Genomic DNA, 243,793 nt, shown 5'->3' with positions numbered 1-243,793 from the left:
GTCTGGGCACAGCGGGGTGTGCCCGGGTGGAGGTGTGTCCAGGAGACTGGGGCTCCGGGTGGGAGGGGCGGCGGGCGGGGGCTTCAGCTTGTGTGCGCGGCAGCACGTGCCCCGGGCGGCGGGGACGGGCACGGGCGCAGCTCGCAGGCTCGGAGCCGCCGCCGGTGTGTGCGCTGGCTCTTTGTGTGCCTGGCAGGGTGGCTGGGTCTGGCTTTGAAAGTCTCTGCCCACCCCCTCCCCCATCTCCGTCTGTGCCGCTCTACCCGCTTCCCTGTCTGTCACTCTGCCCATGCTTGTCCTGGGGGAGGGGGATGCTGCTTCCAGCTGGGGTGACAGTAAACTCAGTGGGGAGGAGACCCAGTTCCTCTATCCCCTGCAGCCCAGACCTTCCCCTACACCTCCCACTCCCCATCCCTCAGCCCTTGCTACCACTGTTTAGGGGTGCACACTGCAGCAGTTAAAGGGAACTGGGGCGACCCTTGGGGACCCACAGATCCACCAGAAGCCAGGCTCTGGCTGGGTAGCACTTGGAGGAACTCATTCCTTGCCTGTCCAGCCTCCCATCCGTTCTGGCCCCCAAGGGCGCATGAAGGGGGGTCCCCCCTGCGGAAGGGGGGGCGGGGAGTTTCTTGGCAGGAAGGGAAATGGAAGGAAAAGCTGGGCTCCACCCGGGCGGGCGGGCAGGCGGCCCCAGGGCCCCCGGGGCAGGCGGCAGTAACCCGAGCCCACTGGTGTGTGGTGCTGGTGTACGCGTGGGTGGGGCTGACCCCCGGCTACTCCTGGGGGGCAGTGGGGTCTCCCCCAGGGGCAAATCTGGGAGCCCAGGGACGCGAGGGGTCCCCCGCAGCGGGACGCGTGCCCCACCAGGGTCCTGATCCCACCCCCTGGAGGTCTGGCCCTGGCCCCCAGGCCCCGCCCCCCGGGCCCTCCTTCCCACCCCAGGGCCAGATGTTCAGCTGGCGGAGGCATCGGCTGGGGGAGGGGTGCTGAGGCCGCAGCCGGCACTACTTCCCTGCCAGCAGCTTCATTGTGTGCGCGAGGAGCGAGCGGCGGCGGAGAGCGGGCGAGCGAGCGGCAGCCCGAGCGCGGCGGGGAGAGCGAGCGCGCCGGAGAGGGTGCGAGGCGGCGCCCGCGGCTGCGCTCCGCCCGCCTCCCGGCAACTCTGCCCAGCGCCGCGCGCCGTGCGCGCCGTCCCGCCGCCGCCGCCGCCGCCGCCGGGGCCCCGGCGGGCTGCCGTCGCGGCAGGGGTCTGCTTGGGACACGGGTCCCCGCCCGGGGACTGGGGCATCCCCGGCGCAGCCGAGAGCCGCAGAACCCTGGGGGGCGCAGATTACGCTGCAGCGGCCGACCGCTGAACGGCGTGGGCAGGTGGGCGGTGGGGTTCCAGGGCGCCCCGAGGACCGGGGACCGCGACTTAAGGGGAACCCCAACCCTGAAGGGCGTACGTAGCAATCGCGCCCCAACCGCACCGGACCTTGCGCTCATCCCTTGCGTCCCCCACTTCTGCACAAACTTTTCTGACGCCCTGGCTCTTGGGGGTCGCGGAGAGCGCTGGGGCTGCCCGGTGGGCTCCCACCCCGCCGGACCCTAGCCACGCTGACCTCCTGCCTCTCCTAACCTCAGTGGCGACCTCTCCAGGCCCGGCCAGGCTAGGCACTCGGAGCGAGTGCAGCAACCACTGTCGCTCTCCGAAAGCTCCCGCGCCCCCCCCGGGGCAGCTGGGCGGGGTAATGCCCTCGGTGATGGAGAAGCCGAGCGCGGGCTCCGGGATCCTGTCCCGCAGCCGGGCCAAGACGGTGCCCAACGGCGGACAGCCCCACTCGGAGGATGACAGCAGCGAGGAGGAGCACTCGCACGGTGAGCCCGGTGGCCTAGGGTTAAAAGCGCGCCGGCCTTGGGGGAGCGGAGTGGGGCGGGAGGGGGAAGAGTTGCAGACCACGAGCGTGTTACACTGATGGATCCTGCCTCTCCTGGATTGGAGCCTCTGCTTTGCTTCTCCCCCAAGCCCAGGCTGCCGGCACAGCCAATCTGGAACCTGGGCCCCTAGCTGCTGTGGAGGCGTCCTGTCGGCCCCTCCCCTGCCCTCAGCTCCTCAGGGACTGAGACATCCTTCCCTTGCATAGAGTGGATCTCTCATACCTTGCCATCTTGCAGGGGACTGAGGTCTGGCTGGAGCAGGGGCTGGAGAGACACCTCCACACAGAGCTGTGAGGCTCCTGTGGTGGGGAGGAGCCTTGGGTTCCTTGCAGGGCTGTGGTCCAGGTCTAGGGGCTGCCCTCCAACCCGGCTCCCCTCCCCCCAGCCGGAACAAAGCACTGTGCTTGGCCTGGGCTCTAAAACCGTCTCCTTGTCCACCCTCCAGCCCCAATGGCCATGGCTGGACAGGGTCTTTTCCTCTTCCAGTCCCTTCTGTGGCTGCAGGTAACTGAGGGGGACAATCAGGGAAAAGTGAGCCTCCTGGAAGGTGGGGGCCCTGGGTGGTCAGGAAGGAGAACTCCAGGCCAGCCACCTCCCCCGCCACATCCTCTCTCCCGTCCGCCCTCCCTGGAGTCCTGACTACCTCCCCCTTGCTCCACAGACAGCATGATCCGCGTTGGAACCAATTACCAGGCCGTAATTCCAGAGTGCAAGCCTGGTGAGTGGCAGGACAGGCTGTGAAGTGGGGTGGGGGTGGAGGCCCCGGGCTTAGCCTGCAGCCCCACCTGGGGTGCCCTTGGCTGGCTCCCCCTGGGAGGACAGGCTGGCAGGGGTGGGTGGCCCTGCGGCATGGTTAGCTTTCCTGCCCTGCCTTCCTGTCTGGGTCTCTGCCCCTCCTTCCCTTCTGGGCCTCAACCTCCCTGGCTCCACTCCTCTGCTGCCCTCTGGCCATGGGTCCAGCCAGGCTTGTGCCACCAGGCTGATCTGAGTGTCTTCCCTCCTGCTCCTCGGCCTTTCAGAGAGCCCTGCACGCTACAGCAACAAGGAGCTGAAGGGGATGCTGGTGTGGTCACCCAACCACTGTGTGTCAGATGCCAAGCGTGAGTGGGGCACAGCCCTGGGAGGTGGGGGCTTGGGTTCATCCCAGCTCCAAGCCAACTCTTCTCAGAAGGGGGCTGGAAGCTGAGGTGTGTGTGGGTCCAACCCTTGCCCTGGGGCTCGTGTTCAGGGGCCTGGCCGCTGGGGGGTGGTCCCTTTCTGGACAGGCCTGGGTTAGGAGTTATAAGCCCCTTCACCAAGACCCTGCCCCTCCTGCCCCTGCAGTTGACAAGTACATTGCAATGGCCAAGGAGAAGCATGGCTACAACATTGAGCAGGTGAGCCTTGGCCCCCAGGGACTTGGGAATGGGGTGGAACAGTGCTGGGGGCAGCTGAGCCTGAGCTGCCCCTTGCCCCGGGCCAGGCGCTGGGCATGCTCCTGTGGCATAAGCACGATGTGGAGAAGTCGCTGGCTGACCTGGCCAACTTCACCCCATTCCCTGACGAGTGGACAGTAGAGGACAAGGTGCTGTTTGAACAGGCCTTTGGCTTCCACGGCAAGTGCTTCCAGCGTATCCAGCAGATGGTAAAGCCCTTCCACCCCCACTCCCTGGCGCTCCTCTGCCCCTCCTTTCTGAAGAGCTTACCTGGGGCCCAGAGTCTTGAGTGGGCCCCAGCTTCTGGCGTTGCCTCCTCCAGCTGCCCGACAAGTTGATTCCCAGCCTGGTGAAATATTACTACTCTTGGAAGAAGACCCGCAGCCGAACTAGCGTGATGGACAGACAGGCCCGACGGCTGGGGGGCCGCAAGGACAAAGAAGACAGGTGGGGGCAGGAGCAGGCACTGGGCATGGGGGTAGGTAGAGCTCCTGGCACCTGCCTCATTCCCTCCCTGGCCCCTGTGTCAGCAGTGATGAGCTCGAAGAGGGTCGAGGAGGCGTGAGTGAGGGAGAGCCTGACCCTGGAGACCCTAAGAGAGAGGTGAGCTCCCAGAGCCTCTGGGCTCCGCCTGCCTGTCCTCTTGCCTCTCTCAGGCTCTGCACCACCTACCCGCCTCTCCTTTCACTGGCAGCCTCTGCCCTCTCGGCCCCTGAATGCACGCCCAGGCCCTGGAAAAAAGGAGGTCCAGGTATCTCAGTACCGCCACCATCCCTTGCGAACCCGGCGTCGCCCACCCAAGGGCATGTACCTGAGCCCTGAGGGCCTCACGGCAGTGTCAGGAAGCCCGGACCTTGCCAACCTCACGCTCCGAGGTCTTGACTCTCAGCTCATCTCCCTCAAGCGCCAGGTGGGGCCCTGGGAAATGACGGGGCTATGCAAAGGGGGCACTCAGCACCTGGGAACTGAAGTCTGGGGGGAGCTGAGGTGTAAGCGAGATGGTTCAGGGGCCGAGCCCCATCCTCTAGGACTCTGGGCAATGCGGTGTTCTTTTTGGGCCTTCTTTTAAAAACTGGTCTATAGGCTGGGTGCGGTGACTCACGCCTGTAATCCAGGCACTCTGGGGGACTGAGGCGAGCGGATCACCTGAGGTCCCGGGTTCAAGACCATCCTGGCCAACATGGTGAAACCCCATCTCTACTAAAAATACAAAAATTAGCTGGGCATGGTGGCACACGCCTGTAATCCCAGCTACTTAGGAGGCTGAGGCAGGAGAATCCCTTGAACCTGGGAGGCAGAGGTTGTAGTGAGTGGAGACTGCACTACTGCACTCCAGCATGGGCAACAGAGTGAGATTCTGTCTCAAAAAAAAAATAGGCTGGGCACGGTGGCTCATGCCTGTAATCCCAGCACTTTGGGAGGCCGAGGTGGGTGGATCACGTGAGGATGGGAGTTCGAGACCAGCCTGACCAACATGGAGAAACCCTGTCTCTACTAAAAAAAATACAAAATTAGGCCAGGCGCGGTGGCTCAAGCCTGTAATCCCAGCACTTTGGGAGGCCGAGACGGGTGGATCACAAGGTCAGGAGATCGAGACCATCCTGGCTAACCCGGTGAAACCTCATCTCTACTAAAAAATACAAAAAACTAGCCGGGCGAGGTGGCAGGCGCCTGTAGTCCCAGCTACTCGGGAGGCTGAGACAGGAGAATGGCGTAAACCCAAAAGGCGGAGCTTGCAGTGAGCTGAGATCCGGCCACTGCACTCCAGTTTGGGCGACAAAGCGAGACTCCATCTCTAAAAAAAAAAAAAAAAAAAAAAAAAAAAACATAAAAAAATACAAAATTAGCCAGGCGGAGTGGCAGGCGCTTGTAATCACAGCTACTCGGGAGGCTGAGGCAGGAGAATCGCTTGAACCTGGGAGGCGGATGTTTTGGTGAGCTGAGATTGTGCCATTGCACTCCAACCTGGGTAACGAGTGAAACTCCGTCTCAAAATATATATATATGTGTGTGTATGTGTGTGTGTGTGTGTGTATATATATATATAAAATAAAAATAAAAACTGGTCTACAGAAAGGGGAGAACCCCAGCGGCTCCCCTACTGAGTAGTGCAGGGGGAACAAGCCAGATGGTGGACGGCAGAGAGCTTTGCCGGGGCAGTGGTGCTGGTGTCTATGCAGAAGTAGGGTCCTGTGAGGGGCATGGTGGTCTGCCTGAGATGGGAGTCTGATGTTCCTCCACTTCCTGGCCTTCCCAGGTACAGAGCATGAAGCAGACAAACAGCAGCCTGCGCCAAGCCCTGGAGGGCGGCATTGATCCACTCCGCCCCCCGGAGGTATGGCGCTCTTTAAGCTAGGGTGCAAAAGGGGATTTCTCTCTGGAGGTAGAGCAGAAAGAGTACTACTTGGGGTGCAGGGCTGCCATTTGCATGGTTTTGAGTCTAAAGGATATGTGTGTTCCTTGCTTTCCAGGCCAACACAAAGTTCAACTCGCGCTGGACCACAGATGAGCAGCTTTTGGCTGTCCAAGGTGGGTTAAACTGTGGTGAGAAGAGAGGACCCCAGGAATCTATCTCCCCACCCTCCAAGGAGTGCGGGGGGCAGAGGGGAAGGGTCAGGGAAGTAACTAGTTCTGAGGGGTATTGACGCTGCTGCCCTTTTGACCCTTGCAGCCATCCGTAGGTATGGCAAAGACTTTGGGGCTATTGCAGAGGTGATTGGGAACAAGACTCTGACCCAGGTGAAGACTTTCTTTGTGAGCTACCGGCGCCGCTTCAATCTGGAGGAGGTGCTGCAGGAATGGGAGGCTGAGCAGGATGGGGCCCCTGGAGCCCCGGTCCCCATGGAGGAGGCTAGGAGAGGGGCTCCATTGCCAGCCCCAGCCCTAGAGGAAGATGATGAGGTGAGAAGGGGGTGAGAGAAACCCCTCAGAGAGAAGAGGTGAGGCGAGGCGAGGCAAGGCGCTGCCTCGGTCCTTAGACTGGGCTGAGGGCGGGAAGAGCCTGGCTTCTCACTCTTTTCTCTCCCCTCAGGTCCAGATTACAGCGGTCTCCACGTCTGTGCCCCGATCAGTGCCCCCTGCGCCACCACCCCCTCCACCTCCCACCTCGCTGTCCCAGCCGCCCCCACTGCTGAGGCCACCTTTGCCCACGGCTCCCACTCTGCTCCGACAGCCACCCCCACTGCAGCAGGGCCGCTTCCTCCAGCCCCGGCTGGCCCCCAACCAGCCCCCACCACCTCTCATCCGCCCCGCTCTGGCTGCCTCCCGCCACAGTGCCCGTCCTGGCCCTCAGCCCCCACCCACCCTGATTGGAGCCCCTCTGGAGCCCCCGGCACCCTCACTCTGAGCCCTGTGGCCCTCCACCAACCACAGGCTCCAGGATCCCTTTGCTGGCCATCCCCAGGCATCTCTGGTATCACCGAGGACAGAAGGGACTAGGGATCTGGCGGGGTCTTTGGAAGACCAGAGCTGCGCACAGCCCAGCCCCGCCCTGTGGGTTCTGCATGTGTTCCTGGCAGCTGGGCCTGTCTCCTGGGGCCATGGCCAGGCTCAGGGGCCTTTGAGCTGGCCTGAGGGCACTTTCGCTTCCTGGCTGGGACTGGGATGGCTGCCTCCTAGTCTGCTGGGGCTTGGCCTCTGGGCTCTGCCCTTTATGTGTCGGGGGTAGTGACCTTAGCATGGGGTGGGGAGAGGGCAGTTGGGTGTACTGGCTGTTCTCATTCCTCTTTCCCTTATTTTAGCAATAAGTCTGGGGTGAGGTGGGGAGGGAGGCTGCAGAGGGGGAGGTGGGCAGAGGAGCCTTACAGCAGCAGAGGCTGGAAGAGAAGCTCTGTCTTCAGGGGCCAGCTGGGAAATGCTAAGGAGCTGAGGGTGCCCACCAAACCCACCTTCCAGAAACTTGGAGAAATGGGGGTTGGGAATTTATGCAGACATGGATTTATTTTTCAACATTTTTTAAAAATTAAAAAAAAAAATAAAACCTAAGCTTACTGAGTTTTCTTTCCCTTTTGGTGCAAGGGGCCTGGGCTTTGCTTCCTGTCTGTGCCCTGTGGGTGGGTGGGGAGCTGGGCCCACCCAGCACTGGCCCCAGACAGGAATCAAGTCTCTCCTGCAAGGCAGGCAGGCTGGGCCACATCTTGCCCACAGGGGACTGGGTCCCTGCCTGGCTGGGAGAAGAAACAGGAGGAGGCAGCTCAGATTCCAAACATTCTCTTTATTATGTGTTTGATCCAGAGGAGAAACTAAGTGCAGGGTTGGGGAGGAGGGGGCTAGCCGGGGAGGGGCCACCTTGCCTGGGTGCCCCGGGCCCCTACCCCCTTTGGGAGCCAAGCCATGCCCTCCCGGCCCCCTCAGAGCACCCGGGCTGTTCCATAGGGCAGGAGGGGAGAAGGGAGGGAGGGGGAGCCCTTGGTCTGAGCCGCAGTAGGAGTGTGGGGCAGGAGGGCTGAGGTTGGCGAGGCCCCTTCCTAGGACGCAAGGGCTCGACTTAATCGCTGAGCCTGGCCTGGGAGCGGGGTGATGAAGAGGGGTGGAGTCATCATAAATCAAAAAAAAAAAAAAAAAATAAAATAATAAAATAAAAAATAAAACCCATCACAAAAAAATGTACAACTCAGGTGAGGGTAGGGGCAGCCTCTGTGTAAGACTCCCTCCCCCAATTTCTCAAGAACAGAAACAGTAGAGAAATAAATTAAGGGATGCAGTGGCCACCACCAGCCAAGCGCCCAAAACCGCCCATGCCCACACTGGCCACTGAGGGCAGCAAGCTGGGAGTCGCTTTGCCTATCTGTCCCCCACCCTGTGGAGGGCAGATGCTCCCAGCCCTGCTGCCTAACCCAGCCTTCTGCCAGGTGGCCCTGGAGGCCCTGGGCAGTGTCTCCTGAGAGGAGGGGGCGACAGTGTCAGGAAGAAAAGGCAAGGCTGAGAGATGAGAGTGGTGAGGGAAGTCACTGCTATGGAGAGAGCTGGTGCCCAGATTAATGCCAATGAAGGGAAAGCCATGGGGAGAGGAAGGGCGAGGGGGCTGTGCTTTCAGACAAAGGCTCCCCCATCACAGAGTGCCCAGTGGCCCTGCTCTGGAGACCAACAGCCCAAGCGGCCCCCCTGGGGACCGAGGAGCCAATTTGCCCTGCAGTCCCCTCCCCTCTCCCAGCCCTGGGGTCAGCCCCTCCTTCTATCCGGGAGGGGTGGGAGAAGATGGCACAGACTTTGAGGAGGGAACACACGTCCCCACAGCAGCTTGTGGAAGGAAATGCCCAGCTCTGGGAAGGAGGGGCAGAGGGTACAGTGTGGAGGGGGGCGGAGCCTTGGGCCGGCCCTCCAGCCTCGGCAGCCCCCGAGCAGCCCCCAGTCCCACCCACTGCAGGGCTGCGCAGCACCCCCGCCCCCTGCCCCGCCACCCAGGCCTCCAGCCCAGGGGCCTGAGGTCAGGGGAAGGCCACCTCTGGTGGTTTGCTTGGAGGGGAAGGAGGGAGGAGAGGGAAGAAGCCCACAGCGGGCCTGGCGGAGGGCCTGACGGGAGCTCCACCACTCTTGCCTGAGAGTGTTCCAGCCCTGAGCCACCCTCCCGGGAAACCCCACAGATCCAGTCTCGACTGTCCCAATGGGGCAGGGAGGAAAGGTGGCCGCTGGGATTTTTTTTTTTTTCTTTTTTCTTTTTGGTAATAAAAAATTTCTTGGTTTAGGCGAAATACTCTGTGCAACCGCAGTACCGAGGGGGAGCCCTGCCCCCCCCTTCCACCCTCCCCTTCCTTTGCCTCCAGTGGGGGAGAGGGGAAGGGGGAATCTCTGGGCAGGGGTGAATGTGGGGGGCGGGAGAACAATCTCCCACCCCCCACAAACATGTAAGAGAAAACTGAGAAGGGCCAGGGAGGGGAGAAGTGCCAGCAGGGGAGACACACCAATCCATCGCTGCAGTCTCGCCCAGGTGGGGCGGCGCGGCGGCCCGGCGGCCCGGCAGCCCGTCCAGCTTGCCCGCCCCCGCCGCCCCCGCTCCTGGCAGCCTGTTAAAGCTTCAGCTCGTTGGCTATTTTGGAGGCAATGTTTTTGAAGGCCATGGAGGTGCCCGATATCCGCTTAAATCGAACCCCATTGAGAGAGAGCCGCGGCAGTTTGCACACCTCCATCTCCCACTGCACGAAGTCCTCGTGGCCCGGCGTGCCGTGCATGCACAGCAGCATGTATTTCTCATGCAGCTCGCTCTGGCAGCTGTTCGCGTCCAGCACCTTGCGGATCTCCCGCATCATCTCGTTGGGCTCCATGGAGCTCGTGGTCTTCATACTCCACGTGAAGCGGAGGGAGCGGGGTTTGGCCTCCCGAAATTCTTCCTTTTCTTTGTCGTTGACGCCACTGCCCACCACGTGAGGTCTGTGGAGAGGGCAGAGGCGGGCGTCACGGGGGGCTGAGGCACCCCACCCCAGGAGGGCCACCCTGGCAGACAGCCCTCGAGCCCAGAGAGGAGAGCGGGAGGGAGCAGGAGCAGCCAGGCGCGGCCCCTAGCTGCGGGGGCGGAGGGAGGCAGTCCTCCAACCCCTATGTTTCAGGACAGTGAAGGGGAGAAGCCAGCCTTGGGGTAGGCGGGGTGGGGTCAGGGAAGACACCGGTGCCCTCAATAGCACGAGCATAGACTCTATCTCCAGAAAGAAGCCTCGCAGCACAGGGAGGTGGGATAGTCCAGGGGTAGGAATCTGTAGCCCCGACCACCCGACCCAGAACTCCGACATCCGGAATATACCAGACCTGAAGAGAAGGGCCCATTAACTCCTGCAATTGGGTTTGGGAAGGGGAAACTCTCTGAGGAAAGGGAAGCCCCAGAGGGTAGGGACAGGGCAGAACCACGGGAGGAAGAGCCAAGTGGCAGAAGGAAGAGAGGAGCAGGAGGCTTGTGGCAAGCCCGGTGGCCCGGGCAGGGCCAGTGCTGGCTCCAGCCCTCTCACCTGAGCGTCTCCACTCGGTCTTTGCTTTCAGGTTCATTCAGGTTCCTCAAAAAACAGAGCGAGGGAGAGTTTAGTGCTGGGATCTCTCGCTCCTTCCGCCGCCACAGACCCAGATGAGAGTGGGTCTGGGGAAGTGCCACCAGTGGGTGGGCAGGACCCAAGCCCAGGGCCCTCTGCCCATCACCTGGCAAGCCAACAGGGCTCTGCAGCACCTCACACTGGCGGCTCAACCATTTCTTTCCAGCAGGGAGCCCAGCACATGGGGCCTGTCCCTCCCCACACTCCCAGATCTGTGTCTGTGCCGGGGAGAAGCCTCCGCTCTGGGGGAGGAGGGGGAGTGGCTGTGCACGCACTTCACTGAGCACACCGAGCACACAGCCCGGCACGAGGCTGCTCCCCCACAACCAGGGCTCACGCGCTCTTCTGGGGGTTGCGGGTGTGAGTTTTTGGAGCCACACGCTAGGGTCTCAGGACTGCAGTCCTTTTGGAGGAAAGGGGCTGCAATGCTTTGGGTCTCTGTAGGAGGAGGGGCTGTGGCTACCCAAGGGTCTCTGTCAGGAGGCTCAAAGTGCCAAGGCCTGGGTCTGCATGGTAGGCACCTGGGGATGGGTGCCTGCTGCTGAGTGGAAAAGGCCGCCTCCTCCGACCTTTCCCAACTCCCCTACCTGCTGGCCTGCCAGGCCATCTGCTCATACACAGGGAGGACGAGGGCGGGGCGGGGCAGACACCTTGGGTGGGTGGGTGGGGAAGAGGTCTGGCCCCGCTGAGCGGCTTCTCCAGCTCCTGGCTGGAAGATGGGTGTCTGGAGCTAGGAAATTGGGGATTGCAGAGGGAGGATGTGAGAGGAAGGAGAAAGAGCAGCAGCACATAGAAATAAACAGGAAGACACAACCAACACAGGGGTGCACACAAGCGCACTGTGAGCAGGGAGCCCGGCTGTGCGAGGAAGGCACCCCCCCGCTCTCTCTAGATGCCCTGTGGTGCAGCCCCCTGCTGGGGCCCCTTGAGGCAGCAGCCAGCCAGGCAGTCAAGAGCTGGGTGAGAGGAGGAGGGAATGGGGAAAGCCTGAAGACCCTGTCTGGATGTTCCTCCATCAGCTGTGGCACCAATGTGCCTGCCAGGCATCCCAGTTCCAATGCAGGGCCTGAGCAGACAGCCCTGGGGAACAAGCACTCTTAACCTGGCCCTTGGTCTTCAGCTTGGTATTTGGCCCCCGAGGCCTGCAGAGAGGATGAGCATAAGGCCAGGGGTGAAACAGCCAGGAAGGGGCCCATGAAGGGAGACCCCTGAGCAAGGGTGCAGAGATCTGTTGTTTTGCTAGGGCTTGGGGTAGAACGGCCCTTGCCCTGGAATGTCCCAGCTCCCAGCACTTTGGAAGGGACAGGCCATATCTGGAGAAAACAGCCTAGAGGAGAAGAGGCTTGATTTATCCAGATGCTGCTGGCGGCAGGGGTGCTAGGGCAGGGGTGCGGGTGGGTGGGGCTAGTTCTGCAGGAGCTGCCAGGAGGGGGTGCTGTGCTCCATTTGTGAGACGAAAGCTCCTAAGGTGTGGAGGATCTAGACTGAAACCTTGGGGCCCCAGGGTCCCTGTAGTGTCTCCAAAGTCGTGCCATCCCATAGGCCAAGGGGAAGAGGTCACACAGCTCTGAAGTTCAGGAAGCCCAGGAGACAGACAAGATACCATCCCAGATGCACTTGTAACCCTGGAGCTTCCTCACAGCGCATGCACATGACAGGGGAAAGGGCCAGGAAAGGATCCCAACACTTGTGACCAAAACCTGGAGTGAGGGGGAGTGGGGATGGGGTGGGGTGGGTGAGAGGAGACAATCTTAAAGGGAGGCTTCCCTCAGACAGTCTCCCCTTACTTGAGGACAGGCGTAACTGTGGGCCCAAGGAAGGCCCCTCATTTTTAAAGCCATTTGCCCTGAGTGGGCCAATGTGGCCTCTTAGCCCTGCCTGTTCGTACTGGGGGCACTGAAGGCAGGCCCTGTGCCGTTGCCCAATCAGAGGCAGTCTTCATCCCTTTAAGATGGCAGAGAGAGGAGGGCCACACAGACTTGGTTAAGCAGATGGAGGAGAGTAAGAGCCAGAAAAGGGGAGTTAGTGATGGAGGCAGGACACAGGACACAGGACACGGACACACGGACACACACACACACACACACACACACACACAGCGGGCTCAACGCCTACCTTCTGGCAAACCTGAAAGACAGATTTCTAAAAAAACAAACAAAAAAAAAGACAAAATAAAAAAAGAAATAAAAAAAACCAACAAGACGGTATGTGGATAAGCAGGTGGGGAGTGGCTTTACAGGTTCAAGGGTCATCCCGTTTTCGGAAGAGCCGCTCAGCGAGACTAGAGTCCCAGGCTTTCAGACCTGCCCACCCTCTCTGCAGGCTGCATTCTGGGGCTCAGATGGGGCAGTGGCTTTGGCTCCTCCAGCAGAGTGGAGTGAAACGTAGAGGAAGGGCAGGCGAGCCTGCTCTCTCAAAGCCCCTGCTGCTTCCTGAGCTGCTACTCCAAGGCAGGGAGAGGAATGGGCAGGACAGGGACGCGGAGCATCCCAGGAGGCCAGCCAGTTGGCTGGATGCACTTCAAGCTGCCCCTCTGTGGTGGCTGGGGGCTCAGGTGTGAGAAACCCCATGAAGAGATCCCCACCCTGGGTCCAACACAGGAAAGCTTTGGCACAACCTTTGGCACACAGGAACGCTTTGGCACAACCTCTGGTTAGGTTAGGGAGGAGGCCACTGTGGGCCCTCGCCAGTGATTTCATTTATAGGTTTCGCCCTAAGAACCCCTGGGCGGAAGGGCATGGCTGTGGCTGCAGCCAGAAACAGAACCAGCTAAGGGGAGAGGCAGTCTAAGGGACAAGAGACCAGGACAAAATTTTCCTTGCTGGCCCCAGCCTGGCTCATGCCTCATGACTTTGCAGCTGCGTCACCAAATATAAGTTTCCATGGGAACCCAGGAGAGAAGGGGGGGCTTTTATTTTAGCATCTGAGTTCACACTCTCCTAGAGAGGAGGCGGCATCGGCCATCTGCTTGGGGCCAGAGAATGAGGGGTGCTTGTAAGGAGTTGGGGAGAAGCCTAAGAGGGGTGGGCCTGGGCACATAAGGTGTTGACAAAGACCCAATTTCTGGTGCTTCCCGAAGCCTCTTCTAACCCCAAGACCCAATACCGGTACAGTGTCCCAAATCCCAACCCCCAACCCCCAACCCACTCCCAGTCAAGTAGGAAGGCCTGGCCTAAGCCTCTCTGCCACCCAAAGCTCCTTGCTTACCTGCGTACAAACTTGGAGGTGAACTTGCTGAAGATGCTCCCAGAGGCCCCCCGCCGGCCCTGGCTGTGGCCAGAGGGAGAGGCTGGGGTCACACCATAGGGCAAATTCTGCTGGTCCCGCACCTGTCGGAGCTGCCCAGCATGGAAGGTGCTTCGGCTGGACACACCCCGGGGGAAATTAGTTCGGTCTGGGGCTCCACCACTGCTGCTGATGTTGTGGGCGGATGGGGAGGCGACAGGGACACGTTGGGGGGCTGTGCTGTGAGAAGAGAAGTGGGGTTGAGGGGGACGAATTAGGGTACAGGACAGCCATCATCACTGGGCACCTGGACACCCTGTGGTGGGGACAGGGAGGGGATGCCAGGGCAGAGGCAGCCATCACGAGGACACAGAAGGAAGGGCGTGACTATTGAGGACAGTGGTGAGAAGGAAGTCTTGTGGAAGTGGAAGGAGATGGTTTGGGAAGGGAGGGAGGGAGGCAAGGAAGGACCCGTGTGTGGAGTGTGGTTTAGGCTGGACAGAGCGGCCTCCCTGGGAGCCGGGCAGACTGGACCCTCAAGCGGGCAATGGGGACCAACCCTCGAAGATTGAGTCCCTGTGAGGCCGACTATCCCCGGGGTCCCTAAGGAAACCCAGGAAGGTTCAGAACAAAAAGGTTTCCCTTTGGAGCCTTAGGACAGCTTCCTGCATACCTGTTCTGAGAGGGAGAACTGGAAAAGAGGGGCATTAACGCTCTTTTTTGTTCCCTCCACTTCCTGGCCGCAGGGGACAGACCCATTTCTTGTGGCTAAGATGACAAGAACAGAGCAGGACCCCCAAGTGGGAGGAAGAAATTGCTGGGGCAAGGGGGTAGGGTGGGCTGAGGGCAGCAGGTGCAGCAGCTGCCCCAGCACACTTGCCTGGGCCGCGGCACCTCACAGTTACTCTCCGTGGGGGGCAGCCCAGAGGCCTTGTTGGGGTGCACGGAGGCCGACATGGATTTCTGGTGCTGGCGGGGCCGGGCCGCAGAGACTGCGGCAGAAGCAGAAGCCGTGGAGGCCCGGGACCCTGGCATGGTTAGGCTAGGAGACAAAAGCAGCGGAGAGGCCCGTGTTAGGGGTGAGTGAGGGCAGGAGGCCTGGATTAGGAAGCAAGGGCAGGGGAAGGGCCAGAGCTGGGGAGCTCCAGCAGGGTAGAGGTCAGGCCTGGGCAGCAGCGGGATGCAAGTCAGAACTGAGGAATGCGGGGCTGGGAGTGGAGGTGAGTGAGGTCGGGAAGCAACGAGGTGGGTCAGAGCCTGGGAAGAGGAAACCAGAAATGAAGGAGAGCAGACAAGGGGCTGCTGCCTCCAGGCTGCACTGGCCTCCTAAGAATTCTAAGAACAAGAGAGTTTCTTCTACAGAAAGAGTGGGGTGTTGCTGAGGGGAAGCTTTCAGAAACTCTGAAGAGATAGAGCCAGGAATGCAACACTAAGAAATGCGGCCAGTGAAGGCTGGGGAGCTCTGGTCTCATGGGGATGGCTGGAGTCGCCCTCTATGTGTACACCCCTCAAGATGGGCATCTCTTGGTTCTGCCCTGAGCTGGGACCCCCAACACAAGGCCTTAGGTGCTCATGTCTAGAGGAGGGCAGCTGCCATGCCCTGGCCGTGGTCGAGAAGCGAGCATGCAGCTGAGATGGCCACAGTCAGCCCCACACCTGGCAAACTGCAAGAAGCAGTCAGAGGAAGATGGGGAGGAGGCAATGGCGTGGAATAGGGGAGGGGAAAGCTGGACTGGACACAGCCAGGATGGAACTCCAGGGAGCAGGGAGCAATGCGCTGGCAGGGACAGGAGACGGTGCTGCTGACAGACATCACCCTGTGAGACGTGGCTCCTAGGGAGCGAGGCAGGCAGGGCCCGGGTCTCTCACCTGTCTTTGCCATTCTGGATAGAGGCCTGGCCGAGGCTGGCCCTCTCCAAAAGTGGGGAATTCCTGCTTCGATTTGTGCTGGTGGAGAGGACGCTGTTCTGTGGGGAATAAAGGGCAAGCGTTCTATCAGAAAGCCAAAGTGGTCTACAGCCAGGTTCTCCCCCCAGGTTCATGGAACAAGCTTCCCCTCCCTTCCACCTGAAGCAGACAGTGGTAGGTTAAGGAAAGGATTCTGCTTTTACTCCTGGGAGCGAGGCTTCCTACTGCAAGCAGAAGTGGCAGCCAAAGGGAACAGTCTGAATTAAGAGAAGAGCTGCCTCAGAGGGCAGGCCCCACCGCAGGAAGGAAGGAGAGGGCGGGGGCTGCGGCTCACCGTGGAAGGGGTTGGGGTGGTCTTCTTCCTCTCCAGGCCGGGCAGGGGGCTGGCAGGCACCTTGGCTGTGCTGCTGGCTTTCCGCCCCGACTCCCGGTCTTCCTCGGGCCGCTTATTTTCTGCATTGTTACTCTGAGTCTTCTTAGAGTAAGAATTAGAGGTGGGAATGGCAGGACCAGCTGTTGGGCCAGAGGGAGGGTGGGAATGGGTAAGGCCAAGGGGTCCACTGAGTACCAGCCCCATGCATGCTCATCTCCTACAGGGCTGGCCAACAACCCAGCAAGCCCCCATTCCACAGAGGTGAGGGAAGGGAAGTGGCTTGCCCATAGCCGTGCTACTAATAACTGGCTGAACAAGGACTGAAACTTAGCTCTATTACCCAAGTCCCCACAGAACCTGTGACCTCTCTGGAGAGGGGTGACTCCCTACCTACAACTCCCAAAAGCATTTACCCTGGTCGCTGAAGCGCCGCTGCTTGGGATTGGCCGACACGCTGCGCTGTACCTTGTGGGATGGGGATGGGGCGCTGCTATTGGTCAGATCAGCTGAAGGCCGGGGCTTCAGGGTGATGGTGTCACCTTCCAGCTAAAAGAAACAGAAAACAGCTTCAAGGGAGGGCAGAAGTCACATGGAAATCCCTACAGATGGACACACTTACACATACCACCCTCTCCCAACACTCAAACACCCAGGATCATACCAGACATCCACCTGTAAGACCAATAAATCCCCCCTTCACCCTGGAGACACACATGCTCTGACACAGACACTGACAGACAAAGCCTCAGAGAGGAATACATAAGCCACACACCCAGACACAAACATCCACAAGAACACATGTCCAGATTCAAGACCACTCCCCTCAACACAGAGCAATATGGGCCTACACCAAGTGGCAGCAGGTGCCTCTTTTTTTTTTTTTTTGAGACAGAGTCTCGCTTTGTCACCCAGGCTGGAGTGCAGTGGCACGATCTCAGCTCACTGCAAGCTCCGCCTCCCGGGTTCACGCCATTCTCCTGCCTCAGCCTCCAAGTAGCTGGGACTACAGGCGCACACCACCATGCCCCGCTAATTTTTTGTATTTTTAGTATAGACGGGGTTTCACCGTGTTAGCCAGGATGGTCTCGATCTCCTGACCTCGTGATCCGCCCGCCTTGGCCTCCCAAAGTGCTGGGATTACAGGCGTGAGCCACCGCGCCTGGCAAGCAGGTGCCTCTTAAGGATCCCACCACCAGAGGGACAGCAGGGCAGGGAGGCTGGGAGTTCACGTGGGGGGACACAGATGATGAACAAAACCCAAATGGGCAGAAGAACAATCACAAAGTCTCCAGATCCACAGACGGGAAGACGGACACATACACACACACACACAGATACACAACCCAAACATAAAGCACTAGACAGAAGCAACAGACTCAAAATAGCCGGGTGTGGTGGCGCACGCCTGTAATCCCAGCTACTTGGGAGGCAGAGGCAGGAAATCACTTAAACCCGCGAGGCAGAGGTTGCAGTGAGCCAAGATCCTGCCATTGCACTCCAGCCCGGGCAACAAGAGCGAAACTCCGTCTCAAAAAAAAAAACAAAAAAAAACCAACAGACTCAATCTTCTGATCAGATACACACACAGACCCCCCTGCCCCACACCCACCCACCCACCCACCCACGCAGAAATATACACTTCCAGATACAGACACAAAGATATCTAGATCAACACAGAAGTGCTAGCCGATGACCTAGACACATCTAATCAATGCAGACTAACCTAGATCAACTACTCACCCGTATTGAAACTCTGACCCAGTCTCACACCGACCCTAACAGCTTTCTATTAATTCAGTCATGGAGATCAGTGAATGGGCCAGAGGACCTTAGACACCAAAGCTGAGGCTTAAAATTGGTGAGCAGAGAGCACACCTACTCAGAGATGAGCTTCTGCCCTCAACAGGTGTTAGAAGCATGGGTGCTACTGACAGTGAGGCTGGCCAGGTCAGAGAATGGAGCGGGGAGCACACACCTCGGAGCTCTTGTAGCCCAGGAGCAGATAGGTGGCCATCACCTCGTTGTATCTCTGGCCCACCAGCGAGTCCTGGATCTCTTCCCGTGTATAACCCATGGACACCATCAGCTCTGCACAGGGGGACATATAGTTAAGACTGGCCTCAACTCCTAGGCAAGCTTAACCTCACAGCCCGGCACAGCCTCACCTGTCCGCCGGGGGTCCTTGTAGTCAGGGAGTGGCTCCACGTAAGGCTTTAGTTCATCATCTTCGTGACCCACATTCATCCATCGATCTTTCATGATTTGCTGGGGAGCACAGAGAAGGAAAAGGGCAGGGGGAAGAAAGTCAGCTGGAAAGTTTCCATGGGGACCCCAGGCCCTTCCACCAGTTAGGCTCCACCGCTCACCTCTAAAGTGCCTCTCTTGCTGGGATTAAGAATGAGAAATTTCTTAAGCAAGTTTTCACAGTCCGTGGACATGTAGAACGGAATACGGTATTTTCCCCTCAGTACCCGTTCCCGCAGCTCCTGTAGGAGGATCCAGGGTTAGAAAATTGAAATTATCCCAAGGCCAAAGGAAGAAACATAATATCCAAGATCCTGAGAGCCTAGGCCTGGCCAGACATAAATGAAATATGGAAGAAGGCAGAGAGCCTGGGACAAGACACCTCACCAGAGAGGCAAGTGAAGTCAAATACCCTCGTACCCTCTAACTTGACCAGTGCGAGGCCTGCAATCCGGAGTGCCTTGGGGGATGAACACACACACAGTTTATCCCATCTTTCGAGAAAGGAACTGAGGTTATTCATTCCCAGGTGCAGAAGGCCTTTGACTGCTGCTACCTCAGCAAGCCCTTCTCTGAAGCTTTGGCTTGGGACAAATGTAGACAGGTGGCAAAGGCGGGAGGTCAGGGCTAAGACCAGAGGCCGAGAGGAAATGAGAAGCAATAAAAAGCTTGCACTTCACTCCACCTTGAGATTCTGTCCATCAAAAGGCAGGGATCCGCTGACCAGTGTATAGAGGATAACTCCTAGGCTCCACACATCCACCTCGGGTCCATCGTATTTTTTGCCCTGGAAGAGTTCTGGGGCAGCATAAGGGGGACTGCCACAGAAGGTGTCCAGCTTGTTCCCAAAGGTGAATTCATTGCTGAAGCCAAAGTCTGCAATCTTGATGTTCATATCAGCATCCAAGAGCAGGTTTTCTGCCTGGGAGGTAAGATGGAAAACATCAGGGAACCAAGTGAACCAGACTAAGGAAAGGCCCTGGGCAGGAAGGAGCTGAGGGGAATGGGAGAACAAATGGAAAGTCATCTTCAGTCTCAGAACTTTCTCCACCAACGTCAGGGTAGGGCTTCAATCGGCGTGAATAGGCTGGGCAGGAGGAAGGCAGTGCAGGCCACTCCTCACACGGGCAGCCATGGGAGAGATGGGAACTGAAGGCCCAGAGACCCTGTGAGCTGTGCAAAGCTACAGCATCAGGCCCAGGTTAATCAAATCATGTCTGTGAGGACTCAGCAACCAAGAGACTCACAGGTGTCCTCAAACTTGAGCATCGTGGTAATAGAGATGGTATATGCGTGCCTGCCTGAAAAGCAGCTGGGATACAGCTGTGGAACTTTCAGCACTCTTCCCTGGGTCGGCTACCAGGTTGCCTGAAAGACCAAGAAAGCCAAGACCAAGGAGTGCGCCTGCCTCTCTTGGCAGCACTGAAAGGTGATGTGCCAAGAGGTGAAATGGCAGAGGCCCCCTGCTCAAGGGCTGGAATGGAACCCGAGGTCCAGCCACAAGGTCTCTATCAGAGGCAGCCCTAGGGGCTTTCTGGTCATCTCAAAAAAAAAAAAAAAAAGAAAGGCTGGAGTTTCCTGAACACTCAGGGCCTGATGGTTATTGATGGTTTTATCATGGAGAACCAAGGGGAACAACCTGGCCCCCAATCAAAGGCACAAGGAGAAGTGCATGCCTTACCTTTAAGTCTCTATGGACAATGAACTTCTGGTGACAGTACTGTACAGCAGACACTATCTGAAAGGAAGGAAGAAGGGTTAACCCAGGGGTGCCTGAGGGTGGGCCACAGGGGCTGGCAGAGCAGTGATCCTGTGACCTAGTGCTAAGCTGCCACACAGATAAGCAGAGCCCAAAGTACCCTCCAAGGGCCACTTACAGACAGGCAGCTTATCCTTACATGTCAAACCCCAAAAGGCAGAGGTCAGGTCCAGATCCTATGGAGGGAGTCACACCTACCTGGCGGAATTTGGCTCGAGCCTCTTTTTCTTTCATCCTGCCATGAGCCACTAGGTAATCAAATACCTCTCCTGTAAGAGACCAGGCAGGGATCTCAGTCAGAGCTGGCTGGAGGTGGAAGAAGTGGGGGCACAATAGGAAGAGGCGTTCCACACCTACCGCCACTAGCGTACTCCATGACAAGGTAGAGCGTTTTCTCAGTCTCAATCACTTCAAATAATTTAACTACAAGAGAAAAGGCCAAGCCTTAAGTCAAGAAGCAGCAGGGGCCACATACTGCTCTAAAACATGTCCAGGAGCATCCTAGGGATGAAAGTCTCCCCTCCTTTCATGATCCCCCACTCCCAAGAACAAGTTCCTCTCATGCCAGCCAAACTGCTAAGGACAGCCCAGTGTGCCAGAAGGGGAAACGGATTTTGAGCTGAGCTTCCCCAGGGGCATCCTTGAAGACCGCAGACTCCAGAAGGCAGTGTGCCTCGGGGAGAAGATGACATGCTGGAAAGCAGAGCCTTGCTGTTGGGGAAGAAGAGAGAAATGACAACTTGTGCTCACCTATGTTGGGATGATTCAAAACCTTCATTATTCTTACTTCGCGGAATAGCTGGAAGATAAAATACCAGGGGTCATGCTTGCTCAACTTGCTCCCCTCAGGTCCCTCCAAACAGAGCCCCTGCTAGGATTATTTTTTTCCCAAAAAAAACAAAACCAGGCAGGGAAAAGAAAATAGGGTGGTTGTCTAGCTCATGCGCGGCCTTCCCCGTGGCTGGAAAGTCGGGGAAGCTGGAGGAGGGCTGGCTGTGGGGACGTGCTACCCGGGATGGCATCGGGATGAGCCAGCCGTGCCCTCTGCTGCGTCTACCAAATCCAGCCCCAAAACAGCAGGCAATTTGGCTGGGTGCCTCTGCTGGAGGGAGTGTGAGCCCATGTGCGTGAATATTCAGAACCCGAGCTGCTGCCTTGGTTCAGTGACAGTACACACCCCAGCTTGGTCTGTGTAAAGGGGTGGTGGAGCACCAGAGGGGGACCCCATCATTTTCTGACTTACAGTAGTCAGAGGGCTCTGTTCCAGGGGATAGGCCTTTCCTTCCTGGGCCTCCAGGGTGGTGACAGAAGAAGCCACTCCTATATATAGCTGATGCCAATTTTAATCAAATCCACCTCCACACACTCACGCTCTCTTTGTGAAACAAAACCAGGGGCTCCAAACCATGTATTTTCACAAAGAAAGATGACAGAAATGAACTCCTTCCCTCTGCGGGGGCCAGAGAACTGGAGGTGGGGCTTTTTGTAATTCCAGGCCTCATCACTTGCACAAAGAGCAGAACTAGTTTTTGTTGTTGTTGTTGTTGTTTTTTGTATTTTTAGTAGAGACGGGGTTTCACCGTGTTAGCCAGGATGGTCTCGATCTCCTGACCTCGTGATCCGCCCGTCTCGGCCTCCCAAAGTGCCGGGATTACAGGCTTGAGCCACCGCGCCCGGCCTTTTGTTGTTGTTTTTGTTGGGGGGTGTAGGGGAAGCCCTAATTCGAGATATGGTTTATGGAATAAAGTGAATACATTTGTTTCCCCTTTAATGATGCCCCAGAGCTTTCCTGAGCTAGAACGGAAAAGAAGAAAAAGGCTTTCCAATCTTCAGGAACCCAATGCTGACCTTACCCTTTATTAGAGCCTAGGTTTTTCTTACTTTTTTCCCTGGCCCAACAGATATTTTGGAAGAAGAGGCAAAAAGCCTCGATACCACCCTCTGGGGTGGTAATGGGGAGCAGCACTGAAATGGGGCCAGAGGCAACTGCCAAGGCTTCTTCCCCTAAGGCTGCTCACCTGGCATGGAAGTGGCATTCTTCTGGGAGAACTTGGGGTTTTCTGGGCTCGTCTAGACCCCTGAGGGGGCTAGCTTCTTCAATGTTCATTTTTTAGGGATTATTGCTGAGATCACATTTTTGGCCAGAATCAGACTGGCTTTAGTAACAGAGTCTCAAAAGGTTTTGAAAATGGCTCTGTTTGTCCGGTGTCGGTGCCTTCCACAGAGCCAGGAAGAATCAGGGAGAAAAACAAGGTAGGGAGTTAAGATGGCTTGGTGGACTGGCGATTATTACGATGGCAGGCTAGACTGCTCCCAAGGCCAAATGGCCCATCCCACGCTGACTTCTTCTTCTGTGGGGCTGGAGCCCGTATGTCAGGAGCAGCCCTTTTTCCCTTCCTCCTGGAAAGCTCCAAGCAAGGACACCCTGGTGATGACAGCAATGATTCCACTGAACTGAAGAACCCTTGAAGGGATTCCAGGGGTAACAATTAATAGGAAACACCTTGGTTCTGGCTATTTGCATGTCAGGGGAACAACTCATCCACTCTAATTCCATGAGCATTGCCCTCAACAACAATCCTCAACTCCTACTCCTAAGGTTCCCAGTATCACTGTATCTGACTCTAATGTTAGCACGAATCATGCCTTCTCCTAACTCAACTACCACAATATGCTTATGGAGAAAATATCTGATTTGCCACAAGATGAACAGAACTAGGTTTTGTTCAGAAAATTTGAGCTGGAGCTCATTCTCTACAATGTAGCTGGCACAGAACCCAGCTGCAGGTTCCCTGTTTCCTCTTATTCTTGTATTTCTAAAGCCATTCCCCTGGATCATTCCAGATCTTGAAGTAGCTGCATGTGTTTCTAGTAGTGGCTACAAACATGTGTTTTTGCATAGGGCTGGCCGCAAGCCAGAAGATAACAAGATGCAGGAAGTAGGTCAGACAGGTAGGCCAAGTGGCTGGGAATGAACAGAGCCAGTGCCTGTGGCCAGGAAACCCACTCAAGAGGAGTCACCACAGAGGATTCAACTAAAACCCCTAAGGTAGCAGAGCCATGTGGGGTGGTGAGTGAAATGGCCAGAAAATTTAAACTAGGAATTCAAGAGAAGGTCTGAATGGGGTGAGTAGATCATTGACCCCAGAAGAGAGATTTAGAAAGGGACAGGAGGGCCGAGCGCGGTGGTTCACGCCTGTAATCTTAGCACTTTGGGAGGCCAAGACAAGCGGGTGACTTGAGGTCAGGAATTTGAGACCAGCCTGGCTAACATGGTGAAACCCCATCTCTACTAAAAATACAAAACTTAGCCAGGCATGGTGGTGGGCGCCCGTAATCCCAGCTACTTGGGAGGCTGGGGTGGGAGAATCACTTGAAACCAAGAGGCAGAGGTTGCAGTGAGCTGAGATCACGCCATTGCACTCCAGCCTGGGTGACAATAATGAGACTCCGACTCAAACAAAACAAAACAAAACAAAACAAAAACAAACGGACAGGAGGTGCCATGTGCTTACCTTCTGGAGGCTGGAGGAGTTCAGTTGAGTCTTGTCAATGATCTTCACAGCTACCTGAGGATGAGACAAAAAAGCCCCAAATCACTTCTCTGACTAGGCAAAATCCAGGATTCCAATCTACTTCCTCCTTTATATTTCGCACTCCTTTTCATCCCACAGCTTTTTGCACCCCTATATCTCAGATCTCATTTCTGCCAGATAAACAAGAGGTTGGCTGCAGTAGTAGTCCCATCACCACCTGCTGGAGTGTCAACAGGGCTGGGAGGTGCTGCCATGTCCCTAGTCCCAGTGCTCACCTCTTTCCCAGTCAGGATGTGTCGGGCCAACTTCACCTTGGCAAAGTTACCCTTGCCAATGGTCTTGAGGAGCCGGTAGTTTCCAATGTGGGGCTGCTCATCAGCAGAGGTGGCTGAGTTGCGGCCCCGAATCATGTTGGACTTACTGCTGGGCTTGGAGTCAAGGTGTCCCAAGGTGGGCTGCAGGGTAGAAACAGAGATACCATTACAAGCTACACTTCCAGTCCTCTAAACACTCTCTGCAAAATATATAAGGGAGGAGGGTGCAGGGGCAGACTCCAGGGGGCTGGTAGGCATGTGAAGAATCACAGGACAGGAGAAGAAAGGAGAGGGGGCTGAGATGACAGCCAGTCTTCACTCCAAAGGAGCACATCATAAGGTCCAGTGCCCAGATCCTGTGGGTGGCAAAGCTCAGGAGCAGAGCTGTCCCATCACTGGCTCCCTGAACCTCCACTGGCAACACAACAGCTCATCTGGCTCAGGAGGGAGAGCCGGTACCCCACTTCCCACTATGCTGCCTGTGCACACTGCGAGAAGACTGCATCTCAAAGTCATGGTAGCAACATGGTCATAACTGCTTCAATGCCCTCATTGCCACCCGAAACTTACATGAACCTTTATTATTTATTTATTTATTTATTATTTTGAGACAGAGCTTTGCTCTTGTTGCCCAGGCTGCAGTGCAACGGTGCAATCTCAGCTCGCCGCAACCTCCGCCTCCTGGGTTTAAGCAATTCTCCCACCTCAGCATCCCGAGTAGCTGGGATTACAGTCACACACCACCACGCCCGGCTAATTTTGTATTTTTAGTAGAGACGGGGTTTCTCCATGTTTCTCAGGCTGGTCTCAGACTCTCGACCTCAGGTGATCCGCCCGCCTTGGCCTCCCAAAGTGCTGGGATTACAGGTGTGAGCCACCGCGCCTGGCCATAATAACCTTGTTAGGTAGAAATGTAGTAGCCCTCCCTGTATGGAAGGACTGCGTGGCCTGAAGTTAAACCCGAGTCTCCTGCGTGGGAGACGAAATTCTGCCGCTGAACTACCAATGCCCCACCGAACCTTTATTATTTATCACTTTACATTTATTTGCTGTCTCTCCCAGTAAGAATGGAAGCACATGAAAGCAGGCATATATTCTTTATTCACTGATAGATCCCAGCACTTAAAGAGAGACTGGCTTATGTTTGCTGCTCAATGAGTACTTGTACAATGAAATAACTGAATGACTACGTCTGAGCAAGGCAGCAGTCTGCCCTGCTCTGCCCTCCTAGATCAAATGAGGGGATGAGGATGCAGAAGCTACAATGACCAGCACTGAACAGGCATATAAACATAATACAGGTTGAATATCCTTTATCCAAAATGCTTAGGAACAGAAACGTGTCAGATTTTTGATCGTTTTGAATTTTGGAATATTTGCATATACATAATCAGATATCTCAGGGATGGGACCCAAGTCTAAACGTTTATTTTTCACGTATACATTATATGCATGGCCTGAAGGTAATTTCATATTTTAAAATAATTTTGTTCAGGAAACAAAGTGATTGAATTTTGATTATAACCTGTCATATGGGGTTACGTGTAGAAGTTTCCACTTGTGGCATCATGCTGGCACTCAAAAAGTTTAGAGTTTGGAGCATTTTTGCTTCTGGATTACGGATGTTCAACCTGTACAAAAAGGGTATGGTCTAGACAAAAAACATGTATCTACGTGAAGACGTGTACATTCCTCAAAGTGCTAAACACAGACTATGTGAGCCAGCAATTCCGCTCCTCAGTATATACAAAAGATAAATGAAAACATAAATCCACAAAAAACCTGTAACCAAGGTTCATAGCACCATAATCCATAATAGTCAAAAAGTGGAAACAATTCAAATGCCCATCAGCTGGATGAACAGATAAACAAACGTAGCATCTCCATACTGGGGAGTATTGGTTGGCAGTAAAAAAGAATATATGCTACAACACAGAAGAAACTTGAAAATGATGTTGAGTAAACAAAGCTGGTCATAAAGAACCACATATTGTATGATTCCATTTATATAAAATGCCCAGAACAGGCAAATCTATAGAGACAGAAAGTAGGTTAGTGGTTACTGAGAAGGATGGGGGAAATTTAAGGGTGACAACTAAGGAGTGTGGGGTTTCTTTTTGGGGTAATGAAAATATTCTAAAATTGATTGTGGTGATGGATACACAACTGTGAATTTAATAAAAGTCACTAATTTAAATTTCAAATGGATAAACTTATGGTATGTGAATTATCTCTCACAAAACTGTTCAGAGTCTGAGCCAGGCAAGGTGGCTCATGCCTAATAATCCCAGCACTTTAGAAGGCTAAGGCAGGAGGATCACTTGAGGTCAGGAACTCAAGACCAGCCTGGGCAACACAGGGAGACTCTGTCTCTAAAAAAAATTAAGAAATCTTGGGAGATTGAGGCCGGTTGATTGCTTGAGGTCAGGAGTTCGAGACCAGCCTGGCCAACATAGTAAAACCCTGTCTCTACTAAAAATACAAAAAATTAGCTGGGCGTGGTGGTAGGCGCCTGTCATCCCAGCTACTAGGGAGGCTGAGGCAGGAGAATCGCTTGAACCCGGGAGGAGGAGGTTACAGTGAGCTGAGATTGCACCACTGCACTCCAGCCTGGGCAGCAAGAGTGAAACTCTGTTTCAAAAAAATAAAATAAAATAAATTAAATTAAATTAAATTAAATTAAAAACAAATAAAGAAATCAACTGGGTGTGGTGGCACGCACCTATAGTCCCAGCTGCTCTGGAGGATGAGGCGGGAAGATCGCTTGAACCCAGGAGGAGTTCAAGGCTACAGTGACCCATGATCATGCCATTGTACTCCAGCCTGGGTGACAGAGTGAGACCCTGTCTCAAAACAAAAAACAAAAAACAAAACAAAAAAACCCCAACAAAACAAAAATGCAGAATCTGGTCTAACTCCTGATTAGAGCCCTGGTTTACAACTCACAAAGAACATCTGGTACGATCGCTCCAGCATACTGCAACGAAGCATATGAGGCCACAGCCTCATCCCAGAACCATCCAGAGCTGCCTTGGAAACTTCACGAAACAGTTTGGAGGGCAGCAGGGTGACCAGAGGAGTGTGAGTCAAAGTTCTTCCTTTCATGGCCCCTGTTGGCTCTAAGTGAAACACTCAAAAACCACAGAGAAAAAGAATGACTTGCTACTACTGCCCAAGGAACTGTCCAGCATTCCTAGGCAAGAACCTTGCTAGCCCAGCCAGATGCTTTTCAGGCAGAAATGACAGCAGCAAGTAAATTCAGTATCCTGATTCTGACATTTCCCCTTCTTCACTGTGCCCATGCAGGGCCTTTGCATAGTAGCTGCAGGGTGTCTTTTGGTGAGTTGTTTGACCAGATCCCAGAAACACATGGGGCTGAACCTTGGAGGAGAAAGATCCCATATATTTGGTAGATGTTTGAAGGGGGAGGCTCCTCACATCCCAGAAGAGGCCCTTTTAACTTCCTTCTTTCTGTCTTCCTCACCAACCATTGCATCTCCATGAAGCCCCCCAGCCCTTACTGTCTGCTCATTCCAGCCCACAGAGCTCTCTGGTGCTCTGTTCTCCATGCACCCTGTAGCTCACCTAAGACTGGTTGGTTCTCAAACAGTGTTTGCTAGACAAGTGAATTTTTAAATATCTGCTTTTTTCCCTTCCAAAGGATCTCTAGGGTTCACACCCCTTGGAGAGAAGGGCATTGCTGGCACCTGACTGGGCCAGTCTCCTGAAGGGTGCCCCAGCCCTATCCAGCAGGGTACTGAAAGCCTGGCCTCCTCAGGCTACCTTTTTCTCAGCCCCAGCTTCCCTTTCTGTGCTGCTAGACTGCTTCCCACTTTACTCAGTCTGCCTAAGGGGCAATGAACAGGAAAAACCTTCCTTCTGCCCCAACTCCTACGAGAGGAAGATGGGTGGGAAAGTTTCCTTGGCAACCTCTAGTTCACCTTCTAAGTTTGTTGTCACTCCCCTTTTCTCTGATGATGTAAGTCCAAGGCAGCAGGAAGCGTGACGGTCTCTAAGTTCTCAAAATCCAGACCAGGGATTTAGCATCTACCTGGGGACTTGGGCCTTTTGCCAGTTGAGACCAAATCTGGGCATCCCATGCCCATCCTGAGCTCTGCTCTGCCCATCCCTCTTGGTGAACCGAGGGGCCGGTCTGTGTGGCACAGGTCAGCATTCCCTGCCTGGCCCTGCTGCACACTGGGCCTCAAGGAGCTTAACAACCACAAGCAAGATTCTGCCACTCATTCTCCTCCTTTCTGGTTAAGACTGTAGATGTCGGAGATAACCTGCCAGGTTTCAAATCCTAAATCTGCCACCTATTCAGCACATACTAACTTTATTATTATTATCATCAACATCATCAAGTCAAGCACAGTGGCTCATGCCTTTACAGGCAGCACTTAGGGAAGCAGAGGCAGGAGGATAGCTTGAGCCCAAGAGTTCAAGACCTGCCATTCACAAAAAGGAAAAAAAAAAAAAGAATATATTTAAAAAGGCAATATAGCGAGACCCTCATTCACAAAAAGGAAACACACACACACACACACACAAAACCCCAAAACAGAACAACTGTAACATCAACATTGTCAAGAAGGAGGTGAGATTATTACAAATAGGGAAGAGAAGTACCCAAAAAACGACCGGTGGCCAATATTGCCAGACATCTGTGCCAGGCAGCGATCTTGAGGAACTCTGCAGTCCAACAGAACCAGGTTCAAGTCCTGTCTCCCCCACCTACAAGCTTTAATTTCCTTATCTGTAAAGTGGCAATAAACGTTCCCTACTTTACAAAAGTAGATGAGAGAACACATGTAAAACACCTTATCCAGTGTTCAGTAAGAGCAACCACTGTGTCCCCAAATACTACTGTCTGCCAATCCAGAAGTCTCACTATCAAAACAACCTTCCAAATCAAAGTTGAGCCCGCTAAGCCGGCTACAGCCCAGCTGGAGGCTGACAAGAGATGCTAGGGGCCTTTCCGCAAAAGGGGCCAGGTTGAGTGCCTGCTCTCCTCCAGACCTGGTGGACTGCCACACTCCCTCAACCTGTTGCTAGCTGACACCAGCACCTCTAGCCTTCAAAAGAGGGAAGAAGGGGAGTTAGGAACTCAAGACAGGGTCGCTGTGAAGGGCTGGTCCCACATTGGGTATCCAGGACAGGGAAAGAGAGGAGGTTCTGCTTGTTCAGGAGCCAGAGAAGCAATAAGCACTGATGCTTGCTCTTTGATCCCTTGCTCCAAAGTCACCAACCCACTTTTCAGGACTGAACCATCCAACTCACAGGACTCCAAGTGCTCAATCCTTCCCTTACTTACCCCTGCACTCCCTCTTCTATGCTGTAATATGTTTCCCACAGCAGGGATGTGAGCCAGGGTAAGGAGGCAAGCCACTGGGAGGAAGCAGACAAAAGAGAACGGGAAAAGAGGAGAAAGTCTCCAACAGAAATGCTTCTTGGGGTAAGGCCCCAAGTGAGGCAACTTCCTCACCTAGCTGCTTCCCTGAAGGATAAAGTGGTAAGAGTATGCAGTGGCTAATATGGAAAGAGAGTTTCCCTTTTTGGGTTCTGGCTGCACCACTCAGCTTGGCCCTGGGTCTCACCAACAGGATGGCAGGCTGAGGATTAGCTACCCTACTAGGCCAACTCAACAGGACCTGGCGAAAACCATGTTCTCCCCTCCACCACCTCCTCCCTGCTTATAGTAAGATGTGGCACACCAGGCACTCCCAAAGCTCTGGCCTATATCATACTCCAGGCAGGCCCTAAAGGATGGAGGAGGTCTGTCGAGAGGAGCCCCTATGGCTCTCAAGTAGCCTTTAGGAAGAATAAGGGGTCACCCTGCAAGGCAGTTATCTGGAACCAAAAGGCAAACCAAGCAGTTACTAAGCAGGCCTGATTCAGAAGTAGGGCTGAAACAGCTTTGGGGTCTGCTACTGAGAGGAAGAGAAGGCAGGACATGGAGGAGAAAATAAAAAGACAGTTTGGCATCCACTGGGCCTGTCAGGCCCTTTCCGCCTGGGATCTCAGACTTGGCCTAGGTGTGTTGTCAGGCTTGCCCGGAAGACAGCCGCCACCCCGAGAGGCCTGGCGCTGACTCAGGTAGGCAAGGCCCCTGCCCTAATGCTGGAGGCTCCTACCAACAGTTGTCCCGTGGAGAAGCTCATGCTTTGGGACTCTGCCTTCAGGGCTGGCCTCAAGTGTCCTTTGGCTTCCCGAGGGCTGAGAAGGGGCCAAACCAGGAGAGGTGATACTCCCTGGCCAGAAGCAGAGTAAGCCGGGTCCTACAGAGTGGGGAGAGAAGAGTATCCCTTGGGCACCGGCCCTGGGTGACAGCCCTAGATCCTAGGCTCCCCCTCAATGTAGCACCAGAACATCCTCTCTGAGGCCTCGGGACTCTGCCTCCCACCAGTCCCTCCTCACCCACTTGTCAAGCCGCTTGTTCCCAGAGGAGACTCTTCTGGTATGTGCCCCCTCTTCCTTTCCTAGTCAATGCCACTTCCACATCTGGACAGCCTTCCCATGAATATTACTATGCTGGACTCAGGCAGGGCGCCACTTAGCAACTCTCTAAAGATCCTATGTTTGAGGTGAGAAGGAAGAAAGAGGAGGAGGCAATCCTAGAGTAAAAAGGGGGACAACATACCAGACTGGAGAAAGGGAAAAGGACTACCAGCGACTTCCATTCAGCAGAGCCCACAGCAGAACCTGTCAGGCAGCGAGGGCAAAGTACAGAGGCCGGGAAGAGCCAGGCCCAGGGCGGGGGCTGCAGGCTCAGCCAGCCACCCTTACTCAGCCGGAGCAGGCGACACCTTCCACCACCTCCTCAGTGAAAAGTAGCTAAGCAGCCAGGCCGAGCGGTTCCTGCCTGGGAACCTGGACGGTGTCGCAACCGAAACCACCACTAGCAGAGAGAGACTGAGTTTGGCAAGGAGAGCAACAGGGACAAAGCCCCGCTGGCTTCTCAAGGGCCAGAAGCCTGGTGGTAAGGAAGTGCGTGCAATTCCAGTACAGTACACCAGAAGCAAGGTGGGAGGGAAGGGGCAGGAGGGGAATAGGGCAGGAAAGGAGACAGAGAGAGAAAGAGGCGGGTTTAGATCAACTTCCTTCTCCCCTCCCCCTCCCTACCTCCCCGGAAGTGGGCAGCCCCACCCTCCCCAAGGTGCTTTGCTGGGTAACAGCTGGTGAGAGGGTGAGGAGACTCACTGCAGCCACGGCTGTCATAAAACCCTAGCTCACCTGTAGCAGGTGGGACCTGGGTAGGGGCAGATGACTTTAACAAAGCCTCCAATAGGGCTGGGGAGGAATATGTGTGACTCAGATGTGCTGACCCAGAGTGGCGGCCCTGCCAAAGACCAGCAAACTACCCCCTCAAGAACGAAGTAGGGAGGAGGGTAAGCAGAAACCAGCAAGCTGACAGTGGCGGATGGACCTCCTACTTCCTAAAAAAGCAGTGCTTAACCTTAGAACCATGCACATTCCACTTAGACACAAAATATTTTGGGCATAATTTCAGGGAGTTTGGGGACTCTATATAAAGCCCCCTAGAGGTAGGTCTGTTTTCTAGATTAAGAGCCTTTATCACTGATAGAGCATTCTATCAATGAAAAAATCATGTTTAATCCTAGATTTTGCCCAAAAGCTAGAAACAATCCAAATGTCTCTTCTAAGGGCCTTCCAGGCCTGCTTCTGAAAATTCATCCATCCCTAGGTTCTCACTCACCCAAGTCTCCAGTCTCCAGTTTCACCTTACCTTCAAAACAACACTGCTTTCTCAAGGAATTCCAAAGGCCTGGGATTCCTCACACTTTCCTCCTGCTAAGCCCCCACTATCTGGGCACATGGTGAGCACGGGGCAAGCTGGTTGTCTCTCATCTGGAGAAGACTCCCCTTCCAGACCAACGACCCCTGTCTATGTGCTGGTTGCAGCCTTGCCTCTGGTTCTCAGAACGATTTCTCATTCATCCCTGATTCTAGGCTAGGCTCTTTCTCATTAAGGAACTCTGTGACCTTTTCATGTTGGTAACCATTAACCCTCTAGGGAAGGGCAAAGCTTCCTCTGTGCTCTCACAGCACTTAAGCATATATCCCTGCAAGACGATGCTACTCAGGAATGGCCAAGAAATGTTTGCCTTACACATGAGCCCTGGCCAACAGATTCACATTTCTGATACTACTGTATGTCCACTTTGTTTTCTCCAAACACAGACCTACAGGGTAGGTAGTCTCCCCGTTTTCCATTGAGAAATTGGCATTCAGAGGTTATGAGACTTGCCCAAAATCTCACAGCTTCTCAGTACAGAGCTGGGGCCAGAGCCCAGAGCTTTTGTCACCATTTCAGCACTCTGCTGTTCCTGACAGTCAGTCCCCCTTACCAGTTTCTCATCAGCCCTTCTTTGATGCCTAGTTGTGCTCTCATTTCCCCCAAAAGATAAGCCTCTGGCTCCTCCTCCATAAGCTAGGAGGCAGAAGGTATGAAGGCTCAGGAAAGGCACTCGGGACAATGGGAATGACAATGTTTGATTCAGGCCAATGGTGGAGGGCTGTTTAAAGGCCTCTCCCTGGCCGGGCGCGGTGGCTCAAGCCTGTAATCCCAGCACTTTGGGAGGCCGAGACGGGCGGATCACGAGGTCAGGAGATCGAGACCATCCTGGCTAACATGGTGAAACCCCGTCTCTACTAAAAATACAAAAAACTAGCCGGGCGACGTGGCGGGCGCCTGTAGTCCCAGCTACTTGGGAGGCTGAGGCAGGAGAATGGCGTGAACCCGGGAGGCGGAGCTTGCAGTGAGCTGAGATCGGGCCACTGCACTCCAGCCTGGGCGGCAGAGCGAGACTCCGTCTCAAAAAAAAAAAAAAAAAAAAAAAAAAAAAAAAAAAAATAAAGGCCTCTCCCAGTGGTCCCACAGCAACCCTTTCCTTTTCCCAGCCCCTGAAAAGTAGGCCCTGACTTCACTGGTAGACTGAGAACCAGAGCAGGATCAAACAGCTTCATTTTTCCAGTCCCTTCAGTTTTCTAGGGCTTTGCAATGTGACAGAAGGACTGTTTCCTCAATCCTATTTGTGGGAGACAGTAAGGGGTTTTGCAAACGGAGGAAATACAAAGCACTGACCTCAAACAGAAAGGCTGGGAAGAGATAGGGTAGGATTTAGATAAAAAGTCACATGGGGGCCAGGCACGGTGGCTCACGCCTGTAATCCCAGCACTTTGAGAGGCCGAGGAGGGTGGATCACTTGAGGTCAGGAGTTCGAGACCAGCCTGGGCAACATGGCAAAACCCCATCTCCACTAAAAATATAAAAATTTGCCGAGTATTGTGGCATGCTCCTGTAATCCCAGTTACTCAGAGGCTGAGGCATGAGAATTGCTTGCGCCTGGGAGGCGGAGGCTGCAGTGAGCACAGATTGCGCCACTGCACTCCAGCCTGGGCGACAGAGTGAGACTCTGTCTCAAAAAAAAAAAAAAAAGCCACATGGGGCTGAGCACTGTTGCTCGTGCCTTAATCCCAGCACTTTGGGAGGCCATGGTGGGAGGATGACTTGCACCTGGGAATTCGAGACAAGCCTGGGCAACATAGTGAGACCCTCTCTCTCCAAATTCAAAAATTAGCCAGGCATGGTGCCATGGGCCTGTAGTCTCAGCTACTCGGGAGGCTAAAGCAGGGTGACTGTTTCAGTCCAGGAGGTGGAGGTAACAGTGAGCTATGATCGTGCCACTGCACTCCAGCTTGGGTGACAGAATGACTCTTGTGACTCTTATTATTTTTTTTTGAGATGGAGTCTCACTCTGTTGCCCAGGCTAGAGTGCAGTGGTGTGATCTCGGCTCAGTGCAACCTCCACTTTCTGGGTTCAAGTGACTCTCCTGCCTCAGCCTTCCGAGTAGCTGGGATTACAGGAGCCTGCCACCACACTCAGCTAATTTTTAAATATTTTTAGTAGAGATGTAGGTTTCACCATGTTGGCCAGGATGGTCTCAATCTCCTGGCCCTGTGAACCGCCCACCTTGGCCTCCCAAAGTGCTGGGATTACAGGTCTGAGTCACCGCACCTGGCCTTTTTTTTTTTTTTTTTTTTGAGATGGAGTCTCGCTTTGTCACCCAGGCTGGAGTGCAGTGGCGTGATCTTGGCTCACTGCAACATCCGTCTCCTGGGTTCAAGTGATTCTTCTGCCTCAGCCTCCCAAGTAGCTGGGATTACAAGTACATGCCACCACATCCAGATAACTTTTGTATTTTTAGTAAGACGAGGTTTCACCACCTTGGCCAGGCTAGTCTTGAACTCCTGGCCTCAAGTAATCCACCCACCTCAGCCTCCCAAAGTGCTGGGATTACAGACATGAGCCACTAAGCCCAGTCTCCTTTTTTTTTTTTTTTTTTGAGACAAGGTATGACTCTATCGCCCGGGCTAGAGTGCAGCAGCATGATCTTGGCTCACTATAACCTCTGCCTCCTGGGCTCAATTCATCCTCCCACCTCAGCCTCCCAAGTAGCTGCAACTATAGGGCCACAGCAATATGCCCGGCTAATTTTTGTATTTTTTGTAGAGATAGGGTTTTGCCAGCTTGCCCAGGCTGGTACTGAACTCAACAATTCAAGCGATCTGCCCATCTTGGCCTCCCAAAGTGCGGGGATTATAGACATGAGCTACCACTCCCAGCATAAGACTGTCTCTTAAAAAAAGTCATGTGCCTGTGGCAAGTCCCTATTTATTAATTTATTTTTAGACAGGGTCTTATTCTGTTGCCTAGGCTGGAGTGCAGTGGTATGATCTTGGCTCACTGCAGTCTTCGTCTCCTGGGCTCAAGTGATCTTCCTCTTGAGCACCTGGGACTACAGGCATGTGCCACCAACCCCACTAATTTTTGTATATTTTGTACAGACAGGATATCACCATGTTGCCCAGGCTGGTCTCGAACTCCTTGGGCTCAAGCAATCCTCCCACCTTGGCCTCCTAAAGTGCTGGGATCACAGGAGTGAGCCATTGCGCATGGCCATATGGGACATTTGGTAACTGGGAGTTGGAGTCCCTTGTTTTTTAACCCTTCCTCCCTCACTGTATCCAGAAACCGTCTTTGCATCCTTTGATTCTGAGCAACTATGGTTATCAACTGCCAAGAGTCAATAAACCAGAGGAGCATTCAGTGTTGGAGAGCTTGTAATACTGGCAGGCATTCACCAGTGGAGAGCCTGGATGCTCCCACCCCCAAAATTAACTGTGACTGCTCCACTTGAGAAACAGCCACATTCCTTTACCATCCCACTGTAGATGGGAGGCAGGGGCTGCTCCCTCTTCCCAGCCAGGGTAGGAGGCTCCCTCACAAAGGATAACCAGAAAGCCTGCAACTTAAGTACAAAGCCAAAACCAAGGTGGTTTACTGCCCTTTAGCTCTCTGAGCTACAATCCTCAACACAAGGCAGGGAGATCAGCACTGCAGCCTGGCCCATGAGGCAGGCCAGGCCTCAAACTTGCCTGGGAAAAACCTGACATGGCAAAAGAGGTGAGAACAGAGAGCCACCTCCAGCTCACTCTCCTTCAGGCCTGGAAGCCACAATGCAAAGAGCACGCTCCAAATCTCTTGTCTTCAGAGCCACTTGAAATGCTGGGCTCCTCCTGAAAGTAGATTCTACTGAGCAACCAGGACTTTAGAGGCTTCCAGGACCACCTTCATCCCTGAGAATCTGCTTGCTGGGGTCTGGTCTCTAAATCCCCAACTACTGTTACCCTAGCAAACTTTTGTTCAACAGTATTCTGGAGCCCTGGCTCCAGTTGCAAAGCTCAGTGAGATCTGGCTCCTGCCTTCCAGAATCTTAGAAGAGGTAAACTATACAGAAAACTTACTAGAGTCGCTCTGCCCACCTCTGCTGCTTACCAGTTGACTGAACATGAGCAAAGTGACATAACTTCTCCAAATCTGTTCTTCATTTGGGACATAAAGATACTAGCTGGACCCATTTCACAGAATTGGAGGGAAGATTAAATGAGAAAATCTGGCCGGGCATGGTAGCTCACGCCCGTGATTCCAGGACTTTGGGAGGCCAAGGCAAGCAGATCCCTTGAGCCTAGGAGTTTGAGGCCAACATGGCGAAAAACCAGCTCTACAAAAAAACACAAAAATTAGCCAGGGTGTGGTGACATGTGCCTGTAATTCCAGCTACTTGGGAGGCTGATGTGGAAGGATCACCTGAGCCCAGGGAGGTAGGCTGAGGCTGCAGTGAGCCATGATCACACTGCGGCACTCCAGCCTGGGTGACAGAGTAAGACCCTGTCTCAAAACAAAAACAAAAAAAAAGAAAAAAGAAAATCCATGTCAGTGTTTACCATAGAACCTGGTGTTCAGGAATGTCTTGATGATGTATTCTATTATTATCTAGCTTCACTTTGGGGTAGGAACCATTGTTTCCCATCTCCAAGGGTTCTCTCTAGGCTCTGGGAAGAGCTACAATACCTAGAAACTTGACTGTAAGTACCAGTATAGCTAAGTTGATTCCTGTCATCCTGGTATTCCTTCTATAACAAGGAAAAGTCAGATTCTTGCCATGGCTGGGCCATCAGGCAAAGAAGACCCTCTTTCCTAACATAAAACCATCCTGGAGGAGGAGTAGGTGAATGACAAAGTGCCCATGCCTCTGCCCTCTGTGTGGCCCAGAGGATGATGACAGTGGTCCTGCCAGGGTTCTTCCCTTCTTCATCAGTTCCTTAACTCCCTCCTCCCAGAAAAGGTCCACAAAACAACTGATATACCAGTACCACATGGTGCCAAGGGCTGGGGGAAGCTCACACTGCCAGCCTCGCACTTTATGCGGTTCCTCCCATACCAGTGGGTTACCGTAACCATGGAGACCAACAAGTTCCTCCATATCACAGGAGAGCCAGCCTGCCAGTAGCCCAGGGCTCTGGGGGATGGGGGTGGTGGGGGTAGGCAGAAGGCAGCCTGCAGCACAGAGGTTTGGCTCACTTTACAGAGGACTGTGGGGAGGTAGCAGATCCTAACCAGTGCAGCTGAGGTGGCTGGGCTTCCTCTTAAGCTCGTTTTCTTTGCCTAGTATGTATGTTCTTGGCATATTTTCTGGGCTCTCTAGACACTGGGCCTCTCTTCCTAGCTCCACTGCTGTACACTGGGGATAATGGTGAAGGGTGCCGTTCCAGAGTTAGACCTGTGATAACCCAGCTCCACCGCTCTGCACGTGCACATACACAAAACATTGGAACAATACAGAAAAGATTAGCATGGCCCCTGTGCAAGGATGACACACAAATCTGTGAAGCATTCCTTTTTTTTTTTTTGAGACAAGAGTTTCGCTCTTGTTGCCCAGGCTAGAGTACAATGGTGCGATCTTGGCTCACCGCAACCTCCGCCTCCCGGGTTCAAGTGATTCTCCTGCCTCAGCCTCCCAAGTAACTGGGATTACAGGTATGCACCACCATGCCTGGCTAATTTTCCTCAGGTGATCCACCCAGCTCGGCCTCCCAAAGTACTGGGATTACAGGTGTGAGCTACTGAGCCCGGCCCATATTTTTTAAAAGATTAAAAATTTTATTATTTCAGGCTGGGCATGGTGGCTTATGCCTGTAATCCCAGCACTTTGGGAGGCCAAGGTAAGCAGATCACCCAAGGTCAGGAGTTCGAGACCAGCCTGGCCAATGTGGTGAAACCCCATCTCTACTAAAAATGCAAAAATTAGCAGGGTATGGTGGCACGTGCCTGTAATCCCAGCTACTAGGGAGGCTGAGGCACGAGAATCACTTGAACCTGGGAGGCAGAGGTTGCAGTGAGCCGAGATCACACCACTGCACTCCAGCCTGGGCCACAGAGGGAGATTCTGTCTCAAAAAAAAAAAAAAAAAAAAAAAAAAAAAAAAAAAAAAAAAAAAAAAAAAAAAAAAAAAAAATTGAATAAATAAAAATAATAAGAAAAAAGAATAGGTCAGAATTGTGGTACAAAGAGTTACCCAGATCTACACATACTAAAAGGAAAGTGGTCATCTATCCTACACGTCTTCCTGTGATCCAGGTAAGTCCTCTTATCCCTTGTTTATCTCAAATCCAGACACTGTCTTAGCTGGGAGTGGTCACTCACTTCTCTGGACTCTCAGCACTCTATCTGTACCCTTCATTTCTTCTTCTTTTGTAAGAGATGAAGTCTTGCTCTCTCGCCCAGGCTGGACTGCAATGGCACAATCACAGCTTACTGCATCCTCAAACTCCTGGGCTCAAGGGATTCCACTGCTTCAGCCTCTCAAATAGTTGGGACTACAGGTGTGTGCCACTATACCCGGCTAGTTTTTCATTTATTTCTTTTGTAGAGATAGCATTTTGCCATCTTGCCCAGGCTGGCCTCAAACTCCTAGGCTCAAGCAATCTTCCTGCCTCAGCCTCCCAAAGTGCTGGGATTATAGGCGTGAGCCACCACACCCAGCCCCATTGATTTCTTGTTTGTGTCCCCATACCTTAACCCCTCATGCTCTGACAGATCAGAGCCAGTGTCTCCTTCACCTTCATATACCCTCAGTGCCCAACAATGCCCACACCTACTTGGCCCATGTTATAATACGTAGGGAACAAGAGAGGCACAACTTTTTCATCTTTAAAGTTGCCTACTCTCGACCCCAAGAGATAAGGGTAACGGAAGGAAAATCACAACTTCTTGCTACCAGCCCCGTTTCCCCTCGTTCAAGGCATTTGTTGCCCTTGAAGTTGGTTGGTTACTATCTGTCCTTCCTACTAGACTACATTACAAAAGGAGGGACCTTGGTCTTTTTTTTTTGAGATAGTTTCTTCTCTGGCCATCCAGGTTAGAGTGCAGTGGTGTGATCTTGGCTCACTGCAGCCTCTGCCTCAGGAGTTCAAGTGATTCTCCTGCCTCAGCCTCCCAAGTAGCTGAGATTACAGGTGCCCACCACCACGTGTGTGTGTTTTTTTTGTTTTTTTTTTTTTTTAAGTAGAGACGGGGTTTTGCCATGTTGGCCAGACTGGTCTTGAACTCCTGACCTCAGGTGATCTGCCCACCTTGGCCTCCCAAAGTGCTGGAATTACAGGCATGAGCCACTGCACCAGGCCAGGTCTGTCTTATTCATGGCCCAGAACAATGCCCAGCACAGTATTCAATATAGTACTGAATGAATAAATGTGTACAAATGAATAAATAAGAAAACATGTTGGGGTGTCTTCATGACAGTCTCTGGGACCAAGTGATAACTGAAAGCCCACATCAGTGTGCTCTGCCAAAAATACCCATGAGGGTAGTGAGCCACGAGATCCCCTATTCCAGTGATGGATGAAAAGTGAGTGACCACCAAGGTGAGCTGGAGACAGACTCAGAATATAGGCACAACCAGGGACCAGCAGGGCCCATCCCACTTGCTCCCCTGAATCAAGCCCTAGCCTTTCTTTCATCAGAGGGAAAACCCTCTCCTTCAAACTTCCTGCTGCCCAAGACAACTCAGGTACTCCCACTTAAGACAGTTCTCTCTGCCTCTCTACATTTAGTTTCTCTACTGCTTTGCTATCAAAACCATTGTGTCTTGCTGTGACAATGAATGCAACTCGAGCCATTCTAAGAGCTACCAATTGGGGACAGACAGTGACTTGTATAAGAATCTAGGAGACATTTATTTATTGTTTGCCACACTAAGAGTTCTGCTTTAATATTTCTTATGTGAACCAATGTACCGACTCTAAGGCCCTGTTAACTGTAGGGTGTCAAAATAATTTCACCCATACACACCTGCCTCCTGTCCTGCTGCACGAATCAGTATTCCCACCCTGCCCCCAACCCCTCCCCAAACTGCCTCCTGTTACAAAAAAGCAAAGGAACTAAAAACGGCAGCTGGGGAGCTCAGTTGACTCACCCAGCATAATCATCTCCTCCCAGAATCTCCCATCTTCTCCTGGGGTTTTTGCCAACACAAAGTAAAAAAGAAGCATGAGATCTTAAAACAAAACAAAACAAAAAAAACTCTCTCAGCATTTATGCAACAGTCTTTCTACCTGGGTACAGATTTAATCCTTTGTTTCTGCCCTTTCCAATGTGGTTTCCTTAAAACTTGCTTGTATGCTGAGGATAAGATCCAGTCTGGAGCTGAGAAACAGGCCTTCTAGACCCCCCCAGTCCCAGCATTGCTGCTGGAAAGTGCAGAACAAGACATGTGCCTCTTCCTGCTGCATCTTTCTCTGGAAGTGAAGAAATACTGCCTTCCTACTCCTCCAGTTTCAAAGAGGGAGTTGAATTAGAAGGAGGAAATGTCAGAAAAAAAACACTGGGACAAAGTTTGTTGTCCCAGAAGTCACCATGGCCACAGGTCACAGCGCATCAGAAACCACCCCAAGGCTATCACTGCCACCCTCACCTCAGAACTGTCTCCCTGTTGGGCCCGGCTGCAAAGTGGCTACTCCACTTAAGTGACCACTAAAAATCCAACTGGCTGATCTTTCTAGAAGCAAGCCCTTACAGGGCTGCTCCTGCTGATAGAGAGAGGTGCTATCTTTCTCCTGCAGCAGATCACTAAAAACCCAAGCAGGAGAGGGCACCTAAGTTGTGGAATGAGGGCCATCCTGTTTCAGGTGCTACCAGATTATGGATCAAACCAGCTGACATGGAGAACCCAGACAAACCTAGCCCTCAAGGCAATCACAGAAGACAAGGGTAGCTCTCTAGCAACTTTTCTGGGTAGGAAGAGGAGGGTGCTTCTTTTCTGCCATCTGGTATATAGGAGGACAACTTACTTGTACAATAGATAGTGCCATGACCACAAAATATGATTTTTTAAATGTTTTTTTTTTTTTGAGACAGAGTCTCACTCTATCGCCCAGGCTGGAGTGGAGTGGTGTGTCATCTCAGTTCACTGCAACCTCTACCTCCCAGGTTCAAGTGATTCTCCTGCCTCAGCCTCCTGAGTAGCTGGGAGTACAGGTGCGCACCACCAGGACCAGATTTTTTTTTTTTTTGTATTTTTAGTAGAGATGGGGTTTTACCATGTTGGCCAGGCTGGTCTCAAACTCCTGTCCTCAAGTGATCTGACTGCCTCGGCCTCCCAAAGTGCTGGGATTACAGGCGTGAGTCACCGCACCCAGCTGAATACAAAATAAAGAGACACTTCCACAGGCAAATGCAAATCTGTTGCAGCATATTAGTCAAGAAATCCCCAAGTTACCAAAAGTTCTGTTCTGAGAAGGAACTCTTTTTCCATAGAAACATGTTACAAATGATAGCTGTGTTCTCAGGACAGCCCATAAGGTCCCAGCATAGTATTTCAAGTGGTACGTGAATCGTACTTAAGAGTTAAACCATAGCCCAGAACAGGAAATGGATTCAGAGTTCCAACTCAGGACCCGGGAACAGATCTTTGCTCTCCAAGCACCATGTGCAGCAGACACTGGGACTCCCTAGCCTTCAAGCTCTGGGTGAGGGCTTGAATCAAGAAGACTTGAGCTGGGTGCGGTGGCTCACTCCTGTAATTCCAGCACTTTGGGAGGCTGAGGCGGGCGGATCACGAGGTCAAGAGATCGAGACCATCCTTGCTAACACGGTGAAACCCCATCTCTACTAAAAATACAAAAAATTAGCCGAGCGTGGTGGTGGGCACCTGTAGCCCCACCTACTGGGGAGGCTGAGGCAGGAGAATGGCATGAACCCGGGAGGTGGAGCTTGCAGTGAGCCAAGATCGAGTCACTATACTCCAGCCTGGGCAACAGACCCAGACTCCGTCTCAAAAAAAAAAAAAAAGAAGAAGACTTGAACAAGAGAGCTTCAAAGCATTTGGGGTAGAGCTTAAGGCTAGGTGGGAGAGAGGGTCTGAGGAGATATAAACCCAGATGGAGATGAGCAATGAGGCTAGAGGAAAAATTTTAAATGGGTGCTGCCTTACACAAGAGAAGAGCTAATTAAGGAAGACCAGGTAGAACAACTTCCAGCCAGAGGAGACAAGACAACCTGCAACAGTACCCTGACATATCAGGGGCAAAACATGCTCTTTACAACTGTCTTCCTTCCTAGGCAACTGACGCGGGGGCTATGCTTCATACCTGCCTTACTCGGCTTGCCACTGCTGCTGCAGTCTCAACCCTGCGCTGAAGGCTGGATCCTGTTACTAAGTGGCCATGGCCTAGGCAGGTATCCTGGCCAGCTTGCCAGATCAATGGAGGATTCATTTGTCAGCAGTTAGGTGAAGAGTAGAAAGCCCGAGCTTCTCAGTGAGATTGAGTATATGTCAGCTTATGGCTTTAGGCTGAAGGTGCCCCTCAAAGCCAACCACTGCTGCTTATTCGCTAGTGGCAATGACAATTTTGCTCCAAGGGGGCCCTTGCTGTTTGTACTTTCTACTTAGGAGCAAAGTATGGTAAACCAAATGACAGTCATTTTCTGTCACATGTGCCTTATTAAAAAGTACTTTTTTTTTGAGACAGGCCAGAGTGCAGTGGCACGATCTTGGCTCACTGCAGCCTCGACCTCCCCAGGCTCAGGTGATCCTCCCACCTCAGCCTTCTGAGTAGCTGGGACTACAGATGCCCACCACCACACCTGATTAATTTTTGTACTTTTGTAGAGATGGGGTTTTGCCACGTTGCCCAAGCTCCTCTCAAGTGATAGGCGTGAGCCACTGCACCCAGCCAAAAGGCACTTTTTATACTGAATTCATCCTTTCAACATCCTATGAAAAGAGTCTGGGCTGGGTGCGGCGGCTCACGCGTATAATCCCAGCACTTTGGGAGGCTGAGGCGGGGGGATCACTTGAAGTCAGGCATTCGAGACCAGCCTGACCAACATGGTGAAACTCCATCTCTACTAAAAATACAAAAATCAGCCGGGCGTGGTGGCGGCCACCTGTAGTCCCAGCTACTCAGGAGGCCCAGGGGGAAGGGTCACTTGAGCCTGGGGAGGTCGAGGCTGCAGTGAGTCGAGATCACGCCACTGCACTCCAGCCTGGTTGGTTGACAGAGCAAGACTCTGTCTCAAAAAAAAAAAAAAAAAAAAAGAGTCTGATTGAACTGGTTTCTAAGAGAAGGGAATGGCCCAAGGCATTTCTAACCTCTGTGGTACGAACCTGGGAATGGCACTCTTTGGTGAGATTAGCTCATGCACTGGTGGAAGCCCTCAGGGACCAGAACCACCTATTAACAGGTGGCGCTGGGAGGAAGGGGGCCACTCTTGGGCATTGCTAGATGTGCTGCTACACAGACTATGGACAAGGGAATGCTGGGTGTTTTGAAGGAGGCAAGCAACCAAGTCTGTAGCTCTCCACCTCTGAATTCACTCAGAGACGGCAGGGAAGAAAAGATGGCTCCAAGAGGAATACAGCTCCTACCCAACAAATCCTAAAAGGCAGCTCTAACTGGAAATAGGTATGGTGGCATAAATGAAGACCCAAAGAAGAAACCCACCCAGGACACCTCTCATCAGTAGAATTTAGCTTGGTGGTCACAGGCCGCGGCTACCCATTCTGTTGCTCTACATAGTTCATGCTAACTACCAAGGACAAAGAACCCCACAGCCACAGAGGGGTCCCTACCAATTCTTGAAAACAGAAGTTAAAGAGGCCAGGCGCGGTGCTCATGCCTGTAATCCCAGCACTTTGGGAGGCTGAAGCGGGCAGATCACAAGGTCAGGAGATCGAGACCATCCTGGCTAACACGGTGAAACCCCGTCTCTACTAAAAATACAAAAAATTAGCCGGGCGTGGTGGCAGGCTCCTGTAGTCCCAGCTACTCTGGAGGCTGAGGCAACAGAATGGCGTGAACCCGGGAGGTGGAGCTTGCAGTAAGCTGAGATCGCGCCACTGTACTCCAGTCTGGGCGAGAGAGCGAGACTCTGTCTCAAAGAAATAAATAAATAAAAATAAATAAATAAATAAAAGAAAACAGAAGGGCCGGGCGCGGTGGCTCAAGCCTGTAATCCCAGCACTTTGGGAGGCCGAGACGGGCGGATCACGAGGTCAGGAGATCGAGACCATCCTGGCTAATACGGTGAAACCCTGTCTCTACTTAAAAATACAAAAAACTAGCCGGGCGACGAGGCGGGCGCCTGTAGTCCCAGCTACTTGGGAGGCTGAGACAGGAGAATGGCGTAAACCCGGGAGGCGGAGCTCTGAGATCCGGCCACTGCACTCCAGCCTGGGTGGCAGAGCAAGACTCCGTCTCAAAAAAAAAAAAAAAAAAAAAAAAGGAAACAGAAGGTAAAGAATCAGAAATTACCAAATATCCACACCATCTAAAGCACTGAGAACAATGCCTGGTGACATGCTGGTTATTTCTATAATTTCATATCCTTTTCCAACTTATTCTGTAGGCTGCTAGAAGATACAGCTTGAACTTCTTTACTCAAAGCTCATCACGAATTCCCTGCATCTCCAAAAGGAGATGGATGTTTTCTCCAGGAGAGTCCTGCAGCTGAAGGCTAAGTTCTGGTCATCTACGCACATGGCTTGAACTTGGACTTGGGTTCAAGTCTGCACCCAGGCAGAAAGGCTGCTGCATAAATGGAGCTAGAAAAGGCTCCAGCAGCTCAACCATTTTATCCCTTCCACAAAAGGCCACTCTCCTCTCCCCTGATGAAAACACACACATCCCACCCTAGATGTATGGACCTGGAAACTTTGCAAATCAAGTCATTATGGGAAATGTGATCAGTGTTTCTCTCACACACACATGCGTGTGCGCAGTGTGACCAGAGTAAGTCCATTCTCATACACAGTGCTTACTGAAGCTGGGCGCTGCCTCTTCAGCTGTGAGACAAGGGAAACCTGTGTGCATGTATATAGGGAGGGAAGTGATGGTGCTGGTGAAAGCTTAGCCACACTTCCAGCTCCTGGGTGTGTCTGCCATAGAATCCAGCAGCCTCTCTGGCAGCCAGGCCCCTATCGCCACTGTCCTTCACACAACATAACAGGATCGCCGTTTAGGAAGATGGGATTTTTGGTGTTGAGTTTTGTAGCCCACGAACTAGCATACGTCTGCCCCATCTCAGGGGCAGTTTCCTGAAACAGCTGCATGTCCTGGGCCCCTGCAGACAGGGTCTGAGAAAGAAAAACAAGATGCCAGAACTAGAAATTTTAGGGTAATAAAGAAGGAATGAAAGTTGGCCACAGTGGCTCATGCCTGTAATCCCAGCACTTTGGGAGACAGAGGTAGGCAGATCATTTGAGGCAAGGAGTTCGAGACCAGCCTAGGCCACATAATGAGACCCCCATCTCAACAAAGAAAAATTAGCTGGGCGTGATGGCTCACACCTGTAATCCCAGCACTTTGGGAGGCTGAGGCGGGCGGATCACGAGGTCAGGAGTTTGAGACCAGCCTGAACAACATGTGTAACCCCATCTCTATTAAAAATACAAAAATTAGCTGGGCGTGGTGGCATGCACCTGTAATCCCAGATACTCAAGAGGCTGAGGCAGGAGAATCGCTTGAACCTGGGAGGCTGAGGTTGCAGTGAGCCGAGATCACACCACTGCACTCAAGCCTGGGCGACAGAGTGAGACTCCATCTCAAAAAAAAAAAGAAAATTAGCTGGGCGTGGTGGCATGCACCTGTGGTCCCAGCTACTCAGGAGGCTGAGGCAGGAGGACTGCTTGAGCTAAAGAAGTTGAGGCTGCAGTGAGCCTTGATTACACCACTGCACTCCAGCCTGGGTAACACAGTGAGAGTCTCTTAAAAAAGTAGAAAGAATGAAATTGTCCTCTTCTCACAGCTGAAAGCCCTACCCCATGGGAGCAGACCTTTCCCACCTGGTCCTAAGGCCTCACACACAGTCCCATTTACCTTTCTTCACAGACCAGGATTCCTGCTGGTATCTCTACTCTACCCTGACAGCTCTACCATGTCAAGTGACCGTGGTATCTAACGCTGATGCTGGTTACCCCATGAAGAGATAACCAAGGTCATGTGAGCTGGGCCGACACGTTCTGCTGCACTTGTTTACAGACAAGGGGATTAAAACAACCTGTCAAGGGAGGGGAGGGGGCACACGGGCAAGCACTGGCAACACAGCATAGAGGCCTCCCGCCAATAAATTTTTTGCTCAAATATAAAGCAGAAATCTCTCACCAAACACCAAACCAGCTAACTATGCCAAATACCACTTATGGTCAAGTGACCTTGAGGCACTGCTCAATTTTTCCAATGTTCTTTGGGTTTTTGGGGGGTGGAGTGAGGGGAAACTAGGGAGGTAGGCAACATAAGGTCCCTAAAAAGCCCCAAGTTCAATTAATACCTAAGCAAAGCATGTAGGGCTTAAAAAAGAGGAGATGTCTTAAGGGTATATTTGTATAAAGCAAGCGTTCAATTCTCAGATGCCTAAACTCCGCATCAGAAATCCAAATGCCAAAACAGAACTTTCTGTGACCACTTATGTTGGAATTGGGAGGAAAGTAATTCCTCTTAGGTGCAGTTCCAGGGCAGAGGGGATCAGGTAGCAGAGAGTCTGGACACCAGGCCAAAGTCATCCTCTCTAACCAGAGGGTCAACCTGACAATGATAGTCGCTGGCCACAAGACACAGGAAGGAAGAGGGAAAGGTGGTCAGCACCTGAGACCCTGGCCTCAGGCAGTACAGGCCGCAGAAACTATATGGCTGTGGCACAAAAGCTGACCCCTGGCTCTGTGAAGTTACAGGCTTTCCACCGCTCCTCTGCAAAACCATCTGTCACAGCCCCTAAATAACCAATCCTCAGGTTGGGCACAGTAGCTCACACCTGTAATCCCAGTCCCTTGGGAGGCCGAGGCAGGCGGATCACCTGAGTTTGGTAGTTCAAGACCAGCCTGGCCAACATGGTGAAGCTCCATCTCTACCAAAAATACAAAAATTAGCTGGGCGTGGTGGTGCATGCCTGTAGTCTCAGCTACTCGGGAGGCTGAGGCAGGAGAATCGCCTGAATCTGGGGTGTGGAGGTTGCAGTAAGCCGAGATTGTGCCACTGCACTCCAGAGTGGGCAACAGAACAAGACTCCATCTCAGAAAAAAATAAAATAAAATAAACAATCCTCCCCATTCAGCAGGGTCGGGCTGCTACTGGCTGGTCTCTGCCTCAGGCTCTCAAGTCTTAGCAGCGAGAGGATGTTTCCATTTGGGTTTTCCCACAGCTGGCTGTGGAGGTTGGCAGAAGGCTAAAGCGGTACCCCTTTCCTAGCCAGCCAAAGGGGCAACATGAAACAATTGCTGGCAGCCTGTGCTCCCACTCCAACATCCCCTTTCTCGCAAAGGAGCAGCTACCACTCTCTTGACCTTTCATCCACAGTCTTGTTGAGGCCAAGGAAGATGCACCCAACCCAAGAAAACTGAAGGTAGTAAGTTAGCGACAAAAGAACGCAGCTTAGGAACTAAAAAACCTGGCTTTCGGGGAAAGGGGGTATTGTACTCTAAGGGATTCTAAGAAGAAACTCGCCAAACCACCCAGCCAGCTCTTCTGAAGAGCAGGGGTATTTAGAAGTGCTTTCCATTTCCCAAGCTATTAGAGAACAGGGTGGCCTTGAACAGAGCTGGTAACAGCAGAATGAGTGCACACACCTGCCACAGACTGCCAGCCCGGGACAGTAACGTGCTCCAGAGTTTACATACTCACGCGCCCAGGAATCTCCTCCAGATCACTGCTGACAGGCAGAGCAGGGAGGTGGACTGAGTCCCGCTCTAAGCTGGACACTCCAGTTTGCCTGGCAGGGTGGGGGTGGGGGCAGGGAGAAGTTGGGGAGAGGAGGAGGAGGAGGAAGGAAGATTACTATTCTCTATTTTCAAGCCCTGCCCCTAAAACCAGGGAGGGAAGTGGTGGGGTTCCTGTTGCAGGAGCTCCAATCTCTAGCCACTACAGAGCCAACTGGCTGCATAAGAATTTTGGAGAATGTGCACATCAAACAAGCTGGGAAAAGGAGGGGAAACCAACCGGGTTAGAAGTGGGTTGGTCCCCTGCCAAGAACTCTGAATGGTACTCCTATCAGAACTAAAACATAACAGGAGGTGGGCAGGTTTGTGGCCTCTGGGAAAAGGCAGGAGGGAAAGCAGTAAAGACCGGACAAGCATGGAAACAAAACTCACTCCCTGGCAGGAGACGACAGCCTATGGAGTCAGAAGTGAAATGCTGTCCCAGTAAACCTTTCCCAGTAGGACAATCACATTCTAACCTTAGGTCAATTTTCATATGCTTCGCCGGCTGTGACCTGGACTCTGCAGTGGGGAACACGGTCACTTCTACAATCTTGTAAGTTAAGGCCTGCCACTCCAAGCACTTGTGAGGGAAGAGGGACTCTCATTGGCTGTGTTGTGCAATCTAGTCTGTGGCCAAGGGCAAGGCAGAAGCCACAGATGACGGGCCCTCCCACAGGGAGAGGAAAGCTCCTCCCTTTCCAGAACAGAGCCCAAGGCTGCCACAGAGAGGTGCTGTTTAGTGACAGAAATATTTGTCAGGAGTGACCAGAGGAATGGCCACTACGTACTTCCTCTTTCTCACCAGCTGCTACCATCAGCCTCCACTGGCTGTCTCTGAAAAGCCTGCAGAACCTCCGGTGGCAGGAGTGTTCTCTGAGTCATTCCCTCAAGAGAAAAGGGAAAGTGGGCCTGACTCCTGGGCCTGAAGAAGCCTCCCAGTGCCCTCAGCCAGTCCTTGCTGCAGAGCAAAAGCCAAGGACTGAAATCCTGGACAGCCTACTCTTCACCCACACCTGCATACAGTAAAAGCACTCCCTCTTACTCTAGAACAGGCACGTGGTGGTGGGGGGCGCACTAACACTCATCTCCACAGCCACACAGCACTGAGAAAAGGAACTGACGGCTTCATATTTAAAGCCTTAAAAAACCAACTTTCTGTATGCACACACGTACACACACACAAATACGTATATACACACACACAAACATAACTGATTTTATCTGTGTGTGTAGGCATATACACATATACACGTAAAATTGATATCCAGATTAGATCCATGTGGTTTCTGGATTTTTGCCCACAACTGTATTATGAGCTGGCTGTCTCCCCTTCCCTGCCTGCAGCTCCAGGCTAACTCTCTTCCCTTCCCAGAGTCTCATTCGGGGTTCCAGCCACCTGTCTTCAAATGTAGAATGGTGTCTCAGACCTCCAGGTCTTGGCCACAGCTTTCCACTGCCAGGAACACTTTCCCTCTAGCAGTCACTCCCATTCCTCTTCGTGGTGAGCCTCAGCTCAGACATTGCTTCCACCAGGAAGCTTTCCTGATCCATGCATCACTTCACAGGGTCTCTCCAGACATTTCCCAGCTCAGGCTTCCTGCACTAGCACTTCACTGCTTGCTGAACGGCCTGACTCCTTCACAACTCTTGTTGGCTGTCCTGTTCACTATTACACAGACTGAGAGCAGCATAAAGGAATTTCCAAGACTAGACCACTTTGTGTCTTCAGTGCACAGGCACAGCGCCTGGCACCTAACAGGCTCTCCAGAAATGCTTTCCTAACTCACCATGGGAAGTCTTGGGGTCAGAGTCTTCTTGCTTTTCTCAGCGTGACTCCTCACCCAAAAGCTCTTTGCACAGCTCTGCTCCATGTGACCCCTTTTAGCCTGGGTCAGGGCTAGAATGCTGGTGCCCACTTTTAAACCATTCCCAGCCAGGCGCCACGGCTCATGTCTGTAATACCAACACTCTGGGAACCCAGGTGGGAAGATCGCTCGAGCCTAGGATTTGACACCAGCCTGGGCAATATTATAAGACCCTGTCTCCACCAAAATACAAAATATAAAATAAATAATCATTCCCTAGGGCCTCTGGCACCTCTATGAACACAGTCTCTGGCAGGATTTCAGAGCTCCTCTCCGGTGTGCAGAATTGGGGCCTGTTACCCTTCCACTTGTCCTTTCCCAGCCTGCCTTCTGCCGTAAGGGCTGCAGCCAGCCCCTCTTAAGTGATGGCAATGGGGGCACAGTGCCAAGGGCCTAAGATCCATTCTAGACCCAACTCTTTGCAAACAATTTATGTCACCTTGGGCAAGTCATTCACCCTCTTGGGACCTTTGTTTTCATGCTTATAAAATGAGGCACCGGAGACGAGCCCTGAGTGTCTTCCTGTGTGGATGTGACAGTCCTCAGTGCCTCTGTGCTCACAAGCCTTCCAGACCTCTTCAAGACCACAGCAGGAAGTGGGCATCGTCTGCATGTCCTGAAGATCGCTTCCTGACCTTGACTTACGTCAAGACAACCTGCCTAAAAGTCTGGCTCCGGAAGTAAACCTCACCTAACATGACTAAACAACAGGTTGGAAAATCTCTTCCGCCTAAGGCTGAAAAAATTAAAAGCAACCTAGGTAGACAACTCCAGAAATCAAGGTAGTAAGCAGCAGCACACCCCAGAAACATGACAACCCTGAACTCAGGGTGCCCTCAAGAAGGATCATCTCCCTCCCTAGACTTCATTTACTCACAGTTTACAAGCTCCTGGCCCCTCCCAGACACTCCACATACCATAAATGTGGCCACAAGGCACAGGGAAAGGCACAGTCTATTTCCAACAGGCCCCAGGGCTCTGCAGCCTTACTCTGAGCAGCCCAGAGTAGGCACAGCCCCTGTTAGGGTAAATGGCACACCTAGTTCCTAGCATCTGCCCCCACCTGCAGCATGATTCCCTCAGAAGCTCGGTGAGTCTGCAGGCTTCCAGGTGGGGAGCTGCCTGCCTGCCTGCCTGCCACGAGCAGGTAATCCATGAAGAATAACTGAGTTGGCAAAGCCTAGCAAGCAGCAGTTTCAGCCTCCCTGCCCAGAGTGGGGGTGGGTGGGGTGAGGGGGGAGCAGGGAGGCAAGTACAAGCAGACCAGTTTAACAGGTCCTTATTTCCACCACCCCACACAGCTGGTGCCTTCTTCACCAGTCCAATAAAAAGAGATTCAAAAGTCAGATGGCGCTTTCATACCACACATCACAAAGACCAGAATCAAGGAAGAAAACAGTCATCCTTCTCACTCTTCCCCCACCCACAGTGGTCTCGGAAAACATGGTCCCTAATCTCACAGTTCGCGGGCCAATCAGGAAAAGCAACTGATCTGCTCTTAGATGCTCAAAGGAAAATCTGGGTCCTCGCCATCATCAGGCGCTGAGCTGGTGTGCAATCAGTTCTTCCTGTGCCATGCTCCTGGGCTTTTCTCCCACTATAAATAACTCCAGCCTTCTGACAGACCACATGACCTCTCCAACGCTGGACAAAATGCCCAACACTAGTGTTCTTCTGCCCACCCATCAAAAAAGAGGCAAGACTGAGACCACCGTAACCAGGAGCAACAACGCAGGTAGACACATTGGTGTCTGGGCAAGGTGTCAGGGGCAAGGACAGAACTCAGCAAAGCCAGGAGGGCTTGGCTCTCTGGCTCTGGTCCCTACTCCAAGAAGCCAGACAGTTTCCTCAGCAGTGCATCCTCCCTGCGGTTTCCTCTCCGAGTTCTTAACACAATCCAGAAATGGTGTAAATCTTCTCCCTCATCTTCTCATCCTGAAAAAGCACTTCTTTGCAGTCTTTACCACACCTACTTAAGATACTGGTTAAGACTTGTGACTTACACAGCCAAAGAATCAGACAGACAGATACCTGATTTACCAACCGACATGGACGCACTTCCCTAAGGATAGCTGTAATGGAGAATGCCCACATTACAATTTTTTTAATTAATTTTTTTATTTTTTTGAGACAAGGTCTCAAGCAATCCTCCCACCTCTGCCTCCCAAGTAGCTGGGACTACAGGCCCGCACCACCACGCCCAGCTAACTTTTCTTTTTTTATACAGACTGTGTTTCGCTATGTTGCCCAGGCTGTTTTCAAACTCCTAGACTCAAGCAATCTGTCCACCTCCACCTCCCAAAGTTCTGGGATTACAGGCATTAGCAACCGCACCCAGCCTCATGTTACGATGTTAAATTTTTTTTTTTTTTTTTTTTTTGAGACAGAGTCTTGCTCTGTCGCCCGGGCTGGAGTGCAGTGGCCGGATCTCAGCTCACTCCAAGCTCCGCCTCCTGGGTTTACGCCATTCTCCTGCCTCAGCCTCCAGAGTAGCTGGGACTACAGGCGCCCGCCACCTCGCCCGGCTAGTTTTTTGTATTTTTAGTAGAGACGGGGTTTCACCGTGTTAGCCAGGATGGTCTCGATCTCCTGACCTCGTGATCCGCCCGTCTCAGCCTCCCAAAGTGCTGGGATTACAGGCTTGAGCCACCGCGCCCGGCTGATGTTAAAAAATTTTTGTTTCACAAATAATTCATTGAGAGATGACCATGTGCAAAGTTCTCCAACAGTTTCTGGGTGTCCACAGTGATACAGAGAAGGATAAAATACAGCCCAGCCTTCAAAGAAGGTAACAATCTAGTAGGAGATAAGCACAAATCACACAATCCAGTGTGGGACGCAAATCCAGGAACTGAAGTTACGGTCAGCCTATTCCCCCAATTTACTGTCTAAGGCTTTTTTTTTTTTTTTTTTTTTTTTTTTTTTCCAGAGGAACAATGGGCTAAGAGAGATCTGAAGATCCCCATATCACTTCCAGTTAGGACCTGGCCTTCCATGAATGAGGATGCCTGCCCATGGCGTCAGCCATGGTGAGAGTTAGGCAGTGCTGGAGTGAGAAGAAGCCAGCTCTGGGAAACTCACTGAAGAACCAGTCATTTAGCTTTTCTCGTCTTTCATCTCCCTCTGGAAACCTGAGACAGGCCCAGTATACAAGCAAAGGTGACATGAGAAGTGCTTAAAAATCCCAAGTTGAAAAAAATGCCGCTCAAGACTCGGTAATGGAAATGAAGTTGGAAAAAGCCCCTAATAACACGAACAGAAGAAGTTCTCTTGGGCAGGAGGTGGAAGGGATTCCTGAAGTTCTATATCCAAAACCCCAATATCACAATGCTAGCTGTGACCAAGGAGGCACATTTATATATTTTTCCTTTACTTCCCAATTATTGGTTGTCTGGTTTCCCTAATTCCGATTCAACCAGTTCTATAGCTCAGCTCATAAAACTATACCTTGGCCAAGTGTGGCAGCTCACACCTGGTATCCCAGCACTTTGGGAGGCTGAGGCAGGCGGATCACTTGAGCCCAGGAGTTCAAGACCAGCAAGGGCAACATGGGGAAACCCTGTCTCTACAAAAAATGCAAAAAATTTGCTGAGTGTTGTGGCACATGACTGTGGTCCCAGCTACTCAGGAGGCTAAGGTCAGGGGATAGGTTGAGCCTGAGAGGCAGAGGTTGCAGTGAGCCAAGATGATGCCACTGCACTCCAGCCTGGGTGAGAGAGTGAGACCCTGTCTCAATAAATAAATAAATAACTATACCCTTATCCATCAGGCTACCAGAAGGTTCAGAGCTCTTCAGGAAGATAGGGAGGAACAAATACTAAGTCCGGACACTGCCTGGCAAGAAACAAAATTCCCTAGACAGACAGAAGATTCTATGCCATCTAAAAAAAGAAAAGTCAGTTAATCAGAACCTGGGGGGTAAAGATTAAGGCCCCAGTCTTCTGTTACGAAAAAGACACAATTCTGAAGCTAGTTCTCCTATCTTAAATGGGAAAAGTTAGGGAGACGGTTGGTCCAAATCACCTCAAAAGAAAATCACTTCTTGAAATTAAAACAAAAAACAAAAAAACACAGATGAGAGTGAATGGGAACTGGTTTATTTAAAAACCTTTCCTGTACAGTAGACAGTGAATTAGCTACACAAGCCTCTTCGGAAATGATGTACCAAGAGGAATTTGATAACAGAAGCATTCTGAATGTGAAACTGGGAGTTCAGCAGCTAAACGTTTCTTATTGAGAAAAATCCTCACACCACAGTCATAATGAAGGTTTAACATCAGTGTTTGACATTTTGTCATTAAGAGATTGGTTTTAACAGTCTGGATTTGGCAGCCTGCCCTATCGGCTGTTTCACAAGCAGTTTCTGTAGTTTCAAGAAAGGCAGGGTGGGCCGGGCGCGGTGGCTCAAGCCTGTAATCCCAGCACTTTGGGAGGCCGAGACGGGCGGATCACGAGGTCAGGAGATCGAGACCATCCTGGCTAACACGGTGAAACCCCGTCTCTACTAAAAAAAATACAAAAACTAGCCGGGCGAGGTGGCGGGCGCCTGTAGTCCCAGCTACTCGGGAGGCTGAGGCAGGAGAATGGCGTAAACTCGGGAGGCGGAGCTTGCAGTGAGCTGAGATCTGGCCACTGCACTCCAGTCCGGGCGACAGAGCGAGACTCCGCCTCAAAAAAAAAAAAAAAAAAAAAAAAAGAAAGGCAGGGTGTTTGCTTTTAAACACTACTTTTTTTTTTTTTTTTGAGACTGAGTCTCACTCTATTGCCCCCAGGCTGGAGTGCAGTGGCGCAATCTCTGATCACTGCAACCTCCGCCTTCTGGGTTCAAGCAATTCTTGTGCCTCAGCCTCCCGAGCAGCTGGGATCACAGGTGCACGCCACCATGCCTGGCTAATTTTGGTATTTTTAGTAGAGACAAGGTTTCACCATGTTGATCAGGCTGGTCTCGAACTCCTGACCTCAGGTGATCTGCCCACCTCGACCACCCAAAGTAACATTATCTTAAAGTATATATTTCAGAATAGGGTCCAACCATTCCAAGACAGAAAGAGGGAATGAAAACCAAACAAAATAAATGTGGTGCTACCAAACAGAACAGGAGCACACCAGAGAGCAGGGCAGGAAAAGACATTATTCACCACCCGCACCAAAATGGCAAGACAAGCCAACTTAGTACTTCTTACAACCAAGTTAGAAAATTAGGACACAAAAGTGGCACTAAAGACATGAGATTAATAAAGGGAAATCCCTACACAGAATTTCGTCTCTCCAAAATCAACTTACCTGGCCTAAATCTGTTTACTTGAAAAAACACAACAAAACCACCCCAACAGGGTCACACCAATGAAAAGGACTGTCATCTAATCAATTAGTAGCCACACCTCTCTGCCAGCAGGAGATGTCGGTAATTAAGGTAGAGATTTTTCTCCCTGGGAATACAAGTACAGAAGGGCAGAGCCCCTATGGACCTAACCCATTATGACAGCCTTTTCATTAGCAAGGAAAGCACTGCCACACTCTCCAAGGAAGCCATGGCCACAGCATTAAAGAACACCTGAGTGAACAGCAGCTACCTCTGTTGAGAGATAAAAATGTGTTGGAGATGGGGTAAGGGAAGCGGCAGAACCACTCCTAAGAAAACTAACAGGCTGTGTTTCTCAAAAAAACTTACATGGACCTTGGCTTTTCCACTCTTTTTTTTTTTTTTTTTTTTGAGACGGAGTCTCGCTCTGTCACCCAGGCTGGAGTGCAGTGGCCGGATCCCAGCTCACTGCAAGCTCTGCCTCCCAGGTTTACACCATTCTCCTGCCTCAGCCTCCCGAGTAGCTGCGACTACAGGCGCCCGCCACCTCACCGGGCTAGTTTTTTTTTTTTTTGTATTTTTTAGTAGAGACGGGGTTTCACCGTGTTAGCCAGGATGGTCTCGATCTCCTGACCTTGTGATCCACCCATCTCGGCCTCCCAAAGTGCTGGGATTACAGGCTTCAGCTACCGTGCCCAGCTAGCTTTTCCACTCTTAACAAAAAAAGCACTTATGGCTCCAGCTACTTGGGAGGCTGAGGTGGGAGGGTCGCTTGAACCTTGGGGGCCAAGACTGCAGTAAGCTGAGATCACACCACTGCACTCCAGCTTGCGTGACAGAGTGAGACTCTGTCTCAAACAAACAAACACCAAAGAGATGGGTTCTAAAGTAGTTTAGAAATGGCACATAACTACATAACTGGGCTGGATACAATGGCAACTGCCTGTAATCCCAGCACTACGGGAGGCCAAGACAGGTAGGTTGCTTGAGGCCAGGAGTTCCAGGCCAGTCTGGGCAACATGACGAAACCCCATCTCTACAAAAAGTGCAAAAAATTAGCCAGGCATAGTGGCACACGCCTGTAGTCCCAGCTACTTGGGACGCTGAGGTGGGAGGATTGCTTGAGCCTGAGAGGTCGAGGCCAAGATTGCGCCACTGTACTACAGCAGCCTGGGCAACAGAGTCAGACTCTTGTCTCGAAAAGAAAAGAAAAGGCACACAACTGTGATTTTGGATAAGTAAATCTTATTTATTTATTTAACATTAGAGATGGAGTCTTGCTTTGTTGCCCAGGCTGGTCTCAAACTCCTGGGCTCAAGTGATCCTCTCACCTTGGCTTCCCAAAGTGCTGAGAATACAGCCGTTGAGCCACTGACTACATCCAGCCCTAGGTGATACTTTAATCAAGGGCAACAGACCAGGCACAGTAGCTCACTGCAATTTCAGTGGCCTGAAATCCCAACACTTTGGGAGGCCAAGGTGGGTGAGGGTCACTTGAGCCCAGGAGTTTGAGACCAGCCTAGCCAACAAAGCAAGACCACATTCTCTACAAAAAATAAAAATAAGGCCGGGCACGGTGGCTCACGCCTGTAATCCCAGCACTCTGGGAGGCTGAGGCAGGCGGATCACCTGAGGTCAGGAGTTCAAGACCACCAGCTTGACTAATACGGAGAAACCCAGTCTCTACTAAAAATACAAAAAAAAAAAAAAAATTAGCTGGTGGTGGTGCATGCCTGTAATCCCAGCTACCAGGGAGGATGAGGCAGGAGAATCGCTTGAACCCAGGAAGCAGAGGTTGCAGTGAGCTGAGATCAAGCCATTGCACTCCAGCCTAGGCAACAAGAGCGAAACTCCATTTCAATAAACAAACAAACAAACATTTAAAAAATTAGCTGGGTATAGTGGCACAGCCCCTAGCTGCTCAGGGGGTTCACGCAGGACTGAGTCCAGGAGGTTGAGGCTGCAGTGAGCATGTTTGGGCCACTACACTCCAGCTTGGGTGTCAGAACAAGATCCTGTTTCAAAAAAAAAGTGGTGGTGGTGTTGGGGGGACACAGTGGTTCTCACCTGTAATCCCAGCACTTTGGGAGGCAAAGGCGGGCAGATCACTTGAGGTCAGGCGTTCAAGACCAGCCTGGCCCACATGGTGAAATACTGTGTCTACTAAAAATACAAAATTAACCGGGTATGGTGGCAGGCGCCTGTAGTCCCAGTTACTCAGGAGGCTGAGACACAAGAATCACTTGAACCCAGGAAGCGGAGGTTGCAGTGAGCCGAGATTGCACCACTGCACTCTGAAACCCTGTCTCAAAAAAAAAAAAAAAAGCGGGGTTGGAGGAAGGGCAACAGCTCACCCCTTTACTCTCACCCCATGCTGGCATCTTAAAATAAAAGGCACCCTTGCCAAAGTTAGACAAGCAAGTAAATTAAACCATACACTCAAGTTTAACTAAAATTCTGTAGAGAGGCATAAAGCAACCATTCCCACTAAGAAACAACTGCAGATGTCTAGGATATCTAAGCTGTCTGGTCCCCATAGCTAGCCATGTGTACAGCTACGGGGACCCGCTTCAGGAGAGAGAAGCAAACCAAAGGAGAGACTGAGCAAATGCAAACAGGAAGTAGTGGCATAAATTACACCAGCGATGGGATAAAGAGACACACAGCAGGATGTCCAGAGTTCAGCTCCCAGGACTGAACTGGCAAGTCCTAAACACACACAAGGCCTGGCACTACCAGCTACAGTGCTCAGGGCTGCTAGTAGTCAAGGCTATGAACAAGTAGCTCTGTGCCTGTGTGTGTGCAAGTGGCACACAGAGGGTTGCACGAGAGAATCTGAATTTGCTTCCTAGAGACAAAATATACACAGTTAAGATCCACACACAAAAGCTTCTTACGTTTTGTGGGGTTTTTTTTGGTGGGGAGTGGGGCGCTTACAAAGAAAGAGTTCTAGAATCTCAACATTTCATGGGTGCCACAGAGCAGGATAGCCAAACCTAGAAATCTATAATGTCCTATACTTTAAGGTACTTAATTGTTATCAATTTTAGGACTCAGGGCTTTGGTTTTTCTAAAGGGGTTCTTGAAATTCCAGAATATGGGAAAAGATAAAGATGTGAATCAGAAGCTAGGGTCAAAGAGGGTTTCTTTAAAAGGTCTCCCTTGCATACAGCACTCAATAGTAGGGAGGTAAGCCCAGAAAGCTGCTCCCACTCCATCCACACCATTTCTGCCACATTTACCAATGGCCACCAATGACAGAAGAAACAACTGGAGGCAGAGGAGGCCATTTGTGACTCTAAATTCCATCTGTGAGACATCTGCCTCACACTTACCGTGAGCTAATCCTAAGGAAACTAACTTCTACTGCCTGGACACAACTGAAGCCAGGGACAAAGGATTCTTCACAACCAAGAAAAGCTGCTTCTGACAATGACATACTCTGGACCACCTGGGTTTGCAGCCTTAAACAAGTTATTCAACATTTCAGGGCCTCTATTTCCTCACCTGTAAAATAGTAAGATCTACTAACTTACAAAGAGTAAATGAAGCCAGGCATGGTGGTTCATGCCTGTAATCCCACCACTTTTGGAGGCTGAGGTGGGTGGATCACCTGACGTCAGGAGTTTGAGACCAGCCTGGCCAATATGGTAAAACCGCACCTCTACTAGAAATATAAAAAATTAGCCGGGCGTGGTGGCGGATACCTGTAATCCCAACTACTTGGGAGGCAGAGGCTGGAGAATCGCTTGAACCCAGGAGGTGGAGGTTGTGGTGAGCCAAGATCGTGCCATTGCACTCTAGCCTGAGCAACAAGAGTGAAACTCCATCTCAAAAAAAAAAAAAAAAAATTAGCCAGGCACGGTGGCAGATACTTATAGTCCCTGCTACTTGGGAGGCTGAGGCAGGAGAATTGCTTGAACCTGGGAGGCGGAGGTTCCAGTGAGCCGAAGTCGTGCCGTTGCACTCCAGCCTAGGCAACAAGAGTGAGACTGTCTCAAAAAAAAACACAACAACTAAATGAGTTAATGAAGGTAAAACAGCTAAACAAGTGCTTGGGACAGAGTAAGTACTCAACAAATGTAGTTATTCTGTCTATAGCTAAAGATACACAGCCTCAGAGGCAAACCATGCAAAAATAAGGAGACCCTGCCCACTCTTCAGCCACTCAGTCCATTCCCTTTAAGGCTGAGTTTCCCAATGACTTGGAGCAGATTAATGCACTTAGAGGGCCATCCAGGAGGTGCCATTACTAAGCTATTGCCTTAACTAATACAGTAAACAAATCTTTGAAATTAAAATTCCTTTTTTTTTTTGAGACAGTTTTGCTCTTGTTGCCCAGGCTGGAGTGCAATGGTACGATCTCGGCTCACTGCAACCTCCACCTCCCAGGTTCAAGCAAATCTCCTGCCTCAGCCTCCCTAGTAGCTGGGATTATAGGCATGTGCCACCACGTCTGGCTAATTTTGTATTTTTAGTAGAGACAAGGTTTCTCCATGTTGGTCAGGCTGCTCTCGAACTCCCGAACTCAGGTGACCCACCCGCCTCGGCCTCCCAAAGTGCTGGGATTATAGGCATGAGCCACCATGCCCAGCTAAAATTCTTTTTATTTTTGAGACACAGTCTCGCTCTGTCGCCCAGGCAGGAGTGCAGTGGTGTGATCTCGTTTCACTGCAACCTCCGCCTCCCGGGGTCAAGCAATTCTCTGCCTCAGCCTCCAGAGTAGCTGGGATTACAGACACCCACCACAACGCCTGGCTAAGTTTTTTGTATTTTTAGTAGAGATGGGGTTTCACCATTTTAGCCAGGCTGGTCTTGAACTCCTGACCTCGTGATCCACCTGCCTCAGTCTCCCTAAGTGCTGGGATTACCGGCGTGAGTCACCATGCCCAACCCAAAATTAAATTTCTTTATCTTCCACGTAGACCAGTAGCCGAAGAGAGAAAACAGCACATTAAGTTCAATTCTGGAACTGAAATGCAAGCCACATGTAAATCTGAAAAGAAATATGCTTTATGGGGCCGGGCGCGGTGGCTCAAGCCTGTAATCCCAGCACTTTGGGAGGCCGAGACGGGCGGATCACGAGGTCAGGAGATCGAGACCATCCTGGCTAATATGGTGAAACCCCGTCTCTACTAAAAAAAAAATACAAAAAACCAGCCGGGCGACGAGGCGGGCGCCTGTAGTCCCAGCTACTCGGGAGGCTGAGACAGGAGAATGGCGTCAACCCGGGAGGCGGAGCTTGCAGTGAGCTGAGAGCCGGCCACTGCACTCCAGCCTGGGCGGCAGAGCAAGACTCCGTCTCAAAAAAAAAAAAAAAAAAAAAAAAAAAAAGAAATATGCTTTATGGAAAAAGCAGATTATGGGACTTGCTGAGTGACGGGAAATGGAGCTACAATCCTGTATGTAGACAGGAATTGATATGTTGAGCACTTGATTAAACAGTTTTTAAAAAATGATTCCAATGAGATATGATTCTGAGCAAATGACATGAGTTTTTGTTGTTTTTTTTTTTTCTTTGAGATAGAGTCTCACTCGGTCACCAAGGCTGGAGTGCAGTGGCATGATCTCTGCTCACTGCAACCTCCGCCTCCTGGGTTCAAGTGATTCTCCTGCCTCAGCCTCCTGAGCAGCTGGAACTACAGGCACTCGCCACCATACCCGGCTAATTTTTTGTATTTTAAGTAGAGATGGGGTTTCACCACACTGGCCAGGCTGGTCTCCAACTCCTGACCTCGTGATCCACCTGTCTTGGCCTCCCAAAGTGCTGGGATTACAGATGTGGGCCACCATGCCTGGCTTTTTTTTTTTTTTTTTTGAGAGGGAGTCTTTCTCTGTCGCCCAGGCTAGAGTGCAGTGGCGTGATCTCTGCTCACTGCAGCCTCCCCCTCCCAATTCAAGCCAATTCTCCTGCCTTAGCCTCCTGAGTAGCTGGGACTACAGGCATGCACCACCACGCCCAGCTAATTTTTGTATTTTTAGTAGAGACAGGGTTTCACCATGTTGGCCAGGTCGGTCTTGATCTCCTGACCTCATGATCTGCCCGCCTCAGCCTCCCAAAGTGCTGGGATTACAAGAGTGAGCCACTGCACCCAGCTGACATGAGTTTTAAAAGATTTGCTTAAAGTTGGTCAAAGTGACCATTAGAGGAGGCCCAAGGTCTATTATTCGTATGACTTACGGAAGCTGTTAAAAGCTAGAGGTGCTATGGAAATTGGAGAAGGAGTATATGCAAAAGAACAATGTTGAGAATTACAGGGTAGTTTAAAGATTATATACTACTACAATTCTCCCTGTCACTTAAGGACTTGTCAAGGAAATACAAAGTTGACACCCTGCTACAAACACTCCAAATAAACCTATCTCTTATAGGAAAAATAAAGTATACCTACATAAAAGTGGGATTTACAGGCATGTTTCATTAAAAAACAAGGGTTACAGGCTGGATGCAGTGGCTCATGCCTGTAATCCCAGTACTTTGGGAGGCTGTGGCAGGTGGATCACCAGGTCAAGAGTTCAAGACCAGTCTGGCCATCATGGCAAAATCCTGTCTCTACTAAAAACACAAAAATGGCGCGGTGGCTCAAGCCTGTAATCCCAGCACTTTGGGAGGCCGAGACAGGCGGATCACGAGGTCAGGAGATCGAGACCATCCTGGCTAACAAAGTGAAACCCCGTCTCTACTAAAAAAATACAAAAAAACTAGCTGGGTAAGGTAGCGGGCGCCTGTAGTCCCAGCTACTCGGGAGGCTGAGGCGGGAGAATGGCATAAACCCAGGAGGCGGAGCTTGCAGTGAGCTGAGATCCGGCCACTGCACTCCAGCCTGGGCAACAGAGGGAGACTCCATCTCAAAACAAAACAAAACAAAACAAAACAAAACAAAACAAAACAAAAACACAAAAATGAGCTGACCATGGTGGCACACACCTGTAGTTCCAGCTACTTGGGAGGGTTAGGCAAGAGATTCACTTGAACCTGGGAGGTGGAGGTTGCAGTGAGCCAATCCAGCCACTGCACTCCAACCTGGGCGACAGAGTGGGACTCTGTCTCCATAAAAAGAAAAAAAAAAAGATAGATAGAAATAGGGGTTAGTCCAGGCATGGTGGCTTGCGCCTGTAATCCTAGCACTTTGGGAGGCCAAGGCAGGTGGAGCACTAGGTCAGGAGTTCAAGACCAGCCTGGCCAACATGGTGAAACCCTTTCTCTACTAAAAATACAAAAATTAGCTGGGTATGGTGGCAGGCACCTGTAATCCCAGCTACTCAGGAGGCTGAGGCAGGAGAATTGCTTGAACCCGGGAGGCGGAGGTTGCAGTGAGCTGAGATATGCCACTGCACTCCAACCTGTATGACAGAGCAGGACTCCTTCTGGAAAAAAGAAAAGAAAAGAAAAGAAAGAAACAGGTTAAAAAGAGTCAAGTACAAAAGGAAAAGAAACAAAAAGAAACAAAGTATGTCACCTCTGGAGCCACCCAGGGAATAGACCATTGAGTGTCTGGCCTTAGTGACTGCAGCCTACCAGCCCTCAGCTATTGTAAACACCAAGGTTCTTCAAGGATAGAAGCTGTGTAAGGTTTGCAGTTTTCAAATTTGGAATTGACCAATAGCCAATACATAAGTTAAAAAGAAAAAACAAAACCTACTATCATAATAAAATCCAAGTAAGCCAAATGATCTTTTTAATGGAATAAAACAACAAAAAGTAATGCTATGTATTCAAAGGAGGAAATGAGCCAACTTTGGCCAAGGTCCATCAGGTCACTGACAACCAGCTTCCTCAGCTAGAACTGAAAACCAAGACAGCAAGTGCCTTCCCCAGTCAGGGCCCCAGAAATTGCAAAACAGAGGCTCATTATGAGGTCATAGCAAGTAATCAACCAATCAAAGACAGGGATTATCAGTCCCATCTCTGTTGACAGAAGAGTTCTCACACTGTCTGGAATCCCTTTACGCTTACTGATGACGTCAAACGGATTTCTTCGGGTGGGTGACAGCTACTGATATTTACTGCATTAAAATTAAAACTGGCCGGGCACAGTGGCTCATGCCTGTAATCTCAGCACTTTAAGAGGCCGAGGCAGGCGGATGACGAGGTCAGGAGTTCGAGACCAGCTTGAACAACACGGTGAAAAGCCTATCTCTACTAAAAGTACAAAAATCAGCCGGGCACGGTGGCGCGTGCCTGTAATCCCAGCTACTCCAGAGGCTGAGGCAAGAGAGTCGCTTGAACCTGGGAGATTGCAGTGAGTGGAGATCACGCCATTGCACTCCAGCCTGGGTGACAGAGCAAGACACTGTCTCAAAAAACAATTTTCAACTGAGAAAATGTTACACTATTAACTCATGTAAAATTATATTACAGGGTCAGGCGCAGTGGCTCATGCCTGTAATCCTAGCACTTTGGGAGGCCAAGGCAGGCAGATCAATTGAAGCCAGGAGCCTAGCCAACTTGGCAAAACCCTGTCTCTACTAAAAATACAAAAATGAGCCGGGTGTGGTGGTGTGCACCTGTAATCCCAGCTACTTGGGAGGCTGAGGCACAAGAATCGCTTGATCCCAGGAGGCAGAGGTTGTAGTGAGCTGAGATGGTGCCACTGCACTCCAGCCTGAGTGACAAAGCAAAACTCCATCTCAAAAAAAAAAAACAAAACAATAATAATAATAATGATAAAAATAAAGCCAGGCACAATGGCTCATGCCTATAATCCCAGCACTCTGGGAGGCTGACATGAGGGGATTGCTTGAGCCTGGGAGGTTGAGACTGCAATGAGCCGAGATCATGCCATTCCACTCTAACCTGGGTGACACAGTGAGAACCTGTCTCAAAAAATAAAACATAAAAAAAATTTATTGGCCGGGTGCGGTGGCTCAAGCCTGTAATCCCAGCACTTTGGGAGGCCAAGACGGGTGGATCACGAGGTCAGGAGATCGAGACCATCCTGGCTAACATGGTGAAACCCCGTCTATACTAAAAAAATACAAAAAATTAGCCGGGCGAGGTGGCGGGCGCCTGTAGTCCCAGCTACTCGGGAGGCTGAGGCAGGAGAATGGCGTAAACCCGGGAGGCGGAGCTTGCAGTTAGCTGAGATCCAGCCACTGCACTCCAGCCTGGGCGACAGAGCAAGACAATGTCTCAAAAAAAAAAAAAAAAAAAAAAAAAAAAAATTTATCAACCAAAGTCATGGAGAACCAACCCAAGTTTTGTCTACAACCATGATTCTTACAGTTTTTGGTTTCAGGACTCTTTGCATTTTGAAAAATAACTGAACACCCAGAAGTTTATGTTTATATGAATTATATCTATCAATATTTACTATATTGGAAATTCGAATGAGGAAAAATGTAAACATGTATCAATTCATTTAACAGAACATGAGTAAACACATTACATGTAAACATAAATGATTAGTCTTTAATAAAAAACTTATTTTCCAAACCACAACTAAATGTATACCAAAGAAAATCTACCTGATGAACTAATCTTATAATGCAATCAAAACACAACAGCTGACCAAAAAACAGGCCAGAGGTGGTGGCTCACGCCTGTAATCCCAGCACTTTGGGAGGCCAAGGCGGGCAGATCACCTGAGGTAAGGAGTTCGAGACCAGCCTGACCAACATGGAGAAACCCCGTCTCTACTAAAAGGCAAAAATCAGCTGGGCATGGTGGAAGGTGCCTATAATCCCAGCTACTGGGGAGGCAGAAGCAGGAGAACTGCTTGAACGTGGGAGGCGGAGGTTGTAGTGAGCTGAGATCATGCCACCACACTCCACCCTGGGTGATAAAGTGAGACTCCGTCTCAAAAAACAACAAATACTAGCAAATTAAAGAAAGAAAACAAACAAAAAACAGATGAGTATAAAAACTGAAAAATTTAGGCCGGGTGCAGTGGCTCACGCCTGTAATCCCAGCACTTTGGGAGGCCGAGGCGGGCAGATCATGAGGTCAGGAGATCGAGACCATCCTGACTAACACAGTGAGACCCCCGTCTCTACTAAAAATACAAAAAATTAGCAGGACGTAGTGGTGGGTGCCTGTAGTCCCAGCTACTCAGGAGGCTGAGGCAGGAGAATGGCGTGAACCCGGGAGGGGGAGCTTGCAGTGAGCTGAGATCACGCCACTGCACTCCAGCCTGAGTGACAGAGCAAGAGAGACTCTGTTTCAAAAAAAAAAAAAATCTGAAAAATTTAAAAATAAAAAAAAATGAGAAAAACAAAAAATAAGGCAGGTTGCAGTAGCTCATACCTGTAATCCCAGCTCTTTGGGAGGCCAAGGTTGGCGGATCACTTAGGCCAGGAGTTCAAGACCAGCCTGGCCAACATGGCGAAACACTGTCGCCACTAAATATAAAAAAATTAGCCGGGTGTGGTAGCACACACCTGTAATCTCAGCTACTTGGGAGATGGAGGTGGGAGGATCAACTGAGCCTAGAGAGGTCAAGGCTGCAGTGAGCTGAGATCACGCTACTGCACTCCAGCGTGGGTGACAAAGTAAGACTCTGTTTGAAAATAAATAAACAAGCAATAAAGGAATGAAAAGGGAAAATCAGAAAAAAATTTAAGAAATAAAAAAAGGGGAGAAAAAGAATAAACAAGCCACATATTTTAAACAACAACAACAAAAAAACCCAACAAAACCCACAGGGCCAGTGGTGTATGTATCAGAAGGAAAAAATCAGTTATCTTTGGTCAAAGTCCCTCACATCACAGGAACCAGAAGGACTGCAAACCAAAGTACTGAATGCCTCTTTGAGGCCCAGGCAGGGATTATACTGGGGCTGGGAACAGCAAAACAAGGGCTCCTTATGAAGTCATAGCAAGTAACCAACCAACCAATCAAGACAAGGGCCCCATGTTTTGTCTACTACCGTGGTTTTCTCACCTTTGGTCTCAAGAACTCTTTATATGCTTAAAAAATTATTGAGGACTACATAGCTATCTTATTAGAAATTGAAACTAATTTAAAAATATATTTATTAATCCATTCAAGATAATAAATCCACATGTTTATGCTAATAACCTTTTTAAAATAAAAAACCTGTATTTTCCAAAACAAAATGAAATTTCACCACAAGAGTAGCAGTGCTTTACATTCTTGCACATCTCTTTAATGTCTGGCTTAATGAAAGACAGCTGACTTCTCTCTCATATCTGCTTCCACATTCCATGTGTTTTCATAAGTTGTTTTGGTTGTAATATACGAAGAAAATCTCACTTCACAGAGACATGTAGTTGAAAAATAGAATTCAATAGCCTTTCAGATACTGAGGATTTTCTTCTTTGATACTACATCAAAATTCACTAAGTGGTAGTTTTTAAAGGCTAGTTGCAATGTGGAACCTGAAATTTTATCAATAAACATTTCATATACTTTTCCATTAAAATCCATTAGTCATCCTGCACTTTTTTTTTTTTTTTGAGACGGAGTCTTGCTCTGTCGCCCAGGCTGGAGTGCAGTGGCCGGATCTCAGCTCACTGCAAGCTCCACCTCCCGGGTTTACGCCATTCTCCTGCCTCAGCCTCCCGAGTAGCTGGGACTACAGGTGCCCGGCTAGTTTTTTTTGTATTTTTTAGTAGAGACGGGGTTTCACTTTGTTAGCCAGGATGGTCTCGATCTCCTGACCTCGTGATCCGCCTGTCTCAGCCTCCCAAAGTGCTGGGATTACAGGCTTGAGCCACCACGCCAGGCCCACTTTGTTTTTTTTTGTTTTTTTGGAGATAAGGTCTCACTCTGTTGCCCAGGTTGGGGTACAGTGGCACAATCACAACTTACTACAGCCTTGACCTCTTGGGTTCCAGTGATCTTCCCGCCTCAGCCTCCTGAGTGGCTAGGACTACAGGTGCATATCACCAATGTTAGCTAATTTTTAAAAAATTTTAGCAGAGATGATGAGGTCTTGCCATGTTGCACAGGCTAGTCTTGAACTTCTGACCTCAAGCAATCCTCCCTCCTCAGCTTCCCAAAGTGCTGGTATTACAGGGGTGAGCCACCATGCCTGGCCTCATCCTGCACTTTGAATGGCTCTTTTACTCACTAGAATTCTGGAAAATATTTCTTCACTGACTTTGTGCAGAATTTCCAAATACTGATATTTCACACAATATCAAAAAATCACACTCATTAATTTTACTACCAATCATCTCAGAAAAGTTTTAGCAGACACAAGTTTTCCAAAATTCTAATTTTCACTTGAAAACTTGAATTTTATCAGTGGCAACAATGACAGGCTCACCTTTTTCATTTTCATAAAATGTCCATATGAACAACTCTAGTCTGTCCATCAGTTGTTCTTTCAAGAAAAAATTATGATCCCTGCAGCTGGTTCAGCTCCAACACACATGATTTCCTCAAGTTTGGCATACAGCAGCAATGCTTCACAGATACTTTGTATTTCATCACTTGGAATACCTTTTTTTTTTTTTTTTGAGATGGTGTCTCCCTGTTGTTGGCCTGGACTGGAGTGCAATGGCACGATCTCAGCTCACTGCAATTCTTCTGCCTCAGCCTTCCGAGCAGCTGACATTACAGGTGCCCACCACCATGCCTGGCTAATTTTTGTACTTTTAGTAGAGACAGGGTTTCACCATGTTGGTCAGGCTGGTCTCAAACTCCTTACCTCAGGTGATCCACTCACTTTGGCCTCTGAAAGTGTTGGGATTACAGGCATAAGTCACCACGCCTGGCCCAAAGAGACCTTTATTAAAGGGTTGATAAAATAAAAGGCTGGGCATGGTGGCTCATGCCTGTAATTCCTGTACCGTGGGAGGCTGAGGCAGGCGGATCACTTGAGGTCAGGAGTTTGAGACCAGCCTTGCAAACATACTAAAACCCTGTTTCTACAAAAAAACAAACAAACAACAACAACAAAACAACAAACAAATAGAAAAATTAGCCAGGCGTGATGGTGCGAACCTGTAGTACCAGCTACTGGGGAGGCTGAGGTGGGAAAATCACTTGAACCCGGGAGGCAGAGGTTGCAGTGGGCTGAGGTCGCACCACTGCACTCCAGCCTAAGCAACACAGTGAGATCTTGTCTCTCTCACACACACACACACACAAAATTAATAGTTTTGGCCAGGCATGGTGGCTTATATCTGTAATCCCAGCACTTTGGGAGGCCGAGGCAGGTGGATCACCTGAGGTCAGGAATCCCAGACCAGCCTGGCCAACATGGCGAAACCTGTCTCTACTAAAAATACAAAAATCAGTTGGGTGAGGTGGCAGGTGCCTGTAATCCCAGCTACTTAGGAGGCTGAGGCAGGAGAATCACTTCAACCCAGGAGGCAGAGGTTGCAGTGAGCAGAGATCATGCCATTGCACTTCAGCCTGGGAGACAGAGTGAGACTCTGTTTCAAAAAAATAAATAAAAATAAAAATAAATAAAAATTTTAAAAAAATGAATAAATTTAAAAAATAGTCTTTAGTCCTTCATTCAAGACATTCTCAAGTAACAATGGCTTTTATTTTTCAATCACAAGTTTGTGGTGGGAAAGAAGACCATGACAATGACCACTGGTAGAGTTTATTGCCACTTCCTTGATCCATGTTATGGCGCCAGCAGTTTTCTCCACCACTGCTTCTGCACCAAGGGTGCAAATGGAAATAAAGTTGTTCCAGGATAAATCATGAGATTCAGGAAGTTATTCAACCCTTTGAATATTTATCACCATTTGTATCTGCTTCTGAGCATTCACATAAAATAAATTATTCTTTGACGAGCAGTTGGTGCTGATACAGCAAGTCGAGCCACGTTTATAGATTTGCTCATTTGTAAGGTGAAAGTACAATTCTGTAAATAAGATATTAACTTGGTCTTCATGTGTGCAGCTACATCTTTTTTGTTTTTTTGAGACGGAGTTTCACTCTTGTCGCCCAGGCTAGAGAGGAATGGCACGATCTCGGCTCACTGCAACCTCCACCTCCTGGGTTCAAACGATTCTGCTGCCTCAGACTCCTGAGTAGCTGGGATTACAGGCATGCACCACCATGCCCAGCTAACTTTTGTATTTTTAGTAGAGATGGGGTTTCACCATGTTGGCCAGGTTAGTCTCGAACTCCTGACCTCAGGTGATCCACCTGCCTCGGTCTCCCAAAGTGCTGGGATTACAGGCATGAGCCACTGCCCCTCGCTAAATCTTTAATTTAATGAATCCTGGTAACATCTGAAGTGGCACTACCTTGAATTTTACTGACTTTTCATCCAGTGGGCATTCAGGAATGTCAGCTGTTCAAGACTTCATTAGTCTCTCAGATTCCGTGTGGGCTTTTCTAGTCAAAGCAATGTGGCAACTTATCCTGATTGATAGAGGCTTCAGTGACTTTTTTATTTCTAGTTTAAAAGCTGGAAGAAATTTTGGCTTTTAAAGACCCATAGTACGCACGCATAAAATACGCAATTCCTTTTTCTTTAAACTCTAAATGATCTTGAAAGAATGCCACAACTTAACTGGTACCATAATACTACACGAAAATGTTCTATCGCCTAAGACACAGTAAGGTACATTATGAATGTTTATGAAACTGAGAAGATAGTTTTCATTATAGTTTATTTCTTTTCTGCTTTTTTTTTTTTTTTTTTTTGAGACGGAGTCTTGCTCTGTTGCCCAAACTGGAGTGCAGTGGCCAGATCTCAGCTCACTGCAAGCTCCGCCTTTCGGGTTCACGCCATTCTCCTGCCTCAGCCTCCCGAGTAGCTGGGACTACAGGCGCCCGCCACCTCGCCCAGCTAGTTTTTTGTATTTTTTAGTAGAGACGGGGTTTCACCAGGTTAGCCAGGATGGTCTCGATCTCCCGACCTTGTGATTCGCCCGTCTCGGCCTCCCAAAGTGCTGGGATTACAGGCTTGAGCCACCGCGCCAGGCTGCTTGCTTTTTTTTTTTTTTTAGTTCTTATTTACAGTTTTGCCCAGTTTCTTTAGAGTCCTCCTTTATACTTGTTGGTATGTCCACTTTAGTATTTTTCAACATACAAATTGCAGCTATGGGTTGAAAAAGCAAGTCCTCTAATCTCCCTTTTGTAAGCCAACAATCCACCCTTACATACAAGAGAAATATTATAAATTTTTTTCTATTTTAGAATAAAGTGCTAAAATAAGTTGTCAATAAAATTTTTACAATTAGTTTTCCCAAAAATTTTTTTTTTTTTTTTTGATATGGAGTCTCGCTCTGTCACCCAGGCTGGAGTACAGTGGTGCGATCTCGGCTCACTGCAAGCTCCGCCTCCCAGGTTCACGCCATTCTCCTGCCTCAGCCTCCCGAGTAGCTGGGACTACGGGCGCCCACCACCACGCCCGGCTGATTTTTTGTATTTTTAGTAGAGACGGGTTTTCACCGTGTTAGCCAGGATGGTCTCGATCTCCTGACCTCGTGATCCGCCCGCCTTGGCCTCCCAAAGTGCTGGAATTACAGGCATACGCCACCGCGCCCGGCCTTCCCAAAAGTTTTTACAAGAAAGTTTTACAAGTAGTACTTACTTCTTATATTTCCTCAAAGGTTCCAGGAAAATGTTGGGATTTCAAAATAAGGATTTATTAGACAGTAATGAAGTGTACAAAAAGATTATGGCGGTTACAACTGAAGAAAGCTAGTAAGAGCACAGGAGTACTGAGAACAAACTGAGTTCATCAATGAAAACTTCCATATTTTTACCTTAAAATACTACCTTAAAAATTATAGATAACACAAGAATACAGAATTACACATTTCATTAGCCAGAAGAATGTGATGTCACCACACATCATTTAGCCTCTGGAAAATGTCACTGTATACTGGGTGAGGGAATGAGAGTGAAAAAGGCAACACTGTGTTAATATTATGATGAACAGAATTTTGACTTCGTGCATCACCTGAAACAGTCTGAGGGTCTCCAGATCACAATTAGAACCGAATTCAATATTACAGTGTCCAAAATTTTCAAGTACCTCTCCAGATCTCTCCCAAGACAGGGTCTATACTTATGGCATTCCTGATAGGTTAGAGAAAACAGCCTAGAATCAGTTTAAACGCTGTCACCAAGGAAACCAGAATGCTGTCCCTAATAAGTCGCCAAGACTGGCTTTACTGAGAGGTGGCTCCAGAAACATGGAAAATAACAAAAAGCAAAACAAACAAAAAAAAACACACCATGTTTTCTAAAGCAGTGAATCCTTAAATGTACAGAAATCAGAGGAATGAGAGAAAAAAAGGACCAGGTGGTCTGGGATTCTATACCTGAAGGAGATCTTGGACTATCAAAATTCATACCTTGAGCCACGACATAAACAGGGCACAGAAACAGGTTAGGGAGAGTGGAACAAAGAAATGAAAAACCTAAGATGGACTGGAACAAGGACATGATAATGAAGAAAGGGAGTTCAAAGAAACCAAACAGAAAAAATGAAAGTGAAACAAGTCAGCAGAGGGGGCAAAAGGAAGAGGAAAATACAATGAAAGAAATAGTCCCGGCCGGGAGCGGTGGCTCAAGCCTGTAATCCCAGCACTTTGGGAGGCCGAGACGGGCGGATCACGAGGTCAGGAGATCGAGACCATCCTGGCTAACACGGTGAAACCCCGTCTCTACTAAAAAATACAAAAAAAAAAACTAGCCGGACGACGTGGCGGCGCCTGTAGTCCCAGCTACCCGGGAGGCTGAGGCAGGAGAATGGCGTGAACCTGGGAGGCGGAGCTTGCAGTGAGCTGAGATCCGGCCACTGCACTCCAGCCTGGGTGACAGAGCAAGACTCCGTCTCAAAAAAAAAAAAAAAAAAAAAAAATTCAAAAAAGTTTTTAAAAGAACTCGTCAGGGACTATTTCTTTTTTTTTTTCTTTTTTTCCCTGACGAGTTCTTTTTAAAAAAAGTTTTGAAATTTTTTTTTTTTTTTTTTTTGAGACAGTCTCGCTCTGTCGCCCAGGCTGGAGTGCAGTGGCCGGATCTCAGCTCACTGCAAGCTCCGCCTCCCAGGTTCACGCCATTCTCCTGCCTCGGCCTCCCGGGTAGCTGGGACTACAGGCGCCCGCCACCTCGGCAGGCTAGTTTTTTGTATTTTTTAGTAGAGACGGGGTTTCACGGTGTTAGCCAGGATGGTCTCGATCTCCTGACCTTGTGATCCGCCCGTCTCGGCCTCCCAAAGTGCTGGGATTACAGGCTTGAGCCACCGTGCCCGGCCTGAAATTTTTGTAGAGATGAACTCTCACCATGTCGCCCAGGCTGGCCTCAAGCAATCCTCCAGCCTCAAGTGATCCTCCTGCCTCAGCCTCCCAACGTATTGAGATTACAGGTGTGAGTCACTATGCCTGGCATCTCCATGAGTTCTAAGGGGACACTGTTACCTTTCCCCAGTCACAGCTGCAATGTGAAAAAACTAAGCAACTTACCTGCTGCTCTGAGAAGGCATGCAGGCTCCAGAAATGGCAAGAGATGAAGATAAACAAGCAACCAACAGAGACCAAAATCTGAGCTCAAGATTGAAAGTCCACAAATTCCCAGGAGCAGAAATGCCTGTGTCCCTTCAGGTTTTTGAAAGGGAGGTAACAACAACCTGCCCTTGAAGGCCACTCTACAAGGGAAAAAGGAACCTACAATCATGGGTTGCTAAGTTCCCACGTGTTCTTTAAGAAAAACTGAGTGCTTTCTCCTGTGGCCAAAGGGTCAATACCGTACTTGAAGGCAGGAACATGGCTGAGTGTGTAATCCCAGCACTTTGGGAGGCCAGTGCAGGAGGATCACTTGAAGCCAGATATTCAAGACCAGCCTGGGCAACACAGTAAGAACCCATGAGAAAAAAAAGAAAGGAAGAAAGAAAAAAAAGAAAAGAAAAAAGAAAGGAACATGATGGTATGAATCCCTGATCTTGGTGCTGCAGAGAAGAACCCCAGGGCTTCCCCTTTGACACATAGATCTCAACTCTCAAAAAACTCAAGCTCTGGTGACTTTGGATTTGGCCTTCTAGCCACAGATGAGGCTACACATCCACCACCATCATTTGCAACACAAAAATATAGGCAGGCAGCGGGTGGTGATTTTTTTATTTCTTTAAACAAGAAAACTACCTAATATTTGATGTCTTATAAAACATGAGCTAGGCCGGGCACGGTGGCTCAAGCCTGTAATCCCAGCACTTTGGGAGGCCGAGATGGGCGGATCACAAGGTCAGGAGATCCAGACCATCCTGGCTAACACGGTGAAAACCCGTCTCTACTAAAAAAATACAAAAAAAAACTAGCCGGGTGAGGTGGCGGGCGCCTGTAGTCCCAGCTACTCGGGAGGCTGAGGCAGGAGAATGGCGTAAACCCGGGAGGCAGAACTTGGAGTGAGCCGAGATCTGGCCACTGCACTCTAGCCTAGGCGACAGAGCGAGACGCCATCTCAAAAAAAAAAAAAAAAACCATGAGCTGAAAGTGTTCTCAGAAGTACATGAATCTCTCCAGTAGCATTCCACTTTTTTTCAGATAGATGACTGGTAAAAAAGCAAACTAGGCCAGGTGCAGTGGTTCATGCCATAATCCCAGCACTTTGGGAGGCCAAGGCTGGCAGATCATGAGGTCAGGAGTTCAAGACCAGCCTGGCCAACATGGTGAAACCCCATCTCTACTAAAAATACAAAAAATTAGCCAGACGTGGTGGCGGGTGCCTGTAGTTCCAGCTACTCGGGAGGCTGAAGCTGGAGAATTGCTTGAACCTGGGAGGCAGAGGGTACAGTGAGCTAAGATCACGCCATTGCACTCCAGTCTGGGCAGCAAGAGCGAAATTCTGTCTCAAAAAAAAAAAAAACCCAAGAAACAAAAAATTAGCCGGGCATAGAGGCGGGTGCCTATAGCCTCAGCTACTCGGGAGGCTGAGGCAGGAGAATGGTGTGAACCCGGGAGGCAGAGCTTGCAGTGAGCTCCAGCCTGGGCGACAGAGTGAGACTCTATCTCAAAAAAAAAAAAAAGAAAAAAAAGGCTTAGCCGTGTGTGGTGGCACGCCTGTAGTAGCAGCTACTTGGGAGACTGAGGCAGGAGAATCGCTTGAAACTGGGAAGTGGAGGTTGCAATGAGTTGAGATTGTGCCACTGTACTCCAGCCTGGGCGACAGAGCAAGACTCCGTCTCAAAAAAAACACAACAAAAAGAAGGTGGAGAAAAAAGGGAGCTGCACGTGGGATATCAGAAAACAAAGCAAAACTCATACTGAAATGGTAATTAGAAGCAATGAGTAGCTCACTGTAGTAAAAACAGGGGCAACCAGCCCCCAAGGACAAGGTCTAGGCTGGAGCTCTGTCTGCAGGTAGTTACACTAATTGCTAAACATTCATATTTTGGCATTTCCTGCTTAGCTGGGAGACTGGGAAACAATCCTACCTGGCTGAGCCTTGCTCCCTAAGAAAGACTCCCTACTGCTATTGCAGGTCACACATGGTGACCAGTAGCTCCCACCTTTCCTACAGGTTGTTTCCTGAAGTCCCTGTAAGTTGCCAAAGATCAAAAGCTAATTTTTCTCTCTTTTCTTTCCCAGCAGGCCTGGAGAGACAGTCCCATTGCATGGACCAAAAAAGGCCTGGGGTGTCACTGAATTTAGCAGTCAGATCATAGCAGTAAGGAGTCCTGATCCTCTTCCAGACCCACAAATGAGGAGTCAAAGGCAGACCCAGTCCCTTCCTCCTGGCCAGGCTGAGGGCCTTTTGCCAAGCTGTGAATTGGGAAGGGGGACCACAAGAAGGAGCTATGGCTTAGAGTTTTCAGTGAAAGGTGTATAAAGCAAAGCTGCCTTCAGTTCAGCATAGGGTGGAGAGAAAGCCTCCTCCGGCCGGGCGCGGTGGCTCAAGCCTGTAATCCCAGCACTTTGGGAGGCCGAGACGGGCGGATCACGAGGTCAGGAGATCGAGACCATCCTGGCTAACACGGTGAAACCCCGTCTCTAGTAAAAAAATACAAAAATCTAGCCGGGCGAGGTGGCGGGCGCCTGTAGTCCCAGCTACTAGGAAGGCTGAGACGGAGAATGGCGTAAACCCGGGAGGCGGAGCTTGCAGTGAGCTGAGATCCGTCCACTGCACTTCAGCCTGGGCGACAGAGCCAGACTCTGTCTCAAACAAAAACAAAAAAAAAAAAAAAAAAAAAGAGAAAGCCTCCTCCCTGGAGTGAAGGACCAGCTCAGAGACCCATTCAGTGTTTGGGGAGAAGGGGGGTTGTTTACAATAGATGTCTTCCAAACTTCCGCCTCACTGAATACAGCCCCAAAGGAGGCCGACCTTCGTATTGCCAACTTCCCAAAGAGCACACAAGAAAATAGGCCGGGGTTGCCCAAAACCAGCTTGACTGGTTCTACAGAGAAGCCCCTGGTCTGCTCCGCCTTCCTCATGTTAAAAAGAAAAAGGCCAAAAAGGTGGCTGGGAGCCAGTCACTGAACACAGCCCTCCTCTCTTTCTGCCCTGCACCAGTTGTCCCTCAGGATCACCTAGCCACCAGTATCAATGTCCATCTCCCCTCCTCTCCTACCAAATCTTCTGTTCATTTAGTTTTATAAGCCTAAAACTAATAATTTGGTGTAAAAAGGAAATGGATTTACTTTTGCCATTTCTGCCATTTTCGAATGAGAAATGTAAGGAATAACTGCAAGTGGGGCAAGTGCCAACCCAAAGACAGACATCTGTGGAAATAACCCCCACAGGGACTGACAAACCTTATTTATCTTAAGATGGGGTCTCACTTTGTTGCCCAGGCTGGAATGTAGTGGCATGATCATAGCTCACTGCAGCCTCAACTTCCCAAGCTCAAGTGATCCTCACATCTCAGCCTTCTAAGTAGCTAGGATACAGGCATGTGCTACCACACTCAGGTAACTGTTTAAAAATTTTTTTGGCCAGCGAGGTGGCTCATGCCTATAATCCTAGCACTTTGGAAGGCTGAGACAGATCACGAGGTCATGAGTTCAAGATACCAATATGGCCGCGCGCGGTGGCTCAAGCCTGTAATCCCAGCACTTTGGGAGGCCGAGACGGGCGGATCACGAGGTCAGGAGACCGAGACCATCCTGGCTAACACAGTGAAACCCCGTCTCTACTAAAAAATACAAAAAACTAGCCGGGCGACATGGCGGGCGCCTGTAGTCCCAGCTACTCGGGAGGCTGAGGCAGGAGAATGGCGTAAGCCCAGGAGGCGGAGCTTGCAGTGAGCTGAGATCCAGCCACTGCACTCCAGCCTGGGCGACAGAGCGAGACTCCGTCTCAAAAAAAAAAAAAAAAAAAAAAAAAAAGATACCAATATGGTGAAACCCCGTCTCTACTAAAAATACAAAATTAGTGGGGTACAGTGGCATACGCCTGTAATCCCAGCTATTCAAGAGGCTGAGGCAGGAGAATCACTTGAACCCAGGAGGCGGAGGTTGCAGTGAGCTGAGATCACACCACTGCACTCCAGCCTGGGTGACAGAGCAAGACTCCGTCTCAAAAAAAAAAAAAAATTTTTTTTTTTTTTTTTTTTTTTTTTTTTTTTTTTGTAGAAATGAGGTCTCACTCTGTTGCCCAGGCTGGTCTTGAACTCCTAGTCTCAAGTGATCCTCCTGTCTTGGCCTCCTGAAGTGCTGGGATTACAGATGTGAGCCACCACGCCTAGCTTGAGAAACTTGAAACATTCTAGACAAAAACAGATATGAAGATAAAGGGATCTAGCCTATTTACATTCATCAGAGGAGGAGCTGTCTAGAGGGCAAGAGGAGGAACTGGGATGCCTCCTCCTCTGAGACACAACTGGAAATCAAGAGGCCAGATTCTCTCTTGGTGCTGTTTTAGAATCAGCTGTAACATCTCAGTCTAAAAGATGAGCAATGATGCCGGGCACGGTAGCTCACTCCTGTAATCCCAGCACTTTGAGAGGCCAAGGCGGGCGGATCACTTGAGTTCAGGAGTTCAAGACCAGCCTGGCCAACATGGTGAAACCCCGTCTCTACTAAAAATACAAAAAGTGGCCAGGTGTGGAGGTGCGCACCTGTAATCCCAGCTACTTGGAAGGCTGAGGCATGAAAATCTCTTGAACCCAGTGAGTAGAGGTTGCAGTGAGCTGAGATCGTGCCACTGCACTCCAGCCTGGGTGACAGAGCAAGACTGTCTCAAAAAAAAAAAAAAAAAAAAGATGAGCAATGACCTTCAATGGCCTACACCATAAAGGAAGGGGGCAGGGGGCAGTAACATTCTGCTCAGGAGTCAGAACTTTCAGGGTTAACCTGGGGATAGCCTGGCTCTCCAGCAGTGGGAAGAGGGTGACTTCCTCCCCCACGGGTTTGTAAAGGCTTACTCTTCCCTTTGCTGAGACAGAAGGGGGAAAATGCATAGATAACACTTCAGTGACTCACTCATGTTTGATGAAGGCTGGGAGGAAGCCTGGAGAATCCAAGCTTCAAGCACAAAACGTACAAATACTGGAATCTCCCGTCAAGAGAAGGAAATTCAGCCACCTATCTGGTTTGTCATTTTGCTAAACTTCCACTGAAGGAGGAAGGGCCAGATTTAAACTCCACCCACCCTTTCCACATCCTTCTCAATTTTTGCTTTGATGGGAAAGTGGGGAAACTGGTGGCCCCACCATGGCTAAAAGAGAATCAGATCCTTTCTACACTTCTCAAAGCAGAGGCCCAGCAGCTCCAGTCCACAGCTTAACCAAGCAGACGGAATAGGGGCTGGTCCTGGTTACCATAGGAAAGCCTCATCAGGCAGTCTCAGGGAAGGAAGATGACCCTCCTCACTCTTTCCATCTGCTGAGGTTACTTCATTCCAATCCATTAACGGGCTTCAAAGTGCTGCTGGGGAGAGTCCATTTAGCAGAGAAGCTATCACAGGGCCAAAGGTGGCGCCCACCCCCTACCCCATTTGTCGATAATGGGCCACAAAGTCTGAGGCTTGGCTGCACTCTAGACATAAAATATTCATTCAAGTCGACATAATACATATATAGGAACCTCATGGAAGCTCCTGGGAGAAGAGAAATGCCAGCCAGGTGGCTAAGTGCTCAATGAGAAAGAGTTCATGAAGGCCTGGGTTAGTCCTGATCAAATGCCCACGGAGAATTGGGTTGTTCCGTCCAAAGGGGAAACAATGTAGTCTGAGAAGTTCTGACTCCCAAGAGCTCTAACCCTGCAAACCTCTTAGGCAAACAAAGTCTCAATCTTTTCCTACCTCACAGGCACCAGCTCTGCTTAGGATATTTATGTTGAGAAAAAATCTCCAGCCCAATCTTTGGTTAGTCTGAAAGATTCAGTTATCCCTGTGTAAACTTTTATTTGAACCTGCAGCAGGCCAAGTTTCAACAACTGCCTTATATCCATCTGTTTAGCTGCTTCCCAAAGTCCATAAATTGGAGAAAAAAATTTTTTTTTTCTGAGATAGTGTCTTGCTCTGTCACCCAGGCTGAAGTGCAGTGGCACAAACACAGCTCAATGCAGTCTCGACCTCCCCAGCTCAAGCCATCCTCCTGCCTCAACCTTCTGTGTAGCTGCGACCACAGGCATGTACTACCATGCCCAGCTAAATTAAAAAAAAATTTTTTGTAGGTATGGAGCCTCACTTTATTGATCAGGCTGGTCTTGAACTCCTGGCATCAAGCAATCCTCCTGCCTTGGCTTCCCAAAGTGCTAGGGTTACAGGCATGAGCTATGGTGCCTGACCAGAGAGAAATTATTATAGTTTACTAGGTACAGTTACTTTTACCAGGTTCAAAGGTTATGAACTCCAAGGACTCCCAAAGCCCTTGCTCTAGCAACACTTCCTTCCAGATCCCTACGGCCAAGCCGAAAGTGACACTATTTGGTCTGACATTCACCCACATTCCTAACCAGAAGGCAGCACCATCAAGGAGCCCCTGGCCAGAATCAAAGGACAGAGTGAGAATTAGCACCAGGGCACACTGCTGCACAGCTCAGAGTGTGGAGTGAGATGCTAGCTAGCTCATCCAATCTACCCAAGTGACACCAAAAACAAAAAAATATATATTTACCCAGCAGATCACCTGAGGTCAGGAGTTTGAGACCACCTTGGCCAACCTGGCAAAACCTCGTCTCTACTAAAAATACAAAAATTAGCCAGGCATGGTGGCAGGCGCCTGTAGTCCCAGCTACTCCGGGAGGTTGAGGCAGGAGAATAGCTTGAACCCGGGAGGCGGAGGTTGCAGTGAGCTGAGATGGCATCACTGCACTCCAGCCTGGGTGACAGAGCAACACTCTGTGTCCAAAAAAAAAAAAAAGAAAAAAAAAAAAGATTATATATATGTCCAGAGTCAACAATGGGGTCCAATGAATAGTGTTTGGAGTACTTCAGCTATTCTTTATAGGATCTTGTAACTTTGTTTTCTTCACCAGTACTTCCAAACTCCCCTTTCTAGAACTGAGAGAATAAACAATGCCACTCATCGTCTAGAAGCCTGACAGCTGCCCCCTCCCTTCCCACTGCAGCAGGAGTGGGGCGAGTTTTCTCTCAATCCCTCTCTCATAGTTTCTGAGGCTCAGAGGTGGGGCAGGTCCCAGATCGAGTAGCCTCTCCCCCAGGTGTTATGAACTCTAGCAGGTGAACTCTGAAAGCTGGACCTTTCTCCAGGCTTGCCTATGACTGCTGCTGCTGGCTGGAAGACGAACAGTCATCTTGCTGATTGCTTTCACAACTGCCCAGCTTCCAGGCTAGCAGAGCCATTTGGAAAAGAAGTGAACTGAAAGCTCAGCTCACAGACTAACAATCCCCCAAACTACCAGCCCCAGATTAGAACCCTCCTTCTGCAAAAGCAAGAAGTCTATGGCTGTGAACAAGCACATCTGGAATCAGGTGTCACAAAAACCATCTTAAAGACAGGCCTTGACTTTTTTTTTAGTCTCCTACTTTCACTGTTGTAAGCGAAGTCGACAGCAAACAGGCAATCTCCCTGCAACGCAAAGTTTATTTTTATGCTTCAACATTTTCTGTGTGTGTTTCACAGTGATCAAAGGGCTCCTGGAAACAGGTTCTCATCAGCCACATTTTTAAAGAAGAGGGAGAGGAAGAGCAAGAAAAGAGACTGGAGACAACCAGTGGTGTTTGTTTATCTATTTTCTGGTAAAACCAGTTTAAATAATTTAAATTTAAATAAGGTGACAGAGGACCTTTAGGGGAGGAAATCAGCCCAACTAAATCCCCTTTTTTAAAAAAATAACATTAAGACTACAGTAATGACCAAGTTTCCATGACTACTTCAGCTAAAATCACAACAGGACCAAGAAGAGGTTTCTTTCACTTGGTGGCATGATCTATTCTCAGAGGTCAATGTTTGATATACCTGGCCTTGTGACCTGAGGAGCTGCTGTTTGTCTTTTTTCCTATTTTAAAGAATACAGGAATCAGGCCTGGCACGGGAGGCGCGGTGGCTCACGCCTGTAATCCCAGCACTCTGGGAGGCCGGATCACCAGGTCAGGAGATTGAGACCATCCTGGCCAACATAGTGAAACCCCGTCTCTACTAAAATACAAAAAATTAGCCGGGCATGGTGGTGCGTGCCTGTAGTCCCAGCTACTCAGGAGGCTGAAGCAGGGGAATCGCTTGAACCCGGGAGACGGAGATTGCAGTGAGCCAAGATTGCGCCACTGCACTCCAGCCTGGTGACAGAATGAGACTCCGTCTCAAAAAAAAAAAAAAGAAAGAAAGAATACAGGAATCTGTCTGGGATAGGTGCATACAAGGTTTTCCAAAGTCCCTGCTTTTACTGGAATGAGACTTCATATTAAGTCGATACAGCGATTGGCTACCCTGAGAACAGTGGAAGGTATGAAGGGGCTAAGGAGAATCTAAGTCCGTAAAGAGTAGAAATAGGATGGGTAATTAATAATCGTAACAGGATGACAACGTATGCAGCTACTGTTCTGGGCAAAGTTATCAAAGAGCTTACTTACATTCCCAAATGGTCACTGATTGCTGCTATCATGAAATCAGTGGATGCGCACTATGGTGGAATCCCTACTATATGCTCAGCAGTACACCAGGCATGTAAGGAAGAGAGGAAATCAACACACATATCACAGGAAAATACCATGGCAATAATGCATTTACATGTAGTAAGCAGCACAAAGAAACCACACTGAGGCAGTCTGTTACTCTGCTCTGCTGAACACAATGCCCCCCACCAGCCTCACTGAGAGAGTAGGCACTCCATCGCCACTCCCCAAATGCCTGAGGGTGCCAGTCAGTCACTTGGTCTCCTCCTACCAGCTCACGATCAACAGTCTGGGAAAGTTCTCTGGTTAAGCAGGGTTTACCGGCTAAAACAGAGGCTGTGAGAGGAAAAAGGGTGGAAAAAGCAACCTCAAGAGGGCCTAGAGAAAGCAATTCCCAGTAAGGAGAGATAAACAGCCCGCAGGCAAGGGAGAGAAAGACTGCGAGACACCGAACATGCTCCTCTGTCTCCGAAGACCCACCTGTCCCATACAGAACCAGCTGCCAAAGCCAGTGATGAAATGGAAATCAACCATCCCTCCCTCTCAACCCCTATTTCACCCCTAGAAGCAAATAATCCACAAGTAATAAAAGGATCAACCCTGCAGAGAAAAACTCTGCCTAGAACTTCTCTTAAGTTCCTAACTGCCCAGGTGACAGAGAGCCAGGGGTAACAAAATAGAAGAACACAGTAAATGAAAGGAGGTAAGATTTTTCAAAGAATGTTCACATGCAAGAGAATACAACAACTGCTCTACCGGGCTACAAAGAAAGAGGGGAGTAAGAGGGAAACATAAAGGATGGAATGAGCGGAAACAAGGCAAAAAGCACAGCAGCCCCGGGGCGGAAGCGCTTCTTTTTCAAGTCAAGTTTTTTTGGCCTAGTAAACTTCTCCACCAAGAAAGGTATGACAGGCAGGGGACTCTGCACAGAGCAGTCAGCAAAGGACGCTGGAGACGGTAAAAGAAAGGGGAGGAGTGGAAAGTGGACGCCTCTGGGATCAAAAGTGAGATGACACAGAAAGGCTAAGACTCGGGTGACAAACCATAGCAGTGATTGCCAGGATGAAGGGGAGCGTGGAGTCGTGAGGCTGAGGTGTAGCTCGAGAAAACTAGCATGCAAAACACCTGGACTTCCTGGGAATTACAAAGACTTAGCCAATAGGAACAGAATGGATGCAAGCATGGTGGGGGGATACACAGGACATGAAGAAGGCAGGAGACTAACGTGGAGATGAAAGGCAACGCTGATTAAAAGGTACAGTAAGGAAGATGGGGTGAGGGCGGAGAAACAGGAAGGCAACAAGCAAGAAAGAAAATACTCTAAGTGCCAGGCACGGGAGTGAAGACACAGAAAGTCATCATGGTTTGTGTTCCAGCGTACGAAGACAGAAAGGCAAAAATTGTGATGCAGCGAGGTCTGGGAAAGGACTGAGCAACAGGTTGTGTTAACACGGTGGGGCCAAGTGTCTTTCGGTTGGGAGGAAGAGCCCAGTAGAAGGCTGGTAGAATCCTCACAGAGAGAAACAGGAGACCCCGGGACCTAAAAGCCAAACCCGAGGGCAAGAGAACAAGAGGGATCCAAAGACTCTGAAGGGAGTGATGATTGGAACCCCAAAGGCAACCTGTGGGAAAACTATGCGCATGACAGCTGAGGGGAAACACGGAAGCGACAAATGCCAGCGCCAGGATCCAGGGAGCTCCTGGAGCAAAGAAGGGAAAGTGATGAGCAAAGAGTAGGCGAAGGATTTGGAAAGGTGATGAGGGTGGAGCTGGTGGGTTGCAAGCAAGAGGGAGAGAACAATTTGGAAAACGAAGAAGCAGGATAGAAAAAGCTGGGGAACTGCAAGGGGCCAGGGATCGAGAGCGCAGTCCAGGGCAAGGACCCTGAGGGTGATAACCAGAGACTGGCAGAACCGGTGCGGGCGGAGGGGAAGCGAGGCAGGAGAGACGAAGGGAGAGGTGGACAACGATCTGTGGCAAATCGCGGGGTGCTGCCATTCGAGGAGCGGGAGGGTGGCTGCTTTAAGCGTGGGTGGAGGAAGACCAGAAAGGCCCCTGAGAGAAAAAGGGAAGAGAAAGGGAAGCTGGGGAGGTGACACGGAAGAGCGCAGGAGGGCGGTGAGGGGAGAGGGGGTTGGCAGAAAGACAAGTGTGCAGCTTGGAGTCAGGACGAGGTGGGTCCCAGGTCAGGACTCGGAAGCGGGATGTGCGGAGCTGGAGCCGGGAGCCGGATGACAGGGCAGCCGAGGCTTGCAGGATGGCAGCAGGGGCACGAGGAGAGCAGAAGAGGGAGGAGGCTCCGCAAGGTGCAAGGGGCCCAGCCAGAGAATTCGGGGAGCCCTCGGGGCTCCTTACCTGCTCCGTGTCCCTCTCGTTCAGCGTGGGTAGGGGGGTCCGAGCGCTGGACATGGCGCCGGTATCTCGGGGGAGGGAACCGAGAAGCTTGGAGGAAGGGAGGGAAGGGAAGGCGCGGAGCCCGGCCGGGCGGGGCTTCTCACAGCAGGAGCACCCGCCGCATGGGCCCCGGCCGGGGGTGCGGGGAGGCCGGGCAGCCGCTCACGCCAGCCCGGGGATGCGCCGCTCGGGCTAGGCCGCGCCGGCTCCGAGCGGCTCCGGACCGCACCCCCCCGACCCCCGGCTGGGCTGTGCCGCCTTTCGGCCGGGCCGCGCCGCTCCGCCTACTCTCTGCCTCAGCAGCCGGCCGCCTGCCTCGCTCCTCCCCTGCCCTCAGCGGCACTGCTCCGCGCCCGGCACACAGGCAGCCGCCGCCGGACCTGCTGCTCCCAACATGGCCGCCACCACCGCCGGCCCTCGGCTCTTTCCGCCGGCAGCAGCCGGAAACATCCGAAGCGGCTAGAAACGGGAGGTGGGGCGCGGCCACAGACTACGGATGAATTCCGGAAACAGCCGAAGAAGGTAACCCCCGGGGACGCGCGCACCTCCTCGTAAGAAGACGAAGCTTCGTCTCTGTTTACGGAAATCCACGAAGCGACCCCGGGTACCTACCCCCCAGCCCCCGTCCACAGACATCCAGCCACGCCCACCGGCCTTTCCCCGCCCACTTCGGGGGCTTTCGGCAGTTTCCGGAAATACCCGAAGCTGCTCCGCGTGCTGAGCCGGCCACGCCCCCTCTCACCGTCCTGCCTAGGGCGGTCGTCGGCCATTTCCGGCAACACCCGAGGCCCTCCGAGCACCCGGTCGTTTCCCTGGGTGACTCTCGGAATCTGATTCGCTTCGTGTCTTTCCGTCAGTTTTCGGGTATTTTCAAACCTTGAACAGGAAGCATGGGTCACCTGTTCGTGCTTGTGATTTGACTAAATACGAAACAAGATTGTTAGCCGTCCCTGCGATTGGCATCCTCTGGTTCTATAGCAGCTTCTTGTCTGCATTTCTGTCCATCTGTTGGTCAGCTCATAAAATCCATCTTCTTTTTATCATCTAGCCTATCAACATACCTGTCAAATGCAGCATCAGTCTATTGCCTGTCTGCCACCGTCTATCTTGGCTTCTTTGGATCCATCCGTGCATTCCCGCATCTAGTCTGCAGGGCTCGGCAAAGCCCCAGGAAGGCCCAGGGCAGCGTCCTCTGCACCGGATGCGGGAGCGTCCAGGGCCCTGCATTTCAGCCCCAGCTCTGCCAAGTGCAAATGCTGCGTGATCTTAGAAAAATCACATAACATCACTGAGTTTAGGCTCCTCTTTCCTATGGCTTTATTCTTGCGTTGACATTCGAAAGACATTTCTGAATTCCAATTACCTTTTAAAATGCCTCTGCAAGATAAGACATTTAAAGTTTATTTTCTATCCTCCTCTGCGCCTCATTTTCCCCATCAGTAAAGTGAAGCCATTGGATACATGGACTCGGAGGTCCTTCTCAGCTTTGAAGAGCCCTTGACTAACAGGAAGTCTGTATGGCAACTGCAGTCCACTCCTCACTTCCCCTTACACTGTGTTACCAAGGACAGGCAGTATCCTGGGCTGATTTCCCCAGCGCCAAGCTGTCCTCACCCATAGTACCTGGAACACGTCAGAACCACACCCTCCCGTCAGTGGCGTAAGGTGGGCAGGAGGCAGAGGCCCCACAGGAGTCAGAAACCAGGCTCAGGCAACAGGTTCCCAAAGGTACAGAAGCAGAGAGGCCCCAAGAGTTATTGGGAAAACTGCTAATTGGACCCCTGCTATTTGACCTCCAACTCTCAGCTACAGCATCCTGAGCCAGCCTTCATGCCACCAATCAGAGAAATAGGCATCTGAGCAGAAGTAATTACCGGGGTATGAAAGTACTTCCTAAGGCAACAGGTATCACTACACTCTTAGTAAATCCCTGGAACTCCAGCACTGCTCCCCATGCCCCATGCCAGCTCTATTCAGGCACCCAACCGTTGAGGAAGAAGGTGGTGAAGGCACACCCATGAAGGTGAGGGAAAGACAGAAGAGGACAGAGAACATTTCACTCCCCCGACCCAAATTCAATCCTTGAGAATCATCTGCCCTCTGGTGGCCAAAGAGAGACACACTGCTGATTCCTGTGCCTGGTATCACCTCGAATGCCAGGGTCTGGAAAGCAGGGAAAAGAGAGAGGAAGCAGTTGGTGGTCGGTGTTCCAGCAGTCTCTCCCTGGTCCATGCTCTCGTCTAAATAGACTCCATCTTCTCCAAGCTTCTCACTCTAGCTCTAACCCCTGCCTCACCCTTGCCCTTTAATCTTCAGCCCCGACCCCTACCCTAACTATCCTTTTCTCTTCCTCGCTAGCTTTGCACAAGGCTGCTGAGCTTGTCTCCCTGCCTAGACTCCCTCCAACCTACTGCACCAGACATGTCAGAATAATCTTCCCAAAGTCCAGTTCCAATAACATCTCTGCTCTGCTAGAAAGCTATCACCAGCTCCCTCACAGGTTATAGGCAGGGCTGGCTTCGTGGACCCATGACCCGTGCAGTCACACAGAGCCCTGTGCTTAGGAGGGCCCTGAGCTTGGATTAATGCTCTGCTGTCACCATCTTGAATTTTTTTTTTTTTAGACTGGATCTCGCTCTATAGCCCAGGCTGGAGTGCGATCTCAGCTCACTGCAACCTCCACCTCCCAGGTTCAAGTGATTCTCATGCCTCAGCCTCCCGAATAGCTGGGATTATAGGTGCCCACCACCCCGCCTGGCTAATTTTTTATGTTTTTAGTAAAAACAGGGTTTTACTATGTTGGCCAGGCTGGTCTCGAACTCCCAACCTCAAGTGATCCACCTGCCTCGGCCTCCCAAACCGCTGGGATTACAGGCATGAGCCACCACGCCCGGCCCACCATCTTGAAATTTTTGACCAAAGGGGCCATGCATTTCCATTTTGCACTGTGCCCCGCCAATTATGTAGCTGGTCCTGGCTGTAGAAAAAGCCTTTAACCTGCTTTCAAACCTTTGCTCAATCTGGCCTCACATTACCTTGCAATAACCTCTCTAACTATCACTGATCACACTTCTCCCTAACTCCCACCCTGCTGCCAATCTCTCTTCCTTCCATGCCTTTGTTCAAGCTGATAAATGATTGCCCGTCACCCACCTCAGCTTCCAGAACCGCTTCAAGATCCAGTTCAAATTTCACCTACTCAAATCCATGAGCCCTCCCAGCTCTCCTCAAAGATGAATTATTGCCACACATTTACCCCCTCTCTAAATCTGTAAATTCATTCATTCATTCAGCAAATCCCTGTTGACCACCTACTATGTGCAAGGCATTGTTTTAGGCTTTTAGGTAGATCAGTGAACAAAATAAAGATCTCTGCCTGCCAGGTGCGGTGGCTCACGCCTGTAATCCCAGCACTTTGTAGGAGGCCGAGATGGGTGGATCATGTGAGGTCAGGAGTTCGAGACCAGCCTGGCCAACATGGTGAAACCCCATCTCTACTAAAAAAAAAAAAAAAATACAAAAAATTAGCCAGGCATGGTGGCGGGCACCTGTAATCCCAGCTACTTGGGAGGCTGAGGCAGGAGAATCGCTTGAAACCGGGAGGCAGCAGTTGCAGTGAGCAGAGATCACAACAAAAAAACTCTGCCCTTCGGGAGCTTACTTTTCATTTTGAGGGAGACACACAACAAACAAAAGAGTCATAATTAAGTGACATCAGAAAAAAACAGAGCCAGCTAACGGGGGTCAGGAGTACAGGGGTGAGAGGGTGGAAGACAAACTGCAGTACTGAGGGGGTTCATGAAGCCCTCACTGAGAAGGTGACACTTGAGTAAAAACTTGAAGGAGACCGGGTGTGGTGACTCACACCTGTAATCGCAGCACTTTGGGAGGCTAAGAAAAAAAAAAAAAAGATGTGAAGGAGGTGAAGGAGGTGAAGGCATGAGCTCTGCAGACATCTAGGGGAAGAGCAACCCAGGCAGAGGAGCGTACCTGGCCTGTTTGAAGAGCAAGGGGCCAATGAGCCTGGAGCAGAGTGAGTGAGGAGGTGTGTGGCGATGGGAACCGGGCCTGCTGGGCTACCGTTGTGGTTTTCCCTGGGAGTGGGATGAGTTGCCGCCAGAGTGACACGATCTCACTGGCTGCTGGGTTGAGAACTGAGTGAAAGGGCATGACGGAAGCAGACCTGGGGGACTAGCAAGGAGGCTTTTACGACAATTCAAGGGAGAGATGCCAGTGGCTTGGGGCCAGGCAGCAGTGGAAGTAGTGAGAAGTGATCAGATTTGGGACATATTTGAAAGGTGCAGCCAACAGGCTTTCGGATGGGTTGGGGTTATGAGAGAGAGGGGTTAAAGATGATTGTAGGCTTTCCCACCTGAACAGCCGAAAACACACACACAGAGTGAAACTGCCGGGAGGTGCTGGCATTCAGCGGGCCCTTCGGGGTGACAGACTTTCCATCCTAGAACTATGTTTGTCCTGAGAATGAGGGTGTTCTCTCTAGCGGAGAAAAGGACTGAGCAGATTTGGTGGCATGATGGCTCTGGGCTGAGGCACCTGGCTTCAGGGAGGTAGGAAGGCAGACACCCCAGGAAGTGTTGCAGCCCCTTCCCTGTCCCTGCACCTGCAAGCAGCCTCAGTAGGGTGCCCCCCTCCCAAGAGACTCCGGTGGCAGAGAGGGTCTGCAAGCCCATTAGAGACCCTCTCCCATCCCAGCCCCCATCTTCTACCACACCTTAGGGGTGTGCAGGATTTTACAGTTTACAAAGGGCCCCAAATGCAGAGTCTCATTTGAGCCACACAGCAGCTCAGCTGTGTGTAGGGTGGAGGTGGGGGTGACTACCACATTTTCTGCAGAGAAACAGGAAGCTCACATTGCAGGAGCATCTGTTGGAAAGCCTCAGGGCCTGGACCAGACCAGTTCCACCACTGGGGTGTGGCAGGGGCCCAGCCAGTGTCCCCCGTTCCCATTCACACTCCCACATGCTCCAGTTTCTCTTCAAGGAGGGCAGGGGCGACTGTTCCCTTGTCTCAGACTAGCTTTGTCCACAAGAAAGAGAGGATTACCAGCATTGTGATATAAAAAGACAGATATCAGCCAGGTGCGGTGGCTCACGCTTGTAATCCCAGCACTTTGGGAGGCCAAGGCAAGTGGATCACCTGAGGTCAGGATTTCAAGACCAGCCTGGCCAACATGGTGAAACCCCATCTCTACTAAAAACACAAAAAATTAACTGGGCATGGTGGTGGCAAGCACCTGTAATCCCAGCTACTCAGGAGGCTGAGGCCGGAGAATTGCTTGAACCCTGGAGGCAGAGGTTGCAGTGTGCTGAGATCATGCTGTTGCACTCCAGCCTAGGCCTCAAGAGCGAGACCTTGTCTCAAAAACAAAACAAACAAACAAAAACAAAAAAACAGCCGGGTGTGGGTGGCTCACACCTGTAATCCCAGAACTATGGGAGGCCGAGGCAGGAGTTATCACGAGGTCAGGAGTTCAAGACCAGTCTGGCCAAGAGAACAGCCTGGCCAATATGATGAAACCTCGTCTCTACTAAAAATACAAAAATTAGCCGGGCATGGTTGTGGGCGCCTGTAATCCCAGCTACTCAGGAGGTTGAAACAGGAGAATCACTGGAACCTGGGAGGTGGAGGTTGCAGTGAGCCAAAGATCATGCCGTTGCACTCCAGCGTGGGTGACACAGCAAGATTCCGACTCAAAAAAAAAAAAAAAAAGAAAGAAAGAAAGGCATATATATCTGGTCTTCATCCGGGGTTTCTGGCCCAGAACTAAAACTCCTGGAATTTCCTGAGTGATGGGGAGAGAGGAGCATCTTTTGTTATTCATAATGAGTCTCTTTTCACCACACCTGAGTTCACACTAATGAGATGACTCTTGGAGGATGGGGCTGGTGGCCAGAGGAACCAACCACGTGATTAGGGGATTGCAACTTTCATCCCTATGCCAGGGATGAAAAAATCAGGGAATGTAAGTAAACGTAAGTAAATGTTTCCCTAATTTTTTTTTTTTTTTTTGAGACAGGGTCTCATTCTGTCCCCCAGGCTGGAGGGCAGTGGCGTGATCTCTGCTCACTGCAACTTCCACCTCCTGAGTTCAAGTGATTCTTGTGCCTCAGCTTCCCGAGTAGCTGGGATTACAGGCACCCGCAACCACGCCCAGCTAATTGTATTTTCAGTAGAGATGGGGTTTTGCCATGTTGGCCAGGCTGGTCTCCAACTCCTGATCTCAAGTGATCCACCCGCCTCGGCCTCCCACCGTGCTGGGATTACAAGCCTGAGTCACCGCGCCCGGCCTGTTTCCCTGATTTTTGTGAGCCATTACAGCAAATTATCAAACCTAAGGAGGGGGTTGTGGGAACTTCCAAATTTGGGCTGGTCAGAAGTGCAGGTGACAAGCTGGGACCTAGAACTGGTATCTAAAGCAGGGGCAGTCTGCTGGGACTGAGCCCTTCGAAGACCTGTGGGGTCCGGGCTAACTGTGGGTAGTGAGCGTCAGAACTGAATTTTAGGACAGCCGGCTGGTGTCTGGAGAGGTGGAGAATTGGTGTGGGCGCCCCCCTCCCCACTAACATTGGTGTCAAAAGTACTGGGAATGTAGAAAGTTTTTCCTTGTTAGGTATCCCAAAAGATCTTCCACACCTGGATCCCAAGGAAGGCAGCTGGGAGGGCAGGAGGTGGCTGGCTTCAGAGAGCCAAGGAGGACTGGGAAGTCAGGGAATGGGTGTGTGGCTCAGCAGTCGGGGGCAATGGTACCCTTTTCCCCAACCTCTTCAACTAAACGCATGGTTGGGCTTCAGCACCACATGGATGAAGGTGCCACCACCAGCCCTGAGAGTCACCGACATTTATGCAGAGCTTCCCCAGTGTTGCACCAGGATGCAGGACCGGGGTCAGGGACTCCAAGCCAGTGTGGAGTAGGAAAGCACTGGGCAATCCGTCAGTAAGGTCCTTCCAGCCTGGGCTGGAGTCACATCCTCAGCCCCACTTTCTCCAACTCTTTCTTGGAAGCCCAGAGGTGCCACACGCAGTTGCTGGCCACACACACTCACATAGTCCCCAGAGTCCTGGCTGAGGCTGGGGAGACCCCTATTGGCCACAATGTGGGGATGAAGTTCCCACCCACGCTGACCGTAGCAACCACCCTGTGCTGAGAACCACACTCCAGGGACCAGCACGCACTAGAAAAATGTCACACACCCAGAGGGCACTTGAGAAACATTTATTGAGCACCTACTATGTGCCAGGCCCCAGGCAGGACACTTGGAAAACAAAGTCAATACAACCTGGTCCCTGCCGAGGAGCTCACAGTCTAGAGGGCTAAGCCATTAATCATAGAACAGCAAAGGTGCATTTAGCTTCACAATTTTACAACAAACGTTTACATACGTTTTCTCAAGTGTAAACACCCAGCAACACAGTCATGTTGTTTTAAAAGCACATTGGCATAAATGTAAACACAAGTCACAGGATTGAAAGGATGGGAGAAAACCATTTGCAGTATTTGAGATTGCAGAACCAGATTTTTAGCATTATTTATTCTTTCCTATCAGGTAGGATCCAAGTTTTGCCAATCTGTGGATAATGATGTTTGAGACATGGGAGTTCCGTGGCCTGCCTGCCGTCATGCAGTGGGGGAGCCACCCTAGATACAAGGCATCCTGAAGCCTTGGCCACTGCCTTCTGTCCACCACACCTCACTGTTTTTTAATGTCCCCTTGACGAAGACCCTGTACATTTTTAGGCTCCTCCTGAGCTTGTCAGATGGGGAGAAGGGACCATGTCCCAGGAGCCCACCAAGCCGTGAGATCCCTCATACCTGGCTTGGGACATGGTGACACCCCATCAGGGGAGCATGCAGCACACGCTACCCAGGCCCAGACCCTGCCTGCCTGAGATGAACTTCCTGGTGAGTCTCAAAATCTGGCAGCGTTGGCCGGGCACGGTGGGTGGCTCACGCCTGTAATCCCAGCACTTTGGGAGGCCGAGGTGGGTGGATCACTTGAGGTCAGGAGTTCGAGACCAGCCTGGCCAACATGGCGAAACCCCGTCTCTACCAAAAAATACAAAAATTAGCCGGGCATGGTGGCGCACGCCTGTAATCCCAGCTACTCGGGAGGCTGAGGCAGGAGAATTGCTTGAACCTGAGAGGCGGAGGTTGCAGTGAGCTGAGATCGCGCCACTGCACTCCAGCCTGACAACAGAGCAAGACTCCATCACACACACACACACACAAAAGTGGTGATGTCAGTGTCCTACAGGAATAGCTACCCTCCAAGTCCCACCTGTGCCCCCACTTCTCCTATGTGCACATTTGTCAGCAGGTGCAGAGGTGTACAGTCCCGCTTATCACACCTGCTCTAAACAGGACAGTGCAGCTGGGGTTTGAGAAGGGGCTGCCTGTGTGCTCCATCCCACCAAAGGGAAAACCGCACACAGATCTGGCACCTGTTAGTTTAGTTTATGAAGGTAAGGAATCCGGTGAAGAGACCCAAAGTGGCCTCCCCGTGGTCCAGGGAATAGGGGAAAACAGCAAACGTTTGGGTTTAATTAGGCCAAGGGTTGGGTGGCATGAAGGTGGAAGCTGAGGGTGCAGGCCTGCAGGGCTGGAGAAGGCGGGGCTGAGTTTAGGACCCCTGTGCCCACCTCACCATCATACGGAAAGGGAGGAGAGGAATCTTTCCACCTGTAAGCTGGCTCTACTGCCATTTCACTTCAGAAAGCTCAGGATAAGCTGGGCGTGGTGGCTCACGCCTGTAATCCCAGCACTTTGGGAGGCTGAGGCGGGTGGCTCGCCTGAGGTCAGGAGTTTGAGGCCAGCCTGGCCAACATGGTGAAACCCTATCTCTACTAAAAACATAAAAAATTAGCTGGGCGTGGTGGTGGGTGCCTGTAATCCCAGCTACTAAGGAGTAGGGAGGCTGAGGCAGGAGAATCACTTGAACCCAGGAGGCAGAGGTTGCAGTGAGCTGAGATCACGCCATTGCACTCCAGCCTGGGCAACAAGAATGAAACTGTCTCAAAAAAAAAAAAAAAAAAAAAAAAGGCCGGGCGCGGTGGCTCAAGCCTGTAATCCCAGCACTTTGGGAGGCCGAGACAGGCGGATCACGAGGTCAGGAGATCGAGACCATCCTGGCTAACACGGTGAAACCCCGTCTCTACTAAAAATACAAAAACTAGCCAGGCGAGGTGGCGGGTGCCTGTAGTCCCAGCTACTCGGGAGGCTGAGGCAGGAGAATGGCGTAAACCCGGGAGGCGGAGCTTGCAGTGAGCTGAGATCTGGCCACTGCACTCCAGCCTGGGCGACAGAGCGAGACTCCGCCTCAAAAAAAAAAAAAAAAAAAAAAAAAAAAAGAAGACAAGAACAAGCAAGCAAGCTCAGGCTAATTCCCATCTTCCCATCTCCCTGGTTGTGAGCAACCCTGGACTTCTACAGTGACCTCTTTTGGGCAGAGGCCTACCAGATGAGCCAGAAGGTACAATGTTAAAGAAAATTGTTTCTGACCCCATTTCCAGAGCACAGAGGAGGGGAGGGGGTAAGATGCCCACAGGTGACTGATAGTACAAGTCAGCCCTCGTCCCTGGGCTCCTCAGAGGCCTGCCCTGGTGCTGTCCCACCTTCGGGAGAGGTGGCTCCCTGGCTCCCCCTAAGACCCTCCTGCCCCTCAAGGTTGCTCTAGGCGGCCAGGTATCCTGCTAGCAAACCCATTTCCCCAATGATGGCCCAGACGGAACTCTTAATAAAAAAAAATAATTTATTGTCAACAAAGGTGATATATACAACAGGAAAACAGATGTAAATGAGAACAGGAGTGAATGGGGTGCCCAGGCCCAGCTTCAGGCCTCTGCAGGGTGGGACAGGAAGAGGTAATGGAGGCGTCCTGGTTTAGGAGCCTGAACAAGTGGGGAGGGGAGGTGTCCCCCGAGGTAGTGGGACTCAGTTCAAACCCCCTTATGACCACTCTTGTGTAAGGCACTGTGCCAAGGGAGAATGGTGGGGAGCGGGGGGAGGGTGGGAGGAGGTCACGGGGGACAAAGAGAGGTGGGGGTCAGCAAAGGACTGGGGTAGGTGTTCTCCACAGGCCCAGTGCCCTACTGCACAACAGCCTCAACCACCCTTGCTGACCTCAGGCCTGGCCAGGAACAGACACTTTACAGTGCCCCGAAATAACAGTGGATGTTGCCCCAGCCCCCTCCTGCCCTGGCACTTGTTTCTACTCTCTCCACCAGATGGGTGAGCCAGGCAGCTCTGAGTTATAAGCCACAGGGGGACGCTGCCTCCTCCCTCCCTCCCTCCCCAGGAAAGCAAGAATTTACACCCCATTCCCTTTCTCTGGCTTCCCCGCCACAGTGGTGCTGGATTCTGACAGAACCGTGGGCCAGTCTGAGGTGTCACCTGCTCCCACACGCTTGGTGCCCTGGGGGTGCCTGGACCAGTCTTGCAGGAGGCTGACCGCTGGGGGCTCCTCCATCCGCACGCGGATAACCTGGAGATCCAGTGTCCCGCGGAGCCCCGGAGGGGGAGCTGGGCAGGGATGAGAGCAGAGAGCAGTCAGAGCCTCCCAGACACCCCACCACGAGGATGCTCCCTGGAAGCTCTGCAAACTGTACCCCCATTTCCAGGGCTTTCATGATGTCCACAGCCCAGTGCCTGGCATGAGGGGAAGTCCAAGGATGGCAGGAAGCTCCATTCCTGGGTGATCAAGGAGCACTGCTGCCGGCTAGAGAATGAGGCCACAGCCTCCCGAGGGTAAGCACATGAAGCCAGGCAGCCTTCCTCCTGCGTGTATTTTGGCACAGGGTGCCCGGTGCTGCGTGCCTCTCCCCAGAACTCCTACCTGCAGCCAACTCCATTTTCTCTCAAACTTACTGGGCATCCTAGCCTAACGCGTTCTGCCTGAGTGGGGCAGAGGTGATGCGGTGGGAACACCCAGAAAAAATCTGAGGCATAGCTGTGCCCACCAAGGAGTTCATGAGGGACTACACAGGGTGGAGAAGACCCCTGGTGAACTTCCACCAGGCTCTTCATCTCCTGAGTGTCAACACCTACATCACCAAGATCAGGTGTCCACCTTAGCAGTATGGAGAAGGTACTCACAACGGGCAAAGCTGGGCCTCGAGGCAGACGAAAGAGGACTGAGGACTGCTGTGGCTGCACGCAGCCATAAAAAACAAGCATGCAATAGGGATGTGTGCAAAAGTTATGTTACAATAGGGCTGGGTGTGGTGGCTCCTGCTTGTAATTCCAGCACTTTGGGAGGCCAAGGTGAGCAGATCACTTGAGGTCAGGAGTTCGAGACCAGTCTGGCTAACACAGAGAAACCCTTTATCTACTAAAATACAAAGAAATCAGGCAGGCATAGTGGTGCACCCCTCTAATCCTAGCTACTCAGGAGGCTGAGACGGGAGAATCGTGTGAACCTGGGAGGCAGAGGTTGCAGTGAGCCAAGATCACGCCACTGCACTCCAGCCTGGAAGACAGAGCAAGACTGTCTCAAAAAAAAAAAAAAAAAGTTACATTACATTGAAAGGCAAAAACAGAAAATGGTGATTTCAACTACTGCACTGTCTATATTGGGAAGGATTCATTTGTGTGTGTTCCTTTTCTACCCTGTTTTTAGAGACACGATTATTTACAATGTGGCAGAGAAAACAGGTACAATTTTGCTGTGCAAAGTGCTGGAATTTAAAATGACTTAGTGGCCGCCACCGAAATTTTGTCACCTACCAAATGCTATTCTGTGTTCCCAGAAGCTGGTTTGTCTCCCCGATAAACTATATGCTCCCTGAAGGAACACTGAATCCCATTTGTTCATTAATTTGACAATAATTTATTGAGTACTATCTGCCCAAGGCTGTTTGGATTGCCACGGGTACAGCGGTGAATGGAGCTGCCTAAGTGGCCTTCTGGGACTTCACATTCTAGTTATCAGAGCCAATAAATAGGATAAACAAATAAAAAATGCAGTATGTTATATATGGACAGATGCAAAGTAGCAAAGTACACCAGGGAAAGGAGATAGGATAGCAGAGAGCTGACAGGGGACTGGAGACACAGAGGGAGTGAGGAGCCAGCCGGGCAGACGGGTGAAGAAACAGTATTTTGAGCACAAGGAAGAGCAAATGTGGACCCCCTGGTGGAGCACGCTGGCTTCCCCAGGAACAGCAAGGCCAGTGCCTGTGCAGGGAGCAGGGTGTTGGGGGAGAGGTCAGGAGCCTGAGGGGAGCTCACTGGTCACCATGAAGGCTCTGGCTTTTATCTGGAGTGCAACAGGAGCAGCACAGGAAGGCCGTGAGTAGAGGAGTGACTGGATCTGACTTGTGTTCTCAGCAGGGACACTCTGGCTGCTACAGGAGAGCACAGGATAGTGGGCAGAGCTCAGCAGCCAGGAGACCTGGCTTAGGTTTGTTACAGGAATCAGGTGAGAGCCGGCCACGACTAGGGTAGTGGCAATGGATGTGGTAACAGCAGTGTGAGCTCTGAACTTGTTTTGGAGGATCGACTGATGGACAGATGCTGGGTTGGAGAAAGAGGATGACCGTGTGGGTGTGGCCACAGCAAACTGAAGCCTGGGGCTGCCTGTTCACTGGGAAAGGGAAGATTGTGGAGTCTGTGGGTGGGGTGCATTGGGGAGACTGAGGGTTCCATTTCAATGTGCCGAGATTTTATTTTTTTTTGGGAGACAGAGTCTCACTCTGTCGCCAAGTGGGAGTGCAGTGGCACAATGTTTGAGATCTTTTAGACAACCATGTAGAGACGTCACCTGGGCAACTGGAAAAGAGGATGGAATCAGGAAGGAGCAGCCAAGGTGGGCATTATGAGCACATACATAGCATCGAAAGCTGTGAACCTGGATGAGATCTCCCAGGGAGCGAGTACGGACACTGACCTATGGCTGGGGATACTTAAGCACTTACTCATTCACCAAACACATAAGCCAGGCCTATCCTGTGCCAGGCACTGTTCTGGCTACTGTGGATACCACAGTGCAGGAAGCAAACACCCTAACCTGCAGGCCCTTACATTCCAGAAAGGAAAAGCTGACAACGATATGACATGTTCCAACTCTGGGAGCTGAGAATGAGCGGCAAGAGAAACTGAGAAGGAACAGCTAGTGAGGGAAGAGGAACACCAGGTGAGCAGCTGCCTGAAAAGCCAAGGGAAGAAAGTTGTCTCCAGGAAGGAGCGATCGGCCCACTGTAACCGCCAGATCAGAAAGAGAAGGACCGGCCAGGCGCAGTGGCTCATGCCTGTAATGCCAGCACTTTGGGAGGCCGAGGCGGGCGGATCACCTGAATTCAGGAGTTTGAGACTAGCCTGACCAACATGATGAAACCCTGTCTCTACTAAAAATACAAAATTAGCTGGGTGTGGTGGCGCATGCCTGTAATCCCAGCTACTCAGGAGGCTGAGGCAGGAGAATCGCTTGAACCCAGGAAGTGGAGGTTGCAGTGAGCTGAGATCGCACCACTGCACTCCCAAACTCCATCTCAAAAAAAGAAAAAAAAAAAAAAAGGACTTCCAGGCACGGTGGCTCACGCCTGTAATCCCAGCACTTTGGGAGACTGAGGCAGGTGGATCACAAGGTCAGGAGTTTGAGACCAGCCTGGCCAACACAGTGAAACCCCGTCTCTACTAAAAATACAAAAATTAGCTGGGCGTGGTGGCAGGCGCCTGTAATCCCAACTACTTGGGAGGCTGAGGCAGGAGAATCATGTGAAACTAGGAGGCGGAAGTTGCAGTGAGCCAAGATCATGCCACTGCACTCCAGTCTGGGCAACAGAGCTAGACTCCTCCGTCTAGGGGGGAAAAAAAAAAGAAAAGAGAAGGACCAAGAACAGACTATTGAATTTTATGGAAGTCAACAGCGACCTTGCCAAAGGAGCAATTTTCGTGTGGAGTGCTGAGGATGAAAGTTTGAGGCAGATTCCAGAGAGATGGGAGGCAGCTGCTACAGAAAACACAGTCCGGCTTTACTGAAAAGGTACAGGGACAAATGAGACAGTGGCTAGAGGGACAAGGGGCTAAGAAGGAAGAAATAATAACTTTGTGTAGGCGGATAGGGAAGACCCAGGGGGCAGTATGACAAGGGGGAGGTAGGATGGGCTTTAGTGATGAGGACAAGGGCTAGCCTTTGCCAGGAGCAGTTCAGTTACATGAGCTAGAGAGAAGGCATGGAATTCAGCCTGGGTGCTGGAGGGAGGGGGGTTGGGGGCAGGGGACACTGCTTGCAGGCAAGGTTCTGAGTGGGTAGAGTGGAAATACACCAGGCTGCCAGGTGTAATGGCTCACGCCTGTAATCCCAGCACTTTGGGAGGCTAAGGTGGGCAGATCATTTGAGGTCAGGAGTTCAAGACCAGCCTGGCCAACATGGTGAAACCCCGTCTCTACTAAAAATACAAAAATTAGCCAGGTGTGGTGACGCGGGCCTGTAGTCCCAGCTACTCGGGAGGCTGAGGCAGGAGAACTGCTTGAAAAAAACAAACAAAAAACGAAATACAACAAGCTGCCACCTACTAGGTGAGTGGCCCTGAGGGAGGTACCTAACCTCCCCATGGCTCAGTTTTCTCTTCTGTAAAATGGAAACCATGATACTTCAGAGGATGTTTGTATGGATTTAATGAGGTAACATTAAAAGAGTTCGGGCCAGTTGCAGTGGCACATGCCTGTAATCCCAGCACTTTGGGAGGCCGAAGCAGGCAGATCCCCTGAGCTCAGGAGACCAGCCTGGGTAACATGGTGAAACCCTGGTCTCTACAAAAAAAATACAGAAATTATCCAGGTGTGGTGGTGCATGGCTGCAATCCCAGCTACTCAGGAGGCTGAGGTGGGAGGATCACTTGAGTCTGGGAGGCGGAGTTTGCAGTGAGTGGAGGTTACGCCACTGTACTCCAGCCTGGGCGACAGAGAGACCCCAGCTCAAAAAAAAAGAAATGAGTTCAGTACATACTAAGGTAGGGCACTTCCCATAGTAGGTAGGGACTTCCCTAGCCAAGAGAATTAAGTGCCAATTATTCTTAGTGGCAAGGAGAGCAGAGGTAAGGGTAGGTGAGGAGGCTGGGAGAGCGAGGCCTGAGATCTGGTAGAGATCAGAATCCCAGGGCCATAAAAAAAAAAAAAAAGCGAGCTGGGAGGATTTAGCAGTCTTTGGGACAAACTAAGCCCCTCTGCACCCCTGCCCCAGAAATGCCCCTCCTTCCCAGAAATGTCACCACCAGAATGACAAGAAAAGGCAGCTATCAATCATCCACTCATCTTTTCTGTGAATTTTTTACCAGGGGCTCTCTTTGTGCCAGGCACTGTTCTAGATGGTAAAGATACAACAGTGAACAAAAATAAACACCCTTGCCAGGCACGGTGGCTCATGCCTGTAATCCCAGCACTTTGGGAGGCAGAGATGGGCGGATCATTTGAGGTCAGGAGTTCAAGACCAGCCTGGCCAACATAGTGAAACCCCCTTTCTACTAAAAATACAAAAATTAGCCGGGTGTGGTGGCGGGCACCTATAAGGCAGGAGAATCACTTGAACCTGGGAGGCGGAGGTTGCAGTGAGGCTAGATTGTACCATTGCACTCCGGCCTGGGTGACAGAGTGAGACTTCATCTCAAAAAACAAACACACAAACAAACAACACCCCTGTGAAACTCACACTCACACTTATGTACACGCATGCTCGCTCTCTCACTTCCGATACCTCCCTGGTCCAGCCTGCAACACAGGATCTGGCCAAGGTATCGCCTAAGCCAGATCCCTAGGTTCTACTCAAACTAACACCAGTGAGGGCCACGCACGGTGGCTCAAGCCTGTAATCCCAGCACTTTGGGAGGCCGAGGAGGGCGGATCATGAGGTCAGGAGATTGAGACCATCCTGGCTAACCCGGTGAAACCCCATCTCTACTAAAAATACAAAAAATTAGCCAGGCGTGGTGGCGGGCGCCTGTAGTCGCAGCTACTTGGGAGGCTGAGGCAGGAGAATGGCGTGAACCCGGGAGGCAGAGCTTGCAGTGAGCCGACATTGCACCACTGCACTCCAGCCTGGGTGACAGAGCAAGACTCCATCTCAAAAAAAAAAAAAAGAAAAAAGAAAAACACCAGCGAGACAGAGAGGCTCCTCTTTCCATTACTTGTCAGTAGGTCATTGCCCACCTCCTCTCCTGGCCTGGACACTGTCCCCATCCTCCTCCAGCAAGGTCCTTAGAAGGTTCTAGAGTCTTCCCGGACCACCTCACATTCACATTCATCAGCTCAGCTAACCTGACCATAGGTGGCCTTTTCCAACTGTTAAATCCATGATTTTTACACCTCTAATTTTTTTTAAAGTGTCAGGATCTTTATTTAAATAAAGTCTTCAGAGAACTTCAATACGTACATAACAACACAGAAAGTAGAGACATTCTGGTCGAAGCCTCACAGGTTTCTGAGAAATCTGTCCAAGCTTTGGGTTCACAAGACCGTCTGAAACCACAGGTCCAGAGCCTCTGCTCTGCAAAGAACCGCCACGGGGGCCCGTGGTTTTTAAAGATTTACTGCCTCCAGCCTATACCCCTGGACAGAGTTTTGGAGGACAAAGGCTGTCTCACTCATGCCATCTCCCAGGGTGCTTCCCTTGGGCACAGCCTCCAGGAACACTTATGTATCACTTAGGTCTCTTCTGTGCTTTCCCAGGCATCTCCAGCCTCCACGAAGGCTGCCACTGCTGACAACACCCTACAATTGCCTCTGCCCCTCTCAGATCACTCAAGCAGCCTGCTGAAGCCCCTTCCTCTCAGACTTTGCCCACTCACCCCAAAGAAACCTAAAATCTCAGAGATTCTCTTCTCATCTACTCACCACTCCAGATAGGTGGAGTTTGCGCACAGGGTACCCCAGGACTCGAAATGAAGGCTCCCTTTCGAGAATGAAACCAGAAGACCCATTAGACAGTGGAAGAGGTCAGCCATTTAGAGCAGGGATCCACCGGAGAGAACCAGGAGACTCGGGACACGTTCAAGTCCAAGCAGCACACACGGTCTCAGGGAGCCAGGAATGGAATGTGACTCAAGCTGAAACTTGAGACAGTTAAAACTGTGATCTATGTGAAGGGGTGAGGCCTGCCTTGAGATCAGAAAAAGGGGGGCCCAAATTTAGGCAAATAAACAAAAGCAACCACGCACATACGCAAACACACAGAGAGCTCTCTCTGAAGGATACCAACCAAATTAAGAGTGTCATAGCAGTGAACACAAAGAAAAACCTTGTGAGGGGTGAGTGGAGTGTGACTAAAGGAGTATGTAATACGCTGGCTTTTTTGTTTTTTTTTTGTTTTTTGTTTTTTTTGAGACCGTCTAGCTCTGTTGCCCAGGCTGGAGTACAGTGGTACAATCTGACTGGAGTACAATCAGAAATTACTGCAGCCTCAAATTCCTGGGCTCAACTGATGCTCTTGCCTTAGGCTCTAGCCTTAGTAGGGACCAGAGGTGCACACCAAAAACATGTCCAGTTAATTTTAAAATTTTTCTATAGAGATGGAGTCTCCTTATGTTGCTCAGGTTGGTCTCGAATGCCTAGCCTCAGGCAATCTTCTCACTTTGGCATCCCAAAGTGCTGAGAATGACAGGTGTGAGCCACTGTGCCTAGCCAAGGCTTTTTTCTTTATGCAAAAAAGCACACCTGTCATCCCAGAACTTTGGGAGGCCCAGGTTGGAGGACTGCTTGCGCCTAGGAGTTGGAGACCAGCTTGGGCAACACAGGGAAAACCTGTCTCTACAAAAAATTTAAAAATTAGCCTGGTGTGGAGATGCAAGCCTGTGGACCCAGCTACTCAGGAGGCTCTGGCAAGAGGATGGTTTAAGCCTGGGAGTTTGAGGCTGCAGTGAGCTATGATGGCACCACTGTACTCCAGCCTGGGCAGGGTCTCTGTCTCAAAAAACAAAAACAAAAGCACACCTGCTTTTCGAGAGCCCTACTCTCAGGAGAGCCTCCAGCCACCTCGTTGGCCATCATCTATGGCTCTAGTTCCAAACACACATTTCAGACAAGTTGGTACAAGGAGACATGCACTCCTGACCCACTCACTTCTTCAAGAAGCATTTCCTGACCGCCTATAAACTATGCTTGGCATGGAGAGGTGAACAGACGACTATGCTCGGTCTCTGCCCTGCTGGACTACATTCCAGGCTCATCCTAATTCTGACTGCTGGGTCACGTGTGGTTGGCAGAATGATGCCCCTCATTCCCCACCAGATGTTCATGTTCTAATCCCTGGAACCTGTGAATGTTTTGTTACATGGCAAAGGGGAATGAAGGCTACAGATGAAATTAAGGTTGCTCATCAGCGGACTAAAAAAGAGATTATCCTGGACTATCTGAGTGAGCCCAATATAATCATGAGGGTCCTTGAATGGTGAAGGGGCAGATAAGCCGGAACCCAGGGCAGTATCTGAGAAAGACTCTACTAGCCTCTGCTGGCTTTGAAGATGGAAGGAGGTCACAAGCCAAGAAATGCAGGCAGCCTCTAGGAGCTGGGCAAGGCAAGAAAATAGATTTTCCCCTAGAGCTTCCAGGAAAGAACACAGCCCTGCTAACACCTTGATTTTAGCTCAGTGAGATCCATTTTGGACCTCTGACCTCCAGAATTGTGAAATAAATTTGTGTTTTGTTTTGATTTTAGAGAGGGTCTCATTCTGTCGTCCAGGCTGGAGTGCAGTGGTGTGATTGTAGCTCATTGCAGCCTTGAACTCCTGGGCTGAAATAATCCTCCTGTCTCAGCCTCCCAAGTGGCTGGGACTACCAGCACAAGCCATGTGTGTTGTTTTAAGCCATTACATTTGTGTGATTTGTTACAGCAGCAAATAGGAAACTGACATAAGGACCATGGGGAAGAAGGAACCATTTCTTTGAGAAATAGTTTTCCCTTTTGGAAAAAGGAATGGACATCTGCCTTTCTATACAAGCTGTTTTTGTAAGGGCCAAATAAACTTCTTTTTTTTTGGAGACAGAGTTTCACTCTGTTGCCCAGGCTGAGTGCAGTGGCACCATCTCACTGCAACTTCTACCTCCCAGGTTCAAGTGATTCTCCTGCCTCAGCCTCCCAAGTAACTGGGATTAGAGGTGCCCGCCACCACGCCTGGTGATGTGCCCGCCTCTGCCTGCCTCAGCCTCCCAAAGTGCTGGGATTCCAGGCGTGAGCCACCGCGCCTGGCCTTGTATGTAAGCTTCCTGAACTCAGTAGGACACCAAACAACACAAGCACTTACTGCTATTATGAGGCAATTTACTGAGCTGGTGCCCCCTGCAGGTATCTGTCCACTGCTCATCTCGTCTATTCCCTGGACATCTAACTGAATTGCTGAGTGGCCCCATCTGGGCCTCAGCTCCACCAGGGTAAGGTGGGCACCCCTCAGGCTCTAGTTAGAACAAACTGCATGTATGGAAATCAGTATCAGTCCCCTGGGAAACACTGGCCTTGGTCATTGGAAACCCAATGACCAATTCCAGGAAACAAGGAAACACTAAGAAAAGCCCACCTGGCCAGGTGTGGTGGCTCACACCTGTAATCCTAGCACTTTGGGAGGCTGAGGCAGGTGGATCACCTGAGGTCAGGAGTTCGAGACCAGCCTGGCCAACATGGCGAAACCCTGTCTCTACTAAAAATACAAAAATTAGCTGGGCATGGTGGCGTGTGCCTGCCATCCCAGCTACTCGGGAGGGTGAAGCGGAAGAATCGCTTGAACTTGGGAAGCAGAGGCTGCAGTGAGCCAAGACTGTACCACAGCACTTCAGCCTGGGCCACAGAACAAGACTCTTGTCTCAAAAAATAAAAAATAAAAAATAAAAAAATAGTCCGGGCGCGGTGGTTCACACCTGTAATCCCAGCACTTTGGGAGGCCAAGGCAGGTGGATCACCTGAGGTCAAGAGTTTGAGACCAGCCTGGCCAACATGGCGAAACCCTGTCTCTACTAAAAATACAAAATTTAGCCAGGCGTGGTGGCGGGCACCTGTAATCCCAGATACAAGGGAGGGTGAGGCAGGAGAATCGCTTGAACCTGGGAGGCAGAGATTGTAGTGAGCTGGGCTTGTGCCACGACACGCCAGCCTGGGCAACAGAGCAAGATTCCATCTCAAAAAACAAACAAACAAAAAAAGAAAAGCTCAGCTTTCAGGCCAGCCTCCCTCATCATTCAGATCCCCGTCCCGGCCCCGTGTCCCAGGAAACCTGAGCACCACCCACCCCTACCCTGGGCTCTGCCACAGAGCAGCCTCGTGGAGGCCCGGCCCAGGAGCGCTGCCTGAGAGGTCTCCACTGTGCTTCCCTCTCAGGAGGGCTCACCTGGAGAGGGGCTCTCCGCCCGGGGAAGGCCTCCTTCTGCCTCTTCCCTGTCTTTGGGTGAGTCCTTGCTATCTGGGCCCCTGAGCTGGGTGTGGGAGAAGAGCTGCAGGACGAAGCCGGCGGGGAAGCTGCCATCAGTGAAGTGTCGGACCTCGGCTGGTGCTGCGAAAGTCTCTGTGGGTGAGTCTGGCGATGGGGGCTCTGGAAGGGAGGACGGGATGGAACTGGGAGTGAAAAAGCCTCAGGAGCTGCAGGCGCCCTGCGCCCGGGCCCTGCTCCATCCTCACTGACGCGGATCTCCTCAGAGCACTGCGACCAGAGCCCATGCCTCCCCCGGGCCTCCCCTTCACCTGGGTCAGGGTCCAGGTTTTTGGTCATAGGTCTGCCTCTTTTCTTTCTCACTGGCTCTTCCCCTGGGGGCTCCTTCCATCTCTGACCACGGGGCTTCTTATTTCCTGGCTCTGTGGCAGGGACAGCTGCAAAAAGAAAAGAACTCATACCCTTTTTAAGAGGCCATCCTCGAACCCTGCCACCCCAGGGGAAGATACTTGCCCAGAACACAGGGCCTGTATTTCACCCTGTCCCCAAACCCCACCTCCACTGGGGCTCACTGGCTTTTCCGCTGACTAACCAGGAAGCTCGAGGGGACGGAGTCCCCTGGGCCGGCTCCTTTTAGGGAGGGATGGGTTATCCTCAGAGTCAAGGAGAACGACGATTTCGGCTGGCATTCTGGCAGGGTCTGGGTTGGAGTCTGGGTCTGGGTGGGCATCCTGGCCTGAGTCTGCAGGGAGCAAGAGCACAATAAGCTTCCAGTGCCCCAACAAATCTGACTTCTCCCTTGGCCCACCCCAGGCCCAACTACCTGAGTTGGGTGGGGACGGCTGCTCAGCTCTCACGTCTTGCAAGAGGGCTACCCCTTCACTCCAGGCCTCCAGGATGTTACTCTTCTCAGAAAGGCTCAGGTCCAAGGTGTGAGGGTGCTGCTCCAAGATGTGTGTGCGAGCCGTGTCGGCTGAGGGTGCCCGGATCTCAGCGCCACACACCATGCACAGCGCCCGCCCGCTGCCTCCTGGGCTACTGCCCACCAGGAACTCCTGCTCCCAAGACACTTGCTGCTTGGGCTCCTCACAGCCATCACTGCCTGCCTCTAGCGGGCTGGGTCTAGGTGGTGGGGTCTTCTCCTGTTGGGTCACTGCGAGGGGAGAGGGGAAGGGTGTAATCACGAAAGGTGCCCATAACCGACAACACTTAGCACGTCTCCAGACTCAGTGGTTTGAGTGGGATGGGGGAGGAGAGCATTTCTGTCCAAAGTGTTCTTCTTCCTTCCCCTGGAGCCCACGAGGCACACACCACACTCAACACAGCCAATGTGCCTGGGATCCCACGACCCTTGCGTCTATACTTCCTCTTGATCTAGTCTTGGACCTTAGGACTACACATACTTTCCCAACAGGCTGCGTTCTTGCAGGTCTCCAGCCTTTGCACATCTGTCCAGACCACCGATTGGGCTGGGCAACGTTGTCCCTGCGAAGCTTTCCGGAAACCCAATCCCTGACAATAGATTTCATCCACATCTGACTTCTACGCTTTCTTGAGAGTGAGGAAGGTAAATTCTTTTAATTTTTAAATGTTATTTATTTTGAGACAGAGTCTCACTTTGTCACCCAGGCTGGAGTGCAATGGTGCAATCTCAACTCATTGCAGCCTTGACCTCCTGGGTTCAAGTGATCGTCCTGCCTCAGTCCCCCAAGCACCTGGGACTACAGGTGAGTGCTGCCATGCCTGGCTAATAATTTTTTTTTTTTTTTAAGAGATGGGGGACTCATTTTGTCACCCAGGCTGGAGTACAGTGGTGTTATCATAGCTTACTGCTGCCTTGAACTCCTGGACTCACGGACCCTCCAGCCTTAGGCACCTGACTGGCTAGGGCTACAGACAGATGCATGCTATCACACCCAGCTAATTCACAACAACAAAAATTTTGTTTAACAGATGGGATCTTGCTCTGTTGCCCAGGCTGGTCTTGAACTCCCGGGCTCAAGCAATCCTCCTGCTTCAACCTCCCAAAGTGCTGGGATTATAGGCATGAGCCACTGTGCCCGTTCTAAAGGCCACCCCGTCCCCTCAGAACCAGCCTCCCTTCTCAGTGCTCACAGAGCATTTACAGCCATGGTTCCACTCCAATTGCTGCCTGATACCTGCTCTTTGTGCACACAGACCATAAGCTCTCACAGGGCATCAGCCCTTTCCAGTTCAGCAAAGAAGGCAGCCTTAGACCTGCATCAGCCTGGAAGCTCAGTGCTTTTACGAAGTGCCCATGATCCTTCATGGCTGCATCTCTCTCCTACCCTCCAGAGAGGATGGGACAAAATTAAAACACAGGAGGCCCTAATAGCTGGGGGATGCATGGAAGAGGTGGTATTGGAAATAGGAGCCTCGGCTTGCATGGATACAAGAGGTGGTGTCTGAAAGAGATATGAGATACGCCTTCTACCTATCTCTCATGCGACCATGCGCAGAAAACCTGACCTCTTAGGTGCAATCGGCTTTCTTCCCTACTAGTCCTCCAAAACAGCTCTCATCCAAGTCAGCAGCGCTAAACTCTGTGGTCAGTTTCTCAACTTCATCCTCTGCCGATCACTTCTTCCATCTTGATTTTCATCACTTGCGTCTAGGGCATGACCTTCTGTTGGTTCTTCTTTTGCTTCCCTGGCGCTCTTTCTCAGTTACGTGTGCTGGTTCTTCCTCATCTCTTCTCAATATTCCCTCCCTTCCTCTGGGTTGTTGCTGAAGAACCATCTCCCCTCACCAGAGCACCCCATTCCCCTTATGCACCATCCCCAACACAGCACACATCACCACCTGACACTTGTTTTTGGGATGTTCACTGCCTGTCTCCTCACCACACCATAGAATCCATGACCATGGCCAGGCGCAGTGGCTCACACCTGAATCCCAGCACTTTGGGAGGCCGAGGTGGGCGGATCACCTGAGGTTGCAAGTTCGAGACCAGCCCGAGCCACAGGGAGAAACCCCATCTCTACTAAAAATACAAAATTAGCTGGGTGTGGTGGCGCATGACTGTAATCCCAGTTACTCGGGAGGCTGACGCAGGAGAATCACTTGAACCCGGGAGGTGGAGGTTGCGGTGAGCCGAGATCGTGCCACTGCACTCCAGCTTGAGCAAAAAGAGAGAAATCCCATCTCAAAAAAAAAAAAAGAGAATCCATGACCACACAGATTTCTGATGTTTTGCATCCGTATCTCTGGCATCTGTATCTGTATCTCCTGGCATGTAGTGGCATTTAGTAATGTGTGATGAGGGACTGACTCGGTCTCCAACCTGCCATCACCGGAGTTTCCCAGGACTCAGTTCTTAGACACTTCTCTACTTCTCTCTCATCCCACTGTCTGCCTGCTGGCAATTTCCATTTATGCCACTAGCCAGATACTCCCAGGAAATCTAGGCCCACATATCTGACTGCTTAGCTGACCTCTCCACTTGAATATGTCATAAATAGGCATCTCAAACTTAATTATATTCAAACTTTCACTCCCAGTTTCCCATGAGCACTGCAGCCTTCCCCATCTCAGAAAATGGGAAGGCTGTTCCTCCAGTTGCTCAGGCCAAAAACCTTGAATTCAATCTTTCTTCCACGCTCCACTGAAATCTTTCCAGAAGCTTGTGCTGCCGGACCTTTGCATTTGCTATTCGGCCTGAAATGCTCTTCCTGCAGATATCTGCAAGTTTGGCATCCTCACTTCCTTCAGATCTGTATTCACAATTCACCCTATTAGAGAACACTTTCTGAACCACTTGATATATCCAATTAAATACCCATTCCCCCTTTCTCCTTTTCCTGCTTCAGTGATCTCTGAACCATTTATTGCCACCCAACATACTATACGTGAACCTATTTCTCTGTCTTTAGCCATTGGTATATATATGTTCTTCAAGAGTAAGGTTTCAGCTGCTCTGTTTACTGCTACTACTTCCCAGCCTAAAAACACTAGCCTAAACAGCCTAAAGTAGACGTCCAGTGAATATTGGTTGAATGAATTCACCTGTCTATTCCCGCCCTAACAGTGGGGGTAAGGCCACCCTTGCAGGGTTGACAGGATTAACTGAGACAGCCTCTGACAATGCCCAGTGAACACTAAACAAATATTAGCAGAAGTAGGAAAACAACCTGTCTTTTGGACTACATGCTCCGATAAGGGAGGTGACCTTTATTTCCCTCATGAATTTTATAACCCTTCCAGTTCCAAAAAGGATGAGAGGCAGTGCAGACAGACATCATTCTGTTCGGCTGAGGTTCAATGAATGGCCTTGCTGCTCTCAACCTCTTCTGGGTACTGTCCCCGCTAAGAAAAGGGGGGTGGGAGAATGGAAAGATATTTGCATTTTCATGCATATTAAGTCTCCCACAAAGATGGCTCTTTGTTTTCTTATGGTTTGCAAGCTCCTGAGAACTAGAAATCGGTGAAGGGGGAGGGGAGAGCGAGTGTTCTCAGACTGTTCTTCCCATCCCCTCCCAAAGCTAATCGCATTCTAGCACTGCACTGCTTTTCCAAACTAGCTGTTGTATGCAGTCCCATTCATCCCTTCTCTCCAGAACCTGACACCTGTGGCTCCTGCAAGTGGAAGGCCCAGGAATGGGGATGAAGCGGGGTGGTGGGCAGGAAAGAGTCATGCTCGGGGAGTCCTTAAAATTCTCCTGGAAGTCGGCAGCGGCGCCCGCCTGTAGCCTCAGGCCTATAGGCTTCGCCGCCCCTCGGCCTAGAACACAGCCCGGCCGTTGTGCTTGCGTGAGACGGCGGCCTCAACCACCCAGCGCCTCTGGGGATCCGGCCTCCGGTGCTGGGCCCGGGAGAGGGGGCGCCTGGGCACCGGAAGATCCGGAGCGTGCGGGGCGTGGATCGAAGTCTCCAGACCCTGGGCGGGGGAAAGGGGGAGGGAGGGGAAAATCGAGGAGGCCTGAGCTTCCAAACCATGGTGGGGGAGGTGCAAGAGCGCGTCCTGGACCCAGATCGAAGACGGAAGCCTGGGCCCCAGGATGAAGGGGATGAGAAGGTGCCCGGGTCCCCGACCCGACTGAGGAGGGACGGCCCCGGCCCCGCACTGTGACGCGGAAGTGGGATCCCCTCCATCCTCACCTCTGAGCATCGGCTCGGGCCGCGGAATTACGGCCACCACCATGGCCTCCTCCTCGTCCTCCCCTTCCTCGCATTTGAGCGTCACCTCGAAGCAGTCGAGTGCGGCGCCCTCGGCCTTTAGGGCCATGGTGCGGCCGTGGGCGATAGCGGTGGCCGGAGAACTGGCGCGCAGGCTTCGCCGCGCAGCCGGCAACCGCCTCCCGCCTCCTGGCCGGAACAACGCCAGGCCCGCCGCCCGCCCCGCGCAGCCCCCTCCCCGCCGCCCGCCCGCCCGCCCGCCCGCCGCTCGCCGGCCGGGGCTGCAACCGGCGCGTCCGGGCCTCCCCGAGACCTCGGCGCGTCGGGAGCCCGGGCGGGGAGCGCTCAATCCGGGGCCCCTGCCCCCCGCCGCTCCCTTTTATGGAGGCTCATTGTCGGCGCCCGCCCGGCCGGCCAGCCGCGGACCCGCCCCCGATCCCGCGCGGCCAATCGCGCGTGGCCCCGCCCCGGGCACGCGGCCCCGTTGGAATCCCTCGACCCAGGAGGCGGCGGGAAGGGCAGAGCAGAGCCGGGGCCGCCCAGTGCGCGGAGGTAGAGGGGCCCCCCAATACCCGCACCGCGGCCGTCTTAGTCGACGGGCCAAGCCCGGGGGTTTCCCTCCGTTAAGAAGTCAGGTGGGCATTTCTGCTGGCGTGGAGAGCGCTACCAGGTGGCCCCGGATTTTGATCGGGAGTCGCTTTTGCCTTTCCGTGGACGAGCCTTCCTCCGCCAGCAGATGACCCGGGCAGGAAGAGAAGCGGTGGGGGAGTGGAAAGGGCCTTGGTATGGAAGCATAGAGACTGAATTCTTGCTCATGTGCCGGCTCTGTGGCCGTGGGCACATTATCTGTTTTATTAGACCGGCTTATCGTTTCTTTCAAAAACCATTTTGGACCTTTCTGGGAAGGCAAAGAAGAGGAGCGGAGTGGACTGTGAGCGGACGTAAACCACCCTGATGGGTATGATTTCCATTTTTTACACGTGAGTCCAGAGATTTTGTGACCCTCTCCAAGGACATACAGCAATCCCTTGAGAGCCCCAAGACCAGAGTCCAGTTGCCATGACCTTACTTCCCTATAACCACACTCTGGGTGAGCTTTTACTTCTGTGACATGGAATGTGCATCTCCCTCTTCTATAGCAACCCTCATGAGATTTCAGCTCAGAAAATACAAAATGTCTGACACTGAAAAAACATCTTCAAATGTCGTTATATCAAACCAGACACAGTAGTATTCAGAATCGCGTAGTAGGATGGGGGTATGAGAAGAGGTGTGAACTGGTCTATATGGATTGCAGTCAATTTTAAAAATTATTATTATTTTGAGACAGAGTCTCTCTCTGTCACCAGGTTGGAGTGCAGTGGCGCCATCTCGGCTCACCACAACCTCCGCCTCCCGGGTTCAAGCGATTCTCCTGCCTCAGCCTCCCGGGTAGCTGGGACTGCAGGTGCGTGCAACCACGCCCGGCTAAGTTTTGTATTTTTAGTAGAGACGGGGTTTCACCATGTTGACGAGGATTGTCTCGATCTCTTGACCTCGTGATCCGCCCGCCTCGGCCAAAGTGGGATTACAGGCGTGAGCCACCGCGGCCAGCCTTGCTGTCTATTTTTAAGGGAATTATTTTGTTGTGTGCAAGTGTATCCGGTATTGTAAAGGTTTTACCAAGCCTGTTTATTTCTACTGAATGGTTATTCTCTACCGTTTGCTACAGATCCCTTCCATGCCTCTTTGCTCTGCTCTAGATTGCAGTGGGCTGAGTCTTGTAGGGGGCAGTTTCTCAGGCTCCCAGAGCATCTGGCTTCAGGCCTCGCTCGGTTTAGCCAATGGGAGGCAGTGGCAGTAGAAGAGAAGGCAGGAGGAAAGAAAAAACCAGGGTATTTCTTCTCTTTCTCTCTCTTGCTCAGGCTCAGATGACATCTTCAGCAGCAGATGAGGCTTCTCTGTGGCTCCAGCTCATGGATAGGTAGCTGTGGTCCCAACATCTGTAGGGTGATCCATGCCCCTGGGCTCTATTCAGTCGGCCTCCTCTTTTTGTCCCTGCAGGTTAGGAGTCGTGGGCAGCTTCTTGCTTTTGCTAATCTCTGTACTGCCTCTCTCTGTCCCCTGCTGGGCTTTCCAGACCTCCCATTACCCCTGTTAATCATGTCACCAAAACCCTGCATTACATTCTCTCTGTTTTCAATACTTAAAGTGGTTCCCTCCTGGCGGGGTGCAGTGGCTCACACCTGTAATCCCAGCAGTTTGGGAGGCTGAGGCAGATGGATCACTTGAGGTCAGGAGTTCGAGACCAGCCTGGCCAACATGGCGAAACCCCGTCTCTACCATAAAAAAAAAAAAAAAAGAAGAAATTAGCTCGGCATGGTGGTGTGTGCCTGTAATCCCAGCTACTTAGGCGGCTGAGTAAGGAGGATCGCTTAAGCCCAGGAGGCGGAGGTTGCAGTGAGCCAAGATCGTGCCGCTGCACTCAACTGCAGCCTGGGCGACAGAGCTAGACTGTCTAAAAAAAAAGCGGTTCCTATTTTCCTGTTGAACCTTGAGTGATACACCCAGTATTGTGCCACTCAATTAGTAGACATTATTTCTTTTAGGTCATATTATTCTTAGCTTATAGAGCAGGAAGTTGAAGCTTAAAGGGTTAGATTACCTGCCCAAGGTAATACAGCAAGAATCTTATTTCATCCAACCTAGAGTGAATATTTCCCCCACATTTTAATATCCCTCAAATGGCGATGCTTTCTATAATCAACATCAATGTGAAGCTTAGGACTAAAGTTTTAGGACTATCAAGAAAGTGAAAGATGGCTTTTCTGGCATTTAGACTGTGCTGTTACCAGCAGAAGGTAAGCTATGTTTAGAATGAGACATAGATGAAGCCATTTCATGACCACAAAGTGACTTCACCTTTTTTTTTTTTTTTTTTTTGAGACGTAATCTCACTCTGCTGCACAGCCTGGAGTGCAGTGGTGCGATCTCGGCTCACTGCAACCTCCGCCTCCCAGGCTCAAGCAATTCTCTGCCTCAGCCTCCCAAAGCAGCTGGGATTACAGGCGCCCGCCACCACACTTGGCTAATTTTTATATTTTTAGTAGAGTCGGAGTTTCACCATCTTGTCCATGCTGGTCTTGAACTCCTGACCTTGTGATCCACCCACCTTGGCCTCCCAAAGTGTTGGGATTACAGGCGTGAGCCACTGCTCCTGGCCTTTTTTTTTTTTTTTTTTGAAACAGTTTTGTTCTTGTTGCCCAGGCTGGAGTGCAATGGCGCGATCTCAGCTCACTACAACCTCAGCCTCCCGAGTAGCTGGGATTACAGGCATGCGCCATCACGCCTGGCCAATTTTGCATTTTTAGTAGAGACAGGGTTTCTCCATGTTGGTCAGGCTGGTCTCGAACTCCTGACCTCAGGTGATCTGCTCGTCTCAGCCTCCCAAAGTGCTGGGATTATAGGCGTGAGCCACCGCTCCTGGCTGACTTTGCCTTCTTTTAAAAAAAATAATTTTTTTTTTTTAAGAAACAGGGTTTCACCATATTGTCCAGGCTGGACTCAAGCAATCCACCTGCCTCAGCCTCCCAAAGTTCTGGAATCACAGGTGTGTACCATAGTGCCTGGCCTGACTTCACCTTTTTTGGAGCAATTGCTACTTCTCTTTAGCAAAAATTACTCTAGTCCAGGCTGGGCGTGATGGCTTACACCGGTAATCTCAGCACTTTGGGAGGCCAAGGTGGGCTGATCACTTGAACCCGGGAGATGGAGGTTGTAGCGAGTCGAGATCGTGCCACTGCAATCCAGCCTGGGTGACAGAATGAGACTCCATCTCAAAAAAAAAAAAAAAAAAAAAGATACCCAGTTTCTGAACTGCCCCTGTTTCTTGACAGTATTCAATCCTGAACCAGTTCCATATCCCTAATTCCTCCATAGAACTACGGGAACACGGCTGGGCGCGGTGGCTCAAGCCTGTAATCCCAGCACTTTGGGAGGCTGAGACGGGCGGATCACGAGGTCAGGAGATCAAGACCATCCTGGCTAACACGGTGAAACCCCGTCTCTACTAAAAAAAATACAAAAATCTAGCCGGGCGAGGTGGCGGGCGCCTGTAGTCCCAGCTACTCCGGAGGCTGAGGCAGGAGAATGGCGTAAACCCGGGAGGCGGAGCTTGCAGTGAGCTGAGATCCGGCCACTGCACTCCAGCCCGGGCGACAGAGCGAGACTCCGTCTCAGAAAAAAAAAAAAAAAAAGAAGTACGGGAACAAGGCCAAATTTAAGGAGTTTCCTGAGGGCACCCTGAGGGTATCCCTGGGATGTATTCTCCTTCACTGCAGCAAATTAAACCTAATTTTGGTTACAGGTGTGTTCCTGGTGGTCGTTGGTCACAGGGCTTTGACAACCCCAACCAATTTATTTTGCCTACATTTTCATTTTTATGTATATGAAGAGTGATATATCATGAAAACCTATGTTAAAGTATCAACAAATCTAGGGCCAGGTGCAGTGGCTCACACCTCTAATCCCAGCACTTTTGGAGGCCAAGGCGGGTGGGTCACTTGAAGCCAGGAGTTCGCAGCCAGCCTGGCTAACATGTCCAAACCCAGTTGCTACAAAAATTACAAAAATTAGCTGGGTGGCCGCGCGTGGTGGCACACGCCTGTAATCCCAGCACTTTGGGAAGCCAATTCGGTTGGATCACCTGAGTTTAGGAGTTCAAGACCAGTGTGGCCAACATGGTGAAACCCTGTCTCTACTAAAAATGCAAACAATTAGTCGGGTGTGGTGGTGGGCACCTGTAATCCTAGCTACTCAGGAGGCTGAGGCAGGAGAATCGCCTGAACCCAGGAGGCGGAGGTTGCAGTGAGCTGAGATTATGCAACATTGTACTCCAGCCTGGGCAACAAGAGGAAAACTCCATCTCAAAAAATAAAAAAATAAAAAAAAAAATAAAAAATTGCCGGGCACAGTGGCTCACGCCTCTAATCCCAGCACTTTGGGAGGCTGAAGCAGGGGAATCACCTGAGGTCAGGAGTTCGAGACCATCCTGGCTAACATGGTGAAACCCCATCTCTTAAAAGTACAAAAAATTAGTCAGGTCTGGTGGCGGGCGCCTGTAATCCCAGCTACTCAGGAGGCTGAGGCAAGAGAATCGCTTGAACCCAGGAGGTGGAGCTTGCAGTGAGCTGAGATTGGGCCATTGTGCTCCAGCCTGGGCAACAAGAGCAAAACTCCGTTTCAAAAAAAAAAAAAAAGGCCGGGCGCGGTGACTCACGCCTGTAATCCCAGCACTTTGGGAGGCCGAGGCAGGCGGATCACAAGGTCAGGAGATCAAGACCATCCTGGCTAACACGGTGAAACCCCGTCTCTACTAAAAATACAAAATATTAGCCGGGCGTGGTGGCGGGCACCTGTAGTTCCAGCTACTCAGGAGGCTGAGGCAGGAGAATGGCATGAACCTGGGAGGTGGAGCTTGCAGTGAGCCGAGATCGCACCATTGCACTCCAGCCTGGGCGACAGAGTGAGACTGTCTCAAAAAAAAAAAAAAAAAATTAGCTGGGTGTGGTGGCGCGCCCTTGTAATCCCAGCTACTCTGATGACTGAGGGATGAGAATCGCTTGAATCTGGGAGTTGAAGGTTGCAGTGATCTGTGATTGTGCTACTGCACTCCTGCCTCCGGTGACAGGGCAAGACTCAAAAAAAAAAGGAAAAAGAATCTGCAAGTCTAAAAGAGCTCTTTTTTGTTGTTGTTGTTGAGACAGAGTCTTACTCTGTCTCCTAGGCCGGAGTATAGTGGCATGATTTCGGCTTACTGCAACCTCTGCCTCCCAGGTTTCAGTGATTCTCCCACCTCAGCATCCCGAGTACCTGGGATTACAGGCATCTGCCATCACATCTGGCTAATTTTTGTAGTTTTAGTAGAGATGGGGTTTCACCATGTTGGCCAGGCTGATCTCGAACTCCTGATCTCAAGTGATCTGCCTGCCTCGGCCTCCCAAAGTGCTAGGATTACAAGCGTGAGCCACCACACCCGACCAATTGTTCGTATTTTTAGTAGAGATTAGGTTTCACTATGTTGGCCAGGTTGGTCTGGAACTCCTGACCTCGTGATCCGTCCGCCTCAGCCTCCCAAAGTGCTGGGATTACAGGCATGAGCCAATGTGCCTGGCCCCATTTTGTATTTTTATAGAGACAGGGTTTCCCTATGTTGCCCAGGCTAGACTCAAACTCCTGGGCTTAAATAATCCTCTCACCTCAGCCCCGCAAAGTGCTGGAATTGTAGGCGTGAGCTACTGCGCTCAGCCAGGAATCTTAATTGTTGAGACAGCTCCCTGTGGGGGAGAGAGGGTAGACCCTTACTAATCTAAGTTGTCTGTCACTCATCTTTTGACTTAGTGAATTTGGCCTTGAGACATGAGATTCCTAGGACCAGGCAGGACAGACTGGAAACAGGAAGAGTGGAGAACCAATGACTTCTGTCCCAGCGAATAGTTGCTCCAGGTGTCCCCTAGGGTAGAGCCCCAAGCTGGAGGAAGCATTTCCTTTTGGCACAGCTTTTATTGTTGGTAGCGTTTTAGGACCCCAGTGACAAGCTGAGACAGTGAGTGGACTGCCTCAAGTGGGGATAGTTGTGGGGCCGGGCACGGTGGCTCATGCCTATAATCCCAGCACTTTGGGAGTCTGAGGCAGACGGATCACGAGGTCAGGAGTTTGAGAGCAGCCTGGCCAATTTGGTGAAATCTCATCTCTACTAAAAATACAAAAATTAGCCAGGCCAGGCGTGGTGACACGCGGTTATAGTTCCAGCTACTCGGGAGGCTGAGACAGGAGAATCACTGGAACCCAGGAGGCAGAGGTTGCAGTGAGTCAAGATCGCACCATTGCACTCCAGCCTGGACAACAAAGCGAGGCTCTGTCTCAAAAAAAAAAAAAAAAAAAAAGGAAAAGAAATATGGGTGAGCTGCTGTAGCAAGTGGACTAGACCCAGCTCCAAGTGAGGAGAGGGCTGTCTGAAGTCTAGGTAAGAGCAGGGGGGCTTCACTCTGAACTGGCTTGGCATCTAGTAGTGGTCTTCAGCAAAAACCATAATAAATATATAGCCATGCTCTTCAGCTCAGTAATCCTGTTGCCAACTTACCCTAAAGTTATCCAAAAGAAGAAAAATAAGGACCTAACAACAATGTTGATATCAGTTCAGTCCCTAAAACTTAGCACTCCTCGGTGAAATTTTATTCAGTTGTTGCGTGTGGTCAGAAGTCCACCTCTTGGCCCCACATCCGTTGGAACACCACTATTATGAAACTTGGCATGTCATGCTGTAATTATTTGTTTGCAGGCCCAGGTTTTGTCCATCTTTATAGTTTCAGCATCAGCCCAGAAACTGGAGTGTTAGCACCAGCTCAGTGGCCACACTTTAGGGTGCTTGTTGCAGAACTCTCAATCTAAACTAGCTCAAGGTCGGGTGTGGTGGCTCATGCCTGTAATCCCAGCAGTTTGGGAGGCTGAGGCGGGTGGATCACCTGAGGTCAGGAGTTCCAGATCAGCCTGGACAACAAGACAAAACCTCATCTCTATTAAAAATACAAAAATTGGCCGGGCGCGGTGGCTCATGCCTGTAACCCCAGCACTTTGGGAAGCCAAGGTGGGCAGATCACAAGGTCAGGAGTTTGGGACCATCCTGGCTAACACGGTGAAACCCCGTTTCTACTGAAAGTACAAAAATTAGCTGGGTGTGGTGACAGGCGCCTGTAGTCCCAGATACTCGGGAGGCTAAGGCAGGAGAATCGCTTGAATCCGGGAGGCGGAGGTTGCCGTGAGCCGAGATCGTGCCACTGCACTCCAGCCTGGGCGACTCTGTCTCAACAAATAAATAAATAAATAAATATACTAGCTTGGACAAAATGGGCGATTTATTGGCTCATAGAACTCAAGGAAGGGCTGAATGCCCAATTGTGGGAAGGGCAGGGATAACAGGCCAACTTTAGGAATAACCGGACCCAGGACGTAAATGCTACTAGGACGTTCTTTCCACCCCCAGTCTCTACCTCTGTTTGTGTACATCAGCCATGCGCTCTTTCCTGCAGCCTGTCTTTTTCCATATGGCAGGAGATGGGCCACTAATTCCCACAGACTAGCTTCTAGCTCTGAACATTTCAAACCTTATTCCTCCTCCTCTGCCCATGTGTGTGTTCAGTGCTAGGCACTGTGGACATCCTCGTATCGTCAAATGACTTTCTGCTCTGGACGTTGGTGTAATAAAATAAGGCGAGTCAGCTTGGTGGGCATAAGAATTCCTGGAAGCTGTTCCTACTTTTTTGTTAAAGTACCCTGTATCGTCTGATATTTTTGCTTGTATAATCAGAATTTAAAATGTCATTTCTACTTTTTAAGAAAAGACCCAGCCGGGCATGATCCAGCACTTTGAGAGGCCAAGGCGGGTGGATCACTTGAGGTCAGGAGTTTGAGACCAGCGTGGCCAATATGGTGAAACCCCCATCTCTACTAAAAATACAAAAATTAACTGGGTATTGTGGTGGGTGTCTGTAATCCCAGCTACTTGGGAGGCTGGGTCAGGAGAATCGCTTGAACCCGGGAGGTGGAGGTTGCAGCTAGCCAAGATTGTGCCACTGCATTCCAACCTGGGCAACAAAGTGAGACTCCGTCTTAAAAAAAAAAAAAAAAAGACCCCATCACACCTATAATCCCTGCACTTTGGGAGGCCAAGACGGGTGGATCACCTGAGGTCAGGAGTTTGAGACCAGCCTGGCCAACATGGTGAAACCCCGTCTCTACTAAAAATACAAATAATTGCTGGGCATGGTGGCGTGTGCCTATAATCCCAGCTACTCAGAAGGCTGAGGCAGGAGAATCGCTTCAGCCCAGGAGGCGGAGGTTGCGGTGAGCCGAGATCGCGCCACTGCACTCCAGCCTGGGCAACAAGAGCAAAACTCCATCTCAAAACCCCCAAAAAACAAAAAAACACAAGATGCTAATGCAGCAGAATTAGACAAAATAGATTCTCATCTTTTTATGTGTGTTTATCTCAGTCTGTCACTCAGGCTGGAGTACAGTGGCACGAACATGGCTCACTGCAGCCTCAACCTCCTGGGCTCAAGCACTTCTCCCACCTCAGCCCCTTTAGTAGCTGGGACTACAGGCACATCTTACCACATCCAGCTAATTTTTGTATTTTTTTTGTAGAGACAGGGTTCTGCCACGTTCTGCCACTTGAACTGCTGAGCTCAAGTGATCCTCCCACCTCGGCTTCCCAAAGTGCTAGGATTACAAGTGTGAGTCACCGCGCCTGGCCTGATGGATCCTTCCTGACCTGTTCCCTAAAGGTCTCATAGAGCAAGAATGGCAAGCATTTGTTCTGGGTTGGTTGGCTTATTATTTCCAACTATCCCACCCCCTCCTATAATTAGATTATATGTCCAGACCCATTACCTTGCTTTTCAGTGCCTCAAATGAGACAGTATTTCCCCACCCTCGTGACTGTGGGCGTGGCCATGTGACTTGCCTTGGCCAATGGGGCATGAACAGACATGAAGTAAGAGGTATCTAGCTGAGGCATTGGAGTAATTGTATGGTATGGGCTTGGTTTCTAGTGCTTGTGCTATCCATCCAAGAAGAGCATGTCCTAGGGAAATGCTGCTGCTTCAGCTTGGGTCCTGGAATGAGAGACACCTGGAATAAACTGGCATCTAACTCACAGTCTGGAGCCAAGTACAGGTGAGCCCAGCTAGCCTAGTACAGCCAACAGTTGACCCACAGACCTGTAAGCAAGAAATGTTTGCTGCCATAAATGACTAAGTTCCAAGGCTGTTCGTTACACAGCATTGCCACAGCAAAAAGCTGACTAATACTCCAGACACTGCATTTTCTCCCCAAATCCCACTCCCTTTTTTAAAATTTTATGGGCCTGGTAGGCTGGGTGCAGTGGCTCACACCTGCAATTCTAGCACTTTGGGAGGCCGAGGTGGGTGGATCACCTGAGGTCAGGAGTTCAACACCAGCCTGGCCAACATGGTGAAACCCCATCTCTACTAAAAATACAAAAATTAGCCAGGCATGGTGGCGAGCACCTGTAATCCCAGCTACTCAGGAGGCTGAGGCAAAGAGAAATGCTTAAAACTCAGAAGGCAGAAGTTGCAGTGAGCTGAGATCACGCCACTGAACTCCAGCCTGGGCGATAGCGCCAGACTCCATGTAAAAAAAAAAAAAAAAGCATGGACCTGGTGTGGTGGCTCACGCCCGTAATCCCAGCACTTTGGGAGGCCAAGGTGGGCGGATCACCTGAGGTCAGAAGTTTGAGACCAGCCTGTCCAACATGGTGAAACCCCGTCTTTACTAAAAGTAAAATAAATTAGCTGGGCATGGTGGTGGGCACTTGTAATTCCAGCTACTCGGGAGGCTGAGGCAGGAGAGTCACTACTTGAACCCAGAAGGTGGAGGTTGCAGAAAGCTGAGATCAAGACACTGCACTCCAGCCTGGGCGGCAGAGAGAGACTCCGTCTCAAAAATTAAATAAATAAATAAATAGATAAATTGTATGGAGATAAGAGTGGTACCAGGGAGACCTCCCAGTATGCCCAGCATTGAGAGGTTTCCCAGAACGTGAGACTTTCAGGTTTTAAAAAACAGCTTTATTGAGATATAATTTACATCCCCATACACCTCGTTCACTTAATGTGCATATCAGTGTTTTTTAGTATACTCACAGGGTTGTGAAATTATCACGGCAATCTTATTTTAGAATATTTTCCTCCCTCTTAAAACGAACCTCATACCCGTTAGCGGTCACTCCCCGCTCTTCTCCCTCTACCCCAATCCCTAAGCAACTACTAACCTACTTTCTGTCTCTAAAAATGTGTGTATTCTGGACATTCTGTATATATGGGATCATATAATATGTGGGCATTTTGTGACTGGCTTTTTAAAATTAGCATAATATTTTCTAGGTCTATCTATGTTGTAACACGTATCAGTTCTTCCCTTCCTTCCCTCCTTCCCAACCTCGCTCCCACCTTCCTTCCCTCCTTCATTTCCTTCCTTCCTTCCTTCCTATTCTTTCCTTCTTTCCTTCCTTCTCTCCTTCCCAACCTCCCACCTTCCTTTCTTTCCCTCCCTCCCTCCCTCCCTCCCTCCTCCCTCCTTCCTCCTTCCCTCCCTTCCTTCCTTTCTTTCTTTCTTCTTTTTTTTTTTTTTTTTGACAGAGTTTCGCTCTTGTTCCCCAGGCTGGAGTGCAATGGCGCAATCGCGACTCACTGCAACCTCCACCTCCCGGAGTCAAGCAATTCTCCTGCCTCAGCCTCCCGAGTAGCTGGAATTACAGGCCCCCACCATCATGCCCAGCTAATTTTTGTATTTTTAGTAGAGTCAGGGTTTCACCATATTGACCAGGCTTGTCTCCAACTCCTGACCTCAGATGATCCGCCCACCTCAGCCTCCCAAAGTGTTGGGATTACAGGCGTGAGCCACCCTGCCCGGCCCCTTTCTTTCTTTTCCTTTTCCTCTTCCTCTAACTCTTTCTCTTTTCTTCTCTTCTCTTCATTTCCTCCCCCTTCCCTTCCCTTCCCTTCCTTCCCCTCCCCTCCCCTCTCCTTCCTTCTTTTTCCTTTTCTTTCTCTTTTTTTTTTGAGACAGAGACTCACTCTGTTGCTCAGGCTGGAGGTACAGTGGTGTGATCACAGATCACTACAGCCTTGACTTCCTTGGCACAGGTGATCCTCCTACCTCAGCCTCCTTCCTGGGTAGCTAGGACTACAAGTGCACACCGCCATGCCCGGTTAATTTTTAAAATTTTTTTGTAGCATGGGCTCTCACTATGTTGCTCAGGCTAGTCCCAAATTCCCATGTTCAAGCAATCCTCCTGCCTCAGCCACCCAAAGTATTGGGATTATAGGCGTGAGCCACTGTGCCTGGCTTCATTTCTTTTTATTTCTGGATAATATTCAATAGTATGTGTATATAGTCTTTTACTTCCATTCACCAGTGATGGGCATCAGGTTGTTTCCACTTTTTGGCTGTTGTGAATAGAGCTGCTATGAACATTTATGTACAAGTTTTTGTTTGAACATCTATTTTTTCAATTATTCTGGGTATATGCCTGCGAGTGGGATTGCTGAGTGATAAGGTAATTCCGTTTAACTTATTGGAGAACTGCCAAACTCTTTTCCACAGCTGCTGCATCATACACTGCCACCAGCAGTGTAAGAGAAATCCGATTTCTCCACATCCTTGTCAACACTTGTTATTGTCCGTCGTTTATATTACAGCCATCCTGGGGGGTGCACAGAGATACCTCACCGTGGTTTTGATTTGCATTTCCCTGTTGACTAATGACATCAGACACCTTTCATGTGCTTTTTTTTGGTCATTTTTATATCTTTAGAGAAACATCTGTTGAAATCCTTTGCCCATTAAAAAAATTAGATTATTAGTCTTTATATTATCAAGTTGTAAGAGTTCTTTATATATTCTGGATATTAGACCCTTATCAGATACATGACATGGAAATGTTTTCTCCCATCCTGTGGGTTGTCTTTTCACTCTCTATGATTTGCAGCACAAAGTTTTTAATTTTGATGTCCAATTTCCAGTGTATCTAGTTTTGTTTTGTTTTGTTTTTTTGAGTCGGAGTTTCGCTGTTTCACCCAGGCTCAAGTTAAGTGGCATGATCTTGGCTCACAGCAACCTCCACCTCCCAGGTTCAAGTGATTCTCCTGCCTCAGCCTCCTGAGTAGCTGGGATTACAGGCGCCCACCACCATGCCCGGCTAATTTTTGTATTTTTAGCAGAGACAGAGTTTCACTGTGTTGGCCAGGCTGGTCTCAAACTCCTGACCTCAGGTGATCCGCCGGGTCAGCCTCCCAAAATGCTGGGATTACAGTCGTGAGCCACCGCACCCAGTCTGGTTTTTCTTTTGTTCCTCGTTCTCTTGGTGTTGTATCTACCAATTCCTTTGCTCACAGGAGACACCTCTAATCAGTTATTATATTCTTTCTCACTGAACCCAGATGCCCCTTACCTTGAAATTTTTCTTAGCACTGCGTGGTTAAAAGCCCCAATTTTAGTCGGTCGCGGTGGCTCACGCCTGTAATCCCAGCACTTTGGGAGGCCGAGGCAGGTGGATCACGAGGTCACGAGTTCAAGACCAGCCTGGGCAAGATGGTGAAACCCTGTCTCTACTAAAAATACAAAAAATTAGCCGGGCATGTTGACACGCACCTGTAATTCCAGCTACTCCGGAGGCTGAGGCAGATAATTGCTTAAACCTGGAGGGGCGGAGATTGCAGTGAGCTGAGATCGCGCCACTGCACTCCAGCCTGGGCAACAGAGCGAGACTCCGTCTCAAAAAAAAAAAAAAAGCTCCAATTCTAGGCTAGGCATGGTAGCTCACGTCTGTAATCTCAGCACTTTGGGAGGCCGAGGCAGGTAGATTGCCTGAGGTCGGGAGTTTCAAACCATCCTGGCTAACATGGTGAAACCCTGTCTGTACTAAAAATATAAAAGTTAGCCAGGCATGGTGGCAGGCACCTGTAATCCCTGCTACTTGGGAGGCTGAGGCAGGAGAATCGCTTGAACCCAGGAGGCGGAGGTTGCAGTGAGCCAAGATCCTGCTATTGCACTCCAGCAACAGAGCAAGGCTCCGTCTCAAAAACAAACAAAAAAACACCCAAACAAATTCTAGAGAAGAACTGAGCAGGTGCAAATCCCCACTAGTGCCACCACTTAATGGTAGTGGGTTTTTTTTTTTTTTTTTTAACCTCTGGGTCACTTTACCCATTAAACAAAATGCTGGGTGTAGGTGAGAGAGATTGAGAAGGGGGATAGAGGAGGAAGGTAATGAATATAGCTGGTCTTGCAAATCTTCTTGTGATGGGTTGGTCTTAAGAAGTGGAATATATGGGAAATCTCTTGTGCATTACTTCAGATCCTCTTGGTCATACCTCTTTGTGTGTGTGTGTGTGTGTCTGTGTGTGTGTGTCTGTGTGTGTGTGTATGTATGAGATATGAGACAGAGTTTCGTTCTCGTTGCCCAGGCTGGAGTGCAATGGTGCAATCTTACCTCACTGCAACCTCCGCCTTCTGGGTTCAAGTGATTCTCCTGCCTCAGCCTCCCGAGTAGCTGGGATTACAGGCGCGAACAACCACGCTTGGCTAATTTTTTTTGTATTTTTAATAGAGATGGGATTTTCTCCAACTCTTGACCTCAGGTGATCTGCCCGCCTTGGCCTCCCAAAGTGCTGGGATTACAGGCGTGAGCCACAGCGACCAGCCATGCTTCTTTTTCAAGCCACAGCTGCTACCGCCAGTTCTATGCAGGTTCTGCTGCCTTGGCATGGGTGCAATGTGATTGCACCTGGCCCACATCTGGTGCCTCTTGCTTTTTGCCCAGGAGCTTCTCTGATACCTCAGTGTGGGACTCTTGCCTGCTCAGCGCTAGCACACATGCATCCTAGAAGTGGCAGAATCGATGCCTTCGGGTCACCACTGACTGATGGGGACGGGAGCTAATGAATAAGTCCTTATGGATTTTGTCCTCGGTCTGTTTCCCAGAAGTATTCCAAAAGAGAGGGTGAAAGATGCTGAACAGGATAAACCACAGCTGTCTGCCTTTTCTACTAATTCAGACTCTACAGAAGGATTCTAGGAATCATATTTAGAACAAATAGAGGTCAGGGATCCCCAGACCCAGGGCTGCAGACCAGTGTGGGTCCGTCACCTGTTAGGAACTGGGCACACAGCAGGTGATTGGGGGGGTGAGCCATTACCACCTAAACTTCGCCTCCTTTCAGATCAGCAGTAGCAGTAGATTCTCATAGGGGCGTGAAACCTATTGTAACTGTGCATTTGAGGGATCTAGGTTGCGTGTTCCTTATGAGACTCTAATGCCTGATGATCTGAGGTGGAAGAGTTTCACCTCGAAGCCATTGTTCCCCCGACCGTACGTCCCCCCAACGCTGTCTGTGGAAAAATTGTCTTCCGTGAAGCCAGACCCTGGTGCCAAAAAGTTTGGGGACCACTGCTATAGGTGATTCCCATGAACACTAATGTTTGGAAAACAGGGAATGATGGCATTTCAGAAGGAATTTACATTATAAAAGGAGCAGAAATTACAATTCAGGCTCACTTAGCCATTCATTCCCTTGTAGCATGCAGGAAAGCAGTACATCTCTTGATCTTCTCAAGGATGGCACCTTCATGGATTCTTCTCCTCTTCTGGTCCTCAGGTTCACCCTGCATGTGTCCATGAACTTCCTTCCTAGTCTCTAAGGAAGGCAACTTCTGTCTTCCTAAGGAAGACTCCACCCCTTTCCACAGGAGGAGGTTTTGCTTCTGGGTTCCTTCCTATATCCTGTTGTCTATAGCTGTGTCCTGGGCTGCAGCCAACAAGGCACTGATGTTCACTTCCTGCCAGCCCAGCAAGCTCCAGGTGATGACAGGCATCAAGAACTCAGAGCAGTGGCTCATGCCTCTAATCCCAGCACTTTGGGAGGCTGAAGCAGGTGGATCACTTGAGGTCAGGAGTTCAAGACCAGCCTGGCCAAGATGGCAAAACACCGTGTCTACTAAAAATTCAAAAATTATCTGGGCGTGGTGGTGCGCACTTGTAATCCCAGCTACTAGAGAGGCTGAGGCGGGAAAATTGCTTCAGCCGGGAGGTGGAGGTTGCAGTGAGTAGAAATGGTGCCACTGCACTCCAGCCTGGGTGACAGAATGAGATTCTGTCTCAAAAAAAAAAAAAGCTGGGCACGGTGGCTCATGCCTGTAATCCTAGCACTTTGGGAGGCTGAGGTGGATGGATCACCTGAGGTCAGGAGTTCAAGACCAGCCTGGCTGACATGGTGAAACCCCATCTCTACTAAAAATACAAAAAACATTAGCTGGGCATGGTGGTGGGCACCTGTAATCCCAGCTACTCAGGAGGCCGAGGCAGGAGAATCGCTTGAACCCAGTAGGCAGAAGTTGCAGTGAGCTGAGATCGTGCTATTGCACTCCAGCCTGAGCAACAAGAGCAAAACACTGTCTCAAAAAAAAAAAAAAAAAAGCAGGTATGGATTTATGGTACCTCCAAGGCCCAGGAAGTACAGGTAGAAATAATAACTATTAGAAAAGATAAGTCCAGGCTGGGCACAGTGGCTCACACCTGTAATCCCAGCACTTTGGGAGGTTGAGGCGGGTAGATCACGAGGTCAGGAGTTTGAGACCAGCCTGGCCAAGATGGTGAAACCCCGTCTCTACTAAAAATACAAAAAATTTGCCAGGCATGGTGGCAGGCACCTGTAATCCCAGCTATTCAGGAGGCTGAGATAAAGAATTGCTTGAACCTGGGAGGCAGAGGTTGCAGTGAGCTGAGATCACGCCACTGCACTCCAGCTCTGGGTGACAGAGCAAGACTCCGTCTCAAAAAAAAAAAAAAAAAAAAAGAAATCACCAAATTTACCAGCCTGGCCAACATGCTGAAACTCCATCTTTACTAAAAATACAAAAATTAGTCAGGCATAGTGACAGGCACCTGTAATCCCAGCTACTTATGGGGTGAGGCATGAGAATCACTTGAACCAGGGAGGCGGAGGTTGCAGTGAGCCAAGATCACACCACTGCACTCCAACATGGGTGACAGAATGAGACTATCAAAAAAAAAAAAAAGGAAGGAAAGAATGAACCACCTAATTGGCCAGGCGTGGTGGCTTATGCCCATAACCTCAACACTTTGGGCAGTGGAGGTGGGCAGATCACTTGAGGTCAGGAGTTCGAGACCAGCCTGGTCAACACGGTGAAATGCTGTCCCTACTAAAAGTACAAAAATTAGCCTGGTGTGGTGGTGCACACCTGTAATCCCAGCTACTTGGAAGGGTAGACAGGAGAATCGCTTGACCCTGGGAGGGTTTTAATTTGCATTTACCTAATGTCTAATGATATTGAGCATCTTTTCACGTACTTAATTGCCATTTGTATATCTTCTTTAGAGAAATGTCTATTTGGCCGGGCGCAGTGGCTCAAGCCTGTAATCCCAGCATTTTGGGAGGCCGAGACGGGCGGATCACGAGGTCAGGAGATCGAGACCATCCTGGCTAACACAGTGAAACCCCGTCTCTACTAAAAAATACAAAAAACTAGCCGGGCGAGGTGGCAGGCGCCTGTAGTCCCAGCTACTTGGGAGGCTGAGGCAGGAGAATGGTGTAAACCCAGGAGGCGGAACTTGCAGTGAGCTGAGATCCGGCCACTGCACTCCAGCCTGGGCGACAGAGCGAGACTCTGTATCAAAAAAAAAAAAAAAAAAGAGAGAGAGAAATGTCTATTCAAGTCCTTTGCTATTTTTTTTTTTTTTTTTTTTTTTTGTGGAGGGTGAGTAGAGACAGGGTCTCTCTATATTGCCCAGGCTGGTCTTTAACTCAGCCTCGAGCAATCCTCCCACCTTGGCCTCCCAAAGTGGTATTACAATGGTGAGCCACTGTGCCTGGCCCTTTTGCATCATCTTTTTTTGGTGAGGGGGGGTTGTTTTTTGTTTTTTTGAGATGGTGTCTCACTCTGTTGCTCAGGCTGGAGTGCAGTGGCGGAATCTCCGTTTACTGCAACCTCCGCCTCCTGGATTCAAACGATTCTTGTGCTTCAGCCTCCTGAGTAGCTTGGACTACAGGCACCCACCACCAAGCCCAGCTGATTTTTGTACTTTACTAGCTAGTTTCACCCTATTGGCCAGGCTGGTCTCAAACTCCTTAACTCAAGTGATCCACCCGCCTCGGCCTTCCAAAGTGCTGGGATTACAGATGTGAGCCACCACGCTAGGCTCTCTCTTGCCTATTTTTTTTTTTTTTTTTGAGATGGAGTCTAGCTCTGCCGCCCAGGCTGGAGTGCAGTGGCGCGATCTTGGCTCACTGCAGGCTCCGCCTCCCGGGTTCACGCCGTTCTCCTGCCTCAGCCTCCCAAGTAGCTGGGACTACAGGCGCCCGCCACTATGTGCAGGTAATTCTTTTGTATTTTTAGTAGAGACGGGGTTTCACCGTGTTAGCCAGGATGGTCTTGATCTCCTGACCTCGTGATCCACCCGTCTCCCTCCCGAAGTGCTGGGATGACAGGCGTGAGCCACCGCGCCCAGCCTCCCTTGCCTATTCTTAATTCTCTTTTTGTTGAGTTGTACGAATTATTATGATTTTTTTTTTTTTTTTTTTAAGACAGAGTCTGCTTTGTTGCCCAGGCTGGAGTGCAGTGGTGCAGTCTTGGCTCACTGCAACCTCCGCCTCCCAGGTTCAAGCCATTCTCCTGCCTCAGCCTCCCGAGTAGCTGGGACCACAGGCATACACCACCATGCCCAGCTAATTTTTGTATTTTCAGTAGAGACGAGGTTTCACCATGTTGGCCAGGCTGATCTCGAAGTCCTGACCTCAGGTGATCCACCCGCCTCGGCCTCCTAAAGTGCTGGGATTATAGGCATGAGCCACCTCGCCTGGCCATTTATTTTTATTTTTATTGTTGTTGTTGTTTTAGAGGCAGGTCTTGCTTCGTTGCCCAGGCTGGAGTGCAGTGTGGCAATCATAGTGCACTGCAGCCTCATAGCTCACTGCAGACTTCAACTGCAGGGTTCAAGGGATCCTCTCACCTCAGCCTTCTGAATTGGTGGGATTATAGGCACACACCACCATGCCTGGCTAATTTTTACTTTTAGTAGAGATAGGGTCTCCCTGTATTGCCCAGGCTGGTCTCAAACTCCTGGCCTCAAGTGTTCTTCCTGCCTCAGCCTCCCAAAGTGTTGGGATTACACACGTGAGCCATGATGCCCAATCATATTATATACTTTAATGCTCCATTTTTTCTAGATTAGGCCAATGAAAACCCCTTTGAGCTGGTTTCTGTATTCTTCTGACATTTCACAATTCTTCTATGCACACATCCTTACTTTTTGGTAGAAGTAATAGACACCTATGTCTATGTATATAAAAAAACACAATCACAGCCAATACTCCAATTCCAGTCCAACCCTGCAGGGTTTATTCCAGCCTTCCCTCTTTCCATGTGTAACATATTACAGTGGCAAGTCTGACTCTCTTCATCCTTAATGCTTACTCACTTCCCCAATCCCACTCCTTCCCTGTCTCCTAGTCACACAGGTTGACTGGAACATATTGGGCCTCCTCCTTCTGCTTTATGGGCCGGTGGAAAGCTCAGCCCTAACAAAGGGGAAGGAGAAAAGAAGGAGAAAAAAGGAAGGAGGAAATGACATCTTTTTCTGTTTTTTTCTAGGGAAATTTTCTCTACTCCAATGTTTTAAAAATATTCATCTGTCCTTTTTAATAAATTTTAAAGTTTTGTTTTAATATTTATACCCTGGCCAGGTGCGGTAGCTCATGCCTGTAATCCCAGCACTTTGGAAGGCCAAGGTGGGTGGATCACTTGAGGTCAGGAGTTCGAGACCAACCTGGCCAACATGGTGAAATCCTGTCTCTACTAAAAATACAAAACTTACCCAGGTGTAAGTTTTGTAGTCTCAGCCTGTAGTCTCAGCTTCTCAGGAAGCTGAGTCTGGAGGATTGCTTGAACCTGGGAGGCGGAGGTTACCGTGAGCCAAGATTGGGACACTGCACTCCGGAGACAGAAAGAGACAGAGCTTCTCTCTCTATATATTTACACCCTTATCCATGTGTAGTTGCTATTGTAATGTGATGTAAGGGAGCGATCCATTTTAACTTTCGTTTATAAGGGTAGCTAAGTTTTCCATCCATTTTTGAACAATACCTCCTTTCTCCAGTGACCTAACAAAACATGTCTGTCATACATCAACGTTTCATACAAAGCATGGGTCTCTGGGTTATTTAATCTGTCTTCTCTTGCCCCAATACCTCATGTTATTAAGTACCATGGCTTCCTAGTAAATTTTGATCCCTAGTTGGACAAATCTTCCTTTCTGCTTTTTTTATTCAGAAGAGTCTTGACTATCATTGGTTATTACACTTCCTTATAAGTTTTGGAATAATCATAAAAGGTTCCATGAAAAGTTATATTGGTCAGCACCATAAGACAAAGTGAAGGCTGGGCGTGATTGCTTATACCTGTAATCCCAGCACTTTGGGAGGCTAAGGTGGGTGGATCATCTGAGGTCAGGAGTTTGAGACTAGCCTGGCCAACATGGTGAAACCCCATTTCTACTAAAAGTACAAAAATTAGCCCAGAGTAGTGGCACATGCCTGTAGTCCCAGTTACTAGGGAGGCTGAGGCCGGAGAATCGCTTGAACCTGGGAGGAGGAGGTTGCAGTGAGCCAAGATCCCATCACTACACTCCAGCCTAGGTGACAAAGGGGGACTCTGTCTCAAAAAAAAAAAAAAAAAGTGAGAAAAACAAAAAGTAATTATAATATTATGTGTAAAATGTTTATTTAGAAACAGAATTCTTGTTCGTCAGTACTGCAAGGAAAAATCTGCATTCCGACAAAAAGTTTTCTCAGCATGGCAATTTTAATTTCTGCAGAAAGGGTGCTCGTTGCAGATGGAATAATGGTGAGAGCACACCTGAACAAAGGAGGGAAACAATTTTTATTCCTTATGCAGTTTGTCCCTGCTACTGTGTCCGGTCTCCATCAGTTGGGGCCAGACCACATGATCTAAACTAAAACCCAACTGGCTAATAATTTAAAAATTTTTTTAAATCTGTAAAAGCAATGGAGAACAGAAGAAAAGAGGAAGTTGCTTATGAAAGGACTTAGAAAAGTAATAACATTCTCAAATAAGGAAGGGGCATAGGCTGTGAGCTGGGGCATGCCTGAGCATGTCCAGAACAAATACCTTGGTTAAAGTACAAGGACATAGAATGTACTTATTCCCTTACGTCTAACAGCTACATAGGATAGGGCTTAACAAAGTTATTAGCACAAAGCAAGGAGGCTTGAAGGAAGTTAGTCTTTACAAGAAACAATTATTTCTTTTTTTTTTTTTTAGACAGAGTGTTGCTCTGTCATCCAAGCTAGAGTGCAGTGGCGCAGTCTCAGCTCATTGCAACCTCCGGCTCTCGGGTTCAAGCAATTCTCTGCCTCAGCTTCCTGAGTAGCTGGGATTACAGGCACCTGCCACCATGCCTGGCTAATTTTTATATTTTTAGTATAGATGGGGTTTCACCATGTTAGCCAGGCTGGTCTTGAACTCCTGACCTCGTGATCCACCTGCCTTGGCCTCTCAAAGTTCTGGCATTACAGGCATGAGCCACCATACGGCCTCCTTTTTTCATTTCCGATATTAGTAATTTGTGTCCTCTGTATTTTTTTTCTTAGTTAGCCTGGCTAGATGCCTATTGATTTTATTTAGTTTTTCAAAGAGCTTTTGGTTTTGTTGACTTTCTCTATTGACATAGTTTCCTAAGTTGGAAGCCTAAGTTGCTTTTATTAGGTATTTTCTTCTTTTATCTCTTTTTTTTTTTTTTTGAGACAGGGTCTGGCTCTGTCACCCAGGCTGGAGTGGAGTGGCCCGATCTTGTCTCACTTCAACTTCCGCCTCCCAGTCTCAGGTGATCTTCCCGCCTCTGCCTCCCAAGTAGCTGGGAGTACAGGCATGCACCACCATGCCTGGCTAGTTTTTGTTGTTGTTGTTGTTGTTGTTTTTTTTTTTTTTTTTTTTTTTTTTTTTTTTTTTTTTTTTTTTTTTTTTTTTGAGACGGAGTCTTGCTCTGCCGCCCAGGCTGGAGTGCAGTGGCCGGCTCTCAGCTCACTGCAAGCTCCGCCTCCTGGGTTCACGCCATTCTCCTGTCTCAGCCTCCCGAGTAGCTGGGACTACAGGCGCCCGCCTCGTCGCCCGGCTAGTTTTTTGTATTTTTTAGTAGAGACGGGGTTTCACCGTATTAGCCAGGATGGTCTCGATCTCCTGACCTCGTGATCCGCCCGTCTCGGCCTCCCAAAGTGCTGGGATTACAGGCTTGAGCCACCGCGCCCGGCTGTTGTTGTTGTTTGAGACGAAGTCTTGCTCTGTCACCCAGGCTGGAGTGCAGTGGCTTGATCTTGGCTCACTGCAACCTCTGACACCCAGGTTTAAGCGATTTTCCTGCCTCAGCCTCCGAAGTAGATGGGATTACAGGCGCGTGCCACCACACCCGGATAATTTTTTGTATATTTAGTAGAGATGAGGTTTCAGCATCTTGGTCAGACTGGTCTTGAACTCCTGACCTCGTGGTCCACTGGCCTTGGCCTCCCAAAGTGCTGGGATTACAGGCGTGAGCCACTGCGCCCGGCCTAATTTTTGTATTTTTTGTAGAGATGGGGGTTTCACTATGTTGCCCAGGCTGGTCTTGAATTCCTGTACACAAGTGAGTTGGCCTTGGCCTCCCAAAGTGCTGAGATTCAGGTGTGAGCTACCACAACTGGCCTCTTTCTTCTTTTCTAGTATGTGCATACAATGCTATAAATTTTCTCTAATCACTGCTTTTGTTGCATTCCACAAATTTTGATAAGTTTTGGGTTTTTTCTTTTGTTTTTCTTTTTTTTGAGACAGAGTGTTGCTGTGTCCCCCAGGCTGGAGTGCAGTGGCGTGATCACGGCTCACTGCAAGCTCTGACTCCTGGGTTCACGCCATTCTCCTGCCTCAGCCTCCCGAGTAGCTAGGACTACAGGCACCTGCCACCATGCCGGGCTAATTTTTTTAAAAATTTTATTTATTTATTTTTTATTTTTATTTTTAGTAGAGACGGGGTTTCACCATGTTAGCCAGGATGGTCTTGATCTCCACACCTCGTGATCTGCCCACCTTGGCTTCTCAAAGTACTGGGATTACAGGCGTGAGCCGCCGCACCTGGCCGAAACGCATCTTGATAATTTTTTTTTTTTTTGATAGTCTCCCTCTGTCACCCAGGCTGGAGTGCAGTGGCGCAATCTCAGCTCCTTGCCTCAGCTTCCCAAAGTGCTAGGATTACAGGCTTGAGCCACCGCGCCCAGCCTATGTGTTCTATCTTGATTAATGTTCCATATGAACTTGAGAAGAGTGTGTACTCTGCTGTTGTTGAATCATGTCATCTATAGATGTCAATTTTAGACAGTTGATTGATAGGGTTGTTGAGTCCCACTGTGTGCTTACTGATTTTCTGCCTGCTGGATCTGCCCATTTCTTTATATATTTATTTGTTTGTTTATTTATTTATTTATTTACAATAGGGTCTTGCTCTGTCACCCAGGCTGGATCACAGCTTACTGCAGCCTTGACCTCCTGGGCTCAAGTGATTCTCCCACCTCATCCTCCCAGGTAGCTGGGACTATTGGCATGCACCACCATGCTTGGGCAATTTTTAAATTTTTTATAGAGACAGGGTTTCCTTATGTTGCTCAGGCTGGTCTTGAATTTCTGGGCTCAAGTAATCCTCCTACCTCAGCCTCCCCTCCCAGAGTGCTGAAATTACAGGCATGAGCTACTATGACTAGCCTGCCCATTTCTCTCTCTCTCTCTCTCTCTTTTTTTTTTTTTTAAGATGGAGTCTCGCTCTGTCGCCCAGGCTGGAGTGCAGTGGTGCAATCTCGGCTCACTGCAACGTCTGCCTCCCGGGTTCAAGCAATTCTCCTGCCTCAGCCTCCTGAGTAACTGGGACTACAGGCACACACCACCTATGTCCAGTTAATTTTTTGTATTTTAGTAGAGACGGGATTTCACTGTGTTGCACAGCCTGGTCTTGAACTCCTGGGCTTGGGCAAGCCACCCTCCTTAGCCTCCCAAAGTGCTGGGATTACAGGTGTGAGCCACTGCGTCCGGCCCCATTTCTCTCTTGTTTTTTCTTGCTTTTTGTTTTAGTCTGCCCATTTCTAATAAAGGGGTATTGGAGTCTCCAACTGTAATAGTGGGATCTTCTGTTTGTCCTTGCAGTTGTACCAGTTTTTGCCATTGATCACAGTTATTAGGTGCATACGCATTAAGAATTGGAGTCCAAGAGTTTGCAGGAGTTTAGAGTCTAAGAGTCTGAGACCGGCCTGGGCAAATATTGTGAGACCTCGTCTCTACCAAAAATTTTAATAAAACAGAATAGTTAGCCAAACATGGTGGTGTGTGCTTGTGGTCCTAGCTACTCAGGAGGCTGAGGTGGGAGGATCATTTGAGCCTAGGAAGTGGAGGCTGCAGTAATCCCAGATTGTGCCACTGCACTCCAGTCTAGGCGACAGAGTACTTCATAGTTAATGTGAGTACCTTATGATAACAAAATAATCCCAGTTCTTCTCTCTCATTCCTGTATTATTGCCATCATTCATTTCACATCAATATATATAAATATATGTCTGTACATAATAAATGCATACATAACCAAGTACATCATTATTATTAGTTTAAACCAACTGTTATCTGTTAGATCAATTAAGGATAAGAAAAGTAAAAGTTTTTGTTTTACTTTTACTTGGTCCTTGTTCAGTGCTCTCTCTTTTTTTTTTTTGGAGACGGAGTCTCCCTCTGTTGCCCAGGCTGGAGTGCAGTGGCGCGATCTCGGCTCACTGCAACTTTCATCTCCTGGGTTCAAGCAATTTTCCTACCTCAGCTTACAGGGTAGCTGGGATTACAGGCGCCCGCCACCACACTCAGCTAATTTTTTGCATTTTTAGTAGAGACAGGGTTTCACCATGTTGGCCAGGCTGGTCTTGAACTCCTGACCTCAGGTGATCCGCCCACCTCAGCCTCCCAAAGTGCTAGGATTACAGAAGTGAGCCACCGTGCCTGGCCGCTCTTTCTGTCTTTATGTAGATTTAAATTTCTGACCTATACCATTGTCTTTCTCTTCAAAGAATGTCTTTTTACCATTTCTTGCAAGGTAGGACCACTGGCAACAAATTCCCTCAATTTCCGTTTGCCTAAGAAAATATTTCACTCCACTCTTTTACTGTTTGCATGGTTTCTGAGAAGTTTGATGTGATTCTTATCTTTGCTCTTCTATAGGTAATGTATTTTTCTTCTCCTCTGGCTTCTTTCTGGACCCCCTTTCCCTTCCCTCCCTTTCCCTTTCCCTCTCTTTCCTTTTCCTTTCTCCTTCCCTCCCTCCCTCCCTCCCTCGCTCCCTCCCTCCTTCCTTCCTTCCTTCCTTCCTTCCTTCTTTCTCCTTCCTTCCTTCCTTCCTTCCTTCCTTCCTTCCTTCCTTCCTTCCTTCCTTCCTTCCTTCCTTCCTTCCTTCTTTCCTCTCTTTCTCTCTCTCTCTTTCTTTCTTTTCTTTCCTTTCTTTGGGGTCTTGCTCTGTCACCCAGGCTGGAGTGCAGTGTGATCATAACTCACTGTAGCCTCAACCTCCTGTGCTCAAGGGATCTTCCTGCCTCAGCCTTGTGAGTAGCTGGGACTACAGGTACATGCCACTGCCCTCAGATAATTTTTATTTTTATTTTTTAATTTTATTTATTTTATTTTTAGTTTTTAATTTTTTTGTAGAGGGAGTCTCCCTGTGTTACCCAGGCTGATCTCGAGCTCCTGGGTTCAAGTGATCCTCCCACCTTGGCCTCCCAAAATGCTGAGGTTACAGGTGTGAACCACTGTACCAACCTTTTTTTTTTTTTTTTTTTTGAGATGGAGTCTCGCTCTGTCGCCCAGGCTGGAGTGCAGTGGCACGATCTCGGCTCACTGCAAGCTCCGCCTCCCGGGTTCACACCATTCTTCTGCCTCACCCTCCGGAGTAGCTGGGACTACAGGTGCCTGCCACCGCGCCCGGCTAAGTTTTTGTAATTTTAGTAGAGACAGGGTTTCACCATGTTAGTCAGGATGTTCTCGATCTCCTGACCTTGTGATCCGCCTGCCTCAGCCTCTCAAAGTGCTGGGATTATTACAGGCAGGAGCCACTGCACCCGGCCCTTTTTTTTTTTTTTTTTTTTTTTTTTTTTTTAAACAGATGGGATCTTGCTTTGACGCCCAGGTTGGGGTAGCACAATCATGGCTCACTGTAGCCTTGACCTCTGGGGCTCAAGCGATCCTTCCACCTCAGCTTCCCCTGTAGCTGAGACCACAGGCAGGTGCCACCACACCCAGAGAATTTTTTAAATTTTTTTTTTTGTAGAGATAGGGTCTCTCCGTTGCCCGGGTTGTTCTTGAACTCCTGGTCTCAAGTGATCCTCCTGCCTCAGCCTCCCAAAGTGCTGGGATTACAGGCATGAGCCACTGTGCCCGGCTAGGTGTCGTTTTGGCATTTATACGGCTTGATGTTTTCTGACCTTTCTAAATATGTGGTTTGGTGTCTGACATTAATTTTGAAAAATTATTATTCATTGTTGTTTCCAATATGTCTTTTCTTTTGTTACTTTCTCTTTTTCTTTTCCTTCTGCTATTCTCAGTACACGTCGTTACAGCTTTCATAATTTCCCACAGTTATTGATGTTCTGTTTTTGTGGGGGATTTTTTTTGTCTCTTTTCTCTTTGCTTTTTAGTTTTATAGGTTTCTATTGAAATATCCTCAAGCGCAGAGATTCTTTCCTCGCTGTGTTCAGTAATCCACTGAACATATTCTTCATTTCTGTCCTAGTGTTTTCCATCTCTAGTATTTCGTTTTGGTTCTTTCGTAGAATTTCCACCTGTCTTACACTGCCCATCTGTTCTTGCATGCTGTTGACTTTATCCATGAGAGCCATCGTGTTATGCATCGTTGTTTTAAATTCATGGTCTAATAATTCTGAGTATCTCCCATATCCGAGTCTGCTTATGATGCTTGTTCTGTCTATTCAAACTCTGTTTTTTGTCTTTTTAGCATGCCTTGTAATTTTCTCTTGCTAGCTGGACATAATGTACTGGGTAAAAGAATCTGCTGACAGCAGGCCTTTGTAAAGTGGTGGTAAGGTGTGGGGGGAGTGTGGTAAGGGATATTGTTGTCCTGTGAATAGGTCGCAGTCTTTTAGTAAGTCTGTGCCTCTAGACTGTGGACTTCACACATGGTGCTAGTCTCCCTGCCACCTTTAGGTGGGTCTGGATGTGTACAGTAGGCTGGATTGGGGTATTTTCCTCTCCTACGGAGAAGGTTAGAGGGGTCTGGAGTTGGGTACTTCCCTTCTCCCAGCTGAATTAAGCCCTGATAAAACCCGGAAGCTTAGGCCCTGATTTCTCCTGAGGGCAGACTTTGTTGAGAACAGAATGCTCTGGTGTATTTCAAAATGGTTCCTTTTCCCCTCCCACTGCTGGAAGCATGAGGGAATTTTTCTCCAATATTTGCTGTGAAAACCAGGTCAAACTCCTGGAGGTAAAACTCACAAAGGTGTGGGGGCCTGCCTGTGACTGGGTCACCCAGGAGTTTTTAACTTTCAGGCTTGTCCACACTGAACCGTCTGCATTTTGTCAGTTGTAGTTAATGGTTTCCTCTCCAGCACTGATTCCCCCGGAGGTTTCTTGGTCCCCTCCCTCCCCTTCCCCTCCCCTTCCCTTCCCCTCCCCTTCCCTTCCCCTCTCCTTCCCTTCCCCTCCCCTCCCCTTCCCATCTCACTCTGTCGCCCAGGCTGGAGTGCAGTGGCAAGATCTCAACTCACTGCAACCTCTGCTTCCCGGGTTCAAGTGATTCTCATTCCTTAGCCTCCCAAGTGGCTGGGATTACAGGATTACACCACCACACCTGGCTAATTTTTGTATTTTTAGTAGAGACAGGGTTTTGCCATATTGGCCAGGCTGGTCTCGAACTCCCGGACTTAAGTGATCAGCCCACCTTGGCCTCCCAAAGTGCTAGGATCATAGGCATGAGCCACTGTGCCTGGCCCCCTCAGAGGCTTCTGCTTGGGTAAATGGTGATTCTCTGTATTCCCCTCTCTGTGTCTCCAATTTTGAGGACAGTCGTTTGCCCTGTGACTCCACTTCTCTTATGGCTCTAAGAAGAGTTGTTGATTTTTCAGCTTGTTTAGATTTTTACTTATTAACAGGATGGAGTGACAACTTCCAAGCTTCTTACACGCCTGATCCAAAGAGCCATTGTATTTCATACAGAAGATTTTATCTTCCACTGGAGAGTGTTCCATTTTTACTCTTTTAGGTTAATAAAGTTAGAAATTAATCACCTCAATACAGTCAGGAACTGAGCTGGATTTAGGATGAGTCTGGCTACCTCTGTTTTATCCCTGTTCCACAGCCATGATCCTCCTGAGTTTTTGAAGGGGAGCCTGGAAGGTGTCTGTCTCCTCAGCTTATAAGCTGTGGGAGATTTTGTTCTGCTGTTTATTTATTTATATTTATTTATTTATTTTTGAGACAGAGTCTCCCTCTGAGTCCCAGGCTGGAGTGCAGTACCACGATCTCGGCTCACTACAACCTCCACCTCCCAGGTTCAAGCGATTCTCCTGTATTAGCCTCCTATTTTATTTATTAGAGACAAAGTGTGGTGCTGTGACCCAGGCTGAAGTGCAGTAGTGAGAACATAGCTTACTGCAATCTCGAACTCCTGGGCCCAGTTGATCCTCACACCTCAGCCTCCCGAGTAGCTGGGGCTATAGGCGTACACCACCATGCCCAGATAATTTTTAAATATTGTTTTGTACAGATGGGGTCTTGCTATGCTGCCCAGGATGGTCTCAAACTCTGGCTTCAAGTGGTTCTCCTGCTTCAGCGTTCCCAGGTGCTGAGGTTGCAGGTGTGAGTCACCTCACCCAGTCTCTGCCTTTTAGAGGTTTTGAGCCTCAATCTTTTGCCTCTGGACCATTGTATCTTCAAAATCTGGCAAATGTGCTATGTCTGGGACTTTGTCTGCTGAACACTACGAGGCTGCAGAAGATTTCATTCTGCCTTTGAGGAGCTTTTAGGAGCTTCCAGTGCCTCATGACCACCAAAAGCTCTGCTGGTTTCTCTTCTCACCAGGAGAGTCCCTTTGGCTGGACTAAGCTTTTATGCCCAGAATGGGGGAATTGCCTCCAGGGAAAAAATTTGACCAATGATGGTCAACTCATTCAAGAAAAGTTTTTCCCTCTGGATTTTTTTTTTTTTTTTGAAGGGATTAAAAAAAACATTTTAAAGGTCAGGCACAGTGGCTCACGCCTATAGTCCCAGCACTTTGGAAGGCCGAGTTGGGTGGATCACCTGAGGTCAGGAGTTTGATACCAGCCTGGCCAACGTGGCGAAACCCCATCTCTACTAAAAATATAAAAATTAGCCAGGCGTGGTGGCATGTGCCTGTAATCCCAGCTGCTAGGGAGGCTGAGGCAGGAGAATCGCTTGAACCTGGGAGACGGAGGTTGCAGTGAGCCAAGATCACACCACTGCATCCCAGCCTGGGTGACAGAGCGAGACTCCATCTCAAAAAAATTTTAAAAAAATTTTAAATTCATTTCATTCTCATTGTATTCACAGCCCTCTGCTGTCTTTTAAAAAGATGATTTTCTGTGGCCAGGTGCAGTGGCTCACACCTGTAATCCCAGCACTTTGGGAAGCCGAGGCATGTGGATCATGAGGTCAGGCATTTGAGACCAGCCTGGCCAACATAGTGAAACCCTGTTTCTACTAAAAATACAAAAAATTAGCCGGGCATGGTGGCGGGCGCCTGTAATCCCAGCTACTCAGGAGGCTGAGGTACAAGAATCGCTTAAACCTGGGAGGTGGAGGTTGCAGTGAGCCTAGATCATGCCACTGCACTCCAGCCTGGGCAACAGTGCAAGACTCCGTTTCAAAAAAAAAAGAGATGATTTTTGCAATTAAAATTTTTTTGTTTTGCAGTGGGATCATTGGCCTGATAAAGACTTCTATATCCTCAAAGGAAACAGAAGTCTTTTTGATCTTTTCCTAAATTGTAATACATATTATTTTTATTATTTCTTCAAAAAAATTTTTTTGAGACAGAGTTTCACTCTTGATGCCCAGGCTGGAGTGCAATGAATGGTGTGATCTCGGCTCACTGCAACCTCCACCTCCTGGGTTCAAGCGATTCTCCTGCCTCAGCCTCCTGGGTAACTAGAATTACAGGCAAGCACCACCAGGCCCGGCCAATTTTCTTATTTTTAGAAGAGACAGGGTTTCACCACTTTGGCCAGGCTTGTCTCTAACTGCTGACCTCAGGTGATCCACCTGCCTCTGCCTCCCAAACTGCTGGGATTACAGGTGTGAGCCACCATGCCCAGTCATGTTATTTCTTCAAATATTTTTATGTTTTTTGTTTGTTTGTTTATTTTTTGGGACAGAGTCTTGCTCTGTCACCCAGGCTAGAGTGCAGTAATACAATCTCGGCTCACTGCAACCTCCGCCTCCCCAGTTCAAGTGATTATCCTGCCTCAGCTTCCCAAGTAGCTGGGATTACAGGTGCCCGCCGCTACGCCCAGCTAATTTTTTTGTATTTTTAGTAGAGACGGGGTTTCGCCATGTTGGCCAGACTGGTCTCAAACTGCTGACCTCAGATGATCCACCCACCTTGGCCTCCCAAAATGCTGGGATTACAGGCATGAACCATCACGCTCGGCCTTTCTGTCCATTTTTATGTGTCTCTTTCTGAAATCTTATTATCTGGGTATTTTTACTTCTACTTGTATCCTCTGCATCTTATAGTTTTTATTTCTTATTTTCCTATATTTTGTATTTTGCTTCTTTCTAGGAAAGTTACTCAAGTTGGTCTTCCAGTTCACTAATGATTTCCTGAGCTGTATTCATTCTATTTATCTCATCTACCTGGACTTGTCAGCACTTCTGGCTGGGTGTTTTGTTTTGTTTTGTTTTGTTTTTTTGAGACCGAGTCTTGCTCTGTCACCCAGGCTAAAGTAGAGTGGTGCGATCTCGGCTCACTTCAATATTCGCCTCCCAGGTTCAAGTGATTCTCCTGCCTCAGCCTCCCAAGTAGCTGGGACTACAGGCGCATGCCACCACGCCCAGATAATTGTTATATTTTTAGTAGAGACAGGGTTTCACTATGTTGTCCAGGCTGGTCTCAAACTCCTGACCTCAAATGATCCACCTGCCTCGGCCTCCCAAAGTGCTGGGATTACAGGTGTGAGCCACCGTGCCTAGCCAGCACTTCTGGTTTTAAAGGGCTACTAAAGAATAATCAGACTGTTGTATTCATTTGTTTATGCCTTCATTCATTTATTCATCAGATATTCAATGAAGACCCATCTTTTGTTCTTGCATGGGGAATTCAATTTCCATCTATACAAAGGAGAGTTACCAACTTAAACCCCTAGATCAGACCCATATTTGCATCGGCCAACCTGATATCTCCATTCTGAGATATCTCAAACTTACTGTGTGTAAAATTGAACCTGGGATCTTCCCTAATCAGGACTATCTTGGTGGCAAGTGCCAGAACCCCAACCAAAACTGGCTTAAGCCATAATGGAAAATTATTGGCTTAATTAACCAATAAGTCCAGGGTTAGGGTGACTTCAGGGTAAAATGATATTGAGAAGACTCGATGTCTGTCTTTCCATCTCTTGCTTCTGGTTTTCTCTCTTCTGACTTCACTCTTAGGCCTACCTTCCTCTCACAGGGGTGAGATGTCCACCAGCAGCTTCAGGCTTACATTCCTCAAGCTCAGTAACTCCCATGGACAGAGATTTCTCCTGCCTAGTAATTCCATCATTAGCTCCATGCTCAAGTCTTGCTGACTTGGCTTGGGTTGGGTTATATGCCCAGCTATCAGTGAAACATTGTAATTGGGGAATATAGTATTCTGATGGGCCAGATTTGGGTCATGGGTCCATCTCTGCAGCTGATCGTATGTTCTGCTAGCTTTGCAACCCCAGTATAATGAGACAATCTCTTTCCAGAGAACTCCAGCAGATGTCCAAAGGATGACTCTCTTCAGCCTACCTTAGGACTCATGGCGTTTTCCAAATCAATCTAGTGTCCTATTATTAGGCCTGGATGTGAAGTTGCCAGATTTAGCACATAAAAATACAAGACATTTGAATTTCAGATATACAATGAATAAATTTTTTTGAATTAGTATTCCCAAGTATGCATCCTGTGTTTTATCTGGCAACCCTACGTGGGTCATATGTCAACTCAATGTGGGGGGTGAGATCAGCTATACCCAAACCACTTAGTTTGAGTGTGAGAAGAGGTATCATTCCAGAAGGAAAAATGAAGCTGGTGTTTCCAGAAAGAAATGGAGATGATATGCACAAATGATAGTGTACCTGTGTATGCTCAGTTCATTGTGACCCACCCTCCCTTCCCAGCTTCTGTATCCTGCCAATATATCTCTGCTTGGTACAGGAAGTAGGTGGAAATCCCTTGATATTTAGGAATACAGACTGCCCCCGCAACCCCAGGGGATGAATTATGGTTAAACTACCAATGATAATTGCTTTTCCTATTGTCAAATGCTGAAAACAAATATTCCTAGCTTCCTTTGTAGCCAGAGATGACTATGCAACCAGTTCTGGCCAATGAGAGGTAAGGGAAAATTTCCTGGGGAGTTTCTAGGGAAGATTTTGATTCCCAGATAAAAGACAGAGCCTCTGGAGGAAAGAACTTTTGCCCTTGTCTCTTTCTTCTTCCTTGGAATGCTGGTATGAGCACATATTTGGAGCTGTGGTATACAGCTTTTGATCGTGAGATAACAAACACAAGAGTTAAAAGCCAGCTAAAAATGATGGAGCTGAAGAGTAGGAAGAATTTGAACTAAGTCTGGAAACTCCAACCCCTGGACTTCTTACATAAACAATAAAGAGCTTTATATTTTAGCCTCTGTCCTCTGTTACTTGCAGCCAAATGTAACACATACACCCCATCTATTACTCAAGCTGATACACCCCTTCCTCCAAGCCCACTTCTCTTCTAATGTCCCTCAGTTCAGGGAGTAGCAACACTATCTTTCTTTTCGTGCAAACTCAAAACTTCATTTTCATGATTGGAACCCCCTTTTCTCCCCTAGTCCATCCCCTATTCTGTTAAACTTCCTCAGTAACTGAAATCTGCTCCTTTCTGCATTTCCTTCTCCACTGTCTATTCCTGGCAGCTTCTCTTTCTCTGCTAGTCCAATTCGATAGCCTTCTAATCAGTCTTCCTGCCTTTACTCTTTGTCCCCCTGAAATATATTTTCACAGTTATTCTATCAAATAAAAATCCAGTAATGTCATTTCTACACACACACACACACACACACACACACACACACACACACACACACACACACACACACACACACACTCTCTTCAGTTACCTCCCATTGCTCTTAGTATAAAGACCAAAGCCTTTTTAAAAAGCCCTGAATGCTTGGCCTTGTCTAAGCCATACCTTATCTGTGCCGTTTTCCTGTTAGTGTCAATCTGTTCCCTTCCATCACAGGCCCTTTCCGCATGCTGGAATGACCTCTCCCCTACCCTCAAATCACTTGGTTCAACTCTGTCCTGCCTTCAATTCTCTTTATTACCCTGGATTTCTTAGGGGAGTCTTTCCTGACACCCAGATCCACTGTTAAACTTTTTCAGAGCTTGACAAACTTAACCTTGAGTAAAATCCAGAGAGAACCTTCCCATTGCTCTCAAGACCTAGGAGGTGTCCATAGTCATCTCTTCTCATCTCCCCTAGAATCTTGCCAGTTCTTTCAGGTCCTGAGATCCTTCTTCCCTGGAAACAATCAGGCTACTTTGTTGTTGTTGTTAAGACAGGGTCTCACTGTCACCCAGGCATGAGCTCGGCAGCAAGATCACGGCCCACAGCAGCCTCAACTTCCTAGGCTCGAGCAATGCTCCCACATCAGCCTCCCAAGTAGCTGGGACTACAGGCATGTGCCACCACAACCCAGCTACTTTTTGTGTGTTTTATAAAGATGGGATTTCAGGCCGGGCGCGGTGGCTCAAGCCTGTAATCCCAGCACTTTGGGAGGCCGAGGCGGGTGGATCATGAGGTCAGGAGATCGAGACCATCCTGGTGAACACGGTGAAACCCCGTCTCTACTAAAAATACAAAAAAATTAGCCAGGTGTGGCGGCGGGTGCCTGTAGTCCCAGCTACTAGGGAGGCTGAAGCAGGAGAATGGCGTGAACCTGGGAGGCGGAGGTTGCAGTGAGCCGAGATTGCGCCACTGCACTCCAGCCTGGGGGATACAGCAAGACTCTGTCTCAAAAAAAAAAAACAACAAAAAAAAAAGATGGGATTTCATCATGTTGCCCAGGGTGGTCTCAAACTCCTGGGCTCAAGCAATCCACCTGCCTCAGCCTCCCAAAGTGCTGGGATTGCAGGCGTGAGCCACTGTACCCAGCCATGCTACTTTACATCTATTAACCCAGGCTTTCAAAGTCGAAGGGCTGCTGATGTGTTCACCGCAGACAAAACAAGAAAACGAATTAACATTCTAGTAGACTCTTTTGACATACAAAAATTAAGGCAATTACATTCTTGTATTTTTCTAACTGGGTTTTATGAGGAACCACTGAACCCAGATCTGGAATGGCCTTGAAATGGCCAAAGGAAACTTCAAAGATGACAAGGCTTGGGCCAAGAGCAGAGGGAGCTGTGTGTGCAAAACTGCCCCCTTGAGAGGGGCTGAAGTATTGGTGGGAGATGAGGCTGAAGGGGTAAGTTGGGCTATAAAGGAACAGCCCTTTCTGATTCTGAGAGCAACAGGAAGGTGGTGGCAGCTTTAAGTAGGGGAGGGATGAGATCAGATTTACTTTAGAAAGATCATTCTAGGGGCCAGGTGTGGTGGCTCACGCCTGTAATCCCAACACTTTGGGAAGCCAAGGTGGGAGGATCACGAGGTCAGGAGTTCGAGACCAGCCTGGCAAACACAGTGAAGCCCCATCTCTACTAAAATTACAAAAAAATTAGCTGGGTGTGGTGGCATGCACCTGTTTAGTCCCAGCTACTTGAGAGGCTGAGGCAGGAGAATCACTTGAACCTGAGAGGTGGAGGCTGCAGTGAGCCAAGATCGCACCACTGCACTCCAGCCCAGGTGACAGTGCAAGACTCCATCTCCAAAAAAAAAAAAAAGAAAAATAATAAAGACATCATTCTAGTTGCTTTATGGAGAATGGATTGCAGGAAAGAAGAATGGAATGGGGAGATACAGGAGAAGGCTGATGAACTGGAGTGGGGAGATACAGGAGAAGGCTGATGAAATGGAGTGGGGAGCAATGACTGGCTCTGGAAGTGCAACCAGCAGAGAAGATGTGCAGGTTAGGAGTTAGAATCTAGAGGCATCTGTGGTTGATTTGACATGGGATGATTCACATTCTCCGGCAGTTATAAAGTCAATACAACCCCAAAGAGGACGTAAATGTCCCAGCAGCTTAGGTTGTGAGTTTTCCATGTCCCCTGTGCTGCTGCCAGCTTTGAACATTGGGCAAACCTTTGACTACTGAGAACTTGACATTAGAAGTCTGGTGTCCTTTCAAAGAACTTCCTGAAGGCCACATACAAGTGCCAAGCAATTGGACATAGATTGTGTAAGTGGGGAAATAAACATTTATTTTTATCAGAAAAATGTCTGTTTTTCCCTAAGAATTGGCCAAATATATGCTAATGAAATACAGTGACACAGTGACATTTTTTTTTTTTTTTTTTTTTTTTTTTTTTTTTTTTTTTTTTTTTTTTAAGAAAGGATCTTGCTCTGTTGCTCAGGCTGGAGTACAGTGGCATGATCATGGCTCATTGCAGCCTCAACCTCCTGGGATCAAGTGATCCTCACAACTTGGCTTCCCAAGTAGCTGGGATTACAGGTGCATGCTACAGTGTCTGGCTAGTTTTTAATTTTTTTTTTTTTGAGATGGAGTTTTGCTCTTGTTGTCCAGGCTGGAGTGTAATGGTATTATCTCAACTCACTGCAACCTCCATCTCCCAGGTTCAAGCGATTCTCCTGCCTCAGCCTCCCAAGTAACTGAGATTACAGGCATGTGCCACCACGCTAGGCTAATTTTTGTATTTTTAGTAGAGACAAGGTTTCACCATAGTGGTCAGGCTGGTCTTGAACTCCTGACTTCAGGTGATCCACCCACCCTGGCCTCCCAAAGTGCTGGGATTACAGGCATGAGCCACAGCACCCAGCCAATTTTTAATTTTTTAAAAATGGAGACATGGTATCACTATGTTGCCCAGGCTAGTCTGGAATGCCTGGACTCAGAGGATCCTCCCTCCTTGGACTCCTAAAGTCCTGGGATTACAGGCATGAGTCACTGTTCCTGGCCTCTACTTATTTTTTTTTACTGCCACATAGTATTTATAGAATAAATATACCCTGGTTTATTCAGCTTTTCCCCTACTGAAGAACAGTTAGGTAATTCCCAGGTTGTCACTAGTACGTACCATGCTGCAGGGAACACCCTTGTCCATGAGTCCTTGTGCATGTGTTTTTCTCTAGGGTAGGGTTGCTGGATGATAGGGTATGTGCATTTTGTAAATAAACTTTTAAATTTGGGAATAATTAAATTTATAGAAAAGTTACAGAAATAAGAGGCTGGGCATGGTGGCTCATGCCTATAATCCCAGCACTTTGGGAGGCTGAGGTGGATGGATCACCTGAGGTCAGGAGTTCAAGACAAGCCTGGCTAACATGGTGAAACCCCATCTCTACTAAAAATACAAAAATTAGCTGGGTGTGGTGGTGGGCACCTGTAATCCCAGCTACTCAAGAGGCTGAGGCAGGAGAATTGCTTGAACCTGGGAGGTGGAGGTTGCAGTGAGCAGAGACTGTGCCACTGCACTCCAGCCTGGATGACAGAGTAAGACTCTATGTCAAAAAAAAAAAAAAAAAAAAAAAAAGAGAGCAGTTACAAAGATAGTACAAAGAATTCTCATATACCCCTTACCCACTCTTCCCTAATGTTATAATCTTACATAATCATGGTGTATTTATCAAGACTAAGAAAGCAACATTTTTATATTACTACAGGTTGAGCAACCCTAATCCAAAATCTGAAATGTTCCAGAATCTGAAACTTTTTGAGCACCAACGTGACACCACAAGTGAAAAATTCCATACTTGACCTTATGTGATGGGTTGCAATCAAGACACAGACACACAATACACAGTTTATTCAGCGTTTCCAAGGGAAAAATAAAATTACCTTCAGACTATGTGTATAAGGTGTATTTGAAACACAGATGAATTTCCTTTTTTTTTTTTTTTTTTTTTTTTGAGACGGAGTCTCACTCTGTCGCCCAGTCTGGAGTGCAGTGGCATGATCTCGGCTCACTGCAACCTCTGCCTCCCAGGTTCAAGTGATTCTCCTGCCTCAGCCTCCCGAGTAGCTGGGATCACAGGTGTGTGCCACCACATCTGGCTAATTTTTGTATTTTTAGTAGAGATGGGGTTTTGCCAGGTTGGCCAGGCTGATCTCGAACTCCTGACCTCAGACCTCAGGTGATCCTCCTGCCTTGGCCTTCCAAAGTGCTGGGATTACAGGCATAAGCCACCACACCTGGCCTTAGATGAATTTTATGTTTAGACTTCAGTGGGTTCCATCCTCAAGATATCTCATTATGTATATCCGATTGTCCCAAAATCTAAAAAAATCTGAACTCCAAAGTACTTCTGGTCCCAAGCATTTCAGATAAGGGATACTTAACCTGTAGTAGCAGAATCCCAGACTTTATTTGCATTCCACTCGTTATACTAGTCTTCTCAGGCTGCTATTACAGGATACCACAGACTGGTTGGCTTAAACAACAGAAATGCATTTTCTCATGTGTATTTTGTACATATACAAACATACATACACATTTCTCACATGTATCCAAAATGCATTTTGGAGGCTGAAAGTCTAAGAACAAGGTGTCATCAGGGTTTATTTCTGGTGTGGCCTTCCTTGCTGGCTTGCAGATGGCCACCTTCTGGCTGTATCCTCTCATGGCTTTTCTTCTGTGCTGGAGGGGAGAGAGGTATCTGTTGTCTTTTCCCATTCTTTTTTCTTTTTTTTCTTTTTTTTTTTTTTTTGAGATGGAGTCTCGCTCTATTGCCCAGGCTGGAGTGCAGTGGTACGATCTCAGCTCACTGCAAGCTCCACCTCCCGGGCTGATGCCATTCTCCTGCCTCAGCCCCCCGAGTAGGTAGGACTACAGGCATCTGCCACCACACCCGGCTAATTTTTTGTATTTTTAGTAGAGACAGAGTTTCACCGTGTTAGCCAGGATGGTCTCGAACTCCTGACCTCGTGATCCGCCCGCCTTGGCCTCCCAAAGTGCTGGGATTACAGGCGTGAGCCACCGCACCTGGTCGTCTCTTCTCATTCTTGTAAGGACACGAGTCCTGTTGGATTAAAGCTCCACTCTTTTTTTTTTTTTTTTTTTTTGAGGCAGAGTCTCACTCAGGCTGGAGTGCAGTGGCATGATCTCAGCTCACTGCAACCTCCACCTCTAGAGTTCAAGCGATTCTCCTGCCTCAGCCTCCACAGTAGTTGGGATTACAGGCACACACCACCACGCCCAGTTAATTTTTTTGTATTTTTAGTAGAGATAGGGTTTCACCACGTTGGCCAGGCTGGTCTCAAAGTCCTGACCTCAGGTGATCCACCCGCCTTGGCATCCCAAAGTGCTGGGATTACAGGCGTGAGCCACTGCGCCTGGCCGGGCTCCAATGTTATGACCTCATTTAACTTTAATTACTTCCATGAATGTCCTATCTCTAAATACAGTTGCATTGGGAGTTAGGGCTTCAACATATGAATTTTCTGGGACACAATTTATTTTCATAACACTCCTCTTTTCATTAATGTTGTTTTCTGTTCCAAGATCAATCCAGGATATCACAATGCATTTAGGAGTAGGTGCATTTTCAGATTTAAACAGAATTGGCCAAGTTGCCTTCCACTGTGGCCCTACTAGACATATTCCCAGCTGTGTGTTCCCCTATCCGCATACCTTCCTTGATCATATCAACCTTTTAAATCTTTGCCAATCAGATGGATGATTAACTATATCTTGCAGTGGCAGTTCCTTGAATGCAAGTAAAGTTGAGCTTTTATTTGCCAGCCACATGTTTTTCCTGAAGTGTGAATTGCTTCTTGCTAGCTCTTGATTTTTTTTTTTTTTTGAGATGGAGTCTCGCTCTGTCACCCAGGCTGGAGTGCAGTGGCATATCTCGGCTTACTGCAAGCTCCGCCTCCCGGGTTCATGGCATTCTCTTGCCTCAGCCTCCCAAGTAGCTGGTACTACAGGTGCCTGCCACCACGCCTGGCTAATTTTTTGTATTTTTAGTAGAGATGGGGTTTTACCGTGTTAGCCAGGATGGTCTTGATCTCCTTACCTTGTGATCCGCCTGCCTTGGCCTCCCAAAGTGCTGGGATTACAGGCATGAGCCACCGCACCCGGTCTAGTTTTTTTTTTTTTTTTTTTTTTTTGAGATGGAGTCTCATTCTGTTTCCCAGGCTGGAGTGCAGTGGCACGATCTTGGCTCACTGTAACTTCTGCCTCCCGGGTTCAAGCGATTCTCCTGCCTCAGCTTCCTGAGTAGCTGGGACTACAGGCGTGTGCCACCATGCCTGGCTAATTTTTGTATTTTTAGTAGAGACAGGGGTTTCACCATGTTGTTCAGGCTCATCTCAAACTCCTGATCTCAGGTGATCCAACCTTTTTGGCCTTCCAAAGTGCTGGGATTATGAGCGTGATCCACGGTGCCCAGTCAATGAGCATAAAGTTTTAGTTAAACAAGATGAATAGGCTCTGGAGATCTGCTGTAGAACCTAGTGCCTATGGTCAACAATAGTGCACTGTACATTTAAAAGCTTGTTTAGAGGATAGATCTCATGTTAAGTGTTCTTACCACAATTTTAAAAAGAGAGAAGCCTGGCGTAGTGGCTCAAGCTTGTAATCCCAGAACTTTGGGAGGTTGAGGTGGGAGGATCACCTGAGTTCAGGACTTTGAGACCAGCATGGGCAACACAGTGAAACCTCGTGTCTACAAAAATATAAACATTAGGCCAGGTGTGGTGGCTCATGCCTGTAATCCCAGCACTTTGGGAGGCCAAGGCAGGTGGATCACAAAATCAGGAATTCAAGATCAGCCTGGCCAAGATGGTGAAACTCCATCTCTATTAAAAATAGAAAAATTAGCCGGGCGTGGTGGTGGGTGCCTGTAATCCCACCTACTTGGGAGGCCAAGGCAGAGAATTGCTTGAACCCGGGAGGTGGAGGTTGCAGTGAGCAGAGATCGTGCCACTACATTCCAGCCTGGGAGACACAGCCAGACTCTGTCTCAAAACAAACAAACAAACAAACAAACAAAAAACAGCTGGGCATGGTGGTACGTGCCTGTATTCTCAACTACTAAGGAGGCTGAGGGGTGAGGATCGCTTTCTTCCAGGAGGCTGAGGCTGTAGTGAGCCATGATTGTGCCACTGTACTCCAGCCTGGGTAACAGAGAAAGACCTTGTCTCAAAAAAAGAAAACAATACAAAAATTAAAAGAAAGGAAGGAAGAATTCTTCATCAGACAGAGAAGCTCTTCAAGGGGAAGGAGGGAATCTGAAATCAGAGTGGGAGAGCTAGAGTTTTTCCCTGTGAGTCTACCTTGGTGGCAATATCTACAACAGGTGTTCATTAAGCAACAGTTGGATAAAAGAATGAATGAATAAATGAACTTGCTTGAGAATACACTGTGTGGTATGGGGGAAGTGAGGAAAGTTCCAGATTTATAAGTATGGAGTGATACCATTTACTTAAAGCTTAAAAACATGAGTCTGGGCACAGTGGCTCACTCCTGTAATCCCAGCACTTTGGGAGGCTGAGGCGGGTGGATCACCTGAGGTCAGGAGTTCAAGACCAGCCTGGCCAACGTGGTAAAACCCTGTCTCTAGTAAAAATACAAAAATTAGCCGGGTGTGGTAGTGGGCGCCTGTAATCCCAGCTACTCAGGCGGCTGAGGCAGGAAAATTGCTTGTACCCTGGAGGCAAAGGTTGCAGTGAGCCAAGATCATGCCACTGCACTCCAGCCTGGGTAACAAGAGTGAAACTCAGTCTCTAAAACCAAAACACAAACAAACAAAAACACACGAGTCATTGATTTATATTGTTTCTGGATATGCGGACAGTGAAAGTGTCAGAGCCTGGATGGCAATGATAAGCAGTGGTTTCAGGAAGGGTTAACTTGGGGAACAAGCACCATGACAGCATGGGGAGGGGGCTTGCACCATCTCCTTAATATTTTATTTCTCAAGAAGTGTTAGGCAGCAAACATGTCAAAATGGATACTGTATAACATATTTTTAAATGTAGGTTTGAAACAGTTTATCATTTTAAAAACTTTTGAAGTGTCAGGGATTTGGAGATGGGCTCTGGGTTAACTCTTCTCTTCACCAGTTGCTAGCTGTGTTTTGGACAAGTTGCTTTCTTTCTCATCTGTGACTGGTCGTCTGGGATATCACATCCTAGTCACCTGTACTGAACACTCAAGTTAACACTGGGAAACATTGCCAGGTTTCTCTTTTCCCAAAACAAAAACTTTATTGGCTGCTTTATTTTCAAATTTAAGCATCTGGGGGTTAAAATTCCACACCCGGCCGAGCGCGATGGCTCACGCCTGTAATCCCAGCACTTTGGGAGGCTGAGGCAGGCAGATCACCTGAAGTCAGGAGTTCGAGACCAGCCTGGCCAACATAGTGAAACCCTGTCTCTACTAAAAATACAAAAATTAGCTGGGTGTGGTAGCGGGCGCCTGTAATCCCAGCTACTCGGGAAGCTGAGGCAGGAGAATCACTTGAACCCGGGATGTGGAGGTTGCAGTGAACTATTGCACTCCAGCCTGGGTGACGAGCAAAACTCCATCTCAAATAAATAAATAAATAAAATAAAATTCCACACCCTCTTCCCTCAACACACATTCAAAGCTCAAGGTTTTGGCTTAGACCTGGATATAATCTTTTTTTTTTTTTTTGAGACAGAGTCGCGCTCTGTCGCCCAGGCTGGAGTGCAGTGGCCGGATCTCGGCTCACTGCAAGCTCCGCCTCCCGGGTTCACGCCATTCTCCTGCCTCAGCCTCCAGAGTAGCTGGGACTACAGGCGCCCGCCACCTCGCCCGGCTAGATTTTTGTATTTTTTTGGTAGAGACTGGGTTTCACCGTGCTAGCCTGGATGGTCTCGATCTCCTGACCTCGTGATCCGCCCGTTTCGGCCTCCCAAAGTGCTGGGATTACAGGCTTGAGCCACCGCGCCCGGCCTAATTTTTTGTATTTTTAGTAGAGACGGGGTTTCACCGAGTTAGCCAGGATGGTCTCGATCTCCTGACCGTGTGATCCGTCCACCTCAGCCTCCCAAAGTTCTGGGATTACAGGTGTGAGCCACTGTGCGCTGCCAGATATAATCTTTAAGTTTGAAATTCCTTTGGGATTTTACAAGGGATGATTTAATTTACAATCTACATAGAAAGTTCCTTTAACATTACAGCCTATATGACTGATCTTAGTTTTTTGAAAGAGTTTGGGTCTGCTCTCTGGAGAATGTTGAAGGCTACTTTTAGAACCAGCATTTGTTTTTTTAGTTCTGAGACATCCTGAAAAGTAGAATCCAGAATTTGTCACAAATTTGGGTCTAGGGAGGTTAATGTTTTACCTCCTTAAAAACCATCCTTGGCCGGGCGCGGTGGCTCAAGCCTGTAATCCCAGCACTTTGGGAGGCCGAGACAAGAGGATCACGAGGTCAGGAGATCGAGACCATCCTGGCTAACACGGTGAAACCCCGTCTCTACTAAAAAATACAAAAAAACTAGCCGGGCGAGGTGGCGGGCGCCTGTAGTCCCAGCTACTCTGGAGGCTGAGGCAGGAGAATGGCGTAAACCCAGGAGGCGGAGCTTGCAGTGAGTTGAGATCCGGCCACCGCACTCCAGCCCGGGCGACAGAGGGAGACTCCGTCTCAAAAAAACAAAACAAAACAAAAACAGAAACCACCCTTTCGCCACACAATTCACAGTCCTCCGTTTTTGTTGTCAATGGCTCTTCCTTTAATGGGACCTGCCCAAGGAGCCACTGAAGCACTAGGAGAAGGTTGCGCCTCCGGGAGACACTGGCGCTTGCAGGCTGGGACCAACAACCTCAGAAGTCCTAGGGCTGGCCGGAGACAGCAGACAGGGGACTAAGTAGAATCTGAGTTAGACAATGGAAGAGGGAAGGTGTAAAAATCAGGAGTTCTGGGTTTGAAATGGGCTCCAAAGTTCTCAGGTTGTGACCTCATTTTCTTTTCTTTCTCTCTTTTTTTTTTTCTTTTGAGATGGCGTTTCACTCTTGTTGCCCAGGTTGGAGTGCAATGGCACAATCACAGCTCACTGCAACCTCTACCTCCTGGGCTCCAGCGATTCTCCTGCCTCAGCCTCCTGAGGAGCTGGGATTACAGGCATGCACCACCACGCCCAGCTAATTTTTGTATTTTTAGTAGAGATGGGGTTTCACCATGTTGGTCAAGCTGGTCTCGAACTCCCAACCTCAGGTGATCCACCCACCTCAGCCTCCCAAAGTGCTGTAATAGGCGTGAGCCACCTCGCCTGGCCTGTAACCTCATTTTCTACCTCCAAATCTATTTTTCTTTTTATAGCCCCGTCCTCTCAATCCAGTTACTTGAGAGTTAGCAGGCCCTTTCCCAGATCATCACATTCAAGCAGGCTCATGTCCTGTAATTCTATCTTCTTGATATGCTCAAGCTAGAACCACTACTGCGCCTCAACATTCCCCGACCCCTGCCCCGGGCATAAGCAACTTTTAGGTATATCACTTAGGTAAGAAATAGCCCCTTGGTGAGAAGAGGTATCCTTTTTCCTGGCTCTGCTGGTATTCCTCCTCCAGTTGCCTCCCCTTCCTCCTCCTCCTTCCCCTCCTCCTGCTCCTTTCCCTCCTCTTCCTCCTCCTCACTCAGCTGGTATTCATCCTCCAGTTGCCACCGCCTCCTCTTCCTCTTCAATGCAGTGAAGTTTACAACATGATGTGGTATGGCCCTGCTCAAATCTTTTGCCTCCTCTTCATCGGCCCTGGGGCTGCTGCCCTGACATGGGTCTTTGTCGCTGTCCGTCTCCGCAGCGTTCTCCCAGCTGCCTCCATAATTGTCCACAATTCTGAGCATTGCCAGTGCCTTCAGGACAAACTCAGACTCTCCACATGGCACCTAAGGCTCTAGTCCCTGCCAGTTTCTATTTCCTCTTCTGCCTCTCCCACCTGAAACCCTCCTTCACCCAGAGTTTCCCCAGCCTCTGCCAGGAAATCCTTGTTCCCTTTCTCCTCCTGGCAATACCTCCTGGTCTTTCTAGTCTTGGTTTTGCCCTCCTTAGGAAGTCTGACCCGGTTGGGTGACCCTTCCCGGGGCTTCCCTCTCCCTTGGTGCTTATCACCCTCCACTGCAGTCAGGGCTGGGGACCCAGGGCACCGGAGGCACTGGTGCCTAGAGTGCAAGGTACTTTTAGGGGCTCCTGAAAATGTTTTATTTTAAAGTTAGATAAAAAAAAATGTAAGGGTCAAAGAAAATGTGTTTTTTTCTCAATCCAAAAAATAAATGTGTAGGGTCCATGAAAATCTACTGAATTATTTAAATTTTTTTTTTAAATAGAGGAAGATACTTCATGAAGACAAAAGCATCTAAGGCCTGAGAAAGTGAGAATGTGACCCTGATTGACTGCCATTGGTTTCCCCTTCCCCCAGTGGGGTTGGGGGGTACCCCCTGCATTATGTGATTAAGTCTCTGCACCCCTAGCCTCGTTTGCATCACTTAGGACTGCTTTCTGAACAAGAAGTGCATAAATAAATGAATGGCCTTGCGCAAGGCTCTTGACTCTGTGCGGCTCGATTTCTTCATCCTGACAACAAAGTTCCAGCTTCACGGGGCCGCTGCGGGGTTCAAGTAGTGAGTGGGAAACTTTCAGAATTGCCGAGTGTGCAGCCATTCCTGAGGTGCAGAATGTGGGTGGGAAGGGGAGGGCGGAGGTTGTTGAAGGTGGCTTTGATACCTTTCTTTTGGTAAGAAAATTACCCTCTTTATACACGCAGAGCACTGGAAGGACAGACACCAGAGTCTCACCGGAGCTGGCCCTCAGCATTGGTTCCCTGTGGGGCGAGCAACTAAACTAGAATAAAGCACAGGGCCCTCGGCCCCAGAAGAACAGGCTTCTTTCATTTTAGGACATGAGGCTCTTTTAGCTTCTTTTCCTTTCTTTCCTTTTTTTTTTTTTTTTAAACCATACTACCTAGAAGAGTGTGAAGCCCAGGTCTCTGTCTCACTTTCTGTTTGTGTTCCCGGGCCTGGCACAGGTGAGGGACACAATGAATTAAGTAATCCCCCATCTCAGGGTCCTGCGTGGCACCCATCAGCATCAGGGCCTCTGACCCCAAGTGGGTGAGAGTAAGTGCAACCCCCCCCCGCCCCCGCCTGCCTGAGCGCAGGGCCTGCTGCGAAGAGAGCAGAGTTGTGTAACGGAGACTCAGTTTACCCAAAGTAGAGTCTCAAGCACGTCAACATGGGGGCTGAGGAAGAGATGGGACATTTCCGCGGCGACAGAGCCCAGAGGCACTTAAGAAATCTTAGTTTTGTCCCCTCCTCAGAAACACATCGGGGACAAGTTTCCTGTGTTCCAAGTAATTTAATTCCCATGGCTCCCGAAAGGCTGGAGCGGTTTCCTTTTCAGAGGCTGTGGGTGCCTCTGAAAAGGAGAGTCACAGGCAGTATCAGTCTTGCCCATCTTCTTCACTGCTGTGTGTCCAGCGTCTGAAAGCATGAGGGCACACAGTAGGCGGTGAGGAGCGGACGAACTGCCATCGGCGACCGCTGGGTACCTCCCCAGTGCAGGGAACAAAACCCGCCTCCAGACAAGAAGACCCTGCAGGCCTCCCGCACCCTGTAATTTGGATGTCCAGGAATCGCCTTTGTTGTGGGCGCCCAACCTCAGGCAAAGCGAGCACCTGCTCCTCCCGCCGGTCCTCGCAGGAGGACCCCAGGCTGCTGCGCTCCGGCTGCCTCTCACGGTCCCTGCGCTCCGCTTCTCGGGAGCCGGGAGCCCGGGGGCGCCCGGGGACCTGCAGCCAGGGTCCGCCCAGCGCTTCCCAGCCGTGGTAACGCGCCTCCCCAGATGCCCGACACCCCTCCCGGGGCCAGCATTCTTCGCTTCCTAGGGCCGGGACAGGGGTCTGGGGCTGCGTCAGGGGCTCGTCAGGCACCCCCAGGCCTGCGGGGGCAGGATCCTGAGTCACCGCCGCGCACGCCCTCTCCTCCCGGCTTCTATCCTGGGGCCACCTCCGCCCCGCAGGGTCGGGACCCGGCGCAGCCGGCTCTCCGCGGGTATGCTGTGCGCCCCTCTCCCCAGCCCGAGTCACTGCGGAAGCCGCCCCCACCCCTCGCTGGCTTGGGGGAGCCTCGCCTGTCCGCCCCTCCCATGAGAAGCTCGAGCTCTCAGCGCTCCCGGGCGGCTCCCGCGGGAGGGGGCGCGGCCGCCCCCACGGCTCCACCCTCTCGGCGGGGCCGCAGCCATCTGGGGCCCCTGCCAGTAGCGGCCGCTCCGGGGCCCGCACCGAGCTCGCGACCCGCTTGCGTGGCGGGAGGCAGCCCCGGGCAGGGACCCCGGCCTCCCCAGCGGGCGCTCCCGGCGCTGAGATACCCCGAGGGGGCGGTGGCCGCGAGCCGAGCCCGGGTGGAAGCGCGTCGCAGGGGACGCGGGCACCCCTCGCCACCTCGGTGACCCTTCGGGAGCCGGGACCGGAGCCCCGGAGGCGGCGGTGCGGGCCCGCGGGGGCGGCGAGGTCCGTGCCCCTAGCGTCCGAACCGGGCGCAGGCTGCTGAGCCTCGGCTGGGCTCGTCGCCTCCCGCCTTTCCCCCCAGCCCCCCGCGAGCTGGCAGGAGGAAATAGCGCGCGGCCCCTTTAAATTTACCCAGGAGCCCTTAAAGGAGCCCCAGGGGCCCCAGACAGGAATCCCCACCCCGGTCCAGCCCGCGCCGCCGAGCGAGCAGCCTGCCGTCCGTGCGGCCGGCCGCCCCGTGCATGCGCCCCGCGCCCCGGGGCCCCGCGCAGCGAGCGCTCCGCGCGGGCTGCCGCCAGCCCCGCGGCCCCGCGCCCCGCCGCCCCGGGGCCCCGCTCCGCAGCGCAGCGCATGGAGCCCGGCGGGGACCACCGGAGCCGGAGCAGCGGCGGCAGGGGCGGCCCCGGGCCAGCAGTGGCCTCGGCACGGGGCCGACGGCTGCCGCCCGCCGGATCGAGCGGCAGCGCGGAGCCGGAGGAAGACGAAGGCGGTAAGAGCTGGGGCCGGCGGCCCGGGCGGGGGCCCCGGCGTGGGGGAGGGGAGGGCTGCGGCTCGGGGCCCCTCTCCGCCGCCGAACAAAGCGGGGGACGCGGGCAGGGCGGCCGGGGGCGCCACCTGGTGGGCGCGGAGCGCGGCTGCAGGGCTGGCGGGGGAGCCCCCCGCCCAGCTACCGGGGTCGGCCCGCGGGGCTTGGGCGGCTCGCCTCCCCCTTAAAGGGCCCCGCGGCCGCCCGCAGCGCCCCGCCTTGGGGGCCAGGCCCGAGGGGCCCCACGGGGCAGGGCGCCACGGAGCGAGGCTGGTGGACTTGCCGCGGCCCCCGCCCCTTTCTCTTTCAGACTCCCAGGTTGTCTCCCTAATCGGGCTGTCTCTTAAAAGTCCGTCCAGACCCTGGGTCCCCTTCGGGGGCTTTTCCCCAGCGGAGCTGAGCTCAGCTCCTAACTCTGCTGTTGTAAATCGGGCTGCTCCTCTCGTCTCGTGGCCTTGTGAGAGACATGCACCCTTTTTCTTTTCTCCCACGTTCTCCCTAGGAAAGTGCATCGCTTGCGCCCAGGGGGCTCACACCATCTTTTCCCACCGCGGGCAGTTTTTAAAGCGATGGGTGCGCCCACAAAGGCAGATACCCCTCCTGCCCGTGCATTCTCCCTTCCCTTCTTTTCAGAATTTTTTTTGCCCTAATTTGTCAGCTGTAGCGGAACCAGCCAGTCTTCCTCGTTCGCTCTCAGAGGAGACTGTTTACTCATTTCCCGGCTGCAGGGTCACGCCTTAAGACCCTTGAAGGTTTCCTTCAGGCCAGGGAGACTCAGCCCGAATCTCCAGGCTCCCCTCCCGGTCTCTCCCCTCCCAGAAACGCCCCATCCCCTTTTGTTTTTAAAGAACCTCGGCTCCTCCCCCTTTTTCGGCTCTTAAAGGGCCAATCCACCTTAGGCTAGCCTGGATCCAGCGCTGGAAGGATGCTTAGAGACCAGCCAGCTAGCCAGTGTCTTTGCAGACAAAGAAGCCCAGGCCCAGAGGGTGGACATGACCTATCAAAGGTCACAGAGCAAGTTACCAGTGAAGCCAGGACTTGAACCCAAGCCTATGACTCCGAAGCCAGTAGATTCTATGGATCTACTTAAATGAAAACTGAAACAAAAAAAACTTCCACAAGGGTGACAGGAGCCCTTTCTGATCCTGTCTTTTGTTTTCCCAACCCTGTGATTCTCCACTGGGAGAATGACCAGAACCTGCCTGTGTGCCCAGGAGACCATTTTTCTAAATCAAGAGGGGTGGGGACTGTAGGGAGGGTAGGGTACTGCTCTGGGTGGGTGTCTGACACAGGGAACACCATTGGGTTAGTGGGGCCTCTCCAGTGCCCGCCCTTCTGACTGCTGGGCAGTGGCCAGCCCCCTGCCAGAGCAGCAAATAAAGCCCCAGAAAGACTTAATGGGCTTCAGTGGATGGTGGCCACTCCCTGCCGCAGTGTCATTAGTTGCCACTCTGGTGGCCCTCCTCCCATCCCTTTTCAGGGTCATTGGCTCCTCCAGAATCTGGAGAAGTTTTGGTCTCAGAAACTCCTTTCCCTGGAGATGTTGGCAGCTTTGTCTTGGGGATCCCTCCCATCTGGGGGCCTAGATTTGGGGAACTGACAATGCCTAGCCCATCCCCAAAATGGGACTCTCAGGAGGCTGTATTTGAAGCATTACTGGAAAAAGGGAGAAGACTTGTGGGTGGGGCCCTCCTGGCGGGGGCCCCAGGCGGGTGGGTCCTGTATGCAGCCCTGGCTGCAGACAGATGCCCCCTTTGTTTGTCTGGCCCCACTGCCTGCTCTGCTCCGGCTGGAACCGCCCTGGCCTGCTGCTCTCCCAGCTTTCTCCCTACAGCTCTTGTCCAGAAAGGGCACCTTACAGAGCTGGCTGGCTCCTTGGCCCTCACCTTGTTTTTTAAAAAGTCAGAGCTAGTTCCATAGTGCCCTGCGTCCTTTTGTTCTTGATCTCCTCTTAAAGGGTCCTTGCCCTTTGTAAAGGGCTAATGTTTTGGCTCCCCGCTTCTCCTACATCCCTTGTATTGCTGTTGCCATCCCTTTCCTGCCCCGGAACACCCCCTCCCCCAGCTCCCTTTCTCAGGGCTCACCATTGAAGCCCTCGCTTCTTTCCCTGGAAATCAGAGATTGAAAAACTCTCTCCCTTTCCCCTTCAGGGCAAGATCTTCAGCTGGAAGGGGGTGCCTTGGGGTCCTGGGGGAGTGCCCCCCTGCCCTCCTCCAGGGCCCGGGGACCAACATCTTCAGGCAGGAAATACTCAGACCACTGTGAGGCCCGGGCTTCAAGGCCTGGAAAGAGCCGAATCCCTGGCCGTGACCACCGGCGCTACTACCACGACCACTGGCGGCTGGAGTACCTGATGGACTTCAACCCTGCCCGGCATGGCATGGTGTGCATGGTGTGCGGCAGCTCCCTGGCCACCCTCAAGCTCAGCACCATCAAGCGCCACATCCGCCAAAAGCACCCCTACTCCTTGCACTGGAGTCCCCGGGAGAAGGAAGTCATCAGCAACAGCTGGGATGCACACCTGGGGCTGGGGGCCTGCGGAGAGGCCGAGGGCCTGGGGGTCCAGGGGGCTGAGGAGGAGGAGGAGGAGGAAGAAGAGGACGAGGAGGAGGGGGCTGGCGTCCCCGCTTGCCCACCCAAGGGTCCAGGTAACGCAAATGCAGATTCTGTAGAGGCGGGGGTCTGGGTGGCCAGTGGGGTGCAGTGGGTCAGCTGCTCTGCCAAGGAGCTGGTGTTCTTGAGCAAGTCACTGCTCCTTCTCTGGGTGGGGTCTGTTTATCGCCCTTATCATACAAAGGCGGGGGAAGGACAGTGGGGTGAGAGGGCCTCCGATGTCCATGGCAGCTTGGACGTTCTGTGGTCTTGAAGTATCAAGGAGAGAGGTTGGGCGACGGGCCTTTGAAAGGCTTGGAGCGGGGAGGCCTGGCTGGGGTGGGTGAGGGAAGGGGGGTGCTGGAGAGGTGTGGCTGACGGTGAAAGCCAGGGACAGGGCTAAATTCCACTCTGGGGGAAGTGTGGGTGGTGCTTGAAGTGTGAGCAGATGTGAGCAGAGGAGGGTTTAGGGAGGTGGAGTTAGGAGTTCAGGGGAGAGGAAGAGAAGGGCAAAGGTTAGGCCTGGGGCCCAAGTGAGAGAGTGGCTGTAGTGGGGTGCTCTGTGGGGCCAGCGTCTCAGTTCCTTCCCTCCAACCCTTTCAGGCAAAGCCCCAGCTGGTGGGGGCTGCCGGCGCCAGCGGCGAGGGGGCCCAGTGGCACCCCGGGCTCGGCGTCTACGCCTCTCAGCCTCCCGGAGGGCCGGGGGCAGCAGGGGGCTAGGGGCCCGGCGCCTGGAGAGGAGGCTGAAGGAGTCCCTGCAGAACTGGTTCCGGGCCGAGTGTCTCATGGACTATGACCCGCGGGGGAACCGGCTGGTGTGCATGGCCTGTGGTCGGGCACTGCCCAGCCTGCACCTGGACGACATCCGTGCCCACGTGCTGGAGGTGCACCCCGGCTCCCTGGGGCTCAGCGGCCCCCAGCGCAGTGCCCTGCTGCAGGCCTGGGGGGGCCAGCCTGAGGCGCTGTCTGAGCTCACCCAGTCCCCACCAGGTGCGAGGCCCATCCCAGGCTAAGACCCCCTCATATTGGGGCTCTGAAGTGGGGTCTGGCCAAAACTGGGAGGCAGGGACTTAGGGCTGAGGGCTGAAGGCCAGGAGCTGGCGCTCAACACACATACACTCACTCCGCCCCCAGATACAGACAAACTGGGGCCTTTAGCTTGGGGCTGGGGTGAGGAGCCAGGATGGACCCCTCTGCGTGAGCAAGGGCAACCCAGCCAGCAGGCTGAGCCCCTCTCCCTCACCCCTTCCCCAACAGGCGATGACCTCGCCCCCCAGGACCTGACCGGAAAGAGCTGGGACTCGGCCTCCGCTGCTGGAGCCCCCACCTCTCAGGATCTCAGCCCCCCAGACGTAAAGGAAGAGGCTGGCTGGGTCCCTGAGAGGCCCGGGCCCGCAGAGGAGGAGGAGGAGCTGGAGGAGGGCGAGGGCGAGAGGGCGGGGGTCCCGGGCCGGTCGCCGCGGGGCCGCGCCCACCGCCGCCACCCCCAGGAGCGCTGGCGGCTGGAGTACCTCATGGAGCTGGACGGCGGCCGGCGCGGCCTGGTGTGCGGGGTGTGCGGGGGCGCGCTGGCCTCGCTCAAGATGAGCACCATCGAGCGCCACATCCGCCGGCGCCACCCGGGCTCCACGCGCCTCGGCGGGCCCGTCCAGGCCCTCATCGCCCGGGAGTGGAGCGAGAAGGCCGCCCACCTGCTGGCCCTGGGGCTGCCCCGCCCCGAGTCCCCCCGGGGCCCCGCCGCCCCCGACACAGCCGCAGTCTCCGAGGAGGGGGGAGGGGACGAGGAGGAGGAGCCAGAGGAGGAGGAGGAGTGGGGTGAGCGGTGGGGCCAGAGCAGGCGGAGAGGGAGAGCCGGACAGGGCCCCGGGCAGGCAGGGAGCGAGGGTCGCGCGCTGTTGGGGAATAAGGGACTAGAGGATGGGACAGAAGGGCAAAGGCGGGGTGACCGGAGATGAGACGCGGGGCCCGGCCTGTTGTCCCCCGCCGTCGCCAATGCAGCCCTTTGTCCCTCCCTAGGCGACGTTCCGCTGTCTCCTGGGGCTCCCTTGGAACGGCCCGCCGAAGAAGAGGAGGACGAAGAGGACGGCCAGGAGCCCGGGGGACTCGCCTTGCCGCCGCCGCCGCCTCCCCCGCCGCCGCCCCCGCCCCGCAGCCGGGAGCAGCGGCGGAACTACCAGCCGCGCTGGCGGGGCGAGTACCTGATGGACTACGACGGCAGCCGGCGCGGCCTGGTGTGCATGGTGTGCGGGGGCGCGCTGGCCACGCTCAAGGTGAGCACCATCAAGCGCCACATCCTGCAGGTGCACCCCTTCTCCATGGACTTCACGCCCGAGGAGCGCCAGACCATCCTGGAGGCCTACGAGGAGGCGGCGCTGCGCTGCTACGGCCACGAGGGCTTCGGGCCGCCCGCCCCGGCGCCGCGCGACGGCGGCGCAGACCTCAAGTCTGGCGCCGTGTGTCGGGCGTAGCGGCCTAGCGGGCTCACGGGTCGGGTCGGGTCGGGTCGGGTCGGATCGGTCCCTCCTCGCCCTGTGCTCGCCCGGCACTCCCACTTGGCGGATCCTCGCGCCAGGTGTTAGAGCTTCCCGCGGCCGCGCCCCCCGCTGGCCGGGCCGGGCGGAGACTGGGGATCGGGTGGGGCCACCGGCGTTCGCGCGGTGCCGCTTGGGTCCCTGAGCCAGTCGGTAAAGCTGCGGGAATGCGCACTCTCCCATCGGCCCGGAGCCCTGCCCTCCCCGCGCAGGGCCCACGTTTTCCGAGAATCCAAAGCGGTCTCCAGGTGTTAGAACCGAGCGCTCCCAGCCGCACCCCGCGAGGGAATCCTCCGCAGGCCGAGACTGGGGGCGCCGTCAGTCAGTATTGGGGCTGCGCAGGCTCTGGCCCTGGCCCTGGCCCTGGCCCTGGCCCTGGTCCTGGTCCTGGCCCTGGCCTTGGCCGGGGGCCCAGTTCCCTGCAGCCTTGCACGCCGGCAGGCACGGCTCCCGGCTCGGGGTCTGCTGGCTGCCCTTCCCTAATTGGGATTCTCGGCCTCTCGGAGGCCCCGGCTGCGCACTGGGGCTTCCAGCGAGAGGCTGGGCCGCGGGGCTCGGGATCCTTCCCGGGCTGGCAAGGCGCATTGGACCGAGGGCGGGGCGATGCGCCCGGGGCCCGGGTCGGACCAGCTGCGCCTACTTCCCGGGCAGGCTCAGTGGGAACCGTGCGCCTGGCGGCTCCACCCTTCTTCCAGGGTGCTGCCACGCCCTCCAGGACATCTTGTAAAGGGCTTAGCACTTTTTTCCTTTGCTCCTCTTGCCCCGAGGGCCCCTGCTTACCCCTAAACTCAGAGTCGGGCGCCACCAGGTTCGGGGGAGCCCGGGGCACAGGCGGTCCCGGCAGTCAGCCTTCGATTCCCGCCCCATCCCCATCCCCCTTTGTCCGCGGTGGATGCGGCGACCATTCTCAACCCGCAGGGCCTGGGGCCGGGCCTCGGCCTCTTTTCCCCGTGGCAGCCTCAGGCCCTGTGGGGCAGGGAAGGGGCCCCGCGATCTCCCAGGCAGGTCCGAGAGGGATATGTAGATTCATTCTCCTGTGGAGAACAGGTGGCCCCGAGATCAGGCCCTTTTTTGCTCTTTGTATTTTATTTTGAAACTGTATTTAATGCTTTTATATGAAAGGGGGAGGGGCAGGGACAGAGGACCCAGTCACCCTTATGTGCAAATGTCTTATTTATTATGCGTGTATCAGAGATAAGCTGTGAGAGGCGGTGGAGGGAGGACCTGAAGGAAGGAGGAGCGAGGGCAGAGGCGGGGACGGGAGGACCCCAACTAGCTGTGCTGATGTTACTCTTGCTGGGAGACTCCGGGCCCTACTGTCTGCTCTTCACAAAGCCGGGCTGCTGCAGGGACAGTTCCCTCGGTCCTAAAGCCGGGGCGGGGAGGCTAGTGGGTGGAACTTGAGGGTTAGGTCTGGAGGAAGAGATGCCCTGGCACCGGGGGCCAGCCCCTGCCTGGGGGTGGGAAAGCAAAGGGCAAAGAGGAGGCCCCTCCTCTCACCCCTGACCCCCCAGGCCAGAACCCAAGGTTCAAGTGCCTCAGGCCCAGTCCCCTTGACTCTTCCTGTTTTGGAGTTGGATTTTATACCACGGATTTTATAGCATTTTTATATAATTCAAGATTGTCAGAATTGGAAAGGGCCCTGGAGATCACTAGTACCACCCTCCTCCCCTTCACAGATAGGTAAATTGGAGCCCAGGAACCCAGATGATCACACAGCCAGGTGGGGACAGTAGAAGAACTAGAATGAAAATTCTAGCTCCCGACTCAGTGTTCTTTACACAATACCAGGCTGCTTCCCAATTCACTGGTTATTAAAATTTGTCAGGCCTGCCGAAGGATTGACATGCTGGGCTGCAGGCCACCACAGTGGATATGTGACTCCTGAAGGTGGCAAAGCCCTGCACACTGTTTGGGGATGAGCACGCTGAGCTTTGCAGGGCCTCAGCTGGAAGGCGCCGTGGGCTCAGCCTTCCTCTCCCCAGCAGAACTGGAGGTGGGACGGCTGCCACCGGGCCCAAGGCCTCCTCGGCAGGGGGCTTTGTGCTCTTTGTTGTGGAGGCCACCAGGGATTCAGGAAGATCTTGAATGGGTTGTCAGTTGACTGAAAAGTAAATTCCCAGTGAGTTTGAACCTCCAGGGTTTTTGGGACAGTATTAAAAGCTTGAGAACGGAGATTATGGATGGCACCAGGCTGTGCACTGCCATTCTTTTACTTTCCTTCATGTATTTTTTCGGATCCAGAGTATTAACACCCTCAATATTACTCTGCCTGCTCAAAAACAGTAGGTAAATTGGGGCAACCAATTTATAATCACTCAAGCCCACTGCCAAAGTTCAGATAAGCCAGGGCGGAGGAGTTAGAGGTTTTCCCTCCTCCATAGGCAGGGAGAGGCCTCAGGAGGAGAGTGGACATGTTTACTGAGACAGCCCCAAACACACCAGCTCAAAGTGTCTCTCTCAGAGCAGCAGCATCACCTTAGGAATCTGCTAGAAATAAAAATTCTTGGGCCATACCCTAGGGTTACTGAATCAGAAACTTGGTTGGGGCCTAGCAGTCTGTTTTCATGAGCCCTTCACTGATCTTAATGCAGCTGAAGTGCTGGGCACCCGTGATGGGGAAGGGCTGTGGTCGTGATTCCGGTGATTTCTGCTTTGATGGAAGTTACGGCCTCACAGGTTAGAGGCTGCAAGTTGAGTTGGCCTCCTTGCCTTGGGATTCTGACATGAACAGGTGAAGTCTCCATGATTTTTTTTTTTTTTTTTTTGGTTAATGGTATGCTTGCTATTATGGCCAATATGTAAATGTTACTCTGAATACATATTTATATACCATGTTACTTAGTGACATTATTCAGACATTTGTATGCGTATTTGTGAAGTTGTTTGCATCAGTCATTTAAAGAATATTTCAGCCTAAGTTTTCTAAGAGGTATGTTGAATACATTTTTAAAAGCCAGCTTAAGGGTCACAGCAGCCTTAGTTTAGGAGAAGAGCTAATCACAGGTGACCACTCAAGTTCTTTCAATGAAGACCTGATGATGTATTTAGTTCCCATTTTCCATGGTGATTGACTCAATTTAAGTGCATTGTGGCTATATATAATTTACAGGCTGCTTTACGTTGCAGGTGGGGAAATCTCCCAGGCTGGTGTGAGGCCGATCTGGGATAAAAGACCCCCTGACCCCTCCTCATTCTTCTAAGGTCACCACCTCTTAGAGGGTCTCTTATTTTCTTTCAGAGATCAAATGCACAGTTACTCTCTACAACTAAATTCTGCAGTCTTGGGAATCCTTACGATTATCAACTATTAGTCACTTTTTAAAGCCCCCAAAGTGGAGTGAGGATAGGGGGAGTGGAAACAGTGTTTGGTTCTTACTTTACCCAAACTGTGTATAAAGAATAAAGTTAGCAGAATGATGCCACAGTCATTGTGATTTTTTTTTATTAATACCACATCAATTTGCAATTTTACAGGAACCAAGATTCAAGCTCCTTAGGTGCTACTGTATTTATGTTGCACGCACAGACACGTACACAGGGTTTCATTAGTAATTTTTCATCTATAGGTTTTTCTTAAAAAAAAAAAAAAAAAATCCTGTGTGGCACAAAGATCTCTTCAATTATCTAAACACAGCAGCAACAAAAGAAAAACTGGATGTGGCGCTTCCACTGCAGAAGGTCTTTTGGAGGGGAAGCCCAAAAAGACAATCACTGACTTCCTGGGAGGGCAGAGGATGAGGATGGAGAATGCACCTCCTACTAGGACATGAAACCAGTTAAAAGGGGGCTAAGAAAATAAGACAGAGTAAGGCAAGGGTACCTTTTACCCATCCAAATTCCTAACTAATTTTTCCAAAACGTGGAAAGACAATTTCCTTCCACTACTTTTTGCAGCTGCCATACTTTGGGACTATCAAATATCATAGTCCTTTAAACTCACCAGTGCATATTCCCTCTGAACGATCATGGCTATGAGTGAGAACCTGAAGGAACTCACAGATGATTTTTCTTTCAAGTTCGCTGAATTTTCATGTTGAAGGTGAAGAAAAAAACTCTCAAATGGGAATCGGAAATTTGAATCTCGGGAAAAGATCAAGAGAAGAATTGGGAAAAGATCAAGAAAAAAAGGCTTTCTGTATTTCACCTCTTGAGAATGTTCCCCCCACATACTGAGATAGGATCACAATAACTCAATAACTGAGGAGCCCACATGCAGGTTATTTTTTTCTCTAACAAGTTTACAGCAGTGTACAGCAGTTACAGACATTTATTTTATCATAAGAAAAGTACAACCATATTTATTAAACTTAAGGTGAGGTGGGCAGGGGAGAGGGAGGAAAGCACATTCAGGAATGAGTTCTCAAACTAATGCTCAGAACTGGTGTCCAGTGACATAGAAACCACTTTCCCAAATGGCAGAGTCTTTCCTTCCCTGGGGATAGTGGCAGAGGGAGTGGCGGCCACCGCAGCATTCCCGTTGACTCCCTCTCAGTCCCACTTTCCATTTCTATTCTTTTTTATCAGATGGCATTCTCGGAATCAGGAATTATCACTATCACCTATAAGTTATTCATCAAGTTGAAAGTTAAATCATTAAAGAAAAGGAATACCAGGAGTAGCTGCTCACATTGTGGGGCAGGAAGATAGGATTTGAGAGCTGCAAAAAATAAAAATAAAAAAACCAAGGAAGATATTACACTCCTGTCCCCAAATAATTTTTTCATAAGTTAATCATACTTCTTAAGGGTAAAACTATAATGGATAGCTGAGTAAGACTAGTGCTGAAAACTGGTTAGAAGGATCCAGAGGTGTTCTATCTTTCATTTTCTCTTTTACGTCCAATCTTCCCCTTTCAAGCTACAGATAAAGGCTCCACCACCATTAAGGTATTGACTTATCCTATGAATTTGATTCTTTCTTTATTCTTCTGAGTTCTAAGATAGTTCTTTTTCAGTCCATCAATTTTTGTGCTTGATATTGAGGGTTAAAGGGAAAGGATGGGAGAAAACACCAAATTAAAAAAAAAAGCTTGGAATGCAGGCTCAAGCTGACACTGAGTATGTTCCTTCATAGTACAAGTAACGACATTATAACTATTAAATGGTGTTTTAGTAACTGTTGCATTTCTGGTTTCCATGTAGTTATTCTGCCTTTTTTTTGGCGATTCCAGGGAGTTTTGCTTGGATCCTATTGAGAAAAAGAGGGGAAAAAGAAAGTGAAAACATAAGCATTTGATCTAGGTTTTTATTTTAACTGTGATGCTAGAGGACAGTCCTGGACTTGCATAAGCAATGTGAAACGCATTCTCCCGGCTGGGCGCAGTGGCTCACGCCTGTAATCCTAGCACTTTGGGAGGCTGAGGCGGGCAGATCACGAGGTCAGAAGTTGAAGACTAGCCTGGCCAATATGGCGAAACCCCGTCTCTACTAAAAAATGCAAAAATTAGCTGGCCGCATTGGTGCGTACCTGTAATCCCAGCTACTCCAGAGGCTGAGGCAGGTGAATCCAGGAGAATTGCTTGAACCCAGGAGGCAGAGGTTGCAGTGAGCAGAGATCGTGCCACTGCACTCCAGCCTGCGTGACAGCGAGACTCCGTCTCAAAAAAAAAAAAAAAAAAAAAAAGGCCAGGGGTGGTGGCTGGCTCACGCCTGTAATCCCAGCACTTTGGGAGGCCGAGGCAGGCAGATCACGAGGTCAGGAGATCGAGAACATCCTGGCTAACACAGTGAAACCCCGTCTCTACTAAAAATACAAAAAGATAGCTGGGCGTGGTGGCGGGCACCTGTAGTCCCAGCTACTTGGGAGGCTGAGGCAGGAGAATGGCATGAACCCAGAAGGTGGAGCTTGCAGTGAGCCAAGATTGTGCCACTACACTCCAGCCTGGGCAACAGAGTGAGACTCCGTCTCAAAAAAAAAAAAAAAAGAAAAAGAAAAGTGTTCACAAATTCAAAGTGCTGGGTTCACAGTATTTTCTGTGAATAATTCAAAATAAAAGCAGGGCTCATGCCTGTAATCTCAGCACTTTGTGAGGCCAAGGTGGGAGGATCACTTGAGGCCAGAAGTTTAAGCCTGGCCTGGCCCAGCATAGTGGGACCCCCATCTCTATAAAAAATAAAAAATTAGCCAGGGCATGGCACATACCTGTAATGTCGGCTACTCAGGAGGCTGGGGTGGGAGGATCACTTGGGCAAGGGAGCTCAAAGCTGCAGTGAGCTTTCAGCTTGTGCCACTGCACTCCAACCTGGGTGACAGAGTGAGACCCTGTTTCTAAAAAGCTAAAGAAAAAAGGCCGGGCACGGTGGCTCAAGCCTGTAATCCCGGCACTTTGGGAGGCTGAGACAGGCGGATCACGAGGTCAGGAGTTCAAGACCATCCTGGCTAACACGGTAAAACCCCGTCTCTACTAAAAAATACAAAAAGCTACCCGGGCGAGGTGGCTGGTACCTGTAGTCCCAGCTACTTGGGAGGCTGAGGCAGGAGAATGGCGTAAACCTGGGAGGCGGAGATTGCAGTGAGCTGAGATCCGGCCACTGCACTCCAGCCCTGGCAACAGAGCGAGACTCCGTCTCAAAAAAAAACAAAAAAGAAAAAAAAACATATTGTCCTTTAGGTATGGGGAAAAACAAAGTACAAAGAAAACTATTTGATACAGGGAGTCATAAAGATGTTTTTTATCTTTATTTTATTTCCTGATTTAATTATTAATTGGTTTTAAAAAAATGGGAACAGAGTTTGGCAATCTTAGAAAAGAAAACTTTGATCCTTAAGTTACTTATTTACTAGAACTTTTGTTTCTGAGAGGGATGTGTTTGGCTTAAATGAATACATGTGAAAATAAATGAAGGTGGGGAAGCAACCAGTAACTGTTTTTTTTGAGACGGAGTCTCACTGTCGCCCAGGCTGGAGTGCAATGGCATGGTCTCAGCTCACTGCAACCTCGCCTCCCGGTTTCAAGCGATTCTCCCGCCTCAGCCTGCCGAGTCGCCCAGGCTGGAGTGCAATGGCATGGTCTCAGCTCACTGCAACCTCGCCTCCCAGTTTCAAGCGATTCTCCTGCCTCAGCCTGCCGAGTAGCTGGGACTAGAGTTGCGCGCCACCACATCTGGCTCTGGCCTTGAACTCCTGATCTCGTGATCCACCCACCTCAGCCTCCCAGTGTTGAGATTATAGGTGTGAGCCACCACGCCCAGCCTGCAACCAAGAAAGTTTAAAAGCCAGTTCAAAAAGGTAGAGTAGCCTATGGTCTTTGCTACTGGAGAAGCTGAGGTGGGAGGATCACCTGAGCCCAGGAGGTCGAGGCTGTACCTCAGCCTGGGTGACAGAATGAGCCCCGTCTCCAAAAAATTCCACTGATCTTTTTTTTCCATTGATCCTCTTGTCTCAGCCTCTCCAGTAGCTAGGACTAAAGGTGTGTGCTACTATGCAGAGCTAATTTTTTATTCTTAGTAGAGACAAGGCTCTATTACGTTGCCCAGGCTGGTCTTCAACTCTTGGGCTCAAACAATCCTCCTGTCTCGGCCTCCCAAAGCACTGGCATTACAGGTGTGAGTCAAAATGCCTGGTCTGTTGATAATTTTTAATCTAAGATACAAAGGTCCAGAAGGCAGGGCCAAAAAATATATAAAGGATTTTTTTTTCCTTTTTACAGAAGCAGCTATAATAATTTCTAGTAAAATGAAACTATTAACCAAGGTTTTTATCAAAATGAAAATTACTTTCCTTGGCATCAGCATTTTGTACAAGGGACTACAGATAATTGGGGGAAAGGAAGCATACTTCATGATGATGTGGTCTTTAAATGTACTTACTTTTCAACAATTGACTTGGTCTGATCTCGGGCGATGCCAACATAGTGATCAATCTGGGTCTTTAAGGAAGGAAAACAGATTCAGTTGTGGTAACATACAGATCACCAATTTTCCTGAAGGCACTGCTGTTTTGTCTAGTTTAATCATTTTTTAAACACTACTGAGTAGTCTAGAAAATGAAAATACCCAGTTTTTAAAAGTTTTTTTTTCTGAGACAGAGTCTTGCTCTCACCCAGGCTGGAGTGCAGTGGCACTATCTTGGCTCACGGCAAGCTCCACCTCCCGGGTTCACGCCATTCTCCTGCCTCAGGCTCCCAAGTAGCTGGGACTACAAGCGCCCGGCACCACTTTTTGTATTTTGGTAGAGACGGGGTTTCACCATGTTAGCCAGGATGGTCTCCATCTCTGACCTCGTGATCCACACCTGCCTCGGCCTCCCAAAGTGCTGGGATTACAGGCATCTGGGATTACAGGCATAAGCCACTGTGCCTGGCCTTCTTTTTTTTTTTTAGATGGAGTTTTGCTCTTGTTGCCCAGGCTGGAGTGCAAGGGTGCAATCCCAGCTCACCGAAACCTCCACCTCCCGGGTTTAAGCAATTCTCCTGCCTCAGCCTCCCAAGTAGCTGGGATTACAGGCATGCGCCACCACGCCTGGCTAATTTATTTTTAGTAGAGACAGGGTTTCTTCATGTTGGTCAGGCTGGTCTTGAACTCCCGACCTCAGGTGATCCACCCGCCTCGGCCTCCCAAAGTGCTGGGATTACATACATGAGCCACCGCACCCAGCCTTAAAAGTATTTTTAAAACCTCTGGTTTTAGAATCCAAATTACACCATAAACATCCCACACTTTGTTCAAGTTAAAAAAAAAAAAATCACTCATCTTTTGCAGAGGTTAAGTCTTTGTAAGTATTTTCTTTAGAGACACTGGAGTATATAACAGTTTCCAATTACTAGAAACTGTGTGTCTAATCTATTTTCTGTGATCATAAATACATTATGGCTCTTGTGTAACACCAATGCACTTAATACCAAAAAGCCAAAAAGACACTTGATGGATGACTTAATCCATAAAGAATAATCTCAGAGCATCTAGTATACTTGGTACACATGATCCAACAATGCAAGCACCCACCTCTTCACACTGATGGATTACCTTAATAACCTAGAGTTTAAAGTTTCCTTTTAGACATTTGGCTTTTATTCATTTAAGCGTTTTTTTTTTTTTTGAGATGGAGTCTTGCTCTGTCACCCAGGTTGGAGTGCAGTGGCGCAATCTCGGTTTACTGCAACCTCCGCCTCCCAGGTTCAAGCAATTCTCCTGCCTCAGCCTCACAAGTAACTGGGACTACAGGCGTGTGCCACCACACTAGGCTAATTTTTATTTCATTTTTTTTGAGATGGAGTCTCGCTGTGTTGTCCAGGCTGGAGTGCAGTGGCGCAATCTTGGCTCAATGCAAACTCTGCCTCCTGAGTTCACGCCATTCCCCTGCCTCAGCCCTCCAGGCAGCCGGGACCACAGGCACCGGCCACCACGCCTGGCTAATTTTTTGTATTTTTAGTAGAGACGGGGTTTCACTTTGTTAGCCAGGATGGTTTTAATCTCCTGACCTCACGACCCGCCCGCCTTGGCCTCTCAAAGTGCTGGTATTACCGGTGTGAGCCACCGCGCCCGGCCCCACACTGGACTAATTTTTGTATTTTTAGTAGAGATGGGGTTTTACCATGTTGACCAGGCTGGTCTCGAACTCCTGACCTCAAGTGATCTGCCCACCTTGGCCCCCCAAAGTGTTAGGATTACAGGCGTGAGCCACTGCTCCTGGCCTTTTTGAGACAGGGTTTCACTCCCAACACCCAGACTGGAGTGCAATGGCACGATCTCGGATCACTGCAACCTCTGCCTCCCAGGCTCAAGTAGATTCTCCTACCTTAGACTACAGGTGCAGGCCACTGCATCCGGCTACTATTTTTTGTAGAGACAAGGTTTTGCCAGGTTGCCCAGGCTGGTCTTGAATTCCTGGGCTCAAGGAATTGTCCTGCTTCGGCATCCCAAAGTGCTGGGATTACAGGCAAGAGCCACCACCCCTGGCCTAAGCATTTTTTCAACTTATTACTTTTGCATAGAAAATACATCCAGGCCGGGCGCGGTGGCTCAAGCCTGTAATCCCAGCACTTTGGGAGGCCGAGACGGGCGGATCACGAGGTCAGGAGATCGAGACCATCCTGGCTAACACGGTGAAACCCCGTCTCTACTAAAAAATACAAAAAGCTAGCCGGGCGAGGTGGCGGGCGTCTGTAGTCCCAGCTACTCGGGAGGCTGAGGCAGGAGAATGGCGTAAACCCGGGAGGCGGAGCTTGCAGTGAGCGGAGATCCGGCCACTGCACTCCAGCCCGGGCAACAGAGTGAGACTCTGTCTCAAAAAAAAAAAAAAAAAAAAAAAAAAAAAAAAAAAAAAAGAAAATACATCCACATGATTAAAAACTCAAAAGCACACAGGTATAAAAAGGAAGTTTCTCTTTACTAATCATCTCTCTCCTAAATATCCAGTTTCTCTCCTTGGAGGAAACTACTGTCACCAGTTTCTTATAGGCACTTGACTGACAAAATTAGATTGTAGAAATAGTTATAAAAAGACTGGTCTGAACATTCAGTGTCTCAAAAATGAATTAAAACTAGTCATACATCAACTGGCACATTTGATTTGGAACAGACAGATGCTTACCTTGTACTTCTCATAGACAATTGGGACACTGAAAACGAGCAGTTCAGCTGTAAGACAGAATCATGGGACATGGCAAGTGTATATGAGAGACAGTCACATCTTAAGACTCAGAGTAATATATACATTTTTCCTCACAAAATACAGGAAAACACAGGTATTCCTCAAAATGAGAAATCCTGGTTAGAGCTCCCAATTAGGACAGCTAATTTAAGGCAGTGTTAAAACAAAACAAAAAACAAAACAAAAAAAACCCCTCCAGGTGTATAGGCTACCTTCTTTGTACCACAAATAACAATTTCCAAATTACCAAAATGGTTTCTGTAAATAAGATCCCATATTTAAACTACATCTAGACAACTGTCCTTTACTTCCAGCTGTTTTGGTATTTCTTAATTTATAACTGAGACCATTTCATAAACCTGTGACCACAAAGGCTGGTTCCTTCAGTGCCTACTCCCAGGTCTCTATGGGTCAAGACTGGGAAATGAAGAATGAGTAGAGCCATGTTGGGCATTCTCTTCACTCTTATTCTTACAAACTACTCCAAAGAGCGTGGGCACATTCTCCTTGCCACCTTACCAAGAATTAGAAGGGTGATTCCGTTAAAAACAGCACCAACATAGGTCATCAGCCACATGAAGACAGCCAGCTGGGAAGGCCAATGTCAAAAGTTAAGCAGGAATAACCATAAGGCAAAATTCACATTAACTGATGTCATTCTCCTCCAGCTAATTAAGTCTGCATTAATTTAGTGATGTGTGACATGGATCATTTCCAAATGAAGGTTCCCTACTTGTGTTATACATTTGAAGGTATGTGAGTGAAGTCTGTAGTTCTCTGAGGTCCAAAGACTGAAACTGCACTGCTGCCAATTACATCACCTCTCTTCTGATGTTTGTTCCCCAGCAGACTATACTTTTCTCTAGTGACTCCTATCCCATTATAGAATAACTGAGCTAAGCATATGTTCATTTTTGCCTGATAAAATCCTATGTACTGTTTTTCCTCCGAATTATAACCCCGTCCCTGCTTTTTCTGTTTCACCACCAAGAGCTGCAGAAACAACTAACCTTCAAGGAGTCAACCAGATCTTCTACCAGAAAGAGACGAATAATGAGTTTCAGGGCCCTGTTGATGTGCACCATGGCAGCATTCATGTAATTATGGAAAGCTTCCGAGGACAGAGTAATGTCTACATCCAGGTAGGCTCTTTCAGAAGAAGAAACAACAGTCATACATTTGACATGGAAGAAGATTTTGTTAGCATAGTAGTTACTGAGAATGTAAAATTGGTCCCCAGGGTGCATTTTAGAATCTGTAGGAGCATTTTTTTGTTGTCATCAGGTGAGGTAGAGACACACTGTCATTTAGTGGGCAGAGGCAAATATGCCAGATGTCTGCAAAGCATGACATGGTCATGCACAGTGAAGAGCTATGTTCTGTGTAACTTTTACTGCCTCACTGGATATTCATGAAGGTGAATCCATTTATAAATAAGAGCCCAGAACACATAAAAACAAGGTACTTTTTTTTTTTTTTTAGCAGATTTAACATATCCTGAAGTTTCTAAAACTGTATTTTGTTTATGCTAAAATTTTATTATTATTATTTTTTAAACATTTTGGAAAACCACATGTGTATTTGCAATTAAGAGCCCAGAACACATAAAAACAAGGTACTGTTTTTTTTAAGCAGTCTTTTTCTGAGACGGTGTTTCGCTTAGTTGTCCAGGCTGGAGTGCAATAGCACAATCTTGGCTCACTGCAAACTCCGCCTCCCGGGTTCAAGATATTCTCCCACCTCAGCCTCCCGAGTAGCTGGGATTACAGGCGCCTGCCACCTCGCCTGGCTAATTTTCATATTTTTAGTAAAGCTGAGGTTTCACCATGTTGGCTGGCTGGTCTTGAACCCCCGACCTCAGGTGATCCACCCACCTCAGCCTCCCAAACTGCTGGCATTACAGATGTGAGCCACCACGCCCAGTCTAGCAGTTTTAAATATCCTAAAGATTCCAAAACTTATTTTGTTTATGCTAAAACTTTACTGTTTTATTTTTTAAAAAACATTTTGGGAAATCACATTTGTATCGGTGATTATACAGGCAGGTGCAAGTATCTGATTTTTTCTTTTTTTTATCTTTTTTTTTTGAGATGGAGTCTCGCTCTGTCACGCAGGCTGGAGTGCAGTGGCGCGATCTCGGCTCACTGCAAGCTCCACCTCCCGGGTTCACGCCATTCTCCTACCTCAGCCTCCAGAGTAGCTGGGACTAAAGGTGCCCGCCACCACGCCCAGCTAATTTTTTGTATTTTTTAGTAGAGACGGGGTTTCACCGTGTTGGCCAGGATGGTCTCGATCTCCTGACCTTGTGATCCGCCGCCTCCGCCTCCCAAAGTGCTGGGATTACCAGCGTGAGTCACTGTGCCCAGCCAAGTATCTGACATCTTATGTTTCTTTGGTGTAGTCATGTCTGAGCAATTAAATGCTGAGAGACATATTCTTTTATTATAAATGGCTATTTTATCACACCTTTATATCACAATTAGAATCTTTTTTTTTTTTTTTTTTTGAGACAGAGTCTTGCTCTGTTGCCAGGCTGCAGTGCAGTGGCACGATCTTGGCTCACTGCAACCTCCACCTCCTGGGTTCAAGCGATTCTCCTGCCTCAGCCTCCCAAGTAGCTGGGACTACAGGCATGTGCCATCACGCCCAGCTAATTTTTGTACTTTTAGTAGAGACAGGGTTTCATCATGTTGGCCAGGGTGGTCTCGATCTTTTGACCTCGTGATCCACCCACCTCGGCCTCCCAAAGTGCAGGGATTACAGATGTTAGCCACTGCACCCAGACGGAATCTATTTTTAAAAATTAAAAGAAATTACATGCCACTGCACTCCAACGTGGGCAACAGAGCAAGAGTCCATGTTAAAATAAATAAATAAATAAATCAAAAACAGTTTTTGGGCTGGGCATGGTGGTTCACACCTGTAATCCCAAAACTTTGGGAGGCTGAGGTGGACAGGTCACCTAAGGTCAGGAGTTCAAGACCAGCCTGGCCAACATGGTGAAACCCTGTCTCTACAAAAATACAAAAGTTAGCCGGGCATGATGGGAGGTGCCTGTAACCCCAGCTACTTGGGAGCCTGAGGCAGGAGAATTGCTTGAACCTGGGAGGCAGAGGTTGCAGTGAGCAGAGATCATGCCACTGCACTCCAGCCTGGGTGACAGAACAAGGCTCCGTCTCAAAAAAAGAAAAATATTTTTATAGAGATGGGGTCTTTTGATGTTGCCAAGGCTGGTCTCCCACTTCTGGCCTCAAACAATCCTCCTGCTTTGTCCTCCCAAAGTGGTAGGATTACAGGCATGAACTACCATCCTTGGCAAACAAAACACTATAAATCTACAACAGTATCAAGCAAAAGAAGGGGGTAAAAAAAGAAAAAAAAAACTACTAAGACACCAGAGCTTGTTGCAAAATAGTAACATTTATCTGCTCATTCAACAATATTGACTTGTTAAAACTAATTTGCAGCTCACGCCTGTACTCCCCAGTACTTTGGGGGGCTGAGGCAGGAGGATCGTTGAGCCCAGAGTTTGAGACCAGCCTGGGTGACATAGTGAAACTCTATCGTTAATAAAAAATTAAAAAAAAATAGCTTGGTGTGGTGGCACATGCCTGTAGTCCCAACTACCTGGGGTGGGGTGGTGGGCTGAGGCAGGAGGATCATCTGAGTCTGGAAGTTCAAGGCTGCAGTGAGCCGTGATCACGCCACTGCACTACAGCCTGGGTGACAGAGCAAGACCTTTACTTAAAAAAGAAAAAACGGCCGGGCGCGGTGGCTCAAGCCTGTAATCCCAGCACTTTGGGAGGCCGAAACGGGTGGATCACGAGGTCAGGAGATCGAGACCATCCTGGCTAACACGGTGAAACCCCGTCTCTACTAAAAAAATACAAAAAAAAACTAGCCGGGCGAGATGGCGGGCGCCTGTAGTCCCAGCTACTTGGGAGGCTGAGGCAGGAGAATGGCGTGAACCCGGGAGGCGGAGGTTGCAGTGAGCTGAGATCTGGCCACTGCACTCCAGCCTGGGCCACAGAGCGACACTCCGTCTCAAAAAAAAAAAAAAAAAAAAAAAAAGAAAGAAAGAAAGAAAAAACGGCTGGGTACGGTGGCTCAAGCCTGTAATCCCAGCACTTTGGGAGGCTGAGACGGGCGGATAGCGAGGTCGGGAGATCGAGACCATCCTGGCTAATATGGTGAAACCTCGTCTCTACTAAAAAATACAAAAAACTAGCTGGGCGAGGTGGCTGGTGCCTGTAGTCCCAGCTACTCAGGAGGCTGAGGCAGGAGAATGGCATGAACCTGGGAGGCGGAGCTTGCAGTGAGCTGAGATCCGGCCATTGCACTCCAGGCTGGGCGATGGAGCAAGACTCCGTCTCAAAAAAAAAAAAGAAAAATAAAAAGAAAAAACATGGCCAGGTGCTATGGCTCACGCCTGTAATCCCAGCACTTTGGGAGGCCGAGGTGGGCGGATCACTTGAGGTCAGGGGGTTTGAGACCAGCCTGACCAACATGGTGAAACCCTGTCTCTACTAAATATGCAAAAATTAGCCAAGTGTGGTGGCAGGCACCTGTAATCCCAGCTACTAGGGAGGTTGAGGCAGAAGGCTGAGGCTGAACCATGAGTTGGAGGTAGTAGTGAGCCAAGATCGTGCCATTGCACTCCAGGCTGGGCAACAAGAATGAAACTCTGTCTCGGGGGAAAAAAAAAGAAAAAAGAAAAAACATGCCAGTGCAGTGGTTCATGCCTGTAATCCCAGCACTTTGGGAGGCTGAAATGTAAGGATTGCTTGAGCCCAGGAGCTGGTGACCAGCCCAGGCAACACAGCAAGATACTGTCTCAAAATAAATAAATAAATAAAACACAATAAAATAAAGTAAAATAAAAAGAAAAAAACAAAAAACATAACTTGCAATTATTATTATACTTTTGACAGAGTCTCACTCTGTCACCTAGGCTAGAGTGCAATGGCGGGATCTCCGTTCACTGCAACCTCTGCCTCTGGGTTCAAGCGATTCTCCTGTCTCAGCCTCCTGAGTAGATGGGATTACAAGCGCCTGCAACCATGTCTGGCTCATTTTTGTATTTTCAGTAGAGACGAGGTTTCACCATGTTGGCCAGGCTGGTCTTGAACTCCTGACCTCAAGTAATCTGCCTGCCTCCGCCTCCCAAAGTGCTGGGATTACAGGTGTAAGTCACCGTGGCTGAACTGCAATAAATGTTTTAATGCCACATATAGTTGTAAGCTATTCCTTCTATTTTCACCAAGAGAAAATACAATGAGCATAGGTGCGGCCAGAAACCTATTCTGTTGTAGTCCTGAGAGATCACAGCAGGGTCTCCTTCTCTATGAAAAAAGAGCTTTCAAAAAACTGTCATTTGCTCATGTTAAAGTCAACATTGTTTATGGTGTTAAGATTTTCAAGAGGAAAGTGTGAAGAAAACATTTGTTAAAGTTACAGCACAATCCGAAAAGCTAGAAACTGTATACTAGAAATGTAGTCAGAAGATCTACTGACTTCATTAAGACTCTAGTGTTAAGAAAACTAGTAAGAGATAAGGAGGAAATCAGTAATAAACCAAGAATAAAAACACTGAGTTCTGATATTACCAACAGCACACACTCAATAAGATTTGAAAGTCATTTCAAGTCTTACCCATGTGGGGGTTTAAACATGCACTCAGAACCCCATCTAACTGAGCACTGCTCTAGGTGCTCTGCTTTCCCTGCCCTGCTCAAGAATTTAGAGTTGCCAGGCGCAGTGGCTCACGCCTGTAATCCCAGCACTTTGGGAGGCCGAGGCGGGCAGATCACGATGTCAGAAGTTCGAGACCAGCCTGACCAACATGGTGAAACCCTGTCTCTACTAAAACTACAAAAATTAGCCAGGCTTGGTGACGTGTGCCTGTAATCCCAGCTCAGGAGGCCGAGGCAGGAGAATTGCTTGAACCAGGACGGCGGAGCTTGCTGTGATCCGAGATCGCACCACTGCACTCCAGCCTGGGTAACAAAGGGAGACTGTCTCAAAAACAAAACAAAACAAAAACACAAAAAAACAGCACTTTGGGAGGCCGAGGCAGGCGGAAGTTCGAGGTCAGAAGTTCAAAACCAGCCTGACCAACATGGAGAAACCCCATCTCTACTAAAAATACAAAATTAACTGGGCATAGTGGCACATGCCTGTAATCCCAGCTACTCAGGAGGCTGAGGCAGGAGAATTGCTTGAACCTGGGAGGCAGAGGTTGTAGTAAGCTGATATCGCGCCATTGTACTCCAGTCTGGGCAACAAAAGCAATATCCGTCTCAAAAAAAAAAAGAATTCAGAGTCTTCTTTGAAGGACTCCCTTCAAGGACTCCCTCTTTGAACTTCAAGTATGAGCCTCTAATTTGTCAAAAAGTTCTTGGCTCCTAACTTGGCCACTTCTTAAGGTGATTTCAAGGTCTCTTGGGGATGCTTCATGCCACCCACCAGCTGCATCAGGACCCATAATTCTTGCTTTTTAGTCAGGTCTGAGTTTTAGACCTATCAGCTTCAGTGAACCCTTCCACTAAAATGTGCTTAAAAGCAGAATGTCGCTTTTAAGGCTTCAACTCACTTGAATGGATGGCCTTCTTCTGACTTCTGTACAGCTTGGATGACGGACTTGTAGATCCTGAAGCTGATGGTGACAGAGAGAAGAGCCAGGATGAGGTAAGAAACCACACTGATGACACTGAAAGCTGCCAGGGAAAGCAGCATGATCAGCGTGGTGCCAAAGACAAACCCAGTCTTCTTCACATCTCTCCAGAAAATCAGATCGTGCACTGACAAAAGAAAAGGGAATATAAATTATAGGAAATGCCCACAGCTACTATGTCTTGCATACCTGTGCAGCCTCACATTAGCACACAAATACAGGTATGCCCCACTTTAAGATATCTGGCTTTGTTTTTGGGCTGGCCTGGAACTCTGGGCTCAAGTGATCCTCCTGCCTTCACCTCCTGAGTAGCTGGAGCTACAGGTGTGTGCTACTGTACTTGGTTCTAAGAGAACCTTATAAATGAAAATCAAATTATGTCAGGGGTGATAACTCACAAGGCAAAAGGTTCTTCTGCTACACTGATTAGGTTTCAGGATAGGATTATAAAAATTTAAGAGCTTATTTCAGCTATGGAAATACACTGGGGTAAAGTACCATTTACCTTAAATATTTTGGCAGAAAGGATGATAAAGCAGGTGTGGCAAAATCTTGCTGTTAACTAAATTATGCAAACCAGACCTATAAATTAGTTGGGCGAACAGACTATAAAACCAAAGCTAATTTTGCCCCAGTGTATAAATTGGGGCGGGGCAAAGAAAGTGGTAAATAAAAATAGACCAAGCACTATTAGTGCTAGTTACAAAGAAACACCAATCTCGATGTTAATCTGAAAAGAATTCAAGAAGGATTACGTATAGGGGACCATATAATTATCTAACCCACAATATGCCCTCCTCCTTTTTTTGAGACAGCGTCTCACTCTGTCACCCAGACTGGAGAGCAGTGACACTATCATTTCTCAGTGCAGCCTTTAACTCTTGGGTTCAAGCAAATCTCCTACCTCAGCCTCTGAGCAGCTAGGACTACAGGTATATGCCACCATGTCCAGGTATATTTTATCTTTTTTGTAGAGACAGGGTCTCAATATGTTGCCCAGGCTAGTCTCGAACTCCTGGCTTCAAGCAATCCTCCTGCTGTGGCCTCCCACAGTGCTGTGATTATAGGCATGAGCCACCATGCCTGGCCAAGCTGCAGTACTCTTAAAAAAAAGTGAGTGGGGGCCAGGCATGGTGGCTCAGGCCTGTAATTCTAGCACTTTGGGAGGCCAAGGCGGGCAGATCACCTGAGGTCAGGAGTTCAAGACCAACCTGGCCAACGTGGCGAAAAGCCAGTCTCTACTAAAAATATAAAAATTAGCTGAGAGTGGTGGCGCGTGCCTGTAGTCCCAGCTACTTGGGAGGCTGAGGTGGGAGAATCGCTTGAACCCAGGAAGCGGAGGCTGCAGTACGCCGACATCACGCCATTGCATTCCAGCCTAGGTGACACAGTAAAACTCTGTTTCCAAAAAAAAAAAAAAAAGAAAAAACGTGAGTGGGGCTGGCAGGGTGCAGTGGTTCACACCTGTAATCCCAGCACTTTGGGAGGCCGAGGCAAGCAGATCACTTGAGGCCAGGAGTTCAAGACCAGACTGGCCAACATGGTGAGACTAAAAATACAAAAAAATACCTGGGCGTAGTGGTGCATGCTTGTAATCTCAGCTACTTGGGAGGCTGAGGCACGAGAAATTACTTGAACCTGGGAGGTGGAGGTTGCAGTGAGCCAACATCATGCCACTGTACTCCAGCCTGGGTGACAGAATGAGACTCTCTCAAAAAAAAAAAAAAAAAAAAGTGAGTGGGGCACTATTAATAATTATGTCAGGAAATGAGTTTAAGTAGAAGTATTTTGATTTTCCCAGTTTGGAAGTCCCCAACTGTAAGATCCAGTTGCCCAGGATGGTCCTGGTTTAAAGACACCTGTAAATCTCTGAGTGGCAGCTGCTAGCAATCACCTCCAATCTAGCAGTGACATTACTTTTATTTATTTTTTTTTTTGAGACAGTCAGGGTTTCACCATATTGGCCAGGCTGGTCTCGAACTCCCGACTTCTAGTGATCTGCCCGCCTCGGCATCCCAAAGTGTTGGGATTATAGGCATGAGCCTCTGCATGTGGCCGCCATTACCTTTTGCATTATCGGTCTATGAAGGCTAATTTCACCATGAATAGCTAGAGGACTTTCCTCCCAGCCACTATCTGCTCTCAAAAAAGAGCAAGGGCTTTGGAGTTGGAGTGACATGAGTTTGAGTCCTGGTAATTTCTCACTATATTATTTTAACCTTTCCAAGCCTCCATTTCCTCATCTGAAAAATGAAGAAAATGAAATCTATTTCCTAGAGTTTAAGGAATAAAGAAGGCTAAGACACTGTAAATGACAAGCAGTAAATACTTTAACCATAATCCAAATAAGGTTAGCTGAAAAGACTGATTTGGGATAAAATGAACCTGGGTGTGATTCAAGTTGTCTTGAGGGTACCTATTTCTTCCCCACATTCAGCGACATAGCTCTCTTCTGAACCCGTTTCTTTGAAGACTAACCTTCCTAGAGCCAAAGAACCTTAACTTGAAACCAATAAAACACTAAAAATATGCTGATTGTATATAAGAAGTAATCACTGGTTCAAAGAGTCTGGCTAAGGGATGCAACGTACTAGGAGAAAGAGAAGGTATTATGACTCCTGACGGAACATGAGAGGCCCAGATAGTGATGCTGCAAAGGAGAGAAAGAATTGGGAGGCAACTCAAGCTCACTTGATTGAACTAAGAGATTGAACAGAAGAACTTAATAGAATGCTGCCTACTTAAAAGTGAATTCCTATAAGCCGGAGAATTCCTATAGTCAGAGTTCAAGTATATACATGTTAGAGTTCATATAACTACAGGAACAGTTTCAACATAGAAGGCTTAGAGGGCCAACGTCATCAGTAGTAGAACAAACCGATACCATATGCCTCCGGACATAGTACATGCACTGAGAAAGACACAACATCACTTCTATGGTATTCCCGCCCAAAATACGTAATCTGCATCTAATGAGAAAACACCAGACAAACCCAGATTGAGAAATATTCTACAAAACTGGCACGTAGTCTTCAAAAATGTCAATGGTGTGAAAGACAGAGAAAGACTGAGGAACTTCTTTTAATCTTAATTCTCAGATTAAAGGAGAGTAACGAGATGGGATGAGGCACAAAGTGTGATCCTAGACTGGACTCTGGAAAAGGGGTAAACACAGCTATAAAGACATCATTGGTACAACTGACAAAATTTAAATGTGGACTATGTAATTGATAAAAGTACTGTTATCAATGTTTAATTTCCTAATTACTGTTAAATTTCCTTAATAACTTCCGTTGATTATGTAAAACAAAGATGTTTTGTTCAAAGGAAACATACTCCAAAGCAGGGGTAAAGAGGCAGAACGTTTGCAATCAGCTCTCAAATGGTTCAGGAAAAAAACATCTATCTATGCTGAGAGGGAGGGGGTGATAACGCACATGTGGCCAAATGTTAACAATTGGTGAACTAGAGTGAAAATTATACAGGATTTCCTTGTAGCACAATTGTAATTCTTCTACACATTCAAAATATTTGAAAGACAGGAAGAGAAAGCTTAGAGAATAAGGCTGGGACCCAGAGAGAAAAGGATGTATCAGAGAAGGAAAAGGGATAAAGACGACACATGCCTAGATGCAAATCAGAAGTGTCTACCTTTAGGCCGGGTGCGGTGGGTCATGCCTGTAAACCCAGCACTTTGGGAGGCCAAGGTGGGTGGATCATTTGCAGTTAGGAATTCGAAACTAGCCTGGCCAACGTGGCGAAAGCCCATCTCTACTAAAAATACAAAAATTAGCCAGGCGTCGTGGCGCGTGCCTGTACTCCCAGCTACTCAGAAGGTTGAGGCAGGACAATCGCTTGAACCTGGAAGGCAGAGGTTGCAGTGAGTTGAGATCGCACCACTGCATTCCAGCCTGGGTGAAAGAGTGAGACTGTGTCTCAAAAAAAAACCTTTGTGCAAATTAGAAAAAGTCACTCTGTCCTCATGCATGTTACTGCCATCTGCTGGAAAACTCATAAGAAATATTCAAACCTACAAAGATAACAAAGGTAAATAGTGCCCCTAGATGTGTGCAGTAAACAACCTGTATAATAGTATAGGCCCTGGGCTCAGTCTTAAGATAAATGGTGGAATTATGGTCTGGGATAGAAAGGGGACATAGTGACTGAAGAGAGGATAACAGAGGAAGAGTTTGGAAAAGATGGTTCAACACATTAAGCCTATCTGGAATGCTCTTCCCCAACTCCCCATGACTTGCTTCTTTACTTTTCAGGTCTTAGTGCAGGGCTGCTTCCTCAGACACTGCCCAGCCTAACAACCACTTGATTTGTAGCAGGCTCTTCACAGTTGTTACTGAATGCTTAAACATGGGGCCAAGCTAATGACCAAAAGACAACAAAACCATTTATTTCCTAATAATTCCCCTTAAACTAGTCAAGTTTTTGCACATGACTCTATTGACCACAGAAGACTAAGGATTCCAAGTATAGAACACCAAAGGAAGGAAACTGGCATGGTTTTTGGAAACGTTTCCCTCTATAATACCTTGGGAGAGAGGAAGATGAGAAATACGAAAAAAGTGAGAAGTGAGGCAGTTGCTAATAGTTTAAAATATGAAGCCACTAGACTTACACTAGTTCTAGTGTGTATTTCATAACCAGCAAGAGGCTGCATGGCTTGCGTCCATGAAATTTTCTTTTCTTTTTTTAGACAAGGTCTGGCTGTATCGCCCAGGCTGGAGAGAAGTGGCACAATCTTGGCCCATTGCAACTTCTGCCTCCTGAACTCAAGCTATCCTCCCATCTCAGCCTCCCAAGTAGCTAGGACTATAGGCATGCACCACCATGCCCAGTTGATTTTTCTGTTTTTTGTAGAGACGGGGTTTTGTCATGTTGCCCATGTTGGTCTCAAACTCATGGACTAAAGCAATCCACTGGCCTTGGCCTCCCAAAGTGCTGGGATTACAGGCGTGAGCCACAGCGACTGGCAGAAACTTTCTTTTCATTCTCTTTCATTTTCTTTTTTTTTTTTTTTTTTTGAGACGGAGTCTCACTCTGTCGCCCGGGCTGGAGTGCAGTGGCGCGATCTCTACTCACTGCAAGCTCCGCCTCCTAGGTTCACGCCATTCTCCTGCCTCAGCCTCCTGAGTAGCTGGGACTAAAGTAGCTGGGACTACAGGCGCCCGCCACCTCGCCCGGCTAGTTTTTTTGTATTTTTTAGTAGAGACGGGGTTTCACTTTCACTGTGTTAGCCAGGATGGTCTCAATCTCCCGACCTCGCGATCCACCCATCTCGGCCTCCCAAAGTGCTGGGATTACAGGCTTGAGCCACCGTGCCTGGCCCATAACTACTTTTTAAAACAGGAAATTATTTATCTTTTAATGTGTTATCTTTCCTTCCTTTCCCAACTTTTTTTTTTTTTTTTTGAGACAGAGTCTCACCTTGTCGCCAGGCTGGAGTGCAATGGCGTGGTCTCGGCTCACCGCAACCTCCACCTCCTGGGTTCAAGCGATTCTCCTGCCTCAGCCTTTGACTGGCTGACATTACAGGCGCCTGCCTCCACACCCAGCTAATTTTTTGTATTTTTATTAGAGACAGGGTTTCACCATGTTGGCCAGGCTGCTCTCGAACTCCTGACCTTGTGATCCGCCTGCCTTGGCCACCCAAAGCACTGGAATTACAGGCATGAGCCACCGTACCCGGCCCCTTTCCCAGCTTTATCTTCCTTCATCAAGTTTTTGTTTGTTTTTTGAGACAGAGTCTCAGTCTGTTGCCCAGGCTGGAGTGCAATGGCGAGATCTCGGCTCACTACAACCTCCACCTCCTGAGTTCAAGTAATTCTCCTGCCTCAGCTTCCCGAGTAGCTGGGATTACAGACGTGCACCACCACGCCCAGCTAATTTTTTGTATTTTTAGTAGAGATGGGGTTTCACCATGTTGGCCAGGCTGGTCTCCAACTCCTGACCTCAGATGATCTGCCTGCCTCAGCCTCCCAAAGTGCTGGGATTGTAGGCACGAGCCACTTGACATTTGTGTCCAGCTTGCAAAAATTCTTAACAAAAATTTAGCAAACCAAACACAACAATAAACACAATACTACTACATCATGACTGAGGTGTTTCTTTTGAAAAAATACAGGATTCGCTTAACATTCAATAATCAAAATATTCTCCATTTTAAAGAATTCCACCAAGGAAGAATTCCGTAATTTGCCATATTAACAACTAAAAAAGAAAAAACCATATGATCATCTCAAAAGATACAGAAAAAAAGCATTTGAGAAAATCCAACATTCATTGCTGATTTTAAAATCTCAGGAAACTAGGGAAGGGAAATCCCTCAACTTGAAAAAGGGAATCTACCAGTAACTTACAGCAAACATCACGCTCACTGAAAGAAGGCAAGAAGTTCTCTCTGCCACTACTCCTGTTTAACACTGTATTAAAGGTTCTAGCCAGTTCAGTAAGTCAAGAAAAACAGCCTGGGCGTGGCGGCTCACGCCTGTAATCCTAGCATTTTGGGAGGCCGAGGCAGGTGGATCACCTGAGGTCAGGGGTTCAAGACCAGCCTGACCAACATGGTGAAACCCTGTGTCTACTAAAAATACAGAAAAAAAAAAAAAATTAGCTGGGTGTAGGGCCAGGCGCGGTGGCTTACGACTGCAATCCTAGCACTCTGGGAGGCCGAGGTGGGTGGATCACCTTAGGTCAGGATTCAAGACCTGCCTGGCCAACATGGTGAAACACTGTCTCTACTGAATACACAAAACAAAGGCCAGGTGTGGTGGCTCACGCTGGTAATCCCAGCACTTTGGGAGGCTGAGGTGAGTGGATCACCTGAGGTCAGGAGTTCAAGAACAGCCTGGCCAACATGGCGAATCCCTGTCTCTACTAAAAATATAAAAATTAGCTGGGCATGGTGGCATGTGCCTGTAATCCCAGCTACTAGCGGGGCTGAGGCAGGAGGATCACTTGAACCTGGGAGGTGAAGGTTGCAGTGAGCCAAGATCGTGCCACAACACTCCAGCCTGAGCAACAGAGCAAGACTCCATCTAAAAACAAACAAACAAAAAAACATTGCCGGGCGTGGTGCCGGGTGCCTGTAATCCCAGCTACTCAGGAGGCTGAGGCAGGAGCATCACTTGAACCCAGAAGGCGTGGCTGCAGTGAGCTGAGATCACGCCACTGCACTCCAACCTGGACGACAGAGTAAGACTCCATCTCAGGGGAAAAAAAGAAAATTAGCTGGGCGTCATGGCATGCTACTGTAATCCCAGCTGCTAGGGAGCCTGAGGCAGGAGAATTGCTTCAAACCAGGAGGCAGAGGTTGCAGTGAGCTGAGGTCATGCCACTTCACTCCAGCCTGGGCAAAAGAGCGAAACTCTGTCAATAAATAAATAAATAAATAAAAAACAAATAGGCATTCAGATAGGAAAGTAGTAAAACTGTCCTTATTCACGAATGGCATGATTGCCTATACGGAAAATCTGATGGAATCCATTAAAAAAAAAGCTACTAGGGCCAGGCGCGGTGGCTCATGACCCTAATCCCAGCACTTTGGGAGGCCGAGGCAGGCGGATCACGAGGTCAGGAGATCAAGACCATCCTGGCTAACACGGTGAAACCCCATCTCTACTAAAAATACAAAACAAAATTAGCCGGGTGTGGTGACGGGCACCTGTAGTTCCAGCTACTCGGGAGACTGAGATGGGAGAATGGCGTGAACCCAGGAGGCAGAGCTTGCAGTGAGCCGAGATCCTGCCACTACACTCCAGCCCAGGCGACAGAGTGAGACTCCGTCTCAAAACAAACAAACAAACAAAAAACTACTAGAACTAATAAATGAGTTTAGGAAGATTGCATAATACAAAGCTAACATACAAAATCAATCTTATTTCCATATATTAGTATTAACCAGTTAGAAACTGAATTTAAAAATAACATTTAAAATAGTGTAAAAAACAAACTAAATAGTATAAAAATATAAAATACTGGCCGGGTGCGGTGGCTCACGCCTGTAATCCCAACACTTTGGGAGGCTGAGGCAGGTGGATCATGAGGTCAGATCGAGACCATCCTGGCTAACACAGTGAAACCCCGTCTTTACTAAAAATACAAAAAATTAGCCGGGTGTGGTGGTGGGCACCTGTAGTCCCAGCTACTTGGGAGGCTGAGGCAGGAGAATGGCGTGAACCTGGGAGGCGGAGCTTGCAGTGAGCTGAGATACACCACTGCGCTCCAGCCTGGGCGACAGAGCAAGACTCCGTCTAAAAAAAAAAAAACCAAAAACCTAGAAGAGCCAAAACAACTTTGAAAAATAAAGTTGGAAGATTCACACAACCTGATTTTAAATATAAAGCTACCGGCCGGGTGCGGTGGCTCAAGGCTGTAATCCCAGCACTTTGGGAGGCCGAGACAGGCCGATCACAAGGTCACAAGATCAAGACCATTCTGGCTAACACGGTGAAACCCCGTTTCTACTAAAAAATACAAAAAACTAGCCGGGCGAGGTGGTGGGCGCCTGTAGTCCCAGCTACTTGGGAGGCTGAGGCAGGAGAATGGCGTGAATCCGGCAGGCGGAGCTTGCAGTGAGCTGAGATCCGGCCACTGCACTCCAGCCTGGAAGACAGAGCGAGACTCCATCTCAAAATAAATAAATAAATAAAATAAAAAAAAATAAATAAATATAAAGCTACCATTATCAAGATGCTGTAGTACTGGCCAAAAGATAATAGATCAACAGAATGGTACAGAAAATCCAGAAACAGACAATTGTGCATTAAGAGATGTTTAAAGATTATTTCAGGCCGGGTGCAGTGGCTCATGCCTGTAATCCCAGCACTTTGGGAGGTTGAGGCAGGAAGATCACCTGAGGTCACAAGTTCGAGACCAGCCTGGCCAACACAGCAAAACCCCATCTCCACTAAAAATACAAAAGTTAGCTGGGCATGGTGGTGTATACCTGTAGTTTTAGCTACTGGGGAGGCTGAGGCAGTAGAATCACTTGAACCCGGGAGGCGGAGGTTGCAGTGAGCCGAGATCATGCCACTGCATTCCAGCCTGGGCAACAGAACGAGACGCTGTTTCAAAAAAAATAAATAAATGCTGGGCATGGTGGCTCACGCCTGTAATTCCAGCACTTTGGGAAGCTGGGGCAGGTGGATCACTTAAGGTCAGGAATTTGGGACCAGCCTGGCTAACATGATGAAACCCCCTCTCTACTAAAAATACAAAATTAGCCAGGCATGGTGGCACAGGCCTGTAGCCCCAGCTACTCAGGAGGCTGAGGCACGAAAATCGATTGAACCCAGGAGGCGGAGGTTGCAGTGAGCCGAGATCAAGCCACCGCAGTGCAGCCTGGGTGACAAGAGCGAAACTCTATCTCAAAAATAATAATACTAATAAATAAATAAAAATAAAATAAAATATAATAAAGATTATTTCACCCCTTAATGCTTCCTAGTTTCCACTTGGCCATGGATCCCTATTTAGTAAAACACTTTATCCCTAGCTTTAGAGTTAGTACAGCACAGAAATGACTCTGGCTCTAGAACACCTGGGTTTGTATCCTCTTCCATTTGCTAGCTCTGTGATTTTGGACAAGATACTCAATCTCGGGTTCCTCATTTGTAAAATAGGATAATACAATATCAACTTCATAGGGATGTTGCCAGGATTAAGTGGATTAATGTGTAGAAGTGCTCAGAATACTGTTGATTAGATAGTAACACAATGTTAGCTATTATTATTCATCTGACTGCCAACCTCTGCTACAATTGTAACAGAAAATTTAAGAATTGAAGTTAAAGTCAGTTACAGAGCAACAAGATTTTTTCCTTTCCTCTTTGTTGCCAGTAAGATACAAAGAAATTAAAGGTGGCTCATGACTGTAATCCCAGCACTTTGGGAAGTGGAGGTTGGAAGATCGCTTGAATTCCAAGAGTTTGAGACCAGCCTGGGCAACATAGTGAGACCCTATCTCTATTAAAAGAAAAAAAAAAAAAAGGCCAGGTGCGGTGGCTCATGTCTGTTATCCTAGCACTTTAGGAAGCCGAGGTGGATGGATCACGAGGTTAGGAGTTTGAGACCAGCCAGGCCAACATAGTGAAACCCCGTCTCTACTAAAAATACAAAAAAAAAAAAAAAAAAAAAAAATTAGCCGGGCATGGTGGCGGGCACCTTAGTCCCAGCGACTTGGGAGGCTGAGGCAGGAGAATCACTTGAACCTGGGGAGTGGAGGTTGCAGTGAGCCGAGATTACGCTGCTGCACTCTAGCCTGGGTGACAGAGTGAGACTCTGTCTCAAAAAAAAAAAAAAAAAAAAAAAAGAAAAGAAAAAGAAAAAAAAAAGAAACTAAGATGGGGAGGTTATAAGGGGCCTTATTAGCCAAATCTATTGTATGTATCAAATTTCCATATAAACCTTTCTATGAAAAAGTGCTGCACTATCAGAACTATGATTAAATAGAGTGGTGAGTAAATGATATACAGAGACAGAGAACCAGGAGATAAAGGCAGTATAATACATCACCTATGGGGCAGACCAGACCAACATAGAGTATAGATTTGTAGGTGGTAATTTGAAGCTACAGAAAAAGAAGAGATCACTTTGAGGCATCTCAACCCCTCAAATTCCACATATCAAAGAAAACATCATTTTTGACTGACACTCTTCCCTGATCAGAAAATAGTTCTACCATCCACCCAGAAACCCAAGACAAATACAGAAATAGGGTTCACTCTTCCTTCTCCCTCATCAACTACACTCAAACATCAGGACGGGTTGCAGTCTACCTTTTTGAATCTATCAGAAAAAAAATAAAATCTTTTGATTAAGTGAAGAGTCTTAAACATTTTTATGTCTTAAATTTACCTTCTATGAGCAGACTCCAGAGAAGACTGTCCAAGTCAGTGACTCTCAGCTGCGTGTGAGATGGGACAAAGGTTGTGGGATGGGGAGTAGATCCTGACTCCTGATGGCGCATCTCACTTTTTCAAGGTATGGACAAATTATTGCTTGATTCTGATATGTGTCAGGTAGAGAATCACTACTGGAGAGAGCCACTGACACAGACAGGGAATGTCCTTTTCTTTGGGTGTGCTATGTGTATCTTGGGTGTTCTAAAACAGAAGAGAATTGTGAGGCAATGGGCTAACGAACTGCTACACTAGTACGCAACCTTATAGAGACAGATTGAAGCCTTGGCTAGTCTCTTCCTAAAGTCCTACAGGGAAGTGACCCAAGCTAGTTCAAAAGGTACTGGAAAAATAAAAAGCCAAAAGTTCTCAAAAGAATGAAGTCAATGTTCCCTTACTTTTCAGGTTATAACTTTATCTTTAATATCATACCACTTAATTTCTTTTTTCATTTAAAGGACCTTACTTTCTTCTCTTTTCGTGATTCTTTTTTTTTTTTTTTTTTTGAGACGGAGTCTTGCTCTGCCACCCAGGCTGGAGTGCAGTGGCCGGATCTCAGCTCACTGCAAGCTCCGCCTCCCGGGTTTACGCCATTCTCCTGCCTCAGCCTCCCAAGTAGCTGGGACTACAGGCGCCCGCCTCGTCGCCTGGCTAGTTTTTTGTATTTTTAAGTAGAGACAGGGTTTCACCGTATTAGCCAGGATGGTCTCGATCTCCTGACCTCGTGATCCGCCCGTCTCGGCCTCCCAAAGTGCTGGGATTACAGGCTTGAGCCACCGCGCCCGGCCCGTGATTCTTTACATAAGTAAAATCACTAATTTCTCAGTTATATTATTTTGCTAATGACAGATGAAACATCTGACAAGGAATGTCTGTACAAAGAGTGTTTATATTGCTGGTGGAATTACGAGTGATTCCTTCTTTTTATTTTCCAAATCTTTTGTAATGTGGCCATATTACTTTTATTTTAAAAACTTTAAAATAAGGTATCTTAAAGTTTTATTTTATTCAAGTATTTCTTGCCCATGTTATTTAAGGACGCTGGCTGCAGTACCCATGTTACACCTGAAGAGGGCACTAACACATCCAATGGTAATCTCAGGCTAAGGAAAAAGGAAATCAGTCTTGCACCATTTCCAGCAGGAACAGCAGTAAACCTTACTGATTCCCAATCCGTTAATTTTATTACCGAATTTGGGGAACGCTCTTGTTTTGATTCTAAATAGCCATTTCCAAAAGTCAATTGACTTTACTCTCCCAAGTATACACCTCAAAGGTAGAAAAGAAGAGCTGTTCAAACACTTATTCTGAAAAGGAACAAATGTGAAAGAAATTTCAAGGTTTAGTAGTCTGTTAGCTTTACTTTCTTCTTCTTCTTCTTCTTTCTTTTTTTTTTTTTTTTTTTTGAGACGGAGTCTCGCTCTGTCTCCCGGGCTGAGTGCAGTGGCCGGATCTCAGCTCACTGCAAGCTCCGCCTCCCGGGTTTACGCCATTCTCCTGCCTCAGCCTCCCGAGTAGCTGGGACTACAGGCGCCCGCCACCTCGCCCGGCTAGTTTTTTGTATTTTTTAGTAGAGACGGGGTTTCACCGGGTTAGCCAGGATGGTCTTGATCTCCTGACCTCGTGATCCGCCCGTCTCGGCCTCCCAAAGTGCTGGGATTACAGGCTTGAGCCACCGCGCCCGGCCCTTTCTTCTTCTTCTTCTTCTTCTTCTTCCTTCTTTCTTCTTCTTCTTCTTCTTCTTTCCTCCTCCTCCTCCTCCTCCTCCTCCTCCTCCTCCTCCTCCCCCTCCTCCTCCTCCTCCTCCTCCTCCTCCTCCTCCTCCTCCTCCTCACTCCTCCTCCTCCTCCTCCTCTCCTCCTCCTCCTCCTCCTCCTCTTCTTCTTCTTCTTCTTCTTCTTCTTCTTCTTCTTCTTCTTCTTTTTTTTAAAGACAGGGTCTCACTCTGTCACCCAGGCTGGAGTGCAGTGGTGTGACTACAGCTCACTGTAGCCTCGACTTCTGAGCTCAGGTGATCCTCTTGCCTCAGCCTCCCAAGGCTACAGGTGCATGCCAGCATGCCTGGCTAAATTTTTTAATTTTTTTGTACAGATGGGGGTCTCAGTTTGTTGCCCACTCTGGTCTTAAATTCTTGAGCTCAAGTGATCTGCCCTCCTTGGCCTCCCAAAGTGCTGGAATTACAGGCGTGAATCATTGCACCTAGCTACTTCACTTTTTAAGAACAAATAAATCTCCAATTCATTTCACCTTCCTTGCAAAAGTTGCTTAAAATCTGTCTATAACACATCTCTAAGAACACTCAAACATGCCTAAAACAACTAAAAGGAAAAAAAAAGGCCATGTTTTATAACCTCAAAAAGGAAACTGTTAATAAAGGGGAAACAGTTAAGCTTTTTAATATGAACAATTTATGTAAAGACAGATCCAGACATTTTTACATAGATTATTTCTTTTCTTTGGTTACTTTCACATTAATAGTTATAATAAATGAAGCCACTTTTAAGTTGCAAAAGAGACATCAGGTGATGTGTTTGTAAACTCAGGCCCAAATTCTGTGGCTGCTGAAATGGGTTAACAGTCTGCTCTGCTACAGATTTATCCTTAACCAAAGAAATCCACCCCCTCAAAAGGCACAGAAAGATCACTGACAGAATACAAAGCTGACACTGTCAAAGACAGACACACATACTTTTGGCCACAGATAAGTCTGGCAGTAGGCCAGAGAAGTATGTAGGAACGCCTTTCAAACTTACGTTCATCTCACACTCTCAGAAAAAATAGTTGTTTGTTCATTAAAATAACCTACCATCCCCTTTGCCCTCAATTTCAGATTTATAAAACAGAAAACAAAATGGCATTGTCTACCCCTGCCCAGGTGAACAGTATGGATCTAAAACTGTGAACTTTTGACCTTAGTCACCTAAAGAGTATTTTTCTTTTTTTCTTTCTTTCTTTTTTTTTTTTGGAGACAGAGTCTCATTCTGTTGAGCAGGCTGGAGTGCAGTAGCATGATCGCGACTCACTGCAACCTCCGCCTCCTGGGTTCAAGTGATTTTCTTGCTTCAGTCTCCTTAGCAGCTGGGGCTACGGGCACCCGTCACCAAACCTGGCTAATTTTTCTATTTTTAGTAGAGGTGGGGTTTGACCATGTTGGCCAGGGTCATCTCAATCTCCCAGCCACAACTGATCCACCCACCTCAACCTCCCAAAGTGCTGGGATTACAGGCATGAGCCACTGTGCCTGGCCATCCATCTTTAATTTTATGGTTAGTGCATTTTACCTAAGAAATCTTTGCCTACCCTATGTCATGAAAATATTTTCCTATGCATTCCTGGAAAAAAATTTTGGTTTTAGTTTTTACGTTCAGAGTTCTAATTCATTTTAATTTTTGCATGTCATGTGAAGTTAGAATTGTGGCAGGTGGCATTCTAAGATGGAGCTGGGCATGGTAGCATATACCCCTAGTCCCAGTTACTCGGGAGGCTGAGGTGGGAGGATCCCTTGAGCCCAGGAGGCAGCAGTGAGCTAGGACTGCAACACTGCACTCTGGCCTGGGCAACAGACCAAGACCCTATCGCAGGAAGGAAAAAAAAAAAAAAGGATTCTATGATGGCTTCCAAGACTCTTGCCCCTTGTTGTATATGCCTTGTATAACACTTTCCCCTGCCCCTAAATGTGGGCAGAACCTGTAAATATGATGGAATAGTCATTCTAGTTTTTGCATTTGAGTTTTTGCTATTAATATAAAACAACAAAATTGAGTTTTGTGTATTAATCTAATATCTATCCTGCAATCCTGCTAAGTTCACTTATTAATCCTAATAGTTGTTTTTGTGGATTTCTTAGGATTTTCTATGTAAACAATCATGTCATCTGTAAATGAAGAAAGTTTAACTTCTTCCTTTCCAATCCTGATTTCTTGTATTTCCACTTATTGCTGTAATTCAGTGGCTAGGACCTCCAGTATGATGTGTGTGTGTGTGTGTGTGTTTTTTTAGACAGAGTCTCCCTCTTATCACCCAGGCTGGAGTGCAGTAGTGTGAACTTGGTTAATTGCAATCTCTGCCTCTTGGGTTTAAGCGATTCTCCTGCCTCAGCCTCCTGAGTAACTGGGATTACAGGCGTGCACCACCATGCCCAGTTAATTTTTGTATTTTTAGTAGAAGTTTCACCATGTTGCCCAGGCTGGCCTTGAACTCTTGGGCTCGAGTGATCCACCTGCTTCAGTCTCCTGAAGTGCTAGGATTACAGGCATGAGCCACTGTGCCCGGCCTTCAAACTACAAACTGAGTTCACTTTTTTTTTTTTTTTTTTTTTTTGAGACGGAGTCTCACTCTGTCACCCAGGCTGTAGTGCAATGGCACAATCTTGACTCACTGAAACCTCCATCCCCCGGGTTCAAGCGATTCTCCTGCCTTAGCCACCTGAGTAGGTGGGATTATAGGTGCCTGCCACCGTGCCCGGCTAATTTTTGTATTTTTAGTAGAGACGGGGTTTCACCAGCTTGGCCAGGCTGGTCTTGAACTCGTGATTCACCTGCCACGGCCTCCCAAAGTGCTGGGAGTATAGGCATGGGCCATCGTGCCCGGTCCAGTTCACTTCTTTCATCTCTAGTTGTGCTGCTTATAATCCTTTGTGCGTAAGTGTGGTTCACGATTAAACAGAGGCTTAAATACAGTTTATCTACAGAATTTTAGGTTGTCATTCTCTGGATCTCTCCTTTCCAAGATTCCTCCTCCCCTTACATTCCACTGACTCAATGGTTGTGGCTGACCCAAATTCTGTCCACTGCTTAGGTTTTCTATGAAGGTTTGAGCCAACCTGCCAGGTACCCACTTCAGCCTGTCCTCTAGCTAAAAGCAGTAAAAATAAAAAACTAATTTCATGCTGTCTCTTCTTACATGTATCAACTCTCTTTCAGAATCTGACTGCTCCCATTCATTCTCCAGTGCCTTCAGGTCTTTGTTTTTTAAAAATTTTGTCCAGTTATATGCAGGAAGGTCAGGTCCAATAAAAACCTACTTGGCCATAAGAAAAGAAAACCAATCTGACGTTGCTTTTAAGAATTACTTCAGATTCCTTATATATGTAGGTATATAGGTTCATTTTTTTTTCTTATGGAATCTTTCCAGCCATAGATTCACTTTAAATGATACCAAGATAGGAATTACTTTGTATCCCTTGTTTTGTAACTCTTTTCATTCCACTTTAGCACACACCATCTGCTGGGTGCTCAACAATGTAGTTTTTACTAATAAATTACAAACATTTTTACATACCAGAAGACACTAATTTTGACAATAACTAGAAAAATAATGCACAGAGCTGGAAGTGAAAATGATAAGCAGTAGCACCCTAACACTGGGGAAATATTCACATATGTGTAAAAACAGACAAGTATAAGAATATTAACTTCAGGCCGGGCACGGTGGCTTATGCCTGTAATCCCAGCACTTTGGGAGGCCAAGGTGGCGGATCACACGGTCAGGAGATCGAGACCATCCTGGCTAACATGGTGAAATCCCGACTCTACTAAAAATACAAAAATAAAATTAGCCGGGCGTGGTGACGGGTGCCTGTAGTCCCAGCTACTCAGGAGGCTGAGGCAGGAGAATGGCATGAACCTGGGAGGCAGAGCTTGCAGTGAACGGAGACTGCACCACTGCACTCCAGCCTGGGTGACAGAGCGAGACTCCATCTCAAAGAAGAAGGAAAAAAAAAAAAAAAAGAATGTCAACTTCAGCACTGTGTATAATAGTAAAAAACAGAAAAGAATCTAAACCCTTATCAAAAGAAAATAATATATTCATACAATGGATTACTTTATAGCTGTTAAAAAGAATAAATTATATATATTCCAACATGAAGGAAGTTTAAAAACCTAATGTTGAATGGAAAAAGTTATACAACAAACATGATAATATGAATGAATGGTTAAAAAGCATAAAACAATACAAACACATTTATTTAAAATAAACTGGAAGGATGTACCAGGTCCCTGATGGTGTTACATCTGGGGAAGGGGAGTGGCCAGGTGGTAATCAAAGAATCCTTTAGTTTGGAAGCAAATATGACTACCAATGCTAACAATTAATATAAGTTAATTCTACATATAGAGAAGATATGGGTGTATGCTGCCTTTGTACTTTTCTATATTTTTCCATTTCTTAAAAAAAAAAACTTTAACAACTTCAATGACCGTGTAATATTCGATTGCACAACTATACCATAATATACTCAACCAATCTCTAATTGTGAAGACACTGAGATATCTGCCACTATCATAAACAGTGCTACTATGAACATCTGTGTAGTTATTCTTGCACATTTTAAAAAAAGGATAAATTCCGGCTGGGCGCTGTGACTCACGCCTGTAATCTCAGCACTTTGGGAAGCTGGGGCGGGCGGATCATGAGGTCAGGAGTTCAAGACCAGCTGGCCAACATGGTGAAACCTGAGCTTTACTAAAAATATGAAAATTAGCCAGGCGAGGTGGCAGGTGCCTGTCATCCCAGCTACTTGGGAGGCTGAGGTGGGAGAATATCTTGAACCCGGGAAGCGGAGTTTGCAGTGACCTGAGATCGTGCCATTGCACTTCAGCCTGGGCTTTTTTTTTTTTTAAAGGATAAATTGCTAAAAACATGATTGCTAGGGCAATTCTAGGTCTGTTACATATTGCCAACCGCCTTCCAGAAAGGCTATAACAATTTACATGTACTCACCAAACTATATGCTATTTCCTTGCACCTTGCCAATCTGGATACTAAAACACAAAAAACTTTCTTCACTACACTAGGTATGTGAGAGGCAGGGATCTGATTTTCTTCCCCAAACTATGAGAGTCTATCATAACGTAATTACTGAGCAACCAACTATAATATCATAAAGGCTTCATTACAAACTGTTATGTAATATAACATAAAATAGCAAAAACAAACAGAAAACAAACCATTAATTCTTTCATTGTTTCTTTTGCCTATTTTCCCAAACAACTTTAGGCAGAATTAAAGCACAGTTTTTATCTTAGAAAGGAAGAATATGCAGATACACGTATTTAAAACTAGACAACTGGTTGCGTGTGGTGGCTCAGGCCTGTAAATCCCAGCACTTTGGGAGGCCAAGGCAGACGGATCACTTGAGGCCAGGAGTTTGAGAGACCAGCCTGGCCAACACGGTGAAACCCCATCTCTGGTAAAAATACAAAAAATTAGCTGGGCGTGGTGGCACACACCTGTAATCCCAGCTACTCAGGAGGCTGAGGCAGGAGAGTTGCTTGAACCCTGGAGGCGGAGGTTGCAGTGAGCCGAGATTGTGCCACTGCACTCCAGCCTGGGCAACAGAGGGAGACTCTGTCTCAAAAAAAAATTAAAAAAAAAAAAAAAGATAAATAAAACTAGACACTGATGCATTTTATTGAAATGGTTGATATTTTAATTTAATTTATGTATTTATTTAGACAGAGTCTTGCTCTGTCACCCAGAGTGGAGTGCAGTGGTGCAATCTTGGTTCACTGCAATGAAATGGATTATATTTTTAAAGATTTAGTCATAAATAAGACAATTTTAAAAGGTTTTCACTTTTGAAAGCTGCAAGAAAGACCTTTAAACTTCTTGGTCTAACTATACCAGTCTTCTTTAATTATCATCTAAAAATATACACTAATCACAGAATTTGGTCAGTGACAAATATTCTGAACTTCCACAGCCCTTTTCATCTCTCACGCTAGATTAAATAATTCAGTTGAGAATTACTAATAATTAGCATTTACACAGCACTTTATTTACTGCAACATACAAAGCAGGGCAAAATAATGATCACATTAACAAAGGAAGATGCTGAACCAATTAGACTAGTCATCTAAGGTCACGCTAAAACAAGAATTTGCCAGAATTAGACACTGGAGTTTTTGTAGCATAATTCCTATGTGCCTTAATACTCAAAAGTTACTACCTATAAGAATTATGACAACTCAGGAAGAAATCTAGAATGTACCAGAGCCAGAGAATCATATTATTGAAATGATAATTGAAGACCATCTACTTCACTTTACATCCTCACTTTACAGATAAGAAATCTGAGGCCCCCGAAAGGTTATGTAAGTTAATTGTTCAAAATCATACTTCTAGGCACAGCACACCAAGAATTAGAACCCAGCACTCTTTAATCCAAATTCAGTGAGCTTCAAATACTAGAGTATAAGAGCTACCCTTAATCTGTAACTCAAAATTTTTGGTTTATCAAAAAGCCTCAATGTCTTCACTGATAATTGTTAGTGAAATAATTCATATCATTCATTCAACAAATAATTTTCCAGTACTTATTATGTAGCAGGCCCTGTATTTGGTGCTAAATCTGACCGAATATTTACTATGTGCTAGGCACTGCATTACCTGCATTTTCATATTTAATCCTCACAATACCATTACAAGGTTAAGTACAATTTATCTATTTTAAATATTAAAACTTAAGAAGATAAATCTACCTACAGTCTCCAGTAAGGAAATGCCCTTATAAAAAGTAAATAGTATAATCAAACACAAAATACATTTAGCCTAACAAAAATCTAATTTTCTTATAAATACTACAACTCTGTGTATGATTTCATTTGAAAAAAGATCTATAATCAAATAGTTTAAAAACCACAGACCTCTACATAGCACCTAACACTGACCATATAGTAGATGTAAAACTTGGTATTACATTAAAGGATGGGGGTCCCTTGTAGAGGGGCTTGAAAGATCCTTTTTTTTTTCTTGTACTTTCCAAGACCCCAGAACAGACAGCATTTGCAGTAATCTAACTGAAAGCCACTTGATAGAAAAGTGATCATTTGAAATAAATAAAAGACAAGAGAAGGGGTTTCTAGTACCATCTAATAATGAGTTTTGGCCTGAAGAATATTAAACAAGATAGAAAGTAGAAGAACGCATGAGTTCTCCTAAGTATTACTCACAAAATAGTACTACAATACTGGCTACCTACTTTCAGGGCATAAAATCTCTATAGTATATGATCACATTAATTAAAAGTTTCATTTACTATCTTTCCCAGCAGGAATTCCTTTATCTTTGATTGCTAAGATTCCACAAGACACATATCAAAAAACTCAAGTGCTACAAAGTGTGACTATTGTGGAGATTTAAAAATAAGCTTTGTATATAAGAACCTGATGATATTGGCCCTAATACCACCCTAGGGCCAATCTACAAGAAAAGAAGTAGACCGGGAGCGGTGGCTCACGCCTGTAATCCCAACACTTTGGGAGGCCGAGGCGGGCGGATCACAAGGTCAGGAGATCGAGACCACGGTGAAACCCCGTCTCTACTAAAAATACAAAAAATTAGCCGGGCGTGGTAGTGGGGGCCTGTAGTCCAAGCTACTCAGGAGGCTGAGGCAGGAGAATGGCATGAACCCGGGAGGCGTGGCTTGCAGTGAGCCGAGATCACGCCACTGCACTCCAGCCTGGGGGACGCAGTGAGACTCCGTCTCAAAAAAAAAAAAAAAGAAGAAAAAGAAAAGAAGTAACTGGCCAGACGCAGTGGCTCACGCCTGTAATCCCAGCACTTTGGGAGGCCAAGTGGGCAGATCACAAGGTCAGGAGTTCGAGACCAGCCTGGCCAATATGGTGAAACCCTGTCTCTATTAAAAATACAAAATTCAGCCTGGCATGGTGGCTGACACCTGTAGTCCCAGTTACTCGGGAGGCTAAAGCAGGAGAATTGCTTGAACCCGGGAGGTGGAGGTTGCGGTGAGCCAAGATCTCGCCACTACATTCCAGCCTGGGTGACAGAGCAAGACTCTGTCTCAAAAAAAAAAAAAAAAAAAAAAGAAAGAAAGAAAAGAAAAGTACCTTGAAATATAACCGGAGCATAGAAAAAAGTTTTAGGGGAAGACTAATGTTACAAAGTGGTCTACTGCTTTGGGAAATATTGGTATTAAGGAAACCAAATCAAGCAATCATTTAAAAAAAGACGAGAGAAGAATCTGCCTTTCCCATCATACAGTATATTTGTATTCTAGCCATAATTTTGTAGGTATAAATCAGACTAACATAAATGGCACGCTGATAAGTAATCAATCACAGAATTAACCACATGCAGTATTCTAATATAAATGGTTACCTGAGAAGTCTGTCAGAAGTCTTGCTAGGACATGCTTTTTTACCAATTCAGTCTTGCTAAGGCTGGAAACAGCATCTACCCTAGAAGTTTCTCTGATAGTAGTGGGTTTTTGGGAAATCCCAAGATCGGATCCATTCTTGACATTATGTTCTAGGATGTCATATGATCTCTGTGGCCAAGATTCTGGGGCAAATGTGAAAGTTTGCTTCAGTACTTCTTCAGAAGGCAATTCTGCGTTATGCTGTGCAGAAGCTGACTTCTCAACCTGTCTTTCACCTAATTCTTTAAGAGCCTTAATTGTGAGCTGTTCTTGTTCTAAGTCAAGAGATGCTACTGGAGTACCCTGGGTAGGGAAAACACCTAGAGGCTCACTTCCATTTGTTTCTTTGCTTTGTTCGCTGTATTTGCTTCCAATGCCTTTAATTTCAGAACCACTGGACTCACTTTCATGTAAGACTTCTACAGGAGGAGTTGTTTTAAAGTCTGTCATCTTCTCTGATATTGCTTTAAAGGCATTTCCTTCACTATCTACTATTCCTTTATCTCTGGTTTCTGTAAAGGCTGCTATCAGGTCCTCTGGGGAGGAATCATCTATATGTTTAACATTTTTCCCATGTAATGACTCCAAGTAGGCAGATGTTGTCACATTTAATGAGAATTCTGTCTCATTAAAAACATTTGGAGACACTGTTGAAGGAAGTTTGGGGTTCTCAGTAGTAACAGGCTTTTCAGGAGCAACTTCACTCACATCTTCTAAGCCGACATTTATTTTGGGTACTTTTGCTGCCTCACTAGCTGGACTCCTTCCAAGAATATCAGGTTGCTCTTGATGCAGCTCAGAGTCACTGACCAACTCTTGAAAGTTTTTAGATGTTTTTTCTTCTCTCTTATAACTGGGAATCTCTTTGATTTCTCTTTCACCTGTTTTTACAACAGCACTTGGAATGGAAACAGGTTTTTCAGCTTGAATTTTCTTATTTTCAAATGATAGATCTGTTGTGATGTCCTCTATTACTGTGTCATCAGACTCACCAGAACTATCAGCTTCTGTGATTTCTCCCAATGCAGAGCTCTGCCATTTCATTTCATCTTTCAGGTGGTCGTCAGGTAAAACCACTTTCATTGTGGCCACTCCAGAACCCAAAAAGTCACATTTCTCAGGTGGAGATCCAGGTAATTCTGCAAGTGTTTCACCCTGTTTCTGCATATTGCCTTGCACACCTTTGATACTGAATTCTTTTGTGGAATTGAAAGAGTCGGGTATAGGTTTTCCAGTGATAGCATTTTCTTGCAGGAGAGATGCTTCTGTCCAATCACCTGTTGATTTAGTGATGGGAGTGCTCCCATTAATAGAACATACAGGAATTTTCTGATGAGTGTTAACTTTAAGATTTACAACTGGAATTTCTGAATTATATTCACTCATGTCAAGTCCTGTAGTTTTTGTGATGCAGTCAGAAGATTTATCAGTCTGTTGTTTCACTTGGGGAACCAGATCCCAAGTCAGTATTTCGTTAGTAAAGTTATGCATGTCATTCACGCATCTAGACACCTCTTCCAGTGCTGCATTTGTGTGTGAAAACTGCCTACTGAGCAATGCAGACATTTGATAACGTCCTGCCTCTTTATTTCTCAGTGGAAAAAGCTTGTCATTAGTCTCTGAAATGTCTTCGGATGATTCTCTATCAGTGTGCATAGACCAGCTACCAAAATCATCTGTGCTCTCCTTATACGAGTCTTTAAATTCTTTGTCAAATGCTGCTTTGTCAATAATTACTTCAAATGGTGATTCAGGGGAATCCTTTTCAATAACACCATCTCCTGAAACTTTGGATGGGGACAAAGAGTATGTATATATGCCTTCTATCTTAGAGTTTTCAGTAGGTGGTTTCTGGGCTGTTAGCAGGGTGAATCTGTCATCAGCATCCAATGCAGTTTTAGCTTCCCTACTTGATACCTCATTTGGGTTCTTGGTCTCTTTATCTATTTGCTCTTCCACTTGACCAATTTTCTTTGAAAGCAAGGCAGGATGCTCTGGGAAACTGGCTGGAATAGAAGGACGGTCACAATGAACTTCTGCTGCAAGAGAAATTGGAGAGTCTGATATGTTGTTGCTGATCCCCTGAGGCTTTTCCACCTTTTTCATATCCAGAAGATCCAAGTGGTCTTTTCCTTCTTTGGCTAAAATAGGCTGGCTCCCTACCACATTGCTTTTTTCTCCATGTAGTATTGTAAGGCCATTGTTATGTATTTCAGAAGATGAAAGAAAGGAAGAAGTCATAATTTCTGAAGATGGCTCATCAGAACAAAGAGAGCTCAATCCCTCTATGATCAGAATTTCAAAGAAAATAATTGTTTACCAGGCACAATTACACATTAGCTAGCCAAGCCAAGCAGCATGCTTTTTACTTTTTAAATTACATAAATATATATATATACACACACACACAGGATGTATATATACACACATAAATATGTAACAAAACGATCAAGTTATCCTACAGGACATGCATAAAGCTGCCAACAGTGAAACAGAAAAGCCATATCATGCCACGAACTGCAAATAACAAAAAAATTTCCTAACAAATACTTTTTGGACTACTTTTCCATTGTAAAGAGAAAGCATAAAGAAGGGCAGAAAGATTGAGAAATCTTGGGAGGTTTTTTATTATTTTGGTAGAGCTAATCAACAAAAGCAAAATAATTTATACAAAATAAATAACCTGATACTATAAAGAGTTGATAGACTTCAATCTGTAAGCTGAACAATTCAGAGCGCAGACTGCCTCTATAAATCCACTATTATAGTCTCACAATCTGAGAAGGAAAAAAACAAGTGGCCAGACTTGTTTTTGATTTTTAGGAGATGCAGTAGACCCTCCCTGAACCTGAAAATGAGACTAGAATTATTCTATTCTATCCACAGGAAGAATCTGTCCCATGTACAAATAAATAGCTGGGATGTTCTAAACTAAAGGGTACTGAAAAAGGTGGACCCCCTCCAAAATCTTTTTTTTTTTTTTTTTTTTAATACAGAGTCTTTTTCTTGTTGCCCAGGCTGGAGTGCAATCACATAATCTCAGCTCACTGCAACCTCCACCTCCCAGGTTCAAGTGATTCTCCTGCCTCAGTCTCTCAAGTAGCTGGGATTACAGGCAGGCACCATCAAGCCTGGCTAATTTTTGTATTTTTAGAAGAGACGGTGTTTCACCATGTTGGCCAGGCTGGTTTCAAACTCCCAACCACGAGTGATCCACCCGCCTTGGCCTCCCTAAGTGCTGGGATTACAGGTGTGAGCTGCCACGCATGGCCCCTCCAAAATCTCTTGTACTAACTTGTCATTGAAATCAATATTGTACTGTGCAAATAGATTTCTTTGGTTAAGACAGAGTTAACTGGGCCGGGTGCAGTGGCTCACCTGAGGTCAGGAGTTCGAGACCAGCCTGGCCAAAATGGTGAAACTTCGTCTCTACTAAAAATATAAAAAAATTAGCCAGGCGTAGTGGCAGGCACCTGTAATCCCACCTACTCAGGAGGCTGAGGCAGGAGAATCCCCTGAACCTGGGAGGCGGACACTGCAGTGAGCTGAGGTCATGCCATTGCACCCCAGCCTGAGTAACAAGAGTGAAACTCCATCTCAAAAAAAAAAAAAAAAAAAAAGAGTTAACTCCAGAATTACTTTTAAAATAGAAAATATCCTTCTCAAAGTAATATGTTGTCTTATCAGTTAATAAGCCATCAATCTACCACACTGTTTTCTAACTTCCTACTCTAACAAGTTTTTATGGGGAAAAGGATCAAAACAAATATCCCAAGGGCTGGTGCTTTCTTACTTCACTTATTTGTTTGTATTTGAGACAGGGTCTTCCTCTGTCCTCCAGGCCAGAGTGCAAGTGGTGCAATTGTGGCTCATTGCAGCCTTGACCTCCTGGCCTCAAGCTATCCTCCCACCTCAGCCTCCCAAGTAGCTGGGACCACAGGCACATGCCACCACACCTGGCTAATTTTTAAACTTTCTACAGACATGGTGCCTCGCTACATTGCCAGGTTGGTCTCAAACTACTGGGCTCAAGCAACCTGCCCACCTTGGCCTCCCAAAGCGCTCGATTATAGGCATGAGCCACCAAGCCCAGCCCTGGGTGCTGTCTTTCTTGCATACTCTTGTATCTTTGGAGGTGGAACAAAGTGGGTCTTAAATAGCCCCAAATAAGTGAATCAAAGATTCAGCTTGGTCAGCTGAGACCTAAGTAGGCTCAGGACAGCAATGCCTTGAGCATGAATAACTGGGAAAACGTGACAGAGAAGTTCTTTTAGGATTATCTTTATTCAGCCTATGTTCCCTTTCTCATGTAAACATCCGAATACCAGATAAAAGCAAAATTATGACATCATTCAAAATTATTTTATTAAAGACAAAAATATTTTACAATAAATAAAATTCCACTATTATAAAAATGTTTTGAAATGCCATATAAAGTTCCCCTACTTCAACACATCATGAAATTTGATGTAATAAGAGCTGAGCTTTAGAAATAGTATAACTGAAACCTGGTTATTAGAATAAAAAGTCTTTGTACATTAAGGAAAACGGTTAAAGCTTGGTGGCAAAGCTGTATTACCAAAACAAAACACTTGAAGTAAACTATAACTCATATGTAGTTCTAATTTAGTAAAATATGGTTTGCATCTGCCATCATATAGTATGGATATTCAGCATGACTAGATTAGGGCATAACAGAAATGAAGCCCAGCACTGTAGGTTAAAAGGTTCAAATATCTGAAGTGTAAAGTACTACAGATCACATTTAAATCAGAAATATTCCACAGTCTGAGCCATGCATTGTTACTGAAGCTACCAGTGTTTCTACCAGAAAGCATTCAGTGAACTACAGTTATTGTAAAACTGTTTGGAAACCTCTCTCTTCAAACAACTCTGAGTTAAGTCAAACTGACTCCACCCCACAGGGAAGGTTCAGCTTATATGTTTTTTTATGTGTTTTTTGTGTGCTTTTTTAAGACAGAGTCTAGTTCTGTCGCCCAGGCTGGAGTGCAATGTTGTAATCTCGCCTCATTGTAACCTCCGTCTCCTAGATTCAAGCAATTTTCCTGCCTCAGCCTCCCGAGTAGCTGCGATTACAGGCGTGCATCACCACACCTGGCTAATTTTTTGTATTTTTAGTAGAGACGTGGTTTTACTACACTGCCCAGGCTGGTCTCGAACACCTGAGCTCAAGCAGTCTGCTCGTCTCAGCCTTCCAAAGTACTAGGATTACAGGCATGAGCCACTGCGCCCAGCCAGCTTATGGAGATGGAGATTTCAGATGATTCAGATCTGTCATCTTACAGATGAAAGTCTACAAAATGAATTAGTAATAATTCAACAAGTATTTATTGAGTGCCTACCACGTGCCAGACATTGTTTTAGAAACTGGGCTTAAAGCAGTGAATAAAATAGAAAAAATTTCTTGCCTTTATGGAGCTTACAACACAGAGGGGAAGGCAGACAATAGGCAAAATCAGTAAGTAAAATGATGATGACAATGATATAGTGGTGATGGTGCTTGATTAAACTAAAAAGAAAGCAACCAAATTGAATGCTAACCAAAGAATATTCACATCACTGGGAAGAGCACAGTAAAACTGTCTATGCTTTAGGAGGACACAAACTGCTCAGTTTATCAGCTTTGCTTTTCTCTTAACTTCCTTGAACTTTTAGTACTCCAAAACTTTCAAGTTAGGTGTAGAATAATCTTAGGTAAAACTAAAGATAAAGTTAGAAGTCCTATTTTCAGAATACTAAGAAGTCCTCTACTGAGCACCATAATGGCCTGACAGACTTCAAACATTAAAGATTATTTAGGCTGGGTGTGGTGGCTCATGCCTGTATCTCAGAACTTTGGGAGGCAGAGGAGGGAAGACTGCTTGAGTCCAAGAGGTCAAGATCAGCCCGGGCAACATGGTGAGACCCTGCCCCTAAAAAAATAGAAAAATTAGCTGTGCATGGTGGCACGTGCCTGTAGTCCCAGTCACTTGGGAGGCTGGAGTGGGAGGATTGCTTGAGTTTGGGAGGTCAAGGCTGCAGTGAGCCACGGTCATGCCACTGCACTCCAGCTTGGGTGACAGAGTGGAGAAAAAAAGAAAAGAAAAAAAGAAAAAGAAAAGGAAAAAAAAAGTAAAGAAAAGGAAAAAAGAAAAAGAAAAAAGATTACTTAATATGACATGGTTACTAGATATATTTTAAAAAACCTCTAATAATGTTCCCTAATAAAAATGTTATAACTTACTATTTAGGGTGTATATTATTTTTGGGGGCAAGCTCAGACGGTAAACAGAGCTCAGTGCTGCCTTCATTTCTCAGTGATTGTGAGATGCAGGCGCTAATCATTATTGTCAGTCAAGCCTTCCCACGTGTAGAAAAATAAGGTAGCATCATCATCTGAGCTTTAACTTTCATTATTTTGTTTAGAATTTCAGCAAATGACAAGACCATTTTTGGCTAGCTGAAACCCTAACAAATTTGGACAGAGCTGACCTGTACCAAGACAATGGGAAAAACTGGGCTGGAAGTAAAAAGTGTATAAAGGCATGAAAACATTAAATAGAATGAAGACCAAAAACTAATAAGCCTTTTAGAACAGCTCCGATAAGCAAAGACTCTTCCAATTGGTCAGTATGGCACTTGTAGTCACTAGTGTTGCACAAGTCAGTACGTGGCAAAAGGACAGAAAAGTCTAGTGAATCTGAAGGCAGTTAGCTCCTAAAACACTAAATACTGTAAAACTGTCTGGTGGAATAAATCTGGATTATTTTATGTCTCAGAAAATGTCTACCACTTTTCTTTTTTCAAAGATTCATCCCTTCACATGCACTCCAAGAGCCTTTCAACATTACTGAAAACAAATTGCCATCAAAACTCTCATTATGAACACTTTCTAAATTAGTTCTTTGCTATAATGGAATTTAATGTGGATATTCATTTTCAAGAGTTCTAATCACTTAAAAACATGGTGCTACTCTAATTATTAACAAATAAGGTCATAGATCTAGTAGATTTACTAAAAAGGTAACCAGCTGGGTGTGGTGGCTCATGCCTGTAATCTGAGAAGCCAAGGTAGGGAGATGGCTTGAGCCTAGGAGTTTGAGACCCACCTGGGCAACACAGTGCGACCCCATCTCTACAAAAAAATTAAACAATTAGCCAGGTATGGTGGCATGCACCTGTGGTCCTGACTACTTGGGAGGCTGAAGTGGGAGGACTGCTTGAGCCCAGGAGGTCGAGGCTGCAGTGAGCCATGCACTCCACCCTGGGTGACAGAGCAAGACCTTATCTCAAAAAAAGGGGGGTGGGTGAGAATCAATATATGGTAAGAGGTAAAAAATGTCATATCCCCACAATGATCATGAACATGTTCTCAAACTTATCAAGTACTCAGCTCCATGATTACTCATCTTCTTAAACTCTAAATACTCCACTGAGATATATTATCTGAAACAAAGACTAGGAAATTAGTTGGTAGTCATATTTTAAATTCTAAATTTTTAGACCCAAATAAATTTTTTTTTTTTTTTTTTTGAGATGGAATTTCACTGTTTTAGCCCAGGCTGGAGTGCAATGGTGTGATCTCGGCTCACCGCAACCTCCGCCTCCTGTGTTCAAGCGATTCTCCTGCTTCAGCCTCTGGAGTAGCTGGGATTACAGGCATGCGCCACCATGCCCAGCTAATTTTGTATTTTTAGTAGAAACGGGGTTTCTCCATGTTGGTCAGGCTGGTTCGGAACTCCCGACCTCAGGTGATCTGCCCACCTTGGCCTCTCAAAGTTCTGGGATTACAGGCGTAAGCCACCATGCCCGGCCAAAAAATTCTTATTAAAAAATTCGAAGTCGGCCAGGTACGGTGGCTCACGCCTGTAATCCCAGCACTTTGGGGGCCGAGCTGGGCAGATCACGAGGTCAGGAGTTCGAGACCAGCCTGACCAACATAGAGAACCCTGTCTCTACTAAAAATAGAAAAAATTAGCAGAGTGTGGTGGCGCATGCCTATAATCCCAGCTACTCAGGAGGCTGAGGAAGGAGAATCGCTTGAACCCAGGAGGTGGAGGTTGCAGTGAGCCAAGATCACGCCATTGCATTCCAGCCCAGGCAACAGTGTGAGACTCCATCTCAAAAAAAAAAAAAAAAAAAAAAAATCGAAGTCCTCTCATCCCAATTACTAATTGTGTGTCCCTGAGTAAACTGCTTAATCCCATCTCATCAAAATCTCATCAAAATGGGAAAATTAAAGCACCTAACTTTAGAACTGCTATGAGGATTAAATGAGTTAATACATGTTCACAGCAGTATCTGCCACTTAGTAAATCCCCAATAAATGTCCCCAAACACCACATTCTCAAAAAACTCTCTTGACATAGAGACTCCAGGTGAGAGAAAAGGCATATTGGCAAATTGTAACCACCTTCATCTGGTATAATATAATACAGAAAATCCTCATGTAGAGCTTTAGACACTTTCCCTTCTACCATTCACATATTAAGGGAAATAATTCAAAGAGCTTTTATTTACTTTTATTTACTTCAAAATCTTGGGTGATGCAACGTCTGAATATGTTGGTACAAACCAAACGCCTATGGCATCCCAAGAATTATGCTAGGTTCTATGCAGATAAAGATGTTTGAGAGCCCAGCCTGGCATGGCGGCTCATGCCTATAATCTCAACACTTTGGGAGGCTCAGGTGGGAGGATGGCTTGAGCCCAGAAGTTAGATGAGCCTGGGCAAAATGATGAGACAGACCCCTTCTCTATAGAAAATTTTAGGGCCTGGTGCGGTGGCTCACGACTGTAATCCCAGCACTTTGGGAGGCTGAGGCGGGCAGATGACCCGAGGTTGAGAGCTTGAGACCAGCCTGACCAACATGGAGAAACCCCATCTCTACTAAAAATACAAAATTAGCCGGGAATGGTCGCACATGCCTATAATTCCAGCTACTCAGGAGGCTGAGGCAGGAGAATCACTTGAACCTGGGTGTGAGCCGAGATTGGGCCATCACACTCCAGCCTGGGCAACAAGAACGAAAACTCTGTCTCAAAAAAAAAAAAAAAAAAAATTTTTTTTTTTTTAATTAGCTTGGTGTGGTGGCACATGCCTGTGGTTCCAGCTACTCAGGAAGGTAGGTGAGCCTGGGAAGTCGAGACTGCAGTGAGCCCTAATTGACCCACAGAGTTCAGCCTGGGCAACAGAGTGAGACCCCGTCTCAAAAAAAAAAAAAAAAAAAAAAACCCAAAAAACAAAACCAAAAACCCCACAAGAGAACTCAACAAATAAGAAATTCTAAGCCAACATTGAAAGATAACTAACTTTTCCTTTTTTTGAAACAGTCTCAGTCTCACTCTGTCAACCAGGCTGGAGTGCAGTGGCCTGAACTCAGCTCACTGCAACCTCTACCTCCCCAGTTCAAGGGATTCCCCTGCCCCAGGCTCCCGAGTAGCTGGGACTACAGGCACACACCACCATGCCCGGGTAATTTTTGTATTTTTAGTGGAGATGGGTTTTGCCATGTCATCCAGGCTTGTCTCAAACTCCTGACCTCAAGGGATCCACCACACCCAGCCAGTAAATTTTCCTGAACAAAATGTTTCGCAAATGATCTTTACCACCAACAGGGTCAAAGTATATTTTAGTTCAATGTACAACCAGTTGAACAATTTAATAACCAAGCACAGAGACAGCCTTTGGCACAATTTTTCACAATCCCTCTCAAATTTAAGAGTAACTACTAGTTCTCCACGGGGTTTATCTCTGATTTACTGCCTCTGTCCTTCCTAAAGAGGACAGAGCTCAGGAATCTGTATTACAAGGTTCCCAGGCAACAAACTTGGTTTCAGAATCACAGCCTTAATATATCTGGTATGTGTTGGAAGGGCAGAAAGATAACGGCCATACTTCAGAGCTCTGGTCCCATAAAATCCCACAGGAGGAGCCACTCTCATGGCTTCTCCTCACACAGATGGGCTTGAACTCGGCACAACTTAAGAGTAGCAAGGCATGCAGCAGGAGTGGTCTTCCCTTGCCTAAACACTTCCATATACTAATTCTAAAGTATAGTAATTCTGCATTTTTATTGGAATAAGGAAAAAACCACATCTGACTAGAAAATCTGGTATGAGAATTGAGGCAGCAATTTCTCTCTTTTATGCCCAGAGTATTTTATCCTTCAGAGCAAGATGGGGAGTTTAAAACAACATGATCAAAAAAAAAAAAAAAAAACTACAATGTCTAAGACTGGGCACAGTGGTGGCCGCCTGTAGTCCCAGCAACTCAGGAGGCTGAGGTGGGAAGATTGCTTGAGTCCAGGAGTTTGACCCCATCCTGGGAAACACAGTGAGACCACATCTCTTAAAAAACAAACAAACAAACAACCAACAAAAAGTACTTATGAGTAAATACATTTGAATTGAAAATCCTTCATATACTATTTATTCTGCTTCTTTTTCCTCAAAGTGTCTCTTAGATAAAGATTTAGTACTCATCTACTCAAGTACTTACAACTTCATTACTAAAAACAAAATGTGATCTATAATTAAGGAATAAGGAATGTTATATACTATATCAAAGAGTTCTTCCTAAAAAGAGTAAATAGTTTAAAATCAGGTTATAGTTACCATGTTGTTAATTACCCGCTCACCTAAGAAATTCATTACTTTTTACTAAAAGGATATGTATAACATGGAATCACTGTATACATCAGTGAACAATGGGTGCCAGCCTGTAGTAGCCACTAACTTACTTTTTCACATCCATACTATGCATATTCATTTGAGGGAGGTTTGAAATATTCAGGTATAGGTTTTCCTACACTTGAATTTTCTCATGTTCACAAAACAAGACAAATTCGTGCAAAACAGTATCAACAACTTTCAGCCACAGCATCAAAATAGGAAGTTAGCCAGCAGACACTCTGCAGCCAAGCTAGATTCTAAACAAAAAGTCTCTTTTACACAAAGAAAAATGTTTTTCTTTTGTTTTGTTTTTGTTCTGTTTTTTTTTAAAAAAGGCTGTAACTGGCAAATTTATTTTTTTCCTCAATGCTTGCCCCCAAGTTCAGGGTTGTAACTTCCTATTCCAGATGCCTACTGCATTAGTCAAATTGAATGCAAGCGTTCATTAATGCAAATGTGCTTCCAATGCGGCATGGTGGATGGATCCTCTCTTTCCAATCTCATTTTCACCTACTTTTCTTCCAATGCTTTCTAAAGAAACAGTATTTTCCAGCTTCCACTCTTATCAAAGGTTTTGAAAAGTCAAACAAAATTTCAGTCTGATTTTGTTTTTGTTGGAGGAAGCATATACCCCAGATGATACTAAATTATATCACTAATAGCGTTAATATGGTCAAAACAATAGTATCTACCTCTTCTGCTGTCATGATTTTAATATTAACTTCAAAACGCCATCTCTAAAAAGAAGTCAAACCCTAAAATATAGCTAGTTTATCTGATCATCTTTATTACAGGTACAGCAGTTATGACCATGGCTTTGGCATCCTCCATCTGTCACTTACTTGCTGTGTTACCTTGAGCAAGTGATTTCACCATTTTCAAGTCATTTCAATTGGTAAAAGAGCCAGTCCCTTTCCTTCATAGAACTGCTTATGAAGATTAAATGAGATGATTCATTTAAAGTTTACTGGGCATAGTAAAAGTTCAATAAAAATTAGCCACATACTACATCTATACTTCTGTCAATATCTTCATATGTTTTTATGAAGTACAGGAAAACATTAAAATGTAATCCACTATTTTGAAACTCTCAGGGATTAGGCTGAAATATAATGTTGCTTCATGGAAAAAGGAAGCCATAAGCAAAAGACTGCAAGGACTACTCAGGGGTACTCTATTGACATTCTAATTAGAAATCTATTCATATCAAAAGTTTAACTTCCTAGCTTATGTAGCTATATTCTCAAAGCACTACAATTTAGTAAATATCACAAAATTTACTTTAAAAAACTTTAACTGCCTTTTACTCAGTCTGAACAGGATAAAAAAAATCATGTCATTCTTAAATCTTAAAAAGTCCTATTTAGCTCAGGTATGGTGGCTCATGCCTGTAATCCCAGCACTTTGGGAAGCTGAGGTGGGAGGGCCGCTTGTGCTCAGGAGTTCAGCCTGGGCAACCTAGTGAGACCTTGTCTCTGTTTTTTTTTTTTTTTTGAAGTCCTATTATTACTACATATTGCTTAACATGATTGGAGTATATAAAAATAGCCACAATTTCCCTAAGGCTAGATAGCTAAGGTATATGAAGCCAAAGAAATTAGTTGGGTTAGTGTCAGTGACGGACTCAAGGTGCATGCTGGTGGCAGTAGTCACTTTCAGAGGCCCATGTGGAAGTGGACTGTTCCCAGAGCCCTCATCTCCCTCCCAGGGTTTTAATATAGTTAACCAACTATATCAACAGCTTCCTCTTCCCTTATTTTCACTAAGGCAGACTGGAAGCTACCAGTCTTGGCTACCCTAGAAAACACCTAATCATCTGCCAAGGTGTTCCCTCAAACAACTGAACAGACTAACCTCTAGACCACCAATGGCGTAGGGTCCCACTGGGCTACTTTTCCATCATGTGTTTTGTTTATTTGTTTGTTGCAGGAGAAAATGCGACTAATAGAGGTTAAATGAAACCCATTCGAGAATAGGGCATTCTTTTTGTTTTGTATTGTTTTTCAGATGGAGTTTCGCTCTTTCGTCCAGGCTGGAGTGCAATGGCGTGATCTTGGATCATTGCAACCTTTGTCTCCCAGGTTCAAGTGATTCTCCTGCCTCAGCCTCCCGAGTAGCTAGTATTATAGGTGCCTGCCACCACACCTGGCTAATTTTTGTATTTTCAGTAGAGACGGGGTTTCACCACGTTGGCCAGGCTGGCCTTGAACTCCTGACGTCAGGTGACCCGCCTGCCTTGGCCTCCTGAAGTGCTAGGATTACAGGTGTGAGCCACTGCGACCAGCCGGATAGGGCATTCTTAATTACCTTTTTACAATAACGCTATTCTCAATCTACACCGGTCAAAAAAAATTTTTTGTAAGCAAAAACGAAGAGTAAGTATATGCTATCTTACAAATTCTAATACACACTGTGAAACTGAAGCCTATTTAAACATTCATTTTTAATTTAAATCCTTTTTATTTACCTTCCTTCTACTTGAGTGCACATGTAATTTCTGTTAACCAGGGATTAAAATAATTTTTAAAGCTATGACAGTTATCTTTTCAACACGTCATACATTAGGTATGTTAGCCATGGGTTACATGGGGTTACACTGTTACACCGTTTAGAGTATCAACTATCCCTTTTCTTTTTATTTATTTATTTATTTATTTAGACAGAGTCTCGCTCTGTCGCCCAGGCTGGAGTGCAGTGGCGTGATCTTGGCTCACTGCAAGCTCCGCCTTCCGGGTTCACACCATTCTCCTGCCTCAGCCTCCTGAGTAGCTGGGACTACAGGCGCCCGCCACCACGCCCGGCTAATTTTTTTTTTTTTTTGTAGTTTAGTAGAGATGGGGTTTCACCGTGTTAGCCAGGATGGTCTCGATCTCCTGACCTCATGATCCGCCCGTCTTGGTCTCCCAAAGTACTGGGATTACAGGCGTGAGCCACTGCGCCCGGCCTAACTATCCCTTTTCTATATGAAAAAAGTGACTTGGCCTGGCGACATGACCCATGCCTGTAATGCCAGCACTTTGGGAGGCCAAGACAGGCGAATCACTTGAGGTCAGGAGTTTGAGACCAGCCTGGTCAACACGATGAAACCCCGTTTCTACTAAAAATACAAAAATTAGCTGGATGTGGTGGTGCATGCCTGTAATCCCAGCTACTCAGGAGGCTGAGGTGAGAGAATCGCTTGAACCTGGTGGGTGGAGGTTGCAGTGAGCTGAGATCACACCATTGCACTCCAGCCTGGGCGAAAGAGTAAGACTCCATCTCAAAAAAAAAAGAAAAAAGAAAAGAAAAAAAAATAGTGACTTAAGATTAGAATGTATTCTTAAATATCTGAAATACAGGAGAGGAAATAATTATTTGTTCTATTTATACTATATTTTTCTTCCACAGTAGAATAAATTTAATACCTATTTGCTTAAATTATTTTCTCCTAAGGAAAAAAAAAACCCTTAAAAATATAAATATGGTCAAGTTCCAAATGTCAAGAACAACTTAACTACTTAATATGTTCGAGTTACTTTCTAACATTAACAAAATTTCTATCTTTTAATGTAAACATGTTAATTTCAGAGGTCATTATTTGGCTCACAAGATATCCAAATTCACATAATAAGGCACATTATAAAGGAATTGGGGTTCTAATGTCATCAGTTTAAATTAAAATAAACAAATTATTGGTCAAGTGTGGTGGTGGCTCATGCTTATAATCCCAGCACTTTGGAGGGCTGAGGTGGAAGGACTGGTTGAGCTCAGGAGTTCCAGACCAGCCTGGGCAACATAGCAAAACGTTTCTACAAAATAAAAATTAAAAAATTAGCAGGGCATGGTGGCATGTGCCTGTATACAGTCCCAGCTACTCAGGAAGCTGAGGTGGGGGGATCACTTGAACCCAGGAGATTGAGGCTGCAGTGAACTATGAATGTGCCATTGCACTTCAGCCAGGGTGACAGAGTGAGACCCTGTCTCAAAAAAAAAAAAAAAATTCCCTACCACGTTTCCTAAGGAGCAGGTTTAACCAGGCAAAAGTTTCACTAATTTTTTTTAAAATCCCATTATGTTTGTATTCTTATAAGGTAAAAGTCTTTTGCAGCTACAGAACTCCACAATCTATCTAGTGATTTTAATTACTTTTTCCTTTTTTAAAATAAAGGTTCTCAATTGACCTGTATTTGGGTCTAGTACAGCAGCACAAATGAAGTAATACTTTATTATTAGTATAAATTGATGAAGCACATAGTACCCTCTCTTTCAGCTTCTTGGCAATGTTACCTCCACAAACTGATTCCCTTCCCTACAGATTGACAGATTAAAAACAAAACAAAACAAAGCCACAACTCAATCTCTAGGACAAGAAGCCCTGGTTGCCAAAAGTCACATAACTGACTTGTTCAATGTTCCTAGGCAATTTGGAACTAGCCTAACTTTTATGACGTATCTCAGATAAATTCACATTAAAATACCCTAGCTAGGTTGGTATTTTTCTGGTTCAGTGGAAGCACACTTTTATACTGTTTTTCCAAAACTGCTACCTCTCTAAACCAGTTTCATAGCTGCAAATCAATACATTAAATGCATTCTAGGGGTTGGGTGTTTTCTGAGCCACAATTTTGTTGCTGTTGGTGGTGGTGGTGGTGACACACGGTCTTGCTCTGTCACCCAAGCGGGAGTGCAGTGGCACGATCATCGCTCACTGCAACCTCTAACTCCTGGGCTTAAGCAATCCTCCCACCTCAGCCTCCTGAGCAGCTGGGACTATAGGCATGCACCACCAATGCCTGCATTTTTTTTTTTTTTTTTTTTTTGAGACGGAGTCTCGCTCTGTCGCCCAGGCTGGAGTGCAGTGGCTCGATCTCAGCTCACTGCAAGCTCCGCCTCCCGGGTTCCCGCCATTCTCCCGCCTCAGCCTCCGAGTAGCTGGGACTACAGGCGCCCGCCACCGCGCCCGGCTAGTTTTTTGTATTTTTAGTAGAGACGGGGTTTCACCGTGTTAGCCAGGAGGGTCTCGATCTCCTGACCTCGTGATCCACCCGCCTCGGCCTCCCAAAGTGCTGGGATTACAGGCTTGAGCCACCGCGCCCGGCCATGCCTGCATTTTTTTTGTAGACACAGGGTTTCACCATGTTGTCCAGGCTGGTCTCAAACTCGTGAGTTCAAGTGATCTGCCCGCCTTTGCCTCCTGAAGTGCTGAGATTACAGGTGTGAGCAACTGCACCTCGCCTCTGAGCCACAATTCTATCTGCTCCAAATTCTGGTGGGCAAGTTTTTAATTTTAAAGAAATACTCAAAACTACACCTGAAGTTTATGCTATGTTACAGAGTCCACCCAGCCTCATTTTATTTTATTAACCATTACAGGAAACCCACTGGAAACTGATAAATAGAAAGAATCAGCTTGTAATTAGTTTTTATTTTAGGGGATTTGGGTGCAATAGAAGACTTGTGCCTCATATCCCCAGTTACAGCCTCTTTCTCAACATTTTTCTTTTACCAATGCACACAAAAAAATTACAGACTTGCCTTGTGAGGTCGAAAATAGAGATACAGGCTGAGAGGAAGAGGAAGAAACAAAGGAATCTGAAAGAAAATATACAGCATGAGAATGTGACAACCTCACACAGGAATTTTAACTTTAACTTTCTTTTTGATGGGGAGGAAGAGTCAAGCATCATAATTTCATTGGGTTTAACAGGAAGGAAAACTCAAATCTTTATTTCCAATTATTGCTTTCACTCACCTGATAGCAAAATCTTATTTTATTTTCAAGATGCATTTCTAAAAGTTAATCCATTCAATTTTTTTTTAGTCAAACATTCTCACCTTCAAAAAAAGAAAAGAGGAATCCCTAGCATTTTACATTAAGCACAACCTCAAGAACAGATGCTGCTGCTCTTTTACTCTGTAGAAAAGGGAAAATAAGTATCTGAGTACTAATTAATATTTGCTTTTAACCATTCCTGAATGCATTTTGAGGAGTTAAGTCACTAATAAAAGCATTTAAAAATATCTAATTGGCAAATATGCAAAGATGACCCTAAATTGTTTTTAAAACTCACAATTAATCCATGGGGAAAACAGGACTATATGAGAAATCTATCTTCTAAAATTATAATCCTCTAGACTGGGTGCAGTGGCTCACATCTGTAATACCAGCACTTTGGGAAGCTGAGGCAGGTTGATCAACTGAGGTCAGGAGTTCAAAACCAGCCTGGCCAACATGGTGAAACCCCGTCTCTACTAAAAATACAAAAATTAGCCAGGCGTGGCAGCGCACGCCTGTAATCCCAGCTACTCAGGAAGCTGAGGCAGGAGAATCGCTTGAACCCAGGAGGCAGAGGTTGCAGTGAGTCGAGATCGCGCCACTGCACTCCAGCCTGGGCAACAGAGTGAGATTCCTTCTCAAAAAAAAAAAAAGAAAGAAAGAAAGAAAATTATACTCCTCTAAATTCAGCAACATGTATCAAAATTTAAAAAGCACATATTCTCCTCCCAGTCCCCCTGCACACTACTCTCTAACTCTACAGTTACACTTCTAAGAATTTATCCTACAGACATATTTGCATACATGCACAAAGATATGTGTATAAGGATATTCATAAAAGCTCTGGTTATAAATATTAGGAATACTCTAAATGACCATCAACAGAAGACTAAAGTTACACCTATCACTTGCTTTGGCAACACATATACTAAAACTGGAAGGATACACAGACTAGCATGGCCCCTAAAGTTATTTTTTTTTAAGTTACTGTGACATACTTGCTGCCATGAAAAAGAATGAGGTACAGCTATACTTTGGTATCTGAGAGGGATTGGTTCTAGAACCACCCCCTGGCCCCCCAAAATCTGAAGATGCTCAAGTCCTATGTATAAAATGGCATAGTATTTGCATATAACCTACACACATCGTCCCTTATACTTTATTCTTTAGACACCTAATACAACGTAAATGCTATGTAAATAGTTGTTACACTGTATTGTTTTAAAAATTTGTGTTTATTGTTGTTTTTTAAAAATATGTTTTTGGTCCACAATTAGTTGAATCCACAGATGTAGAACCTGAGATAAGGTGGGCTAAGTGTATATGTAGATATAGTCCATATATGAATTAAAAAGCAAAGTGCAGGCCGGGCACGGAGGCTCACGCCTGTAATCCCAGCACTTTGGGAGGCTGAGGCAGGCGGATCACGAGGTCAGGAGATCGAGACCATCCTGGCTAACACGGTGAAACCCCGTCTCTACTAAAAATAGAAAAAAATTAGCCGGGCGTGGTGGCGGGTGCCTGTAGTCCCAGCTACTCGGGACGCTGAGGCAGGAGGATGGTGTGAAACCGGGAGGCAGAGCTTGCAGTAAGCCAAGATCGTGCCACTGCATTCCAGCCTGGGTGACAGAGTAAGACTCCGTCTCAAAAAGAAAAAAAAAGTGGCCGGGCGTGGTGGCTCAAGCCTGTAATCCCAGCACTTTGGGAGGCCGAGACGGGCGGATCACGAGGTCAGGAGATCGAGACCATCCTGGCTAACACGGGTGAAACGCCGTCTCTAATAAAAAATACAAAAAACTAGCCGGGCGAGGTGGCGGGCGCCTGTAGTCCCAGCTACTCAGGAGGCTGAGACAGGAGAATGGCGGGAACCCAGGAGGCAGAGCTTGCAGTGAGCTGAGATCCGGCCACTGCACTCCAGCCTGGGCAACAGAGCAAGACTCTGTCTCAAAAAAAAAAAAAAAAGTAACAAATTTCAATTAATCCTTTACTTCTCACGAGGCTGAGGTGGAAGGACCATTTGAGCCTAGGAGAGGGCGGCTGCAGTGAGCTGAGATCATGCCACTGCCCTCTAGCCTGGGTGACAAAGTGAGACCCCGTCTCAAAAAAAAAAAAAAAAAAGGATGGGGGTGGGGAAACAGGCCAGGCGAGGTGGCTCACAACTGTAATCCCGGCACTTTGAGAGGCTGAGGCCGGTGGACTGCTTGCGCCCAGGAGATCAAGACCAGCCTGGGCAACAGAGTGAGATTCTGTCTCCACAAAAGTAAAAAAAAAAAAAAAAAATTTGCTGGGTGTGGTGGCATGTGCCTGTAGTCCCAGCTATTTGGAAGGCTGAGGTGAGAGAATTATTTGAGGCCAGGAAGCTGAGGCTACAGTGAACCGTGATCACACCACTGTACTCCAGCCTGGGCAACAGAGTGAGATCTTACCTCAAAAAAAAAAAAAGAAAAAGAAGCATGTTTTCCTATCTCTATGTTTCCAGATGGATCCATGTCTACATGCATTTACTATCAACATTAAATCTCTGCCAGTGATGAGTTTAAATCCCAACAAACCTGAAAAACCAAATGCTTCAAGCCCAATGCCAAAAAAGATCTATGAACACGTCAGCTGTTTGCCTTTTCACCTTCACCTAACAAACACTCCCTCCTAATGGAAAATTTCAACATGCAAATTATTATGCAGATGCAGAACACAGATAACTGGTAATGGTTGGAACAATATTCCATGAGGTTTCTAACTTAAAAAACCACATTGTATTCATACTCTGTATTTGTGTCACAGGGAACTGAACCCCAGAATGATCCTAATCCTCAAATGCCATTAATGAAATCATTTTCATTAAGTAGCTAAGTCCAGGACCTGTGTTAGTATTGGTAATATGGTGCCCACAAGTAGCTGAAAAGCAAATATGCACCAGTAAACCTGTATGAGTTGTGGGAATGCAGCAGAGACAGCCACTATGGTAAATTAAGACTGTTTCAGAAGAGGTGGTAAGCTTGGTCTTAAAGATTTAAGTTCAGGAGGTGCACAAGGAAGGGAAAGACATTCTGGGGAGAAGGAACAATTGGCCAGATTCCAAATGGCTTTAAATGCCATGTAATCTGGATTATATCCTTTGTGTAATAAGGAATCACTAAAGGTTTTTAGGTAAGGGTGTGACAATATCACGTGTTTTAGAAAGAACTCCGGCAGCAGGGTAGAGCATGGACTGAACTGAAAAGCTACTGCATAATCTTGGCAAGAGATGAGGGCTCGCACTAAGGCAGTGAGGATGGGAATGAGAGGACTGCTGACAAGACAGAACACAGGTCTTGAGACCATCTGCCTGGATGTTGAAGACTGGAGAAGTAAAAGATCACTGAGGGACTAAATGAAATGCCATGGTTGGGAACACAGAAGGAATCTTCTTCCTTTTTTTTTTTTTTGACAAAGAGTCTCAGCTCTGTCGCCTAGGCTGGAGTACAGTGGTATGATTTTGGCTCACTGCAACCTCTGCCTCCCAGATTCAAGTGATTCTCATGCCTCAGCCTCCCAAGTAGCTGGGATTACAGGCGCACGCCACCCCACACGTCTAATTTTTGTATTTTTAGTAGAGACGGGGTTTCACCAGGTTGGCCAGGCTGGTCTCAAACTCCTGACCTAAAGTGACCTGCCTGCCTCGGCCTCCCAAAGTGTTCGGATTACAGGCGTGAGCCACTGCACCCGGCCAGCAATCCCTTATATTATTAACTTTCAATATGAAAAAAATTTGCCTAAGGCATATGTAAGTGTCAACTGTTGAACAGGCAGTTCAATAACAGGGACAGACTCAGGAGAGAGGTAAATGCTGTAGACAAATATCTGGGATTAACATTTGGGTGAGAACTGACACCACTGCAGTTAATACCTCCATCCGGGAAGAAATACAGAAGTTTTACAAAAGAATCTTGAGCTATCTCAATATTTAAAGGGGCCAACGGTAGGAGCTTGGAAGCAGGTGCTGGCAGTCAGTCGGAACAACCTCTCCCAGCCTTGCCTCAGGTACAAGACAGTATCTGGAGTCAATGGTCCCCCAGTGATCTTAGATCATGTTAAGTTTCCCAGGAATGCTGAGATTGTCCACTTGACCTTACCAGATGGCATGAAGAGAAATTTTAAAATATGTATATTGAAAGGGGATTAAGAAAGAAGGACCAGTGAAGAAAACAGAAAGGAGTCAATAAAGGAAAAAATGGTGCCATTTGGAGAATGCTTTAGAGAAAGATCAAGAATCAAAGCCACTGAATGGCTAAGACGATGAAAAACGATCAGGTACAGTAGCTGATGCCTGTAATCCCAGCACTTTGGGAGGAGGCCGAAGCAGGTGGATGGCTTGACCTCAGGAGTTTGAGATCAGCCTGGGCAACATGGTGAAATCCCATCTCTACAAAAATTACAAAAATTAACCAGGCATGCTGGCTTGCTCCTGCCGTCCCAGCTACTTGGGGGACTGAGCTGAAAGGATCACTTGAGCCCAGGAGGTGGAGACTGCAGTGAACTGAGATTGAGCCACGGCACCTGGGAAACAGAGTGAGATACTGTCTTAAAGAAAAAAAAAAAGACTATGAAAAGGGTCACAGAAATTAATTTGGCATTGATGAGTAAAATGAGAGTGGTAGGGGGGAAGGGACAGACAATGAAGATTGAGGAGTGAAGGTAAGTTTTAAAAACACTGAAAACAAAAAGTATGGGAAATATGGCTGATAAAGGGAAGAACTAAAAACTGGGCAGCAGCTAGAGGGAGAGGCAATGTTGAGGGAAAGTTTTTTAGAAATGAAAATGACAAGTGTATTTACAGAGAGACAGAAAGGAGCCAACAGAAGAAAAAAATCTGAAAATACATAAAAAAGTAACAATTTTTTTCTGGAATAAAGTCCACAAAATTGCTAGAAGATACGGGATTGAAAAACCACAAGTGGGCCAGTGTGGCGGCTCTCACCTGTGATCCCAGCACTGTGGAAGGCTGAGGCAGGCGGATCACCTGAGGTAAGGAGTTCAAGAACAGCCTGGCCAACATGGTGAAACCCTGTCTCCACTAAAAATACAAAAATTAGCCGGGCATGGTGGCAGGTGCCTATAATCCCAGCTACTTGGGGCCAAGGCAGGAGAATCGCTTGAATCTGGGAGGCAGACGTCGCAGTGAGCCGAGATCGCACCATCGCACTCTAGCCTGGGGGATAAGAATAAGACTTTGTCTCAAAAAAAAAAAAAAAAAATTAATAATAATTAGCCGGGCATGGTGGCACGCATCCCAGCTACTTGACTTGGGAGGCTGAGGCAAGAGAATTGCTTGAATCCAGGAGGTGGAGGTTGCAGCAAGCTGAGATGGAACCACTGCACCCCAGCCTGGGCGACAGAGGGAGACACTATCTCAAAAAAAAAAAAAAAGGTAGCGTAAGTGGACCTGCTGAAAATCTAATTTCAATAAATAACCAGTCATTTGTGCAAATATGTGGCCATAAGATTATTCACCATAATATTATTTTTATTTATTTATTTTTATTATTATTATTTTTTGAGATGGAGTCTCCCCAGTCGCCCAGGCTGGAGTGCAGTGGCACAATCTCGGCTCACTGCAACCTCCACCTCCTGGGTTCACGCCATCCTCATGCCTCAGCCTCCCGAGTAGCTGGGACTACAGGCACCCGCCACCACACCCTGCTAATTTTTTGTATTTTTATAGAGATGAAGTTTCACCATGTTAGCCAGGATGATCTCGATCTCCTGACCTTGTGATCCACCTGCCTCGGCCTCCCAAAGCGCTGGGAATACAGGCGTGAGCCACCGGACTTGGCCGTATTTTTAAAATTTTCTTAAAAATAGCAACAGGGGGCCGGGTGTGGTGGCTCACACCTGTAATCCCAGCACTTTGGGAGACCGAGGCGGGCGGATCACGAAGTCAAGAGATCGAAACCATCCTGGCTAACACGGTGAAACCCCGTCTCTACTAAAAATACAAAAAATTAGCCAGGCGTGGTGGCGGGCGCCTGCAGTCCCAGCTACTCGGGAGGCTGAGGCAGGAGAATGGCGTGAACCCGGAAGGTGGAGCTTGCAGTGAGCCAAAGATTGCACCACTGTACTCCAGCCTGGGTGACAGAGCGAGATTCTGTCTCAAAAAAAAAAAAAAAAAAAAAAAAAAAAAGCAACAGGGGCCAGGCACGGTGGCTCAAGCCTGTAATCCTAGCACTTTGGGAAGCCAAGGAGGCTGGATCATCTGAGTTCGAGACCAGCCTGGCCAACATGGTGAAACCCTGTCACTACTAAAAATACAAAATTAGATGGGTGTGGAGGCAGGCACCTGTAATCCCAGCTACTCGGGAGGCTGAGGCAGGAGAACTGCTTGAACCCAGGAGGTGGAGGTTGCAGTAAGCCAAGATTGCACCACTGTACTCCAACCTGGGTGACAGAGCTAGACTCTATCTCAAAAAAAAAAAAAAAAAAAAAATAGTGACAGGGTCCCACTATGTTGTCCAAACTGGTCTTGAACTCCTGGGCTCAAGCCATCCTCCTACCTTAGCCTCCCAAGTGCTGGGATTACAGGCATGAGCTACCACACCTGGCTTCATCACAATATTCTTTTTTTTTTTTTCTTTTGAGACAGTGTCTTGTTCTGTCGCCCAGGGTGGAGTGCAGTGACGTGATCTCGGCTCACTGCAACCTCCACCTCCCAGGTTCAAGTGATTCTCCTGCCTCAGCCTCCTGAGTAGCTGGGATTACAGGCGTGCGCTACCACACCCAGCTAATTTTTGTATTTTTAGTAGAGATGGGGTTTCACCATGTTGCTCCTGACCTCGAGATCTGTCCACCTAAGCCTCCCAAAGTGCTAGGATTACAGGCTTGAGCCACCGAGCCCGGCCTCATCACAATATTCTTTAAAATAGGTTTTCTTTTTTTTTTTTTAAAGGAAGCTTAACAAAGGTCTAATAAGTAGACTGATTAAGTTTGGTATATCCAAACAATGGGATAATAGTCATTAACAATTCGGTTGTAGATGAGAATTTATTGACACTAAGAGATGTTCACTGTATTCTAATAAAAAAGAATATTACAAAGGTAATTTTTATTTATTATTTTTTAGAGAAGGAAGGTCTCACTCTGTCCTTCTTTCTTGATCCCCTTTAATTTTTCCCTAACGCCCCTTTTCTCTTCCCAAGATCCTATCCAGGATACCATATCACATTTTGTCATCATGTTTCCTTAACCTCTTCTGGACTCTCAGCTTCACAGACTTCTCTTGACAGTTTAATAGTACTCTGGTCAAGATATTTTACAGAATGTCCCTCAATTTGAGTTTGTCAGATGTTTTTCTCATGGTTAGACTGGAGTGATGGCTTCTGGGGAAGATTACCAAGGACCATGCTCATCACATCATATCAAGAGTACAGACTATCAACATGACTTATCAACTGATGATGTTAACCTGATCGCTGGCTGAGGTAGTGCTTGCCAGGATTCTCCACCTGGGTGGAGGAAGCAGTACTTCTCTCCACCCTTCCACACTGCACTCTGTGGAAACAAGTCTTAAGCTCACCATCTACCCTGAAGAGGTGAAGGGGTTAAGCTCCACCTCCTCGAGGGGGGAGAATCTACATAAACTGGCAGGTTGATTTTTATTTATTTTTTTATAGCTAACATAACTACTATAAAAACAGACCAACTAGTTAAAGCTCAGGAATTTCAGGGGAAAAAAAGAAAAAAAAAGAAATCAATTATTAAAGTCTTAGTTCTCAGAATATCTAATGAAATAAATTCAATTTATTTATTGTTGGAAAATAATTACAACCGGATTGGAAGCACCTAAGGGTTAAAGACCTCTTACATATCTTTGTATCTTTCAGGTTGACCAGCATATAGCAGAAGTCATGGAATATAGAGGCTTAAACATTACAGGAGCTTCATAAATGTTTGCTGAAAACCAATATAAGAGATTTTTAGATTTAGCTTGTTATTTCAAAACTAGACTGAGTAGTAAGTAGTAACTGGACATTCATCTTATTAATGTAGTAGTTACTAAGGCAGCAGTTCCCTCTCATATAAGTCAAAACAGTGCTAATTTCCAAGATGCCCACTCTTCTGTTGTATCACTAAAAAGAGTTGGAAAGTTTTCTTTGTACTATTTATTAGAGTAAATGTATATGCAATCCAACACGAAGAACAAAGCAGAACTCTTGTTGCAAAAGAAAATTAGAAAGCCTGACAGAAACAAAATGGACTATGTAGATATGAAATTGGTTACAGGTTGGGTGCGGTGGCTCACTCCTGTGATCCCAGCATGTTGGGAGGCTGAGGTGGGTGGATCACTTGAGCTTATGAGGTCAAGATCAGCCTGGGCAAAGTGGTGAAACCTCGTCTCTACAAAAATACAAAAAATAGCCATGCCTATAGTCCCAGCTGCTTGGTAGGCTGAGGTGGGAGGACGGCTTGAGCCCAGGACATGGATGTTGTAGTGAGTCGAGATCATGCCACTGCACTCCAGCCTGGGTGATAAGAGTCAGGCCTTGTCTTAAAAATAAATTAATAGGCTGGGCACGGTGGTTCACGCCTATAATCCCAGCACTTTGGGAGGCCAAGGCAGGAGGATCACCTGAGGTCGGGAGTTCAAGACCAGCCTGACCAACATGGAGAAACCCCATCTCTGCTAAAAATACAAAATTAGCCAGACGTGGTGGCACATGCCTGTAATCCCAGCTACCTGGGAGGCTGAGGCAGAATCACTTGAACCCGGGAGGCAGAGGCTGTGGTGAGCTGAGATCATGCTATTGCACTCCAGTCTGGGCAACAAGAGCAAAACTCCGCCTCAAAAAAAAAAAAAAAAAAAAAAAAAAAAAAAAAAAAAACCACAAAACAAAACATAATTAATAAACTGGTTACAAATATCTTAATACCCCAGCCTTCTTTTTTTTTTTTTTTTTTTTGAGACAGGGTCTTCTGTCTTCTGTTGCCCAGGATGGAGTGCAGTGGTAATGCAATCACTGCAGCCTCGACCTTGAGGGCCAAAGTGATACTCCCCCCTCAGCCTCCTAAGGACCTGGGACTACAGGCACGTACCACCACACCCAGATTATTTTTAATTTTTGTAGAGATGGGATTTCACTATGTTGTGCAGGCTTGTTTCAAACTCCTGGGCTAAAGCAAACCTCTCATCTTGGCCTCCAAAGGGCTAAGATTACAGGCATGAGCCACTGTGCTCAGAGTCTCTTTCTAATATGCCAGAATGTGGCATTCAAGTGGTTATGAAAAGATGTTTTTCTGGATTCAAGTCATTGGTAGAAAATACCTACAGTCCAGAAGAAACAAGAGAGGCTAACCTTAAATATATTTCTATTACAGATAGTTTTATAGGCTTACAAGAAAACTCTCTCCTCAGCACTTAAATGGATACACCCATTTCCATAGAGATCTTATAGAAATTATGAATTATAAGCAGGTAACAACGTTTACAATTTGACTTTCAAAAACCAAATGTTCTTAACCTGAAGTTTATGAATGAATTTCACAGCAGTTCATGAATCCTGTGAAAACTATGCAATACTTTTTTTTTTTTTGAGACGGAGTTTTGCTCTTATTGCCCAGGCTGGAGTGCAATGGCGCGATCTCAGCTCGCCGCAACCTCCACCTCCCAGGTTCAAGCGATTCTCCTGCCTCAGCCTTCCCGAGTAGCTGGGATGAGAGGCATGTGCCACCACGCCCCACTAATTTTATATTTTTAGTACAGACGGGGTTTCTCCATGTTGGTCAGGTTGGTCTCGAACTCCTGACCTCAGGTGATCCACCCGCCTCGGCCTCCCGAAGTGCTGGGATTACAGGCCTCAGCCACTGCATCTGGCCACAATACTTTGCTAATATGCATGTTTTTCTGGGAAGAGTTTCTCCACTCATTCTTCCCATAAATATTTATTGAACACCTCTTATGAGCCAAGGGCTTGTTTTAGTTGCTGGACAAAACCCATATGGAAGCTGGGCATGGTGGCTTATGCCTGTAATCCCAGCACTTCGAGAGGCCAAGGAAGGAGGATCTCCTGAGCTCAGGAGTTCAATCAAGACCAGCATGGGCAATATGGTGAGACCCCATCTCTTTTTTTTTTTCTTTTTCATTGAACTGTTTTAATGGGTCTCAAAATTCTGTGACAAATTTTTGGTCAAGTTGTTCCCATTAAAAGGTACTGATTTTAAAAACTAAAAACTGCCACATGCAAAAAAGAAAACCAAAGTGGTCTACAAAACATTCCTCTCTTTTGAAGGTTTTTTTTTTTTTTTTTTGAGACGGAGTCTCGCTCTGTCACCCAGGCTGGAGTGCAGTGGCACGATCTTGGCTGACTGCAACCTCCACCTTCCGGGTTCAAGCAATTCTCCTGCCTCAGTCTCCCAAGTAGCTGGAACTACAGGCACATGCCACCATGCCCGGCTAATTTTTTTTGTATTTTTAGTAGAGATGGAGTTTCACCATGTTAGCCAGGATGGTCTCCATCTCCTGACCTCGTGATCCGCCTGCCTCAGCCTCCCAAAATGCTGGGATTACAGGCATGAGCCACCGTGCCCGGCCAGGGGGTTAAGTTTTAACATATGATTTGGCTGGGTTGCAGGGGTGGGTACATAAACATTGAGTCTACTGCAATGGGAGAAGAGCATTCTAGGCAGAGTGAACAGCAAATAAAACCATGAGATAGAGGGTTATTTCTGGTGTAAAGAACAAGGAAGGCCGGGCACAGTGGCTCATGCCTGTAATCCCAGCACTTTTGGAGGCCGAGGTGGGTGGATGACTTGAGGTCAGGAGTTCAAAACCAGTCTGATCAACATGATGAAATCTCTTCTCTACTAAAAATACAAAAATCAGCTGGCATGGAGGTGCGCGCCTGTAATCCCAGCCACTTGGGAGGCTGAGGTGAGAGGACTGCTTGAACCTGGGAGGCAGAGGTTGCAGTGAGCCAAGATCGCGTCACTGCACTCCAGCCTGGGCGACAGAGAGAGACAAGGAGGCCAGTATGGTTGAAGCCAGGTGAGAAATGGGGAGGTTGGAGCCAGATATTACTGGGTATTTATTAATAAGTCTTCTGAGGATATCGGCATTTACTGAGTGTAACAGGAAGCCACTGTAGCACTTTGCCCATGAGTGACATGATCCAACTTGCATTTTCACAGGCTTACACCAGCTGCTGTGTGGAAAATGGACTGAAGAGAGGCAAGGAAGAAAGCAGGGAGACCAGATAGGAGGCATCTACAATAATCCAGGAGAGCTAGCCTGGACCAAGATGGTAGCAATGGAGGTTGACAGAATTGGTCAGATTTTGGATATATTTTTGAAGGTAGAATCAAGAGCATTTGTTGACGGCTTGTATGAGGGATAGAAAGGAATCAAGGATAACTCCAAGGTTTTTGATTTTAACAGAAGAAGGAAAGAACAGAATGGCCATTTATTGAGATTGAGAAGACTGTGAGAACAAACTTAAAAGGAAACATCAGGACAGGCACTGTGGCTCATGTTGGTAATCCCAGCACTTTGAGAGGCCAAGGCAGGAGGATCGCTTGAGCCCAGGAGTTCAATACCAGCCTAGGCAATATAGTGAGACCCTGTCTCTACAAAAATAAAAATAATTAGGTTGGACATGGTGGCTCACACCTGTAGTCCCAGCACTTCAGGAGGCCAAGGAGGGTGGATCTCCTGAGATCAGGAGTTCGAGACCAGCCTGACCAACATGGTGAAACCCTGTCTCTACTAAAAATACAAAAATTAGGTGGGCATGGTGGCACATGCCTATAATCCCAGCTACTTGGGAGGCTGAGGCAGGAGAACCGCTTGAACCCAGGAGGCGGATGTTACAGTGAGCAGAGATTGCGCCACCGCACTCCAGCCTGGGTGACAGAGTGAGACTCCATCTCAAAAAAAAAAAAAAAAGAAATATTAAATCTCAAGAATAAGGAAATCCACAGAGTCAGAAAGTAGATTAATAGTTGCCAGAGAATTGCGGGGAGGGAAGAACGGTGAATGACTACTAACAGATATGGGGTTTCTCTTTGGGGTAATAAAAATGTTCTGGAATTAGATAGTGGACATAGCTGTACAACTCTGTACAACTCTGTGCATACACTCAAAAACACCTTAAAATGGTGAATTTTATGGAGCCAGAGGATGAACAGTCAGTGAGAGTATGTGGTGTCATAGAAGACAAATTTAAAAAGCATTTCAAGGAGAGAGTAATCAGTTATGTCAAAAGCTGTTATGAAAGCACGTTAAGAGGAGAATGGAGAAGAGACCACTGAATTTAACAATGTGGAAAATATCTGGTGAACTTGACTAGAAAAGTTTCTGTAGAGCAGTGAAATAAAAAGGCACCTGGCTTAAGAACCATGGAGCCAGAAATTAAGGCTTTTAAGTTAAACCGATCACTGAATTCAAAAGGGTGACTGAGCCACTTTTACCACATGTCACTTCAAATTTTAAAGCGTAGGCATTAAACTCTCTGTGCCTGAGTCCCCACCTGTAAGAACGGGGTTATATTGTTACCTGTCTACCTCACAGATAAACATAATACAAGTCTTTCCTCTACTGAATATGGCCTGTAGAGGAATGATCTGTATTTTATTTACCTTTCTATCTTCCATAACACCTGGCAAAGAGCTTTCAGTTGTTGAATTAAGGTAACATATAGGCACAACTTAAATCATAAAGCAGTACACAAATGTAAGATATCATGAAAATCAAGTATTTCGATCTCATACATAAAATAAAGACAATGCCCTCTGTTGAAATATGTTCAAATAACAGGACAAAATTTTTGTAACAAAAGGTTTTCCAGAATGTCCTTCCATATAGCTTGAAGGGCAACCTACCGATGAGGAACACGTCAAAAAGCTCACTGTCTGTCCCCTCTGGTTAGGTTACGATGATATGGTTACAGGAGATAATAAATCAGTTGATTGGAGAAAACAGGTAAGAATAGTTCTTTGAGGCCGGGCGTGGTGGCTCACGCCTGTAACCCCAGCACTGTGGGAGGCCGAGGGGGGCAGCTCACCTGCCCCCCTCAGGAGTTCAGGACCAGCCTGACCAACATGGCGAAACCTCATCTCTACTAAAAATACAAAAATTAGCTGGGCATGGTGGCACATGCCTGTAATCCCAGCTACTCAGGAGGCTGAGGCAGGAGAATGGCTTGAACCAAGGAGGCGGAGCCGAGATCCCACCACTGCACTCCAGTCTGAGCGATAGAGGGGCACTCTGTCTCAAAAAAATATATAGTTCTTCGAAATTAAAAAAAACAAAAATTCACAAGAGTGGGCCACTTCCTGATAAGCTCACTGTCTCCTCTGGTTAGGTTACGATGATATGGTTACAGGCGATAATAAATCAGTTGATTGGAGAAAACAGGTAAGAATAGTTCTTTGAAATTTAAAAAATAAATCACAAAATAACAAGAGCAGGCCACGTGCTGATAACCTCCTCCCATAGGTAAAATGAAAATGCAAACCCTGTTACAGTATTTAAAGAGATTCTCTCTGAGGTTGCAATATCACAGAGGAACATGTCTTGCAAAACTCATAGATGCACAGAAGACTTCAATGATGCAATCACAAGCAATACTGATTACAGCTAAACTTATTTAACACACACACTTCTTTCAAAACATCTACACCATACCCTATGATCCAAAATAACTCTAAAACTAGTAGCTGTCATAAATGAATGGAACAGAAGGTTAACTCAGTTTTCTGGGCAACTTCTGAATAAGTTAATTATACAAACAAAATATTGACTTGCTAATTTTTAGCTAAAAAGTTTTACTATGAGTGCTTACTTCAGCAGCACATATACCAAAATTAGAACTATACAGAGAGGATTAGCTAAATTAAGAGAAAAAGTTGTATTACAAAATTGATGAATTTTTCACAAGTCTGTATACTTAAGAGGCTAAATTCATCATCAACAATAAAGTTAACGCAAACTATAAGCTAAGTGCATACAACAAATATGCACATTTATATTAGAAAACCTACTTATTTAATGGAGCTGTTGTAATCCTGTTCAGAATTACAAAAATGGTAAATTCTAGGATTATGGGTAAAGAGAAGTGTCTTTCTGCAAAACATACTCTTGGCTCAAACAAAATTGGAAAGCTCAACTTTCCCTTTTCCCTTCAACAACACGTCACCAATTCCTTTATTACCAAACTTCATTTTACAAAGCTTGAAACATGCACAGGACTAGACAGGTAACTCCTATATCAGGATAGATATATGATTTCCTCACAGGAGAATTTGATAAAAGCAGTAATACTGGTTTTATTTTATTTTCAGACCATCTTTAAAACACCAAGAATAAAAACACTGAGGTTCTTACCAGTCACTTAATAAACAACCCCTTAGAAATGACAATTTAGGGTAAAGGTGCACCTACTAAATGTATGTAGACTGGTTGTTTAATTTGATCAGAGTGGTTCCATTACTTGTGAATTTGACAATAAACAAAAACAGCATTAAAAAAAACTTCTTACTCTTGGAGAATAAAAACAATCCAAGTCAGCAGGCATTTGCAGGCCATATTGACACGACCACTCTTGCTGTCTCCTGTATGCTTGCTTCCACACTGAAAGGGGTTTCCTAATGTATCATAACATTTATTATAGTCAGAATCTGCAGAAGTATTTAAGCATATTGATTCATGCCAAGCCTTCCGGGAAACATCTTGGCTCCTCCCTCTACCTCTTTAAGAGACCACCTTAGTGGAAGGGGGTGGCAGCTTTATGACATTAATGTGAAGGGCCACAAACTGAAACAACTGACTCACATGTGGGAAAGGAAAAAAGGCGTAACAATAGTCTTTGATTGTGAGGAAGACAGCTTTCTCATTTGTACTTGAACTGCTATGTTGTATCTATTAATACGTGCAAGTAGTTTGTAACCTACAAATGGATTTATCAAATATTATATATTGTTATTTAATAAAGGTCAGGATTTAAGGGTACAATGCAAATGTGTCTACGTCACATTGTTGATCTATATTTCATTTCTTCACATTAATGGTACAATTATTTACTACGGGCAAGACACTGTGTTAAGCCCTATAAATGTGTTTACCCTTTTTTTTTTTAAGACAAAGAGTCTCACCCTGTTGCTCAGGCTGGAGTGCAATGGCGCTATCTTGGCTCACCGCAACCTACGCCTCCCAGGTTCAAGCGATTCTCCTGCCTCAGCCTCCCGAGTAGCTGGGATTACAGGTGCGCACTACCATACCCAACTAATTTTTTTGTATCTTTAATAGACGTGCCGTTTCACCATGTTGGCCAGGCTGGTCTCGAACTCCTGACCTCAGGTGATCTGCCCGCCTTGGCATCCCAAAGTGCTGGGATTACAGGCGTGGGCCACCGCATCCAGCCAAATTGTGCTTAATTTTCATACCAACTCCAAGGTAGACACTATTATCCCAATTTTCAAGTTAAGGAAACCGAGGCTCAATACTTGCACAAGAACACATAATTATTGAGAGACAGGGCCAGAATTGAAATCCAGGCACTCCTGGAGCTCAAGTCTGTGTTTTAACACATTACACTGCCACTGATAATCTGACACGAATATAACACTCAGATGATGTCAGTGTTGGACAAGGGGCCACATTCCTTTTTATTTAAGGGTTAACTCAAAACACAAATTACATACTCACATTTGATTAATATGTTAGAACAAAGTGTGGAAATGAAGCCATAAAAACTACACAGAACAACTAAGTTTCATGAGTGAGGAAATAAATATTTAAAGCAAAAACCTTTTTCAAAAAATTGCCCAAGCTGTTTTTGCTTTGAGCTAATTTCTATGAACAAACATATAAAATGTAGTTTTATTTTGGCATCATGATTTTCTGTTTTTCTTTTCTTTTTTTAAGACAAGGTCTGGCTCTGTCACCCAGGCTGGAGTGCAATGGCACAATCTCAGCTCCCTGCAACCTCTGCCCCCAGCTCAAGCCATCCTCTCACCCCAGTCTCCTAAATGGCTGGGACCACAGGTGCATATCACCATGCCCAGCTAATTCTTGCTTTTTTGTTTTTTTGTAGAGAGGGGGTTTCACCATTATTGTCCAGGCTGGTCTCAAGCTCGTGAGCTCAAGCAATCCACCCGCCTCAGCCTCCCAAAGTGCTGGGATTACAGGTATGAGCCACCATACTCAGTCAATTTTCATAACAACAATAAAAAGCAGTCTCTAGCAAGTTGTAGATTTTTTTTTTTTTTTTTTTGAGACAGAGTCTCGCTCTGTCCCCCAGGCTGGAGTGCAGTGGCGCGATCCGGGCTCACTGCAAGCTCTGCCTCCCAGGTTCATGCCATTCTCCTGCCTCAGCCTCCCAAGTAGCTGGGACTACAGGCGCCTGCCACCACACCCGGCTAATTTTTTGTATTTTTAGTAGAGACAGGGTTTCACTGTGTTAGCCAGGATGGTCTCTATCTCCAGACCTCATGATCCGCCCGCCTCAGCCTCCCAAAGTGCTGGGATTACAGGCATGAGCCACCACGCTGGGCCAAGTTACAGAATTTCAACATCATGTCATCGGTAAACTATTAAAGTACTTTTTTTTTTTTTTTTGATACGGAGTCTCACTCTGTCGCCGGGGCTGGACTGCAGTGGCTGGATCTCAGCTCACTGCAAGCTCAGCCTCCCGAGTAGCTGGGACTACAGGCGCCTGCCACCTCGCCCAGCTAGTTTTTTTTTGTATTTTTTAGTAGAGACGGGGTTTCACAGTGTTAGCCAGGATGGTCTCGATCTCCTGACCTCGTGATCCGCCCGTCTCGGCCTCCCAAAGTGCTGGGATTACAGGCTTGAGCCACCGCGCCCGGCTAAAGTACTTTTAAAGTTCAGATGATAGACGTGTCTCTATACTTGAAGTCTAATAAAGGCAACTCTTGCTTTGAAATGAACATGAAATATTTCAGTCTCTTTTACCTCAACCTCAAATTTCTGCCTCTGAAATCTTCAGTTTCCTTCAAAGGCAGAAATATGGGAAGCCATCCTGACCCCTGATCCCCATCTCTAAGCATACTACATTGCTGGCCGCACTAGAACTGAAGGCACTAAAGTACAGAGTGCCATCACCCATTCTCTACCTGTATGTAGTAACTAATACTTCTAAAATTCATTACTGGACAGGTCGGTCAAGACAAAATTGTTTTCTGCAGGACACCAAGTAATCACTTACTTTTCTTTAACTAAAACCAAGATGAGTCTCCAAAACCAAGGGGAGCTTGGTGAAAGAACATGAAACTGGACGATGACAGCAATATGTGCAGATTTTTTTTTTTTAACAATTAAGGTAATTTTTTAGCATCTACATTTTAAGTAAGTTAAATTTTGGAATAACAAACTTCATCTTATTTTCAGGGTACAAAAGCCTGAGACACTTCCTCTGTGACATGGAGAAAACATCCTGCAAGGAGGAAAAGCTTCGGCAATAAAAATGATTACTACACATTGCGGTATCTTTTTTCTTTTTTTTGAGACGGAGTCTTGCTCTGTCGCCTAGACTGGAGTGCAGTGGCGTGATCTCAGCTCTCTGCAACCTCTGTCTCCCGGGTTCAAGCGATTTTCCTGCCTCAGCCTCCCAAGTAGCTGAGACTACAGGTGCACACCACTGTGTCTGGCGAATTTTTGTAGTTTTTAGTAGAGACAGGGTTTCGCCATGTTTGTCAGGCTGGTTTCTAACTCCTGACCTCAGGTGATTCACCCACCTCAGCCTCCCAAAGTGCTGGGATGACAGGTGTGAGCCACCGCGCCCAGCCCCACATTGCAAGGTAAACTTTTATGTTTAGGTAATGACTCGACAAATGAGGATCTTGCACTGGGCCCAACAAAACTATATTAGTGCTTTTTAGACAATATGAATGCACATTTGCAATGGATAAGCATTTAAGATAAGAGTCTCTCGGCCAGGCTCAGTGGTTCATGCCTGTAATCCCAACACCTTGGGAGGCCGAGGTGGACGGATCACTTGAGGTCAGGAGTTCAAGACCAGCCTGGCCAACATGGCAAAACTCCATATCTACCAAAAGTACAAAAATTATCTGGGCGTGGCGGTGCCTGTCTGTAATCCCACCTACTCAGGAGGCTAAGGTGGGAGAATGGCTTGAGCCCAGCAGACAGAGGTTGCGGTGAGCCAAGATCACACCACTGCACTCCAGCCTGGGCTACAGAGCGAGACTCCGAAAAGAGTCTCTCTTTAGTTTATTTCTCAAGTGTGCCTTTCTAGATAGTAAATTTGATAATTTATTCAACAAATACTAAGTACTACTATATGTCACTGTTTTAAGTGCTAATAGTGATAAATGTCTACAGCACATCTAAGAAATACAAATTCTGTAATAAAATTTTACTAAGAAATAATGGGCAAAGCTGGTCACAGTGGCTCACACCTGTAATCCCAGCACTTTGGAAGGCCGAGGAGGACGGATCACATGAGGCCAGGAGTTTGAGACCGGCCTGGCCAACATGGCAAAACCCCATCTCTACCAAAAATATAAAAATTAACCAGGTGTGGGCCAGGTGTGGTGGCTCACACCTGTAATCCCAGCACTTTGGGAGGCCAAGGCGGGCGGATCATGAGGTCAGGAGATCGAGACGATCCTGGCTAACACTGTGAAACCCCATCTCTAATAAAAACACAAAAAATCAGCCGGGTGTGGTGGCGAGCACCTGTAGTACCAGCTACCGGAAGGCTGAGGCAGGAGAATGGCATGAACCTGGGAGGTAGAGGTTCCAGTGAGCTGAGATTGCGCCACTGCACTCCAGCCTGGGAGACAGAGGGAGACTCCGTCTCAAACAAGCAAAAAAAAAAAAAGATTAACCTGGTGTGGTGGCGCATGCCTGTAATCCCAGCTACTCGGGTGGCTGAAGCATGAGAATCATTTGAACCCTGGAGGCGGAGGCTGCAGTGAGCCAAGATGGCTCCACTGTGCTCCAGTGTGTGACAGAGCAAGACCTTGTCTCAAAAACAAAAAAAAAAAAAAAAAAAAGAAAAGAGAAAGAAATAACGAGTGAAAACTGCAGCATTTAATATTATTAGGAAAATGTAATGCAAACTCATGTACTTGGAACAGCACTTTAGAATATAAATTCTACTACTTTCAGCAAAACACGTAATTTCAGCAGCTTTTCCACTATCATAAAGAAGAATGTAAAAAATACACAATAAATAGATACAATAAATAGATAAAAATTGTGACAAGGGTAGATTACATGAAAAAAGATAAGCCAAACAGAAATATGTTATGTCATTGAATTCGTATTGCCAATTTAGGTGCCAATTAGGTTGTGGTATGCCTGTGTGTCTATGAACAAAATACTCTTATTTCATTGGCCTACTAGACCAGTTCTTCCATAAGTGCATGAAAGGAAATGAAAAAGATGAATCTCAAATGATTTCACCACTTAGTTATAAATAAACTAGGACTAAATTTTCAAATCTGCTAACTAGAATGACTTTTCAACACTTAATATCTGTCTCATCTGGAGCTTACAGAGCCAAATTTCTAAAACTTAGGTCTGAATCAAAAATGAAAAATCAAGAAAACCCAAAAGATATGCACAAAAGGGCCTACCGAACAGTAAGCAATGACAAGTGATTAAAGCAAAAAGATCAAGTTGCTAAGTTATAAGGAAGTCGCTGTTCATCTGGACCTTAGCCCAGAACACAAAAATTTGGAGGAGAAATGGCTGGTGGTTTAAAGGGGACAGGGTTCTAAATTTGCTGCCTCATTCTTTTATCTGCAAAAGCTTCCTGATACTGAAATGGCCATAACCACAATGAAAAATCCAACAAGGCTCCAAAGCTCTCAGACAGGTGAAAATTCACTGTTAGAAAAACATGTAGAAAATAATACATTTAAGGATAAGATCAGAAATTTTTTCTTTAGAACCCAAGATTCTGCCAAAGGAGACAACGAAGCATTAAAAACAATTCTCAAAAAACCTTTAACATAACTAAATAGAGAGCAAAATTATCTCTACTCTCCCGAATTTACGGACCTTCCTTTGACAAAACGCATTTTTTTTTTCCTTCGAAGACTCAGTTCCTTTAAGAACCACCACCTGCCCATGGTGGGTTTTTTTTTTTCCCTCTTAAGAAGGCATCTGCACTGCAGATTTCTGCATAAGGGGAGCTTTCCAGCCAGCTCCCACCAGCAGGCAGACGCGTATACAATGGAAACTAAAGGAGGTCTGCAGCTTCGCTCTTAGTCTTTCACAGAGATGGGAGAAGGGGACTCAACCAGCCCTCGCTTTGTCTGAATGTTCTCCCCCTCCCCCTTTCTGCAGTAAACACCCCCCTTTGTTATACTTCGATCAATAGTAGCCCACAGAAAACATGAAATCAAAACATGTTGATAGCTTAGCATGACTCTATTTTCTAGAATATAAGCGACTGATTGCGTGTCCCCACCCCCACGCAGCGCCAGGGAAGAGCAGGCTGTTGCAGATGCAGCCACGGATCCATCTTGGACCATCAGCAGCTCCCTCCCAAATCTTCCCTGAGCTATTCTCATCACGCCTCCTTCTACCTCGGAGCCTCAGAAAAATCCGGCATTCATGGAGTCTAGCCGAAAACAGTAAAAACAAAACAGACAAAAAAAATGGGCTACAATGCTTCCATTAAACTTCCTCATCTTCCCCATGGGCAGCCAAAAATATTTTGGAGGACTATCACGAATGCTTGATTATGTCAACACCTGTCTGCAAACCTGCAATGCAACCCTTTCACCATCCCCTCAAAAATCTAACAAATTGTTTCTCCCACCACCCACCTGCCCCTATCTAATCCTCCACTAAATCACCCCAGTTCACCATATGCATCAAGCAACTCTCCATTTTATCCCACGAGCTGGTATTTTTCCCCACCTGCCCAGTCTTGGCGTTAACGCCCACTGGACTGTCTCCCCGCCCCCAACCTGTTTTCCTCACACCCCGTTATTTCCTCATCGCCTGCACAACCTTACTTACGTTCCCCTTCCCCTTTGCCCATTTTCCAAACGCTCGTCCCTGCGGGGCCGAAGCCGTCAGCAGTCGAGGGTAATTCTCCCTCCTCCCGCCTCGCCTCCTAATCCCCCCAGCCCTCAGGCCCCCGCTCGCCCTCTTTCCCAAGGCGGGGGCTCCCCGCGCGCCTCACCCGCACAGGAGGAGCTGCAGCTCTTCGTCCCCAGGGCGGGGCAGGCTCCTGGGCTCCCGCTGCCGCCGGGCGCGGACGGCTCGGCTCCGGAGGACGACGAGGAGATGGAAGGGGACTGAGTGGCCGCCGATGGCTCCGCCATAGCTACGCGAGCGAGGGTGGGAGAAGGGTGAAGAGAGATACGGGGCGGGAGAGAGGGAGGGGAAATAGAATAATCCGGCAACTGGCTCGCGCAAGTCCCTTTACTCCGCCTGCTCCGAGGACAGACTCCGACTGACTGACTGACTCAGCCGAGCGCAGGGACAGGGCGGGAGCGCGAGCGCGCATGCGCACAAAGGGCCCCGAGCTGGTGCCTAAGCGCGCAGCGGCGCAGGGCGCAGGCGCAAGAACCGTTGATCGTCGCTCTTGCCGGGAAGGAGGGGCAAAGCCGGCCTCACGCGGCACCTCGCGCGCCGCCGGGTGGGGAGCGTCCCTTGGGGACCAGACGCAAGGGGCGTACCCAAGCCCCAATCCCCGCCCACAACTGCGGCCGAATCCGGGAGCTGCGGGGTAGTATTACCTCCTGCCTCTTTATGTGAACGTTTTAGGGTCGGCAGATTATGTATTTTAATGATAGAAATTTATCTGGGCTTCCATTATCTGGAAACTCTTTCCCCTACATTCCAGTCTGTATCTTTTGTATGATGCAGTCCCACCTGTGACTCCAATAAAAAGTGAAAACCAGAGTATAGACTAGGCCCACTCTGCAAGGTGCTTTGTGAATCTCTCTGGCTGTGTCGTAATATCTCCTCACCGAGAGGCAGAGATGGCACGGCCCCCCATTTGGTAGGTGGAGAAAGATGCTATACAGAATGAAAAACGATTACTCATTCCAATCACATTGCAATGCAGTCGCAGAACCTGCTTCGTATTCTTATCTCGTTACTGTTGCCAGAGAAGGATCCACCTTGGGTCTTAAGGTTTTCTTTTCCTCCGAATAGACTGTCAGATAGAGACGACATATTTTAGAGGGGGAAAAAAAAAGCTGAGCTGATGAAGAAGAGCCAGGAGATAAGAACATGTTGGCTGTGATTATGGGGGATGATAAAATTAGATATTAAAAATTCAGAATAAGCCCGCAGTCAGTGGCAGAGGCCCGTAGTCTCAGCTACGGCAGAGAAGGAAGGATCCCTTGAGTCCAGGAGTTGGAGTCCAGCCTGAGCCACACAGCGAGAACCTTCCTGCCTTTAAAAAAAAACAAAAAAATAAAAATAAAAATTTCAGAATAAGGCACAAAATACACATAATTGAATTTTATTCATAGACTAAAAGGGGTCCTTAGCAGAATGTGTATTTAAAACCAGATTTCTAGCCTATATTGGATTTTGTTCATTTTTTGCTTTTCCTGGGCTGGACTGCCAAATTCAAAGCCTTCTCCCTACATTTGGTCAAAATATTGGAAAGGTGCATAGTCCTTGTTAAAGGAGGACTGTTGGCCGGGCGCGGTGGCTCAAGCCTGTAATCCCAGCACTTTGGGAGGCGGAGGCAGGTGCATCACCTGAAGTCAGGAGTTCAAGAACAGCCTGGCCAACGTGGTGAAACCTTGTCTCTACTAAAAATACAAAAAGTAGCTGAGCGTGGTGGTGGGCGCCTGTAATCCCAGCTACTCCGGAGGCTGAGGCAGGAGAATTGCCTGAACCCGGGAGGCAGAGGTTGCAGTGAGCCGAGATCGCGCCATTGCACTCCAGCGTGGGAGAAAGAGCAAAACTCTGTCAAAAAAAAAAAAAAAAAAAAAGAAAGAAAGAAAGAAAAAAGAAAGAAAGAAAGAAAAAAGAAAAAAAGAGAAAAGAGGACTGTATCCTGGAAATAATAAAAATCAAGGCTGTCGACTCTTATTGCTAAAGCAGCAATCAATGACCCAAAGTACAACTGCAGGATCAGCAGATCCTGTAAAGATGCAATCTCATGAAGCGGGAGGTGGTCAGTCAAGCTGCCGCTGAGGGGAAAGGCGATCTGATCAGTGGAAATCTTCTAGAACAAGCTGTGTACTACATCTGCCCTTGAGGTTTTTAAGGTCAGGTAAAGCCCTAGAAGGTGGAAGGATGCTGGCCTTTGCAATGCTCTGAAAAAGGCATAGAAAAATATTTCCCAAAATAACTCTGTAGCTATTATCCTACCCTGGCACTTACAGCATCAGCTGATAATGCAGCAAACTGTCTCTTGGATGGCAAAGGGAAATAATAGCCGATCTGATAACCAAGCCAGTTATCTACCCATTCTGATACATGCGTGCGTTTTTTAAAAAATGTACATTATTAGGGGAGCTGTTTTCTTCTTCTTTTTTTTTTTTTTTTTTGAGGCAGAGTCTTGCTCAGTCACCCAGGCTGGAGTGCAGTGGCGCGATCTCGGCTCACTGCAAGCTCTGCCTCCTGGGTTCACGCCATTCTCCCGCCTCAGCCTCTGGAGTAGCTGGGACTACAGTCGCCCGCCACCACGCCTGGATAATTTTTTTGTATTTTTAGTAGAGACGGGGTTTCACTGTGTTAGCCAGGATGGTCTCAATCTGCTGACCTCGTGATCCACCCGCCTCGGCCTCCCAAAGTGCTGGGATTACAGGCATGAGCCACCGCGCCAGGCTCTTCTTCCTTCCTTTTTTTCTTGCCTATTAAACGCTCCACTCCTTAAAACAAAACAAACAAAAAAAAATATACATTATTAGGTGCTAGATAAGGAAATAAATGATGCTGGTACCTAATTCTGACAGCACTTGCTACAATCTGGAGAATCCAACTGGAAGGAAGTCCATTTTCCTAATATCCAGCAGCAGAGAAGTTAAAAAGCCAAATATGCACGAGGTTTTACTGGTCTTTTCAGACCCCTTGGAAATTTTTTTTTTTTTTTGAGATGGAGTCTTGTTCTATTGCCCAGGCTGGAGTACAGTAGCGCGATCTTGGCTCACTGCAACCTGCGCCTCCCAGGTTCAAGCAGTTCTCCTGGCTCAGCCTCCCGAGTAGCTGGGATTACAGCATGTGCCTCCGTGTCTGGCTAATTTTTGTATTTTTAGTAGAGGTGGGGTTTCACCATGTTGGCCAGGGTGGTCTTGAACTCCTGACCTAGGGTGATCCTCCTGCCTCAGTCTCCCATGCCTGGGATTATAGGCATGAGCCACTGTGCCCGGCCAGTTCTATGAATGTGTATTGATCTTGTGCTGTGTGTATAACACAATCCTGGGAACTTTGAAGAGACCTCCAAAATATGTTTGTCTTGTCTTCAATGAGCTTACAAGCTAGTTAGCACAAAAAAAATACATAAATAATATAAATTAAATAGCAACTAAAAACAACCCCAAACACCATAAAACTATAGTGCTTTGATTAGATGGCAAGTAAATTAAATGAATTTAAAAGAGGGGGGCCAGGTGCAGTGGCTCATGCCTGTAATCCCAGCACTTTGGGAGGCCGAGCTGAGTGGATCACCTGAGGTCGGGAGTTCGAGACCAGCCTGACTAACACGGAAAAATCCTGTCTCTACTAAAAATACAAAAAATAGCCAGTCGTGGTGGTGCATGCCTGTAATCCCAGTTACTCGGGAGGCTGAGGCAGCAGAATCGCTTGAACTCGGGAGGCAGAGGTTGCGGTGAGCCGAGATCGCGCCATTGCACTCCAGCCTGGGCAACAAGAGTGAGACTCTGTCTCAAAAAAAAAAAAAACCAAAAAGGGAAAGGGCCTGTAATCCCAGCACTTTGGGAGGGCAAGGTAGGCGGATCACCTGAGGTCAGAAGTTTGAGACTAGCCTGGCCAACATGGAGAAACCCCATTTCTACTGAAAATACAAAATTACCCAAGCATGGTGGCGTGCACCTGTAATCCCAGCTACTCGGGAGGCTGAGGCACGAGAATCACTGAACCTGGGAGGCAGAGGCTGCAATGAACCGAGATCATGCCACTGCACTCCCGCCTGAGCAATGGAGTGAGACTCCACCTCAAAAATAAACAAACAAACAAACAAAAAACGAGGGGAAGGATTTACTATGAAGTTATAGTGGCTTAGGGAGTTTTTTTTTTTTTTCTGTCACCCAGGCCGTAGTGCAGTGGTGCGATCTCAGTTTATTACTGCAACCTCTTCCTCCCAGGTTTAAGTGATTCTCCTGCCTCAGCCTCCTGAGTAGCTGGGACTAAAGGCATATGCCACCATGCCCGGCTAATATTTTTTTTTTTTTTTTTTTTTTTTTTTTGAGACGGAGTCTCGCTCTGTCGCCCGGGCTGGGGTGCAGTGGCCGGATCTCAGCTCATTGCAAGCTCCGCCTCCCGGGTTCACGCCATTCTCCTGCCTCAGCCTCCCGAGTAGCTGGGACTACAGGCGCCCGCCACCTCGCCCGGCTTGTTTTTTGTATTTTTTAGTAGAGACGGGGTTTCACCATGTTAGCCAGGATAGTCTCGATCTCCTGACCTCGTGATCCGCCCGTCTCGGCCTCCCAAAGTGCTGGGATTACAGGCTTGAGCCACCGCGCCCGGCCTGCCCGGCTAATATTTATATTTTTAGTAGAGACGAGGTTTCGCCATATTGGCCAGGCTGGTCTTGAACTCCTGACCTCATGATCTGCCCGCCTCCGCCTCCCAAAGTGCTGGGATTACAGGCGTGAGCCACCGTGCCCAGCCCAAAATGGAATTTTTAAAGTGCTTCCTGGCTGGCACAGTGGCTCACCTCCGTAATCCCTGCATTTTGAGAGGCCAAAGCAGGAGGATGGCTTGAGCCCAGGAGTTCAAGACCAGCCTGGACAACATAGCAAGACCTCATCCTGAAAAATAAAGTAAAGAGCACACTGGAGTATGGCCATTTCTCTGAAGTTTCCTTGAACACCTGAGGCACTGTGCTAGGTCTCTTATTCTTTGGCCTTGTCTTTGTAGGACTGGTATTTTTTGTGTGCGTGTGTGAGTACATAGTAAGGACTGTTTTTTTTTTTTTTTTTTTTTTTTTTTTGAGATGGAGTTTTGCTCTTGTTGTCCAGGCTGGAGTGCAATGGTATGATCTCGGCTCACAGCAACCTCTGCCTCCCAGGTTCAAGCGATTCTCCTGCCTCAGCCTCCAGAGTAGCTGGGACTACAGGCATGCGCCACCACACCTGGCTAATTTTGTATTTTTAGTAGAGACAGGGTTTCTCCATGTTGGTCAGGCTGGTCTCGAACTCCTGACCTCAGGTGATCCACCCGCCTCGGCCTCCCAAAGTGCTGAGATTATAGGCATGAGCCACCGCACCTGGCCAGGACTGGTATTTTACACAGATAATTTCTTTATTTTTGAGATGGAGTTTTGTTCTTGTCGCCCACGCTGGAGTGCAATGGCATGATCTCAGGTCTCTGCAACCTCTGCCTCCTGACTTCAAGTGATTCTCCTGCGTCAGCCTCCTCACTGGCTAGGATTACAGGTGCATGCTATCAAACCCAGCTAATTTTTGTATTTTTAGTAGAGACAGGGTTTCACCACATTGGCCAGGTTGGTCTTAAACTCCCGACCTCTGGTGATTGACCCACCTCAACCTCCCAAAGTGCTGGGATTACAGGCATGAGCCACTGCGCTCGGCCTATACAGATAATTTCCCAGTTTAACTTCTAAGTTCTATATTTCTAATTCTATAATTTCTATATAAAATATAGAAATTCTATATAAAATATAGAATTATATATTTCTAAGTTCTATAGTTCTAACTTCTAATTACCCTATATTTTCTTGACTTTTAGAAGCAATTATGTATTTTATTTTCAAATTTTTTAAATTAAATATTTTAATTTAAAATATCTGAAAGCCGGGCACAGTGGCTCACACCTGTAATCCCAGCACTTTGGGAGGCCGAGGTAGGCAGATTGCCTGAGGTCAGGAGTTGGAGACCAGCCTGCCTAACATGGTGAAACCCTGTCTCTACTAAAAATACAAAAAAATTAGCTGGGCGTGGTGACACATGCCTGTTGTCCCAGCTACTCAGAAGGCTGAGGCAGGAGACTCACTTCAACCCGGGAGGCAGAAGCTGCAGTGAGCCAAGATTGTGCCACTGTACTCCAGCCTGGGCGACAGAGCGAAACTCTCTTGAAAAAAAAAATTAATATATAGTCACAGATCATTCATATATATGTACACAAATATTCAGGAATATATATACTGTAAAGTTTTATCACTAACTCCCTCCACTCCTGTACACACGTGTAGGTAGCTACTATTAGGATTTTCTTTCTTTTTTTGAGACAGAGTCTTGCTCTGTAGCCCAGGCTGGAGTGCAATGGCGTGATCTCAGCTCACTGCAAGCTCCGCCTCCCGGGTTCATGCCATTCTCCTGCTTCAGCCTCCCCAGTAGCTGGGACTACCGGTGCCCGCCACCACGCCCGGCTAATTTTTTGTATTTTTAGTAGAGACGGGGTTTCACCGTGTTAGCCAGGATGGTCTCGATCTCCTGACCTCGTGATCTGCCTGCCTTGGCCTCCCAAAGTGCTGGGATTATAGGCATGAGCCACCGAGCCCGGCCACTATTAGGATTTTCTTGTGGCAAACGTAAGCACAGGTGAATATAGCAAATCTGTATCCTCATTCCCACCACCTTTTTTTTTTTTTTTTAATGGAGTTGCTCTGTCACCCAGGCTGGAATGCAGTGGTGGCATGATCTCGGCTCACTGCAACCTCTGCCTCTTGGGTTCAAGCCATCCTCCTGCCTCAGTCTTCCAAGTTGCTGGGATTACAAGCATATGCCACCATGCCTGGCTAATTTTTGTATTTTTAGTAGATACAGTGTTTCACTATGTTGGCCAGGCTGGTCTTGAACTTGTGACCTTAAGTGATCCGCCTTAGACTCCCAAAGTGCTGGGATTACAGGCATGAGCCATTGTGTGCTGTCCCCCACCCCCCACCTACTTATGTTCGTTCGTTCTTTCTTTCTTTCTTTCTTTCGTTCTTTCTTTCTTTTTTTTTTTTTTGGAGGTAGGGTTTGCTCTGTTGCTCAGGCTGGAATGCAGTGCTACAATCACGACTCACTGCATCCTCTACCTCCTGGGCTCAAGCAATCCTCCCACCTCAGCCTCCCAACCAAGTAGCTGGGACCACAGGCACCCCACCATATCCGGCTAATTTATTTGTTTATTTTTGGTAGACATGGGATCTCCCTATGTTGCCCAGACTGTTTTCTTTGTTTGTTTGAGACAGAATTTCTCTCTTATTGCCCAGGCTGAATGCAATAGTGTGATATCAGCTTACTGTAACCACTGCCTCCCGGGTTCAAGAGATTCTCCTGCCTCAGCCTCTGGAGTAGCTGGGATTACAGGTGCCTGCCACCATGATTGGCTAATTTTTTGTATTTTTAGTACATACGAGATTTCACCATGTTGGCCAGGCTGATCTGCAACTCCTGACCTCAGGTGATCCACCTGCCTCGGCCTCCCAAAGTGTTGGGATTACAGGTATGAGCCACCGCTCCTGGTCTCCAGACTGGTCTTGA

The 243,793-nt window shown here is 48.2% G+C and overlaps 7 protein-coding genes, 1 long non-coding RNA gene and 1 pseudogene across 22 annotated transcripts; 5 read left to right on the top strand and 4 right to left on the bottom strand.

The window, feature by feature from the left end:
• The first annotated feature begins 1,003 nt into the window (after positions 1 to 1,003).
• Positions 1,004 to 7,325, top strand: RCOR2 (REST corepressor 2). 2 transcript variants are annotated; one of them, XM_010376803.2, is made up of 12 exons: positions 1,004 to 1,857; positions 2,579 to 2,635; positions 2,937 to 3,017; positions 3,241 to 3,293; positions 3,380 to 3,541; positions 3,655 to 3,779; positions 3,866 to 3,935; positions 4,027 to 4,242; positions 5,590 to 5,667; positions 5,804 to 5,861; positions 6,004 to 6,233; positions 6,364 to 7,325. In XM_010376803.2, the coding sequence occupies exons 1-12, from the start codon at positions 1,731 to 1,733 to the stop codon at positions 6,676 to 6,678; spliced, it is 1,572 nt and encodes a 523-aa protein (XP_010375105.1). In that variant the 5' UTR covers positions 1,004 to 1,730; the 3' UTR covers positions 6,679 to 7,325. The 2 variants fall into 2 exon arrangements, with proteins under 2 accessions (XP_010375105.1, XP_030773163.1); XM_030917303.1 differs by lacking the exon at positions 6,004 to 6,233 and having other exon boundaries at positions 1,027 to 1,857.
• Positions 7,326 to 7,525: 200 nt separating this feature from the next.
• Positions 7,526 to 83,205, bottom strand: MARK2 (microtubule affinity regulating kinase 2). Of its 9 annotated transcripts, none has more exons than XM_010376748.2 (19): positions 82,740 to 83,039; positions 23,666 to 23,845; positions 23,370 to 23,423; positions 20,605 to 20,653; positions 20,212 to 20,277; positions 20,053 to 20,123; positions 19,777 to 19,833; positions 18,781 to 19,017; positions 18,218 to 18,337; positions 18,017 to 18,116; positions 17,827 to 17,939; positions 16,265 to 16,397; positions 15,813 to 15,991; positions 15,440 to 15,537; positions 14,451 to 14,612; positions 13,553 to 13,810; positions 12,461 to 12,487; positions 10,268 to 10,312; positions 7,526 to 9,698 (listed from the first exon to the last, which is right to left on the bottom strand). In XM_010376748.2, exons 1-19 carry the CDS (start codon positions 82,791 to 82,793, stop codon positions 9,338 to 9,340), a joined length of 2,364 nt encoding a protein of 787 aa, XP_010375050.1. In that variant the 5' UTR covers positions 82,794 to 83,039; the 3' UTR covers positions 7,526 to 9,337. The 9 variants fall into 9 exon arrangements, with proteins under 9 accessions (XP_010375050.1, XP_030773157.1, XP_030773162.1 ...); XM_030917299.1 differs by lacking the exon at positions 82,740 to 83,039 and adding an exon at positions 30,345 to 30,798 and having other exon boundaries at positions 9,338 to 9,698; XM_030917300.1 differs by lacking the exon at positions 82,740 to 83,039 and adding an exon at positions 29,019 to 29,146 and having other exon boundaries at positions 9,338 to 9,698.
• On the top strand, positions 36,875 to 36,975 carry LOC115893703 (annotated as a pseudogene).
• A 9,320-nt stretch (positions 83,206 to 92,525) lies between the features above and the next one.
• Positions 92,526 to 108,709, bottom strand: SPINDOC (spindlin interactor and repressor of chromatin binding). Of its 6 annotated transcripts, none has more exons than XR_004053470.1 (8): positions 108,258 to 108,709; positions 103,963 to 104,292; positions 103,732 to 103,881; positions 103,451 to 103,576; positions 103,101 to 103,301; positions 99,622 to 99,885; positions 99,161 to 99,274; positions 93,208 to 93,315 (listed from the first exon to the last, which is right to left on the bottom strand). XR_004053470.1 is itself a non-coding variant. In XM_030917296.1 (7 exons), exons 1-7 carry the CDS (start codon positions 108,382 to 108,384, stop codon positions 93,183 to 93,185), a joined length of 1,125 nt encoding a protein of 374 aa, XP_030773156.1. In that variant the 5' UTR covers positions 108,385 to 108,709; the 3' UTR covers positions 92,526 to 93,182. The 6 variants fall into 6 exon arrangements, 2 of the variants coding, with proteins under 2 accessions (XP_030773156.1, XP_010375042.1); XR_004053468.1 differs by having other exon boundaries at positions 99,622 to 99,679; XM_030917296.1 differs by lacking the exon at positions 99,161 to 99,274 and having other exon boundaries at positions 92,526 to 93,315; positions 99,622 to 99,679.
• A 56-nt stretch (positions 108,710 to 108,765) lies between these two features.
• Positions 108,766 to 152,815, top strand: LOC115893655. The gene is made up of 4 exons (XR_004053719.1): positions 108,766 to 108,827; positions 109,134 to 109,233; positions 117,866 to 117,989; positions 152,593 to 152,815. It is a non-coding gene; the product is annotated as an uncharacterized LOC115893655 (long non-coding RNA).
• Positions 152,816 to 154,498: 1,683 nt separating this feature from the next.
• Positions 154,499 to 163,843, top strand: C15H11orf95 (chromosome 15 C11orf95 homolog). The gene is made up of 5 exons (XM_030918249.1): positions 154,499 to 155,259; positions 157,446 to 157,943; positions 158,491 to 158,877; positions 159,145 to 159,702; positions 159,904 to 163,843. Exons 1-5 carry the CDS (start codon positions 155,121 to 155,123, stop codon positions 160,353 to 160,355), a joined length of 2,034 nt encoding a protein of 677 aa, XP_030774109.1. The 5' UTR covers positions 154,499 to 155,120; the 3' UTR covers positions 160,356 to 163,843.
• LOC104672860 (collagen alpha-1(I) chain-like) lies at positions 160,557 to 163,845 on the top strand. Its single transcript, XM_010376737.2, has one exon. It carries the CDS (start codon positions 160,586 to 160,588, stop codon positions 161,510 to 161,512), a length of 927 nt encoding a protein of 308 aa, XP_010375039.1. The 5' UTR covers positions 160,557 to 160,585; the 3' UTR covers positions 161,513 to 163,845.
• A 10-nt stretch (positions 163,846 to 163,855) lies between these two features.
• On the bottom strand, positions 163,856 to 236,792 carry LOC104672830 (reticulon-3). The gene is made up of 7 exons (XM_010376721.2): positions 236,338 to 236,792; positions 177,604 to 177,811; positions 172,022 to 172,160; positions 171,531 to 171,600; positions 170,952 to 170,998; positions 168,230 to 168,288; positions 163,856 to 165,608 (listed from the first exon to the last, which is right to left on the bottom strand). Exons 1-7 carry the CDS (start codon positions 236,477 to 236,479, stop codon positions 165,563 to 165,565), a joined length of 711 nt encoding a protein of 236 aa, XP_010375023.1. The 5' UTR covers positions 236,480 to 236,792; the 3' UTR covers positions 163,856 to 165,562.
• LOC115893534 (reticulon-3) lies at positions 198,671 to 236,193 on the bottom strand. Its single transcript, XM_030917709.1, has 2 exons — positions 236,172 to 236,193; positions 198,671 to 201,044 (listed from the first exon to the last, which is right to left on the bottom strand). Exons 1-2 carry the CDS (start codon positions 236,191 to 236,193, stop codon positions 198,703 to 198,705), a joined length of 2,364 nt encoding a protein of 787 aa, XP_030773569.1. The 3' UTR covers positions 198,671 to 198,702.
• Positions 236,793 to 243,793: the final 7,001 nt, after the last annotated feature.

Source organism: Rhinopithecus roxellana, chromosome 15 (assembly GCF_007565055.1).
Source record: "Rhinopithecus roxellana isolate Shanxi Qingling chromosome 15, ASM756505v1, whole genome shotgun sequence".
Classification (NCBI taxonomy): Eukaryota; Metazoa; Chordata; class Mammalia; order Primates; family Cercopithecidae; genus Rhinopithecus; species Rhinopithecus roxellana.
Note: the sequence above shows the minus strand (reverse complement) of the source record. Positions and strands in the feature narration are given on the sequence as shown.

Excerpts from the sequence above, each read along its gene's own strand:
- RCOR2 (XM_010376803.2), top strand. The coding sequence starts at position 1,731 with ATGCCCTCGGTGATGGAGAAGCCGAGCGCGGGCTCCGGGATCCTGTCC. Across the intron at positions 2,636-2,936 it reads AATTCCAGAGTGCAAGCCTG|AGAGCCCTGCACGCTACAGC; the intron begins GTGAGTGGCAGG and ends TCGGCCTTTCAG. Across the intron at positions 3,780-3,865 it reads CGCAAGGACAAAGAAGACAG|TGATGAGCTCGAAGAGGGTC; the intron begins GTGGGGGCAGGA and ends CTGTGTCAGCAG.
- MARK2 (XM_010376748.2), bottom strand. The coding sequence starts at position 82,793 with ATGTCCAGCGCTCGGACCCCCCTACCCACGCTGAACGAGAGGGACACG. Across the intron at positions 23,424-23,665 it reads ACATCCTGACTGGGAAAGAG|GTAGCTGTGAAGATCATTGA; the intron begins GTGAGCACTGGG and ends TCTCATCCTCAG. Across the intron at positions 18,338-18,780 it reads TTGATGGACAGAATCTCAAG|GAGCTGCGGGAACGGGTACT; the intron begins GTGGAGTGAAGT and ends ATCCTCCTACAG.
- SPINDOC (XM_010376740.2), bottom strand. The coding sequence starts at position 108,384 with ATGGCCCTAAAGGCCGAGGGCGCCGCACTCGACTGCTTCGAGGTGACG. Across the intron at positions 103,302-103,450 it reads AAACCTGGACCCTGACCCAG|AGCCCCCATCGCCAGACTCA; the intron begins GTGAAGGGGAGG and ends CCTCCCTTCCAG. Across the intron at positions 93,316-103,100 it reads GGCGGAGAGCCCCTCTCCAG|CTCCCCCTCCGGGGCTCCGC; the intron begins GTGAGCCCTCCT and ends ATCCCTGCCCAG.
- C15H11orf95 (XM_030918249.1), top strand. The coding sequence starts at position 155,121 with ATGGAGCCCGGCGGGGACCACCGGAGCCGGAGCAGCGGCGGCAGGGGC. Across the intron at positions 158,878-159,144 it reads GCTCACCCAGTCCCCACCAG|GCGATGACCTCGCCCCCCAG; the intron begins GTGCGAGGCCCA and ends CTTCCCCAACAG. Across the intron at positions 159,703-159,903 it reads AGAGGAGGAGGAGGAGTGGG|GCGACGTTCCGCTGTCTCCT; the intron begins GTGAGCGGTGGG and ends GTCCCTCCCTAG.
- LOC104672860 (XM_010376737.2), top strand. The coding sequence starts at position 160,586 with ATGCGCACTCTCCCATCGGCCCGGAGCCCTGCCCTCCCCGCGCAGGGC.
- LOC115893534 (XM_030917709.1), bottom strand. The coding sequence starts at position 236,193 with ATGGGCAAAGGGGAAGGGGAAC. Across the intron at positions 201,045-236,171 it reads GGGCAAAGGGGAAGGGGAAC|AGGGATTGAGCTCTCTTTGT; the intron begins GTAAGTAAGGTT and ends TTCTGATCATAG.
- LOC104672830 (XM_010376721.2), bottom strand. The coding sequence starts at position 236,479 with ATGGCGGAGCCATCGGCGGCCACTCAGTCCCCTTCCATCTCCTCGTCG. Across the intron at positions 172,161-177,603 it reads GAAGAAGGCCATCCATTCAA|AGCCTACCTGGATGTAGACA; the intron begins GTGAGTTGAAGC and ends TTCTTCTGAAAG. Across the intron at positions 165,609-168,229 it reads ACCAAGTCAATTGTTGAAAA|GATCCAAGCAAAACTCCCTG; the intron begins GTAAGTACATTT and ends TTTTCTCAATAG.